General features: G+C 42.3%; 3 protein-coding genes across 8 annotated transcripts in view; 1 reads left to right on the forward strand and 2 right to left on the reverse strand.

The window, feature by feature from the left end:
* Positions 1-55,013: 55,013 nt before the first annotated feature.
* NPHP1 (nephrocystin 1) lies at positions 55,014-181,834 on the reverse strand. Of its 2 annotated transcripts, none has more exons than XM_073628063.1 (21): positions 181,709-181,834; positions 169,337-169,440; positions 151,297-151,370; positions 147,482-147,542; positions 138,657-138,784; positions 125,207-125,393; positions 122,317-122,418; positions 121,142-121,239; positions 113,883-113,934; positions 113,690-113,774; positions 111,411-111,505; positions 85,209-85,337; positions 84,675-84,749; positions 83,463-83,573; positions 82,013-82,095; positions 77,704-77,780; positions 76,435-76,534; positions 75,039-75,151; positions 70,202-70,275; positions 57,973-58,017; positions 55,014-55,429 (listed from the first exon to the last, which is right to left on the reverse strand). In XM_073628063.1, exons 2-21 carry the CDS (start codon positions 169,403-169,405, stop codon positions 55,151-55,153), a joined length of 2,037 nt encoding a protein of 678 aa, XP_073484164.1. In that variant the 5' UTR covers positions 169,406-169,440; positions 181,709-181,834; the 3' UTR covers positions 55,014-55,150. The 2 variants fall into 2 exon arrangements, with proteins under 2 accessions (XP_073484164.1, XP_073484166.1); XM_073628065.1 differs by having other exon boundaries at positions 55,415-55,444.
* An 8,179-nt stretch (positions 181,835-190,013) lies between these two features.
* On the reverse strand, positions 190,014-222,964 carry LOC141140665 (heme-binding protein 1-like). The gene is made up of 4 exons (XM_073628066.1): positions 222,768-222,964; positions 204,461-204,590; positions 197,236-197,404; positions 190,014-192,495 (listed from the first exon to the last, which is right to left on the reverse strand). The coding sequence occupies exons 1-4, from the start codon at positions 222,909-222,911 to the stop codon at positions 192,318-192,320; spliced, it is 621 nt and encodes a 206-aa protein (XP_073484167.1). The 5' UTR covers positions 222,912-222,964; the 3' UTR covers positions 190,014-192,317.
* Positions 222,965-282,740: 59,776 nt separating this feature from the next.
* Positions 282,741-288,358, forward strand: part of LOC141140667 (S1 RNA-binding domain-containing protein 1-like) — a 209,076-nt gene continuing 203,458 nt past the window's right edge. The window contains exon 1 of one of the 5 annotated variants that reach the window (XM_073628071.1): positions 282,741-282,842. In XM_073628071.1, coding sequence (XP_073484172.1) covers positions 282,837-282,842 — 6 coding nt within the window. In that variant the 5' untranslated portion in view covers positions 282,741-282,836. Of the gene's footprint in view, positions 282,843-283,195; positions 283,433-283,471; positions 283,732-288,358 lie in introns of those variants that run through there. The other 4 variants (XM_073628069.1, XM_073628070.1, XM_073628068.1 and 1 more) reach the window with 4 other exon arrangements.

Consider the following 288,358-nt stretch of genomic DNA (forward strand, 5'->3'; position numbering starts at 1 on the left):
AATTGCAGGTATGGATATTTTATGCATAGTTACATTGGTCCAGATTGGATCAATGTTACTATGTACAGTATCTCACAAAAGTGAGTACACCCCTCACATTTTTGTAAATATTTTATATCTTTTCATGTGACAACACTGAAGAAATGACACTTTGCTACAATGAAGATTAGTGAGTGTACAGCTTGTATAACAGTGTAAATTTGCTGTGCCCTTAAAATAGCTCAACATACAGCCATTAATGTCTAAACCGCTGGCAACAAAAGTGAGTACACCCCTAAGTGAAAATGTGCAAATTGGGCCCAAAGTGTCAATATTTTGTGTGGCCACCATTATTTTCCAGCACTGCCTTAACCCTCTTGGGCAAGGAGTTCACCAGAGCTTCACAGGTTGCCACTGGAGTCCTCTTCCACTCCTCCATGACAACATCATGGAGCTGGTGGATGTTAGAGACCTTGTGATCCTCCACCTTCCGTTTGAGGATGCCCCACAGATGCTCAATAGGGTTTACATCTGGTGACATGCTTGGCCAGTCCATCACCTTTATCCTCGGCTTCTTTAGCAAGGCAGTGGTCGTCTTGGGGTGGTGTTTGGGGTCGTTATCATGTTGGAATACTGCCCTGCAGCCCAGTCTCTGAAGGGAGGGGATCATGCTCTGCTTCAGTATGTCACAGCACATGTTGGCATTCATGGTTCCCTCAATAAACTGTAGCTCACCAGTGCTGGCAGCACTCATGCAGCCCCAGACCATGACACTCCCATCACCATGCTTGACTGTAGGTAAGACACACTTGTCTTTGTACTCCTTACCTGGTTGCCGCCACACACGCTTGACACTATCTGAACCAAATAAGTTTATCTTGGTCTCATCAGACCACAGGACATGGTTCCAGTAATCCATGTCCTTAGTCTGCTGGTCTTCAGCAAACAGTTTGTGGGCTTTCTTGTGCATCATCTTTGGAAGAGGCTTCCTTCTGGGATGACAGCCATGCAGACCAATTTGATGCAGTGTACGGCGTATTGTCTGAGCACTGACAGGCTGACCCCCACCCCTTCAACCTCTGCAGCAATGCTGGCAGCACTCATACATATATTTCCCAAAGACAACCTCTGGATATGACGCTGAGCACGAGCACTCAACTTCTTTAGTCGACCATGGAGAGGCCTGTTCTTAGTTGAACCTGTCCTGTTAAACCGCTGTATGGTCTTGGCCACCGTGCTGCAGCTCAGTTTCAGGGTCTTGGCAATCTTCTTATAGCCTAGGCCATCTTTATGTAGAGCAACAATTCTTTTTTTCAGATCCTCAGAGAGTTCTTTGCCATGAGGTGCCAGGTTGAACTTCCAGTGACCAGTATGAGAGAGTGAGAGCGATAACACCAAATTTAACACACCTGCTCCCCATTCACACCTGAGACCTTATAACACTAACAAGTCACGACACAGAGGAGGGAAAATGGCTAATTGGGCCCAATTTGGACATTTACACTTAGGGGCGTACTCGCTTTTGTTGCCAGCAGTTTAGACATCAATGGCTGTGAGTTGAGATATTTTGAGGGGACAGCAAATTTACACTGTTATACAAGCTGTACACTAACTACTTTACATTGTAGCAAAGTGTCATTTCTTCAGTGTTGTCACATGAAAAGATATAATAAAATATTTACAAAAATGTGAGGGGTGTACTCACTTTTGTGAGATACTGTACTGTACTAAGGGTCCAGGATCACAGAAGAGGGACCCGAGAAGAGGAGGATCTGGGCTGCTCTGTGCAAATCCACTGCAACAGAGCAGGTACATAAAACATGTTTATTATTTTTATAGGGGGGGAAAAAAAGAGACTTTACAATCACTTTATTACTGAACTGCGGCAAAGAAATATCAGGTCTTGCATCCTGCAAGACAGGACTGTACTTCTGAAAATCTCAGAACTAGATGGACAGGAATACAAATCCTTTGGAAACTAAAAACATCTCCCATATATATATCTCAGCTCTGTGCATTTAACCCTTTGTCTAGATTTCAACTTTAGTGTCTATGAGCTCTGTAACTAAGCTATAAAACGTAATTGTATGTGTTGTATTTAATATACTCAGCTTGTTAAACTTGAGATGTAGTTCCCTCTGCCTCTTTTTGGAATAGTCTGTTTGATGTAGCCCTGTGTTCTACAGAAGTTAAATTATAATCCTAATTGATATAATGTTTTACACCCAGTCAAGTATACATTGGTCAGATCTTTAAAGTTAATTATTCAGGTTGTAGTATAGCAGACCATGTATCTTATGGTTTCTCTTTGGCCTTGGCTCTGCCAAAAGATTTCTTAATTAACCTATTTTAAAGGTACCATTAGAGGGTGGAAATATTTTTGAAGATATATTCATTTTCTCTTTACAGTGTCATCCCTGGTTTGACCAGGGTTTAGTATATTCAAAATATATTCCTTTTTCAAAGTGTAGTTGAAACACGCAGCACTCCTTAACAGCCCGTGTACTAAATCAAGATTAATCTCTATCTCGATTTAGTACACAGGTTGTTAAGGAGTGTGGCGTCTGTTGACTAAATTTTGTACACAAGGCTTGGATGGGCTTTACAATTGCCGGGACCCAAGTGCAGTGAGTCACCGGAGCAGACGGAATGGCCTCTTGGAGTGGCGCTCTAAGTACATCGATGGGGGTCACATATTTCTTTTTCAGATTCATCCAACACATGAAATCTTTTCAATCTATCTACTCTCAGAACCATAACTTAACCTTGGATGAGGTAAATGCCCAAAGACAACTTTGAAAAAACTTTAGAGTTAAAGCCCTAAGGATCTTGTTGTAGAGTACAAATGAAAGTGATTTTAATCCTAAACTATTGTGATTATACTTGGCAAAAAGGAGAGAAATCTTTGTCTAGACAAGCAAAGAGAATATTTTTTCAATATATACCCAGTTTAAAGGCATGTATACATTTCCCATAACTGTAGTTTTTTTTCTTTGCTGACTCTGTAGCTTAATTTGCCTACTGAGAGACCACATTACTACCCATATTAATATTACTATTACCCATACCAACCATATTAAAGCTCCCCATACACTATTAGATTTTCGAACAAACATTTGCACAAATATTCATGCAAACATTACTGCAAAAATTCTCAATACATTCAATGATTTGATGACTGCCATCTGAAAGTACTTTAAAATTTTGTTTGCTTTTAATGTTCAGTTTTGTAAAGAATGCTTTTTCCCCAAACGAAAACCACATGCATTGCTAGATACATTTTCCATCCTGCTCCTTCGAATTTCCTTGTCAATATGGTTGAAAATGGACATCTCTTTTACCCTACTAGCGATTAGAAATTTGAATGAAATTTTATTAAAACACAAAATTTCGAACAAAATTCTACTAATTTATGGCCAGCTGAAGTCTGGCTATCATCACCGTCAAGATCAATTATGAAATGTATGTTGAACAGGAGGCCAGGCTTATCCCAATGGCGCTCCTCTAAAACATCTAAAATCCTCTTTTTTCTCCTCCGCTTTCTTCTTTGCTGTACTACATTCATGCCCGGATAACAACTATTTGTCCCGGCAATTATTGTCAGACAACAATTTTACAGCCATAGCAATTTCTTGTGTTGAGAACTGGTCTGTATAATTATTCTGCAAATGGTCACTTCCAATTTTGAGAAAATCTTGGGCCACCTTGCATGCTCATGTTTATTTACTCACAGGTTTTTATTGATATTTAGGTCAGGGGGCTGTGAAAGCCAGTCCAAAACTTCCTGATTGGCCCCACCATGCTTCCTGCCATAGAAGATGCCTTACTTGAAAATGATTGACAACAGGGAAGGAAACATAGGGATGGTCACCAATATGACTTTTGCAACCATTCTCTATATTCATATCCTGGCCCAAACTCAAATTGTCTGATTCATCATACCGCTGTAAGTGCAAAAAAAAGTCATTCATTTGTCATGCTTTTTGGCAGAGATGATGGGGCTTTCTTGTGTCTTGTTACAAAGTACTTTCTTGCTGCTCCTGATACTCTTTTATATTAAATTATATTTACTTATTTTAGTAATTGGGATGCGTGGTAGATTGAGAACAACTGACACTGAGCGTTGAGAGATATGATATGTAAAAGGCTGTATTTGGCCCTGAAATAAAAATACTCTTTATGGCCTATTTGTGGGCAATTGGCAATAAAAACATAGGACCCGATGTTAAAAAAAATACGTTTTTCTTGTATTTTTTCTGTGTTTTTCTTGTATACTCAATGAAAACTTATTGAAAGTAAAACATAGGACCTGCAGGGCTTTTTTTTTTTTTTGACTGGCCCTGTACTCGCCACTCACCAGCTTGTCACATGTGAACACAGAAGCTAGTAGTGGATGTTTGCTACACTATCTACTTCTTCTGATGGTTTCTGTGATTACAGAGCAGCTCAGGAAGCAGAACCTTCCCTGTACTATCCATATGACACACAAAGGAAGGTCAGCCATAGCAGCCTTGCAGCAGCAGATTCTACTGCCGGCCTCACCCCAGGTGGCACGAGGACTTTTCTGTTGCACTGTCAGGAGAGTACTGGGGGGGAGGGGTGACTTGGGGGCTGGGAGGAGAGCTTTGTCCTGGGGAGGGGGTTGAGTGGAACACTCTGTACTGGGGGGTTTGGGGAAGAAGCTTTATACTGGAGAGGGGAAGGTAATTGTTGGTTGTACACTGGCCTTTGTGTTACACTTTTGAGCCCTGCTCTCTGTGAAATATGCATCCCTGAGCCATGTGATATGTGGACGCCTTAGTCCTGTGCAATACGCACTCCTGAGCTTGCACAATTTGCAATCCTTGCGCCCTGCATAACATACCCTCCTGCACCTCACTCCTTGTGTGATATGCAGTTCTTTGTCACAGCCAACATTTGGCACTACATACTGCGTGCAGCACTTTGCTTCTCCCCCCCCCCCCCCCCCCCCAGGTACAGGACAGCATGTGTATAAGATCTGGCTCATTGGATGCTGCAGCTCATTGGATCAATAAAGAAATAAGTACAGCACTGCGCCAGAAAGTGCTAAAAAGATAATATAGTATACAGTTAGCAGCTAACACGCCTCTAGACACAGGTAAGGGTTAAAAATAATAAATAATAGTGTAGCGCTATGTGTATATATAAATTATAAATCTTACATATATAAACAGTGAATAGGAACCTGATCATCCCTTGCGGGGCAAAATAATATTGCAGTGACACTAAGTGATTCAAAACAACACTTGGAATGCAGTGAATATTGATAATCAATAATAAGAAAACAATATAATAGGTCTAGGAAACCATACGTATGTGACAAATCAACCAATGTAGTCCATAAAAATTAACAAATCTATTAATAGTGACTAGTGGAATAGAAAACCACCACCAAAAGTCTATGAGGGTTGTGTGTTGAAAAATTGATGGAAATAAAACTCCCGAGTTTCCTCATAGACGAAATTGGTCACTTCTGGCAGATGAATAGATAGATAAGGAACCACAGATGGATAGAGGGTCTAAATAGGTGGCGGGACCATCACCAGAGCATCAAAAGAGGCTTACCAGAATCAGGTGACTTGAAAAGACCTACGTCTTACAAGTCTAAGAAAGCTTATTGACCACCAGGTCTGGCAAGATGAATCGTCAGATATCCTTAGCTTCCAATAGGGGGAGGGGTCTCACCACAGCTTCCAGCGTCCCCAAACGGTCCACTAGGCCAAACGAATATTTCAAATACCATGCGAGAAATAAAGCTCACATGGCATGATAACGTTTAAAAACATCAATTTATTAAAATAATAAAAGAAAACACTCACATGGTAGGAGTTCAAAAACAGCTCAAAAAAGATCAATCGCGGTAATCGTGAGGGGTCCACCCGACATGTTTCGGCTACAGAGCCTTCATCTGGGGTGTGGAGCCCCCCCACCTCACCGCTTTTTAAACAAGTAATGACCCCCACTGGGAGTGTCACAATACCGGAAGTTACACGATTGATGTCACTTCCGGTTACTAGAAATATTAATTTGCTATTAAACTAGCATAAATGTGTATAAAATATGAAGGGAGCAATAGGCGGTATTGTACAGCTATCACCAACAAATAGAAAATCCGGATTATATGGTAAATATTAAACTAGCAGCTTGGTCAGCTAATTCGGAAGTGATCCGGACTCACACCAAGCCTCTCTCTCAATGCAGCCAGATCCCATAGGCTGTAGCGCCGTCACGCTCCGCCCATCAGATTTGGCCTCGTAATCCGTGTATGCGCGATGACGTCATCCTCTGCTCTTCAAGTGCGGCGCCAGTGCGCTCCACTACTGGGACCAAGCCTCTCTCTCATACTAGCAGCCACATCTCATCTCGTGTAGGAAACGAGGCGCTGATAGGTTGGAGAGGACTGGAACACAGTTATGATGATCTGACAACAGGTTTAAAGTGTCAGCAGAGATGGATCTAAACGGGAATGATATTTAAATATGTCATGATGTCAAAACAACATGAAATCTGTGACAAGACTAATTAGGATAATAAAGGGGCATCAGCCATGACCATATATTAATTAAAAATTTTTGAATGAAAATTAAAATGACACTGCCAATGAGGGGCATCGCATAACATCCTATACAATAAAACAAAAATAAAAAAAGGGGAGAAAAAGGAACATGACAAGACCTCAACATGAGAAGGCATCCTCCATATAGTAATCATTGCACAAATTATGCATATCCTGAGGTAATATTAATACATTACTTAATAATAATATGCAAAGTATATTTATCTAAAATTCATATCAATAACCAATAAGTCCAGAATTCATATTGACGCCGATAACAGTAATTAGAATTAAAAATATAGAAAGGAGACCATAAGCTAAATAACTACGCTTGGTTAATAAAAGAATTGATGTCCCACTCTACGTTGATACCTTGCGGGAAGTGGGACCCCAATTCGTAAATCCAGTAAGTCTCCAAACGGGAGACACCCCTAAGGGTTGAACCACCCCGCCAGGGGGCAACATATTTATCGATGATGAGAAACTGTGTGCCCTCAGGGTTTCGGTCATGGAATTCCCTGTAGTGTCGAGGCACAGTATGTTTAGTGCTACCTGCTTTAATAAGGTTAATATGTTCAGAAACTCGTGTTGTAAATGATCTGATGGTCCGCCCCACGTACTGCTTACCACATGGGCAAGTCAGAAGATAGACTACCCCTGTAGTAGCGCAAGTGCAAAATTGTTTGATCTTATAGGAATGGCCAGTCACAGTAGAAGAAAAACTATGGCTAGCCCTCCTACCGCTGATGTTAAACTGACATACTAAAAATTTTTTGCAGGGGTAGAAACCAATCCAATCATGAAAAAAGGAAGGTTTATTCGGGGGATTGATGACATTGGGTGCCAACTTGTTTCGAAGAGACGGAACACCTTTGAAAACCACCTTGGGGGTTCTGGGCAACAAAGGGCCCAAAATCTTATCCATTTTAAGGACATCCCAATGGTGTTCAAAAATTCTTTTGACATGCTTATGTTGAATGAAGAAGGATGTCAAAAAGGACCATTTAAAGTCCTTGTTTCCTTGTCGAGGTCTATCCTCTAGTAATAATTGACAAACAAACAGGCATTATCAATCTCCTTATCCAAATCAGAGGAGTTATATCCCTTCTCCAGAAACCTATCTTTAAGAGACGCTGCTTGGATCTTAAAGGTGTTAAGGTCAGTGCAGTTCCTACGTAATCGCAGGAACTGGCTTTTGGGAACTGACCTGATCCAAGGCACGTGATGGCAACTATCGGTCGGTATGTACCCGTTCCGATCGGTAGATTTAAAGTAGGTGCTGAATACAAATTGGCTTTCCTTTCTTTCAATGACCAAGTCCAAAAAATGGACTGAGGTTGTACTTGCTTCAAATGACAGAACAATATTCCTATTGTTATTATTGAGGGTCGCAATAAAATCGACTAGACCATCTGAGCTACCGGTCCATAGGAGGAGGATGTCGTCTATGTACCGGGCCCACAACAAAAGGTGTGGGTTATCCATGGCATAGACAACATCCTCCTCCCACTTGGCCATAAATAAATTGGCCAAACTGGGAGCGAACTTTGCTCCCATTGCAACCCCCTTGTGTTGACCATAGGATCTACCATCGAACCAGAAGTAAATGTGCTGCATTGCAAACTCAATTAATTAGATAATATAGTCTATCTGGGGTGGGGCAAGGGAGGCATCCCTATTAAGAAAACACTTAACCGCGTCTATACCCTTATGGTGCGGGATGCAGGTGTAGAGGGATGCAACGTCCGCGGTTGCCATAATAAGATCACCAGGGTAGGACACATTTGAAAGTAATCTAATCACATCCTTAGTGTCTTTTAAGTAGGATGGCATCTTGAGTACTGATGGCTGATGGAAAAAGTCTATATATTTCCCAATTTTTTAAGTGACCGAGTCGATGCCACTAATTATTGGCCGACCTGGAGGGTTTAAAGGGTCCTTATGGACTTTAGGCAGGTAGTACATAACAGGTATACGTGGGGCGAGGGGAACTAAAAATGATCTCTCCTTCTTATTTAAAATACAAGAATTAAAACCTTTAGATACCAGTCTTTGTAAATCCTTCTTATATTTTTGTGTAGGATTACTAGATAATTTGATGTATGTCTCTTGATCTCCAAAAATACGATGCATTTCGTTAATGTAATCTGATTTATTTAATAAGACTATGCCACTTTGTCGGTGGGGCGAATGACCAAATTTTTATTATCACATAAAGTTTTTAGGCCTGTTGAGGGTAAGGGGTTGTGAAATCTACGTTTTAATGGAATGTTGGCTAAATCTCTCAACACTAACTCTTTGAACAGATTGATAGTTGGTGGGAGTTGTGTTGGGGGGCTGAAAAGAGAGGGGTTGGATAAACCCGAATGAACAGTGCCAGACGTTGCCGCCCTGGCTACATTCCTAGTGGGATTTGAAATAATATACCTCTGAACACTAATTTTCCTAATGAACTTCTGAATATCGATGAATGAACATTAACGAAATGCATCGTATTTTGGGAGATCAAGAGACATACATCGATTTATCTAGTAATCCTACACAAAAATATAAGAAGGATTTACTTTTAATTCTTGTATTTTAAATAAGAAGGAGAGATCATTTTTAGTTCCCCTCGCCCCGCGTATACCTGTTATGTACTACCTGCCTAAAGTCCATAAGGACCCTTTACACCCTCCAGGTCGGCCAATAATTAGTGGCATCGACTCGGTCACTTCAAAAATTGGGAAATATATAGACTTTTTCCTTCAGCCATCCGTACTCAAGATGCCGTCCTACTTAAAAGACACTAAGGATGTGATTAGATTACTTTCAAATGTTTCCTACCCTGATGATCTTATTATGGCAACCGCGGACGTTGCATCCCTCTACACCTGCATCCCGCACCATAAGGGTATAGACGCGGTTAAGTGTTTTCTTAATAGGGATGCCTCCCTTGCCCCACCCCAGATAGACTATATTATCGAATTAATTGAGTTTGCAACGCAGCACAATTACTTCTGGTTCGATGGTAGATTCTATTGTCAACACAAGGGGGTTGCAATGGGAGCAAAGTTCGCTCCCAGTTTGGCCAATTTATTTATGGCCAAGTGGGAGGAGGATGTCGTCTATGCCATGGATAACCCACACCTTTTGTTGTGGGCCCGGTACATAGACGACATCCTGCTCCTATGGACCGGTAGCTCAGATGGTCTAGTTGATTTTATCGCGACCCTCAATAATAACAATAGGAATATTGTTCTGTCATTTGAAGCAAGTACAACCTCAGTCCATTTTTTGGACTTGGTCATTGAAAGAAAGGAAAGCCAATTTGTATTCAGCACCTACTTTAAATCTACTGATCGGAACGGGTACATACCAACCGATAGTTGCCATCACGTGCCTTGGATCAGGTCAGTTCCCAAAAGCCAGTTCCTGCGATTACGTAGGAACTGCACTGACCTTAACACCTTTAAGATCCAAGCAGCGTCTCTTAAAGATAGGTTTCTGGAGAAGGGATATAACTCCTCTGATTTGGATAAGGAGATTGATAATGCCTGTTTGATTGATCGTCAATTATTACTAGAGGATAGACCTCAACAAGGAAACAACGTCCTTTTTTTGACGTCCTAATCCATTCAACATAAGCATGTCAAAAGAATTTTTGAACACCATTGGGATGTCCTTAAAACGGATAAGGTTTTGGGCTCTTTGTTGCCCAGAACCCCCAAGGTGGTTTTCAAAGGTGTTCCGTCTCTTCGAAACAAGTTGGCACCCAATGTCATCAATCCGCCGAATAAACCTTCTTTTTTTCATGATTGGATTGGTTTCTACCCCTGCAAAAAATGTTTAGTATGTCAGTTTAACATCAGCGGTAGGAGGGCTAGCCATAGTTTTTCTTCTACTGTGACTGGCCGTTCCTATAAGATCAAACAATTTTGCACTTGCGCTACTACAGTGGGAACAGGGGTTGGGACTTTAAATGAGGCACGTATAGGTTATGCCTCCATCCCTAATTTGAGGTTAATGAAACAAGTTTGGGACTTTAGCACAAAGTCCCAAACTTGTTTCATTAACCTGCGCTACTACAGGGGTAGTCTATCTTCTGACTTGCCCATGTGGTAAGCAGTACGTGGGGCGGACCATCAGATCATTTACAACACGAGTTTCTGAACATATTAACCTTATTAAAGCAGGTAGCACTAAACATACTATGCCTCGACACTACAGGGAATTCCATGACCGAAACCCTGAGGGCACACAGTTTCTCATCATCGATAAATATGTTGCCCCCTGGCGGAGTGGTTTGACCCTTAGGGGTGTCTCCCGTTTGGAGACTTACTGGATTTACGAATTGGGGTCCCACTTCCCACAAGATATCAATGTAGAGTGGGACATCAATTCTTTTATTAACCAAGCATAGTTATTTAGCTTATGGTCTCCTTTCTATATTTTTAATTCTAATTACTGTTATCGGCGTCAATATGAATTCTGGACTTATTTATTGGTTATTGATATGAATTTTAGATTAATATACTTTGCATATTATTATTAAGTAATGTATTAATATTACCTCAGGATATGCATAATTTGTGCAATGATTACTATATGGAGGATGCCTTCTCATGTTGAGGTCTTGTCATGTTCCTTTTTTTCCCCTTTTTTTATTTTTGTTTTATTGTATACGATGTTATGCGATGCCCCTCATTGGCAGTGTCATTTTAATTTTCATTCAAAAATTTTTAATTAATATATGGTCATGGCTGATGCCCCTTTATTATCCTAATTAGTCTTGTCACAGATTGCATGATGTTTTGACATCATGACATATTTAAATATCATTCCCGTTTAGATCCATCTCTGCTGACACTTTGAACCTGTTGTCAGATCATCATGACTGTGTTCCGGTCCTCTCCAACCTATCAGCGCCTCGTTTCCTACACGAGATGAGATGTGGCTGCTAGTATGAGAGAGAGGCTTGGTCCCAGTAGTGGAGCGCACTGGCGCCGCACTTGAAGAGCGGAGGATGACGTCATCGCGCATACACGGATTACGAGGCCAAATCTGATGGGCGGAGCGTGACGGCGCTACAGCCTATGGGATCTGGCTGCATTGAGAGAGAGGCTTGGTGTGCGTCCGGATCACTTCCGAATTAGCTGACCAAGCTGCTAGTTTAATATTTACCATATAATCCGGATTTTCTATTTGTTGGTGATAGCTGTACAATACCGCCTATTGCTTCCTTCATATTTTATACACATTTATGCTAGTTTAATAGCAAATTAATATTTCTAGTAACCGGAAGTGACATCAATCGTGTAACTTACGGTATTGTGACACTCCCAGTGGGGGTCATTACATGTTTAAAAAGCGGTGAGGTGGGGGGGCTCCACACCCCAGATGAAGGCTCTGTAGCCGAAACATGTCGGGTGGACCCCTCACGATTACCGCGATTGATCTTTTTTGAGCTGCTTTTGATCTCCTACCATGTGAGTGTTTTCTTTTATTATTTTAATAAATTGATGTTTTTAAACGTTATCATGCCATGTGAGCTTTATTTCTCGCATGGTATTTGAAATATTCGTTTGGGGACGCTGGAAGCTGTGGTGAGACCCCTCCCCCTATTGGAAGCTGAGGATATCTGACGATTCATCTTGCCAGACCTGGTGGTCATTAAGCTTTCTTAGACTTGTAAGACGTAGGTCTTTTCAAGTCACCTGATTCTGGTAAGCCTCTTTTGATGCTCTGGTGATGGTCCCGCCACCTATTTAGACCCTCTATCCATCTGTGGTTCCTTATCTATCTATTCATCTGCCAGAAGTGACCAATTTTGTCTACGAGGAAACTCGGGAGTTTTATTTCCATCAATTTTTCAAAACACAACCCTCATAGACTTTTGGTGGTGGTTTTCTATTCCACTAGTCACTATTAATATATTTGATAATTTTTATGGACTACATTGGTTGATTTGTCACATACGTATGGTTTCCTAGACCTATTATATTGTTTTCTTATTATTGATTATCAATATTCACCGCATTCCAAGTGTTGTTTTGAATCACTTAGTGTCACTGCAATATTATTTTGCCCCGCAAGGGATGATCAGGTTCCTATTCACTGTTTATATATGTAAGATTTATAATTTATATATACACATAGCGCTACACTATTATTTATTGCAGCTCATTGGATGAAGTTAAAAAGAAATACATCTGAGTGGTCGTAAGCCACTTATGTCAGTGTAAAACCTTTGGACACACACACTACACAAAATGAAATCACACATTGTGCTCTTGCTGGGCGTCCAATGTGCTCCTGTTCCTTTAAGGGGGATTGGGCTGCCTCCAGGCCCACCTGCCCCTTATCTATCCATTTAATGCATGTGCTTCCATTGTGGAGATGCTTATAAATTCAGTAGCGTTAGGACTGCAAGCATACACAGGGTGCCGTGAAGAGGCCTTGCAGCTTATGCATGCGTTTGCAAATGCATGCTAACTAAACCCCTGTTTTTAACGCAGACTGTTGGACAGGTTAACTTGGTCAGTTGGCAGACTGGTTGGTGAATTGAGCTATGGAATGTTCTGTTTTTGTCTTTCATGTGATAGCCCTTCCATGTGCTCCTTGCTGTGAAGGCCAGTTATAGGTGGGGGCAGGGGCCATTTGTTTGTTACGGATATCTACTTCAGACAAATCAGTAGTTAAACTAATTACATATGTAGCACTTACGCCGAAGAAGCCTCTGTTTCTTCGGTCCCCTATTTCCTAAGCCTATGACTCTATAATTAGCACCACGCACACTGACACACCAGGGCTGAAAGGGAATATTTATTGAAAATAGGTTTATAGTACCCCAACAGTTTAAAGGAAAGAAAGAAGAATAATTATTCAGCAAAAAATGTGAAACAATAGCAACTAAGGTATACAGTCCCAGAACCCTATACTGGGGGTAGCTGTGCCTAAAGGGGGGTGGTACCACAGTAGTAGTTCGACAATCTATATTTTCTGCTGGCCAGTATATTGGGGCCCAAACTGATGTTGGAGCCCTCAGAAACTTTTCTCTATACATTGATAAAGGGTGCCCTAACTGTCGCTGACAAGGGAAATGCTGTTTCTTTAAAAGGGTGTAGTGGGGCTGGCCAGTGGCCTCTCTCCAGCAGCTGTGATGATCACAGAAGACCTCTCTCCATTCCCTATGCAACTCAGTCTAGTCTGTGACCCCAAGACTTTTCCCTGACAGATGGGCAGCAGACTTGGTCAGCATCAGTGGTGCTCTACAGTATTAGAAGGTGTCCTCTTCAATGTCTCTCTCTCCATCCCAGTGAGGGTTGCCAACCTCCTGTAATTTTTTTACTGACAGAACATGCAAAATTTACTAACAGAAGACAGCCTGAAAAAATGACAAAACTCCTATTAGAAACTAAAACACCCAATATTTAAACAGTATAAGCACAATCTGTAAACACTAATAATCCCCATAACAGGTAATAGGCCTGGTTTACATTTGAGTCAACACAGCATGACAAATTATCAGCCACCCCCCTGGGATACAGTTGAAAAACAGTTGTGTTATGCGTGCCAAAGAGAGCAATGGACATGACCAGATTTCATCTAATAGTGGGAATAGCCTAAAAGAGAATTATTAAACTGAACTGCTTCTGACCACCTACCCCCAAATTAACATAGCAACTGCTTGCATGAGCACACATTGCCATGGCTTCGATGATTAGCTTCATAGTGTGGCAATTTTAGCTTGACGCGTCAAGTTTCACAGGCAGCATCAGCTGTCAAACTTGTCTGTTGAGCTCAATAGGGCTGCGGAGCAGCCACAATCCAAATTTATGACTTGCAGTTGTGACACAGTATTTCAATGCAAAATTCCCATTTGGCTGGAAAAAACACATTCAGGAGGCAGCAGTATTACCTCCTACACTAACAGTCGGAGGATCTTAAAGGGGCATTAAATACCAGGAACCTGCTTTAAGAACAGAGTGCAGGGTTCAGGTGTGCACTATATACAGAGTGGAGGGTTCAAGTGTGCACTACATACAAAGTGCAGGTTTCAGGGTACGCTGAATACAGAGTGCAGGGGTCAGGGGTGTGCTGCGTGCAGAGTGCAGGCCACCAGACAAGCACTGGGTTAAAACCTCCTATCTATGCAAAGAGGCAGCAGGCAGAGCACAGTTGAGATCGCAACCCAGCCGGAACTAAAAGAGAAGGATCGACAAATGCTTCTGTTTCAAAATAATACCAACTGGCTCCAAACTCTGGATAAGTGGCTGCTGGTGTTGCATCAAGCTAAGCTGTCAAGGGGTTCTTTCTAAAACTTGCCAACACTAACCTGCCTGAAAAAAAGGACTGATTTTTACTGACATAAAATGCCTCTGACGGACATTTACTGACAGCTGTAAAAATCACAGATTTTTTCAAACTGTCAGTAATTATTATTGACGGTTGGCAACCCTCATCCCAGATGTGGCTATAAGTATTACATCAGAGACACATACATTCTCTCTATGTCCTCCTTAAATCCCTTTTTGCCCAGGAACAACCTTCCTCTTCTTTCTCTCTACTCAGAACTCTAATACCTCTGATCAGACCATAAAGTAAATTAGACTTTATGAAACTAGCTTTCCCACAATCCTCCATTTCTCCCAGTATTAAGTTCTGTAATCAGTCTCCAATGACCTGTGCCTGTCCCCCTGTAAATACAAGCAAGGATGGCTGAAGACACAATGTAACTGTAGCTACTCTTCTCTGCTAGTGCTGCAGACCATGGCTACACATATGCACCTTTAAAGTACCGTATATCTAAACTCAAGAAGAAGTCCAAAAAAATTTCCTTTAACCTTGCCAGATAACCAGTGCCCTTGTAAGTTCTAATGTGCTGAACTGAAATATCAAAGATTGTTATCAGCCTTCCCAGCTATGTTCCTTGAACTACAAAACATATGTATCAATACATGTACAGGATGAGGAGCGGAAAGGCGGTGTCTCCAAATCAGGAGATTGGCCTGGATTGAAAATACTAAACCTCCACATAAGAGTACAGTGAGTGAGCACTGTCACCCTAGGATGGGAAGTGTTTTACTGGCAAGATGACCAAGTAAGGACAGGTAAGAAAAGAAAACAAATGCAGCCACCACATCTAAGTACCGACAAGCTGTAATATATGAAATTTTTGTTTTGGGTTTAGATTTAGATTTTATGGTTGAATATATTTTTATTAACATATTTTGATGGATTACAAAAACAATCCAAGTGTTTAAAGTAATAAAGTACATGAAAACCAATCTCAGAATAGTAAATCCAATGCATCGAAACAATGCTCGAAGAGGATCATTCCAACCTAGAAGATTAAAATGATCAATAAAGGCACAATTATTAGGGATAGGGGAACACAATCAAACTATGCGAGATAAATACAGCAACATTTCCTCAGGGGGATCCTTAATGTACATACATTCAGTGCAGCAGCCAATGACTCAAAATAAAAGAGGAGTGGCCAGGACAGAGCGAGAGGTAGCGATCTGCCAGTGATGAGACGTATACCATACTCCTTAGAGCGGTTTATTGATTGTACGCTTTCTATAAAGCGGCGCACTGACGCACCTTAAGATTGTGAGTACCCCATTTGGGGAGTGTGTTTTATATTGATTTAATAAAATTTAAAATGATTTCACACCATCAAGCTTTTTTTCTCATATATCTTTTTGGATACCACATTGGAGCCTGAGATCCGGTGATCTGTACTGAGCCCTGGTGTGGTTCAAAAGCGTGTTTTGACTCATTGTAGCAGCTGGGTCACATGCACTACGGTGAGCATATTACCTGGGGGGTCACCGGATTGCACCTAAGCATGGTTTTGCGGCACAGAGAAAGTTATGAGCATTCTGGAAAATAACTACATTGGACACTTAGCATAAGCACTTTTTTGCTATCAACCAACATTTTCTTCACATGGACTGTGTGGCACATAGCACTTTTGGAATTATTTATATTATATTTTTATGATGCACTTTAGCATGTTTGTTTGATTTGATCTTGCATATTGCACTTTAGTGTGTTCATATATATTTGTGTATGTTTGTATTTAGGAGTATTTTTACAATAATTTATTAACCTTAATCATTTACTCACCACTGTTTGTGCTTTACCCAGTGAGGTTACATATTTATTATTTACGCGCATTTAAGTTTTTCATATGTTTGTAGATATATACACATTTTGATATATAATTTAGTGCAATATAGTACACTCTAGCGCAGCGTAATTTCCTTTTGCATTTATCGTTTGCACGCTGTATGAGACGTGTTCTACACATGCAGCTGAGTAGTGATATTCTCCAGGCATAAGGCTCACTGTGGCTCCCAGGATTTTTTCTATTTTGTCAAAATAAAAGAGTCAGGTAATACTCATGGAGAGAATGGATATAAGTAAGAAATAAGACAATTAGACAGAGAAAAACATAAGAACAAAGGGGAAACGATAGAAAAAAAGGAGAAATGAGGCCTAGTAGTAGACACGAGTTCTCTTGATATCCAAAGGAGAGAAATGAAACACACGAACAGTGGATTATATTTTATAGTGTGAGCCGAGTACTCAGCTTCTCTGAAGCTGAGCAGTGCATCCAAATATGCCACAAGGTGGTATATTTTTTCCCATTTACCAAATTCTTTATCCTGCAGCTCCTCCATTAACATAATATCATTGATTTCATTTACCCATGATGATAAATAGATTTAGGTTTTACTCTCAATATGGCCTTTTCTCCCAATGGCATAATCTAACAAAGGGGACAATTTTAAAATGGACCTTCACCTAATTATAAAGGAACCCCTTATCCCTCCCACCACTCCAACATTTTTTTTTTAGGGCGTGGGTGTATGTTTGTGACAGGTACCCTCTCTCACTTCCATAATTCTTGCCTAGTGTCATGCCTTATGTTAGCTTGGCCTAGTCCCCCCACCTTCTGGGAAACTTGACACTTTCCAGGAGGCAGTAGGACCATTCTCGCAGTGCAGCCATGCATTGTTATGCGCAGTGGGGAGTTGAGTGTGAGACTTGAGTAAGTCACTGACCGCTCCCATATCCAAGATGGTGGCACTGGAGGATCAAAGTCCGGTAAAGAATCTGCTCAGACAAAAAGATTGGTGGACTCCACAGGCTGGTAAGTGTCTATTTCTGATGACTTTTAATTTTTATTAAAACAAGCAAAGTTCCTCCTTTAATAGCATAATATGCAATACATGCATTCTCAGAAAATCCCTTTACCTGCTTAGAAAGGCGCTTGTTTCCAAGCTGTGAAAGGATCTTTCTTCTTGACAAATAGGTGTGTTAAGACTATATGACTAGTGGAGACTGACAAGCAAAGCTAATTATAGTTTAGGAAAAAATCAATAGGCATGGATAATTATTATTATGAATAAATGCATGCCACGTAACAAAGTCGTGGGTTTTGCTTTTCCCAAATCACTCAGATACATTTTAGAAACAAGGTGTGACAGTTTCTAAGCCTGATTTATTGATCTCTGTACATATTTTTTTATTTTAAAATGTATAGAGTAGGGAAGGGTTAAGGCCTCTGTCAATCTTCTTTTCTGCTTGTCCATGTACCATCAGGGAGCTTTCCCTTCTATTTCAGGAATGTATTATTAAAGTGAAGAGAAATAAAAAAACTGTGTTCCTTAGAGGGTTTTGCTGCTTTCGGTATTGGCAGCTTCCCAAAATGGTTCCCAGATTTCATAGCACCTTGTTAAGAAGAACCCATCAGCAACTCAAAAAATTTGGGGTAAAATCACTGAAAAATCAAGCATTTTATATGGTTACTTGTAGTGTTTTTCCTTTTATTAAATTATATGTTATTACCTTGCAACATGCCTCTGAACTTGATAGAAAATTTGACTACTCAGATCCCTAGAAGAGCCCCCTCCATCCCTGCATGTCATATCGTCCTTCTAATGCCCCGTACACACGGTCAGACTTTGTTTGGACATTCCGACAACAAAATCCTAGGATTTTTTCCGATGGATGTTGGCTCAAACTTGTCTTGCATACACACGGTCACACAAAGTTGTCAGAAAATCCGATCGTTCTGAACGCGGTGACGTAAAACACGTATGTCGGGACTATAAACGGGGCAGTGGCCAATAGCTTTCATCTCTTTATTTATTCTGAGCATGCGTGGCACTTTGTCTGTCGGATTTGTGTACACACGATCGGAATTTCCGACAACGGATTTTGTTGTCGGAAAATTTTATATCCTGCTCTCAAACTTTGTGTGTCGGAAAATCCGATGGAAAATGTGTGATGGAGCCTACACACGGTCGGAATTTCCGACAACAAGGTTCTATCACACATTTTCCGTCGGAAAATCCGACCGTGTGTACGGGGCATTAGAGTGTCTACATACCGCTCAGTGGCAGCTCTGCGTCTGCGAGTGCTGCTGACATTACATCCAAGATGGTAGTGCCCAGCAGCAGTCTCAGTGATTTTGGATGTCTACACAAGGGAGGATTTTACATTTAAATATCATGCTTAAAATGTATTAAACACACCTATAAACCTACAGGAAGATTTTTGTTAAAACAAAGGATCTGGTGACAGGGTCTTTATATGAAATGAGTCATCATGAACAACATATGTAGACACTGGGCTTGGTTTACCAAAGGCAAATAAGCTGTTCACTTTGCAAGGGAAAATCCTTGATAAAAAAACTATCAAAATAAAAGCATTGTTTGACCCCTTCAAAATCTTTACATGTATATCATAAGCAAACAAAAGTTTTTGCTGAATTAATTGAACCATAACTATGAAAATGGCTATGGATCTGAAATTATTAGTTGTTAAGGGCTGCTAAATGGTTTGCTTCCATTTATTTGTGAACATAATAGCAGTTAGGATTGAGAGGATTGAGATTTATGTAATTTGTTATGAATGGGGTAAGGCAAGTACATTTAAATATAATATATGTTTCCTCATTCCGATTTCTGGGCGCAGCCCAACAAATTGTACATTTAATCCAGGGCAAACAAGAAAGTTTCTTGGCGGCCATTGATCAGCTAATATTTTATTAAAAAACAAATAATGATGATACATCTGTTTACTGTCACCAGGACCAAATGATCCTTTCTTCCAGATCTGGCCGATGTACGTGGGCACATCCATTAAAAGCGTCTTTCCCTTTTCTATACAAAAAAAGATTTGTTAGCAATTATTTGTGACAATACTTACTTCAGATATTCATATACAATCATTACAGTACTTCAACATGGCCTGATTAGGCCAAACCTTCCTTAAATCTGTTACATTGCCTGCTTTTATCAGAACATACTGTAGATATTTTATTTTTATTAAATTTTTAGTAGTTTTTGCAAATAGAACAGTGTGGTACTGTACATACAGAAAATTCCAGTACAATATAGGACAAGAAAAGAAAGCTCATAAAAAAGAAAACAAAGAGAGCCCTATTGGGCAAAATGAAGAGTCAACACAGCAGATCGTGGGAGGTAACAAAACAGGCCACCAAGCACAGAAATATATAGAAATGTTGTTATGATAGCCATAACCAGTGCAGCCAAATACAATATGTACAGACATATCGGGTGCAATAAAAGAGCCTTTATACATGAATACGAAAGTGGTCTCCTACAAGGGAGTGATAGAGCTATGATCTAGTCAGGGTAAGCCCATAACCATTCAGAAGGGTCAGGGAGACAATCCCATCTGTACAGTAGACATTGCCATTTCAATAAGAAACCTATTGTGGATATGAGTAGATGAGAAAAGATAGAAATTGACAATATGATGGAGGGATAGAAGGAGAAAAGAAAAAAAAAATAAAGAGGGGGGAGGGGATAAAGGGAAGGGCAGAAGGAACCCGGCGCTGCCCCAAGAGCTCCTGAATTATAGTACAATACCGGGTCTTGTCTTTGGATATTTATGCCCAGAAAGCCTGTCAGTTAAAATAGAAGGCAAAGTCAGAGGAGTACTTGAAATAAGTCCAAACAGTCCATATTAAGTTATAGGCCTCTGACTTGCCATTTTCCCAGGAGACCATCTGCAGTGACATAAGCAGTTAATCTCACAAGCCCAGTCAAGTAGAGGGAGAGGTTAATTTTCCTCAATTACTGGAGATAACCATATGTGCAGCAGTTAAGAGTAAGCCCCTCTTATTTTGTTTGTAGGAACCCAGCAACATAGATAACAGGGTAATAGTAGGAGTGTTGTGAATTCGGTTGCCTACCAATTTGTAGTACAATTGGAGAGTTTTATCCCAAAAGGTATTATTAAGGGGCATCGCCAGCAGATATCGGGAATTGAAGCATCCATGTTGTGGAGTAAAGTGAGGCAACAATACCATCTGGAAAAATATTTATAGTTGCGCTCCTGTGCCCTGATGGATGTAGAGGCTTTGTGGGTTTATGTCAATATCTTTTCCAAGTCTAACTCATCCTCCAAGGTGTTAAGTTCCTCTTGCCATTTAGAGAAAAAGTGTGGGTCGGTCTGATGGGCTTCCTTCAAAAGAAGCTGGTACACCTGAGATAAAACATGCGTAGGTCTATCAGATTGTAAGAGTAGGGTTTAAAAGTCAGAAATGGGTTGAAGAAGTGCCTCTCGTGAACGTACAGATTGAAGATAATGATGTAGTTGGGAATATTCAAGCCATGAGGTGAGGGGTAGTGACATAGATGATTTATCACAGTTAACCTTGAAGTTGCTAACCTGACTAAATTCATCAAAAAAAATTCTCTAATTAGAAAGGAAGAGAGATACGCGGGGTCGTAATGTAGAGGAGAAGGTCATCCGCATAAAGGAATAAATAAAAGGAATAATTTATACTGTAGATATTTTATTTAAATCAATCTATCAGAGGTAATATATGGGCCTATAATATACTGCCATGTATCCCCTTCCTGTCAAATCCAACCGTTTAGTGTTATAGTGTATGTAGCCAGGAGCGGACTACGGCTATCTGATACTGCATCCTCCATCTATGGCTATCTGATTCCTCCATCTTCCCAGACTGTCTCTATATCCCCCTAGTGCTGGGCTCGGATTGCATGCATCAAACATTTGAGCCTAGAGGAGAGCATTGTGGGAACTGTAGTCTCCAGAGCAGCCATTGCTGAACTGTTGAACCTTCTATAAACTACACCTCCCAGCAAGCCATCCATCCAGGGAAGAATTATGGGGGAGGCTTTAAATGGATCTGCCAACCAGACCACATTCTTTTGCTTCCAATGATCCATCAGGTGTGCACCAGCCTGCTGCTGTGTTGAAGGATTGCGGCCTACCACATGACCCACGGCATCTGCGGTTCCAGCCCAGGCAGGACAGCCGTCACTCTCTACACCAGGGGTAACCTAGCAGCATCACTGATAGCATCAGTGTCAGATGACCCACTGAATCAGCAGATTTAACAGCCATCTCAACCCGCTCGCAATACGAAGAATCGACTTTGATCGTTTATCAAGTAATCAGTAAAGGTCATCAGGTTTGGTGAGAGGGCATATGCCCAAAATACAGTTGCCATCCACTAATGCATCACTCTAAACACTGTATACATATACCTTAGACTTGGATTGCCTAGAGGATTTGTCATTAGTCAGAACAAGTTTCCTGCATTGATTGCTGATTACTGTGCCATATTTAGGGATTCCTTGCCTTTCTGAGCTCCAACTGTCGGTGAAGATAACTGCAAGGCCTTTGCAATCTGAACACTGTCTCTTATTGTTCTTTAAGGGGACACGCCTCTATTACCTATACTGCTTTATCTCTCATTAGGATTAAAGGTATTGTAGGAAGGCCTGGGTTCTCCCTTTATCAGTAATATTAGTTATGGTAACTAATGACCCTTTATGGAATCCATTTGCATATTGTCTGTTACCTTGTATATTTGCATAATTTATCTGTTATCACTAATTGTCATTTAACTGCTCTAAGAGTTTATCGTAACTAAGCCTCGGCTGTTTATCCAAGGCTTGGCTGATTAAAGCCTCATACACACGATCGGATTGTTGGCCAACAGAGCGTCAGACTTTTGTCAAAAGGGCGTGTGCCTGTAGCTTGTCTCGCATACTAATGGCACACAATTGTCGGCCAACAAACATGAACGTAGTGACGTACTACATGGAGTTTCAGCTCTTGAGCGCCTCCTTTTGGGCACCTTCTGCTAATGTCGTGTTTGTTGAGCACTATTGCCGAGCATGCGTGTTTGTAGTTTGGACTTTTGTGTGACGGATTTGTGTACAGACGATACGAAAATCTGACAACAGATCGTTGTCCGCTGAAAATTTACTAGCCTGCCACCCAAAATTTGTTGGCTGAAAGTTGGACAACAATTGTCTAAAGCAGCGTACTAAAGGTTGGATTTTAGGCCAACAGTCTGTCATCACACAATCCCCTACCAACAATCGGATCGTGTGTATGAGGCTTAATACTCCTATAAGTCTCTTCTCTTGATTAAGTAAACCTGAGAGAGCTGAAAACAGTTTGAATTGTGTCAGTTAAAAGTATACACGACATGTCTGAACTTAGAGTGTCAGGAGGGCTGGAAAGCTCACAGGGTCAAGGCTGCACAGAAGAACATACAATATCAAGCAACCCCCTAGGGGGCAGTGCTACATGCATGAGAGAGGAGTAATATGTGGAATTCAATTTAAGGTGCCCTGGGTAAATAAGTAGCTGCTTCAATTTAGAAGGGGAAGCAGTCACTGTGTTTAACCCCATCTGAATCCCAGATATATATCTGATTTGTAAATATTGAAAGAAGGCTGTGTTAGGCATCCCAAATTCAGTTTGAAAGTTTTCAAAGGCTTGAAAACACCCTTACATATAATCGGTGCAGGTATTTAACTCCGTATCTTGCCCAAAAACATTCTTCACTGCATTTAAAAAAAATCATTAATTTGTGGGTTACACCACAAGAGGGTATTAGATAAATTAGGTGTTTCATCTACAGATAGTTTCCTGGCTATACTGATAACACATAATGACACATGGAGAACTTCTGTGGCTTGTGTTATAACAACATTTCTTTTTCGTACATCATGGGACACAGAGCCACAGTATATTACTGAATGGGTTATATAGGCACCTCTAGGTGATGGACACTGGCACACCCTAGACAGGAATTTTAGTTCCCTATATAACCCCTCCCTTTACTGGGAGTACCTCAGTTTTTTCGCCAGTGTCTTAGGTGGCCAGATTAAGGGTCCAGGATATAACGATTATAGCGTACCTAGACGACCTGCTCTTAACAGACCGGTCGGTAGCCCGCTTAGACCAAAGTTTGGTCACCACAGTCAACTACCTGGAACACCTAGGTTGGGTCCTCAACCTAGAGAAGTCTTCTTTAAAACCATTAAGAAGACTAGAGTACTTGGGTCTGGTTATAGATACAACCCAGAAGAGGGTGTTTTTACCCCAGGCAAAAATCAGCGCCATAAAGGAGCTGGTTCAGGTAGTCAGGGCGAAGAAGGGTCCTTCTATTCGCCTTTGTATGAGGTTGTTGGGAAACATGGTGGCTTAATTCGAAGCGGTTCCCTATGCTCAGTTTCATTCGAGACTGCTGCAAAACAGTATCCTGTCTGCCTGGAACAAGAAGGTTTTCCGATGCATTTGCTGCCAATAGTGTGTCAGAGCCTCAGTTGGTACCCGAGAATCTGTGGAAAGGGAAATCCTTTTTACCAGTCACCTGGAAGGTGGTAACAACAGATGCCAGCCTTTCGGGTTGGGAAGCAGTTCTGGAAGAGACGACAGGCCAAGGGAAATGGTCTAAAATCGAGAGGACCTTACCCATCAATATTCTAGAGATTAGGGCATCGTACCTAGCCCTAAAGGCCTGGACATTCAAGTTGCAGGGTTGTCCTGTCAGGATCCAATCCGACAATGCCACAGCAGTGGCTTATATCAATCACCAAAGAGGCACCAGGAGTCGTGCAGCCCAGGGAGAAGTAAACCAGATCCTAACCTGGGCAGAAAAGCATGTGCAGTGCATATCGGCAATCTTCATTCCAGGGGTAGAGAACTGGCAGGTGGACTATTTAAGTCGCCAGCAGTTGTTCCCGGGGGAATGGTCTCTTCACCCCATCTTCCTGGCTATAGGCCAAAAATGGGGGATCCCAGACGTAGATCTGTTTTCGTCCAGGTTCACCAACAAGATTGACAACTTTGTGTCAAGAACAAGGGATCCACTCGCATGTGGAACAGATGCGTTGGTGACCCCGTGGGATCAGTTCTCACTGATTTATGCATTCCCTCCTATTCTGCTGCTACCACGGCTTCTTCACAGGATCAAGCAGGAAAAGAAGTCGGTACTTCTGGTGGCCCCAGCGTGACCCAGAAGATCTTGGTATGCAGAAATAGTAAAGATGGCGGTAGGGCCCCCATGGACCCTACCACCACGTCCAGACCTGCTATCACAGGGACCAGTGTTCCATCCTACCTTACAAACGCTAAATTTAACGGTTTGGCTTTTGAAACGCACATTCTGAAGAATTGCGGGCTTTCAGGCTCGGTGATATGTACCTTGATTAATGCAAGGAAGCCAGCTTCCAGAGTCATTTATTATAGAGTCTGGAAGGCATATGTTTCCTGGTGTGAATCCAGGGGTTGGCATCCCAGAAAGTATGTCATAGGTAGAATCCTTGCTTTTCTGCAAATGGGGGTAGAGATGAAGCTGGCCCTGAGTACTATCAAAGGCCAGGTCTCGGCCTTATTGGTATTGCTTCAACGTCCGTTTGCTCTTTGGTCCGAAGCTTTATAAAGGGGGTAACGCGGCTTAATCCACTGGTTAGAGCATCCTTGAACCCTTGGGACTTGAATTTAGTTCTGTCGGTGTTACAGAAACAGCCTTTTGAGGCTATACAACATATTCCCTTGGTCCTTTTGACAAGGAAGCTCATTTTTCTGGTAGCCATTTCCTCTGCAAGAAGGGTATCAGAATTGGCGGCTCTTTCTTGTAAAGAGCCATATTTAATTATTCACAAGGATAGAGTAGTATTGTGTCCTTATCCTAGCTTTCTACCAAAGGAGGTTTCAGGTTTTTATCTAAACCAGGATATTGTTTTGCCTTCATTTTTTCCAGAACCCTGTTCTATGGAAGAAAAGTCACTACATTCTCTGGATGTAGTGAGAGCGGTCAAAACCTATTTGGAGGTGACTGTTCAGATTCGGAAAACGGATGTTTTGTTCGTGTTGCCTGAAGGCCCTAAAAAAGGACAGGCAGCGTTGAAATCTACTATTGCTAAGTGGATTTAGCAAGTAATTATTCAAGCTTATGGTTTGAAGAGGAAAGTTCCACTTTTTCAAATCAAAGTGCACTCCACCAGGGCTGTTAGTGCTTCATGGGCAGTACATCACCAGGCCTCCATAGCTCAAATCTGCAAGGCCGCAACTTGGTCTTCAGTCCATACATTCACCAGATTCTATCAGGTGGATGTGATAAGGCATGAGGATATCGCCTTTGGGCGCAGTGTGCTGCAGGCAGCAGTATAAGGTCCTCAGGTCTGATTGCACCCTACCTTTTGTTTATGCCTTCCTCCCCTCAGATAGCATTGCTCTGGGACATCCCATTCAGTAAATACTGTGACTCTGTGTCCCGTGATGTACGAAAAAGAAAAATAGGATTTTTATAACAGCTTACCTGTAAAATCCTTTTCTTCGAGTACATCACAGGACACAGAGGTCCCTCCCCTCTTCTAATACATGTATATTGCTTTGCTAGAAAACTGAGGTACTCCCAGTAAAGAGAGGGGTTATATAGGGAGCTAAAATTAATGTCTAGGGTGTGCCAGTGTCCATCACCTAGAGGTGCCTATATAACCCATTAAATAAGTAAATGCTGTGGCTCTGTGTCCCGTGATGTACTCGAAGAAAAGGATTTTACAGGTAAGCTGTTATAAAAATCCTATTTTTTCCTATTGATGAGGTTATGCAGGGTCTCAAATGAGGTAAAGAGGGCAGCTTCAGCCACAGTTGCAGCATTCTTGGCTACATGGAAAAACCACCAATGAGCATGGGCTAGATGGAAGGCCATGTAGTAAACTCTTAAATTAGGAAGCGCTAAGCTTCCTTTTCATAGTGATAATTGTAACGTGTCTTTGGAGATTCTAGCCTACTTATCACTCTATAGGGAGGTATTAATTATAGCGTCAATGATTTTTAATGGGCTTTTTAGAATATACAGTGGTGTATTACCCAGGATGTAAAAAGAAATCAAAGCAGTAAATAATTTTAAAAATATTAATACATCCTAGAAAGTTCAAAGGCAATTTTTGACCACGTTTTCAGATACTTTTTACGTTTAATAATCAATGGGTCAATTTTATTCTGTGTTATGGAAGACCCCTAGTGCCATCATCTTAGAATTCTGACTTTCAGTCTGAGAATTCTGTAAAAGAAAATAATTTTTTGTTAAACTCTGACTTTGAAACTCAGAATTCGGTAAAAAAAAAAAAAAATTTTCAAACTCAGAATTCATACTTTCAAACTCAGAGTCCTGTCAAATAAAACCTTTTATGATGTCTGCAAAAAAACAATTTTTTCAAACTCAGAATTCTGTAAAAAAAGAAATAATGATGGCCCCAGGGCTCTTCCATACTGTGTGTAATTTCGTAGAGATCTTTATTATTTATTATAGTAGTATCTAAATGTATCCACTATTCTTATGGAAGCAAACATGCTAGTTGATGGAAACTGGGAATATGAGTCAGGAGACCATAGATGACAGGAGATGATAGAAGACATTACAAGAGACTGGCACGAGATAATTGCTATTATAGCCTGTTTACACATCTAGGCTTTTAGATTTATGCTTTCTACATTCCAAATAAAATTACATGTAGCACATTTATTATTTCTCTCAGCAAGATCTGTTAAAAAATACAGAAAAGACAGTTCTGGAACACAAGATAGCTTGAAAGGAATAAACCAAGCCATTTAACTATTAAAATGCAATCTAAAAAATATTTTCACTGGCTTGAGTATGCACTCAGGTAAGGAAAACACAAACTATTGTCTACAGGGGAAGCTAGAGCTTCACAATAAGTGCAAAAAGGTCACTTGCAGCCTTTCCGAACCACGGGTTGGTCACCAGGGCTCTAGCACTGTCAGAATTAGTCAATCAGTGGACAAAACTGTAGTATTGGCTATTAGATGTATGTCTATTCCAAGCATTAGACATGTACATTCGGTAGTGTCAAAAACCTAGGTGTGGGGGGAGATCTGACTGAGGCAGCAATTAGTGTAGAAATAATGTTGACTGGTGACGTTCCTTCAGATTGCTTTCCCTGCGATGCTACCTGGAGATGTCCTGAAAATTCACCCACCACCACACCACCCTATCAGCAGGCCTGGATACTGTCATACTGTATGTTTAAGTAGATGACTCATATAACTATGTTATAAGTAGGGATGAGCAAACTGAGCAAAATTTTATTTGCTGGACGTTTGCCGAATCCAGCAGCAAATTCACGAACAACAAACATAGCACCCGCATTCCAATAAATCTTTAGGAGCCAAATATTGTCATTTGTTTCTGACCTTTTTGAAGGTAAATATGCAAGCTTTTGTTAAAAAGGACATGGGCACATTTTTAAATATACTGTGGGGAGCAGGTCTTTAATTGCATTTTAAAGGAGAAAACTTAAAAATACACAGTTCCTTTAAATAAAATGTTTGGGAGATGTCTTAAAAGAGAAGTAAGTTCTCTATGTAGCAAATATCAAGAGACCACCTATAAAATAATGACGCGTTGGTGTAGAACCCCTTCTGTTCTGGCTAAGCTATTTCCTCAACAAAACTGATCGTTGTTGGCGCTGCGGCCTACACTCAGGCACCCTCTTACATATTTTCTGGTATTGCTCTGTGCTCCAAACTTTTTGGCAACTGGTGTTTAAGCTCATACATAAATTCACAGATATCTCCTTACAAGATAATCCAGCAGCAGTCCTACTTAACCTAACCCCTTTATCAAGGAAACGTTATCATAAATCCCTTCTCAAACATCTTCTTAATGCTGCACGGGCCTGCATCCCACCTCTATGGAAGCAACAGTCCGCGCCAACGGTGGCCTACTGGCTCGCAAGTGTGAAGGACATTGAGCAAATGGAAGATCTGACCTCTGCTTTGCAAGATAAGTCAGAGGAACATAAGTCCAGATGGTTTTATTGGGATTTCTTCCGCGTTCTCTGATGAATTCCTCCAATATGCATTATTATTATACAGGATTTATATAGCGCCAACAGTTTGCGCAGCACTTAACACATGTTAGGATCCACCGCCTGGGATCTCTATTGTTTGTTCAGGGCTATTGATCCTGGCTCCCTGCGGGTGATACCCCCATCCCCCCCCCCCCCTTTTTTTCTCTCTCTCCGCTCTCTCTCTTATTTTTTCCTTCTTCTCCATTTCTCCTTCTAAACCAAAAAACAAAAAGTGATGGGCACAGAAGCATATATTTACCCTGTATTAGACTTCAGTTGGTTGTGTGAACCTGACTGAAGGGTTCCCTTCACTCACATGCAATTGTTTTGTATGGTTATGCTTATTGCGCTCGTTATCATTTCTATGCAATTTGATGTTGTCTCTATATTTGTATCTGTGTCACATGTTTAAATAAAATAAAAAAATATAAAAGAGAAATATGACCAAAGTTATTTTTGCTTTACTTCTCTTGTTGGTCACAGGAGTGCAATTCGTTCTGACTGTTCAGTGAAGATTGGGAACTAAGTGATCGGTGGTCTTTGATCGCTGAGTTCTCAGTCTTAAAAGGGGTGAGGGACAAATGAAGCACCGGATTGATGCTGCATCTACCTAGGCGAGTATAATTTTATTTTTCTAAAACCCAAGCTTCTCTTTTAAACATGCATGTGGAAATGCACATCTGTATGATGTACTCCTACAAAAGTGAGTTAGAAAAATAAACTATTGCAACTAAATTACAGCTTTGGATTGGCTTAATTTGGTTTTTAACAAAAACAGGATGGGTCTCTCTAAGAATCCACTTGGTATGGATTTTGGGGTAGATGCCATTTTTTTTCTTAAAGGGGTAATACACATTGTTTACAAAGAAATGGCATTTGGTCCCCCCAAAATCCATGCCAGACCTTTATCCTTGATAAGGATCTGGTATGGATTTTGAGGGGGAATCTAGACAAAGAAAAAGAAAGAAAGATCATATGGGGTCCCTCCCAAAATCAATACCAACATACTCTGTATTGCAGAAGCTCCACAGACATCACCAGAATACAATTTGATAACAACCAATTTAAACTCTCTTTGCTGATGACATTCTAACACCAACAAACCCTCTATTATCCCTTCCTATTCTATATAAAGAACTTTCAATGTTTTCTCATTTTTAAGGATACAAATTGAACTTAACCAAAATTGAAGTTTTTCCTATAAACATACCAGCTGGAATGCTCTCAACGCTACAAATGAATAATCATTGAAAATCTAAAGCTGGTCATACGTGGATCAAAATTCAGCAGGGACCGTTTGAATTTCGATCCATGCATGGGCAAGCTGATTGCACACAAGCCAATTTATCGATCGACTTAAGTACAACCAGCCTTGTTGGGTTTTTCCCAAATGATCAGTGCTGCCAGCTATAGCTGGCAACACTGATCATGGTATTCTGATGGTGGGGAGGGTTTCCTACTGTCAGAATACAATACCACAGCAGCAAGGATTCCCTCATTCAAATCGAAAGCCAGCCAGGTAAACAAACAAATGATCAATGGTCTGCTTTACAAAATCAAATATCTAGGCATTTATCTAACCCCTTAAAGAGGAACTGCAGTCTGCTCACATAATTTGTAATAAAAAAACATCTTTGCCCTTCTGAAGCTTCCCTCCAATCACTTTGCATATTATTTTATATATATATATATATATATATATAAATTTACCTAATTTAGGCTTTCATTATGGAATGTTACCAGTTAAGATTCCTCTTATGGATCTTAAAACATTGCAAGCCTTGCTCAATTTCACCGGGAGAGATAGATATAGAGTGGCCAGAATCACAAGGAGGTTTGAACTTCTCCACATATCAAAAATTACTTGGCAGTCCATCTGCGCTACTTGAATTCTTGGTCCACCCTTTTCCTGAATAGGTGGTCAAAGAGGGACTTTGGATTACTCCAACCCACCATATTTGGCTAAACAACTCTTTGTTTAATTTCCAGGATATTATTCACAAAACAAACAGGATTTGCTATCCACTTTTAACCTGTCAAAGTCTTTATTTAGCCATCTAAATATTAAATATTGTGCCATTACAAAAAAATTACCGTTTGCTAGGCTAACTTTAAAGAACATTGATGGAAGGCCACACAAACATTTTATATCAGACATTTAAAAATATCTGAACATAATTTTTACTGATCCTGTCCCTAAATCCCTAAACCTAAATATATGCTTAAATTTATGCAGCACTTCACACACACACATACAATATATACACTGTTCAAAAAAAATTAAAGAAACACTTTGAAAACACATCAGATCTCAATGAGGGGAAATACCATGCTGGATATCTATACTGATATGGACTGGGTAATGTGTTAGGAATGAAAGGATGCCACATCGTTTGATGGAAATGAAAATTATTAACCTACAGAGGGCTGAATTTAAAGACACCCAGAAAAGCAAAGAGAAAAAATGATGCAGCAGGTTAGTACATTTTGCTGAAATTTCATTGCAGCAACTCAAAATGGTACTCAGTAGTTTGTATGGCCACCATGTGCTTGTATGCATGCCTGACAATGTCGGAGCATGCTACTATTGAGAGATGACAGATGGTGTCCTAGGGTTTCCTCCCAGATCTGGACCAGGGCATCACTGAGCTCCTGAACAAACTGGGGTGCAACATGGCGGCGTTGGATGGACCGAAACATAATGTCCCAGAGGTGTTCTATTGGATGTAGGTCAGGCAAACGTGGGGGCCATTCAATGGTATCAATTCCTTCATCCTCTAGGAACTGGCTGCATACTCTCTCCCCATGAGGCAATGGATCCAAGGAGTTCATCCGGATACCCGATGGCAGTCAAGGTGCCATTGTCTAGTCTGTAGAGGACTGTATTTCCCTTCATGGACATGCCCTCTGGACAATTACTGACCCACCACCAACCTCCATGCGCATGGGCATTCCTACACCAGGTCCGCGACCCGGTGGTGACCTCAGACACCACCGGATCGGAAGGAGACTATGAATTGCGGAATCTTGCCGCTACAATCTGTCAGAAACATATAGAGAGTGGGAGAGGGAACATCTCTCCCATCTCTGCTTTACTGCCTTGTCCTCCCTATGCCGGTAAGTCTATTTTTACTAATGTAGGTATTGGTCTTCCTGCTCATAATGAACAGGTATTACCTCCACTTTGAACTTGATGGGTTCTCCCCTATGGTGCTTTATTAGTATACATCTTTTTCAGGTTTGCCTTAGGAGCAACAGCTTTTGAATCTGTCTATTATACTTTGAGTTCATCTCGTGGTATTTATACAGACTGCATTCCTGCTGGATATTCAACATCTTTGGATTAGTATTTTTGCTGGACAATCACTTTAACCAGCAAGACCAACAAGTTTTAAATTGATTCAATCCTTTTTAACCTAATAAGGTAAACCATTACTAACAACCTATCCCTTAATTAATGTTAGATGGTCCCCGCATCATAATTTCACAAAGGGACACCAGTATATTTATCCCCCTTTTCCTGCTTTTTTTCAGAAAACTGTTAGTCCTGACTCCTTCTGCAAACACTGGTTGGGTATTTTACCAATGGGATATCGTCCACACACATGGAACTTGTATTTCTCTATCTGAATTTCACGCTACATATTGACTTTGAGCAGTTTGGGTAAGGTCCATGTCTCTCCCTTATATATTTAACATGATTTGTGCTCCATAAAGACATTAAGTTTACTATTTTTCAATATCTGCTTATCTAATATATGCCAATCTCTTTTATCAACATGTTTCTGTATTAACAAAAATCAACATGAGTATTCATTCCAATCTTTTTGTTGTCTATAGCATATAAAACGCCACACTGGAATCTCCTGAGGAAGCTCTGCTGAGCAAAACATGTTGAGTGGTAGTGTCTGTTAATTATGCCTTTGTATAGAACAATTTATTTTTGATATGGATGAAATATTGTTCTCATGTTTTTTTATCTTTGTAATAAAATCCATTTTTTTAAATATTGTATTAGGTGAGCTTTTCAGTCTCCTTACCCAACACCTTAAAAGTCCTGAGGTTTGTTACCTCTTCTTCCCCCTTCCTTTGAATTTCTAGCACATTGGGATGTGGTGTTTATTTTGATTTTTTCTGTCTTATCTTGCAAAAATTACTTAATCGGGTGTTACCCACCCATCACTTTGAAGACAGAATCTAATCAAATCTACAATTATCAAAACATATGTAATTATGCATCTTTGCAGTATGTTTGTATTTCTTTATTAATTATTATTGTGTACAAATATCGTACTGGTGACCCCACAATAGAGATAACTTTTCCCTGAAAGGGAATTTAATAAGACACGTGACCATTCACTAAAATTAGAAGAAAGCAGTTTAACCTTAAACTGCGTAGAGGGTTCTTTACTGTAAAAGCTGTAAGGATGTGTAATTCTCTTCCACAAGCAGTGGTTTCAGTGGGGAGCATCGATAAAAAAAAACTATTAGATAAGCACCTGAACGACCACAACATACAGGGATATACAATGATATACTGATATAAAATCACACACATAGGTTGGACTTGATGGATTTGTGTCTTTTTTCAACCTTGCCTACTATGTAACTATGTATCTCACAAAAGTGAGTACACCCCTCACATTTTGTAAATATTTTATTATATTATTTCATGTGACAACACTGAACAAATGAGACTTTGCTACAATGTAAAGTGGTGAGTGTACAGCTTATATAACAGCGTAAATTTGCTGTCCCCTCAAAATAACTCAACACACAGCCATTAATGTCTACCGCTGGCAACAAAAGCGAGTACACCCATAAGTGAAAATGTCCAAATTGGGCCCTATTAGCCATTTTCCCTCCCCGATGTCATGTGACTCGTTAGTGTTACAAGGTCTCAGATGTGAATGGGGAGCAGGTGTGTTAAATTTGGTGTTATCGCTCTCACTCTCTCATACTGGTCACTGGAAGTTCAACATGGCACCTCATGGCAAAGAACTGTCTTGCCTACAGTCAAGCATGGTGGTGGGAGTGTCATGGTCTAGGGCTGCATGAGTGCTGCTGGCACTGGGGAGCTACAGTTCATTGAGGGAACCATGAATGCCAACATGTACTGTGACATACTGAAGTAAAGCATGATCCCCTGCCTTCGGAGACTGGGCCACAGGCAGTATTCCAACATGATAACGACCCCAAACACACCTCCAAGACGACCACTGCCTTGCCGAGGTTAAAAGTGATGGACTGGCCAAGCATGTCTCCAGACTTAAACCATATTGAGCATCTGTGGGGCATCCTCAAACCAGAGGTGGAGGAGTGCTAGGTCCACCAGCTCCGTAATGTCGTCATGGAGGAGTGGAAGAGGACTCCAGTGGCAACCTATGAAGCTCTGGTGAACTTCATGCCTAAGAGGGTTAGGGCAGTGCCGGAAAATAATGGTGGCCACACAAAATATTGACACTTTGGGCCCAATTTGGAACTTTTCACTTAGGGATGTACTCACTTTTGTTGCCAGCGGTTTAGACATTAATGACTGTGTGTTCAGTTTTTTTGAGGGGACAGCAAATGTATACTGTTATACAAGCTGTACACTCACTACTTTACATTGTAGCAAAGTGTAATTTCTTCAGTGTTGTCACATAAAAAAGATATAATAAAATATTTACAAAAATGTGAGGGGTGTACTTACTTTTGTGAGATATGTAATAAATATATATGTATATATAGTTAGTATCAGAATTTTGGTGCTAGCATCTTTAAATTATTGGTGGATTGCAGACCTAAGCACAGATCTATATTTATAATATTGTCTCATTCTTACCCTCCATCACTGAATAGCAAGGGACAATTCCATGTGCATACCCCTTTCCATCCTTTACTACCCCCTCACCCCACCTTTCCTTTCCCCCCAATCTTCAGTCGTTTACTATACTACCTTTGAACTCTCCATCAGAGCATCACTTGTCTTCTAAAGACCTTCCAGCTCACCTGTTTGGCCCCTTCAATACACTAAGCTTAACCATCTACCCTGGTGACAGCCTCCCTCAATGTGCGGTTCACTGTGTCCCCCATAACGGCATTGCTGATCTCAGAGCTACTGCAAAAGGAGAGAAAGAGATTGCTCCTATGATGATGGGGGTTGAGCAGTACTCGCTGGGAGTGTGTTAGCAACATCTTAGCAACAAGGCAGTACAGGGGGATGCCATCTCTGAGAGTTTTTCACCAAAGGGCTTCATGAGGTATGTAAATGGCATACACCTAGAGCAAAGGCATTATTCAACATTGGTCAAAGCTGCGCAGTTTGTTTTTTCTACATCTGTATAGGCAGTTTTTTTGTAAAAGTGAACTAAACTTTTAATGGGACTTTTTAACAATGTGCACATTGAGAGTCTTCAGTATTGTAAAAAATGTTACAAGTGTCAAATCCTGCCGATACAGGCAGCATTCAGAATGTTTGTAGTCTGTGATGGCGTTACCCTCTTGATAATGAAGTATACTAGATTAGTAGGTGTATAACTCGGGTACATTCTCCTTCCCGGCCATCAATTAGCGTTTGCCCATCGCTGGCCATAACAAAGGTAAACAAACACAATGACTAATACATAAAGTTATGTTTAGCCATCTGATTGGAATGCAATTCCTGACTGGGGCTCAAAGTACATGAAACCAAAACTGTAAAACTGCCGCAAAGCTGGGAAATGAAAACATGAGCATAAATGGAAAAATTCAGAGATAACCTTCAGTGAAAGTGGACCACAAACAATCATGTGCATGAGGAATTTTAAAAAGAAGAAAATTCTGATCATTATTCGAAGTTTGGCACAAACATGAGAACACTTCACCAAGAGTGAAAATGACTCAGTAAATCACCTTGTACGTACGTCATGATGACATTAGTGCTACATCTAGTCACCCCTTTCAGTCTAAGAGCTCATTCTGAAGCTGCATCTAAGACATTGCGATGCACCTGCCAAACCTCTTAGGAATTAAGGAAACACCCAGAAACTTGTGTGCAATCCAGAGTACAGCAAACCAGAAGATCATGCACACACCCCCACTTACAATCTATTCCTCCTTTAGCTCAAACATTCCATTCACCTGATTGCTTCATTTGGTGTAACACCCATTCTATTTTTTCCTCTTCTGCGACATTACACAGGTCACACTCAGTTGTAACTAGGAGACCAGACATTAATGCATCACAGTGCATATCACAACTAGTCAAGTCTTCATTGAAATAAAGAGAAAAATGGCTGAGGATTGGAATGAATCAATGGCCTATATCTATGACTGCAAACATACTCAGAGACAAAACAAAGAATACCACCATAATAATTGTGAAAAGTATAGAAATAAATATTGCAATAAGGTTAAAGTCAAATAGGATCTAGCTCCATGCATTTTTCAAGACTTTTCATGTAATTGTTTTCCATTATTATACAGTATACCTTAACTTTTCACCTTGGAGAAAAGCTAGTTTACTAAGAAAAAGGGTTACAGCAGAAATAAAATATACATTGAAATTGAAACATTAAAATGAAATATTTTGCACTATTGTAGAGTTCAGATATGTTTGCCCTAATAAGCCACTGTCAGCATATTTGGAGATCTTTGTACCTGCACATTTTCATATCCAGTATCTCACAAAAGTGAGTACACCCCTCACATTTTTGTAAATATTTTATTTTATCTTTTCATGTGACAACACTGAAGAAAGTACACTTTGCTACAATGTAAAGTAGTGAGTGTACAGCTTGTATAACAGTGTAAATTTGCTGTCCCATCAAAATAACTCAACACACAGCCATTAATGTCTAAACCGCAGGAAACAAAAGTGAGTACACCCTTAAGTGAAAATGTCCAAATTGGGTCCAATTAGCCATTTTCCCTCCCCGGTGTCATGTGACTCCTTAGTATTACAAGGTCTCAGGTGTCAATGGGGAGATGGTGTGTTAAATTTGGTGTTATCGCTCTCACTCTCTCATACTGGTCACTGGAAGTTCAACATGGTACCTCATGGCAAAGAACTCTCTTGACGATCTGAAAAAAAGATTTGTTGCTCTACACAAAGATGGCCTAGCCTATAAGAAGATTGCCAAGAACCTGAAACTGAGCTGCTGGCCAAGACCATACAGCAGTTTAACAGGACAGGTTCCACTCAGAACAGGCCTTGCCATGGTCGACCAAAGATGTTGAGTGCATGTGCTCAGCATCATATCCAGGGGTTGTCTTTGAGAAATAGATGTATGAGTGCTGCCAGCATTGCTGCAGAGGTTGAAAGGGGGAGGTCAGCCTGTACTGTGAAATACTGAAGCAGAGCATGATCCCCTCCCTTCGGAGACTGGGCCGCAGGGCAGTATTCCAACATGATAACGACCCCAGCTAAAGAAGCTGAGGGTAAATGTGATGGACTGGCCAAGCATGTCTCCAGACCTAAATCTTATTGAGCATCTGTGGGGCATCCTCAAATGGAAGGTGGAGGAGCGGAAGGTCTCTAACATCCACCAGTTCCGTGATGTTATCATGGAGGAGTGGAATGCAACCTGTGAAGCTCTGGTGAACTCCATGCCCAAGAGGGTTAAGGCAGTGCTGCAAAATAATGGTGGCTACACAAAATATTGACACTTTGGGCCCAATTTAAACATTTTCACTTGGGGTGTACTCACTTTTGTTACCAGCGGTTTAGATATTAATGGCTGTGTGTTGAGTTATTTTGAGGGGACAAAAAAATTTACACTGTTATACAAGTAGTACACTCACTACTTTACATTGTAGCAAAGTGTCATTTCTTCAGTGTAGTCACATGAAAAGATATAATAAAATATTTACATAAAAGTGAGGGGTGTACTCACTTTTGTGAGATACTGTACCTTACCTTAAGACAATAAATGCATCCTAACCATTCTAACTAAGTGACGATTTAATGTTTCATTTTTGCCTCTGCCTGTGGGAGTCATGCTTGTAACTGTAAGCCTTGCAATGCCTCTTGGGACTTGTAGTTTTGCAACAGCTGGAGGGCCGCCAGTTTTTGGACTCCTGCTCTAACACAAACATTCAAACACAGAACAGCATGCTGTCCCATTGAAATAATGTTTCAGAGTCTGACACTACAAAAATCTTTATAAGGACATTTGTCACACATTAACCACTTGCCAACCGGCTCACGCCAATATGCAGTGGCAGAGTGGCACCGCTACGCAAATTGCCAAACCTGTACGGCGGCTCCTTCTAGAGCCATAGCAGGTGCATGCAATCGTGGGCACGAGAGCCAGAACGGAGATTTGTGTGAGTAAACACACAAATCCCTGTTCTGACAGGAGAGGAGAGACAGATTGTCTGTTCCTACTGAGTAGGAACAGCGATCTGGCTCCTCCTCTAGTCAGTCCCATCCCCACACAATTAGAAACACACCTAGGGAACACACTTAACCCCTTGATCACCCCCTAGTGTTAACCCCTTCTTCACCAGTGACATTTATACAGTAATCAGTGCATTTTTATAGTACCGATCGCTGTATAAATGTCAGTGGTCCCAAAAAATGTCGCAGTCCTGCTTAAAATTGCAGATCGCTGCCATTACTAGTATAAAAAAAAAAAAAAAAGTAATAAAAATGGCATAAATCTATCCCCTATTTTGTAGACGCTATAACTTTTGCGCAAACCAATCAATATATGTTTATTACGATTTTTCTTTACCAAAAATATGTAGAAGAATACATATTGGCCTAAACTGATGAAGAATTTTTTTTTTAATTTGTTTTTTTTTAGATTTATTATAGCAATATTGTGTTTTTTTTTTTTTTTTTTCAAAATTGTCTCTCTTTTTTTGTTTATAGCGCAAAAAATAAAAAACGTAGAGATGAGCAAAGACCACTAAAAGAAAGCTCTATTTGTGGGGGAAATAAAGACATAAATTTTGTTTGGGTACATTGTAGCACGTCGGCGCAATTGTCAGTTAAAGCCATACAGTGCCGTATCGCAAAAAATGGCCTGGTCATTAAGGGGGCAAATCCTTCCAGGGCTGAAGTGGTTAACCAAGTAAGATTGGCCCTTTTTACAAGCAAATTCACCATTTAAAAAAATCTCCTGAAATCTGTTTTTTAATTGAGAAAGGGGTTGTACTGTAATATTTGCCTATTTATATATCAAGCAAATGTTAAATTCTCTGCACGTTTGCTGACCACATTTCTAATGTAACATCTGAGGTATTCTTAATGCATAAAAGTATAAAGGGGGTTAAAATAAAAGCATATTTTAATGAAAGAACTTTAAAGGGTAAGTTCATCTTTAGCAAAATACCCTAAGCAGTCAGTAAAAATATCATTACATAACCCTAATCAGCTTTAAAAAAAACATGCTTTAATGCTATTTCCATACCTGTAGGCCATTTTCACAATGAGCGAAGCCTGCCCCAAAACCTCCTAACAGTTTTCTGCCAGCCATCTTGGGTCGAGCAGAGTCTATTTAAAACCCTGGCTTCCAGGATTGGCGCACATTTTGCATGTGGGTAGGGTAGGAACAGGTCACCCGTCTCCTAGAACAGTGATTAGCAGTAGGGTGAGGTTCCAGACACGTAGGGAAAGGATAGGGACACACCATCTTTCCTGGAGCCCTCCCCCTTTGGGTAAACATCGACCAGACTGTATTCCACCCCTCAAGACAGACACTGTCGGCACATCCGAGACCTGCTCTACTACACATCGCTGTTACATCCTCTGAGTATTTCAGGTCGGGTGCCTTCCCACTGGGCCTATTGTGAATTACCAAACTTTAACTTTAATACAAGTTCTGTTTTCTGCAACTGGACTCACCACACTGCATCTCCCCACACATACGGTACATTTACTGCATATCTTATGATATGCAGTATTTCCTAAGAGGCAAAAAACGACTTCCCTTTTGTCTTTATGTGGTTCCATAATTGAAGGATTGTAAATGCTAATTGTCAGGTCTAACATTATGTAACCTACTGGGTAAGGGTCATATAGAGAAGGTTTCTATTCAAATGCTTATGTTATTACATTTATGTTGCTAAATGTTGGTCTTTCCTTGTTCAGAAGTATTCTTAATCATGAAATAACATTTATATATTTTTTTACTAATATGAGAAGTTATCCCACATTTAAAGTCCCTTGTATGTAAAATACACAATCAAAATATTCTTAACAATCACAAAAGAGCTTTAAAACAAGCCATCCCTGACATCTCCAGCTGAATGTACTGGTACTTAAATTCATTCTCAAGATTGCAGCAAAAACGCTCAGGCTCTGTTCACACCTAGGCGTTTTGTTTTCAGGCAGAAAGTCCCGCGATTTTGTACAGGTCACAAGGTCACCAATGTACAAAGCAGAAAACGCCTGTAATCTGAAAAAAAAAAAAAGCTTCTGTACTTTTTTGAGCTTTAGGCGTTTCACTTCGGATGACAACGCTTAGATATGAAGAGGGGCAATTGAAATGAATGGGATTTGTCTTGTTAGGCATTTTTAGAGCTGAGGCTTACAGCAGAAAAACGCCCAAAAACAGCTAGGTGTGAACAGAGCCTAAGGCCCCATTCACACCTGAGCGTTTTCAGCTCGTAAAACACTCATCTCAAAAGTTCAAAAATGCCCAACAAGTAAACTCCCATTCATTTTAATAGCACCTGTTCATATATGAGTGTTTTGTCACCTGAATCAAAATGCCTGAAGCTCAAAAGAGTACATGAGCTTCTTTTTTGGCGGATTACAAGCGTTTTTGGCCCCATAGACTTCAATAGAAACGCCTAAACTGAGCAGAAAGACACTTGTAAAACGCCAGTAAAAACACTCAAATAGCATCTCTCCACCCCTAATTTCCTCTCCCTCTCCTCCCCCTAGTGCTTTAAATTGGCTAAGCAAAAACGCCTGATGCTGTAAAACACTTGTAATACATCACGAAAACACTTTAAAAAAGCTTGTAAAAAAGCTGCAAAAAAAAAGAAAGCTTAAAAAAAGCCAGAAAAACACTGGAAAACTATACGCTCAGGTGTGAATGCAGCCTTAATTTAGGTTTCAGTTGGTTTCTAACAGCTTAGAAACAGATGCCATTTGTTGTCAGAGGGCTGCCAGGCTGGAAAGATTCTGTTGTAATAGAAAATAATAGAAAAAAAAATAGGATTTCTGTGCCTCTTTTATGAACTTTGACTAATTTCTCCACAATAGCTATTCCTAGTAAGTTGAACAGAGACCTTTTTGAAGTGCTTTTACTAATTGTTTAAAATATATAAATATTTTAGGGCAGATAGTCTGGGCACAGGTTTACTTTAAAGTTATCCTACAAAGTCTTAAAGAAAGCCTCCTCTTCTTGTGTCCTTTTGCTTGTATCCCTAGTGGGGAAGGTGAAGATCCCTATTCCACTTTTAACCATTCATGTCAGAATCAAATGAGATCCCCAGCAAGTGCTAGCTTTAAGAATACTGGGAACTCTAGAAGGTGTCTCCCCAGTGTTACCTGTCACATCGCTGCTCTAATACGCAAAATGCACAATAAACCAGATATGGTGAATGATGTAACTGCTACTAGCTCCCATCTTCCCAGTAGTCACTTTTATCCCTTTGATGACAAAAAAGATTTAGGATAATATCAGTAGTTGAGAATACTAATATTTTCCCCTTTGCCAGAAAACTTTCTGAGAACAGGGATAATAAAGTGACATGAGACAATATCCTTATGCCGTGTACACACGACCGGACTTTTCAACAGCAAAGGTCCGACGGAACGAATCCATCGGACAATTCGATAGTGTGTGGGCTTCATCCGACCATTTATGTTGAAAAATCTGACAGACTTTAGAAATAGAACATGTTTTAAATCTTTCCGATGGACTCAAGTCCTATCGAAAAATTCATTCGTCGGTATGCTAGTCCGACGGACCAAAACCGACGCAAGGGCAGCTATTGGCTACTGGCTATGAACTTCCTTATTCTAGTCTGGTCGTACGTCATCACGTTCGAATCAATCGGACTTTGGTGTGATCGTGTGTAGGCAAGTCCGTTTCGTTGGAACTCCGTCAGAAAGCCCTTCGGAGTTCAGTCCGTCGAAAAGTCCGCTCGTGTGTACATGGCATTTTCTCTAAAATATCTCCATACACATCCACTATTTAATGGCCCTGTAATCTATTTTTCATGAAATCGTTTCTTAATATGTTTTTCTGCCTCCTTGCAACTTCCTTTGCAAACTTTTAACCTCTCTTTTACCCCTTTTGTCTGGAACGGGCAGTGCATGTTAATTGCAGTCATTTGCACTGGTCTGCACACACCACACATCCCATAGTCCGACTCCCTAGTCAATCTCAGGAGTGAGAACGAGAGGGTGGCTACATCCCTACATAGTGGAACCATAGAGAACAAACATAGCCACCCTCTAACAGGAAGTCAGTTCACAGCAGAAAAAAACGTACTTATTTGATTTAAGAATACATACTTCAATAGATTACCAGAGTTTAGTGTCAGTTTAAATAATTTGATCAGCGTACTGCTGTGGCTCCACTAACACAGGCTGGGGCAGATCCTCAACTAGGTTGTATCTTTAAACTGCACATATTCCAAGAAATATGCAGTGAAATCAATTGTCATCAAATTTAACATAACATTCAAAAAAGATTGTTGGAGTGGGTTTAGTATCACTTTAAGTAGTTTTTCAAACAATGACAAACACTGATTTGTGCTCTGTGGTAATATTTAAAAATAAAACACATACTGATAAAGTCCAAGCTAAAATTATCTTATCTGTCAGCCTCTGTGCAGGTGATATTGTTCCAAAGGAAAGTGAGGTCACCATATAGTCTGGCTTACTTTTCATCATGATCTAAGCATTTGCATCCCTACAGGGAGATTTATTATTTCCTATGTCCCTGCAGATTGTCAGAGTTCTGGGAAAAAAAGGAACACATACAATTATGCGACTTTGTATTGTTGCAATTCATGCCCTTAGTTGGAGGAGATGTTCTAAAAACCGAAGGAATGATAGGATGTTGTGGGACCTTCAGAATCAGCTTGTATGGCTCATTACTAATACCCTCAGGAAGAATAAAAGTGGCCATAACTGGCTGGATATTAGAGGTATATACAATATTTACCAGTCCTGAAGATGTACCCGCAGTTGTGGTTCCTCAATAGTGATTCATTTGGCTCACATGGTACGGTGACTGCTCCTACCTTGTCCACACCACCTCAGAGTATATGAACCAAAAATGGCTACAGAGAATAATGATCCAGCATCTGATTCAATTTGTACAAGCATGCTCATTTGCATTTGCTTCGTAACAGAGGTATCCCCTAATTGGCTGCAAAAAATCCATCCAGCCAATCCCAACAGCCAGATTGGTTATATATTGTGTGATGTAGGCACAAATCAGTATTGAGCTTATGCAATTGCACACTGTGGATCAATTTCTCCCCAAAGTTCACTAGAAAAACAACAAGATCTTCCAAATCTGGTCTCAGCACCAGTGGCAGCTGGTGCTCCATTTTTTTTTTGGGGGGGGGGGAGTGGAAAACAAACCCCCCCCCCAGCTAGCAAGCACCCCACTTACCCCATTCGGGTCGCAGGCAGGTTCCCCGGCTTCTCCTCCTGGCCAATCCAGGTCGCTTCTCCTCCCGGCCAATCCAGTTTCAGGACCCGCTTCCTGTCCTGATTGGCCTTGAGGAGATACAGAAAGACAATAGCAAATGTTGATTCGCTATTGTCACAAGTAGGTGGGCTCAGGACGCAGTGCTCTGTGCCCCGAGCACAACCTTTTTGAAGCCAATTAGAGCCTCCGGCTCTAATCATGCGATTCACAAAAGAAAACCCTAGAACGCTATGCGTCCGGCGCCTCACAAGGAGATTAGGGGCTGGCGCCTAGATATTAGGGGGTGAGAGGCCGCCGCTGATGGTAAGTATAGCTTTTTCAACAATCCCAGAGTTCAGCTTTAAAGGGGTTGTAAAGGTAAAATTTTTTTCACCTTAATGCACCCCCTTTATGGACAGGCCGCCACTGCTCAGCACTCTGCTCACATCCTCCTCCTCCACACCTTGTTAACAAAGACTGGAAAGCTTCCAAAGCTGCCAAGGAACCAAAATGAAATGAGCTGTTATGTGAAAGTGTTTTGGCTATAAATTTTGAGGTCCAATTACTACAGTGGGAGGCAGGGAGGATTGGTGTTAGGGCCCCTTTATTGATTTGAAATATGTAAATATTTTTGTCATTAGCTGCTTTAAAGCAGAACTCCTGCCTGCCAGGTTTGTTCCATTTGCTTCTGCCTCGCCCTCTGGTGCTTGGTGGAAAACGGTGCTGCTCTTTTATTTTTTCCCTTCACTTCGCTCTGTGTGTTTTCTTTGATTGAGCATTGCAGTAAGCACACTTTCTATCCTGTGTGATACCCACTAGACCCCCTGACAGCAATAGACTTGTATTCTGGACTTCAGGGGGTATCAGTCACAGCAGTACAGTCCTCTCTGGTGCATATAACTTTCATATGACCAGTTTCATCTGGAGTTAGCTGCATAGACCTACCCCTCCCTGTGCACACTCAATCCTGTTACTCAGGAAATCTGCAGCAGTTAGTATACACCAGGGATATGCAATTAGCGGACCTCCAGCTGTTGCAGAACTACAAGTCCCATGAGGCATAGCAAGACTCTGACAGCCACAAGCATGACACCCAGAGGCAAAGGCATGATGGGACTTGTAGTTTTGCAACAGCTGGAGGTCCGCTAATTGAATATCCCTGGTATACACAATAGAGCCACCAGCTTTGATACTCACCTGGCAGAAGCGATAGCAACAAGGAAACCCACTTTGATCCTGTAGTGTGCATCTACAGCAAAGGCTGGACCTGGCAACAAATCTGTCTATAATCTGTCTATACTGGGAAGGAAAAAAGGAACATTTTTCCGAAACCCGGAAGACTAGGACTTACCTGCTAGGACCTTCATCTTTTTGCAGAGTAAAATGTGCGTTTACCACAGGTCACCCCCATTATAAAAGAGGCCAGATGATGACTGACGAGACATTGTCTCCAAAAAGACATCTGCTCCAGGCATATGCTCTGCATTGCGTTGTAGACATCTGTTGGAGAGAGTCCTCAAGACTATCCAAGCAATACCGCAAAGCAGCAAGGGGGAATTCCAAATGCTTAAGAACAGAAGGATCTGTAAGAATAGAATCAGGGTCCCAGGACATTTGTCTGGTCCAAACCACATGGGGGCTCAAAAATCTCCATGGAAACAATAATAGGCTCCATTGCCCAAAAGGCGCTTAGGAGGTTTTAAAGAAAGATCCAAATCTTGTGCCCATAGCATTTGGGACTGTGAAAGACTTCTTAGTGCAGGCAATAGCAGGATCCACAGAAGGCACTAACCATTTGTTGCTAAATACCTCTCCAATAGGGTATTGCTGAATAAACTGCTTAGGGGGTACGTAAACTTTTTTCAGGGTTGTGGCGAGTCACCAAATATTTTCTCAACCACTGAGTGCATTGGAAAATTATAGGGTGGTTTGGGAGCTTTTCTAGAACCTACAGTATATTGGTGACTTTACAGGGGACAGACGTCAAAATTTCCAAATTTAAGCAAGAACATATCTCCACCAGTAGGACAGAGGTGGTATCTTTGAGCTTGGGAAAAAAACAGCTGAGACAGCCTGTTACTACTATGAATTTGTTGATTCTGAAAGAACACCCCCTTTTATTTCTCTTGATTGTTTTGCTGCACTCTGATTGGGTGACCTTGCGGAAGGGGGGTCCAGTGCTGCAGAGCTATCCGAGCTGCAGGATGTTGATGGGGAGCTTCACCTCCACATGTAACCTTGCTCCCTGGACTGGAACACTCTACCCAGCCTAAAAGAAAGGCATCTCTTAACACTTTCCAGTGAGAGGGAAAGAATGATTTCCTTATTGTTAAAGCTAAGCTGGAGAAACACAAAGTTAGAGAGTTCCTTGCTTGGCTGGACAGGAGCATGAGTAAGCGAGGTGCTTAGTCCAGGTCGACAAAATATTGTGTTGAAGAGATCTTAAATGAAATTGGGCAAATGGTACACTCTGGAAGGAGGCTACCATGAGGCATAAAACTCCCATGGAGAATCTAATTGTGGCATGTCTCTTTCACTTCAATTCTCAAGCGTGGTCTCTGAAAGAAAGAATTTTCTTTTCTGGAAGGAAAACCTTTGCTTGAGACGTGTCCAGGACCAAACTTAAGTATTACAGATAAAGAGAAGGCTAGAGAGCAGAATATTTTTAATTGATTATCCAACCAAATGCCAGGGGCAACTGAACTGCCCTGTGGACATTTTTCGGCTGTTGGAAGGGAGATGCATCCTTCAGAAGAAGGTCATCTAGAGAACCTGTGATTTGGATGTCCAGAGCTCTGAGAAGGTAAAAAAAAAAGTACTGGGACCTTTGTAAAAATCCTGAGAACAAAGTATATGCCAAACGGCAGTGCAAGACAGGCATCTTGTCCACGAATGCCCTGTATCCCCCTTGCTTCAGAGAGGAAATTACTGACCTTGAGGATTCCATGCAAAATATTGGCATTTGAAGATATTTGTTGAGGGATTTTAAGTTCAGACTAGGACAAATAACCCCTACGGGCTTTAGTACTGTGAACAGGTTTGCATAAAATCCTGTTAAAACTGCTCCCTGGGAAAAAAGGTAATTCATCAGGGCATTTTGCAAATCTGACTGTCCTTGAACAATCTTTAGTTGATTTGAAAGAAGAAAGCAGTGAGGGGGTAGAATTTGGAACTCTATTTGGCACCCTCTTGAGACCACAGATTGAGCCCCCAGGTCTGGGATTATCTGCGACAGAGAGAGACAAACTATAACAAATATCCCTCTACTCTTGGGAGTGAAGGTGCCCCTTCAATGGGAATAGGACTTTGTGGAAGAGTTGCTATGTTCTGTGGCTCAAGTCTTGCGCTGCAAGGAAGGACTGAATTTAGGATTGGAAGTTGAAGCCTGGGTAGAGCGATTAGGTGCACTACGTTTTGCATAGATAAGAGGCTGCTGAGGAGGGGGATTTTGGGATCTTTCCCTATGGAAGTAAATCCTTCCCTATCGTGACATCTTCTATGAGTTGGTCAAGTGCCTCCCCAAACAGATGTTTTACTTGAAAAGGCATATGTGTGAGACATCTAATATAGGCAGCTTCTGCTGTCCAGGCCTTTAGCCACAAGATTCTGCTCATGTGAATGGAGATTAGGCCATTCTAAAAAAAAATCTTATGTCTTGTTCTGGGGCAGCCACACAAAAGGTAACTGCTCTGTTTAAACGCAATCGTGGAAAACAGGGACATATTGGTTTTTCATTGCCCTAGTCCAGTCTGACATACTGAAATTTGGAGCGAGAGCTGGCTGCAGAGCTGGGCCTACAAGAGTAAATAGAGCCTTTAGGGCTGGGTTCACATATATGCGGCTGGGGTTTCAGTGCGGGAGTCTGGTGTGGTTCTGTTCAACAGTTCAGGTGCAAATTTTTACCTGAAAACGCACCTGAACCGGACTGAAAAACACACAGGACTCTATAAAACCACACCGTGGCCACCCTGCACACATGTGAACTTGCTGCATTGAGAAGGCTGCAAAGATTTTGGGAGGAGTCAAAATGATTCCTGGAGTAATCCAACCATCAACTATTGCGCCTTCTATCTATATGTGAATAGGGAAGGTTTTTGTGGGTTTTATAGGTCTCTTTGTATCCAAAAAAGCATGGCCAAATGGGGGAGAACCAAGGTGTCAAGGCTTTTGAGAATGGCTGCAGTGAGCTTTTCCATGTTACATAGGCAAGGTTTGAAAAAGACACAAGTCCATCAAGTCCAACCTATGTGTGTGATTTTATGTCAGTATTACATTGTATATCCCTGTATGTTGTGGTCGTTCAGGTGCTTATCTAATAGTTTCTTGAAATTATCGATGCTCCCCGCTGAAACCACTGCCTGTAGAAGACAATTCCACATCCTAACCTCTCTTACAGTAAAGAACCCTCTACGCAGTTTAAGATTAAACCGCTTTTCTTCTATTTTTAGTGAATGGCTGCGTGTCTTATTAAATTCCCTTACGCAGAAAAGTTTTATCCCTATCGTGGGGTCACCAGTACGATATTTGTACATTGAAATCATATCTCCTCTCAAGCCTCTCTTCTCCAGAGAGAATATGTTCAGTGCTCGTAACCTTTCCTCATAACTAAGGTCCTCCAGACCCTTTTTTCGTTTTGTTGCCCTTCTCTGGAATGTATGTTATCAAACGTTGCATGAAGCTCCTATTTCAATAATATGAATATATATGAGGAGGTTAGGCAGTCAGTGCAGAAACATTTGGTCAGTCCAATCCATTAAATATAGAAAGAAAACCTGGCACGGTATAACCCCTCGGGACTTTAACAGACCAAATGTAGTAGAAAAAGTCAATGTTTATTAGACATAAATGGAAAAGATAAATACAATGACATGGAGATATCAAGTGTACAAATATAAACAAGATTAAAATGCATGAACCGCATAAGACTTAGCTGCCCTGGATATATGTAGTGGGCTAGCATAGACAAATGCCATATATGACGCCTGACATGTATCGGACGAAATTGTCCTTCTTCAAAGGCTTTGTGTCACATATAAAGGTATGTAGTTTTTCTATAATATAGACAAATCACATATTAGTACAAAAATTACAATAATATATATATATAATTAAATCATGCTGTTAAAGTCGCATATGCGACCCCAAAACTATTTACTTTAAACCAACATGTATAGGTGCAAAAAATGCCACAAATGTACTTACAAAAGCAATTGGCCAAGGATGAGCGCAATATAGAGATCCAAGGCATCTATAGCCAAGGAGCCAGATCAGGGAAGGGCCAATAAGATGGAATGTGGGCCAATGTATTGTGATGCTGTCGCACAGAGCAAGAGGGAGTTAAATGCTGCAAGAGCACCCAGTCAGTGCAGGACAAACATCCGCACTGATTGTTGGGCCATATAGTGTGTAGACCACAGCTGCACAAGATGTAAATCTGTAGATATAAACATAATATAGTGGTAACTAATTGTAATTGAGGCAATGGTTCTAATCACCAAAACTGGAGTCGATCAGTATGCTTGCCTGAAGAACGACCCATGAAAATTTAATAGTGCATAAATTACTAGTATTATATCATCATATTATAAGTCATACCTATAAACGCTGAACATGGGGGGGTCACACTCTCTGCTGCATAGGATTTTAATCCATCAGTATTAATGTGCAACTATAAAGAAAGCACAGGGAATACTAGATGGATCAGATGTGCCAGAGAAAAACAGAGGCATAAAATAATATTATATGTAAAAGGGCCCTGGTTATCCAAGAATAGAGCCAGGTTGCCAATTCATCTTAGTAAGATTAATAAGTAAAGGAGCTTGAGAGAGGATATTACCTGAAATATGTTAGTACAGAGATGTTGCTGCAACAGCTTGGCACATCACAGTGGCAAGATAGTGCAGACATACTGCTTATATATAGGAAGTATAAACAGCTGACTGGGATCACTAATTAGCAACCCGAATCAGCTATGGCCTGGTCACAGAAGCCACGCTGTGCTGTGTGCGTGGCTGGTGTGATTGGGTGCTCTCAGATAAAACGGTGCGCAGCGCCTACCTATCCCAGGGGGCGGAGTTGTGTCCCGCGACGTGACGTCACTGGCACACGTAAGTCCCGAGTGTCCGCGCCTCACAATGGAGCGCAAACAAGAAGGGAATTAGCCAAACCAGAAGAAGTTGAGGCTGAGGTACCACAGACATGGGCAAACAAGTTAGCCCAGGCTGGGATGCCTCCCCTGCTCCGGGCAGCAAGTGGAACCCCCGCCGTCACCGCAAACAGCGCCATAGTCCAAACTGCGGGATACACAGTGGACATACAAAATTGTACATGAGATGTAAATAGCAACCTCTTGTGGTCAAAATTGAAACAACCGCAATGGTTACATAAGGGCACAATCCTGCAATATAACAAATATAGTTGTTAATAATTACATAAAAAACACACATAGATATAAATATTGATATAGACTGTGTATTATAATATACACTAAGCAATATTTCAGAGGAAATCCAGTATCAGAAAACCAATAGTTAGAACATAGGTAATAAAGACTGTACTATTAGATGTCAAGTTCACATTTGCCTGACTGAAAGCCCTCAAGATATGATTTGAGGCTAAACATTTCATTGAGGCCTGGAAATACAGTAGCGTCCAGGTGAAATATCCACCTTGTTTCGCTCTGTAATAATAATTTGTTAGTATCTTCCCCCCCAGGACTATTTGGGATGTGGTCGAGAGCCAGAAACCAAACTTTGGGAGTACGGTCTGGATGGGCAGTGAGACTGTGTCTCCCTAACGGGAGGCCGGGGTCCTTCTTCTTAATGCTGAAAACATGTCTATAGATTCTTAGCCAGAATTGCAATTTAGTTTTAACGATATAGTAGCAATTGCACTCGCATCGCAGCAAATATACTATCCCTGCAGTGCGGCAATTGATAAAATGTTTGGGTTTAAACCATTGTCCATTTGGTAAATATATGTTTTTGGCATTATCCATATAATGGCAGTAATTGCAGGAGCCACATCTAAATGTTCCCACTGATTTCGTACTTCTTTGTTTTACATTCTTGTGTTCACTATGAACCAGTTTGTCATATATAGACTACATTTTTTCAATTTCATCTTTTCAAATGACAATTTTTTTTTTTTTATTGCATTTAAGTCCAAATATGAGATCTGAGGACTTTTTGACCCCAGATCTCATATTTAAGAGGTCCTGTCATGCTTTTTTTCTATTACATGGGATGTTTGCATTTTTTAAAAAAAAAAACAGTGTAAAAATAAATAAAATCAAGTAAAATAAATAAGAATTTTTTTTTTTTTAAACGCCCCGTCCTGATGGTGGTCAAACCACACATGTGAGGTATCGCCGCGATTGTTAGAGCGAGAGCAATAATTCTAGCCCTAGACCTCCTCTGTAACACAAAACATGCAACCTGTAGAATTTTTTAAACGTCGCCTATGGAGATTTTTGAGGGTAAAATTTGACGCTATTCCACGAGCGGGCGCAATTTTGAAGCATGACATGTTGGGTATCAGTTTGCTCGGTGTAACATTATCTTTCACAATATAAAACAAAATTGGGCTAACTTTACTGTTGTCTTATTATTTTATTCAAAAAAGTGAATTTTTTCCAAAAAAGTGTGCTTGTAAGACCGCTGCGCAAATACGGTGTGAAAAAAAGTATTGCAATGACCGCCATTTTATTCTCTAGGGTATTAGGAAAAAAAACAATATATAATGTTTGGGGGTTCTAAGTAATTTTCCAGCAAAAAAAACAGTTTTAAACATGTAAACACCAAAATCTCAAAACGTAGCAAAATAGTAGCATCGCAGCAAATACACTATCCCTGCAGTGCGGCAATTGATAAAATGTTTGGGTTTAAACCATTGTCCATTTGGTAAATATAAGTTTTTGGCATTATCCATATAATGGCAGTAATTGCAGGAGCCACATCTAAATGTTCCCACTGATTTCGTACTTCTTTGTTTTACATTCTTGTGTTCACTATGAACCAATTTGTCATATATAGATGGAGCTTTACGGTAAGTAATTAATGGTTGAGTGGGAACAAAATATGTCAATGTGGCATCCATGCTAAGTAAGTGCCAATATTTTTGCAAATAACTTTGATCTGTCTGTGTTGCTGGCAATATAATGTGATAACCAGTGCGAGAACCTGGTCCTTAGTTGTTTTTTTATGAAACAAAAGTTCATTACGGATTTTATTTTTAGCTTTTTCATAGGCTTTCTTAAGGATACCATTGGTATACCCACGTGCTCTCAATCTAGTTCTCAATAATTGAGCTTCCTTTTCAAAAAGTTTGTCACTGGAATAGTTACGTCTGGCCCTAATATACTGTCCAAATGGTATTGGTGCTAACAGCAGTTTTGGGTGAAAGCTGGAAGCGGCCAGAATGGTGTTACCGGCTGTGGGATTTCTATATAGCTCACTTTGTAGTGAGCCATCTGGATGTTTGGATATTGTGAGATCCAAAAAGGAAATACTTTGAATGTCATGAATCATAGTACATTTTAAATTGAATGTATTGGTTACATTGATGTATTCCAAAAATTCAAAAAGAACAGTGATAGGGCCTTTCCACAACATGGTAACGTCATCAATGTAACAATACCATGTTTTGATACATCCTGAAAAGGAAGGGTTTGCCACACAGTCTGACAGCAACATTTGCTCCCACTCCCTCAGGTACAGATTGGCATATGCCGGGGCACAACAAGTGCCCATGGCAACGCCCTGTACCTGGAGGTAGTGGGAGCCATTAAGAGAGAAAAAGTTGTGTTCGAGTATTAACTCTAGGGAGGCCAGTGTAAACTGGACCAAGGAATCAGGATATCTGTTAGACCGAAGTAAGACATGTCGCAGTACCGAGAGGCCCTGGTCATGTGGAATAGAACTGTAAAGGGCCTCCACGTTGATGGCGACTAGGAGGGTGTCACCCTCCTATTTCTAGGTCTGCCATTGACAGTTTTCAACAAGAGTTCTATGCACTCGTTGATGAGGCCTTTCATCAAGGGGGAGTTCCACTTGCTGCCATTTCCACCTTGTATCCCGCAGTTTGGACTATGGCGCTGTTTGCGGGGACGACGGGGGGTTCCACTTGCTGCCCGGCGCACGGGAGGCATCCCAGCTGGGCTAACTTGTTTGTCCGTGTCTGTGGTACCTCAGCCTTCCCTTCCTGTTTGCGCTTCATTGTGAGGCGCGGACACTTGGGACTTACGCGCACCAGTGACGTCACAACGCGGGACGCAGCTTCGCCCCCTGGGACAGGCCGGCGCCGCACACCGTTTCATCTGAGAGCACCCAATCACACCAGCCGCACACACAGCACAGCGCGGCTTCTGTGACCAGGCCACAGCTGATTAGGGTTGCTAATTAGTGGTCCCAGTCAGCTGTTTATATTTTCTATATATAAGCAGTATGTCTGCACTATCTGGCCACTGTGATGTGCCAGGCTGTTGCAGCAACATCTCTGTACTAACATATTTCAGGTAATATCCTTTCTCAAGCTCCTTTACTTATTAATCTCACTAAGATGAATTGGCAACCTGGCTCCATTCTTGGATAACCAGGTTCCTTTTAATATTATTTTATGCCTCTGTTTTTCTCTGGCACATCCGATCCATCTAGTATTCCCTGTGCTTTCTTTATAGTTGCACATTAATACTGATGGAATAAAATCTTATGCAGCAGAGAGTGGGATCTCCCCCTATGTTCAGCGTTTATAGGTATGACTTTCATAGGTATAATACTAGTACTTTATGCATTATTAAATTTTCATGGGTCGTTCTTCAGACAAGCATACTGATCGACTCCAGTTTTGGTGATTATAACCATTGCCACAATTACAATTAGTTACCACTATATTATGTTTATATCTACAGATTTACATCTTGTGCATCTGTGGTCTACACACTATACGGCCCAATAATCAGTGCGGATGTTTGTCCTGCACTGACTGGGTGCTCTTGCAGCATTTGACTCCCTCTTGCTCTGTGCGACAGCATCGCAATACATTGGCCCACATTCCATCTTATCAGCCCTTCCCTGATCTGGCTCCTTGGCTATACATGCCTTTGATCTCTATATTGCACTCATCGATGGCCAACCGCTTTTGTAAGTACATTTGTGGCATTTTTGTGCACCTATACATGTTGGTTTAATGTATATAGTTTTGGGGTCGCATATGCGACTTTAACAGCAAGGTTTAATTATACATATATTATTGTAATTTTTGTGCTAATATGTGATTTGTCTATATTATAGAAAAACTACATATCTTTATATGTGACACAAAGCCTTTGAAGAAGGACAATTCCGTCCGAAACATGTCAGGCGTCATATATGGCATTTGTCTATGCTAGCCCACTACATATATCCAGGGCAGCTAAGTCTTATGCAGTTCATGCATTTTAATCTTGTTTATATTTGTACACTTGATATCTCCATGTCATAGTATTTGTCTTTTCCATTTTTGTCTAATAAACATTGACTTTTTCTACTACATTTGGTCTGTCAATTAAAGTCCTGAGGGGTTATAACGTGCCTTGTGCACCAGGTTTTCTTTCTATTTCAATAATACAGCAATCTGGGGAAGAAAAATCTTCCACATCTTCCTCCAATACTGCCTCAATGTCCTCTTTATTTTATTCTGTGTCTGCCTTGTCTAAGGGTAAGACATATCAGGATCCGACTCAAAAAGTAAAACAAGGGTAGGAGAAGAGGTGGTGCATTTTTTAGCCCAGTGCAAAAATGGCTGTATTCAACCCATTATTTGTCTAATAAATTATGACAAAGATGAAGGGAATTTAGCCTTTGTCGGGTAGGTCACATGTGGGCCTGAAATAAAGCTAGAAGCAGATGCAGAGACTGGTGTTAGAGCCAGCTCCTGCCCTGGTGGAAGGGGCGCGTCATCGCTCTGAGATTGTGTGTTGTGCGGGCCTTCAGCAGAGTGAATGTTTGCCTGTGGGTTTGCAATGGCTCCCTTTTCCCCTGGTCGCCGCCATAGCTACAAATGAGGGTATTCCCCCATGGGGTACTCACAGAGTAAGATGTAGAATATAGGGTAAGCATATCGGAAAGGAGAATGTAGCTACCCTGGTGTGGCCTGCCCTGTAGGGAATCCTTGTTCTGAAAGGGCAGGAGGAAGCGCATGAGTACCATATAAGGGCTTTAGGCAGTAGCAGTGGTATAATGTGCAACCTGTGTTGAGATGTAACACCTGGTCATCCACCTGTGACTAAGCTCTGAGTAGTTTTAGCGCCAAATTGAAATGTTCACACTGTAGTGAGTGAAAATATTTGAAATATAACACCAGTCTTTTACAGTCAGAATTATACTAGGTGACCCCATCTTACCTGTCTATGAAGCTGGACTGTATATAAAGTTTAGGCTTCGCCTGTCTCAGTTGGCATACCCTCGAAGGGGTCTTCATGGGCTAGGTTCCATAGGGTGGACTACAGCCCTGGACCTGTATAGCACCTTGCGGCGGACTACGCGCGCTGTACGTGCGATAGGGATATGGGGGAGGCACCCAGTGTCCAATCACCTGAAGGCAGGAACCTACAACCAGGGTGTATGAATAATTTGCTTGTGTCCTGTATGATTAGGATAATCATAATACAAAAGCACCAGCTGAGGCAACATGGATTTTTTTTTTTAATAATAATAAGTGCAAAAATTGTACAAACCTTTGCTGAATAAATATTTCCAGTATATAAAAAAGAAACAACACAACATCAATGCACAACATATACATATATGTTTATACTATAGTCATTTTGAAAAAGTACATTTCAAAAACCCAGCTCAGCACACTTCTCATGCAGTGATCACAGAGGTTCTCGATGCATCAAGAAAGTCATATGTTATCTCTGACATGTCAAAGGGCTTGTGAAGACAATCAGGTGACAGCAGGTAATGGAGGGCTCCATCCTTCTCCCTGTTTTGCTTTAGGAAATCAGCAATAGCTTTCCAGCGTGCAGCATCTGTTTCATCATCTGCCCATCTAGGTTCCTGGAGAAATGTTGATTGTAGAAGAGGGTAAGCTGTGTCGTGGTACACTTGAATGAATGTGCTCTTCAAAAATTCTGGATCTCCCTACAGATAAATATACTACATTAACTATAAAACTGAACTAATTTTGTTCCTGAGTTTTTGGTTTTATTGCATACATTTCTGCCCAATGAAGCACCTATGTCCATTGACAAAAAGGCAAGTACTGACTTGGTCTCTTAATCCCACATTGCATTTACTTCAACATATTGCATAAGATAAAAGGACCTCATTCACAACTTTCACAAAAGACAGCAAACCATTTATTGATATAAAAGAGGGCAATACAAAATATTAAACCCTTTTCTACCAGGGCAATTTGTGAAATGTTTGCACACATGTTAAAATCTGCTTTCTAGTAAATACTTTAAACCCCATAAATTATATATTTTCTGAAAGCAGAGGCCCTGTAGAATGAATGGTAGCAGTTTTTTATGTTGCATGATATTTGTGCAAATGCTGATGCGCATATGTTTCATGTTCATATTTTTGTATATATTCAGGAAAAAAGTATTTTTATTTTTTTTTAACAGGTCCATTTTATTATTTGCTTTATTTTATGCTTTCTTTATTGATTATACGATTCTGTGATGCAATAGGTTAAGGTGAATTCTATTAAAAATAAAAGAAAAAGGAAAAAGGTGTTTGGGTCCACATCTTACCAATTTTTCCATAAATGCTGGTTCAGTGTTATTTATCTATCATACTAATAGGCTTATTTATTACGGTTACTCAAAATTACCATATTTATCGGCGTATAACACATACTTTTCCCCCTGAAAATAGAGGGTAAACAGTGCCTGCGTGTTATATGCTGATTTTTTTTTTTTTTTTTTTTACCAATGGGGGGTGGGGATCGGGTGGTCCGCCCTGGGTGCCACTCATTGGGTGGGTGTCAGGCCGGCTGCCCCGCCTTTCCTGGCCCTGGGACAGCACTGCCAACATACTTTAAAGTTAAGAAAACATTAACGCAAGCCCTTTCTCATACACCGCTCCTCCTGTGTCACTCTCAATGTAAATGGAAGCCTCAAAAGTGTTTTTCCTGAAACTTCCCTCTTAAAGTTAGGGTGCGTGTTATATGCCGATAAATACAGTAATTAAATTCCAATTTTTATCAGTTGACATACCAACATCACAAACATCTTTCAATAGTTTAGAGCATGAACAATGACAGGTGTGTCATGACTGGTAGCTAAGGGTTAATATACCTTGCATAATGCTATGTTGCTTAAAGTATATCTGAGGCCAAAGCTTGTTTTCCATTTTGGATAGAGTAAGGGGGGGGGGGGATGGTGAAACAGCTGCATTTTCTTTATTTTTGCCATCTGTGTGGAAGTTTCCCTTATCAAGGAGATTTCCCTTCACTTCTTGTCCTGGAGACTCACCAGGAAGTGAGAGAACATCTTTTAAACGTTAGAGAAATTTCCTCTAGGTTTTTTTTTTTTTAAAGCCCGTGGTGTGTAAACACACTCCAAAAAAACTCCACATGGTGCAAAAAAAAGTGCACACACATAAAGAGTGATACACAAAACGGGCACAGGGTGTACACTAGTCCTCCAAAGGAGAAGGACCTTGAACCTGATCCCCCGGGCGTTAGGCTCCAGGTGGGGACTGAGGTACTTTCACTTGGTCCATCTGGCCGAAACCAGACAGACCCCATTCTTTGGAAGGTCTGCCAAAACAGACCCACCCAAGTACTAGGTGGGACTCCCCCAAAGGGAGACCCCATGAGAGAGGGCGAACCAAGCCAGAAGACCATGTCCACCCCCTCCCAAGACATTCAGGGCAGGCCCAAGGACCTACACCCTATCAGTCAAATGTGAAACAAATGTGCACACAACAAAAAAAAATACAAAAAAGTGACAAGCAGGGCAATTAATTATCAAAGTGGGGGGAAGGAAGTGGAGAGGGGAAGTGAAAGTAACTGTTGTGCAATACGAGCACCAGCCCCTGCCGATACAAACCGTCTAGGTACCATTACACCAGAGGATTTGCATAGCCACCTCCCCATATAGAAGCAGCACAGTGCCTCCTCTGGCAACTGATAAGAACAGATTTTTTTTTTTAAATGTTTTGAAAGCCCACGTTGTGTGAACACACTCAAAAACTTCACCCGGTGCCAAACTGATAAGAGCAGATACTACAAAAGGCAGAGAAAACTAGTATTCCTGTTCTGGTGACAATTCAAAAGGTGGCAGATGCTCGGAACAGTGAGAGAGAGTGAGTTTTCCGAACGGGAACACAGACAGCAATACAAACCTGACAGTGGTTCTTATCCCAATCTACCAATCTATCCAGATTTTTTAAAAATGCCTTTAGCTTTACCTCAAATGTACAGAAATCATTATTTTATTCCTAATTCTCTCAAATGTTTTTCATCCTTTAAAACACAATTTTACATATTATGTAGCATATAAAGAAATAAGGGATGGCATATGACCCTAATGGGGCATTCTCTAAAGTAAAAAGCAAAGTACAAAATGCAGCAACTTAATGCTTTGCACATCATAATTATGCTTTGAAGCATTTTGCTGCAAAAAAATTACACTGGTATCATTAAATAGTAATAATAATGAGAAAAGTGCTACCTTTTCTGACCTCTTCAAAGAGTTCAGCTTTTCAGCCCATCCACTCTGAAAAGGAAACAATATAAATAATGTGATAATAAATTTATTGAAATGTTGTACATGTGTATTTGTTAACGTGTATATTCTGTATCTGTGTTGAGAAATCAATCAATGAAAAAGAACATGGTCTAACAGCATAGTATAGATTTGTCCAGAGAAGAGGAGCAGCTCATGTGGACAATCAATTCATATATTAGGCTTAAGGACCGAGCCTCTATCTGAGATCTGTTGTTTACAAGTTAAAAACATTTTTTTTTTTGCTAGAAAATTACTTAGAACCTCCAAACATTATACATTTTTTTTCGAACACCCTAGAGAATAAAATGGCGGTTGTTGCAATACTTTGTCACACCGTATTTGTGCAGCAGTCTTACAAGCGCAATTTTTTTGGAAAAAAAATACACTTTTTTTAATTAAGAAAATAAGACAACAGTAAAGTCAGCCCAATTTTTTTTATATTGTGAAAGATAATGTTATGCTGAGTAAATAGATACCCAACATGTCACGCTTCAAAATTGCACCCGCTCGTGGAATGGCGACAAGCTTTTACCCTTAAAAATCTCCATAGGCAACGTTTAAAAAATTCTACAGGTTGCATGTTTTGAGTTACAGAGATGGTCTAGGGCTAGAATTATTGCTCTCACTCTACCGATCACGTGTGTGGTTTAAACACTGTTTACATATGCGGGCGCTACTCACGTCTGCGTTCGATTCTGCACGCGAGCTTGGCGGGACGGGGCGCGTTTAAAGAAAAAAATTGTATATTTGGCCGGATGTTTCCCATAAAAGAGTGATAGAAGCTGATCATAGGTTCCCACGCTATGGCGTGGAAGCCTAAAATAAGCATTGTAAAGGCAATACAAACAATAGTTATTTTGACTATCCAATATACTGTAAGCTTACATGAAAAATCTCTTTTTATGTGTGAGTGCTGCCTGTCCGCTGGCCATCTCTTTCCACAACCTACTGATTCCCTACATGCTTTGCAGCTTCTCTGTTGTTTATGTTCCATTTCTAAGGACTACATTTCCTATGGTACCTTGTTGCCTTCAAGCGGTGATTCCTGTACTGACTCCGCCTCTTGAAACTCCCCCTCTCATCACCTCTGTAGTTCATAAGGCAGGCTCTGTGACACAGCACACAGGGCATAGTGAGCATGTGTCCCAAAATTCAAGTAAATAAACGCGTGGGGATCTTTGCCAAGTAAGTTTACAAACTTCAAGATCATTCAGATGAAAAGGACTGGGCTAGAAATAATTGAAATACCATGTGGAAATGAATATATACATTTTACATTTTGGCCATAGATACACTTGGAAATAAAACCTTTCAGGTGGTATATGCACTGTTTTTAAAATGTGTCCTGTTTCTTATATGGATAAAGCGTTAAAAAACCTCTATCGAAAAAAACATTTAGGTGCTTAGTTGATTTTTAGCTCTGTAGTTCTGAAAGCAATGACGATTTAATGAGCATATTTAACACTGAACAATGAGTCAGTAGTCCATGTTAAATGAAAGCGATTACTGCAAATAGCAGAAATATTACATGTGATCGATTTTATATGCTGTTTGACATGCTTGTTACAATAATTGGTCACTTAGTGTTTTACAGTATAGTGTTGTGCATGAAAGAAAGTCTTTACAGAGAACAGGACACTCACAATTTGCTATATTACAAGAACAGTTTTGGAATATTAAAATGGTTTGTGGACTGAAATGTTAACCACTTCAATACAGGGCATTTGCACCCCCTTCCTGCCCAAGCCAATTTTCAGTTTTCAGCGCTGTCGCAATTTGAATGACAATTGTGCGTCATGCAACACTGTACACAAATGAAATTTTTATTTTTTATTTATTTATTTTATTTTTCCCCCACAAATAGAGCTTTCTTTTGGTGGCATTTGATCGCCTCTGCGGTTTTTATTTTTTTGCGCTATAAACAAAAGTTTGAAAAAAAATCACAATATATTTTACTTTTTGCTATAGATAAATAGCCCAATTTTTTTTAAAAAAAAACAATTTTTTTCCTCAGTTTAGGCCGATATGTATTCTTCTACATATTTTTGGTAAAAAAAAAAAAATTGCAATAAGCGTATATTGATTTATCTGCGCAAAAGTTATAGTGTCTACAAAATAGGGGATAGTTTTATGGCATTTTTATTATTTTTCTTTTTTTTTTACTAGTAATGGCAGCGATCTGCGATTTTTATCATGACTGCGACATTGCGGCAGACATATCGAACACTTTTGACACTATTTTGGGACTATACACATTTATACAGCGATCAGTGCTATATAAATGCATTGATTACTGTATAAATGTCACTGGCAGGGAAGGCCCCTAGTTAACACTAGGGGGCGATGATGGGGTTAATTGTGTTACCTAGGGAGTGATTCTAACTGTAGTGGGAGGGGACTCACAAGGGGAGGAGACCGATCGGTGTTCCTCTGTACTGGGAACACATGATCGGTCTCCTCTCACCTGATAGGACGTGGATCTGTGTGTTTACACACACAGATCCACTGTCCTGTTCTGTTAACAGGCAATCCCCGGTGCCCGTCAGACATTGCGGCCGCTGGGCACGCGCATCGGCTCCCGAGTGACACGGCGGGTGCCCCCCAGACGGCCAAGAAGGTCATATAATGCCTGCCCAGGATGGGAGATCCCTCCTGCGGACGTCATATGACTATGGCTGGGATGGGAAGTGGTTAAAGTAATTTTTTTAATAGCATTGCAATTTTAAAAAAACTTATGTAGAAATACATTAAATCACTTCTAAAGAAAGGAAAATTTGAATATTTCAAGCATGGCTGGTTTAGACGGAAGAAGAGAATTAAAGTATGCTAACAGTAAGGGTGGATAACTGTACACCGTGGAAAGCTAAAACTTCAACTTCTTTCTCTACATCTAAAATCCTTAGACAACCTAACAGCTACACAGAGGAACCAAGTTGATGCGTTTTACATTTACGTCAAGAGACGCCTAGTCATAACCTGACAAGGTTATGGCTAACCATCCGTGGACGTAAAACGCATAAACCTGGTTCATATGTGTCACTATGCTGTTGTCTAAGGATTTGAATCAATTCAATAAGCAAGTTGGAGTTTCATCTTTCTGTGATGTGTGGTTATCCAGCCCTACTATTTGCATTAATTATGGATATGAGCCAAACCTGCACCTAGGCTGTCTCAGGGGCATTGGATGGCGGCGCAACCTGGAGCTGTGCTTTACTCTGTTGTGTATTAAGAGAATGAAAGGAAATGTGTGCTTTTCCCATGCAAGGCAAAGCAACAAGTTTGCTTTAAAGCCCAGTCCCCCATTAGCACCTTTCTTTTGTTCTTGCAATGTTTTGTTTAGCTGCTCGGAGCTAAAAACATACCTGGTACTTAAAGGTATAGGGGAGCATTTGACATATTGCCCTTACCCTCACCTAACATCGCTGGTGTTTGCGGATTAGCCTAGCCACATGGGGGCAGGAAAAGAGTCTTCTACCTTGTGTAAGCGCCAGTTAGAGCAAGCTTACACAGAGGCTAGTATACACTAGTAGAAGAGTTCAGTTTGTGATCAAATTTCCTTCATACAATTCATATTGACTTGTATGAAAGGATTAGAGCAGGGCACAAACGAATATCAAACTGACGAAAGGCCCATATAGTCAAGATCTAGGTGTAGGTGGACAACTCAGCAACCATATGCAGCTACCGTATGTTGAAAACTAGATATGTAATTATGTGTGCCGCTCAGGCTGTGAGTGCTTCTAGTCCTGTGCCCACCGCTATGAGAGTCAGCCAGGAAAGGAGCTTAGCTCTGCTCCAAACGTCATTGGAAAATAAAAGCTGTATCCCATGGGCTGCACATTGAAGCAAACCCACTGCGATGAAGTGTGTGGAAGTCTCAGCATAGGCTTCCACCAAGCCATGCCAGTGAGTTTTGTTCTAGCCCTCCGAGGGGATGGTCTCTAATTCAGACCCCATTACATGCACTTTCTCCCAACTGATGCAGTAGCTCTGAGCTCAGCGTTTGAGAGCTCACTCCTGTGATGGCAAAGGTGAGGAGTAATAGCTGGGCCTTTCTTAGCAACATCCTGTGAGTTTTCCAGTCAAGCTTCATGAGGCATGTAAAAAACCTACACCTATAATAAGTGCAATATTAAACTTTAGTCAAAGCTACACTGTTTGTTTTGATCTACAGACACACCTTATCTGCATAGGCAGTTTTTGGTAAAAGGTTTGAGAATGTGTTCCTTGATCATCCGCTCAAGGGCGAATATTGCTGTGCAAAATGTAAGCACTTTGTTTCCCTGGAAGCCCAGATTCTGAATCTGGGGAAGCAACTGTCAGCACTGAGAAGTCCCTCCATACTAAAGCAGAGCAAGGAGCGTACACGGCAGATGCTGGCAGGGGCCAGCACAGAGGCGGGTGGAGACAAAGAGGTGCAGGCACTAGCAAAGAGTAGATGGGTGACAGTCGGGAAGGGTAAAGAGGGAAGTGCCAGGGAGGCCGACCCAGGACTGGAGCATCCCAATAAGTACGCTCCATTGAGTGAAATTGGTGAAACCAGTCAGGGACCAGCACTGCTGGAGCTGAGGGACTCTCCTAGCTGCCAGGGAAAGAACTCCTCCAGTGAGAGTGGGGGGGCAGGGAAGGGAAAGGAAAGACAGATTCTGGTGGTAGGGGACTCAATTCTTAGGACAGAAAGGGCAATCTGTAACCAAGACCTGAAGCGTCGAACAGTATGTTGTCTACCGGGCGCTCGGGTTCGGCACATCATGGATCTTGTGGATAGATTACTGGGAGGGGCTGGGGAAGACCCAGCTGTCATGGTGCACGTTGGCATCAATGACAAAGTCAGAGGCAGATGGAGTGTCCTAAAGAACGATTTTAGGGACTTTAGGGGCTAAATTGAGGAAAAGGACCTCCAAGGTAGTATTCTCAGGAATACTACCGGTACATCGAGCCACACCAGAAAGGCAGAGGGAGATTAGGGAAGTAAACAAGTGGCTGAAGAGCTGGTGTAGTAAGGAGGGGTTTGGGTTCCTGGAGGACTGGGCCGACTTCTCAGTCGATAACCGGTACTATAGAAGGGACGGACTGCACCTAAATGAGGAGGGTGCAGATCTGCTGGGAATGAAGATGGACAAAAAGTTAGAGGGGTTTTTAAACTAGGCGATGGGGGGGGAGGGTCCAGAGGTAGAGATAGTCAGCGCGAAAGATATTCCAGAGGGTAGTATTGGGGGCATTAGTGGTAGGTTGACCAAAGCACAAAAACACAAGGTAAGTATAGTAGCAAGTCCTAGTTGCAATCTCGAAACACCCAATACGAGGACAATATGCGACCGGTCTAAACTATGTGGCATGTTCACCAATGCCAGGAGCATGGCGGACAAGATGGGTGAACTAGAGATACTGTTGTACGAGGGGGATTTGGATTTTATGGGAATTTCAGAGACCTGGTTCAACAGCTCTCATGATTGGCTGGCAAACATTCAAGGGTATACCCTTTACCGCAAGGATAGAGAGGGTAAAAAAGGGGGAGGGGTATGCCTATATATCAAGAATAATGTACAAGTGAATGTGAGAGATAACATCACTGAGGGAGCTAGGGAGGAGGAGGTGGAATCCTTATGGGTAGAGCTCCAAAGGGATGAAGCTAAGGGGAAAATAATACTGGGAGTATGCTATAGGCCCCCTAACCTGAGGGAGGAAGTGGAGACAGATCTCCTATCACAATTTGGATTAGCAGCAAGGATGAGAAGTGTTATCATAATGGGGGATTTTAATTATCCAGACATAGACTGGGCGGAGGGAACCGCGCATTCATTTAAGGCTCGCCAGTTCCTTAATGTCTTGCAGGACAATTTTATGGGTCAGATCGTAGACGCACCAACTAGAAATAAAACATTACTGGATCTACTGATTACCAACAATACAGACCTGATCACGGATGTGGAAATACGGGGCAATTTAGGTAACAGCGATCACAGGTCAATTAGTTTCAGTATAAATCACACAAATAGGAAACATAAAGGGAATACAAAGACACTGAATTTCAAAAGAGCCAACTTCCCTAAACTACAAACCTTGCTAAAAGGCATAAATTGGGATAAAATATTAGGAACAAAGAATACGGAGGAGAGATGGATTTGCTTTAAGAGCATATTAAATAAGGGCATTAGCCAATGTATCCTATTGGGTAATAAATTTAAAAGAGAGAACAAAAGTCCTGGATGGCTTAACTCCAATGTAAAAATGAATATAAAAGCAAAGGAGAAGGCCTTCAAAAATACAAGGTTGAGGGATCATCCTCTGCATTCAGACTTTATAAAGAACGCAACAAGAAATGTAAGGGTGCAATTAGGATGGCTAAGATAGAACATGAAAGACACATAGCGGAGGAGAGCAAAAAAAATCCCAAGAAATTCTTTAAGTATGTAAACAGTAAAAAAGGGAGGACAGAACATATTGGCCCCATAAAGAATGAGGAAGGACATCTGGTTAACAAAGGATGGGGAGATGGCGAAGGTATTGAATTTATTCTTCTCCTCAGTCTTCACGAGTGAATCGGGGGCTTCAGTAACCAAAACTGCAGTGTTTATCCTCATGACACAACACAGGAAGCACCTCCATGGTTAACAGAGGACAGAATTAAAATTAGACTTGAGAAACTTAACATTAATAAATCACCGGGAGCAGATGGCTTGTATCCGAGGGTACTTGGGAACTCAGTCAAGTGATTGCCAGACCGTTGTTCCTAATTTTTACAGACAGTCCACTGACTGGAATGGTACCAGCTGATTGGAAAAAAGCCAATGTAGCACCAATATTTAAAAAGGGCCCAAAATACATCCCTGGGAATTACAGACCAGTTAGCCTAACATCAATAGTATGTAAACTCTTGGAGGGGATGATAAGGGACTATATACAAGATTTTAGTAATGAGAACGGTATCATTAGCAGTAATCAGCATGGATTCATGAAGAATCGTTCTTGCCAAACCAATCTACTAACCTTCTATGAGGAGGTGAGTTGCCATCTAGATAAAGGAAGGCCCGTAGACGTGGTGTATCTGGATTTTGCAAAAGCATTTGACACAGTTCCCCATAAACGTTTACTGTACAAAATAAGGTCTGTTGGCATGGACCATAGGGTGAGTACATGGATTGAAAACTGGCTACAAGGACGAGTTCAGAGGGTGGTGATAAATGGGGAGTACTCGGAATGGTCAGGGGTGGGTAGTGGGGTTCCCCAGGGTTCTGTGCTTGGACCAATCCTATTTAATTTGTTCATAAACGACCTGGAGGACGGGATAAACAGTTCAATCTCTGTATTTGCAGACGATACTAAGCTAAGCAGGGCAGTAACTTCTCCGCAGGATGTGGAAAACTTGCAAAAAGATCTGAACAAATTAATGGGGTGGGCAACTACATGGCAAATGAGGTTCAATGTAGAAAAATGTAAAATAATGCATTTGGGTGGCAAAAATATGAATGCAATCTATACACTGGGGGGAGAACCTCTGGAGGAATCTAGGATGGAAAAGGACATGGGGGTCCTAGTAGATGATAGGCTCAGCAATGGCATGCAATGCCAAGCTGCTGCTAACAAAGCAAACAGAATATTGGCATGCATTAAAAAGTGGATCAACTCCAGAGATAAAACGATAATTCTCCCACTCTACAAGACTCTGGTCCAGCGGCACCTAGAGTATGCTGTCCAGTTCTGGGCTCCAGTCCTCAGGACGGATGTACTGGAAATGGAGCGAGTACAAAGAAGGGCAACAAAGCTAATAAAGGGTCTGGAGGATCTTAGTTATGAGGAAAGATTGCGAGCACTAAACTTATTCTCTCTGGAGAAGAGACGCTTGAGAGGGGATATGATCTCAATATACAAATACTGTACTGGTGACCCTACAATAGAAATAAAACTTTTTCGCAGACGAGAGTTTAACAAGACTCGTGGCCACTCATTAAAATTAGAAGAAAAGAGGTTTAACCTTAAACTACGTAGAGGGTTCTTTACTGTAAGAGCGGTAAGGATGTGGAATTCCTTTCCACAGGCGGTGGTCTCAGCGAGGAGCATCGGTAGCTTCAAGAAACTATTAGATAAGCACCTGAATGACCACAACATACAGGGATATTCAATGTAATACTGACACATAATCACACATAGGTTGGACTTGATGGGCTTGTGTCTTTTTCAACCTCACCTACTATGTAACTATGTAACACTAGGAAAAATCCAAAATAATATTTCTTCTCCTTATTTAATTGATATAAGTTTTTTAAAATAGCCAAATTATTGTCTTTCTCCAGCTTTTAAAAGTCACAGGAAGATGCAATTATTACACCTCAAATAAATATGCACTGAAACCTGCCTAGTACTAGAGAACAGTGAGATGTTAAAGGGTTTATAGAAACCAATTGCTGAACACAGAATTTGTCACTCATCTATGTAAAGGTTCAATTTAATTATACAGTGTGTCACCTTGTAAATTTATCATAGGACTCCACAAATAAGTAGTACAAGAGCTTCTATATTTCTCGATGTTCTAATAATCTAGACTTCATACTTTCACTGAGGATTGGTCTTGCAGGGCGGGCTGAATATATTAACTGTATTATAATTAAAACACCCACTCCTTCCGGACCTGCAAATCTGCCCTAGTTAGGAGTTCATAAGTCTGCTTTACTGCCTGATAGTACACTGCAAATAATAATTTAGCCTAAAGACCAAAGTGCGTAAAATGTGGAGACAGGACAAAAAAAAAAAAAAAGAGTTCAAGTATGAAAGGAAACTTTTCTAGACATCTTATTTATACAATGTTATTTCCTTACTATGGAAGTTGCTATTGCTGACATAATTCCAGAAATGTTAGTCACCCAGCTGTTGTGCTCTACTCAGTTTCTGACTCCAGAACAACATACTCAAAGAGGTATTTTAACCATGTGTTGCGTTCGATTTTAAATTGCTAGATCACCCTGTGTATCAAAATCATGAAATGTGCTATAAATGGTGAAATTATCAATGTATACTTGCATATAATATTTCCAAAACATCAAAAGAAAACAAACTTGTTTGTATGCTGGTGGGATCTCTCATGTTGCTATTTCGGATTGAGACTTTCTCTTCTCCCGGACAGCACTATATGAGTGAGTGGCAAGCAAGGAGAAGTGCTTGTATTTGTTCCCTACATATGTGAGTGCTTTTTATTTTGAATAAAGAGTTTTATTATGGCGGTGAGCACTATGATTTGTAATTTGTTTGGGAGGAAAACAAAGATTCCTTGGCTGGTTGAGCCATTGTGATCCAAAGTTTAGGCTAAGCTTTGTGATTTCACTAAGCAACATCTTGGGCAATATACATAGGCTGTCCTGGGTTCTGGAGCCTGACACTTATATGCCATTTTGACTTTTGTAGTGAAGGTCAGAAATGGTGGTGAGCCTTTACCCTTGGTTGAGACTTTTTTGTGGTGGAGCATGTATACTCAAGCATAAAGTGGACTCTTTGGAAATGTTATATTTTTCTATACACTGATATTTCATACATTATTTATAGCACATTTAATATTATTGATACACAGGGTGAGCTAGCAATATAAAATTGAGCACAGTACACGGTTAAAACATTTTGATTTATATGAACGATTGCTTGCAGTCTGGTATTGTTTGACTGTTGCGTAACATTTATTGTTCTCTTCAAGATACTCAAAGAGGTACTGGGAACTTTTAGACATGCAAGTGTAGTCAGATGAAGGAAAACTTTAAACAAGTGCAATTGCTCTGGTGAGGCAGCTCCCACGCAGCAAGGCTTCCCTCCATGGACAGCCTACAGTAGCTAAAACCATAGAAATACAGAAAGAAGCGCCAGACCAAAATTAGATAAAAGTTCTAGATTCTATTTTTTTAAATTTTTTTACCAACAATTAAAACTATCACATTAAAAACATCCAATGCGTTTCAGGAGCAACACCACTCCCCCTTCATCAGACCCTCCATTGCTGCTCAGCAACTGCTATTAAGTTGTTCCTCCATGAGAAGAGCTCAATACTGGCTCTAATATACAGTGGGGACGGAAAGTATTCAGACCCCCTTAAATTACTCACTCTTTGTTATATTGCAGCCATTTGCTAAAATCATTTAAGTTCATTTTTTTTCCTCATTAATGTACACACAGTACCCCATATTGACATAAAAACACAGAATTGTTGACATTTTTGTAGATTTATTAAAAAAGAAAAACTGAAATATCACATGGTCCTAAGTATTCAGACCCTTTGCTGTAACACTCATATATTTAACTCAGGTGCTGTCCACTTCTTCTGATCATCCTTGAGATGGTTCTACACCTTCATTTGAGTCCAGCTGTGTTTGATTATACTGATTGGACTTGATTAGGAAAGCCACACACCTGTCTATATAAGACCTTACAGCTCACAGTGCATGTCAGAGCAAATGAGAATCATGAGGTCAAAAGGAACTGCCTGAAGAGCTCAGAGACAGGATTGTGGCAAGGCACAGATCTGGCCAAGGTTACAAAAAAAGTGGTTTTTCAGCTGCAGGGACAGGACGACTGGTTGCAATCGAGGGAAAGATGAATGCGGCCAAGTACAGAGATATCCTGGACGAAAACCTTCTCCAGAGTGCTCAGGACCTCAGACTGGGCCAAAGGTTTACCTTCCAACAAGACAATAACCCTAAGCACACAGCTAAAATAATGAAGGAGTGGCTTCACAACAACTCCGTGACTGTTCTTGACTGGCCCAGCCAGAGCCCTGACTTAAACCCAAGTGAGCATCTCTGGAGAGACCTAAAAATGGCTGTCCACCAACGTTTACCATCCAACCTGACAGAATTGGAGAGGATCTGCAAGGAGGAATGGCAGAGGATCCCCAAATCCAGGTGTGAGAAACTTGTTGCATCTTTCCCAAAAAGACTTATGGCTGTATTAGATCAAAAGGGTGCTTCTACTAAATACTGAGCAAAGGGTCTGAATACTTAGGACCATGTGATATTTCAGTTTTTCTTTTTTAATAAATCTGCAAAAATGTCAACAATTCTGTGTTTTTCTGTCAATATGGGGTGCTGTGTGTACATTAATGAGGAAAACAAAATGAACTTAAATGATTCTAGCAAATGGCTGCAATATAACAAAGAGTGAAAAAATTAAGGGGGTCTGAATACTTTCCGCCCCCACTGTAGATCTGTGAAGTCACTGTTTTCTCCATACAAGTTCTATCCTATGTTGAGACTTGATGAAAGGGATTGGTGTTGCACTGGATGTTTTTATATGACTTTTTTTCCAAAATCTAATTTCCTTTCTGTATTTCTATGGTCTCAGTAGTTTTTGAGGTACTGATCCAAAACAAACATGCATATCAGCAATGTCAGAGAGAAGTCAGAAGTCTTTATGTGCATACTCATTCTGGGGCAGTGACTCAAAGGGGGGGGGGGGGTACCATCTATTGTTCCTGTAATACCCGTGATGTTATTTTGATATTACAATATAATGCTGAGGAATGCAGCAGATTCTGGACTTTTTGTTCTACCGGGGGGGTTCTTCCGGGGGGTTATTAAAACTCGTGCACCCAGACTCTGGTGCAATTGTGCTTAGTATCCAATCAGCTTCAAGGTTTGCATCGCATACTAGCTCAATATGAAATACTTACCTTAGAACAAAGCCCTCCAGCGGCGCCTGCACACCACTGAGACAGCTGACATCTTCCCCGGTGTTTCTTCCAGGTTCTTGGAGTCGAGGCACAGAACAGAGAACCCTAAATTTCTCCCAGGCATTCATCCATGACCACACATGCCAGTAGACAAGGTAAGAATTTAGCCTGGCGGAGGTACACAAAGTACTTACATTGGCTCATTCCAAAGCAGCAACAGTGCTTCCTGTTGGTATACACACTGGGAGTGGCATAGGAACTAGATTGCTACAGCTGTGATTTGACCCCTACTCCAGGAACTTACATCAGTAGCAACACCACAGGACACTGAGGAAACTGTATAGGGATGCAAAATTTGTTTTCACCAATGGTAGAGGCGAGGTCAGCATTCCACTGCTTCAGTCCTGCATCAAACAATGTATTTTATGCTCGATTACGGACTTACTAACATTGACATATGTCTCCCCAAGTGCTTTTATATATTTTCGTTGCATAAGATTTTGGCAATCAGCCCTATGCACTTACCCTCAAAGCATCCATGATATCAGGCTGCTCCATTAGTCTGGGGAATGTGGCCAGCAGTGGATTGCAAATTAAATCTGAAATGAGGAGCAACAACAATCAATGTACTTTGAACCACAGTCAGTATTTTGTGACTATAGCTCAGTGGTCTTGAAATGCTAATGTATCCACAGTGTCAGTTTTGGGAAACAATTTACTTTGATATGTATAAATGGTGATGACATGCTTTACCACTACTACGTGCTGACTGCCCACTGGACTAAGATCTTACTTTTATTATTAATGAGGAAGAGGAATTGGTAGGTGTATAATAGAACGTGGTCTGTATAATCTAATATGAAACAGCAGAAAAAAAAAAAGAGGACCTGGTGCCAATGGTACAGTCCGACCCCTCAGGACTTCAATACCAGGCACTTATAACACCTTCCTGCCCAAGCCAATTTTCAGCTTTCAGTTCTATCGCAATTTGAATAACAATTGCGTGGTCATGCAACACTGTACCCAAACAAATTTTTTATCATTTTGTTCCCAAAAATAGAGCTTTCTTTTGGTGGTATTTGATCGCCTCTGCGATTTTTATTTTTTGCGCAAGAAATAAAATAAGACCAAAAATTTTCTTTGTTTCTGTAAAAATTTTTTGTAAATAAGTTTTCTTCTTCAATGACGGGCACTGATATGGCTGCACTGACGGGCACTCATAAGGCGGCACTGATGAGGTGGCACCAATGAGGTGGCTCCGATGAGGCGGCACTGATGGGCACTGGTATGCGGCACTGATGGGTACTCATAGGCGGCACTTATGGGTACTTATGGGTGGCACAGATGGGCACTAATGGGCATTGAGAGGTGGCACTGATGGACACTGATGGGTGGCACTGATGACACTGATGGGTGGCATTGCCGGGCATCACTTGTCTGTACTGATCCATAATGTTGCCAGTCAGTGCCCATTTGTGGGCACTGATTGGCATGTATTGGGCATATTTTTTTATATGTGGATGGCCATGGGGTACATACCTGGCCATCCACATGCTGGGGGCTTCCCTGGTGGTCCTGGCGGCTTCCCTGGTGGTCCACTGTGGGAATCCATGGGGGGGCTGCGCTGATAAACAATCAGCGCAGACCCCCCCGTCAGGAGAGTTGTCGATCGGCTCTCCTCTACTCGCGTTTGTCAGATACTAGTGAGGAAAAGCCGGTCAACGGCTCTTTCTGTTTACACTGTGATCAGCCGTGATTGGACACGGCTGATCACGTGGTAAAGAGCCTCCGTCGGTGTAGCGGTGTGCCAGACTGCCCACTGCACCATCGATCGCCGCAATGCGTGCCCTCACGGGTGCGCAGCAGCTGTTATCTTGCTGGACGTCATATGACGCCCAGTCAGGATAACTGAACCACCGCCCGGCTGTCATTTTACTATAGGCCGGGTGGGAAGTGGTTAATAGATAGATCAAGTGAGTAAATAAAATAGGTACATTTTATTACAAAAATATCATAAAAATGTTATACATCATAAAATGCATCAAATACATCAAATAGTAATACCCAAATACATGCGTCTGTATGTAAAAACAAGCTGCCCCTAGAGAGTGGGTGGGCTAGCTGGACGTCCCCAGATGAAGTCATGAAAGGTGACTTAACGCGTAGGGATTGGCCGGACTATACGCATACCGGAAGTGACGTAAGGAGGCGTGGAACAGCGCCGATTCTGTTCCCTGTGTGTTTTTATTTTTCCAATGTAAGAGTCCACTTTTATTATCTTTAATAGATTGATATTTTACTCATACCTACTACACTATTGGAGGCTTCTTCGCTTTATCCCCCCTCTTTCACTGAGGTACTAATTTGACACTCACCAACCTAGCTGAGCGGACCGTCCTTGAATAATGCTCAGAGAGTCCACCTGCAGTGCATACATCATGTGAGGAGCACCCACTTACTACTATGGAGATCCTCGATTATACATGGATGCCCTTTTTCTTTAATATTAAGGTGAGAGTTTTGGGAGACTTAACCAGTGAAAGGCTGTTTGGGATATTTTATGGACATATACAAGTGTTGACATTCTTCCCAACACCACTGACTATGGACCTATTATATCACTAAGAACTCAGAAATATTCACCCTCCTTTCAATCATCTATTAAGAAGACTTCTGATTAAGTCATTTATTTATTTTTTGTGGGATACATCTATATTAATTTTATTATTCATCTTTTTTTCACATCCGTGGAAACTTTTTGTTACTATATTGCTCATTTGCACATATTTATCATTATTAATATTTAGATACTTCTTGTCACGTTTGCACATTGCTCTATTTCACGTGTTCACCTTATATGAATACTTTATAGTTTTTTAAGAGTGTTTTTTATGTTTTTATCACTGTATTTTCTAGTGAGTTTATCTTTTGTGCTAGATCACTTTTATTGACACAATATAGATATACAGTATACATTAGCCAATGCCCCAGTTGAAGACCCCTTGAGTTGAAACACGTCAGGCTCGCACATTTTTGCCTCTCGCATTGCTTTTATATACTTTTTACCCTATCTGTGATCACTTTTATACTGTTTACCTTGCAAATCATTTTAAGATTTTTTTATGCCCAAATAAACCATACCTGGTTGACCTGCACCATATGGAGCACCTTTTTTCTTTCCTTTCTCATTTTATATTTTGACACTGCTGATCATCCATCCATCATCATTACATGGATGGGTCTTGGACACCTTTGGCTGCCGGCGGTAGGTCCTTTCCGGTTTTGGGATTTGGAGTCGCTTATTCATCATTGCATCCAGTGATATTCCCAGTTGACCCACTGCCGTAAGGTATGTGTGGCCACCATGGCTGGTAAGAGTACCCCTACTTCTTATATCTTATCCTTTGGAAGTGTTCATAGGCATACCAACTGGTTCACCAGGACCATACATTAGTCAGCTGATCTGGAAACGGGGCTTTAAGAACTTTCTGCAGTTCTGATGTACTCATCATATGGACTATGTTCTACATCCCATTGTGTCTCACCAGCACACTTAGTGTTTATATCTTCTCCATTTCACATGACTTCATTTTTGTGTATTGATTGTTTTATACTTATCACAATTGTATGAGTATCACTATTATTTGTTTTATGTGTACTGATTAACTTTTGGTCACTTGATCTCATGTTTCCACCTACATGGTTACATGCTTCCTGACAAATAATGGAGACAATAGCAAAACAATAGCAAAAGGAAATCATCCAGGGGCACGGTGCAGACAACCCCAACACCCCCCCCCCCCCCCCCCCCCGGGTTACAAGGAAGAAAACAGACAAATTACTGAATTCCAGACAAAGTCCTTCAGAACTTAGTAAACATTTCTCCCAGGCGGAGGTACACAAAGTACTCATATTGGCTCATTCCAAAGCAGCAACAGTACTTCCTGTTGGAAGACGCACTGGGAGTGGCATAAGAACTAGATTACTACAGCTGTGATTTGACCCCTACTCCAGGAACTTACATCAGTAGCAACACCACAGCACAGGACACTGAGGAAACTGTATAGGGATGCAAAATTTGTTTTCACCAATGGTAGGAGGCGAGGTCAGCATTCCATATGGAGAAAAAAGGTGCTCCATATGGTGCAGATCAACCAGGTATGAGAATGCATTCTAATCTCCTGTATAGCATTTGGTAAAGTTAGTAAAGGGTGAATAAGTGATCTTTTATGGGCGTTGTAAGTCAATATTTCAGCCAACAACCAAGCCAATTTTTAGAAGCCCAAAATAATGTATCATTTGATCAAGCACCCATTTTGAAAAGCTATGCAACAAAATAAATGTAACATTACCTGCAGTGAATGGTCACATTTGAGAATGCAGGAACTCGCAGCCTCTACAAGAAGAGTTTTAAAGACTTCTATACACGATGTGTGTACAAAAAGCCTTAGTGTAATAACTTTTTTTTTATTAAAATTGGGAATTACATTTAATTAGAGTCTGTAAATTTAATCCGGACTAACTCTAAATTCCTTGGTAGAACAGGTGACATGTTAATAACTTATTAACATTTGTAATGTTCTTTGTAAAAGTTGCAGCTTTTTTTTTTAAATAACAAACTACCGTCTCTGTGCAATGGCTCAAGCTGCTGTGTCAGACTTAATGAGGAGGCAGAGACCCAGTAGAGCTTCTGCTCTCATGCACATCGCTGGACTGGGCTCAGGCGAGTATTATACAGAAATCTTCTACTGTGAGAGAAGAAACAAATATAGCAGAATCCCACCCCCATCAAAATAAACCTGTCCTTGTGACAACCAGCAACTAAACTACAGGTTAAAAAATATCAGGGAAATTGCGCTCTTTTTCAATATAAATTTATTGAATAAACAGACCACTTAAATTCCCAGTGCCATCTCTGGATCTATATATGCAAATAACCATTCTATTTAGACCCAGAACTGAAAAACACAAATACTGTACATCATTATTGAACACATATTTTTTAGCACATAGCTAGATGTCAGTCTCTCTTTTCCAGGGAAAAGTTATTAAGCTATCACCTCATCTACACATCACCCAAATAGGAGAAATTACCATAGTGGGTCCCGATACTCAAGCAGAATGAACAAGGACAGGCAGATAGGTCTCTTCATCTATAGATTGTGGTGAGACTTCTTTTGATCTATTTATAGTCTTTGTGTTTTAAGATTGTAAGTCTCAAGAGTATACTGATTACTTATTACATATTCACTACTATGTAGTGGTGGTGTGGATACGGTAAGGACTAGGAAATAACATAAAACCAATTCTGATAAATTGTATGTTTACTAGAACTATTACTCAAACTAGAAACATTGCATACCTATATTCTGCATGTTCACTCTCTCCTTCAAAAGAACGTCACCAAGGATTTGCCGATAAAAGACCAACAATGGCACTTGGCACATGCTGCCTACCAAGGTTTCTGGAAGAAGACTACAAAAACAAGATAAAAGAATACAGTATATTCTGTATATACAATTAACAGTGACAATGCTCGGTCATAACATTTAGTCACTAGGCCTGAGCACTGTCAAATAGAGAGTGATGGCATGGAGTCGGATGGATGGGTCACCCTCAACGCTGACTATACCATCAGCTGAGAGAGAAAGGAAGGAGAAGCGAGGGATAGCAGGTAAGGCGAGTATAAAGTGGTTAGGGGTCCTTTGCAGACACATTGTCACTTTGAGCAATTGGCTGGGCATACACTTTAAATGCACCTCTAGTCTACTGACTGAACAATGAAAAGCAGTGCACTGATGAGCTCATCCATTTGCTCTATCTCCTTCTGTCAGTATGTTCACTGTCAGCACATGTGCAATGCAGCTAATCTGACTGGCTCTTAATGTTGGCCCTCCTTCTTCCGGGCTGAGTCCTCTTTTACAGGGGATTTGAGGAGGCCAATATAAGACAAATCACGCAAGCTGCATTTAAAAAACACTTAAAGTAGAACTATAGGCAAAAACATTTTTTTCCATTTTGGATAGAGTAAGGGAAGGCTATAACCCGTCAGATTCTTTTTTTTGCCATCTGTGTCTCATTGCGAAGATTTCCCTTCACTTCCTGTCTCATGGCCAAACAAAGCGAGAGGAAATTCCTGTAAATCAAGGGAATTCCATGGGGACCCCCAGGTCACCAGAACTAGTATCCCTATTGGAAGATGTCCCCGCTATTACGTTTCTGAGGATAACCCAAAATTTGGGATTTTCTTTTAGTTTCACTTTCAATGATAAGCGTAAACAGGACAAATAGAGAGGGTTAATCTCCTTAATGGTAGCACAAACAGGTGTTCTAATCCCTCTCCACTTTATCCAAAACTAAAAAAAACTTTTCCCTTTATTTTAAAGTTGAAGTTTTAACTAATTTTTTTGGGGGGTATACAGCACCAGGGACACAACTTACCTCTAATAAAGTGTATCCTACATACTGATGTTTACTGTAAACCAATGCAGTTGTGGAAGTTCACCACTGTAATGGGGATCCGGGATCATTTTTTTTTTTTTTTTTAACAGATAAAGGGATCCTATAAGGGGAGATTGTAACAGTAACCAGCAGTCAGCAGGCTGTCGGATGCATTTCTTTAGAGGCAGGTTACGTTCTTGGTGCTGTATACCCAAAAATATTTTAAGTAAACTTTTTAATTTTAAATGCATTAGTTAGTGTTTTTAATCTGGCTGGAGCTGAGCTTTAACAATGACATCAGTGTCAGGTGGACATACCTTAACATTTCTCTTCTTCTTCTGTTGACGGACCTAAGTTTTACAAGAAGCCGTGGTTGTCTTCGGTGGGTCATCATTTGATTAAAGACTCCACTGTTTGCTGGAGAATAACATTATAAACTCATATAAAGCAATAAAACAATGAAGAATTACAATCTAAATGCCTCATAATTCCTTTTATAAACTGGTTTATTGTACCTGCAATAACTGAGAAGAGGGATAGACCAGGTAGTCTGCATGATACTTCCTCATGCCCTCTTCCCCCGAGTTTGCATCAATAGCACAGCTATCATTCCCTCCCCTCATGCCAGGGTGCTAGGTGTAATCCCGGACTCTAAACCAGTGGTGGCCCATCCATTAGGGGCGCAAGGGCGCCGCCCCCCCCTAATCCATGAGCCCAGCCCCTAATTGACATGCAGGGCACTGGACGTATGGATTCCAATGAGGTTTTTTTTTTTGAAGCACGTGGTTAGAGCCTGAGGCTCTAATTGGCTTAAAAAAAGGGTGGGCTCGGGACACAAAGCACTGCGCCCTGAGCCCACCCAGTTGTGTGACAATAGCAAATTACTATTTCCTATTATCTTCCTGATTCTCCTCCCGGCCAATTAGAGAGCAGTTCCTATAACCCGATTGGTCAGGCAGTCTTCGAACGGGTATCTGGACCCGCCTCCTGTTCAGCCGAGAGGAGAAGCAATGCCTGTAACGGGAGGGAAGAGATGTCGCAGATGAGCAGGAGTCGGTGCGGAGAGGTGGTGCAGACAAGCGGGAGCCGGTGCAGGGAGCCCGATCGGAAGAGCGGTAGCTGTTTCACAGAGCACGATCGGACAAGCGTGAGCCGGTGCAGAGAGCACGATCGGACAAGCTATAATAAAGTTTACCTGTAGGTACAGTGATTATCTCCTAAACGTGGACCATTTAGGAGATATTTACACGTGTAGCAGCTGGTGACATTACTGCGCATGTGCACTCCATTGAGAGAGCTTTGCCGCGACCGTGACGTCATCGCAGCTTGACCACTCTAACGTCAGGACACCACAAACCCGGCAGGAATAACAGGTGAAAATGGAATACCTGTCAGCGGTGACATCACGCTGCTTGAGGGATCCGTTTATACGCAAGTCTGTCATGATGAGCTAGTATGGGGTGCATACTAGCACCTTATTGCTTGAGGCTGCAGTGGGGGGGCAGTTTTTTTTGTTTGTTTTTTTAAACACGGTTTATTACCACTTTATCCTATAAGGGTACAGTTATATCACTACTGACACTGACCTCGCCTTGATATAGAGGGATCCACCTCAACTCCTTGTTCATAGGGATTACCACCATTTAATGTCAATTCATAAGTCCTGTTAAAAAAATCCGCTATTAAATACTAAAGCACTGTATAGAATAAATGGTTGTAATTTTAAACTAAAAATAGAAAATGCAATTGCATTAAGATGGTTATTAATTAGCACTAGCTAAAACACAGCATACAAAAGGTGACGTTTACCCATGAATGTTATGCATTTCAATCTGTCATCACCCAAGCATTTCTTTGTTGGTCACCAATTTTCACCCCTGTACTTTGTGCTCAGATTCAAATAAGGTTTCTTGTACTACATGACAATTAAAGAGCTTTTATCTACTCATAGCAATAGATGCAGCAACACTATAAAGTTATAGAGTATTTATGTAACAATCTAGTTTACTGTACATTTTATACAAGGTTATAAAGCACAAGTTCGTAAATAACTTTAATTGAATAACTGTATGGGCATTTAGATATTTGTTGTCTCTACAGATCTCTATAGATCTTTTTAGTAATATAAAATATTTAGAAAACTGCAGGATTACAATAAAGTAAAATATAATCTAAATTGGGACATAAAATTTTGATTGCAATATATCAATAAACCAAACAAGAGCCCAATTGTTTGGTGCAGAGATAAGTACAGAATTGGTATCACATGGCCAAAGTGCAGACAGAAAGCCATCAATCAAGGCCAACAATAGGCTTTCAATAGAAATGATCAGGAAAATCTAATGCATGGGCATTAGATTTTCCTGATCATTTCTATGGCCCAGCCATAGGCCCAGCACGGGAGAGTTTCTGTGAAGAGGCTTGTGGCACCTTGGCACCTTTGTGGATAAGGGACAGGTAAATTAAGGTCTTGGAGAACCTGCTGGGGGATGAGGGACCTGTATTTTAAGGGTAGCTGAATTAAACATTTTGCACAAAATCTGCACAATTTCCCAAAAAGAAAATACACTGAAAACCAATATTAATTATATTTCATATATAATGATAAAGAAAATATGGTTTGCTATGAGCATTACTTTTTTTATACTAAACAAATATGCACATACATAAGTCACTTTCCACTCACAGCCCAATATCACTTTTGTCAACAGAAAAACTATTTCTATTGTATACACAGGGGATGCAGACTTAAAAATTGGCATATATCACGTCCTATTACAGCTTTTGAGGCCACTGGAATGATCTGGCACCAAAATTGTTGCAGTGATTATTATGAAGGGAAAAGGGCTGTAATCAGTCTGCTAAAGCCATTGCAAAGGGGTCCCATTTTTTCTGCTGGATTTATTGTACCAAGCCTACAGACTCCTCCTACTTCACAATGAGGACTGTGATTCCATGCTGTAGAGGAGTAGAGTTAGGATATCTGAGGGGTCTAATTATGGTACCTGTTGTATAGCAGAAAAGACATATTAAATTCTATTGTTTTCTGCAGTGCTTTTGTAAGAAAATGTAGCATTTTGCATTCATGGTATGTTGCCCTGCATTGTCCCCATCCAAGTCTACTAAATGGAATCCATCAAACACCAGCGCCCGATGAATAAAGGAGATCTAGAGTGAGATTTAAGAAGTCCGTAAGTTATTCAGCCCAGCAATGTCCACTTAATAACGAAATATTGGTTTTAGATAGACCAGTGTTTCTCAACCTTTTTCCAGTCAAGCACCCTTTAAAACTCAGCATCATTTTGGGGCACACTATTCTAAAATAGGTAAAAAAAATAAAATAATAGTTTTATATATTGCAACATCTACACAGAAAATACTTCTTTGCACACTGGTACTGACTAGTATTCCAGTTTCTCTTTTCTCTCAGTTTTTCACTCAGCTATTGTGACCCCAGTGTTGATGGAGAAGGCAGGTTAGGGGCAAACAAGGATGCTGTGCAGGCGCCCAACATCCTCTTTATCAACTGGTTGTTAGCACACCAGCGGCTGGAAGGTTGAAATAGTGCACAATGAAAACCTCTGGTTTTGTGTAACTAAAAGGCAGGCTTGATCCATTTGTTGGCCTTTATACAATATGTGGGCAATTTTTAAGCATTTTACCAAGGCACCCCTGAAGAAACCTGAAGGCACCCCAGGGTGACTAAGCACCCTTGTTGAAAAAGGCTAGGATAGACTATGCTATATGCATGAGAGTTCGTCAGAAGCCAGGACAAAGACAACACGTAAAGGCTTGTGTGGATAGCCATTAACTTAATTGCAGTGAGTATATTCATTTCATTCCATGCAATTATACTGCTCTTTAACTGGACTCAACAGGAGAAATATTGTCCTGCTTAACCACTTGCCGACCGGGCAGGGCGCACTATGACATCCTCCTAGACTCGCACTTCCCGCGCACACCAGGAAGCCTTCATGACCGCCAGGTCCTCTGGACCAAGCGCATCACAGATTGGGGTAAAGGGGTGATGACAGTGGCCCATTATCACGTGAACGCTTCGTCTAATGAGGGAGCGATCACTTGTCAGCAAACTGGCGCATGCCTGGTTCAGCTCACTTCTCTTCTCACATGCGATCGATACAGCGCGTGAGGAGAGGAAGGAGCCGGTGCAGCAGCACTGTGGGCTGGATCTGAAGTGCCCACAGCGCTGATCTGTGCACGTTCATGCCCCATCCGTGCCTGATACATGCCCATCTGTGCCCGATCCAAGCCCATCCGTGCCTGATCCATGCCCATCTGTGCCTGATCCATGCCCATCCGTGCCTGATCCATGCTTATACATGCCCATTCATGCCTCACACATGCCCATCTGTGCCTCATACATGCCCACCTGTGCCTCATACATGCCACATCAATGCTCATCTGTGGCTCATCCATGCCACATTAGTGCTCATCCATGCCTCATCAGTGCACATCAGTGCTCATTTGTGCCACATCAGTACTCATCCGTGCCACATCAGTGCTCATCCTGATGGTGATTCCTGCATGTTGGGCTTCTGTATGTGGCCAGGCTGTGTAAAAGTCTTACATGTGGTATCGCCATTCTCAGGAGTAGCAGAATGTATTTTGGGGTGTATTTTTGCGATGTACATAGTATTTGTTAGAAAAATCTTATAAATTGACAACTTTGTGTAAAAAAAAATGCATTTTCATTTTCTTTCCACATTTTTCAAAAACTTGTGGAAAAAAATGACATGGTCAAAAGACTCATTGTGCCTGCTAGATTATGTGTTTGGGTGTTTGCTTTCCAAAATAGGGTCATTTTGTGGGCGTTTCCATTGTCCTTGTGCTCCAGGACCTTCAAAAGTGTAATAGGTAGTCAAGAAATTAAATGTGTAATTTAAGTGCCTAGAACACCTGACAGTGCTGCCTGCATGTTGGGTCTCTGAATGTGGCCTGACTGTGAAAAAGTCTAACATATGTGGTATCGCCATACTCAGGAGGAGTAGCAGAATGTGTTTTGGAATGTAGTTGCAAGTATGCATATGCCATGGGAAAGAAATAATTATATATTAACATGACAATTTTGTGAGAAAAAAAAAAACTTAATTTTGCAAAGAATTGTGGGAAAAATACAAATTAAAAAAACTCACCATGCCTCTTACTAAGTACCTTGGAATGTCTACTTTCCAAAAAGGAGTCATGTGGGGGGTATTTGTACTTTGTTGGCTTGTTAGTGTCTCAAGAAATGAGATAGGCCATCAGTACATCAGGCGTGATCAATTTTCAGTGATTAGCACCATAGCTTGTATACTCTATAAAAACTTTCACAAAGACCGAATAATATACACTGATTTGGGTTATTTTTACCGAAGATATGTAGCAGTATAAATTTTGGCCAAAATTTATGAAGAAAATTACTAATTCACTACATTTTATAATAGAAATGGAAAAAATGCTTTTTTTTTTTACAAAATGTTTGGTCTTTTTTTATTTATAGTGCACAAAATAAAAAAGCCCAATGGTGATTAAATACCACTAAAAGAAAGCTCTATTTGTGTGAAAAAAAGAACACAAATTTCATATGGGTGCAGTGTTGCATAACTGAGAAATTGTCATTTAAAATGTGAGAGCACTGAAAGCTGAAAATTGGCCTGGTTAGGAAGGGGGTATAAGTGCCAAGTGGTTAAATGGCAACAAAAAAAGTTTTTTTATTTTTAAATAATGCAAGGCAAATGAAAATAATCAAACCACAGCAAACATAAAATGAAAGAAAGAACAGGTTTTGTGATTTAGAACTCAGGGGGAGATCTCACATGCTGTCAATAAAAAAAACAAATACAATTAAAAATGTGGAATTACTATCAGAAATACCGCATGAAGCATTTATCTTACTTTGAAGGTATTGGAATGCCACTGACATCAAAAAGTTTTAAGAAAGTCCAGCCACAGCTCAGCTCTCCCCTCTCACCCGTAGACTATAAAAGAAAATTCCAGGTAATAAAGCAAACTGACACACAGAGCAAAAAAAAAAAAAAAAAAAAGCAAAAAAAGCGAAGAAGCTATAGAGGTCACATATTTGCACTTTTCCTGCAGAGGGATTTGCCAACGGTTTGCGCAGCGCTTTACAACATCGGGGAAGACAGTACAATTACAATACAATTCAATACAGGAGGGATCAGAGGGCTCTGCTTGTTAGAGCTTACAATCTAGAAGCGAGAATAAATACATTCATATTGATTAACTACTAATTTGAATACTTCCTATTTATTAAACTCTGCATTTATAAAACACTATACCCAAAACATGTTTTGGTTCTAGATGGAGTGCAGAAGGGCTTGAACTCTTATCAGGTCTTTACTGTTGTCTGTGAATGTAAAGGTAAGTTCCCCTCCACCCCTAGGATGCACATGACAAATAGGATTTAGCTGTAACTTGAACTCCCTGGCTCACCATACAGATTGCATTCCACATATAATATTATGAGTAATGTATTGGGTGTCAAGGACATAAAATGCCTGGAACAGGTACTGTGTGCATCTGAGCTCTGTCTGTTACAGTATGACAAGAATCTCCACACCAGTATCACGGACAATGGTATAAACCTAACAAAAAAACAGTATCATATCACAAACAATCAACATACTAAAAGTCTTGTATGAAGTTCCATTTCAGATGAAATTTTATACTGACAAAAAGTGGCATAGGTGTGTGTTTCCCATAGAGGCCATATTTCAGCTGTTATTTTGCTACTGCAGCTTTGAAAAAAACATGGCAATCAATGACCTCCTAAATTGTCTGCCCTCATGTTGTAAAGCGCTGCGCAAACTGTTGGTGCTATATAAATCCTGTATTATAATAATAATACTGTAATAATAATGATAATGAATGTCAACAGTAATGCAGATACTCATATGTTGTCCAGCACTGATGCATAAGGTCCTACATCTCATCTCAGTACAATGGTACTGAAAAGCCAGAATGGATAGAGGACCTCTCATTGCTGACCACTAATAAAAAAAAAAAGTAACGCATACCCGCATTGTCTGTGACTGTGAAAAACCCTTTTAAAAAGTTCACTTAAATAACATATTCACTGTATGATTCAAACTATGCAACCAATGCAATGCAAACAGAATATTTTCAATCTAATAAAACAAATGGATGTTCTTGCATGCAATCATCTGTTACAGCAACTAATTTGGACGGAAAGCAACAATCAAGATCAAACTCTATACCCTGAATATGGTTTAGATTTTTTTAAACAATGTAAAAATTGTCAGGAAAAAAATCCCAATCACACAGAGCACAACACAATAATAATACACGTTAACACGAAACTTACGTTTCGGATATAAGTAACTCCTATTTCAAACAAAATCCCTATTTCTAGAAACTGACTGGCAGACCTCACGAAACAGTCACCATCCAATATGCTAGGAAGAATGCCTGTAACCTGTATGCACAAAGAACACAGAATTATTTATATCCACATATAAAACAGCACATTTTCTTAACATAATTATCCAATATACTGTATATGTATTATTCCATTGCAGAAAAAAATATTTACCCCTGGTACCCATGAAACTGGGCAGTGCCCAATCACTAGATATTATTGATCCTCCTTGATAAAGTCAAAGTGGAAGAAACATGTAAGGTGTGAAGCCTAATGCTAGGAGTGAGTAGGTCATTTTCTTGCTTCTATGAGCCTAGAAGAATCAGGGCGGCTGGTGGCTTTTCTGCATGCCCTTTGCTAATACAATTGAATGCTTGATTTTAAGCTTATACTTTGCTATTTTTGGGAGTACCTTGATTACCTTTGTTTAATAAATCTTGATTCTTAAGATACTACACCATGGGAGCTTGTTTTCTGTTATCTTAATATGTTGCCATTGGAATCTAACCACTGAATTCGGAGAGGACAACAGTGGAGGGAAAGCCTTAAAGTAGACTCCACCTGTGTGGAAGATCTTGGGAATCATTAAAACCTGTGTTTACCCTAATTTTGCAGAGAGATAGGCACACACTTCTGGTAAGCTCGTTTTCCCATATGATTGGTGGTGGTCACCCTGGAGTAAAGATTTTCTACATTTGGAAGAATATTATTGGTGATGGGAATTATTTAGGTTTTACACCATTGGACTCTATAGGTTTGAACTGATTTTGCTTAAAACTTTTTTTTTTTTATAAACTCTTTAGAGGACTATAATTAATCATCATTTTTATTTAAAAAAAATTTTTTTTGCTTATGAACTTTCTTATTTAATATTATTTTTGCAGTATTGAATCAGTGCCGTAATTGTGTTTTTATCACATCATTATAGATTATTACTTACCATAGGAAACAAAGTGACAGTAAGGAGAAAAATTACATGTACTTTGTATCCATAAAAATGTATGAAAATTGTCATTTTATTTGGCAGTGGACACAGAACATATTGTAATGTGAAGCCAAAAACAACAAGAGGCACAAATTGGAAAAACAACAAAAGAAACTTAGACACCAAAAATAGAAAGATATTACATAAAAATAGCACTTATATGTTATACTCACCCTAGGAGAAAATGTCCAAGTTCTAGAATTTTTGGGTAGCCATGTTGCTCTTACTGTATGAATGTTACTCAAGACCTAATGATATGAAAGTATGTATCATTTTATTTGGCAATTTTTATTTAAACTCTATAGCCCTGACATTTTTCACAGCACCTTTACATTCATATGTACTTACAGACACAAACTCCAACATAGACAGAAGCAAATTACTGTAACTATTTTTGGGGGTTTAATGAATTCCCAGGAACAAGAAAAGATTGTGACGTCTTCACCCAAACAGCTTGTTGGGGAACAACCCCACAGTGCTCATCAACTCATCAGAACCATTGCTGACACATGAAAATATGTAAAAATGTACTTTTGTAAAACTAGTATTGATTTTTTTTAATCTAAGTGAAATGGTAGAGTTAGGTGTGTGTCAGTGGCGTGTCTTTAACCAAAAATGTTGATGCTGAATGTGTCCCTCTGCCCAATCTCAGTAAGGAAGGAGGTTCCAATAGTACACTGGAGCTTGCACATCACAGAAGGGTTTACCTTAGTGCCATCAAACAAGCAGTACCGCACATGTCTGCTTAGAATCTGAATACTGGCTCCAGGAAGAGGTATCATCTTACAACTCCATAATGTCAAAACCAATGAGACCCTGGTAGGGATAGGCTGGATCTGCAGAAATAAAGTCACACACTTACGTTAATATTTTGAATCAATTAGAAGATGATACAGCCCTGAGAATAAGAATGAGCAATGCTTGTCTAACGTATTCAGGGTCAGATAGAAGAAAGCTGCACAAATATTATCATAGCACGTATTTGAATTGTTGAAGTCCATTGTTACACATCAAGCAATGTGACAGTGTGGGACAGGCTGCATAGAACACATAAATAATGTTTTGTTATCAAATGCAGCTGGCTCATATTAGTAGTACAGCCAAGAAAGAAGAGGACAAAGTACATAAATCTATATCTAAAGCTAAAGAAATTATAAAAAGGCTAATGCTGCATTCACACCTGAGCAGTGCGACTTTCAGGCGTTTTTATTTGAGAGTGTTGGAGCGTATTTAGAAGTCTATTACAAGCCTTTTAGAAGCATACAAGTGTTTTACAGCTTCAGGTATTTTTGTTTAGCCAATAGAAAGCACCAGGGGAGGAGATGTGGAGGGCATTAGAGGTGGAGAGCTGCTGTTTAAGCAGAAAACTTGCGACAAAATACTTGTAAAACGCTCATGTTGCACACTTTCAGGGTTCCCATTGAAGTCTATGGGGCACAATCTGTTTCCAATCTGCCAAAAAGAAGCTCACATACTTTTTTGAGCGACAGGCGTTTTGCTTCAGGTGACAGAATGGTCAGATGTGAACAGATTCCATTGAAATAAATGGGATTTGTCTTGTTGAGAGTTTTAGAGTTACAAGCTTCTAGCAGAAAATTAATCAGTTGTGAACGGGGCATAATGGCTATTTAATTTAAAAACAGTAATAAAAGCAGTTGGCTTGCAATGCTATAAGACTCAACACAGAGGAGGTATAAAACAAGCATCTGCCCAATTATTGCCTTATCTATAGGTAAGGTTTAGGCACACAAAAAATGCAGAAACATAGACATCAGTTGATGGCTGTCTGATGCAGATGATCCTATCGCAATTACAAAAAATCATCTAAAAAGAGCATACCAAATTCAGATGATAAGTCAGCCACCTGGGATTACATAGTGTGAAATGGACAATCATTTCAAGTACTGTAACAGGGATTGTTACAGCTTTCTGTAAAAGCCAAATATCAACCAAACCAAACCAATTTATATACCTCTCCACCTCCTCTTACACGGATCAGGGTGTGGCATGGAATATGGGGGGGCCCTGCCATTTTATTTACAAACAAAATTAAGCCGGCCATTAAATATCGATTAGGGTAATTTTCTAAATGTCACTTTTGCAGAAGTACATCCTACATGTGCAATACTTCATGTAAAGGATTAAGACACCCCCCCAAGAATGTTATTAAAGTACTGTATTTATCGGCGTATAACACGCACCTTCAATTTAAGAGAGAAGTTTCAGGAAAAAACTTTTTTTCAAAATAAACCACTTTGAAGCAGAATAATGGTCAGTGCCCATCAATGCAGCCTGATTAGTGCCCATCTGCAGCCTTAATGCAGCCTGATCTGTGCCCATCTGCAGCCTCAATGAAGCCTGATCTGTGCCCATCTGCAGCCTCAATGAAGCCTGATCTGTGCCCATCTGCAGCCTTAATGCAGCCTGATATGCGCCCATCTGCAGTCTGATATGTGCCCATCTGCAGCTTCATATGTGCCCACCTGCAGCCTTAATGCAGCCTGATATGCGCCCATCTGCAGCCTGATCTGTGCCCATCTCCCATCAATCCAGCCTGATGCCCATCTGAAGCCTCACTATCTCTCATGCAGGAAATCACCGAGCCGTCATCTCCTGTTTACTCGGCTCTCAGTTGGCAGTCACGTACACAGTCCTGCCTCCACCATCGGCATTGGACCAGCTCCTGTGATTGACAGAACTCAGGTCCAGCCGGGATTACATAGTGTGAAAATGGGCAATCATTTCAAGTACTGTAACAGAGATTGTTACAGCTTTCTGTAAAAGCCAAATATAAACCAAACCAAGCCAATTTATATACCTCTTCACCTCCTCTTACATGGATCAGGGTGTAGCATGGAATATGGAGGGCCCTGCCATTTTATTTACAAACAAAATTAAGCCGGCCATTAAATATCGATTAGGGTAATTTTCTAAATGTCACTTTTGCAGAAGTACATCCTACATGTGCAATACTTCATGTAAAGGATTAAGACATCCCCCAAGATCGTTATTAAAGTACTATATTTATCAGCGTATAACACGCACCTTTAATTTAAGAGGGAGGTTTCAGGAAAAAAACTTTTTCTTCTAAATAAACTACTTTGAAGCAGAATAATGGTCAGTGCCCATCAATGCAGCCTGATTAGTGCCCATCTGCAGCCTCAATGCAGCCTGATCTGTGCCCATCTGCAGCCTGATCTGTGCCCATCTGCAGCCTCAATGCAGCCTGATCTGTGCCCATCTGCAGCCTGATATGTGCCCACCTGCAGCCCTAATGCAGCCTGATATGCGCCCATCTTCAGCCTGATCTGTGCCCATCTGCAGCCTCAATGCAGCCTGATCTGTGCCCATCTGCAGCCTCAATGAAGCCTGATCTGTGCCCATCTGCAGCCTGATATGTGCCCACCTGCAGCCTTAATGCAGCCTGATATGCGCCCATCTGCAGCCTGATCTGTGCCCATCTCCCATCAATGCAGCCTGATGCCCATCTGCAGCCTCACCATCTCTCATGCAAGAAATCACCGAGCCATCATCTCTTGTTTACTCGGCTCTCAGATGGCAGTCGCATACACAGTCCCGCCTCCGCCATCGGCATTGGACCAGCTCCTGTGATTGACATAACACTGGTCCAATGCCGGTGGCAGAGGCGGGACTGTGTCTGACATCAGAGCCGAGTGAGAGACGATTATACAGGAGATGGCGGCTCGGTGAATACTGGCGGCGCTCGTCCCCCTCCTTCCCCTCCGAGGTACACTATCGGCATATAACACGCACCCGTGATATGCCCCCTATTATCAGGGGGGAAAAGTGCGTGTTATCCGCCGATAAATACGTAATTGTTACATAGTTGGTAAGGTTGAATAAAGACACTGGTCAATCCAGTTTATCCTGTATTTGTGCATTTTCAATTTTGCCTTTAAAGCCTTTATTTAAAAAAAAAAAAAACACTCTCCAATTCCGCTGGGATGGTGGTCCACCTGAGGAGGGTTTTTTGCTCTCCATGGGTCTCCAAAAGGGTTCCGATTCCATCTCTTGATCTTACTTGTTTATGCTCCTGGACACCTGGGGCTTTGGGCCAAATTTCCTTAATGTGCTTAGGATGTGAAATTCTCAACCTATAGCTAAAGTTAAAGCATTTGTTACCACAACACTTCATTGTCCTGATATGTGCCTGCTGCACCATGTACTTGAAAGAAAAAGTATCCTGTTCTCTTTGTATTGCTTCTTTTTTGTGAAATCCCTGGTTTTCCTGCCAGTCCCCTTGCTTCTCTTTTAAAAACTGACCACACTAAGCAGGAGAACACACTGTAGTCAATTCTCTAGCTGTGCTGGGAACTCAGTGTACTTTCCTCCAATGATCAGACTTGTCCTGACACTCCTTTGCAGCACAGCCTTTCACTGGGAAGCTCAGAGTGCTGCTGATCCCCCCCACAGCTCTTATGCGACTGAGAACAGAGGGAGTGTAATGACTTATGACATATTTTATGCTTTTTTTATACAGTATCTCACAAAAGTGAGTGCACCCCTCACATTTTTGTAAATATTTAATTATATCTTTTCATGTGACAACACTGAAGAAATGACACCTTGCTACAATGTAAAGTAGTGAGTGTACAGCTTGTATAACAGTGTAAATTTACTATCCCCTCAAAATAACTCAACACACAGCCATTAATGCCTAAACCACTGGCAACAAAAGTTGGGCCCAAAGTGTCAATATTTTGTGTGGCCACCATTATTTTCCAGCACTGCCTTAACCCTCTTGGGCAAGGAGTACACCAGAGCTTCACAGGTTGCCACTGGAGTCCTCTTCCACTCCTCCATGATGACATCACGGAGCTGGTGGATGTTAGAGACCTTGCACTCCTCCACCTTCAATTTGAGGTTGCCCTACAGATGCTCAAAAGGGTTTAGGTCTGGAGACATGCTTGGTCAGTCCATCACCTTTACCCTTAGCTTCTTTAGCAAGGCAGTGGTCATTTTGGAGGTGTGTTTGGGGTCATTATCATGTTGGAATACTGCCCTGCAGCCCAGTCTCTGAAGGGAGGGGATCATGCTCTGCTTCAGTATGCCACACACGCTTGACACCATCTGAACCAAATAAGTTTTAAAACCACAGGACATGGTATCTCATCAAACCAGAGGACATGGTATCAGTAATCCATTTCCCTAGTCTGCTTGTCTTCAGAAAACTGTTTGTGGGCTTTCTTGTGCATCATCTTTAGAAGAGGCATCCACCGAATGTCATGCATCTTTCACAAGATTTTGGCTATAAATATAAAATGACACCCCCCCCCCCCCCCCCCATCGTGTCTATCCCACGTGAAAGCATATTTCTCCTTTGCTTGGAGGGCAGACTATATCGCATACTTGGGTATCCATCTTTGATCGCCCAACTCTATCAATGGAGTTATCTGTCCATATTCATAAAATTGGAAAAAGTTCTTCAACAATGGGTTGTACATGATGTCTCCTGGGTTGGTCAGGAAAATTTTGTCAAGATGACTTTATTGCCTAGAATTCTGTATTATACTTGTATTTGCTCCTTAAAGGGGTTGTAATCCCTCATTGTTTTTCACTTTAATGCATTCTATGCAAAAACCTATTCTATGCCATTGGTTCTCGCTGCTGGCAATCAAATCCAGTGACACGGGAGCCAGGGTCGAGTCCTGCTGTCATTATCAATGGACGCAGCAGCAGGAGTGCCCCCATGAAAAGTGGCTCTCCGTGGTGGCCCTTGAGAAGAGGTGGAGCGAGGGGCGCCATAGGGGACCCCAGAAAAGGAGGATTGGGGCCGCTCTGTGCAAAACCCTTGCACAGAGCAGGTAAGAGTAAGCTATGAGTAAGCACTCAGTTTCGAGTGTGAAACGCGTCAGCTGATCCTGTACATCTTGCATGATTGTCCTGTACTTTTGATGGTCCTATTTCTACAATAAAGACAAGTTTTCTACTTCATCCAGTGTGCGGCATCTAGATCTTTCTATTCAATACCTTGCTCTACTCAGCATTTAGCTAGCACCTGGGACTCTTCAACTCTGAAGGCTTCACATTAACTCTACACCTGGGTCTGGATCCACCTAAGTGGTGAAACACTTTCCTTGCTACAACTGCATCCACGGACAGAGCAGGTAAGTATGACATTTTTTTTTTAAATAACAAACAAGCTTTACAATCACTTTAACCAGTTGCCGACCACCGCACGACGATGTACGTCGGCCCAATGGCACGGGCAGGCAAAAGGACTTATATATAAGTCCTTGCCTTCCCGCAAGCGGGGGGTCCGATCGGACACCCCCCCGGTGCCAGCGGCGGTCAGATTATCGTCAGGGGCAATCAGAGGTGAGGGGGAGGCGAATTAGATGCTTCCTCGGCTTCTGTAATGTAAACAGAAGCGGAGGAAGTGATGTCACATCTCCTCGAGCCGGTCTTTTCGTTCCAGCGCCGAGGAGAGAAGACATCCAAGTAAGTTTGCACAACACTACACTAACAGTAGAACATGCAGGCACACTTGTCACCCTCCATCACCCCCCTGTCACACTGACACCAAGAGCAGTTTTTTTTTTTTTGATTATTGCATTGGTGTCAGTTTGTGACAGTTATAAGTGGTAGGGCAGTTAGGGATAGCCCCCTTTAGGTCTAGGGTACCCCCCTAACCCCCCCTAATAAAGTTTTAACCCCGTGATCACCCCCGTCGCCAGTGTCACTAAGCGATCGTTTTTCTGATCGCTGTATTAGTGACACAGGTGACGCTAGTTAGGGAGGTAAGTATATAGGTTCGCTGTCAGTGTTTTATAGTGACAGGGACCCCCATATACTACCTAATAAAGGTATAAACCCCCTGATTGCCCCCTAGTTAACCCTTTCACCAGTGATCACCATATAAGTGTTACGGGTGACGCTGGTTAGTTTGTTTATTATAGTTTTAGGGCACCCGCCGTTTATTACCTTATAAAGGTTTAATCCCCTAATTGCCCGGCGGTGATAAATTAAGTTTTTAGGGTCAGATAAGGTCTGCGTCGCCCCAGGCAGCATCAGGTTAGCGCCAAAACCGCTAACACCCATGCACGCAGCATACACCTCCCTTAGTGCTATAGTATCTGAAAGCATCAATATCTGATCCGATCAGATCTATGCTAGCGTCCCCAGCAGTTTAGGGTTCCCAAAAACGCAGTGTTAGCGGGATCAGCCCAGATACTTGCTAGCACCTGCGTTTTGCCCCTCGGCCCAGCCCAGCCCACCCAAGTGCAGTATCCATCGATCACTGACACTTACAAAACACTAAACACACATAACTTCAGCGTTCACAGAGTCAGGCCTGATCCCTGCGATCGCTAACAGTTTTTGTTGATAGCGTTTTGATACAGTCGCTGACAGTCAGGAGCTTTTTTGCCTGTGAGTCTCACTAGTGTACCCCTAAATTTAGAGCCCAAAATGGCAAATCGAAGGTACACTAGTGAAGAGGCCTACACGTTTGTGAGCATGACAGATAGTGAAGAGGAAGTCACTCATCTGTCAAATTCAGGCTAAGAATACAATCCTGTAGAGGACAGCGGCTCCATGACAGATAGCTCATACAATGGAGTTGTGGTCCCTACCAAGGTCAGGCGTACCAGACCCCAAACTTCTTCTGCTGTTGTTGAGGTGCAGGAACCGCAGGGCTCTCATATGGAGAAGAGCAGTACTAGCGCCGCTATTCCTTCTGGTGAACTGGCAAGCACCAGCGGCCTAGTACACCCTGGTTGTACATCCAGCACTGCAGTAACACTTGGTGACGTGGCGAGTCCCATAAGTGCAGTTCAAGCTGGCGAGGTGGCAAGCACAAGTAGTGTCCCGCTGCCACCAAGAAGAAGACGAACACAGGCCCGTCGTGCCCATAGTGCCCTTCCTGCTGCATTCGCCAATCCGAATTGGGAACCCACCACTTCTGCAGCACCCGTACTTCCCCCATTCACTGGCCAACCCGGCATTAAGGTGGAAACAGTTGATTTTACGTCACTGGATTTTTATTCGCTGTTTTTCACCGAAGATCTCTATAGATCTATTGTGGACCAAAGCAATTTGTACGCTGGTCAACACATCGCCACTAATTCCCAGTCCTCCCTTGCCAGAGATTGGAGACCAATTACGATCTCCAAATTTAAGCTCTTTCTGAGCCTTTCCCTCAACATGGGCATAAATAAAAAGAGTGAGTTGCGGTCATATTGGTCCACTGACCCAATTTACCATATGCCCGGGTTCTCTGCCTCCATGGCCAGGGCACGATACGAGCAGATTTTGCGGTTCATGCAAATCAACAACAATGAACTCTGTCGTCCTCATGGAGACCCTGAATATGATCGGCGCTACAAAATTCGGCCCCTCGTAAACCACTTCAACCAACGTTTTGCAGACTTGTTTACTCCCCATCAAGTTGTCTGCGTTGACGAGTCCCTGATTAAATTTTCTGGCCGCTTGTCATTCAAACAGTACCTTCCCAGCAAGCGTGCCAGATACGGGGTCAAGATGTATAAGCTCTGTGACAGGGCTACAGGCAATACATGTAGTTTTATGGTTTACGAGGGCAAAGATAGTCACGTAGAGCCGACAAACTGCCCTGACTACATAGGAAGCGCTGGCAAGATTGTGTGGGACTTGGTGTCACCCTTATTCGGAAAGGGGTACCATTTATATGTGGACAATTATTACACGAGCGTGCCACTTTTTAGTCACCTTTTTGATCATCAAATTGGAGCATGTGGCACCGTGCGATCTAATCGCCGGGGCTTTCCCCAGCGGCTTGTAGATTCCCGTCTTAGGCTGGGGGAGAGAGCCTGCTTGCGGTGTAATAATTTGCTCGCTATGAAGTGGAGGGACAATAAGAATGTTTTCGTTCTTACCTCCCTTAATGCAGACACGACGGTCCAAATTACTACGGCGACTGGTGTTGTGGAGAAACCCCTCGGTGTCCACGAATATAACCAAAATATGGGAGGGGTGGACCTCAATGACCAGTTGTTGGCGCCATACCTAGTTGCCCGTAAGGCCAGATGCTGGTACAAAAAAGTGTCTGTATACTTATTTCAATTGACTTTGCGAACGCTTATGTGCTATACAGAGTTTCAGGACGGACTGGATCCTTCCTTAAATTCCAGGAAGAGATCGTCAGAGCCCTTCTGTTTCCAGACAGTGCTCCACCTCACCATCCCCAACCAAATGCAGTAAGCCGGCTGCATGAGAGGCATTTTATTTATGTCCTCCCGAGTACCCCTACCCAACGAGCCCCCCAAAGAAAATGTCGTGTCTGCAGAAAGCGCAAGCGCAGATATAGGCGTGACACCCGCTATTATTGTCCCTCCTGTCCTGGCAATCCTGGTCTTTGCATTGGTGAATGTTTTGAGCGCTACCATACACTAGTTGAGTTTTAGCGTAGGGTACAGCATTGCACAGACTAGGACACACTTTCACAGGGTCTCCCAAGATGCCATCGCATTTTGAGAGACGCAAACCTGGAACCGGTTACAGTTATAAAAATTACAGTTATAAAAAAAAATGTAAAAAAAAAAAAAAAAAAAAGTAAAAAAAAATAAAAACACAAAAAAAAATATAAAATAAAAAAACCAAAAATAATTGTCATTTTATTGTTAACTCTCTCTCTATTCTCTCTTTATTTTTCTGCTCTTTTTTACTGTATTCTATTCTGCAATGTTTTATTGTTATGTTTTATCATGTTTGCTTTTCAGGTATGCAATTTTTTTTATACTTTACTGTGTTTTTTTGTTAACCATTTTTTTGTTTTCAGGTACGCCATTCAGCTGCAGCGCGGATTTATTTATCTTGACAGCAACAGCGTTTGCTCCCACGATACATAAAGCCGTGACTCCAGCGCTGTCGGAGGTGATTTCACCACCACAGTTACATACTTCAGCATATATGCCGAAGCGTGGGGGTAGCAGTGGGTGGAGGAGCGATTTGCTCCTGCCTTTTTCGGGAGGATGCCCCCATGCTTCGGCATATATAAACGGTGCATGTATGCCCATCATTAGAAGTGGGTGGATGAAGGGAGGTATTCTAATGGTGGGCATACCCACCGATCAATATCTTTTTTTCGTTCAGCCCACAGATTACAATATATGCACAACAAGGACCAGCAACGTACTGGTATGTTGCTGGACTTTAAGTGGTTATACCAGAATGATGCCTGCAGGTTTAGGTATCATCTTGGTATCATTCTTTTCAGCCAGCGGTTGGCTTCCATGTAAAAGCAATCCTAGCGGCTAATTAGCTTCTAGACTGCTTTTACAAGCAGTGCCCCCCCCCACCGTCTTCCATGTTTTTCTCTGGCTCTCCTGTCCTAACAGGGAACCTAAGAATGCAGCCGGTGATTCAGCCAGCTGACCATAGAGCTGATCAGAGACCAGAATGGCTCCAAACATCTCTATGGCCTAAGAAATCGGAAGCTACGAGCATTTCATGACTTAGATTTCGCCGTATGTAAACAGCGCCATTGGGAAATTGGGAAAGCATTTTATCACACCGATCTTGGTGTGGTCATATGCTTTGAGGGCAGAGGAGAGATCTAGGGTCTAATAGACCCCAATTTTTCAAAAAAGAGTACCTGTCACTACCTATTGCTATCATAGGGGATATTTACATTCCCTGAGATAACAATAAAAATTATAAAAAAAAATAAAAATGAAAGGAACAGTTTAAAAATAAGATAAAAAAGCAAAAAAAATAATAAAGCACCCCTGTCCCCCCCTGCTCTCGCGCAAAGGCGAACTCAAGCGCCGGTCTGGCGTCAAATGTAAACAGCAATTGCACCATGCATGTGAGGTATCACCGCGAAGGTCAAATCGAGGGCAGTAATTTTAGCAGTAGACCTCCTCTGTAAATCTAAAGTGGTAACCTGTAAAGGCTTTTAAAAATGTATTTAGTTTGTCGCCACTGCACGTTTGTGCGCAATTTTAAAGCATGTCATGTTTGGTATCCATGTACTCGGCCTAAGATTATCTTTTTTATTTCATCAAACATTTGGGCAATATAGTGTGTTTTAGTGCATTAAAATTTAAAAAAGTGTGTTTTTTCCCCAAAAAATGTGTTTGAAAAATCGCTGCGCAAATACTGTGTGAAAAAAAAAATGAAACACCCACCATTTTATTCTGTAGGGCATTTGTTTTAAAAAAAATATATAATGTTTGGGGGTTCAAAGTAATTTTCTTGCAAAAAAAAATAATTTTTTCATGTAAACAAAAAGTGTCAGAAAGGGCTTTGTCTTCAAGTGGTTAGAAGAGTGGGTGATGTGTGACATAAGCTTCTAAATGTTGTGCATAAAATGCCAGGACAGTTCAAAACCCCCCCAAATGACCCCATTTTAGAAAGTAGACACCCCAAGCTATTTGCTGAGAGGCATGTCGAGTCCATGGAATATTTTATATTGTGACACAAGTTGCAGGAAAAAGACAATTTTTTTTTTTTTTTTTGCACAAAGTTGTCACTAAATGATATATTGCTCAAACATGCCATGAGAATATGTGAAGTTACACCCCAAAATAAATTCTGTTGCTTCTCCTGAGTACGGGGATACCACATGTGTGAGACTTTTTGGGAGCCTAGCCGCGTACGGAAACCAAGCACCGCCTTCAGGCTTTCTTAGGGCGTAAATTTTTGATTTCACTCTTCACTGCCTATCACAGTTTCGGAGGCCATGGAATGCCCAGATGGCACAACCCCCCCCCCCCCCCCAAATGACCTCATTTTGGAAAATAGACACCCCAAGCTATTTGCTGAGAGGTATAGTGAGTATTTTGCAGACCTCACTTTTTGTCACAAACTTTTGCAAATTGAAAAAAGAAAAAAAAAACATTTTCTTGTCTTTCTTCATTTTCAAAAACAAATGAGAGCTGCAAAATACTCACCATGCCTCTCAGAAAATAGCTTGGGGTGTCTACTTTCCAAAATGGGGTCATTTGGGGGGTTTTGTGCCATCTGGGCATTTTATGGCCTTCAAAACTGTGATAGGTAGTGAGGAGAGAAATCAAAAATTTACGCACTTAGAAATCCTGAAGGCAGTGATTGGTTTTTGGGGCCCCGTACGCGGCTAGGCTCCCAAAAAGTCCCACACATGTGGTATCCCCATACTCAGGAGAAGCAGCTGAATGTATTTTGGGGCGCAATTCCACATAGGCCCATGGCCTGTGTGAGCAATATATCATTTAGTGACAACTTTTTGTAATTTTTTTTTTTTTCATTATTCAATCACTTGGGACAAAAAAAATAAATATTCAATGGGTTCAACATGCCTCTCAGCAATTTCCTTGGGGTGTCTACTTTCCAAAATGGGGTCATTTGGGGGGGGGGGGGGGGTTGTACTGCCCTGCCATTTTAGCACCTCAAGAAATGACATAGGCAGTCATAAACTAAAAGCTGTGTAAATTCCAGAAAATGTACCCTAGTTTGTAGACGCTATAACTTTTGCGCAAACTAATAAATATACGCTTATTGACATTTTTTTTACCAAAGACATGTGGCCGAATACATTTTGGCCTAAATGTATGACTAAAATTGAGTTTATTGGATTTTTTTTATAACAAAGAGTAGAAAATATAATTTTTTTTAAAAAATTTCGGTCTTTTTCCATTTACAGCGCAAAAAATAAAAATGGCAGAGGTGATCAAATACCATCAAAAGAAAGCTCTATTTGTAGGAAGAAAAGGACGCAAATTTCGTTTGGGTACAGCATTGCATGACCGCGCAATTAGCCGTTAAAGCGACGCAGTGCCAAATTGTAAAAAGTGCTCTGGTCAGGAAGGGGGTAAATCCTTCCGGGGCTGAAGTGGTTAACTATTGCTTTGGACCATTCAATATACTGAAATTCCAATCAAAGACAATTCCCTATGTCTGGGGTGGTAAAAGGCATAAGTTTCGAGAAGGGTGTTGTCCTTCTTGAGATCTAGGGAAGGCCTCGGACTTCCAAATCTAATGCTATATTACCAAGCTGCTCAGTTGGCCCAATGTCCATGGTATATTCTTGTAGGGAAAGACCTGACTGTGTCACTATGGCAAGTCTGCTGGTGGGCTTTATACAAAGTTACATATAGTTATATAGTAGGTGAGGTTGAAAAAAGACACAAGTCCAACCTATGTGTGTGATTTATACCTTAGATCTCTTCAAACGGATATCTCCTCGAAATGCCCTTCTGAATAAACCCATAGACAATGTTTTGCATGCTCTCCAAAAATTGTTTGTTTATTTTTTTTGTGGGCAACAAAGTGGACAGATTGTAGCAAAAGACTTCAGTCTCCTTGTCTCAGACCAGGCAAAAAAGGTCTTGGATTACGATTCACAAGAAAAAAGCCAGCATCTTGAAAAAAAATGTAGGGCTTATGGGCTCGCTATATGCATATTGACCTATGATCACATCAGACAACATAACTATATGTTTTTAGAGTCCTCTTGGAATTTTTTCTTTTTGTTTGCTTCAAATTTCCTTCTTTAATTTTATTTTTCTCTCTATTTGATTAGGCACTAATTAGAGAATGTGACATGATACCACGCTGTTGATAAAGTGATAGGTTGTGAAGATTGCAACACTTTATGCTACCCTGATATATTCGACCAAATATGACCTGTTTTGCAACTGCTGATTAATTAGTGTTTTTTTTTAGTGTCACCACTCCTCTGTTTTGAATTTTCTTTCGTAAACTTAATAAAAATATTCAAAGTAAAGAAACCTGCTCCCTGCTGAATGCTTTTTTTTTGTTTTTGCATTGGTATATACAGTAGCTACTATCTACTTTTGTTAAAAAAAGCTTGCAAATAGTTCAATTGCTTGGCGAATGTCCACAGAACTGAATTGCTCATCACTATTGGTTGCTATGGGGCACCAAAGCAGTTTATTAGTGTACATTGAATATATAAACCCTGCAGTTACCCACCACCATAAAGGGATGAATAGTCCTTTGACATTCATTGCTAAATGCGGAATGTGTAAACATTGGATGGATTAAAAACCAGGTAGGTTCCTTTGTTTGATCCAATGTAACTGAAATTTTACTGCACAGTAAAAGGCCCTACAAACCATCAACCAACTTTCAGATATGCACAAGGTCATGTTAGGATAAAAGCACAATTGCTTACCAATCCATTTCAGGACAGAATCTGTCACTTGTACTCTTCTCACTCATTAACCAAAAGAAAAAAAGATGCAAAGATGGGGAGTGGAATTATTTTCCTTTCTATACAAATCCAAGAGAAAAGAAACTGAAAAGTTTTGGGTGGAGTTTAAATTGGAATTGGAAGTGCATTTTTAAACACTTGCCATGCCTCCTTTTACCATTTTACTGCTAATATAGTACATTTTAATTACAATACTGCTAAGACTCAGAAGTAACAAAGCCATTAGATCTGCACAACAGCCAGGCAACTAGTAAGGGGGCAGCAATGGCAGTCTACCAAGTCAGGGAAATATATGTCACTTAAACTCTTCTAAAAGCATTATTTACCACCCTGAATCTCTGCAATCATAAGGTATAGGGTGTACTGACCAAGTCATTTAGTTGGTATTTTTCTTTTTAAGGGATAGTTATCCATTAAGTGTCTTGAACCATTTTAAAGCTCAATTAAAGTCACAGAAACAGATATACATTCATTAACATTGTACTAACAGTCTACAATTTCAGTCTTACCTCAACTTTCCTGTTTCAGCAGTTGTGCTGGGTATTTAATTGTGACTGTACAGTCAAACAGACACCAGAAAAGACCTAGTGTTTTCATATAGTCCTTATTAACGCAGGCGGCAGGGCTTCAAGGCATTTCTGAGCAACAGGCTCTCACTGACAACTGGATCAGGAGCCTTTTAGAAGAAGGTTGGTCGCTGTTTTGATTTGGAGCTTGTGTTGCTGGGAAATGCAGATCAGAGGCCAGTTTGGGATGTATCTGAGATCATTTATGGGCGGCACAGAGGAGTAGTGGGTAGCACACTCGCCTAGCAGTAAGAAGGGTCGCTGGTTCGAATCCCGTCCACGACACTACCTGCCTGGAGTTTGCATGTTCTCCCTGTGTCTGCGTGGGTTTCCTCCGGGTACTCCGGTTTCCTCCCACACTCCAAAGACATGCTGGTAGGTTAATTGGATCCTGTCTAAATTGTCCCTAGTATAGGTATGAATGTGAGTTAGAGACCTTAGATTGTAAGCTCCTTGAGGGTATAGGGACTGATGTGAATGTATAATATATATATATGTAAAGCGCTGCGTAAATTGACGGCGCTATATAAGTACCTGAAATAAATAAATAAATAAATTTACTGTCCATTAACAGGTACATTTGGTCTGTAGCTGACCTCCTAAACTGTATCAACCTGCTTTAGGCTGCTTTTACATTATAACTTCTACTTGTACAGAGAGAGAAGCAGCTCTGACACGAACAAAGGCCCATCAACACAGACCCCTATTTAATTGTGTGTGCAAAAATCAAATGGCGCTACCGATCTATGTTAAAAAAGAAAGAGAAAATGTGAAAAAGAGCTAAAAGCTCTACTGGCTGTCCGAAAGTACAAAAAAATGTTATACAGTATTTCATATGTACCTGTTTTAAATGTGCCTAAGATAAAAATGATCTCAATAATGCCAATAGATTGATCATTTCCTATTATGGTGGCTTGGCAATCAAAATTGTCTGAATCTGCTTATAAACTACAGGTAACCTCTAATTCTAAAGTATTTAGGTTTCCATGTGTATGCAGACACAAATGCTTTTGTCTCGGTCTACATTCTTCTTCCTTGGTCACTTTGCATCACAGAGATTGCTTGAGGAGTTGTCGGAAAACTAGTCTAGCATAACAGTAATCTGACACATTTTAAAGGAATTTTGTTGACTCGAGAGCATAATGAAACAAGCAGCTTCTCTATTCCCATTAAAACTTTGGGAAATGTGATACAATATAAAACACAGCATAATATATGGGCGTGTCCGGATGCGAGCGGCGACGGACGTCTTGGTGGAGAGCTCCAGAGCCCTGCTGGCTAATCCACCGGCATCCGCGTATTTAAACCCCAAAAAACGCGACAAAAAGCCGCCAGGCTAGTCACCGGGACCCCCTGCTACATTATCCGGGGAAATTTTAGAGAAATCTGGCCTACAAGAGGCCTCCGGACTCCCGCGGCCGCCGCCATCTTGCCGGCCTAGGGCCTTCCAGAGGGATCGCAATCCGGACGGATCCGGAGGTAAGGGGACCCTCATCCACACGCACAGACTATCCCCCTGTACATTAGGCACAGTCCGGTGGCTCTGCTGGGCTTCTGGGACGCTCGTGGCGGCCGCGGCCTGGTCCGGCCTAGTGCGGCCTAGTGAGGCCTGTGGATCCCCGCTCTTTCCTGAGGCCGCATCCCCACCGGAGGTCATCGGGACCGGTCAGGCCCACAGCTATTTGCAGGCCCCCTTTCCCCACCTGCCTGGGCAAACACCCTGGTCCCTGCCAGGGCCTGAGACACTACCAGAGTCTGCCTAACTGACCCAAGGTATTGGATGGCTTAGTGTGCCCCACTGGCTGCTGCATTTGCCACACTGCTCAGGGCCTTCTGCACACTGGCACCCCTGATATACCACCCATCATACCTGGCCTCTGCCTGCCTGTTACTGTGAGGGGGGAGACTACAAGTGTTTATTGACTGTCCTATGATACCCGGCTGGCCACCCCCTCACGGAGCATCAGGATCCACTTGCCCTAACAATCACCCCCCCACAAATACTATACAAGTCCACAGGGCTACTGATCAATGACCCCATCATGTTTATAAAAGACCCTTCGGGGGCGTGGTCTGGACATGGCCGTGTGAAGACATGCTGAGCGGCTCCCGGTCCGCCCCGGCCTTTCCTGCCCTTAAACCAGCCATACCAGCATTTAATCAGCGGCATGTACTCTGCTGGAAGACGCAGAGGAAAGAGCAACCGACAACATAAAAGACCACCGCCAAAAACACAGCAAAACGGAGCCATCAGACAATATCTTTCGGACCCCAGTGACCCATCTCCCGCTTCAAAGATGGCGGCCGCCATGCAGAAGAACGAACATGGGAGTACCCCACAGCACTGCTCACTGACACAGCCCATGGCCCCCGGTGCATCTGATAGAGACATTACTACACCCCTGTTGCTCCGGACAACAGAGCTTATGAGTACCTCACAGCACTGCTCACTAACACCGTCCATGGCACCCTGTACATCAGATGGAGACATCTCTACCCCTCTGCTGCTCAGAGATGTCATCCAAGACACACAGGTCTCACATAATTCACCCCTGACCCTGCACGCGGATGAGGAGCTGAGAGCACTGTTGAGAGCAATACCTACCAGAGCAGACTTTGAATCCCTAGCCAGCAGGCTGGAAGCCTCACACCGCAGAGACATAGCAGCAGTGCGCATCGACATCACAGCACTGTCAGATCGCATGGGTGCAGGTGAAGCCACAGTAACGGAACTTACACAGCGCCTAAAGCAAGTGGAAGATATTCAAGCAAATCAAACACAATCACTATTGAACCAGCAACTTCACCTAGAAGAAATTGAAGATCGCAGCAGGAGGAACAACCTGCGTATAAGGGGCCTACCCGAAGCCACGGGTACAGAGGATCTCACAGCTACTGCTATAGCCATCTTCAGAGACATAGTAAGAGCGGACTTTCCTGCGACAATGTCCTTTGACCGGATTCACAGGGCGCTGGGGCCGAAATCAACGGATCCGAACCGCCCAAGAGATGTGATCTGCAGAGTACACCAGTACACCCATAAAGAGATCATCTTGCGGAAAGCATGGGAGATGAGAGATGTGGAATTTGACGGTGCATCTATCCGGATCATGCCTGATCTTTCCAGAGCCACCCTGCAGCGCAGAGCGATGTTGAAGCCAGTGCTTGAGTTGGCCCAACGCGCGGGCATCACGTATCGCTGGGGATACCCCATATCGGTGACTTTCAAGAAGAGATCCCAATTTTTCACCTTACGATCCTATGCGGAACTTCCTTCACTGTTTGACTTTCTAGAAACCGATCCAGTAATGGTTCCAGACTGGCTTCAACTGATCCCAAGATTTGCTAACCGCCCAGGAGGTCCAAATCTGAGAAGGCCAGGCTCACCAAGACCACAACGCACTCAACGCAGATCAAGGATCACGTCTCCAGCAGAAGACAGAGAAACCTAGAGTCGTCTGTTGTGGTGAGAATATGTATGTTCCCCCAGATGCTTTGACTTTTGCCTTTTTTATCCACGTTTGTTTGGATTTCTTATTTTTCATATTTTACTGTTTACCGCTTAAGGCCCCATTCTTAAGGCTGTGTAGTCTGAACTCCCCTAACAACATACCAAAAGAACCGACTGTCCTCCCCTCAGAGTTGCAGATATGAGCCATCCCCCCCCCCACTAATCTGACTACTTGGGACAGGATATGGTTACTGTTGTGACCAGGGGTGTTGGAGAAGGAGTTCTGGAATTGAGTCAGGTTAACATTGCACCCCCTAATGGTAGTCCCTGGAATAAGAAACTTTCTATTGATGAAGGGGTTTTGACGGTGACTCTGCCTGTGCCATACGGACGGCAGGAGTTAATTCCTCCCAACCCTGTCTCCACGATACGCAATGGACAATCAGTATTGGGAATATTGTGCATCAATATGTCACTGCTCCCTATGTCGGAAATGTTCTATCCTGGTTCCACACAAGTGTGTTTTCGCTCTTGGAACTATTTTGCACTAAGTTACGCACACTTTAAATATGTCTGTGTATTACCGCAGGGAACTTTTTCTCAGGAATTTGAAAACTTAGGGTTCACTGTAAGCCACGATTGCATATCAGTATTGCGGGAGGAGGGTCAACTGGGGAGGGGGGAGAGGGAAAACAGAACATTTATGTTTTGAGTAAGAGGGGTCGGTATGGAGGGAGGAGGGAAACACTAATTAGATTGTGGTAAGAAAGGCCAGTTGGAATTTGCTCAGTTATATGGCAATAGCAATGAAGGATAAGATTGGGGGCAGACAATACAAGGGATGCAGATAGATAAGAAGTTACCAATAATAAGACTATGGTTGATGTTTTACTTTATTTGTTCATTTAATAATGTTTATGATGGTTACAATGCTTACATGCCTATCTTATATGTAAGGGTAGGGGAGAGGGCGGGCCGGGATTAGCTCCCCCGGTCGTAGTCTAACCTCATCCCCATTAGGCCGAAACACCTTCCCGGTGATAACTGGAGTGTGTTTCATTGCAAGGAATTGCACCTAGTTGCCTAACGACAACTAGTACGTGTAGGACGATCTCTTGGTTTGATCGTCCACCCCTTTTCATTGTTTTTGTTTTGTTTCTAGAGCTCACTGGGCTCTTATTCTTTTTACCTTTTCCTTTTCCTCCTCCTGCTCCTTCAAGTCTTCTATTCCCTATTTCATTACTAGCTCCCCCCCTCCCTTTTTTTTTTTTTTTTTTTTTTTTTGTTGGCGTGAGCGCGATGGATCAAATTACTATCTATACCCTAAACACCAAAGGGCTGAATGTGCCGGAAAAGCGTCGCATGCTCCTGAATGATCTTAAAAGATCTAAAGCAGATGTGGCGTTTATCCAGGAGACTCACTTTAAGACGGGTGCGCTGATGTGTTTGAGAAACCGATATTTCCCAACTACATACCACGCTACCAATCCCTCAGCCAAATCAAAGGGAGTGTCTATACTGATCTCGGGGAATGTGCCCCGGACCTGTAGAGACACCAGAATTGACACAGAGGGGAGATATGTGTTTCTCAAAGGACTGATTGGTGATGTAATGGTGACTCTAGCGACTGTATACGCCCCAAATGACAGACAGGATATTTTCATATCCAAAACATTGAACGAACTGCTACCTTTTGCAGAGGGACAACTAATACTAGGCGGCGATTTTAATGTTCCTCTGTGCCCATCGGTAGACACATCAAATGGAACGTCCTCTCTCCGGAGGGGTGTACACAAACGAATCACCAAGACACTACATGAGACCAGACTGATTGACGTATGGAGACTTTTACACGCCGGAGAGAGAGATTATACATTCTTCTCATCACCACACAAATCATATTCCCGCATCGATCTTTTTCTTTTGCCTCATAACCAACTGGAGGCAATGGACAGAGTCGACATAGGTACAATCACCTGGTCTGACCATGCTCCTATTACCCTGAAATATTCCCTCTCACGAACAGCGACGACAAAATCAAGATTTTGGCGACTAAACGAAAGTTTACTTCAGGACCCCACAGTGTTAGCTGATGTCACAAAAGAACTTAAATTTTATTTTCAGACGAATGATATTGACAATTGTGACCCTCGGATACTCTGGGAAGCCCATAAGTCTGTGATCAGAGGAATCCTGATCAAACATGGTGCACATATCAAAAGGGAACGGGAGAAACAGTTATTAATTCTATTACAGAAAACCCACGATTTAGAAAAAACACATAAACAAAATCCGACCACATCCATAGAAACAGAACTCCTTACATTACGCAGACAGACGGTAGATATATTACATTACCAAGCGAAAGCAGCTTTACAAGCGTGTAGAAAACTCACCTATGAATCGGGGAATAAATGTGGGAAAATTCTTGCAAGGGCAGTTAGACAACAGAGGTTACGCGCATATATACCACAAATCATATCCCCATCAGGGCAAAAAAGGGCGACACCCACGCAAATAGCAGATGAATTTAAAAATTTTTACTCCTCCTTATATAACCTCCCGAAGTCAGAAGTCACTGACACCGCAATGAGGGAATATCTCTCTCTAGCTAATACCCCCAAACTATCAGCAGAAGATGCAGCTGCCCTAGAAGAACCCATCACAATGGTAGAACTACAAGGCGCAATTAAAAATATGAAACCGGGTAAAGCTCCGGGTCCGGACGGCTTGACTCTGCAGTACTACCAGACTCTGCTGCCGATTCTAGGCCCACATATGTTGAAACTATTTAACAAGCTTACGGAAGGGGGCCACTTGCAGAGAGACACATTAAGCGCGCACATATCCCTTATACCTAAGGAAGGGAAAGATCCAGCGGCCTGTGGTAGCTACAGGCCCATATCTCTTCTAAATATAGATCTTAAACTCCTCACCAAAATCTTGGCAAATAGATTATCCCAACATATGCCTAAGCTGATACATTTAGACCAGGTGGGTTTTGTCCCTACGCGTGAAGCTAGGGACAACACCACAAAAGTCCTTAATTTGATCCATAGAGCTAATGTATCTAAAGCGCCTTGTACCTTTCTCAGCACAGATGCTGAGAAAGCATTTGATCGGGTGAGCTGGGAATTTATGACAGCAGTCCTGAAGCACATCGGATTAGGTAACCACATGTTGCAATGGATCTCTAATGTCTACTCGTTACCTACGGCTAGGGTCAAGGCTAATGGAATCCTGTCTGCTCCTTTTAATATCTCTAATGGTACCAGACAAGGATGCCCGCTGTCACCCCTTCTTTTTGCCCTGGTACTCGAACCCTTTCTAAACACGATACGCAGGAACCCAGATATCTCTGGGATTTCCATAGGGCACAGACAATACAAGATTTCTGCATACGCGGATGATCTTCTATTTTCCTTAACCAATCCGATTATCTCCCTCCCAAATTTAATTAAAGAATTTCAGAGATACGGGAACATGTCCAACCTAAAGATTAATTTTGACAAATCAGCAGCAATGGGAATCAATATGCCGATGGAACAACTTTCCTCTCTGAAGTCCAAATTCAATTTCAAGTGGTCAGACAGTCACTTCAAGTACCTGGGCACTAACATACCCAGGGATCTGAAACGCACATTTGAACTGAACTTCCCTCCAATCCTGAGCACAGTTAAAGAGTTACTCGCAGAGTGGGGCAAAGGTCTTCACTCATGGTTTGGGAGATGCAATCTAATCAAGATGTGCATTCTCCCAAAATTTCTATACCTATTTCAAGCCTTACCTATAAGAATCCCCGGTAACTATTTTAAACAAATACATTCCCTATTTATAAAATTTGTGTGGTCACACTCTAAGCCTAGACTAAAAAGATGCTATTTGACTCTACCGAAACACCATGGAGGTCTCGCCCTCCCGGACGCAAAACACTATTATCAAGCTGTGCACCTAGGGAGGATCATCGACTGGAACAGACACGACAAAACCAAACTATGGATCCAAGTAGAGAACCATCAGGTTAATATACCCTTGAAGGGGGCTATCTGGTGCTATGATAAACTACCTAGGGATATGACTTCACACCCGACCATTGGTGCCACGCTGTCAGTAGGGTTAAATATACTTAAAAACACTTCATTGACCTCCAAACAATCCCCCTTATTCCCTATTCTGCGGAATCCAGCGTTCGAACCAGGGCTAGACTATTCAAACTATGAGACGCTCTGGGAGGCAGGTAAAGACTGTGCATCACATTATGTGGAAGACGACCACTGGACCTCAATTCAGTCTCTGACGAATGATAACGGGGGTTTTCAATTGTCATTTTGGAAAGCGATTCGGCTACACCATTTCCTTTACTCAATACCAGAACCGATGCGATATAAGCGCGATATGACAACGCTAGAAGAATACTGTAGAGGGGAGGGCACTCTGCCTCAGGTGCTCTCCAAGACATACTCACTACTCAACACACCGACTGTACAACCAGACTTGGTATTTTTACGAAAATGGGAACAGGATCTAAAATGTAATTTTACAGCAGCACAAACACAAAACATACTTCAACTTACACTGAAATCATCCATCTGTACAAAAATTCAGGAGACAAATTACAAAATTCTGACTAGATGGTATTACACACCCCAATTATTACACAAATTCTTCCCTGGCACTTCTGATAGATGCTGGAGGTGCGGTTCTGAGGAGGGGACGCTCCTACACATTTTTTGGACCTGTTCACTAGTACAGCAGTTTTGGGTAGCAGTAGAGACAATTGTTAAAAAATTCACGAATCACATAACGCAGAGAGATCCAGCCGTTTTTCTGTTGCATGCCACCTCAGCCCCAATTAAATCATATAAAAAGTCAGTGGTCAGACATCTGCTCAATGCAGCGAAGTCCTGTATTCCAGCATTGTGGAAACAGAGTACACCCCCTACGGTAGGAATGTGGCTACGTAGAGTTGAAGAAATCAAAAAGATGGAAGACCTAATACTGACTGCCCAACACAAACAAGACAAACATTCAAGAAACTGGTTATCCTGGAACATATATATTTTCTCAGATGAAGGACAAACCTTACTAAATTCTTGAGAACCCCTTGATTAGATAGCGGCTACGGGATAGAACCTTGGCCGGATCCATCGCGCTCGCGTCTATATATAACCCCCCCCCCTCCCTTTCTCACCCCTTCCACTCTGCCTTTACTTCTTATATATATGTGTATATGTATATATATATATATGTATATATATATGTATATATTTTTTTTTTTTTTTTCTCTTTTCTTTTTTCTGTGCAATAAGTGGTCTATTATTTCAGTAACAGACAACTTTCCATTCACACCAACTATGATGGAATTATGCAAGAATAAGCAAATATTGGGAAGATGTCATTCCGGTTATATTGTAATACTGTATGGTGGTTAATATACCTATGGACTACAAAGACGGATTCACGAATCTAAAGAGAATAAATGATGTCATAGGCCAGTTTCCATGCAGATAGAATGGAACACTTTAATGGAAAGGATATATGATGACGGTATTTGTCAGAATGCTAATAGAAAGACCACGGATGTATTATATCGATTATGATATGCTTTTTCTTTTTTCGTATTTGTTTTTGTTTTCTCTTTTCCTTGTCAAAAATTCAATAAAAATTATATTTGAAAAAAAAAAAAAACACAGCATAAACATCACCTGAGCTGTAATAAACCACCGTGATTGTCAATCATCTTATATTATCAATAAAGATGATGGCGATTTACTTTATTATGATTATTTTCTAACTGCGTCCATTGACACAGACAGCAGGACTCGGCCCCGCTCCCTGGCTCCCGTGTCAATGGATTTGATTGACAGCAGCGAGAACCAATGGCTCCCGCTACTATCAATCTATCCAATGAGGACCCGAGACAGCGGCTGGAGCTGCTGTGCTTGTCTCTGTCGCTGAAACTTTCAGGCTCAGGTAAGATATATGTGGGGGGGGGGGGCTGCAACATAAATGCATAAGAGGTTTTTCACAGAATGCATTAAGGCAGGGGTGTCCAAACTACGGCCCTCCAGCTGTTGCGGAACTACACTTCCCATGAGGCATTGTAAAACTCTGACATTCACAGACATAACTAGGCATGATGGGAGTTGTAGTTCCTTAACAACTGGAGGGCCATAGTTTGGACATCACTGCATTAAGGTGAAAAACCGTGAGTGTTGGCAATCATAGCCTGTAAGGAGGGTGCAGAGGGTGGGGCCGAGCCTTGTTCTATGTGTCTTATGGACACACAGCTCTGGAGGGAACACGCACAAGTGCCCCCCTAGGAAGCGGCTTGCTATTATGGACACTTGACAGGAAGGAGGAGCTAGGAGCGCCAGTGGGGGACCCAAGAAGAGGAGGATCAGGCTGCTCTGTGCAAAACCATTGCACAGAACAGTGACGTATGACATGTTTGTTGTTTTAAAGAAAAAAAAAAGTTTAGTACCACTTTAAGAATACAGTACTTTTAAAAACCCACCTTGCTGCTATGTTACTAGTGCGTCTTTTCAGAGGTGCAGAGACATACCAGTGGCATTAATTAGAGAATGTGACATGATACCACGCTGCAGCTAGGGAGTGGGGAAGACACAATGGGCAGAAACAGGCATGTAATACAATCAGAAGTGTCAGATGTTGAAGACTACATGGACACTTCTAATTCAGCAAGAGAGCAAAGATCAGATTAAATGGAAATACTACGGTAATTTTTTACATTAATTTTATAAAACAGTAACAACATTAACATTCAACTAATGACAGTGTCTCTTTAAGCAGACCTTTTATTTTTGAACATTTAAAATGAAATATGGGTTCATTTTAAAGCTGAACTCCAAACAAATAAACCATAAAAAAAACACCAGATGTAATCCAGTTACATAAGTCTTATATTGCTCGTCATTCTCTATGAACCAACATGAGACATGCCCAGCTACTTGTCCTCAGATGCAGGCACAGCCCTGTGCCATCACTGGGTAAGCAGTCATGAAGGATGTTAACACTGCAAAAAAAGCTATGTATTCTGTCTGGTCATTAATCTGTTTTATTTGCACAAACTCCTGCCACCCTTTAACGTACTGTCATCAGTTGGCATGTGGGATATCACTGTATTGTAGACACTAATCATACATTACAGTAAGAGAGCTTTCATATTCATATTCTTATTGGCGATTCAGCTAACCCTGCCTACTTTCTGGATTAAAAGCAATTCCTCTGTTGTCAAAACCCTCCCCCTGTGAGCTGCAGTGTCTGGGAGGGGGAGAGGATGAGACACAAATAAGGGAGGTTTTGGCTCAGTTAAAAAAGGAAAGGATTTAGTTAGTCTTTCTCAACCAAGGTGCCGCCTGAGGTCACCTGGGGTGCTCTGGCATCCTGGTACAGAAATGCATGTGGATCACACTGAACTCCCATTCATCAGCCAAACTATACTTTGGCACAACAGGAGCTTGGTCAGGAAAACGAAAGCAGTGGAAGCAGGAGGTGTCTTCCCAAGTGTGTGTGCTATGCTCTCTACCTCCCACAGTGCTGTACCCAGCATGCCAATGCAGGTACAGTACTGCAATTTTGTATGTATTTATATGTGCATGATGTGATGTGCATGCGTGCGTGTGTGTGGGTATGTGTATGTTTATATGTATGTATATACATTAATTTAATCTTGACACCTATAGAATCAGAACTGCCATTTTAGGGCTCATTCAAAATAGTGGCAAGGATTGATGATCCTCTAAGCAATCCATACTCAGTATAGGAGAAGAGCTGGCACCATAGCAAATCACAGTACTGCCTGACGTTTTATGGTAAAGAGGTGTAACCAGCACAGAAATTTAACACGTTTCAGCTTATATCAGCCTAAATCATCATGAGTTAGGCTGTTTTAAACTGAAACACATTGACTTTCTGTGCTGTTTACACTGCTATACAATAAAACTTTAAGCAATACTGTGATTTACCATGCTAGTTCTCCTGTACTAGATGTGTTGGCGGCTCTTAGCAATCTGCACCTGAGCACCAGTAATTTCAGTCATGGAGGATACAAGGGGAGGTAGTAGCGCTGCACCTTTGCTGTTTATGCTCAGATTGTTTTTCAGAGGCATTTGTCAGGCAGTGAGGAGGCAGTATGTCGCCTCCTCAATGCCTTTTTTAACCCCCTAAATGCAGCAATACCATGCTGCAACTGCATGCAATGCACCCGGTTGTAGCATGGCCCCATTTACATGGGGGTAGATTTCCAGCCGCCACCCTGACTGCTGCTGCCTCTGCAGCTAAAAGAACATGCGAACAAGCCCTTGGCATGCATCTGTTCATTTCAATGACCTGCCCAACCCGCAGAAACTCAAGAAAAGTCCCTGACCCTTTTTATAAAATGATGTCACACTGAAAACGCACCATGTTTGCCCATGCATGGGGGAACCATTAAGAAATAATGACTCCTCTGTGTGTCTGCTAAAGAGCAATGCGTTTGTGTGTCAGGAAGGCACATGATTTTGTGCATGTTCCCTGACACCCAGTAATGTGAACCAAGACTTTGAGTGGGGTGCCTTGAGACTGAAAATACTTTTCAAGGGTGCCATGACTGGAAAAAGGTTGAGAAAAACAGAGTTACTTCACTGGATTTGTGTATGACATCCTGATAAATTTGGTACTTGTGCAGTTTCTCAAACAAGAGCCTTTAGTTCTACTTTTAAAGAACAAAACTTACACCTCCTCTTTCCAAGTCCCATGACAGATCCTTAAAAGCAAGCTGGGAAGCAGTAAGCTCAGGCTGGAGATATCGGCTTGACCTGTATTGATCTCCTGCATATAGAAACATACAATTACTGTTTATTTACAACGTATATTACAATTATATTTACAATGTATATATAAAATAGTGGCAACATAAACATTACTACCGGGTACTGCTTAACCACTTAAGGACCGAGCCTCTTTTTTAGATGTGCTGTTTACAAGTTACTAACAGCTTTTTTTTGCTAGAAAATTACTTAGAACCCCCAAATGTTATACATTTTTTTCTAACACCCTAGAGAATAAAATGCCGGTCGTTGCAATACTTTTTGTCACACCGTATTTGCGCAGCGGTCTTGAAAGCGCACTTTTTTTTTGGAAAAAATACACTTTTTTTGAATTAAAAAATAAGACAACAGTAAAGTTAGCCCATTTTTTTTAATACTGTGAAAGATAATGTTACGCTGAGTAAATTAATACCCAACATGTCATGTTTCAAAATTGCGACTGCTTCTGGAATGGCGACAAACTTCTACCCTTAAATCTCCATAGGTGATGTTTAAAAAATTCTACAGGTTGCATGTTTTGAAATACAGAGGAGGCCTAGGGCTAGAATTCTTCCTCTCGCTCTACCAATCACAGCGATACCTCACATGTGTGGTTTGAACACTGTTTTCATATGCGAGCGCTACTCACGTATGCGTTCACTTCTGCACGCGAGCTCGGCGGGACGGGGCGTGTTTAAAAAATTTTTTTTTTCTTATTTATTTTACCTTTTATTTTTACACTGTTAAAAAAAAAAAAGGGTCACTTTTATTCCTATTACAAGGAAAGTAAACATCCCTTGTAATATAAAAAAAAGCATGGCAGGACCTCTTAAATATGAGATCTGGGATCTCATATTTACACTACAATGCAAAAAAAAAAAAAAATTTGTAATTTAAAAAAAGAATTTAAAAAAATGTCCCTTTAAGAGAGCTATGGGCCGGCCGAACAAGAGGATACTGGGGTTATGCCATATATGATATGCCATAGCAACAATATCCTCCTTCAAAGTAAGGGCGTATATCGGCGTGCCGCGGTCCAGAGGTGGTTAAAGAGGAACTGCAGTCTGCTCACATAATTTGTAATAAAAACATCTTTGCCATTCTGAAGCTTCCCTCCAACCACTTTACATATTATTTTATATATACTGTGATTCTGTATTTGCCAAATATGCTGCAGAAATCTCCCTCCACTGAGTCTGGCGGCAATCATTTTAACCGTGGGCAGCTGAAGCTGCTGCCTGTTCACTTCCTGGATTTACACACACAGAGAGGCACACCTCTAGCGCTGCAGCTCTCATTGGCCCTCCTATGACTTCTACCCCCTCCCGTCCTGGCAAACTCTCACAAGAGTGAGAGAGTGAGCTGTGCATGATGTCATAAGCCTAGGCTTTTTGCCAGACAAGAAACAGGAAGTGGGCTGTATAAGGCATTTACTGGCAGAAAAAAATGTTTTACTATCCAAAGTTAAAACAACAAGGGTAGAGAATTTAATAGATGGAAAGATGAAAAAAATGACCGAAGTTCCTCTTTAAGCTCGAGAAATATGCAGTTCATTGGTCAAATCAAAAATATTTTAGCAACCTTTAGGCTCCATGCACACTGGCTTAAAAATTGCTGCTTCTAAAGTTTTGTGTTCTGCCTATAGAAGCAACTCAATGTAATCCTATGTGACCATGCACATTAAAGTGGAGTTCCAGGCTTTTTTCACTTTATTAAAAGTCAGTAGCTACAAAAAGTATAGATGCTGACTCTTAATAAACACACACTCACCTGTCTCACAGTCCAGGCCGCCCAAAGCCTCGCACCTCTCCCCCTCCTCTCGGTGGCGCCCCCTATAGAAACTATGGGCACCTGGTCGTGACAGCTTGCGGCTTCACAGCCAGGCGCCCACTGCGCATTTGCAAGTCCCGCTGCGCTCTCCGAGTGGATAGGCAATCTTCTGGGACACGTGACGTGAGAGGAGCCGGTGGGCAGCGGGGAGGAGCCCCCTCTGCTGCCTGAAAAAGAAATTCATGAGCTAATCAGCCACTAAGGATGGCTTTCACATGACAGGGAATCGCTAGCTGAAAAAAAGATACCAGCTACAGGCATCATCCCGTTCATCTAGTGAAAGGACAATACAGGCAGCAAGTCCTATTCTGGCTTATTTGAGGAAAATATATATAAGTTACAACCAAGGCAACTAAAACCATCTATTACACAGTACCTTGTTCTAAGAGCTGGGCTAAGGTTGATGAACGGAAGCCAGCAGGTATTGTACCCATAGTGGTCAGGGCATCAGTGGCACTCATCTGAAAAAGAAAAACAAACAAATAGGCATATGCACATCATAACAAGTCAATATCAAAGTAATTATTTTTGTGAATGATACCATTAGCAGGATCCTGTTGGTCACCTACCTCCTGTGTCCTCTTGGAGGCACTCAGCTGTGAAGTTGTATCAGTTTCAGGTCTAATATGGAAATTGGATTAGAAATATTTTATCAATTATAGCACATCATATAGGGCACTTTAAATTACAGCAACAACAGGACAGAGAGATGCTTTCTATCGACCTAGATAAGATTGTCAAGCAAATAATGTAAATAATTATGCTGCACTAAAAAATAGTATAAAATTCCACCGGATATATGAACACCCTCACTAATCAATTGATCCTACCACTGTGCCAAAATAGAATACATCTACTAAAGCTGCTACTTAATATAGCGAGTATGGAATAAAAATCAGCAAATCTACCACAGTCATAGCAAAAAGAGGTAAATCATAGCGCTAGCACTTTTTAATGCATTAAAAACACCCAGTGATGGAAAAGTGCAAATACAAATATCATTTTTTAATCAATTTTGACTTGATATACAAGCGTTGTCTTGATATAAGCGTAGATACAGCTGAGTATAAAAGAGAGGAGAGGCATCTCTAAGTGTAGCAACATGGTTACATTTAATGAAGGTACAACATTTAGCAACTCACAAGGTTGATGATTAAAAGAGGCACATATAAGTATGCAGGCATCCGGGATAAAGCTGTCCACATATACCAGTGGTCTCCAAACTGCGGCCCTGGGGCCAAGTGCGGCCTTTTGCTTGCCTTTACCCTGCCCTTGGGGCATTATTCTTCCTGCTGATACAAGACATTATTCTGCCAACTGGCACTAATATTGGGGCTCTAGTCTTCCCAATGATACCAGAGATGGGGCACTGCTCCTCCCCCTAATACCAAAAGTGGCGATGTTTACTCCCACTGATACCAAGAAAAATGATCAGTCCCACTGACCACAGTCCGGCCTCCCCGTAATAACTGAAGGACAATAAACTGGCCCTTTGTTCAGAAAGTTTGGAGACCCCTGACATAGACCATCCTTCTCTTTTATACTCTCTAGCTCCTGCTGGATTTTGCTTCTAATCCCCTTGTGGAGGCTTCCATTTGTGGATGGACATTTTATGGTTACACAATCTATCACATTGCTATAATCTTTTTATATAGTCTATAAACAGAAGGACTTATGAATAAATGGTTGTGGAACGAATCATTTGAGTTTCCATTATTTCTTATGGGGAAATTTGCTTTGATATACAAGTGCTTTGGATTACAAGCATGCTTCCGGAACGAATTATGCTCGCAAGCCAAGGTTTTACTGTATAAGTATATCCACGATTAGCAGCATATAAATAAGTCCATGCAGGATCCCAATTGTAAGATATCCACACCACACCACGTGTCACTGTTCCCTCATAGGATGTACACTCACTAGTAGGAATTGCCTCACATTCTCATGCTTGGCAATAAGGCATTGTACTCCTCGGGGTTGTGGACCAATCCAACGTCCCCTCCAATCTCATGGGACAATGTATACCTCCCGTGTATATAAATAACAAAAAGGACACTCTAATAGTGCAAATAACGTCTGATAAAATATATTTAAAACACCATAAAACAGACCCACGGGTAATTGCACTCACATTTAGTCAATATAAATCGCATTTGGTATACTGTCAGGTCCATAAATATTGGGACATCTACACAATTCTAATCTTTTTGGCTCTATACACCACCACAATGGATTTGAAATGAAACTAACAAGATGTGCTTTAACTGCAGATTTTCAGCTTTAATTTGAGGGTATTTACATCCAAATCAGGTGAACGGTGTAGGAATTACAACAGTTTGTATATGTGGCTCCCACTTTTTAAGGGACCAAAAGTAATGGGACAATTGGCTGCTCAGCTGTTCCATGGCCAGGTGTGTGTTAGTCCCTCATTATCCCATTTACAAGAAGCAGATAAAAGGTCCAGAGTTAATTTCAAGTGTGCTATTTGCATTTGGAATCTGTTGCTGTCAACTCTCAATATGAGATCCAAAAAGCTGTCACTATCAGTGAAGCAAGCCATCATTAGGCTGAAAAAAAAAAAAAAACAAACCCATCAGAGAGATAACAAAAACATTAGGTGTGGCCAAATCAACTGTTTGGAACATCCTTAAAAAGAAAGAACGCAGCAGTGAGCTCAGCAACACCAAAAGACCCGGAAGACCACGGAAAACAACTGTGGTGGATGACCGAAGAATTCTTTCCCTGGTGAAGAAAACACCCTTCACAACAGTTGGCCAGATCAAGAACACTCTCCAGGAGGTAGGTGTATGTGTGTCAACAATCAAGAGAAGACTTCACCAGAGTGAATACAGAGGGTTCACCACAAGATGTAAACCATTGCTGAGCCTCAAAAACAGGAAGGCCAGATTAGAATTTGCCAAACAACATCTAAAAAAGCCTTCACAGTTCTGGAACAACATCCTATGGACAGACGAGACCAAGATCAACTTGTACCAGAGTGATGGGAAGAGAAGAGTATGGAGAAGAAAAGGAACTGCTCATGATCCAAAGCATACCACCTCATCAGTAAAGTATGGTGGTGGTAGTGTCATGGCGTGGGCATGTATGGCTGCCAATGGAACTAGTTCTCTTGTATTTATTGATGATGTGACTGCTGACAAAAGCAGCAGGATTAATTTCTATAGTGTTTCGGGCAATATTATCTGCTCATATTCAGCAAAATGCTTCAGAACTCATTGGACGGCGCTTCACAGTGCAGATGGACAATGACCCAAAGCATACTGCAAAAGCAACCAAAGAGTTTTTTAAAGGAAAGAAGTGGAATCTTATGCAATGGCCAAGTCAATCACCTGACCTGAATCCGATTGAGCAGGCATTTCACTTGCGGAAGACAAAACTGAAGGGAAAATGCCCCAAGGACAAGCAGGAACTGAGTAGAGGCCTGGCAGAGCATCACCAGGGATGAAACCCAGCGTCTGGTGATGTTTATGCGTTCCAGACTTCAGGCTGTTATTGACTGCAAAGGATTTGCAACCAAGTATAAAAAGGAAAGTTTGATGGATGATTGTTAATCTGTCCCGTTACTTTTGGTCCCTTAAAAAGTGGGAGGCACATATACAAACTGTTGTAATTCCTACACCGTTCACCTGATTTGGATGTAAATACCCTCAAATTAAAGCTCATCTTGTTTCTTTCATTTCAAATCCATTGTGGTGGTATAAAGAGCCAAAAAGATTACAATTATGTTGATGTCCCAATATTTATGGACCTGACTGTATCATGGCCGCGGCGGGCCCAGGGCAACAGCTCCTTCTACTTTTTTTACAAATATTATCTAAATACAACAGTAATGTGTATTCTTAACCATGGTGTGTTTGTGTGTTTTGTGTATTTCTTCCAGATCTATTCAGTAATCCAGTGTGAAACTTTTACTCGGTGTAGAAGTTTCCTCTAATAAAGACTGGTCACTGTTGCTCTGTCTTCTTGTGCAGGGTGACTGCTCTAGTCGACACCCACTTCTGTAGTTTTCTAAAGGCAGTCTGTAGTGGGTGGAGCTTCTGAGTCCCTCTCTCAGCTCTGCTCTCTCTACAGGCTAAGTGCAGCACAGTGATGATGTCACATCTACATATACAAAGTAATATCTGGATGTGCAAATGCATATGGTGCACACAAAGTGGGTTCATATCCCTTAGGCCTCATGCACAATGGACATTATAAAAAGCCGGTGGAGGCGGAGTCACACACTGACGTCACTTCCGGGTGTGACAGCGGTTCAGTGAGTCTGTGGAACGCACGCTGCAAGCGAGATATACCAGAGGCCTGAAGCTGTCATTTTTACCCGTAGTTGTAGAGCTTTTTGAGGAGTTTCCATACTATGGAAAATTAGTTATTTTTTCTTTCTTTATTTTTTTCTTTTTCTACTGTTTTAACTTTAAAAATAAAAACATTTCCCAATTTGATTACTACACTAAGGGAGCCCATATCTAATTTTTTGCATGAAAATTTTACCTGTACTGGATATCGGAGAAAGGAAAAGGAGAGGAGTCCAGCTGGCTGATCTGGCCCTGGAGAGATTATCTGCACACTCAGTTCGATCTGGTTGCGGGATAGCCTTGGCAGGTCCATAGGAGCTGGATACTGGATGGAAAGGTTGGAGAGGAGCCTGGCTGCATGATCTATCATTGGACATATCATCGGTACATCAAGCCTGTCCTCAATGCGCGATACCCCTGTAAGGGGTTATTGGAGCTGGTAAGTGGGGACCCAAGAGGGGGAGCACCAAAAAGTCACCTGGATTTTTCCTGTGTTTACAGTCACCAAGCACTTAAGAATCACTAAAGGCTTTGTTCTGATTGACTTCTTGATGTATTTTCTGGATTTAGCACTTGTGATTTAATTTTTCTTTTTGGGCTCGTTTTTTATCATTTATTTTTTTATACACATTTGGGACTGGCCTTTTCTTATTTTTTACTTTTATTTTTATTCGTATAGTAATACCTTCATCTATGTTATTGGAGTATCACGTTCTCTGAATCACTTTTTTATTATTATATTTGTATTATTATATCTTTTTATAATATCACAGTCTATATTAACTAGTTATTATAGTGAGGTTTTCCACTATTGGTATATGCACATTTAATAGTTACATTGGAGGCACACATCACCTAACAAGTGTTCTGGGTCTGTCGCCTTTCAATATATAGGTAGCACCAATTTACCCTTATTTTGTACCTATTATAAAAACCCAGTTAGCTGTAGAAAGCTGTAGTTGTAGAGTGAATTTTTCAGCGTTTTTTTAGCAAAACTATACTCCCATAAAATAAAAGCTTCTAGTTCAAAAAAGTTTTTGGCGTTTTTAAGCCGTTTTCAGCTTTTTTCCAGAGTTATGCTGCGTACACACGAGCAGACTTTTCGACCGGACTGGTCCGACAGACCGAGTCCGGCGGACAATTGGACCGTGTGTGGGCTTCATCGGACCTGCAGCAGACTTTTTTGGTCAAAAATCTGACGGACTTTAGATTTGGAACATGTTTCAAATCTTTACGTCGGAACTCCGCCGGACCCAGTTCCTATCGAAAAGTCCGCTCGTCTGTATGCTAGTCCGACAGACAAAAAAACGACGCTAGGGCAGCTATTGGCTACTGGCTATCAACTTCCTTATTTTAGTCCAGTCGTACGTCATCACGTACAAATCCGTCAGACTTTGGTGTGATTGTGTGTAGGCAAGTCCGTTCATTCGGAAAGTCCGTTGGATAGACCGTCGGACCAGTCCGGTCAAAAAGTCAGCTTGTGTGTACAGGGCATCAGAGCATTTTTACAGCTGAAAAACTCCTCTCAAAGCCCACTAGTTCTGGGGGGGGGTTCCAGCTAGAAAACACCCCTGCTAAAAACTGCTAACAGCCTATGTGTGCATGGACACATAGGATAACATGCTGGGGAGTTTATTGACTGCAGAAAAAAAATGTCTGAAGCCAAAAACAGCAGCTATAAAAATGTCCAGTTTGCATGAGGCTTTATAGCTATTGGGAAATGTATTTAAATGAGTGTTTTTGTGCCTGGAGTTCAGCTTTAAATATTAAGGCCTCTGAGTATATTAATGTACCCCAATGTCCACAATTGGTTAGGAAAGACCTCTTCCATAGACACTGATGAATCACTGTAGATAATTACAGCAGGGAATTCGAGTTAAATAAAATTTACTAGACTACAGACAAATCCTCGAGCCATTCAGACAACAAATTACTTTACTAAAGTACAGTATTTTTAAAACCAAGAAGAGAAGGACAGAATTTAACAAAGCGCAGAATCCTTTTCTTGAAACTCATTTAGAGGGTGGGCAACACAGCAACAAATATGCCAACAGGAGCAAGAGAACAGTAAAACTGGCCTAGCCACATGTTCAATTGACTGCCTGAAGAACCTTATGTCTGAAGCTTGCATCAGCTGAGGCCAAAACATCTGACTGGTAGAACGTTGAAAATGAGTGACCTGAAGAGCAGGTATATCGTACATGTTGGAGATCACGCTGAATTGACTAAGTCGGTCGCTGGTCCTGGGTCGTTGGTTATGTGTGCAGATTGAAAGGATTTCCTCCGGTAGGAATGTGGCCGATGGTGGAGAATGGTTGTGGACCCTCTTGGGTCCTGGGCTGCTGCCTTTTTGGTACGACCATAAGGTTGTTTTCTCATGAAAGGCTGAGAAGAAATGTGAAAAGGAGGAGCCCCGAGTATCCAAAACAATTGCGTGTTTGAAGTTGAATCAAGAATTTTATTGAGCGTACCGAGTACATCAAGCCAACACATTTCGGGAGAAAGATTCCCCCTTCTTCAGGGCTGTTGCTGCAAGCTAGTTGACTAGCAGTAAATCCCAGGACAGATGTATGTTTACAAGGTTGTCTGAAGTGGACTGACAGCTGTGGTTGCAGGGGCGACAAACTGTCAAACAGCAAATGGGGCAGCTCCTCCTTTCCTCATTTCTTTTCAACCTTACTGAAGACCCAGTGGCTGCCTTGCAATATTGGATGCTTGACTGCGAAATACACTAATGGATGTAGAATGTGTCTAGACAGGAAAAGGTGATATCTTATCCTAAATCCTATAGGTTTATAGGCTGCCAAATGCACTTACAAATGGTGGAATGAGAGGCAGGCTGCCCCCTATGGGGACCCTCAGGTATGACAAAAAGACACTCAGTGAGCCCAACCACCTGAGAACAGTGGAGATAAACTTCCCTGTGATGCACTGAGGCAGGACATAGAGATGTAGGAACAATGATCAGAGTGGGATGAAAAGAAGAGACCACCTTAGGGAGAAAATAAGCCATAGGCCTTTCCCCTTGCTTTCTTAGATATCTTTTGTGAACTACAAAGCAACAATCTTCTATGTAAAGAAGATGAGCAGAGGGGAAGGGTTAGTATTCCAAACTAAAAGAGCAGCCTAGGGTGGCAATGTTGCTCCTCCATACATACAGAGTAGTGAACAAACATTATCAATCTAGGACAGGAAGTGTCTTATTGGCAGAATCATAAGGTGCAAATAAAAAAAAACAAAGCCTGATACAAATGCAGTCACCACATGAAAAAGCTGGTAATCTGTAATATGTAATTTTTTGCTGTTGTTGTTGGGTTTAGATATGATTTAAGAAGCTTTACTTCTAAGGAAGAAATATGAATTTCAATGTTTCTGCCACTTTACTCTTTAGACAAAAAAGCGCTTCATTCATGTTATTAGATAGTGTATAAGTATACTTGTAACATTCTGCAAGAGGGAGCAAAGTGAACTGTAGTACAGCAAATAGTGAATATTAATTACAATAATCAGTTCACCTATTTTTACTGTCAGTAGCTTCTTCAGCTGCTTCTTCCTCCCCTTCTTCGCTTTCCCCCTCATTAGGATCAGGGCTGTGATTGTCTCCACTGTATACCTGTCAGTTAAGAAATAATGAAACAAAATTAATAATAATGTGGTATTAAGGTGATCCATGAGCTTTGTTAACTATTTCTTACAATATCAGTCAGTTCACCCACCCACCCAATTCCTGGCCCATCCCTTTTATCGAGTGCCCCTACAACAAGCAGTTTGCTATGGGAGCACCCGAGCCGAGCCACAGCTCTGTGTCTTTTCGGACACTGAGCCGATGTTTGGCCCCACCCTCTCTCTCTCCTCACTGGCTCACAGACTTTGATTGACAGCAGCGGGAGCCAATGGCGCCAATGCTGTGTCTCAGCCAATCAGGAGGGAGAGTCCCAGACAGCCAAATCTCTCATGCAACATCGCTGGATCGAGATTGGCTCAGGTAAGTATTAGGGGGGCTGCTGCACACACAAGGTTTTTCATCTTAATGCATAGAATGCCCTTAGAACCACAAAGAATACAATAATATATTTACAAAGGCAGTGCTGCAGCCAGCACTAAGAATACTCAGCATTCACTTTTGAATAGGGCGCCTTACCATGTCCTGTGTCAGTGCGTGCAGCCACTCTTTCCCAGTGCGTTTCCTTATCTGATGACATTCATGATGAAGGTACACATTGAAAGAGGGATGCTCTGTGTTACATACACACTAACACAGGATTTAGGAAGTGGAGTGGTGCACTACATAAAAGTGAATGCTGATTGTTCGTAGTGCTTGCTGGATTTTTTTTTTATAGTAAATGCCCCCCCTTTTTTTCTGCACTTTATTACATTTCTTTGCTTATAGCAGTGGTTCTCAACTCCTGCCCTCAGGACCCACCAACAGGCCAGGTTTGCAAGATATATAAAATACATCACAGGTGATATCATTGATTGCAGTACTCTAGTCTGCATCTCCCCAAGGTAATACTTAAAATCTGGCCTGTTAGTGGGTCCTGAGGACCAGAGTTGAGAGCCACTGGCTTATAGGTAGTGGATACATTTTTTTGTACCAATTTATTTGTTGAATCATTTATCACTCTTATTATATACTGTAGATATTACAACATCAAGGCAACAACTCCAAAGAATACAGCTAACGACTTACCTGCAAGTAGGTCTTTGGTACAAGACCCCTGATTCCCTTTGAGTTCTGAGCTACCCACCAACCATCAGGCTTCTTATTTAGAATCTGCAATACTTCTCCTTTCTGAAAACCCAGAAAAAAACAAAAGATGTACGAGTCACTGCAGAGAACTGGGGACTGTGTGTGCTGGGGGAAGGACACAGGGAAAGAATGATGTGTGTGCGCTGGAAGTGAGATACAGGGCAAGGACCAATGTGTGTGTTGGGGATGGGAGCTCAGTGCGCAAGCAAGCTGGGGGTATCTTGGACAAGCAGCACAGCTACTGCTTTGGATTACAAGCCCAAAATAAGCTGCCTGGTTGGGGAGTGTGCATCACAAGCCTGGCTAAACATAATTACAGATCTTACAGGCAGTCCCCACATATAGTATGTATTTTAACTTTTTTGCTGGTTGACTGGAGTTCAGTTTAGAGAGTGGCAGTAATACAGGCATTAACTTTATTTACCATCAATAATAATGATAATAATATTGATTAGTTTATGCACAAGCTTCTAAAGCACAACCATAGTAACTAGGAACATAGCAATAAAATCTGTCATATCTGTTGTGTCTTAGCTCATACGGATTTCATTGTATTTTTGAAACATTTTGGCTCAATGTGCAATAACCGGCACCATAAATTAAAGTGACAACTTAGCTTCCTTTTTTAAATTAAAATAATAAACCTGTCATACTTACCTGCTTTGTACAATGGTTTTGGACAGAGCAGCCCCGGTCCTACTTTTCTCAGGTCCTCTGTCTGCACTTCTGGCTCCTCCACCTTGCCATTTCTCTGCATAGAAAGCCACTTTCTATGGGTGCATTCGTGCGGGCTTGCTCCCAAGTGTCCTGGTCTGCTTCTTTTGTCATTTTGTGTGCATGTTAAAATCAGCATTTTTTTGAGTATAGTATTAATTAAAACCACCCAGAATTGTATATATTTTCTAAAAGCAGAGGGCCAGGAAAAAAAAAAGATGGTAGTTGTAATTTTCTATGTTGCACAATATTTTCTTACCTGTTTATCAAATACATTTTTCCAGGAAAAATAAATATAATAAAATTAATTTTAATGCACACAAAATAAACTTAATCCCAATTTTTTTTTTTGTACAAAATAAAAAAGATGAGGTAGTGTGGAGCAAATAGATACCATATGTGTCATGATCTGTGTCAAAACTGTGTGCGCCTATTAAATTGTGAATAATTACGGCACCCAAATTATCAATAGGTGAGATGCCCCTAGAATTATAGCTCTCATTCCAACGTTCCTAGTGATGAAAAACAGGTATGGTACACTCGCCATCTAAATACATATGTGTTTGCATTTTCAGGTATGTGCAAAGCAGAGTTACTTTTAATTTATTTTTCATTATTTTATTTTATTTTATTATACTTTATTTTTTTAACTTTCCACCAGCCCACAGTAGATTTACTGTGGACAGTTGGCACAGGCAGGCTGGACAACATACAGTGCCTTGCAAAAGTATTCACCCCCCTTGGCTTTTTACCTATTTTGTTACATTACAGCCTTTAGTTCAATGTTTTTTTAATCTGAATTATATGTGATGGATAAGAACACAATAGTCTAAGTAGGTGAAGTAAAATTAGAAAAATATACACATAAAACTATTTTTCAGAAATAAAAAAATTAAAATTGGCATGTGCGTATATATTCACCCCCTTTGTTATGAAGCCCATAAAAAGCTCTGGTGCAAACAATTACCTTCAGAAGTCACATAATTAGTGAAATGATGTCCACCTGTGTGCAATCTAAGTGTCACATGATCTGTTATTACATGTACACACCTTTTTTGAAAGGCCCCAGAGGCTGCAACACCTAAGCAAGAGGCACCACTAACAAAATACTGCCATGAAGACCAAGGAACTCTCCAAACAAGTAAGTTACAATGTTGTTGAGAAGTACAAGCCAGGGTAAGGTTATAAAAAAAATATCCAAATCTTTGATGATCCCTAGGAGCACCACCAAATTTATGATAAACAAATGGAAAGAACATGGCACAACAGCAAACCTGCCAAGAGACGGCCGCACACCAAAACTCACGGACCGGGCAAGGAGGGCATTAATCAGAGAGGCAGCACAGAGACTTAAGGTAACCCTGGATGAGCTGCAGAGTTCCACAGCAGAGGCTGGAGTATCTGTACATAGGACGACAATAAGCTGTACGCTCCATAGAGTTTGGCTTTATGGCAGAGTGGCCAGAAGAAAGCCATTACTTTCAGCAAAAAACAAAATGGCACGTTTTGAGTTTGTGAAAAGGCATGTGGGAGACTCCCAAAATGTATGGAGGAAGGTGCTCTGGTTTGATGAGACTAAAATTGAACTTTTTGGCCATCAAAGAAAATGCTATGTCTGGCGCAAACCCAACATATCACATCACCCAAAAAACACCATCCCCACATTGGAAATAAGGGCGGGGACCATACATTTCACATTTTACGGCCTTTTTTCATTTATATGATAAAAATTAAAAATCCAGCGGTGATCAAATACCAGCAAAAGAAAGCTCTATTTGTGTGAAAAAATTATATAAATTTTATTTGCGTACAGCATTGTGTGATTGTGTACTTGCTACCTAAAATAGAGCAGTGCTGAATAGCAAAAAAAGCCCTGGTCATGAAGGGGGTAAAACCCTCTGGAGATCAAGGGGTTCCTATAACAAGGGGGCTTAAAAGCGAGCAACAGTCACGCAACCTATTCAACTCCTTAGATGTACCAGACATGTCCAAAGAGGCAAACTAGTTAAAAAATGTTTTTCATGTATTTTTTCCTGCTGAACATGCATCAACTTAGGAGAACCAAAAAAGGTAATGAATCTTAGAAGGATAATAAATAATAAAAATAAGCATTTACCTTAAAAGTCAGATCGTCTTTCTGCTGGGCTTGAAAATCTCCCAGGGTGATGAACTCTTTAGCAGTGAGGTCCAACCCTTCTTCCTCCTCATCTTCCTCCTCCTCTACGTCTTCTTCATCCTCTTCGTGGTCATTGTCCTCATCTTCTTCCTCACCTTCACTTTCTTCTTCATCCTCACTAGCTTCTCTTAAAAAGTCATAAAATAATTTAAAATCATTAAATTCACATTAAAAATACAGTATCAACAAATCTTCTTTGAAGACAAGTATTACTTTTGTTTCTGGCTTCCACGTCATGTGTTTATTAGTCTATTCAATGTTTATATTGTCCAGTAACCAATTAGCGCTGAGAGCCCAGTTTCTAGTATTGGTTGCCTTACACCAGGGGTCTCAAACTGGCAGCCCTCCAGCTGTTGCAAAACTACAAGTCACATGAGGCATTGCAAGGCTGACATTTACAAGCATGACTCCCACAGGCATAAGCAAGATGGGACTTGTAGTTTCCCAACAGCTGGAGGGCCGCCAGTTTGAGACCCCTGCCTTACATCCTTACCAGCTCTGTCGTGACAGTTAAAACTATTCTGTTTTTTATGGAAATAGCACTTAAAAAAACAAACACAATTGAGTAAGTCCACACGCTCGAATCAAGCCACCTATCATATACAGATATACAGTGGGGGAGATAATTATTAGATCCCCTGCAGATTTTGTAAGTTTGCCCACTTACAAAGAAATGAAGGGTCTATTTTTATCATAGGTGCATTTTAAATGATAGAGACAGAATATCAACCAAAAATCCAGAAAAAAAACACGATACAAATGTTATAAACTGAGTTGCAATTCTGTAAGTAAAATAAGTATTTGATACCCAAGCAAAACATGACTTAGTACTTGGTGAAGAAACCCTTGTTGGCAAGCGCAGAGGTAAGACGTTTCTTGTTACATATTACATAGTTAGTCAGGTTGAAAAAACACACAAGTCCATCTAGTTCAACCATAAAATAAATAAATAAAATAAAAAATATCATACAATCCCATATACCCAATCCTATACCCACAGTTGATCCAGAGGAAGGCGAAAAAAAACCCCCAGAAAAGCAGGATCCAATTTGCTACAGCAGGGGAAAAAATTCCATCCTGATCCCAGAGAGGCAATCGGATTTTCCCTTGATCAACTTTACCTATAAATGTTAGTACCCGGTTAAATTATGAACATTTAGGAAAGAATCCAGGCCTTTCTTAAAGCAATCTACTGAGCTAGCCAGAACCACCTCTTGAGGGAGTCTATTCCACATTTTCACAGCTCATACTGTGAAGGAACCTTTCCGTATTTGGAGATTAAATCTCTTTTCCTCTAGACGTAAAGAGTGCCCCTTTGTCCTCTGTGTTGACCGTAAAGTGAATAACTCAACATCAAGTTCACTATATGGACCCCTTATATATTTATACATGGCGATCATATCCCCCCTTAATCTCCTCTTCTCAAGAGTGAATACATTCAGTTCCTCTAATCTTTCCTCATAGCTGAGCTCCTCCATGCCTCTTATCAGTTTGGTTGCCCTTCTCTGCACTTTCTCCAGTTCCCCGACATCCTTTTTGAGAACTGGTGCCCAAAACTGAAACGCATTTTCCAGATGAGGTCTTACTAATGATTTGTACAGGGGCAAAATTATATCTCTCTCTCTGGAGTCCATACCTCTCTTAAAACAAGAAAGGACTTTGCTCGCTTTGGAAACTGCAGCTTGGTATTGCATGCTATTATTGAGCTTATGATCTACCAAAAACCCCAGATCCTTCTCCACCATTGATTCCCCCAGTTGTACCCCCCCTAGTATTTATATTGTACAACCCCTGGCAAAAATTATGGAATCACCAGTCCCTGAGGATGTTCCTTCAGCTGTTTATTGTTGTAGAAAAAAAGCAGATCACAGACATTGCCAAAAACTAAAGGCATTTCAAATGGCAACTTTCTGGCTTTAAGAAACACTAAAAGAAATCAAGAAAAATAATTGTGGTGGCCAGTAACCGTTAGATTTATAGAACAAGCACAGGGAATAAATGATGGAATCACTCAATTCTGAGGAAAAAATTATGGAATCACCCTGTAAATTTTCATTACAAACACTAACACCTGCATCAGATTAAATCTGCTTGTTAGTATGTAGGTAAAGAGGGTAAATCATCACGCAGTGTTGCACAAGATGTTGGTTGTTCACAGTCGGCTGTGTCTAAAACATGGACCAAATATAAACAACATGGGAAGTTGGTTAAAGGCAAGCATACTGGTAGACCAAGGAAGACATCAAAGCGTCAAGACAGAAAACTTAAAGCAATATGCCTTGAAAACTGAAAATGTACAACAAAACAAATGAGGAACAAATGGGAGGAAACTGGAGTCAACATCTTTGACCGAACTGTAAGAAACCGCCTAAAGGAAATGGGATTTACATACAGAAAAGCTAAAAGAAAGCCATCTCTAACACCTAAACACAAAAAACAAGGTTACAATGGGCTAAGAAAAGGCAATCGTGGACTGTGGATGATTGGATGAAAGTCATATTTAGTGATGAATCTCGAATCTGCATTGGGCAAGGTGATGATGCTGGAACTTTTGTTTGGTGCCGTTCCAATGAGATTTATGCAGACGGGGCTGCATGTCAGGTAAAGGCACTGGGGAGATGGCTGTCATTAAATCTTCAATAAATGCACAGGTTTACACTGAAATTTTGGACAGTTTTCTTATCCCATCTATTGAAAGGATGTTTGGGGATGATGAAATCATTTATCAAGATGATAATGCATCTTGCCATAGAGCAAAAACTGATAAAAAATTCCTTGAAGAAAGACACAAGGTCAATGTCATGGCCTGCAAACAGTCCGGATCGCAATCCAATTGAAAATCTGTGGTGGAAGTTAAAGAAAATGGTCCATGACAAGGCTCCAACCTGCAAAGATGATTTGGCAACAGCAATCAGAGAAGGCTGGAGCCAGATTGATGAAGAGTACTGTTTATCACTCATTAAGTCAATGCCTCAGAGACTGCAAGCAGTTATAAAAGCCAGAGGTGGTGCAACAAAGTACTAGTGATGTGTTGGAGTGTTATTTTGTTTGTTTTTCATGATTCCATAATTTTTTCCTCAGAATTGAGTGATTCCATAATTTATTCCCTGGGCTTGTTCTATAAATCTAACTGTTACTGGCACCACAATTATTTTTCTTGATTTCTTTTAGTGTTTCTTAAAGCCAGAAAGTTGCCATTTAAAAATGCCTTTAGTTTTTGGCCATGTCTGTGATCTACTTTTTTTCTACAACAATAAACAACTGAAGGAACATCCTCAGGGACTGGTGATTCCATAATTTTTGCCAGGGGTTGTATATAAAGTGATCTCGTGCAGAAATAAATAATTAAATGAAGTGCAATGTGCAAACAATAGAAATAATGGGAGCCTCAAAGAATGTGTAGGTGGCTGCAGCAAGGAGCATCAAAAAGTCATGAAAAAGGTAGCAACAAATGTCTAATTCATATACACAAAAGTGATAGCAAGTGTCCAAAGCATAAATAAATGATGCAAAATTACAGCTTATAATTATCACAGAAAGCCACACAAAAAAAAAAAAAAAAAAAGAAGAAGAAAAAAAAGTGAAAAAGTCAATGGTGAAAGTGTCCAAACAAATTGATAACTATAGGGGAAATGGATGTTCATAAGGTGGCAAACCAGGGAGGTTTAATAATGGGGGACCCACTCAGTGCTCCTCAGTATCCATATAAAGCTTCATATAATATTTCTCACATCACGTGACTTCATCTGGGACGTGACATAACACGTAGGGAGTGGCTGGAATCAGACGTGCACCGGAAGTGACGTAAGGAGCCGCTGAGAGCGCCGATTTTAACTGTTCTTGCCTGATTTTATGTATTTACATGTAAGAGTCCACCCTTATGTTTACAATAAAATGTACCCATCTTTTAAAAACCTTACTACGCTATTGGAGGCACTTTGTTCTTCTCCCCCCCACTATTTTGGTACTGATGCACCAGAGTGCTTTTGGATGCTTTAGTGGATAATACAGCTGGAGAAGCTATTCCTGGCCCCAATACCAGTGTATGTTGGAGTTGGAGAATGACCTAAAGGGTAGCAGTGGAGAGCTATATCCATCCATAAAAGCGTTTTATTACACTATATGAGGTGAGAGTTCTGTGAGACTGGCAGTGTGAGAAATATTATATGAAGCTTTATATGGATACTGAGAAGCACTAAGTGGGTCCCTCATTATTAAACCTCCCCGGTTTGCCACCTTATGAACATCCATTTCCCCTATATTTATCAATTTGTTTGGACACTTTCACCATTGACTTTTTTTTCTTCTTTTTTTTTTGTGAGGCTTACTGTTATAATTATAAGCTGTAATTTTGCAGCATTTATTTATGCTTTGGACACTTGCTATCACTTTTGTGTATATGAATTAGACATTTGTTGCTACCTTTTTCATGATTTTTTGATGCTCCTTGCTGGAGCCACCTACACATTCTTTGAGGCTCCCATTATTTATATTGTTTGCACATTGCACTTTATTTAATTATTTATTTCTGCTCGAGATCACTTTATATACAATATTCCTATTTTTGTGTACTGTGAACACTTATAGGTTTTGCTGCAGATTTATTCACTTTATTGGTTTTGTCAATATACATTCATCTATTACTCAGAGCAGCGCGAAGGACACTTCCACACTCCCCCTAGTATGTGTGATGCATGCATATTCTTAGCCCCCAAGTGCATAACTTTACATTTACCAACATTAAACCTCATCTGCCACATAGTCGCCCAATTAGAGAGTGCATTGAGGTCAGCTGGTAAATTGGAACACTGAAGATGGATCATGGATGGGTCTTCCAGCATGGCAATGACCCAAAAACATACCACCATGACATCAAAGGAGTGGCTCAAGAAGAAGCACATTATACAGCTTATAATTATAACAGTAAGCCACACAAAAAAAAAGAAGGAAAAAAAAGTCAATGGTGAAAGTGTCCAAACAAACTGATAAATATAGGGGAAATGGATGTTCATAAGGTGGCAAACCGGGGAGGTTTAATAATGAGGGACCCACTCAGTGCTCCTCAGTATCCATATAAAGCTTCATATACAGTGGGGCAAAAAAGTATTTAGTCAGCCACCAATTGTGCAAGTTCTCCCACTTAAAAAGATGAGAGAGGCCTGTAATTGTCATCATAGGTATACCTCAACTAAGAGAGATAAAATGTGGAAACAAATCCAGACAATCACATTGTCTGATTTTTGAAAGAATTTATTTGCAAATTATGGTGGAAAATAAGTATTTGGTCAATATCAAAAGTTCATCTCAATACTTTGTTATATATCCTTTGTTGGCAATGACAGAGGTCAAACATTTTCTGTAAGTCTTCACAAGATTATCACACACTGTTGCTGGTATGTTGGCCCATTCCTCCATGCAGATCTGCTCTAGAGCAGTGATGTTTTGGGGCTGTCGCTGGGCAACACGGACTTTCAACTCCCTCCAAAGGTTTTCTATGGGGTTGAGATCTGGAGATTGGCTAGGCCACTCCAGGACCTTGAAATGCTTCTTACAAAGCCACTCCTTCGTTGCCCGGGCGGTGTGTTTGGGATCATTGTCATGCTGAAAGACCCAGCTATGATGGAAGGTGGTTTGCACTCAAAATCTCACAATACATGGCCCCGTTCATTCTTTCATGTACATAAATCAGTTGTCCTGTTCCCTTTGCAGAGAAACAGCCCCAAAGCATGATGTTGCCACCCCCATGCTTCACAGTAGGTATGGTGTTCTTTGGTTGCAACTGACCATATAACATTCTTCCAATCCTCTTCTGGATCATCCAAATGCTCTCTAGCAAACCTCAGACGGGCCGGACATATACTGGCTTAAGCAGGGGGACACGTCTGGCACTGCAAGATCTGAGCCCTGGCGGCGTAGTGTGTTACTGATGGTAGCCTTTGTTACGTTGGTCTCAGCTCTCTGCAGGTCATTCACTAGGTCCCCCCGTGTAGTTCTGGGATTTTTGCTCACCGTTCTTGTGATCATTTTGACCCCACAGGGTGAGATCTTGTGTGGAGCCCCAGATCGGGGGGGATTATCAGTGGTCTTGCATGGCTTCCATTTTCTAATTATTGCTCCCACAGTTGATTTCTTCACACCAAGCTGCTTACCTATTGCAGATTCAGTCTTCCCAGCCCGGTGCAGGTCTACAATTTTGTTTCTGGTGTCCTTCGAAAGCTCTTTGGTCTTCACCATAGTGGAGTTTGGAGTGTGATAGTTTGAGGTTGTGGACAGGTGTCTTTTATACTGATAACAAGTTCAAACAGGTGCCATTAATACAGGTAATGAGTGGAGGTCAGAGGAGCCTCTTAACCTCCCTGGCGGTATTCCCGAGTGTGGCTCGGGGTTAAAATTCAGTACCATTAGCGGTAACCCCGAGCCACACTCGGGATCGCATTGCAGGATCCTGGGGCGGCTTTACTTACCTTGTCCCCGGGATCCTGCGATGTCCCCCGCAGTGCCCGAGGGCTCTGTCCTCCTCCGAAGCCTCTCCGTGCCAGGCTCCGTTCCCTGCGAGCGGCGCGACGCACGGGGGCGGAGCCTGGCGGCAAATTCAAAAAAATGTAAAAAGCATAACACATACAGTACTGTAATCTTACAGATTACAGTACTGTATGACATCATTTCACATCCCATTTGTCCCCAGTGCTCTGGCCCATGCCCTGCATGCAGTTTTATATTGCATATACTGTTCTTTCTGCCTGGAAACTGGAGATTGTCCATAGCAACCAAAAGTGTCCCTTTACGTCTAGTGCTGTTTTACATTATATGTACATATATGAATTTACTTGGAATATGTGTCCACTTATCCAATCAGATTGCCATGGGGCACATGGCTACTATACATTATGTACCCTAGATGCTTGTATTGCACATGCACATACTTATGTGAGTGTAAATATTGATGAATTGTCATTCACTATAATGCTTTTCATTTACGTGGTTTCTGTGATTATATTTGTACGCTGTTTCATGAATAAAGTATATGTACTTCCATTTCTATCTACCTCCACACTGTCTATGGCCTCATTCAAAGTCCCAAACCTCCATTGTATTTCCTGCATTAGGGATGGAGGCACACTATACATATATATATATATATATAGGTGCCTCATTTAAAGTCCCAAATTCCCCCCTTTCTCGTATATATATATAGGGATGGAGGCCATTAGACAGGGGTGACAGTGTTCCCCTGCCTCCCATGCTGTGAGGGTTTTCATATCCAGATGGCGATGTACCGTGTTGGGCATTGCTCTCCGGACATACCATTCCAGCACACTGGCCATGTGTTCCAACCTCCAATATGGAGTATCGTATGTCCAGGGCTGTTCTTACTGTGTCTGCTGCCCGGGAGCTGCGATGCGCTCTGCGTGGCCACGCCCCCCTATCGCCCCTCCTTTCGCCCCCCTTAGGGACTGGGAGGTGCGTATGGGGGAGGTGGCCGGTCACAGCGCATCGGCGCCACGCACCCTTCTCCACATGGGACGTCATGTATAGGCGTCATGATGCGGTAGTATGTGGTTTATCCATCTCGGCCGGCGCAGCTGGGGAATATGAGCGTCTCACGTGGGCGGTGGTTACCGTCGACGTCGGACCTCCTCCCCGCGCATGACGTGCCGGCGTGACGCTGGTTTGATTCAGCGTGCACATGCACAGGGCGGCTATATCTAGCCCCCCACGATGCAACTTTTCTTGTTATCACCCATTTGAGATGTCTAGCTCACCATCCCGCAGCTCACCTTTAGTCCAGCTATACAAGTAAGCCTTTACTAAATTTGACAACCTTATTGGTCATGTACCACTGGTTACCTGTTACTTTTGGGTGAACAATTAATGTGATATACGATTTCATATTTCGTTTTAGGCTCTCTTTGGTAGTCACCATTGGCATACCACCCAGTCTCCTCAGATTTACCAACAACTTGTTTGCCAAATCCTGGGGAGGCCTTTCCACTCTGCACCTTGTTAGCACGCTGCTTTTTCTTACCTCAGCTCCCGGTAGAGACCATGTGGCCCTGGCTCCATACCCATTACATCTCAGCACAAATGACCTTCTGTAAGTATCCAGGGCAGGCTTATTTTGTCCTTCCCTGTCATGTTTTATTACATTCCCATTAATTACATTTCGTTATCCCCTATAGATGTCCCCAAGCATCCGCCCCTGATGAGTGTGCTATCACACGAAACGCGTCGGGCACTGTGGGGATGCAGACACATGCCCCCATCTTACCACCTATCCTGGGTTCTTGGGAATTGTTATACATCTGTTCTAACTATCTACTTTGAATACTATCCTTCAACCAATTATGGTCTTATTGTTTTTGTGACTTTTATTCCGGCTAGTGCTGTTTTACATTATATGTACATATATGAATTTACTTGGAATATGTGTCCACTTATCCAATCAGATTGCCATGGGGCACATGGCTACTATACATTATGTACCCTAGATGCTTGTATTGCACATGCACATACTTATGTGAGTGTAAATATTGATGAATTGTCATTCACTATAATGCTTTTCATTTACGTGGTTTCTGTGATTATATTTGTACGCTGTTTCATGAATAAAGTATATGTACTTCCATTTCTATCTACCTCCACACTGTCTATGGCCTCATTCAAAGTCCCAAACCTCCATTGTATTTCCTGCATTAGGGATGGAGGCACACTATACATATATATATATATAGGTGCCTCATTTAAAGTCCCAAATTCCCCCCTTTCTCGCTTTACGTCAAAAATGGCTTTAGACCAGCTAGAAAACAGCGATAGTAAATTAGAACACTTGCAGAATTGAGCGATAGTGAATTGTGTGGAAATTTATTTTATTACTATTTATTTTTATTTTTTTTAATTATTAATTTTTTTTTAAATTATATTATAATTTATGTTTTTGTGTTTCAAACTTTATCATACCCGGGATATCTACTAGACTCTTGTTTGGACAGATTTAAGTGTGTTATTGTTAAGAATTACAGGCCTACAATATAAAACGCCAAATTTCCATGCAAAATAATTGTACCGCTTTCAGCACCTAAAATCAGAAATAATCATACCGCCAGGGAGGTTAAAGAAGAAGATACAGGTCTGTGAGAGCCAGAAATCTTGCTTGTTTGTAGGTGACCAAATACTTATTTCCACCACAATTTGCAAATAAATTATTTCAAAAATCAGACAATGTGATTGTCTGGATTTGTTTCCACATTTTGTCTCTCATAGTTGAGGTATACCTATGATGACAATTACAGGCCTCTCTCATCTTTTTAAGTGGCTGACTAAATACTTTTTTGCCCCACTGTATCTAGGCCACTTCATGATCTTAATGTGCTTCTTCTTCAGCCACTCCTTTGATGCCATGGTGGTATGTTTTTGGGTCATTGTCATGCTGGAAGACTCATCCATGACCCATCTTCAGTGTTCTGGCTGAGGGAAGAAGGTTTTCATCCAAGATTTTACAATACACGGCCTTGTCCATTGGCCGCTCAATGCGGCAAAGTCGGCCTGTACCTTTAGCAGAGAAACAGCCCCAAAAAATAATGTTTCCACCTCTGTGCTTGACTGTAGGGATAGTGTTTTTAGGGTCATAGTCAGCATTTTTCTTTCTTCAAACACGGCGAGTCGAGTTAATGCCAAAGAGCTCAATTTTGGTCTCATCTGACCACAGCACTTTCTCCCAATCATTCTCGGAATCAATTAGATATTTGTTGGCAGACTTCAGACGGGCCTGTACAAGCCTTTTTGAGGAGGGGGACCTTGCGGGTGCTGCAGGATTTCAATCTATGGCAACGTATTGTGTTACCAATGGTTAGTTTGGTGACTGTGGTCCCAACTGCCTTGAGATCATTCACAAGCTCCTCCCGTGTAGTTTTGGGCTGATCTCTCACTTTTATCATGATCAACGTTATCCCATGAGGAGAAATCTTGCAGGAGCTCCAGACCAAGGGTGATTGATGGTTATTTTGTATTTTTTCCCATTTACGAATAATCGCCCCAACAGTTGTCTCCTTCTCACCAAGCTTCTTGCTGATGGTCTTGTAGCCCATTCCAGCCTTGTGCAGGTCTACAATCTTGTCCCCGACATCCATGGATAGCTCTTTGGTCTTGCCCATGATGGTGAGGTTTGAATGAAATAAAGAGATTCTGTGGACAGGTGTCTTTTATACACATAACAAGTTGTCATTAGGAGCACCTTCCTAAATTGACAGGACTAATTTGTATACCACATGAGCACATACTGTAGCCAGTCTGCGAGAGCCAGAATTATTGTTGGTTGGTAGGGGATCAAACACTTATTTTACTCACAGAACTGTAGCTCAATTTATAACATTTGTATCATTTGTTTTTTCTGGATTTTTGGTTGATATTTTGTCTCTATCATTTAATATACACCTATGATAAAAATTATAGACCCTTAATTTCTTTGCAAGTGGTCAAACTTACAAAATCTGCAGGGGATCAAATCATTATTTTCCACACTGTACTATGGTATTGTTGCAAACTATGCAGCGGTTTTGAGCATTTTTACTGAGTATAGCAGGTCTAAGCTGAAATTCCAGATATTACATTAGAACAAAATTTTATGGTCATCCTAAGTCATATCTGGTCATTACCAAGGGATACTAATTAGCTTTAGAGGTAGAATTATATCTGTGTTCGGTATAGGAGGCATAAATATCAGAATGCTGGACAATCTACCCTTTATGTCGAAGATTATAGTGGCCGGTCTCGGCCCTACAGTGGAGACTGCAGCCCAGTCTCTAGTTGTAGAAAAAGTAGAAAAAAAGAGGACGCACCAGCCTACTGCATTATCCCAAGTAAATTTATTGATAAAAGCAAAGTAAAAACTACTCACAAACATGTGGAGAAATATTGTTTCTATGAGCCACCTAGTTGAGGCAATCGATCCTGAAACTGACAGTCTCCAGATGGCAAAGGGGAGGACATCAGGACCACTACTGGCTGACGCGTTTTGAAGGAGTACCTTCTTCCTCTGATCCTCTCTTTTTTTGTATTTTTTCTATCACTATTAGGATATCCCCTATCGTGGAGGGCAGCAAGGCCAGAAAATCTATCTCTAGAGTAAAAGACTATCCGGACATCACACTAATGCACAAGAGTGTTTGTTTGCTGTTATCAAAAACCAGTCTCTAGTTGTACCTGCTTAATTATTCATAATTGTCCTTTGGACTGTTTTGAGTCCTTTTTGTCAGCATTTCCTGTGTTAGGCATTGATACTTGCAACCTTTATGCTGAATGTTCTGTAATGTACGTCTTCACACTACTTTGTATAGTTTTTTCTAAATGTAAACCTAATGAAAACGATTGAAAAACAAAATGTTGGCCGATCTGTCCGAAAAAGGAAAAATGGATGACTATCATTCCATGTTTATGTGTAAACTTTTCTTCAAATCAGCTAAATTTTTCATCCCATGAGCCTAATGACATAATAATCTCACTAGTTCCGTTAAGTTCATCCACTAGTGTTGGTAATTAGTAGGAGCTTGATTATCAGTTAAGCCTATGAAATGGCTACCTTGCCTGTTGCATGGGTGGCAGGAATACCTTACACCAACTATCACATTAACTACACCAGTGGTCTCCAAACTGCAGCCCTTTGCTAGCCTTTATCCGCCCCTTGGGGAAATATTCCTTCCACTGACACCAACAGTGGGGAATAATACCTGCCACTGACACTAATGATGGGGCACTATTCCTCCCACTAATATCAATGATAGGGCACTATTACTCCCACTAATATCAATGATGGGGCTCTATTCCTTCCACTAGTATCAGTGATAGGGCACTATTCCTCCCATCGGCACTAACAATGGATCACCATTTCTTCCACTGATAGCAAATGTACGGCACTATTCTTCCCACTGATATCAATGATGGGGCACTAATCCTCCCACTAATACCAATAATGGGGCACTATTCCTTCCACTAGTATAAGTGATGGGGCACTATTCCTTCCACCCACATCAACAATGGATCACCATTTCTTCCATTGATACCAATGGTGGGGCACTATACCTCCCACTGATACCAATGATGGGGCATTACTCCTCCTCCTACTGACCACCAATTCTGAGGCCATACTTATTCTCACTGATGCTGGGCCTGGGACAGTTTCTACTCGCTGGCCACAATCTGGCCTCCCTAAATTCTGAAGGACAGTAAACTGGTCCTTTGAAAAGTTTGGAGACCCCTAAACTATACCATCCAGCTACACATACAGTATCTTCACTAATTTGTCCTATGACCCTTCCTACTGCCTATCTCTAACCGCCACCATCTTGCAGGAAAATTGCATTCATACGTTTTAATTTGTAAAACTAACTTTATTTTCAAAATGACTTTCATCTTCTGAAATAGTGGGATATATTATATAAAAATTTGATTTTTATAATTATGTAAATCTGTTTAACATAAAGGGCCAGCCTACTCAAAACTGAAGTATTAATATTAGGGCTGCGAAAATTAACAATTAATTCCTCGATTAATCGTTAATTTTTTTGATCGATCAAAATTTTTTTGATCGGTAGGCTGCCTGCCCTGCGGCCACTTTGGGCCAAGCTGTGGCTGCAGTGCAGCGCTCCGCTCCCTCCTCCACTATATGTCATACACAGTCTGCGGGCATCTCCCGCTGTGTGTCTCGGAGCTGAGTGTGAAAACTTTGGCCGCGCTGTGAGAAAAGTCCCGCCCTCCTCCTAGATCAGCTCGTGTGATAGATGCAGTGTTCTGTCTCTGACTACAATGAGGCTGCGATTATGGGCACGGTGAGACTGCATTATGGGCACGGTAAGGCTGAGACTATGGGCACGGTAAGGCTGAGTTTATGATGTGTGACGTCTTAGCCATGCCCCGCTATGTCCGGCTTCGGCCGTTGCCAAAACAACGGTGATAAATCAGCTAAAAGTAGTTGGATCTGTATGTGCATTATAATTCATCGAAATTAGTTGATTAATCGATTAAAAAAAAATCGATTAATGGAACATGAAAATTTTAATCAGTAACAGCCCTAATTAATATGAATACTCTGTTAATGTGATATCTGTGCTTTGAGCTCCTGGGTCTGCATATCTGCTGTGCCCATTATGATGGGTCCCTGCTAGAGAGTTTATTAATTTTATATTTTGAAAGATGTAAGAGTAGTTGCTGATACACACAAAGTTGGGTGGGAGCATGAAAACTTTTCAGTAACAAACCAGGTAGTAAAGCCAGCAGTACTGGTGGAACTGTTCCCCTAAACTGTTGTAAACATTGTATACAGTATCTGCCTAGTCTGTATGCTGTAAATCACAAGTCTATTACCTATAAAGTACTTTAGTCAATCTATACAACGTACTTTAGATCTCCATCACCCCGAGATAAAGCCTTGGCAAGATTTTGCAACTTTTGAGACAGCTGTATCAATCTACGATCTTCATCTTCTTTCCTTTGGTCATAATTGCCAACAGGAGCAGGTTCATCGGCCTGACAAAAGGGCAAGGAAATTAATAGATAGACATTGTTATTTTTGCATTTTAGAGGGCTTTAACTTAACCATCTGAACATTTTATGAACTATATATATTTTTTACTTTTTATTATTATACAGTACAACAGTTTGGATTCACTTGTAGTAAAAATAAAACCAAACTTTCAGCAAACAGATAAGTATAAAGTACATATATGGGGCAGTTAGCATTGTTAGATATAGAGGTCAGCAATGGCCTCCAGCTGTCTGGTGGTGAAGTTCACTTTTCCCACATACAGATGACATCTTCCGGAGCATTTTACACAAGGGATTTTTCATGATATGTTTTCCTGTTATAGACTATGTTACATAATTTTTGCACTTTCTAAAAATTATTTGCACTCTTCATAATTTAGGTGCTATATCAATTTTCAGTGATATGTAAAATTACTGGCATCTTACATTGGTGATAACTTTTGATGTTTGTATTGTTTATGTAGCGCTGCTCTCGTTTTAATACATGGGAGCTGTTTTAAAGAAACTGTACTTTTGGCCATCCAGTTCAGATATATTAATACAACTCTGCCACACAGGACAGTCCTGACCGACAGGGAAAATTATCTGATTAAGTTCTGCCAAGGTTAATAAACTCTTGCAGATCTTGTACCTCCTTGAGCAAATAAACAGTGCAAATAAACAGTGAAAAAAGAAGCAGATGACTGATTAGCTCATTTTTCTCGCTCTTTGCTTTCGCCGTCTATCAGCATGCTCCTTTTTAGTACATAGTACATAAGTAACTGACCTGCTTTTCCCTTTCCCCTGCTGAGCTCTGTGGTGCAGTGTATTTCATGAAGCTGAAAACCAAGCTGAATTCAGGTACGTACACAGATTGCATAAGAAAATAACATTAATGACGCTTTAATAAATACAGAAATGCATTTATTTGTGTCTTTTATTCTAACAGGAGCTCAGCTTTAACTTTCTTGGTTCAGCCATTACTGTTTGGAAATGCATTCCTAAAGAGCAAAAACAGTTAGAAATGGACAAAATTGATTATTTTATTAAATTAAATTAAAAATAGGTTAAGGCTTAGAGCTCTTCCACGTGGAGCGGAGTCTTCTCCGATCAGCATCAGCATCCCTGATCAATATTCCAACATACTAGGACTTCCGGCCGGATGTGATCACGGCAGCACACCTTCCTCCACAGCTCCGTCTCTCCTGTCTGAAATCCGTGACAGTGGAGTGATCACAACAGCTTGCCGAGCTTACCACTAGATAGAGGAGAGAACGCTGATTCTAGTGATGCCCTCTTCAACTTCAAAGAAGTCCGCTAAGGCACTGTCGGATCAGAGACAGTCTCACTCTATTAAGGAAACGGCGCCTGGCCCCGCCCCCGCCATCTTGTCTTCTTCGCCGAAGGAGCAGCGCGCCAAATCGGCTGCTGGTAAGATGGCACAGGCTAAAGAAACAGGGGGAGAAGCATCAGAGAATGCTCTGGCAAAATCAGTGGACATAGAAGCGATCACCAGACCGATATTGGAGGCGATCGGTGCTAGCAAAGCAGAACTCATGGGACGCATTGATCACCTCTCCTCTGAGTGCAACTTAATAAGGCACGACCTGGATAAGTTTAGAGGTAGGATGACCACAGTGGAGACACGGGTCTCTGAAATAGAAGATGCCTCTCATGATCATGGTGCTCAAATAGCTGAGCTTAGAGACCAAGTTAGGTCACTGCAAAACAAAGCTATTGACGCAGAAGATCGCCAGAGGAGGAACAACATCCGCGTGGTGGGACTCCCTGAGGGAGCAGAAGGAGACAAACCTGCGCAATTTGCGGAACGTCTCTTCAAGCAGCTTTTGTCCCTGCAGGATATGCCTCCTACCTACGTAGTGGAGCGAGCTCACAGGGTCCCTGCAGGCAACAGACCCCCAGGAGCCTACCCTAGACCTTTTTTGGTTCGCTTCTTGAACTACCGAGATCGTGACATGATCCTGTCCCAAGCCAGGAAACTACAAGAACTCCGACATGAAAATGAAAGAGTGATGCTTTTCCCAGATTTCTCAGTAGCGACACAACAGAAGCGACGATCATTTACTGAAGTTCGAAGACGCCTGAGAGAAAAGGAGGTCAAATACAGTATGATGTATCCCAGCAAGCTCAGAATACAACATAAAGGATCGGTGAAATTTTTTGGGCACCCGGAAGAAGCCTGTGAATGGATGGACAAAGAATTTTAAAGTCCTGTGAACGACATGCTGGCAGGCAAGTGAAGCGGAAATGCCCTACTGAAGATTTTGTTTTTGTCTTTCTTTTTGCCTTCTTGTTTTTTGAGGCAATTTTCCTCCTTCCTTGAAGGGGCAAGAGGATCCCAGTTTTCCTTGTATAAGGGCCTTGCAACACAGGTGCAATACATGAGAAAAATCTCAATATCCAGGATATAAATCTGGTGGTGAGGCCGACACCCTTCCCCATACAATGTAGATCATGGTGCTGACTGGTGGGGGTTTTTTTTTGTGCTTTTGCGGGGGTTCTAATCCTGGGTTTTTCTTTTGTTTTTTATTCCCTCCTTGTTTTATTTATGCTTTTTTCTTCTCTGTCTACACATTACCTGAGAATATCACATACCCAGATTTTTTGCAATATCATAAGCATCTCCACTTCTTATGGCAGGAGTTAGTGGAGGGGACATGGACTACAAAAAGGAAATGCCGAACTTTCCATTACTGCGGCGGGAATTCGCTGCAATTTTTTGGTTGTTGTTGTTTTGTTCAGGGATCAAGCTCTATACCGGTATGGTTTTGTTGGTTGCTGGTATAAAAGCAAGGGTGGGATGTTCTAGGGCCACAGCTCGACCTAGGGGTTATTATTATAAATATATTTTCCCCACAGATATGCTAGATAATATAATTGGGGCTAGTCCCCCTTGGCGGATGTTTCTCTGGCTAATATTTGATAGTAAAAGTTGTAATGGCGGATGATATTAGGATTGTGTCTTGGAATGTTCGGGGCCTTAACCACAAACTTAAGAGTATAAAATCATACAATACAGCGCTCGAAAATAAATATAATATGTGATCTCAAAACCTAGAGAAGAAGAGAGCTTTGTTGCAGCTGCAGAATGAAAGTACTGTACTTTAGTGATATATAACCAGGTGAACTGCGCTAGCAACTATGTATAAATAAGATATACCACATAAAAATGGACTGAAAAACACAAATAGTGAATAAAGGTGTCGCAAATAGTGAATATAAAAGGTGTCAAAGAACTGGACATGCACCCTGTGCAACACACCCAATTTTGTGTGAGAGTGCACAGGAGTGCACTACCAGAACCACAAGACCTTCAATATAATAAATGTGATAGATCAATTCTTGTGCATAATGCTGCACAATGACAGAAAATGACAACGGGAGCGTACAAAAGTGCACTCCCTGGGTGAAAACCTTCACTGCGATAAAAATCAATTGGTGTGCATATTAGACAAGGAGTGAACTATAAAAAGACAAAAATAGCGGTTAACGTAACACTAGTGTAAGGAAGAGAAATAAAACAAATATACTCTCAAAAAATTCACAATCAAAAATGACTTATGGAGCGATCCCCTCAGGAAATGTCAGGTGGGATAGTGAAATCATGAAATGTCAGCAATAACCAAATTGCAAACAGAGAAACGTAACTAATGGTTAAAACCCCTTCATGGGAGAAGCAATAGGCGGACTTCCAGCTTTTTCATCCTTATGGTCAAACAGGGCTGATGGTATAACAATGTTGAAATTGCTTGGAAGAAACCCCAAAGCTCGCGTTCCACCAAAAGAGAAAGGAGAAGCATATAGCATAAAACCTTAGGATACCAAGGGGTCACCTGCGCATATATGCGCTACTCACGGGACCGGTATGCAGAGCAGGCATTCAGATATTTGGTCGGTTCGCCGCTCTCAGGCGTGCGTTCCACCAACACCAGGAAGTGATGTCACTGGTAGCAAATCAGGTAGACGTGGACAGGATGTTGCGTCGACGCGTTTCGCCCCTCCCCCAGGGCGTTATCAAAGTCTTTGATAACGCCCTGGGGGAGGGGCGAAACGCGTCGACGCAACATCCTGTCCACGTCTACCTGATTTGCTACCAGTGACATCACTTCCTGGTGTTGGTGGAACGCACGCCTGAGAGCGGCGAACCGACCAAATATCTGAATGCCTGCTCTGCATACCGGTCCCGTGAGTAGCGCATATATGCGCAGGTGACCCCTTGGTATCCTAAGGTTTTATGCTATATGCTTCTCCTTTCTCTTTTGGTGGAACGCGAGCTTTGGGGTTTCTTCCAAGCAATTTCAACATTGTTATACCATCAGCCCTGTTTGACCATAAGGATGAAAAAGCTGGAAGTCCGCCTATTGCTTCTCCCATGAAGGGGTTTTAACCATTAGTTACGTTTCTCTGTTTGCAATTTGGTTATTGCTGACATTTTATGATTTCACTATCCCACCTGACATTTCCTGAGGGGATCGCTCCATAAGTCATTTTTGATTGTGAATTTTTTGAGAGTATATTTGTTTTATTTCTCTTCCTTACACTAGTGTTACGTTAACCGCTATTTTTGTCTTTTTATAGTTCACTCCTTGTCTAACATGCACACCAATTGATTTTTATCGCAGTGAAGGTTTTCACCCAGGGAGTGCACTTTTGTACGCTCCCGTTGTCATTTTCTGTCATTGTGCAGCATTATGCACAAGAATTGATCTATCACATTTATTATATTGAAGGTCTTGTGGTTCTGGTAGTGCACTCCTGTGCACTCTCACACAAAATTGGGTGTGTTGCACAGGGTGCATGTCTAGTTCTTTGACACCTTTATATTCACTATTTGCGACACCTTTATTCACTATTTGTATATTTCAGTCCATTTTGATGTGGTATATCTTTTTTATACATAGTTGCTAGCGCAGTTCACCTGGTTATATAACACAAACTTAAGAGGGCCTCAGTATTCCAATACCTCAAACAATCCCGACCACATATCATGCTTCTACAGGAAACACACTTGGATGGCAGTAGAATACTTTCTCTACGCAAACCATGGGTTCAAAAAGCCCTACATTCAACGTACTCCACCTTTGCTAGAGGAGTCTCTATCCTAATTTCCAAGTCTCTACCGTGCACGATCCATCATGTGTTTACTGACCCAGAAGGCAGATATGTGGCGATAGTTATAGAAATCTGTCATAAAACTATCATGCTAGTGAATGTATATATGCCTCCACCCTTTCGGGTCAAGCTATTATATGATCTCTTGACGAAAATGGCGCCATACGCTCACCTCCCTGTGGTTGTGTTGGGGGATTTCAATGCCGTTCTGGATGCGGTGTTGGACACCTCCAACCCGGCTAGGGGGGGTTCAGCTGACTTAAATGGAGACTATTCACTCACTTACAAATACAGTCAGGGGCTTCCGACACTAGAGTAGTGGTCTCTATTGATTTTGAAAAGGCCTTTGACTCTGTAGATTGGTCATTCATGTTCAAGGTCTTGGAGTTTATGGGTTTCCGCCCACGCTTTAGGAAATGGGTGGCCATGCTTTATAGACATCCGAAAGTGGCGATCCGATTGGGATCGTCCACCTCGGATTTCTTTGAAGTGGATAGGGGAACCAAGCAAGGTTGCCCGCTATCCCCTTTCTTGTTCGCCCTTGCCCTGGAGCCACTGGTGGTAGCACTTAGGTCCTCTCCAACAATAAAATCCATACGAGTGGGTACAATAGAAGAGTCTCTGGCACTATACGCAGATGATATGTTATTGTTCCTTGAAGATCCGGGGGATTCCTTGAGAGCGGCACTAGGAATCATAAATCATTTTGCAGCCTTCTCAGGTCTAAAAGTAAATTGGGGAAAATCGTCCATTCTACCAATAGATTCAGGGGCCAAGACGGGAGCGGATCCCCACCTACCACTACAATGGGTCACGTCCCTTAAATACCTTGGGGTACAGATCACTTCAAATGTTCAAGACTATATGCTACTTAATTTACTGCCACTGATAGCGGTATTGAAACAAAAAGTACAAACTTGGACAAAACTCCCGCTATCCTTAATAGGTCGCATTAGTTTGCTAAAAATGAAATTTCTCCCTGTTATATTGTACTTTCTGAGGCATGCACCTGTCTGGATACCGAGGTCATTTTTCCGGAAGCTAGACAGCATTATCTCATCTTTCATTTGGGCTCCTAAAGCTCCCAGAATAGGACTCAAAGTACTGCAAGAACCGGGGGAGCAAGGGGGATTGGCACTGCCTGATTGGCATAAGTACTACATAGCGGGGCAGATGGTTTTCGCGCACAGGTGGTTGGTAGCAGAAGATGGAGATGCGGCTACAGTCTTAGAGGCAGCTCACTTGGGGTCATATGACAGTCTGCGTTTTGCCTTGTTTAGAGGTACCAGGTCAGAACTGCCCCTAACACTAACAATGAAAGCCACTATTAAGGCCTGGGAAACAGCAGTGAAGCTGGCGTGCCCTAGTTATGGGGGGGTGTCACCTTCAACCCCCATTTGGATGAACCCGACTTTACCCCAATTCTACAACTTGCCAGACCCTATGATCTGGGCTAGTAGAGGAATCAAGACATTAAAAGATATAACAACCTTTGGTGAGATATTGACCTTTTCTCAACTACAGTCGAGGCATGATCTTCCCAATTCATATCTGTTTCGATTTTTACAAGTTAGACACGCTTTTCAGGCGCAGTTTGGGGAGATGAGGATGGAATCTCTGCCCTCGTCTCTTGAAACGTTGTTAACAGATGAGAATCTGAGTAAGCCCCTTTCAAACACATATAAAGAATTGTTCAAGGTAACCCCACTGGCAATCACCAGATGCAGGAAAAAGTGGGAGGTGGAGGTCCCGGATATACAGGGGGAGGACTGGGATGATCTATGGACTCAACCATTCAAACATCTGGTGTCTGCAAGGGACAGGTTGATCCAGTTTAAGTTTTTGCACAGAAGCTATTATACACCAGCTAAACTAAATAAGATTTTTCCCACTGCCTCGGCAGAGTGTTGGAGATGCTCTCACTCACCTGCAGATGCTTACCACATTTTCTGGCAATGCCCCCACATTCAAAGATTTTGGACTGATATCACAACCTGCATCGCTGAATTAATACCAGTGCCGATCCCACTGACAGTCAGGGTTTGTCTGCTTGGATTAGTAGATGAGATAGTACCCACACGGGCCATGCGCACAATGCTAAATGTTCTGTTTTTCTATGGTAGAAAGGCTATCTTGCTGGCATGGAAAAGACCAGAGGCACCGAGCATATCCTCCTGGAAAAGCCAAGTGAACTCCATGGTACCTTACTATAAAGCAACATATGAGTCCAGGGGGTGTAAGAAAAAATTTGATAGGGTGTGGCAATCGTGGTTTAATTCCAACAACACGGTGGGGTAGTGGATGAGAGTACGAAATGAAAATGATGTTTCTAGACAGGATACATCCCCTGGTGGAAATATGCAATACGAGGTTTTTGACTAGGGGAGCGTCTGCTGAGATTATTACTGGTATACTTATAAAAATGCAAGCATAACTCCTTGATTTAGATGAGGTGGAAAACTGAAGATCCAGTTTTTCTGTTGAGCTGTGGTTGGGGGGGGGGGGGGAGGGGGAGTCGGGGGAGGGGATTGAGATATATTTTAGTTAGTAGGTCTCTGTTAGACAGGGATATGGTCATGTTGACCTAATAGGGATAGTGTCCTATCGACACGTCCAAATGTTGTATGTATATGTCTTTTAAAAAGAAATAAACAGAATTTTTCACAATAAAAAAAATATTTCAATGTACTACTGCAGTGAACTGGAATATGCACATTCAAAGCCATATCATAATTTTGGGCTTGAGGAAGTGTAGTAATACTGTGATTTACAATTGCACTGTATGCAAATTTACTCCAAATTACAAGCTACAAACTAATCATCAAAAGCCCTTAGTTTGAAGGAAGAGTAGGTAGAAAGGAGCACCCAGTGTCCAGTAAATACAAGTTGGAAGGGGAGTTTTTCAAGGCATTTATTAGAAATAGCAACAAGTTTAACAAGCCAACATGTTTCCTAGGAACAAAGGCTCCCCTTCTTCAGGGCTGTTGCTACATGCTACTATATGTGGAAGAATCCCAAACAAGTGTGACTGTTGCATAAAGTTCAGACGGATGAATGTCTGAGTTTCCGCTGTGCTCGCTTTTTGCGATTTCTAATAAACATCTTCAAACTCACCTTCCAACTTAAATTTTCTGGGCAATGGCGCTCCTTTCTACCTCCTGTTCCTAGTCCACATGTGGAAACGACTATAAGGCCATACCCAAAGCTAGCAGGCCCCAAAGGGGGCGATCTGTCACCTTCTTTCAAGTTGGGCACAAATCGTTGGAAGAGAAGTCTTCCTACTCGCCTTTGTCATCACCCACCCAAGACCAGTGACTGATTGAGTCAGTCCAGCGTGGTTTCCAATTCTAATAAGCTTAGGCTGAAGGAAAATATTCATTTCAAATTGCCCCATAAGACTAAAGTTCAGTTCAATGGTATTCCACCAGAGATCTGCCTATTAAAGCTAATATACCCCTAATAAACTTGAAAACATTTTTCACCCTAAAAGACCAACATACCCCCTTTCCAGAATGGAATACCTGCAGCATTATCTGAATACCAAGTTTGCCAACTTGTTTTTCTTACCTTTTTTAAATTCTGAAGTGTCTCCCTGTTTGTGTCCACCAAACTCTTCAGGTGTACACTTCTACATAAAAAGAATGATAATAATGAGTGCAAGGACAATGAAAGGAAGCCAGCATACATACACTGTCACTTGGCAATCAATAGGAAAAAGCCTAAAGCATACACAAGAGAGCTGTACAGCATACGTTTGGGTGTAATTCTATGCCTGGGAGTCACAGGTGCAGCTTACAGCTTTCTGCCAAACAACCTGTCAAAATCAATGACAGGCTGAAATATACAGAGTGCCCTACACAGATATACACACATCCGAGGGGTACTTGTATTCAGGAACATATACAATGCCCCGAAGGCAGACTGTCTGCATTCCAGGTAGAGTATACGTTGCTTCACATAAGTAAAGCTCAGATGTGTGTGTATATTGGCGTACAGCGGCTGCGTATTTCAGCTTGTCATGGATTTTGACAGGCTCCAGGCAGCGGGCCGTGTGATGCACCTGTAACTCTCAGGCAGGGAAATACACCTGAATATATGAGGGGTCTTCAGAAAGTTTCCACACTTTTATTTTCGTTGGAAATGGTGAGGGCAGGAGGAGTAGTAATTGGTCGTGTCTGAGAGTGTCATGTGACTAGTCTGCCTGGCAAGTCCTCTGACCTTGCAGTTTAGTATAGGAGTTGTCATGCTGTGGAGAAAATGGCTGTGAAACTTATCAAAAAAAGTGCGGAAACTTTTTGAAGAACCCTCGTATATGCTGAACGGCCCTCTGGTGGCCCTGTGCATGCACGATAAAAGGCATTATTGAACCAACTGCCAGAAAGTACAAACAACTCAACCTAATATAAAGGACAGGGATGATTTCAGCGACCCAAATCTCATTTCATAATAAATTCAGCTCAGCTACAAATGTAACTCAGTATTTTATACTGTATATATAGTAAATAATAAAGGCAAAGAAGGTATTTGAAAAAAAGAATATTTATCCTCTCATAAGTCTAGGCTTGCTTGGCCTTTTAACAATGACTTGGTTGAGGTCCTAGGCCAGTGATGGTGAACCTTGGCACCCCAGATGTTTTGGAACTACATTTCCCATGATGCTCATGCACTCTGCAATGTAGTTGAGCATCATGGGAAATGTAGTTCCAAAACATCTGGGGTGCCAAGGTCCACCATCACTGTCCTAGGCTATGAACAGAGGAACAGATATTTAAAGAAAATTTCAAACAGACAGGTCTACTACACACACTGCATGCATTTTAGCAAATATAATTTTGTTTTCCTCCAGTATGCCTACTGCAAACACAACCTTGAGAAAGACCTTTTTTTTCTTAATTGGAGGTTGTGCAGGAAAGAGGAGAACAAAAATTAATAGTATTACAGCTTGCCAGCCCTTAGAAGTGGTGGGTGCATTAGTTTTCTTTTTTTAACATTTGTTTGTTTTCTTTTAAACTGGTAATCCTGCAATAAACTCACTTCCTGTCCTTGGATGACAACTGTACTGAGCAGCGTTGTCACTCTAGCACATGCAGTGTGTTAGGACTACATTAACACCTGCCTCTCTTATCCATAAACAGAGGGAGGTGTTTTTTAGTCCACGGAGATAGTAGAGAACAATGCTAACTGATATCAATCACAAGATTTCTGGCTGAATGGACAATAATTTTATTTTGCACCTGTCAAACAGATAAAATGCTTACAATGGAATAGCAGACAAAAAGGGCTGTCCCCCGAACAGGAATAGAGGGGAAATCTTCCAATGGACACACTAGTTCTGGGGACCCTGTTGAGAACAGGAGATTCCCTCACTTTAGGGGGATTTTCTCTCACTTCCCTTTTTGGCTACTGGATAGGAAGTGAAGGGAAATCTCCCCAATGGGATACAGACAGCAAGAAAAAAAAAACAAAGCTGACAAAGAGCATAACCCTTTCTTTCTAAATGATAAAAACATTTCAGGGTTATAACCACTTTAAGTGCAAATCTTTCTTTGTTGTCTCCCCAAGATTCCAGGTGCAGGGGGTTGGAAATACACAGAAAAAGCTGTTGCATATGCATTATATTGTCAAAAGTATTGGGACACACATGATCTTTAATGTCATCTCAGTCTTAGTCTGTAGGGTTCAATATTGAGTTGGCTCACCCTTTGCAGCTATAACAGCTTCAACTCTTCTGGGAAAGCCATCCACAAGGTTTAGGAGTGTATTTCTGGGATTGTTTGACCATTCTTTCAGAAGCACATTTGTGAGGTCAGGCACTTATGTTGAATGAGAAGGCCTGGCTTGCAGTCTCTGCTCTAATTCATCCCAAAGGTATTGTATCGGGTTGAGGTCAGGACTCTGTGCAGGCCAGTCAAGTTCCTCCACCCCAAACTCACTCATCCATGTCTTTATGGACCTTGCTTTGTGCACTGGTCCAAATCATTTGGTGGAGGGGGGATTATGGTGTGGGGTTGTTTTTCAGGGGTTGGGCTTGGCCCCTTAGTTCCAGTGAAGGGAACTCTTAAGGCGTCAGCATACCAAGACATTTTAGACAATTTCATGCTCCCAACTTTGTGGGAACAGTTTGGGGATGGCCCCTTCCTGTTCCAACATGACTGCGCACCAGTGCACAAAGCAAGGTCCATAAAGACACAGATGAGCGAGTTTGGGGTGGAGGATCTTGACTGGCCTGCACAGAGCCCTGACCACAACCCGATAGAACACCTTTGGGATGAATTAGAGCAGAGACTGCGAGCTAGGCCTTCTCGTCCAACATCAGTGCCTGAACGCAGAATGAGCTTCTGGAGGAATGGTCATACATTCCCATAGACACACTCCTAAACCTTGTGGACAGCCTTCCCAGAAGAGTTGAAGCTGTTACAGCTGCAAAGGGTGGGCCAACTCAATATTGAACCCTACGAACTAAGACTGGGATGCCATTAAAGTTCATGTGAGTGTAAAGACAGGTGTCCCAATACTTTTGACGATATAGTGTACTTTGCCAAATGAAAAGCATGCTAATTTGCTTGATGAATGTCCCCATATTGTCAAACAACTATGTTTTTACTTAATTATGAATTATTCATTTATTAGCAAAGCCCAGGTGTGAGAGGTGTCAATTCAGTCCTATTCTCTATACTGCTCTGTTTAGCGTTCCCATCAATGGGAAAAAAGCCATGAGATAACCAAATGATCCTGATAGACAGCAAGCTGTAAATAGGCACTACCTGGCTAGAACACAATTATTCAAAAATACTGCTAAGAAGCTCTAAGGGTCAAAATGTGTTTACTAAAGCTGACCTTACCCTGCTAGATTTTCGCATGAATGTTCTCACCAAGATTGTTTGTCCATGACTATACTAATTTCGTATGAAAGTCCTGAAAAAATGTTGTTCCACTGCCATGTTGCAAATTTTAATACTTGGTTTCAAAATGGAAGGAAGTTAATGTGATTCCGAATGGGAATCACATTTACAGTTAGAATCTTGTTCGACCAGATAAGAAACAAGAAGCATTTTTCATCCTTCTTCAATTTTTCTTGTCAGTGTAGTCAAAAATGATTTGACCACAACTGTTAAAAAATTGAACATCTCGAAAAAAAAGCCATTTTCAAACAAAACTCTACTGCCAGCTTTACTTTCCCTGAAAAAAGAAAACACTCCCAAATCCTGATCGCTTTACAATCTACACACTACGTATATTGATACCTTTTTGGAACAAACCTAAAAAATCCTATACTGTGTCACAGAATGAAGAGCCAACATGTTTAGTATTAAGCTAATCTTCACTGTTTTAAGTTGGGCTTCCTATTTCAGTATTTCAGTTAACATCCCACAGGACAATACCTTTGGTAGAAATCCTTTCTAACGGAAGGTTCTGAAGAATCCTTTTTTAAGGTGTCATTAAGTAGATCTTCAAACTAAAAAAAAAAAAAAAAAATAGGGTTTACAGCAAATTGTTATGGCTAACCAAAATACAATGACAAACAGGTGAGTCTGTATTTATATAAACAATTTAATTAAATATATATTTATATTTATAGATATAGAGAACCCAAAGTAATATTACCTGTTTAAATTTTCCAGATAAATGCAATAATATTACAAACAGGTGATAAATATTGTTAGTAGAATTTACATTCATAATTCCTATGCTCCAGACATTCTTACCATTTGGGTCTATCTAGAACTATCAACAACTGGCAATAAAATGTTCAATGGGTAGTTAGACATTGCAAAACAAAAGGATCAAGATGTGGATACAGTTTAGGAGTAGGCAGCGGGCAACTGGTTAGATTTTGCATGTGGTGTTTGGGTTCATTTAAAGAGGAAGTAAACTTCCATCCTTTGCTTTTACCTATAGGTAAGCCTATAATAAAACTTACCTATAGGTAGTGTAAATATCTCCTAAACGTGCACTGTTTAGGAGATGTGTAGTGTACATGCAGCCAGTGGCATCACTGGTGCTTGCACTCTGAAGGAACGGCCACCCGTTCCCTTTCTTCAGAGCCCCTTGCCGTGAATGACGGGTCGTCATCACGGCTCCAGCCAGTCACAGAGCCGGAGTCCGGAAGCAAGACGGGAGAAGATGAGAGCGCCTGCAGGGCTGACATCTTGGCACTGGAAGAGCTTCATTTTAAGGTAGGTTTAACCACTTACGGACCGCCGCACGCTGATATACGTCCTAAGTTTGAAGAGGAATATCGTTGTTATGGCAGCACCTAGCTGCCATAACCCCGGTATCCTCTTCTTTGGTTGGCGGTCGGCTTTCCGATAAGAGTGGTCTCTGCGGCGGATTTGCCGCAAGATCACTTACCAGCGGCGAGAGAGGCCCCCCTCCTCCTGCTGCGCTCCGGTGCCCTCTGCCGCTTACCGGAGCCGTCGGCAGCGGCAGAGGCGAACAGATGTTTCCCCTTGCTTGGTATGGAGTGAGGGGAAGATGGCCCCCACCCAAAACATTGCAGGGCAGAAGCGAGGTGAAAACATCACGTCCGCCCATAGCTCTTAAAGGACCTTTTTTTTTTTTTTTTTTTTAAATGACAACATTTTTTTTTTATTGCATTTTAGTGTAAATATAAGATCTGAGGTCTTTTTGACCCCAGATCACATATTTAAGAGGTCCTGTCATGCTTTTTTTTCTATTACAAGGGATGATTACATTTATTTTTTTTTTAAAAGAACAGTGTAAAAAATAAATATTTTTTAACCGCGCCCAGTCCTGCCGAGCTCGCGTGCAGAAGCGAACGCATACGTGAGTAGCGGCCGCCCCATGTACATTTACTGCAGCAGGGCGGCCCTTATGCGCAAAATCACGTACCTGTACGTGATAGTCATGCACAGCTCTGGGGTGTACACTCGCCACCGAAGCCACACTCCCACTGTGATTGGACACAGACGGAGTCAATCAGTGGGTCCGGCGGCCGCCGGCCACCCACAATTGCTCTCTGGAGGGATAGAACCGCAGCTTGCCTATGTAAACAAGGCAGATCGTCGTTTTGCCAGACAGGAAGAGAAAAATCTGTGATTCCTGCTAATCAGGAACACAGGTGTCCCTCGTCCTCGAGTCAGTCCATCCCACACAGTAAGAAAACACTCCCAGGGAACACAGTCAACCCTTTGATTGCCCCTGACTTTAACCCCTTCCCTGCCAGTGTTATTTATACAGTGTCACTGTATTTTTTTTTAGCACTGATAATAATAAATAACAACAATACATTTTATTTATAATGCCCTTTTCATCAAAAGATCTCAAAGTGCTACAGGTTTAAAGAGAAATGAGAAATGAAATGAATTGTCCTTAGTCTAGTTCTGGGTATATGAAGAAGGTTTGAATGAGTGGAGCGAAGAGAACATGTTATGTTTTGTGATTTGAGAAGTTCTTTGAAGTTGGGGGGGGCAAGTCCATGGATGCATTGGTGTGTGAGGAGGGAAACCTTGTGCTCAATCCTGGTGGAGACAGGAAGCCAGTGGAGTAAGTGAAGAATGGGGGTAATGTGCTCATGTTTCCGCGCTCTCATCAGGATCCTTGCTGCAGAGTTTTGGATGTACTAAAGCCTCTGCAGACTCTTTCTAGGAATCCCAATGAGAAATGCGTTACAGTAGTCCAGTCTGGAGGAGACAAAGGCATGAACCAGTTTTTACGGCATCTGAGAAGGAAAGAATAGGACGGAGTTTAGAGATTTTATGGAGATGGTAGAAAGAGGTCTTACATAAATGATTTATATGGACTTCAAAAGTAAGTTGAGAGTCCATTTTTACACCAAGATTTGTGACTCTTGTTGAGAGAGGGATGTTAGAACCAGAAAAGCTGATGCAGATTATCGATGATGATTTGGTCTGGTAAGAAGTGCCAATTAAGATGACTTCAGTTTTGGAACTGCTTAATTGAAGAAAGTTTTGCTCCATCCATACCTTTATCTCCTCCAGACAGGTGGTAAGTACTGATAGGGATGACTGTGAAGGTTGAGTTTCAGCTGTTGCATTTACATATAGCTTTGTGTCATCGGCATAACAGTGGAATGAAATTTTATAGAGACTAATAATTTGGCCAAGGGGGGTGAGGTAGAGAATGAAGAGGATGGGGCCAAGAACTGACCCCTGGGGGACACCACAAGTAACTGTATGTGGATTTGATTTGAAGTGACCCAGGGAGATATACTCTGTCCGGTTTGTGAGGTACGATTTAAACCAACTGAGGACTGTATCGTTAAGTCCAATATTGAGGTGGAGCCGGTTTAAAAGAATGCCATGGTCAACAGTATCAAAAGCAGCAGAAAGGTCCAGGAGGATAAGGAGGGAGGGAAAGCCAGCATCGGATGATATGAGGAGGTCGTTTGTAACTCTGACAAGGGCAGTCTCTGTGCTGTGAGCAAAGCGGAAACCTGACTGAAATTTTTCAAAGAGATTATTATGTTTGAGGTGGTCCTGAAGGTGAGTGGCAACTGCTTTCTCAAGTACTTTTGATATGAAGGGGAGATTGGAGATGGGCCTATAGTTGGATAGGACTTCTGGATCAAGAGTGGGTTTTTTGAGAAATGGTCTGATAATGGCAGTTTTTAAAACAGGAGGCACGTGACCAGTTTGGAGGGAATGATTTATAGCAGGGGTGATCAGGGGACTTAGGACAGTAATATGAATTTTTACCAGGGAGGTTGAAAGAGGGTCCAGGGAACAAGTGGAGGGTTTCATCTTCCTGATGATGTTCTGCACCTCTTCCAATGATATCTCAGGAAAGCAGTTTAGGGGTTGGGAGAGGATATATGTTGGGGGAACAATTTGGGTGGGAGAACCAGAAAGAGCAGAGCGAATTTTTAATGTGAAAAAATCCATGAATTTATTGCACTGCTCTTCTGTAAGGGCAATAAGTGGAGGGGATTTTGGTTTAAGAAGGTGGTTTAAAGTGGAGAAAAGCTGCTTAGAATTTCCTGGGCCATTTCTGATAGAGTAAAACTGTGACCTTGCCTCATTGAGGGACTGTGCATATTTATGTTGTTGCTCCTGGTAAATTTGTTTGTGGACAGTGAGGCCAGAGGCTTTGAAGCGCCGCTCAAGCACCCGCCCTGCTGGCTTCATTTTACGAAGGTGACTGTTCTTGTTTTAACAGGGGCATGGAGGTCCAAGAGGCTGCTAAGTTGGCTGTTGTAATAATCTACTGCTTTATCGACTGATGAAAAATGTGTGGAAAGACACTGAAAGTCTGCTGCCAAGAGTTCTGGGTTTATGTTTTTTAGGTTTCTGAAACAAATATTCCACTTAGGCCTGTAAAGGCCAGATGGGGGTAGCAAATCCATGGAGACAGCCTTGTGATCAGACACACCTAAGTCATACACCTGCAGGTTGAGGAGCAGAGTTTGTAATGACCAGATCCAAGGTATCCCCACTGGTGTGTGGGGACATCAACAAGTTGTTTTAAATTAAAACAATCCAGTAGTGGAAGAAATGCAGCTGCAAAACGGCAAGAAGGGGTGTCAACGTGGATGTTCATATCACCCAAAATTATAACATCAGCAGAGGATGTGCAGAAAGTTGTGAGATTTGACATCTCAGTGATAAATGATGGGTTTGGTTTTGGTGGTCGATAGATAAGGAGAAACAGCACAGGGGAAGGGGACTTACATTTAAAATGCATTAAAAGGCATTCAAATGAAGTTACTGCATTGGTGTCACTGGACCCCAAAAAGAGTCACTTAGTGTCAGATTTGTCCGCCGCAATGTCGCAGTCCCACTAAAAATTGCTGAGGGCCGCCATTACTAGTAGAAAAAAAAAAAAGGTCCATAAATCTATCCCATAGTTTGTAGATGCTATAACTTGTGTGCAAACCAATCAATATATGCTTTTTGGGATTTTTTAAACCAAAAATATGTAGCAGAATACAAATTGACCTAAATCAATGAAGAAATTAGATTAAAAAAAAAAAAATATTCAGACTATTTTATAGCAAAAAGTTAAAAATATAGTTGTTTTTTTTTTTTTTTTTCAAAATTGTCACTCTTTTTTGTTTATAGCACAAAAAATAAAAACCGCAGAGGTGATCAAATAGAACCAAAAGAAAGCTCTATTTGTGGGAAATAAAGGACATCAATTCTATTTGGGTACAGCGTCGCACATCCGTGCAATTGTCAATTAGACCTCTTTCACACTGGGGCTCTTTTCAGGCGTTTTAGCGCTAAAAATAGCACCTGTAAAGCATCTGAAAAGTGCCTCTCAAGCCACCCCAGTGTAAAAGTCAGAGTGCTTTCAAACTGGGGCAGTGCGCTTGCAGGATGGGAAAAAAAAGTCCTGCAAGCAGCATCTTTGGGGCGGTGGAGGAGCGGTGTATACACCGCTTCCCCACCGCCCCTGCCCATTGAAATGAATGGGCAGCGCAGCCGAAGCACCTGCAAAGCTTTTCGGCAGCGCCTCAACACGGAAGCTTTTAACCTACGCTAGTGGCTGAAAAAGTGCTGCTATAACAGCGGGTAAAGCGCCGCTAAAACTAGAGGTGCTTTACCGCTACTGCCCACACTGCCCCAGTGTGAAAGGGCTCATAAAGCAACGCAGTACAGTAATCGCAAAAAATGGCCTGGTCAGGAAGGGGGTAAAACCTTTCGGAGCTGAGGTGGTTAAGGGGAGCATAGGGCTGTACACTACATATGTATTTTTCAATAAAGGAAATAGATGGGAAAATGAAGAAAAGAAATGGGGAATAATAATATTCACCTTAAGCTTAAACCAGGAATGTCACCGTCCTGTTTTGCTTCTTTTGAAACCTTTTTATCTAGTTTCCTGGGTTATCCTTAAAGTGTTACTAAACCCACAACAGTAGAATCAGTCTGTATATGCAGTAAAATATGCTTGTTATACTCACTGTGGAACCTAAGGGGTTAATCCTCCACATTGTGTAAAAAGGCTGCTTGATCCTGTCTTCTCTGATTCTCTCCTTCTTTTACTGTCCCCAATCCATGTCCTGATGGTAAAGAGCCTTGCGGGGTACTCTGCACATGCCCACTTTGGTGTGTATTGCTAGAGAGTTTTTTTTTTTCCTGGAAGGGTGGATGTGCTTAGCACATGGCCAATCAGCACTGTCCAGACAGAGGGTCAGGGGTCCCACAGCCTCATAAGACAGTCAGAGTAGAATGAAAACTCCTCCTACAAGCTTTAACCAGACACTGATAGAAGTCATAAGACTGCTATATACTGCTGATGAGAAAAGGTATTTAGCCGTTTTTATTTACTAAAATAATTGCATTTCCATGTTAAGTGTACTGTGGGAGACCAGATTTAGTGAATGCAGGGTCCTGGGTTTAGTAACACTTCAATAAATATACTCACACACCCATCAAATTTAGCATTGTCCAGCTGTAGTCTACTGCAGCAAATCAGGCCCTACACTGCTATTTTCTCTTCTTAGGTCATGGAGCATGCCCAACAGATTGCCCCAAAGCTTCCTTGGATGCATGAAGTAGGTATCTCAGGATGCTGCAGACAGCTGGGTGTACATCATTCTTCCCTAGGCGAGAATGGCTGAAGCACAGGCTGCTTTCCAAAAGAGATCCATAAAGATATTTAAAAAAAAAAAAAAAAAAAAAAAAAAAAAAAAGGAGATATTGTCGAATGTGTAAAAGAAGGTGGGAAGAGGTCAATATTAATGAAATTACAAAATGGGGTGCAGGGTCCCTTTAAGATGGTGTACATTCGAGATGCAGGTACACAGTGCTTTGGTGGAGACCATGAACAGAAAAATGTGCCATGCCATTATTTGCCATCCAAAACTGCATGCACAATCTACTGCAAGTCTGCATGGTAGCAAGCTTCTAACTTCAGCTTGTTCAATTAAGCTTTGACCAAAAAAAAAAAAAACCTGGAAGCTGATTGGTCCCTATGCAGAACTGCATCAGATTTTATACTATGCAGAACTGCATCAGATTTTATACTCTCCAGTTTTAGTAAATCAACCCTAACGTGTGCTTTACTACTTGCCTGAACTATGGATCTGTGATGCCGCAGAGTGGTATCAAGAAGGATCTTTACTCTCTGTAGAGGTCTGACAATCCCCCTGCTGAGTCTGAGATAACATTCTCTTATGAATAAAGCTCCTAGTAGGTGGAAGAGCTCTAGTTCTGACTCCATAAGGCCTCATGTACACTGCTGCTGGTAAACAGACGATCAGAGACAGTTGGCTGCTTTTTTCAGCTGCCCCTGAACTCCAATGTTATCTTATCAGTACATGTACACAGGTTCGTATAATGTTGTTTTTAGGCAGTTGAGCTTAGAGGCCTTTTTTGGAAAGCAAAAAAATGAGTTTAGACGCTGAGTTCAGAGGCATTTCAAGAGCTCAACGCGGTAACTTGCATTTAGCCGCGTTTCGTTTACAGGCGTTTTTCATTTTTGGCTATTTTGAGAAAATAAAAAAAAAATACAATTTTTTTTTCAAACACTTCTAAATGCAAATGCGGCTAAACGTGCCTAAACGCCTTCAGGAGAGGTTGTAAAAACGTCCCGTGTACATTAAGCCTAAGGGGCTGAGAAACAACTGCACCCACACTGAGAGCAATCGTCCTTCTCTGCACCATGCTGGCCGGGGACAGGCTTTTCTACTCAGTCAGTGGCTGCATGACCAAAAAAAAAAAGAAAACACTTTGAGACTTTGAAAGGTACCTGAAATGTATTTAAGATTAAAGTTCAGTTTGGCTTTAACTTCCAGCTAGACCTACACAGAAGTCTGTAGGTGGAGACAGATGATTTAAATTAGGTTTTTATGGAAAAAAAAAAAAAAAAACCTTCTTTATCATGAGCATTATGTTCAATGGGGAAGCACTGATGGGATGTAAAAATGTTTAAAATATTTTTACAATCCCTGATCTTCTGTCAGTGTAAAGCCACGATTACATATGGTCCTCATTTGTCTTTTTCTGGTAATTCCACCATCCAATCTCTCTGTTTTCACAGCTCTATAATGAATGCAGTATGATTAACATGTTGATACCAATACCGGATCTGCTTATGTAAAAGGAGGACTACTAAAACAGATTTAGAAGTTACTGTGCAGGTAAAACAAAGGTGTGGTCTTCTTTTTCATATTGCCAGCACTCCCAGTATCTGTCATATAAATGATGCTGACTCATACAGGTTTCCTTTCACATATCACACCCAATTAATAACAATTCTAAAGTTACATAATATTTGAATAAGTTAAATGGTTCGGGTCGCCAGAGGTTTCTATTCCTATTTTCGGTCCATCTTCTTTATGTTGGCCAAGTTCACACTGATGTGTCTAACTTCCATTAGAACGCAGAAGAAAAGCTCCATTCTGTGGTTTAGCAGCTTAAAAAGAGGATGAGGATGAAAACATTCTGAGCAACTCCCTTACAAGTGCACAGATAGTTCCACGTTCCAGGCAGTCTTACAGGTCACAGGATCTTGTGTCGGAGAGTGCATGCTGAAGAATCAACTGGGTGTCATCAGTTAAAATGGTTGTAAACCTCAGACATGAAACATGAACAAAGAAAATCCCTCATACCTGCCTCAAATAAGAGCACTTAGGCCCCTTTCACACTGGGGCGGTTTGCAGGCGTTATTGCGCTAAAAATACCGCCTGCAAACCGCCCCTAAACAGCCTCCGCTGTTTGTTCAGTGTGAAAGCCCGAGGGCTTTCACACTGAAGCGGTGCGCTGGCAGGACGGTAAAAAAAAGTCCTGCGAGCCGCATTTTTGGAGCGGTGAATCAGCGGTGTGTTCACCGCTCCTAAACCGCTCCTTCCCATTGAAATCAATGGGACAGCGCGGTAATACCGCAGCTATAGCCGCGCTGTACGAGCGGGTTTAACCCTTTTTCGGCCGCCAGCGGGGGTTAAAACCGCACCGCTAGCGGCCGAATACAGCCGCAAAAACGACGGTAAAACAGCGCTAAAAATAGCGCTGTTTTACCGCCGACGCCCCCACCGCCCCAGTGTGAAAGGGGCCTAAGACTCCTTTCACACTGAGGCGTTTTCGCGGCATTTTAGCGCTAGAAAACGTGCTTTTAAAAAAGCTCCCCATGCATCTCAATGGACCCTTTCACACTGAGGCGTTGCGCTGGCGGGGCGTTGGGAAAAGTCCTGCAAGCAGCATCTTTGGAGCAGCTTTTGGGTGTTGAAAAAAGCGCTTCAAAAACGCCCCTCTCCATTGAAATGAATTGAAAGCGCTGTAAAAATGCCTGAATAGTGCCTATAATCCGCCCTGAGCTGTAGAAAAGTCACATGATCTCACAAAAAGGTAAACATGCAAGCAGAAAAGAGAGCATCTACATGTAGGGAGGTGGGGTTGTTCTTTGACACCCATGCTTCAATAACGCTTGAAAAACGCAGTTAAAAGGCCCGCAGCGTTGCGGTAATTTTACCGCTAGCGCCCCAAAACCGCGGTAATAGCGCTAAGGCATTTTAGGGCGTTTTTGAAGTGCCTCAGTGTGAAAGGGGTCTAAGTGTCATTTCTGTCTGCTGCTTTGTTCCTCAGCTATCAGCATGAAACACATTTGACATGTTTTCCTGACACCAAGAGAAGAATGGTGACATGGGTGAGACCTCCAGCTGATCAACATCCTCAGCTCTGTTCCTGTGTGAGGGTGGGTGTTTCCCTTCCCCTCCAATCAACTCTCAGAGCTCTCCTCACTGAGCTCTGCAAAGTTATATTGTAAGTGTAATTTCAGCTTTCCATCCCCTTTTTTCTGACAGCTCAGAAAAGCTGTATAAATCCCGAACTTTGAATGGATGTAGAGAAGAGAAGACTGCAGATACACAGGTATAACTTATGGAGGAGGCTTTGTTTCATCTCTGTGTGTCACCTGAGGCCAGTCACTTTACTGACTATATGCAGGGCTTTTTTTTCAGCTGGAACTTGCTGGAACTCAGTTCCACCACCTCTGGCTCAGGCCCTCTGCTCCCTGCTGACCACTATTACTTGAAAACACAAAAGTCTGGCTTTTGTACTTACAAGTGACAGCTTGTTCCCCAACAGCTCCCACAGATCAGATCTCCTGAGTGGCTCCCACTGAGTGAAGGATGGAGACAAGGGAGATGCCCGTACCCAGGATGCAGTGCAAATACCAACATACCCACTGGATGATCGCCTCGCAAGTGAGAGAGGTGGAGCCAACTACAGTATGCAGGGAGGTAGTAGAGCGGGCTGGGTGCTTCAGCTTAACACAGCAACACAAATAAGACATGTGGAAGATGGTGGAGCTTTTACGGAGATGGGGAGAAGATGGGGGCAGTAGAGGGGGGTTGCATGCAGAGGTCAGATCTGAAGAGGAGTAAATGTGAAATGAGGATGGGGGATGCAGAGATAAGCAGCTGTGGAAGACGGCTGAATTCTGCACTCTGTGTGTAGTGCACCCCTGAACTCTGCACTATTTACATAGCACACCCTGAACTCTGCACTGTGTGTGTAGTGCACCCCTGAACTCTGCACTATTTACATAGCACACCCTGAACTCTGCACTCTCTGTGTAGTGCACCCCTAAACTCTGCACTATTTACATAGCACACCCTGAACTCTGCAGTCTGTGTGTAACTCCCTCCCTGAACTCTGAACTCTGTACATAATGTACTCCTGGTATTTGATGACCCTGTTAAGACCCTCCCATTGTTAGTGAAATTTGACCACACCCACTATTTGATGCAGTTTGGAGGGTGTGTGTAAGGGGCAGGGGGGTCGTGATTGAGTTCCTGTACCTATTTTCAGAGAAAAAAAGCCCTGAGTATATGGAGAGGTTTACAACCACTTTAAAGTCCAACTCCTGGCATGATAAATTTACTAAGTGATGGTTGTTAGTAGGACTTTATTTTAGCTGTAACTTTATTTTTTGGCTTTGCTCTAACTGCTTCAAAAGTATTCCTGTTTTTTTTTTTCAGAATAGTACATTTTCCGTACATTCAGCCCAATCCACATGGGCGCTGTCATGTCATCACCCCCTTTGATTGCCATTCATGAGCACAGTTTGCCTCAGATTTAGAACCACTGCAAAGTTTTTATTGCTATTTATGTGGGATTTATCCTAGCTTCCTGCTCCCCTTTCACTGGGACAGGAAGTGAGAGGAAATCTCTCTAGCAACAATTAAAACTCAATCATTCTGATTGATGATTTGTTAAGCCTACTGAAGTACATTGTTTTTTCAAGTGCTGTTGTGTTGTATACCTATTTAAAACTAATTAGAAAGCATTTATCAAAAAAAAAAAAAAAAAAAAAACTCCATTTGTAGAGAAGAGATTGGTTAGAACCTCTGTCAGCTTTTATTGTTGCCATTACCCTGGGGATTTTTTCCTTTGTCTCTGTGACAACCTGTGTGTCAGGTGTCACTGGGACAAAAAAACTAAACAAAAAAAAACTGGAGTTAAACTAGATCGGACAATTGTATAAAGAAATCCTAGTTATTCAAAGAATGATTGCTCAATACAAAAAAAAAGAAAACTTCAAGGATACTTATTACTCACTGTACAGCAGTGTTGAAACCACTCCAAACATATAATTACTAATCCCTAAATTAGGGAAACAGGAAAGGCATTTCTCAGAATGCTACAATGGTTATATTATGTGCCATGCTATGTGCAGAATTTACTCATAGCAAGAATTCTAACATTCCATCCCCATAGCATTAAATGTGAAGTAATGTATTCCACAAAATATACATGTGTTGGTTTCATGTACCGTATCAAATATCAAAGCCCCCTAACCAACATAATGGAGGATAAATGCAAAAGTGGTCACCACTGTCTATCAATGTAAAGCAGGGGTAGGCAACCTGGGGGCCTCCAGCTGCTGTGGAACTACATTTCCCATGAGGCATTGCAAGGCTGGCAGTTACAATTACTCCCAGAGGCATGATGGGACTTGTGGTTCTGCAACAGCCTGGTGGGACCCAGGTTGCCTACCCCTGATGTAAAGGGACATTTTCCACTGACCAGCAATGTAGGGGGCACCTCCACTGATGACTAGAGTAGGGGATACACAATTTTCACAGTCTTTGTTCTTTTCTAGTCATTATTATATTTAATTTCATAATTATTCTTGACATATAGAGCAGGGGGTCTCAACATTTTCTAAACAAAGGGCAAGTTTACTGTCTTTCAGACTTTAGGGGGCTGCACTGTGGCCACTAGGAGTAAAAAATGTGCCATTATTAGTTGGAGTAAGCAATACCCCATCTTTTGTGTAATTGGAAGGAATTGTACTCCATCATTGGTGTAATTGGGCCCCATTGTTGGTGTCATTGGTGGGAATTGTGTTCCTTCATTGGTAGGAATTATGCCCCATCATTGATGTCCTTGGGAGGAGTTGTGCCCTGTTGCTGGTGTCATTGGAAGGAGTTGTGCCCCACTGTTGGTCATTGGGAGGAATTGTGCCCCATCAATGGTGTCATTGGGAGGAATTTTGCCCCATGATTGGTGGCATTGGGAGGAATTTTGACCCATCATTGGTGTCATTGGGAGGAACCGTGCTCCATCATTGGTGTCATTGGGAGGAACCGTGCTCCATCATTGGTGTCATTGGGAGGAACTGTGCCCCATCACTGGTGTCATTGGGAGGAACTGTGCACCATCATGCTGTAATTGGGAGGAACTGTGCCCCATCACTGGTATCATTGGGAGGAACTGTGCCCCATCATTGGTGTCATTGGGAGGAACTGTGCCCCATCACTGGTGTCATTGGGAGGAACTGTGCCCCATCATTGGTGTCATTGGCAGGAACTGTGTTTCATGATTGGTGTCTTTGGGATGAATTGTGCCCCTTCGTTGGTGTCAGTGAATGAAATAGTGCCCCAAGGGCCAGATTAAAACAAGCAAAGGGCCGCAACCAGCCCCTGGGCTGCAGTTTGGAAACCACTGATATAGAGCAAGGAAACATAAAATATTTGGATTGGGTGTCAAACATTCTTGGTATGCCATTTTCCTTATTCTTTTAATTAAAACTTTCAGCGGCTTACTGATCTGATTACTTACTGATTACATTTTTAGCAGGGGCTCCCTGAGATCTGAGATTATTTCAAAGGTTTCTCCAGGGTAAGAAGGTTGAAAAAGGTTGTTTTAAAGCATTACTTTTCTGTACATTCTTCAGAATGACTACAAACTGTTAAGAATATTTATTGAGTCTCTATGTTTTTCACAGAAAGGCTTATTGCTCTGTACTGTGGTGAGCTAATAGTGGTGAGTTTAGAAGCAAATAACATTCAGCAGCATTGTTCTTAATTCCTGTAAGAACAGTTTGTCCCAGGTATTTGGAACTTTATTACTCATAGAGGACATACAATGCCTCCAATGCAGCTTCTGGATGCCCGCAGTTTGAATCAACCCTTCAGCATGCTGCTGATAAGAAAAGAGGATATTGTATTAGCCTCAGGTGCATCATTTGCATTCCATGTATAGGTGAAAGGGAACCTGTCATTAATGAATATCTGGAATAATCAGAGTCTGTATTCTTGATTCATTATAAAAAATGCGGCCATACTACTCAGGACTCATGTGACTTTTGATTATTCACTTGTTTTCTCTCCCTGCCAGCACAGAAGTGTCATGTTGGGTATCAGGCTATAAGGTTATCCTATCTCCTGCCTCAACTCAGTGATAACAAACACTTTGAGCCCAATCACACTAGAATGCCATGGGGGAAACCCTTGTTCCATGCCAGTTTCATGTTCCTGCACCACATTTTAATCACACTGCCCTTGCAAACTGCAGAGGGTGTCAGTGCAAAGTCAACAACATCCCAAATGCAGGTCACAAATGCAGTGCGTTTGTCTGCACTGGTTCGCATGGGACAAATGTCCCATGTGATCTGGTTGCAGTGTGTTTTCAAAAGTATTGAATGCACTACTTTTGGTGCAGTGCAATGATTGTGATTTCAGCTTATTCAAAATGAATGGACTGAAATGGCACAGCACAAAACTGCTTGTGAATCACACAGGAACACACAGAGTGTCCCTATGTGATTTACAGGCAATTCCTAGTGTAAGTGGGTCCTTAGGGTGCGTTTAGATCTATGCATGCGTATAGAGGTGTCTTATTTTGAACAGATAGGCAAGTGCATTGCTGTGCACACATTACATGTGTTAACAGGTGTTACATGTGTTTGTGATGAGTTGATGCTTGTTTCCAGTTCATTTTTCACTTTAGGATTTGGAGTGGATAGTGCAACAGTGATTAACTAAGGCTTGTTAATACCGGTTGCCAATTGCATCAAAATGCATGTAACATGTGTACTGATACATTGCTACTGACTATTATAGGCCTCCCAATGTACTGAAATACAGAAAAACTGGGCATGCCTTATCTTTTAAAAATGCACTATACTGCAATGTTAAGATGAAAACAGACACAATTTCTTCATCCACTTGACCTCCGGAAGATTTACCCCCCTTCATGACCAGGCTATTTTTTGCAATGCAGCACTGCGTTACTTTAACTGACAATTGCACGGTCATGCAACACTATACACAAATAAAATTTATATCATTTTCTTATCACAAATAGAGCTTTCTTTTGGTAGTATTTGATCACCACTTTGTTTGCACTATAAAAATGAAAAAGAAAAAAGAAAATTTCTAAAAAAAAAAATAAAAAAAAATAATAATAATAATAATTAAATATATATATATATATATTTCACTTTCTGCTATAAAACATATCTAATGAAAAAATTTTAAAAAATCAAATGTCTTCATAAATTTAGGCCAATATGTATTCTGCTACATATTTTGGTAAAACAATTCCAATAAGCGTATATTGATTGGTTTGCATGAAAGTTATAACATCTGCAAACTATGGTATATATACTAGAATTTAATATTTATATATATATATATATATATATATATATATATATATATATATATATATATATATATATACATACATATACATATATACACATACATATACACACACACACACACACTAGTAATGGCGGCGATCAGAGACATATAGCAGGAATTTGGTAGTATGGCGGGGATAAATCTGACACTAACTGACAATTTTCACCCCTTGTGGAAACCAGTGACCCTAATACAGTGATTAGTGCTTAAAATATACACTGTACTAATGACAATGGCTGGGAAGGGGTTAAATATCTAGGGCGATCAAAGCGTTAAATATGTGCCTAACCAGTGCTTATGTGTGTACTGTGAGGTGCGGTCACTAAAGGACGTGGCGGCTTTTATTCCCTGCTTTGCAGGGAAACAAAAATCATATATATATGTAATTATGCACAGGCGGCCCACAATGCAGCAGTAAAACTGCAGTGCACGGCCAGCAAGTTTAAAAAGAGATGTGTTTTAGCATGTTACAATGCATGTGCTAAATGCAACAGTGTAAATGGGCCCCAAAACTGTCATACAAGAAAGAGGCTGTCTGGAAGACACAAAGAAATACAAAGGCATTGTTAAATGACAGTTTTCCCCTTTCTTTGAGAAACAAAATATTGAAGCAGCTAGTGGTAATTTTTTCCTTTTCAAAAGTGCAGGTGACTATTCACTGACCTGGATCAACATATAGGATGGGAATTCAGACTTTTCAAACTTGATTGACTGAATACTTGTACCAGTTCACAGGTCCCCCGGGTAGGCAAGGCAGTCGGCACTGGACTCCGCACCTTTAAAGTGGTTGTAAACCCTTTCAGGGGTCTCAAGCTGGCGGCCCTCCAGCTGTTGCAAAACTACAAGTTCCATCATGCCTCTGCCTGTTGGAGTCATGCTTGTAACTGTCATCCTTGCAATGCCTCATGGAACTTGTAGTTTCTCAACAGCTGGAGGGCCGCCAGTTTGAGACCCCTGCCTTACATATACCCAGTGCAGTGAAGTGACTGGCCTCGGGTGATACACAAAGATTAAATAAATTCTCCTACCTAGGTTGTACATGTTTATCTGCAGTCTTCTCTTCTCTACAGCCATTCAAATTCCAGAATTTATAAAGCTTGTCTGAGATATCAGAAAAAAAAAGGGGGTGGGGAGCTGAAGTTACACTCTGCAGAGCTCAGTGAGAAGAGCTCTGAGAGCTGATTGGAGGGAAGGGACCCCCCCCCCACATACACAATCAATCGGCTGGAGTTCCCTCCCCTGTCACCCTTTTTCTCTTTCTTAACTTGTCAGAAGTGACTCATGCTGATAGCAGTGGAACAAAGGAGCAGACAGAAATTACACTTAGTGCTCTGGATTGAGACAATTACACACTATAGAGGGATAAGCTTTGCTCATATTTCATGTCTGAGGTTTACAACCACTTTAACAACCAAGTCAATAATTAGAGTACCCATATTTCCACCCTGATGGGCTCCTTTTTGGTAAAGAACTACAACAAGCAGCATTTCCTCTAAAATTATTTTATAACTTCACATTAGAAAAAGCCACAGCCCCTTCTGTGATAAAACAACTGATATATGCAGCGTTTTCAAGTGTCCAATCTTACATGGGAAAGAAAGTGAATAATATATTCAGGCCTATGTATACTGTCCACAAACATTTTCCAAATATACAATAATTTATCATTAAGATAAAGCCAAGTGAAAGCCAAGTAAAACGTTCAGCAGATGAATTTGTTCAGATGTTGAATTAGTTTTTTTCCCCCACAAAATTCACTATCACATCCTATAGAACCCATTCCCATAGGATCCATTTTATTGACATAATGTTTAAAGGAAAACCACTTTTGCTCTGAAGTGCAGTAATGCTGTCTGTTTCCCTATTGGGGAGGTTGTCACCGGGAAAGAAGGTGATAGAAATTTAAAATTTTAGAGTTGTCCCTAGAACAAGAGTTAATGGGAAATCTTCCGAGGGGGACAACTATCTAAAAGGGGAATGTCCTCACTTTGGGAGATTTTCTCTAACGTCCTGTTGTATCACAGGACACATACATATATTTTCTAATTAGTTAATTATTATTAATACTATTATTATTGGTATTTAATAAACACAGACAATTTACATAGCACTTTTACCCACTATATATTCACATCAGTCTCTTCCTTCAAGGAGTTTACAATCTAAGCTCCCTATCTCACATTCTTACATACAGAGACATACTAGGACCAATTTAGACATTTACACAGAAGCCAATCAACTTGCCAGCCTGTCTTTGGAGTGTGGGAGGAAATCCACGCAAACACAGCGAGATCATGCAAACTCCATGCAGACAGTGTTCTGTTGTGAACTGAGGAACCCAGCACTGCAAGGCCAAGGTGCTAACCACTAAGCCACACTTCAAGAACATATTTTTTGTGCAACGGTGAGTTAGTGGTTACCACTGCAGCCTTGCAGTACTGGGAGGCTGGGGTCAATTCCCACTTTGTCATTGCATAAAAGTGTTAAAATAAGCAATCAGAAATGTGTGTGGGACGTGAGATAGCGCCAATTTACAACACTACCAGGAAGTGTCGGAGATTTACCTGAGCAGAAAAGCCTTGAAAATCACGGGGAACTGTAAACTATTTGTATGACCATAATAAGGATAAGAATTAATGTGAATGGTTGATTGTAAAGAACTGTAAAAATTGTCCCCCTATAAAAATGAAAAAAATAAATTGTTTCACTGCATCTATTGTGTAGACAAGTTTCAGATTCTTGCACATATCCGTATACACAGCCAGACTTGATTCCATAAGATATGCAGCAAAGATACCTAGATTTTTAGCCCATTCAAGTGTTGTAATTTTGTCAGTACCAACTGATTATGCCTAGAATGATCTGACTGCCTTGTAAAGTAGAACTATAGGCAAAACATTTTCTTTTCATTTTGGATAGAGCAAGGGAGGGTTATAACCCATGTCTGATTTCTTTTCACCATCTGTGTCCCATTACTAAGATTTTCCTTCACTTCCTGTCCCATAGCCAAACAGGAAGTGAGAGGAAATCCCTGTAAATTAAGGGAATTCCTTGGGGACCCCCAGGTCATCAGAACTAGTGTCCCCAATGGAGGTTTTCTCCTCTATTACTTTTAGGGGGACAACCCAACATTTGGGATTTTCTTTTACTTTCGCTTTCAATGATAATGGTAAACAGCACAAATAGAGTGGGGGACACATCAGTTCAGTTCTGGAGTTATGTAAGGATACCAGCTACCAGGAAGTGGAGATGGTCTGTGCAACGCAAGGCCTACAGAAAGTGATGTCACACGCCACGGGACATACAGGGGGTGTGGCTTTGCATTTTGGCGCCGCTCAGCTCTTTTCTCAAGCCTGCACTTAGCCTAGCGCCCTCCGGTGTTTCTTCACAGAGAATGTGAATCTCCCTTACAAAAGGCACAGACAGCAATAAAACCTGACAGGTGTTCTAATCCATCTCCACGCTATCCAAAATTAAAATAAAGTTTTGCCTTTAGTTATACTTCAAATTTATTAATCATGAGCAACAGTGTATGAAACCTAGATGTATTTGTTATTAACAGATACCTGTCTTTTCAGATCATCTGTCACCCTCACTATATTTTGCAATGGACTTCTAGTCTTTTTGGCTGACATCGTCTTATGATCCAGGACATAAAAAGATGAGTCACCTGAGGACAAAAAGAAACAATAAGAAAAGTATCAAAGCCAGTGCAGAGGAATAATGACAATAATAACACAGGAATGGTTCATTATAAACAATTGATGCCCATCGCAATCACAGGCTGTGACATGATCATGTGATCAATGGCAAATTTACAATGGCAGAAACAATAGTAAACTGTAATAGATGTAGAGCTGAAACAACTAATTGATTAATCGACAACTAATCGATTTTGAAATTACTACTTTCATAATCGATTAATCGGCCAGTAACATAATGGGGTTAAAAAACACAAAAATGAGCCCTTTATAGTACAAAAAGAGCAAATAATCGCTACTGTAAATATTACTTTCACAGTTCTACAGTAAACAAAATGAACCCCTTACAGTAGTTCTGCTTTTTTTATACTATAAAGGGCTAATTTTAGTTTTTTTAACCCCATTATGTTACTAAACATCTTAGACCTGGTTCACATCTATGTGTTTTTTTGGTGCTTTTTGCAGAAACGCACTACAGTTCATTTAACATGGTTTCCATTGGGACACATTCACATCTATGCTTTTTTCAGCCGCTGCGTGTTTGGAAAGGGTCAGGGACTTTAACGCAAAACTGTGCTTTTTTGGTTCAATACACTTCAATGGAGAAGCTTCAGAAAAGCATGTAATGCGTTTTTGCAGCAATTTGTGTTTTTTAATCTGCCCAACAACAAATTGGCCAAAAAAATGCAAAAAACGCAAATTGCAGCAAAATCACGCGCGCAAAAATCAAAACGCACAGCAAAAAGTACTGCAGAAACAGATCAAAAGCAAACTGCATAGATGTGTACCAAGCCTTATGCTGGCCACACGGATCAATTTTTTTCCAGACGAAAAATCTTTGTACATTCGCTGAATGAAAGAATGTTGTTTGAAATTTTCACTTGTTTTTAACATTCTGTTTTTAAAACAAATGTAATTTCAGAACGAAAACCACATACACTGTCTGAAAATTCCTTTGACCAAGAAGTTTTCTATTTCCAAATTTTCCCGTCACTGTGGTTGAAAATGAACGTCGATTTGACCCCACTAATAATTAGAAAATCGAACGAACGTTCTTAAAATTGTATTTTATTTTTTTTTATTTTTTTTTAAGGAAGACATTGTTTGTTTGTTTTTTTAATAAAAAAATTTGATCTCTGAGTCTGATGATATTTACCAGATTCACCCTTTAATAGTATATACAGTATATCTCCTCTAATAGTATATACAGTATATCTCTTCTAATAGTATATACAGTATATCTCTTCTGTCTGTTAATCTGAGTGGATTTGATATTTTGCTCCCTAACCATATAGTTGGTTATTTAAATTTACCACTGTATACAGATATTTAAAGCGGAGGTCCACCCAAAAGTGGAACTTCCGCTCATCTGATTCCTCCCCCCCTCCGGTGCCACAATTGGCACCTTTCAGGGGGGAGGGGGGTGCAGATACCTGTCTACTACAAGTATTTGCACACACTTCCTGGAATAGACTCCCGCGGGAGTCACGCCCCCTCCCGCACCCCATACCCCCCCCCCCCCCCCCCCGCCCGCTGTCTCCTGTGAAACACATAGGTCCCAGGAGATAGCGGGAACCCTTAGGACACGCAGCGCGACTCGCGCATGCGCAGTAGTAAACCAGGAAGTGAAGCCGCAACGCTTCACTTCCTGATGCCCTCACAGAGAATGGCGGCGGCAGCAGCCAGGAGCCGAGCGATTTATCGGCTTCCGACATCGCTGGACTCCAGGACAGGTAAGTGTCCATTTATTAAAAGTCAGCAGCTGCAGCATTTGTAGCTGCTGGCTTTTAATATATATATATTTTTTATGTGGACTCCCTCTTTAAGAATAAATTGCCTTTTTTTTAAACTTTACATATTAATAAATTATACACCACACTTTTTTAGGGTTATTAACCAATTAATCAAAACAATAATTGGCCAACTTATGAAGATAATCGTTAGTTGCATCCCTAAATAGCTGTCCAATGAAAATAATGGGAGCTGACAGGAAAATATTCGATGGCTGATGCCCAAAACCAAAAGGTGTTCTAATATGCTTGGCATACCACATCCAGCCTCCTGTGCTTTATGACTGGCTAGTCATAACGATGGTGAGCCTTACTGACCAATCATGAAGTGAGGGAGAGGACAATGCTAAGTCTAGCAAGTAGAAACCACCAATGGGCACCTTTAAAATGAAATGAAACAAACGATTCTCAGCACAATAATGTATTAGGCTTATCTGCCAATGTTTTAAATCAATTTTGGGGACACATGTTTAATAATCTGGTGTATTAAATCCTATCACATACAGCATCGTCTCACATGACTACAAATCAGAATACAACCAATTAGCACTATTTTTATTTTTATTTAAAATAAATACTGAAAGTCGAACCAAACCAAAACATTTTATTCTAGTTTTGAAAACCGCAGAGAAAGGCCAGACTGTCCCTTTGGAAGAATCCCTCTCCCTTCCCTGCTATCCTGTGATAGAGGCAGACAGTGATGAACAGTCTAATGCCCTTCTGTAACAGAAGTAAAGGGAAAATATCCCAGTGGGGACACCGTTGTGATGTCAGCTGTCAAATGTGGGATTTCCCCTATGTTGGGTGAAAGGAAGGGAAGAAGCACAGGAAGTGAGGAGACTATTCCTACTGGGGACACAGACTGCAAAAAAATAAAATGTCAGAGTTCCACTTTAAAGTAGAGCTTAAGGCAAAACTTTTTTTTTCATTTTGGATGGAGTAAGAGAGAGAGTTATAACCCCTGTCAGTTTTTGTTGGCATTGGGAAGAGTTTCTTTCAATTCCGGTCTCATAGATAAAACAGGAAGTAAGAGGAAAGAATCCCTTGGTTGTCACCAGAACGAGTGTCCCTGTTGAAACATACTATATTCTTCTTCTGGTGACAACCCAAAATTTGTGATTTTCTTTCACTTTTGGTGATAACAGTAAACACGACAATAGAGGGCGCACAATTAGATTTAATCTATACTTAACCCCTTAAGTTGGTTGTATACCCTTTTTATGTATTTTTACCTACAGGTAAGCCTATAAGGCTTACCTGTAGGTAAAATGAATATCTCCTAAACCTGTATGGTTTAGGAGATATTCACTTTGCACACAGCCGCTGATGTCAGCGGCGCATGCGATGTGAAGGTCCGGCTGCAAGACCTTGCCGGAAAGAAGTCTCCCACGCACATGCGTGTGATGACATCGCGGCTCCGGCCACTCACAGCGCTGGAGCCACGAACTCGGAAGACATGCCGAGGGGAAATGTCAGCTTCCTCAGCAGTGACCGGGATCAGCTGCCGACGCCTCGTTTTAAGGTAAGTATTTCATAATGAGCTATTATGCGGTGTATACTAGCTCATTATGCCTTACAGATTAAAAAAAAAATTGTGTTGGTATTCAATCGCTTTAACTAACAAGCGAGACCGGGGGGAACAGATAACCAAATCACATGATCATTATGATAGTCTCTGATTGGCTATCACAGTGATCACTCACTTTGTAGCCACTCCTTGTGTTGTTTCTCCTCTGTGAAGAGGAGAAATAACAGAACTGTCTGCTAGCAGGGAGGAAACACTACATTGCAACTATTCCTCCTCACTAAGGCCCGTTTCACAATTGTGCGACTTGTCCTTGCGACTTGGGACTGCAAAGTCGCATGACAAGACATACATCATGATTTCCAATGAGTACAGTTCATATATGTGCGACTTCAAAGTAGTCCCTGCACTACTTTGGTCCGACTTTTATGCGACTTGAGGTCTATAGACCTCAAGATTACACAGGCATTGCTTCAAGTCGCAGACAAATCACAGTCAGGTCGCACAAGTGTAAAAGGGGCCTAAGGAGAAGCCTGCACAAAAAAAAAAAAAAAAGATTAGTTCAGATTTTTTACCTAGCTTAGTGAGTGTAGGTGTCAGGGGGAGATTTACTAAAACTGGTGCACACAAAATCTGGTGAAGCTGTGCATAGTAACCAATCAGCTTTCATGTTTTATTGTCAAGGCTTAATTGAACAAGCTGAATTCAGAAGCTGATTGGTTACTGTGCACAGCTGCACCATAATCTGTGTGCCCCAGCTTTAGTAAATTTCCCCATTAGTGTCAGTATAAATGTCAATGTTAATGTCAGTGTACTTAATAGGGCTGCAACTAATGATTATTTTCATAATCGATTCGTTGGTCGATTATTGTTTTGATTAATCAGTTAATAACCATAGAAAAAAGTGTGGTGTATAATTTAGTTAATATGTAAAGTTTTAAAAAAGGGCAATTTATTCTTAAATATCTCTATGCAGTGGTAAATATAAATAACCAACTATATGGTTAGGGAGCAAAATATCTAATCCACTCTGAGAATAACAGACATAGAAGAGATATACTGTATATACTATTAGAGGAGATATACTGACTATATTGATCCGTGTGGCCACCATAAGGCTCGTTACACACCTATGCAGTTTGCTTTTGATCTGTTTCTGCAGTGCTTTTTGCTGTGCGTTTTGATTTTTACACACGTGATTTTGCTGCAATTTGCGTTTTTGCAATTTTTTTTGGACAATTTGTTGTTGGGCAGATTAAAAAACACAAATTGCTGCAAAAACGCATTACATGCTTTTCTGCAGCTTCTCCATTGAAGTGTATTGAACCAAAAAAAAGCACAGTTTTGCCTAAAAAGTCCTTGACCCTTTCCAAATACGCAGCGGCTGAAAAAGCATAGATGTGAATTTGTCCCGTAGGAAACCATGTAAATGAACTGTAGTGCGTTTCTGCAAAAAGCACCAAAAAACACATAGATGTGAACCAGGTCTAAGACGTTTAGTAACATAATGGGGTTAAAAAAACTAAAATGAGCCCTTTATAGTACAAAAAAGCAGATAATCACTACTGTAAGGGGTTCATTTTTTTTTACTGCAGAACTGTGAAAGTAATATTTACAGTAGCAATTATTTGCTCTTTTTGTACTATAATGCCCCGTACACACGGTCGGATTTTCCAATGGAAAATGTCCGATCGGAGCGTGTTGTCGGATATTCCGACCGTGTGTGGGCTCCATCGGACATTTTCCATCGGATTTTCTGACACACAAAGTTGGAGAGCAGGAGATAAAATTTTCCGACAACAAAATCCATTGTCGGAAATTCCGATCGTGTGTACACAAATCCGACGGACAAAGTTCCACGCATGCTCAGAATAAATAAAGGGATGAAAGCGATTGGCCACTGCCCCGTTTATAGTCCCGACGTACGTGTTTTACGTCACCGCGTTTAAAACGATCGGATTTTCCGACAACTTTGTGTGACCGTGTGTATGCAAGACAAGTTTGAGCCGTCGGAAAAAAAATCCATGGATTTTGTTGTCGGAATGTCCGAACAAAGTCCGACCGTGTGTACAGGGCATAAAGGACTCATTTTAGTTTTTAACCCCATTATGTTACTGGCCGATTAATCGATTATGAAAATAGTAATCGATTAATTTCATAATCGATTAGTTGACGATTAATCGATTAGTTGTTTCAGCCCTAGTGCTTAACCACCTTCCTACCGGGCACTTTTACCCCCTTCCTGACCAGGACAATTTTCAGCTTTCAGTGCTGTCACACTTTGAATGATAATTGCGTTGTCATGCAACATTGTACCCAAATTTAATTTTTATAATTTTTTAACACAAGATAGAGCTTTCTTTTGGTGGTATTTAATAATTACTAGTTTTTTTTTTTTTTTTTGCTAAATACACAAGAAAAAAAAAAAAAAAAAAAAAAAAAAAAAAAAGCTTTTTTAAAGTTTGTTATAAAATTTTGCAAACAGGTAATTTTTCTCCTTCACTGATGTGCGCTGATGAGGCTGCACTGATTATCAGGACACTGTTATAGGGCACTTCTAATAATAATAATAGTGCCCTGATTATTAGTGTAGATGTCCCTTTTAGAGAAGGCGTTTACCGGCTCTCTTCTCCGGTCCTCATGCTGTCAGCATGAGGAAAAGAGTGCCGATAATCGGCTTCTATTTACATCCGTGATTGTACACAGCTGATCGACTGGTAAAGAGACGCTGACTGGCTTTTTTCCCCAGATCTGTGATCAGCAGTGTCCTCCGGGCGTGCGACAGGTGCGATTACAGGAGTCCGTGCTGTAGCCTTCATTCGGCAAGTGGTCCTACAGCCTTAAGGTTTTTCACCTCAATGCATTCCCCCCCCACCTTTTTTCTTACCTGAGCCCAATCAGATCCAGCGATGTGCATGAGCATAGCGGCTCACGCCGCTGTCTCTCTCCTCATTGGACTAACTGATAGCAGCAGGAGCCATTGGCTGCCGCTGCTGTCAATCAAATCCTGCGACACGGGAGTGGAGGGCGGGGCCCGAGTGCCGCTGTCTGTGTCAATGGTCACAGCAGTGGGACTCGGGGGCAAGCACGCACAGGTGCCCCCATGGAAAGAGGCTTCCTGTGTGGGCACCCGATGAAGAGGAGGGACCTGGAGCGCCAGCGGAGGACCCCACTAGAAGAGGATCAGGACTGCTCTGTGCAAAGGCATTGCACAGAACAAGTATAGATATGGTTGTTATTTTAATACAAAAAGAAAAAAAGGCTTTAGAACAACTTTAAGGCCTCATGCACAGAGGGTTTTTTGCAGCCTAAAAACGCCTGTCTATGTTAGTCTATGGCTTCATGCCCACCTAGGCGTTTTTGAGCTGCAAATGGCATAGGCGTTTTTAAGCTGTAAAAAAAAAACCTCAAAACTAGTGGGTTCCGAGAGACGTTTTTCAGCTGTAAAAACGCTCTGACGCTGATAAACGTCGATAAACGCTCAAAAACGTTGCTCACCAACGTTTTTTAATGTTTTTGATCCATTGAAAAAAAAAAAACGCTAAAAACCGCTAACGCGGAAAAACGCTAATAAACGCTAAAAACCGCTATTGCAAAAATGTTGAAAAAAGCTGAAAAAAAGTTTAAAAAAAACTCACTGCAAAGCTACTGGCATTTTCATAATGTTATTTTATAGTAAAACGAATTTTAACCATTAATGGACTTGTGTTTTTTTAACCCCTTCATGACCGATTGGGCTTTCATTTGTTAATGGATATCTCCTGATTTTTTTTTTTTTTTTTTTTATTACCAAAGGAACACAAGAGTAAAAACATTTTTTTATTAAATGTTAGCCTTATATTTTTATGCCATTATCATGTATCACCACCAAAAAAAAAAAAAACAACTGCAAAATGAATTCTACTCTTATCGCAGGGATACCACATATGTGTGTGTGATGTGTAATTTGTTCCCATAGTAGGGACAAGAAACAACAGTACATATTTTATTTGTTTTTTTTTTTTTGGCCTACCTAAACACACTGACACTAGCACTCTCACTGACACTAAATATGAAACCTTTTTTCTCTGAAGCTAAGCTGCAGCTCCCTTGAAGACTGAAAATATCTCTATAAAATAATATAAAGGAACACCAGAGGACACCAGACTAAGAGCCCTTTCACACCGGGACGCCCGCAGCATCAGCGGTAAAACCGCTATTTTTAGCGGTATTTTACTGTCGGATTAGCGGCGCATTTTGGCCGCTAGCGGGACGCTTTTACCCCCCGCTAGCGGCCGAGAAAGGGTTAAAAACGCCCGCAATGCACTGCAATAGCGGCGTTTTGCCAGCGGTATCCCAGCGCTGCCCCATCGATTTCAATGGGGAGCAGCGGTGGAGGAGCGGTAAACACACCGCTCCTTCACCGCTCCAAAGAAACTACTGGCAGGACTTTTTTTCCTGTCCTGCCAGAGCAGCGCTCCGGTGTGAAAGCCCTCGGGCTTTCACACTGGAGACAATGCTGCAGCTGTTTGAGGGCGGATTGCAGGCGCTATTTTTAATGCTATAGCGCCTGCAAAACGCCCTTGGTGTGAAAGGGGTCTAAGTGCAATATACAAGAAATCTAAAGTGGTTTTAAAGGATATCGAAAGGTTTGTTTTTAAAAAGAAAAAACAAACACGTCATACTTAGCTCCTCCGTGCAGTTGGTTTTGCACAGAGTGGCCCCGATCCTCCTCTTCTGGGATCCCTAAGCGGCGCTCCTGGCTCCTCCTCTTCTCCAGTGACCCGTTGGAGAGCCAGCAGGACTCAGCCCCACCCCGCCCCCGCCACATCATTGAATTTGATTGACAGCAGCGGGAGCCTAAGGCATAGCCCAGGCCGTTGGGCTTATCAGAATCTAGAAGTCCCCTTTAACAAGGTGGCCCCCAGATCCCAGCCACCCCCCCTCTCATGTGAATACGTATGGGGTACATAGTACCCCTACTCATTCACCAAAAAAGTAAATAGAAAACACAACATAATACGTTTTTGATAATCCCTTTATTAAAAAATTTTTAAAAAGTCTCCCGGGGAGATCCATCAACAATCACGCAGCCACAGCTGACCCGAAAATAAAAACAACCTCCAGTCACAAAGAAGGCTCCTGCCGTATCAGGGCTCCTAAATAACTAAGGGGCAGGAATTGAATTTGATTGACAGCAGCGGGAGCCAAATGCATAGCCCAGGCCGATGGTTGTCGGGATCTGCGGGCGGGGGGGGGGCTTATCAGAATCTAGAAGTCCCCTTTAACAAGGTGGCCCCCTGGGGAGATCCATCAACAATCACGCAGCCACAGCTGACCCGAAAAAAAAAACAAAAAAAAAAACCTCTAGTCCCAAAGAAGGCTCCTGCCGTATCAGAGCTCTTAAATAACTAAGGGGCAGGACCATCCGGTGACGTCACCAGGGGGCCCCACCCTCTTGTGATGTCACTGCCCCAGTATGCCCCTGACCTATGACGTCCCAAGTGGGTGGGGTCACTGGGTGACATCACCGAGTGGCCTCGCCCCCTGGTTATTTAAAAGCTGTCAGATGGCAGGCTTTTTGCGCTATTTACCGTTTTATTTTTTACTTTGCCCTAAATACCGCATAATGTTTTGTTTTGTGAATTGGACATTTTTTTACCAAATGCTATAAATTTATGCAAATGAGTCATGTGACCGTGTTATCGCATGCGGTAACCTTTAGTGAGTTGACCCCAAAGTGCTTTATCCTGCACATAACTATAGGCAACATGATCTCCTGTGGGAAACCAGCTACACAAACAGCCTGTGAGAAGGGGTGCCTATTCTGGCCTTACTTCTAGATGTATCTACGTGCAGGGCGAGGTCACTTCCTGGTCCGCCCCACCTGGCCGCATCATTCATTAATAGAGTTCCATGAATTCGAGAACTACAACTGCCATCAGCCATCGTTGCTGTCAGCTTGTAGTTCTCAATGAATTACTAGGGCACTGATGAGCACTATGAGCACCTCATTGATTCTTCCGGTCATTCAGTAACTGCCTGCTCGTATGAGGTATGGACAGACAGCTACACTGACAGCCTGCAGGAGACTAAGACTGCAATACTCTGCAGGTTCCTAATAAGAAACATAATGAATGTACTTTTAACCTGCAAAAAAGATGTGCATTTATTTATTTACAAAAGGTGAATTTATCATTTAAGGAATTACCTATGGGGATTTTCAAGTACCGTAGTTTGTCACCATTTCATAGGCTTTCGCAATTTTACCTCTTAACATGTTTGGTATCTAATTATTTGGCAAAACATCATGTATTATTTTTTACCAAAACATTGGGCATTATGTTTTTTTTTTATGCACTTAAATTCATTAAAGTGTATTTTTTCCTAAAAAAGTGCTTTGATAAACGGCTGTGCAAATATTGTGCAACATAAAAAACTGCAACAGCCACCATTTTATGGTCCAAGGCCTCTGCTTTTTGAAAGTATGTGATATGTTTGGGGGTTCTAAGTTATTTTCTAGCAAAAAAAAAAAAAAAAAAATGGTGATTTTAACATGCATGAGAGAAATGTCAGAATTGCCCCGGACAGCCAAAGGGGGATATCAGAAGACACAGGCAATGGATGGAGAAGTCACAGTTGTACATACAGTATTTCACAAAAGTGAGTACACCCCTCACATCTCACATTTTTGTAAATATTTTATTATATCTTTTCATGTGACAACACTGAAGAAATGACACTTTGCTACAATGTAAAGTAGTGAGTGTACAGCTTGTATAACAGTGTAAATTTGCTGTCCCATCAAAATAACTCAACACACAGCCATTAATGTCTAAACCCCCTCACCAAACGTGAAAACGTGAGTACACCCCTAAGTGAAAATGTCCAAATTGGGCCCAAAGTGTCAATTTTTTGAGTGGCTACCATTATTTTCCAGCACTACCTTAACCCTCGTGGGCATGGAGTTGACCAGAGATTCGCAGGCTGCCACTAGAGTCCTCTTCTATTCCTCCATGATGACATCACGTAGCTGGTGGATGTTAGAGACCTTGCGCTCCTCCACGTTCCGTTTGAGGATGCCCCTAGAGTTGCCACCTCATCCCTTTAAACCTGAACACATATTAATTACACAGGTTCTGTGGCTGATTAAGGTGGTAATTAAACTCACTTGTTGCCTTATCTGTATTTAATTAACCTCAGAACCTGTGTAATTTATATGTGTTCGGGTTTAAAGGGATGAGGTGGCAACCCTAGATGCCCCACAGATGCTCAATAGGGTTAAGGTCTGGAGAAATATTTGGCCAGTCCATCACCTTTATCAAGGCAGTGGTCATCTTGGAGTTGTGTTTGGGTTCATTATCATGTTGGAATACTGTCCTGTGGCCCACTTTCTGAAGGGAGGGGATCATGCTCTGCTTCAGTATGTCACAGTACATGTTGGCATTCATGGTTCCCTCAATGAACTGTAGCTCCCCAGTGCCGGCAGCCCTCATGCAGCCCCAGACCATGACACTCCCACCACCATGCTTGACTGTAGACAAGACACACTTGTCTTTGTACACCTCACTTGGTTGCCGTCACACACGCTTGACACCATCTAAACCAAATAAGTTTACCTTGGTCTCATCAGACCCCAGGACATGGTTCCAGCAATCCATGTCCTTAGTCTGGTTGTCTTCAGCAAACTGTTTGCAGGCTTTTTTGTGCATCATCTTAAGAAGAGGCTTCCTTCTGGGACAACAGCCATGCAGACAAATTTAATGCAGTGTGCGGTGTATGGTCTGAGCACTGACAGGCTGACCCCCCACCCCTTCAACCTCTACAGCAATGCTGGCAGCATTCATACGCCTATTTCCCAAAGACAACCTCTGGATATGACGCTGTGCACGTGCACTCAACGTCTTTGGTCGACCATGGCGAGGCCTGTTCTGAGTGGAACCTGTCCTGGTAAACCGCTGAATGGTCTTGGCCACCGTGCTGCAGCTCAGTTTCAGGGTCTTGGCAATCTTCTTACAGCCTAGGCCAGGGATCCTCAAACTACGGCCCTCCAGCTGTTGCAGAACTACACATCCCATGAGGCATTGTAAAACTCTGACATTCACAGACATGACTAGGCATGATGGGAATAGTAGTTCCTGAACACCTGGAGGGCCGCAGTTTGAAGACCCCTGGCCTAGGCCATCTTTATATAGAGCAACAATTCTTTTTTTCAGATGCTCAGAGAGTTCTTTGCCATGAGGTGCCATGTTGAACTTCCAGTGACCAGTAAGGATGAGCTCCGGTGTGTTCGCATGCTGCACGTGCCAAGCCCGCCAGGAAGTCGGCACGGCACAGCACAGCGCTAATCACGGGCAGTAAGACATTTCCCAATCTCTGCAGCCGCACATCGGGAAATGTCTCACCGCTTGTGATTAGCGCTGCCCCGTGCCGACTTCCTGGCGGGCTCTGCACGTGGAGTGTGCGAACACGCCGGAGCTCATCCTTAGTGACCAGTATGAGAGAGTGAGAGTGATAACACCAAATTTAACACACCTGCTCCTCATTTACACCTGAGACCTTGTAACACTAACGAGTCACATGACACCGGGAGGGAAAATGGTTAATTAGGCCCAATTTGGACATTTTCACTTAGGGGTGTACTCACTTTTGTTGCCAGTGGTTTAGACATTAATGGCTGTGTGTTGAGTTATTTTGAGGGGACAGCAAATTTACACTGTTATACAAGCTGTACACTCACTACTTTACATTGCAGCAAAGTGTAATTTCTTCAGTGTTGTCACATGAAAAGATAAAATAAAATATTTACAAAAATGTGAGGGGTGTACTCACTTATGTGAGATCCTGTATATGAACCTGCAGCCTTTACCACACTGAGACCTCCTACTTCTCTATAGTCCTAAGAGAGGGATGGGGGCGACAATGACAAACCCTCATAACTACCTCCGTCCTGCAGAGTCCTCTGATGTGTATACGGTCGCTAGGCTGCCAAGCTGGACTAGTCATCACTCTGCGCCTCAACCCACACATCACATGACTCAGCCAGGGGCGCCTTTCATCTGACTCTAGACCATGTGACCTTAGCTCATGTGCCGATTGGACAGATCTCTCCCGCTAGCTGGACCATAATGAGAATGGAGTGTGCAGAGAGGTTGCAATACCATGTAGGACCACTGAGGGGGGCTGTACGTGTAGACGCTCTGTTTAAGGGAGGCACCGCTGTTGCCTTAGGCTACAGATTTCTAATGGGTCATTGTCCAGAAATCAGGTGCTCGCTCAGTGTGTTGTTAAATGGCTTTGTTGTTTGAGCTTTAGCTGCCGCGCTGGAAACATCGGAGGTAGTTGCTGCAGAATAGAGCAATTCCATCTTTGACCACACGGTGGTGCTGCAGGATAATATGATGAAGTTGAACTGTTTCAAGAAGGAGTGTATCCAAACCCCAGAACAGGAATGCTATATATATATATATATATATATATATATATATATATATATATATATATATATATATATATTATAGGCATTTATATAGCGACAGCAGTTTACACAGAGCTTTGCAATAAAGGGAATCTTCATCCTAAAAAAAAAAAAAAAGTCAGCAGCTACAAATCCTGTAGCTGCTGACTTTTAATAAAGGGACACTAATGCCCCGTACACACGGTCGGACTTTGTTCGGACATTCCGACAACAAAATCCTAGGATTTTTTCCGACGGATGTTGGCTCCAACCTGTCTTGCATACACACGGTCACACAAAGTTGTCAGAAAATACGATCGTTCTGAACGCGGTGACGTAAAGCACGTACATCGGGACTATAAACGCGGCAGTGGCCAATAGCTTTCATCTCTTTATTTATTCTGAGCATGCGTGGCACTTTGTCCGTCGGATTTGTGTACACACGATCGGAATTTCCGACAACGGATTTTGTTGTCGGAAAATTTTATATCCTGCTCTCAAACTTTGTGTGTCGGAAAATCTGATGGAAAATGTGTGATGGAGCCTACACACGGTCGGAATTTCCTACAACGAGGTCCTATCACACATTTTCCGTCGGAAAATCTGACCGTGTGTATGGGGCATAAGGCTGGGTTCACACCTGTGCAATGTCAGACATCACATGCGATTCTCACCGCACTGCTGTGCCGATCACATGCGATGTCTGTGCGATGCAAATTCAGCAATTTGGCGCAGGACCCTTTTTTTTGGTCCGCACTGGAATCGCATAGGGGAGGTGTTCAGATCCATGCAATCCATTTCCTGCACCATTTAACAGTTCACACTGCGATATGCGAACCGATCTGGGGGTTTCATTAACTTGGTATTGACACCCGCAGCAGTTTGCATAGGGCAGTGTGAATCGCCTGCGAGTTCTATGCGATGCGGGAACCGGCGCTGGAATCGCGCTTGTGTCAACCGAGCCTAAAGCCTGGTACACACTGTTCATTTTTTTTCCTGGTTGAACGAAAACCTGTTGGCTCTGGTTGGAGCCACTATATTAACTATCCAATGTTAGTACATCGATCTCCCCCGCTGAGCTGTTGCGTTCTAACAGGGGGACGCCCCCTCACCAGAACACTCCGATCAGCGCTAATGGCTGAGAACGCTGATCAGGAGTCAGTCAGCTGCTGGTTTTCCAGCATGCTTGCCCAACAGAAGCCGGTCAAATGGCCAGCTTCTATTTGACCAGCTGGCATTCACACAGGCCGAATGTCAGCCGGCATTCCACCCGTGTGTATAGGATTTACCTGTCCAAGGATCCAGGCCAGCACTGTCCTCACCTGGGCTGGTTCTTCACCGATCTTCGGGTCCCCAGCATTGGCATGTTTAGTGTGGGAGGCGAGCTGTAACTCCTTGATGGATCACAGCCGGCTTCCTACTGCGCGCGTGCGAGCAGGGCCGATCCTAGGGTCACCGGCGCCTGGGTGCAGAAATAATTCTGGCACCCACACATGGGCGTGGTCATCTTACCATCTTACCAACTCCTCCCCTTTACAAATGTTTCTATGGTAAGAGACTGCAGACATTGTACAGGAGATTGTCAGAGACTGCAGACATACTACAGGAGACGGTCAGAGACTGCAGACATAGTACAGGAGATGATCAGAGACTGCAGACATAGTACAGGAGATGGTCAGAGACTGCAGACATACTACAGGAGACGGTCAGAGACTGCAGACATACTACAGGAGATGGTCAGAGACTGCAGACATAGTACAGGAGATGATCAGAGACTGCAGACATAGTACAGGAGACGGTCAGAGACTGCAGACATACTACAGGAGACGGTCAGAGACTGCAGACATACTACAGGAGATGGTCAGAGACTGCAGACATAGTACAGGAGATGATCAGAGACTGCAGACATAGTACAGGAGATGGTCAGAGACTGCAGACATACTACAAGAGATGGTCAGAGACTGCAGACATACTACAGGAGACGGTCAGAGACTGCAGACATACTACAGAAGATGATCAGAGACTGCAGACATAGTACAGGAGATGATCAGAGACTGCAGACATACTACAGGAGATGGTCAGAGACTGCAGACATAGTACAGGAGATGGCCAGAGACTGCAGTTTTTATGGACGTTAGTAGATAATGGCCGATCGTCCCTCTCACCTGACCCAGCGATACAGCAACGGTTCCTCTGATGAGGAGTCAGCTCACGCTGAATTGCCCATGGCGACTCCGCTGGGTAGCACCCAGATCTGTATTCTGGCAATGACTCCATTCCTTTCTCCATCAGGGATGGAGCTAGGCTATGTGGCTTTCCCTCCGGTGGCGCAGGGCAGTGGGGTTCTCTCTCTGATGGTGTTCCCTCAGCACTGTCCTCTCCCTCTGGAGTCCTGGGTGCACTTCCCTGAAAGCTTTCCCAGGCTCCTGTCTCTCTCTCTCCCATTCAGCTGAGCATGCTGTGTGGGCTGCAGCTTCCGTGTTACCGTGGGGCTGCCAGTCATTGGGACTATATGTCCCACAATCCTCTTCTCTGCTCCTTTTTCTATTCTATTTCTTCCCTGGCTGATTATAAGGCGGGGGAAGATACATAGTGGGCAGCTGTGCTGGTAAGCGCTGCTCACTAGTACAGCAGCATGCGCGAGAGGGAGAGGGAGGGGGGAAAGAAGAGCCCGCAGCTGCATTGGCATCACTAGGGTTGGGGTCACCCCCCTTCCACCAACTATAGTCGCCCCTCAGTACAGACCCCCCTCCACTACATATAGACCCCCCTTCCGTCAGTGCAGAACCCGCACTAAGTATAAACCCCTCCCTCAGTACAGACCTTCCTCAGTACAGACCCCCCTCCATTTGTACAGACCCCCCAGGAACCCCCCCTCCATTAGTACAGACCCCCAGGGAAACCCCCCCTCCATTAGTACAGACCCCCCCCCAGGACAGACCTTCCCCTCCATTAGTACAAACCCCCACAGGACAAACCACCCCTCCATTAGTACAGACCCCCCCCCAATAGTACAGACCCCCCAGGTCAGATCCCCCCTCCATTAGGACAGACCCACCCATTAGTACAGACCCCCTCCATTACTACAGACCCCTCCATTACTACAGACCCCCCCATTAGTACAGACCCCCCTCTATTAGTACAGACCCCCCAGGCCGCCCCCCCTTGATTAGTACAGACCCCCTCTCCATTAGTACAGACCCCCCAGGAAAACCCCCCCTCCATTAGTACAGACCCCCCAGGACAAACCACCCCCCATTAGTACAGACCCCCCTTTAGTACAGACCCCCCAGGACAGACCCCCCCATTAGTACAGACCCCCCTCTATTAGTACAGACCCCCCATTAGTACAGACCCCCCCTCTATTAGTACAGACCCCCAGGCCAGCCACCCCCCTCCATTAGTACAGACCCCCCCAGGACAGACCCCCCCTCCATTAGTACAGACCCCCAAGGACAGGCCCCCCCTCCATTAGTACAGACCCCCCCTCCAATAGTACAGACCCCTCAGGACAGACCGTCACCCCCCCTCCATCAGGGTACATAAAAATACCCAGGCAGCAGCTGGAGAGGAGAGGACAGTGTGCAGCCACACCGTCCGGGTAGAGAGCAGAGCAGTTCACAGCAGGCAGGAGTGAGAGACACAGAGAGGAGGAGAACGTGTCAGGCACGGACCTCCCCGCGCGATGTCACTGCGCGGCTGGTCTCTCTCCACACAGAGGCCAGCCGCTCTGCCTCCAATCTCATCTCCGGCTGGCTGCTCTCCTTCTCTGACAGGAGGAGGGAGGGGCTTGAGCAGGAAACACAACGGCGCCTTTCTCCCTAGAACACCAGCGGAAAACCGCCACCAGACACGAACAGGAGGAGGAGGGAAGGGACAAGGGAGCACTCTGGCGCTTCAGTGCCCCCACCTCTCCAGAAGGGCTTTTTTTTTTAACCACTACTATTCCTTTATATTGGCTTTTAAAATGTACAAATGCAGCAATTTAGAAATTGGATGAAAGGTTTAGCACTGGAAAACACTTTTTGGAAGATAAAAAGGGCATTTTTTATACAACTATTTAGATCAGACCAAAATGAAGGACAAATGAGGAGGAGAGAGGGACAGAGGGACATTGCTCCAAATCAGGGACAGTCCCTCGAAATCAAGGACAGTTGGGAGCTATGCATTTATGCAACCAACAGGTGAGTCTTAGCACCCAGCTGCCACACATATGCATTCATGGCGTTTCGAGGTTCCAGCTCACGGTCATTGTTTGCAATCAGGAGCCAGCGGGCCGGGCTCTCATTCAGGTAACAGCCAATCACAGTGATCAGGAAGCCGCCTCTCAGCGTTAACACTCACTTATTGGGCTGCAGGGAGGGGCTAACAGACCAAAAGAGCGTAAATAAGAGAAGTTCATTTTTAGCGGTTTACATACAGTTTGAACTGAAACCAAATCTTCTCAGTTTTGATACTGACCGCTGCTTAACCGCTTACTGGGCACTTAAACCTGCCTCCTATTCAGACCAATTTTCAGCTTTCAGCACTGATGCACTTTGAATGACAATTACGCGGTCATACAACACTGTACCCAAATGAAATTTTTATAATTTTTTCCCACAAATAGAGTTTTCTTTTGGTGGTATTTGATCACCTTTGCGGTTTTTAATTCTTGTTAAAAAAATGTAAAAAGACAGAATTTTTGAAAAAAAATATTTTTTTTTTATGTTTTGTTATAAAATTTTAAAAAAGGTAATTTTTCTCCTTCATTGATGTACGCTGATGAGGAGGCACTGATGGGCACCGATATGTGGCAGTAATGGGCACTGATGGGTGGCAGTGATGGGCACTGATGGGTGGCAATAATGGACACTGATCGGTTACACTGATAGGCAACACTGCTAGGTGGCACTGATTGGCACCACTGGTGGGCACTTATAGGTGGCACTTGTGGGCATTGATAGGTGGCACTTGTAGGCATGGATAGGTGGCACTCATGGGCATTGATAGGTGGCACTGGTGGGCACTGTGGGCACTGTCAGGTGGCAATGGCAGGTGGCACTGGCAGGGGGTACTGGTGGCACATATGAGGCAGAATTGCCTCTTCCTCTTCGAGACCGATGTCCCTTGCTGATAAGCCAGTGATCGGCTCTTTTTTCTCCTCGCACTGTCAGCGGGAGGAGAAAAAAAAAGGATCACAGAGCCTTTGTTTTGATCATGTGATCAGCTGTCATTGGCTGACAGCTGATCACATGGTAAGGGGCCGGGACCGGCCCCTTACTCGGATCGCTGATCACCCGAGTCTCAGTGACTCGGTGATCACAGCGTGCCCTGTAGGGCGCGCGCAGGGCGCGTGCACAGGGGAGGCCGTCAATTCAGGTCCGCGCTGTAGCCGTCATTCAGCTACAGCGCGGGTGTCAAGTGGTTAACACAAGCCTGTCAGGTTATGAAAAAATCCTGCAGAAGAAATCCTATACTCACCTGGCCAGTGGTCTGTGTCTCCTACCTTTGCTCTATTCCAGCTCTGCATCGGTGTCTTCATCATTGAACATCTCCAGTAGTGCAGGATGCCTGTGTCCGCTAGCAATATATGAGCCCTGTGGAGTCCTGTAGTGATGTAGAGGTTGGCGGATGGAACCACGATAGGGACACAAGTATTTGACTCTCCCAGAAGTGCCAAATGCTGAAGGGCTTTATGGAGGCCACAATGCAGGAACGGAGAGTAGGTAGGAGCCACGGCCACCGCAGTGATGAGTATAAGAGCTTTTCTCTTGCGGAAAACTTTCAGCAGCTTTTTTTGTAACCTGACAGGGTCACTTTCAAGTGCATATGTAGGGATGTAGTATTCCAAATTCCCTTCTTGCCATACTGTAGGAAGCAGAGGGCTTCAGTCAGCCTGTCAGTGCAGACCTGTTAGTGTTTTAGAGTGTATGTGTATACTCACCTTACCTGTGCTGCATCGCCGCTCCTTTCTCCTCTGCAGCCAGTAAAAATACCCATTGCTCCTTGGTATGGGGGGAGCAAATGACCTATGCAGCATTAACACATGGCCAAGAGAAGTGGGAGGTCGGGGGAAGGTGTGATGTCACTGCTTTCCAGGGTTGCCGACACAGCAGATATCAGCACCAGCTATGGAGGAGTAAGGATCAGGGAGGGAGTGCAGGTAACACAAATAGAAAGGGGTCAGGGGGTGCTATTTGCAGAAACACTGTCACTTTGCCCTGCTACGTGGTAACAGCATCTCTATAAACAATGCAATAGTGATAGCAATGCTCCAGGTCCATTGTATACACCTCCTATCAGCTTCAATGACTGCCCCAGGTGCCAATTAGGGTTGCCACCTCATCCCTTTAAACCCAAACACAGGTTCTGAGGCAGATAAGGCACTAAGTGACTGTAGCCATCAGGGTGTCTCCTGTGTATGTGAATCAGTGGCTGGCCCAGAATTGCATGCCTGTCCACCCATGTTGTCTGTGTGGTCTCTCTCAGCCAACGTGGAATCCTCACAATTGTTTTTACTATTTCCCCATGTCCCTCAATGAACCCTGTATGTAAGTACCCTTAAGCCCAAAAAAAACATTTAGCTCACTATGTAAAACTACTTTCGTTTTACGTATTGTCATACAAATACTATGGGGGTTATTTACTAAAGGAAAATCCACTTTGCACTGAAAGTGCACTTGGAAGTAAAGTTGCTGTAGATCCGAGGGGGACATGCGAGGAAAATAAAAAACAGCATTTTAGCTTGCACATGATTGGATGATAAAATCAGCAGAGCTGCCACTCATTTCAGATCTACCCCTTAAATTTAGAGCCACTGCACTTTCAAGTGCACTTTCAGTGCAATTTCAAGTGCACTTTGCACTTGTAGTTTGCACTTGCAGTGCAAAGTGGATTTACCTTTCGTAGATAACCCCCCTATGTGACTGTATCTATGTTGCAGATAAAGATAAAGTCACCCAAATGTAAACCTCCCCTGATGAAGGAAAAATATATACCAAAAAATGTAGGAAACATGTCGGGATGTATGCTACAAATCTTCATGGACTGACCTCAGCTTGACTCTGGCAGTGCCTGGATTATTAGCTTTGGGTTTGATATATGTATCTATGTATTAACTGGATCATTGGTATACTTTGTATATTTTAATGTCACTGTTCATGTCTATAAAATTTATTATATATTGTGTACTCAATAAAAGTGGCACTCTCCTGCATTTTACCTACTCCATTACTCCTATTTCTGCTTATTTCTAAGTCCAAGGGGGCGGCCCCTGCTGCACTTGTTGCATTTTTCTTCTTTTAATATAAAGGAATAATGGTGGTAAAAAAAAAAAAAAAACAATTGTGGGTTTAACCAATCATTTTTGTATAATTCTCTTTTAAAGGGGGGGGGGGGGGGGGAGTGGCGTGGCAGGGGGTGTGTCCTATGCCTACAAACTTTTGCTAATAGATGTCCCTCATTCCCATCTCAGAAAGTTGGGAGGTATGCATGTGTCAGGTACAAGGACCTGGGCAGAGCATCACGGCTACAAACTTATGGTGCTATTTGCATGCCTGTGCCTATTCCAAGACTCTGACAATAAAAGGTTTGGTGGGCAGTACTGAGATAGAAGCTGAGATTTGATGGTGGTGCTCTGTACACTGACACATCACAATGCAGTACACTACCACATGCTAATAATGGAAAGGCAGCATTGTTACCCTCTTCTATAAGAAGGGCTGGGGGTAATTTTTAATAAGCAGTTTACAAATCAAACAAAAGTCTAAATAGAAAGAGCATGCACAGAGAGCAATAATAAAAAGCCAATAAAGAATAAATCATTTTTTTTTAATATTTAGGTTTAGATATATTGGAAAGTTTCTGTAATGACCAGTTTTCCATCAAATGTGGTTGGTTATTTAAAATGACAGGTTAATGGTGGCTATACACGTTTTTATTTTATTATGCGATTGATGCGTGATTCCATTAAAACAATCAAGTCTGCTTCCCGTTATATGGCTTCCTACCTACCTCAGAAGAATTGTTTGCCCTTCTGAATCCTTGTGGTATGTTATAATGTTACAATATCTATGTTTTCTCATTGTTATTGTAATCGTCTTAATTATTTTTTTTTTTTATTGTTTCAACTTCAATAAAAACTGATTATAAAAAAAAAAAAAAATCAAGTTTGTGATTAATAGAATAGCCATACCTTACCTTCCTCTCGATGTAAGCTGGACTTACACTATACAATCTGATTGTACACTTTCCATACAATCATCTTTAGATTTACCCAAACTATATAAAATGAGGACACACCTAAACCCAATTTGTATCTGTACCATACTAGAACAAATTTGTGTGGGATTTTACATGTACCTTGTACGGTCTAATAAATACAAAAACTATTGAAATTTAAAAATATACAAATCTTTATTTTACACATATACATAGTTTGGTAAAAAAAAGGTGAAGACGAAACTGGTTAAAATCACAGTTATGCCCCGTACACATGGTCAGACATTGATCGGACATTCCGACAACAAAATCCTAGGATTTTTTCCGACGGATGTTGGCTCAAACTTGTCTTGCATACACACGGTCACACAAAGTTGTCGGAAAATCCAATCATTCTGAACGCGGTGGCATAAAATACGTACGTCGGGACTATAAACGGGGCAGTAGCCAATAGCTTTCATCTCTTTATTTATTCTGAGCATGCGTGGCACTTTGTCCGTTGGATTTGTGTACACACGATCGGAAATTCCGAAAACGGATTTTGTTGTCGGAAAATTTTATAGCCTGCTCTCAAACTTTGTGTGTCGGAAAATCCGATGGAAAATGTGTGATGGAGCCTACACACGGTCGGAATTTTCGACAACAAGGTCCTATCACACATTTTCCGTCGGAAAATCTGACCATGTGTATGGGGCATTACAGTTTAGTTGTTCAGGGTGTTGTTATCCTGGCTGAAGAATCCGGAAAAGTGGCCCACGCTTTTCGCGGGCTGACCCGCTTCATCAGGACCTCGGATTTTAACACAAATTTCTCTCCCCTCACATTCTGTTATGGTGCATACAACAGGCTTTATCATAATCTAGTTGGTAGACTCAATAAATAATTATTAAAAGAGGTAAAAATTAGGTGTAATATTGTTAGACAACATTGTTGGAATATCTAATGAATTTTTTTCAATATTAATATGAATTTTTGTGTTAACAATTTTTTGTATTTCATTGCAGTATATATATAATTTGTGTTAAAATCTGAGGCCCTGATGAAGCGGGTCAGCCCGCAAAATGCGTAGGCTACTTTTCCGGTATCTTCAGCCAGGATAACAACAGCCTGGACAACTAAACTGTAACTGTGATTTTAACCAATTTTGTCTTCACCTTTTTACCAAACTATCTGTATGTGTTAAATAAAGGTTTGTATATTTTAAGTGTCAATAGTTTTTGTATTTATTAGACCCTACAAGGTACATGTAAAGTCCCACACAAATTCCAGTATGGTATATGTTCTTTATGGGATGGTACCTTTGTAGGGTCATAATTGTCTCACATTCATCACCTGCATTTCTTTACCCTAATAATTTGTATCTGGTCAGGAAGGCCTTTGTACTTAGATCAGATTCAGACAAACTGAGTTGATCACAAAGGGTGAAAAGTATTGATCGTCTTGCACTGATCAGCAGAACTGAGATGCTTTGTTCATGAATACAATCATATTTCCATTAATCAGCTTATGAGATTACATAGTGGAAACAGAGATGTGATCAATCACTTAGGATCAATCAGGCTGTCAACTGTGGTTGATTTTTTACTTTCAGAAGAGATCCAACTGAAATAAATCAATCGATCATTTATCGAAGCGTGTATGACCACCATTATGCATATTGTAAAGTTGTAGACTTTATTTTAGTGAAAGCAGCATCAGTCTTCCCAACAAAACAGAGCAAACTAATACAATAGAAATACATGAGTGTTTCTTCCTCATGTCATCAACTGACATTCTTAGATAATCACTTGTTACAGGATACACAATTTTTGTATTCTGAATTCAATTTCATATATAGTCTCTCCATAATAATCATTGCTAGATAATAAATGAAAAATCTCTTTTCCAGATTTATTAATTTAGGGACTTGAACCAGACTTCATTGTGTCGTTTAAAAAATGTAAAGGGGTCATTATAGGCTGCTGCCATTCCAAACTGGGTATCATAGGCTAGACCAAGGTCAGTCAGCTCTTCGGTGAGAGCCTTGGAGTGTTTTTCATAGTCAGACTTTATGGCGTAGCCCCCAAAAGACCTGTTAAACAGAACACCAAACATTTCAAATTAGACATATGCCAAGCTAAACAACAAATAAAACAAGAAAGTAAAATGAATGCATTTCATGCAAAAGGATTCAATAGTCAAAACTAGTTCTAAAGAGCTGTTGCCCATAGCAGACAGTCAGTACAAAAGATATCTGCTTGCTATAGCTGGCCAAAAAGTGATAGAATTTCATTGGTCAGCTTGAAGGTTAACAAAAAAAAAATACTGAATTTCTTCATTCAGGTTGTACAGCACAAATGGAAAAATCTGGAGTGACAGCTGCTGTGGCTGTCACAATACTCAAATACCAAATTCAATCAATGTATGGCGAGTTTATGATCAACAGTTTCACCTTACTCCAGAGTTTCCATGAATATTATGAAAAAAAGCACAGAAAAGCGCAATGTTTAATGTGTATTACAATGAAATTATCCAACACTTACATGTAAGTAAGTACAGATGTGCTCACAGGAGGTAAACGTCTGACAGTGGTGTAATCATGTCTAAAGCGGTTCAGAGGAGTACCACGTCCAGGCTATAAAAGCCAACAGGAGGCATAGAAGAAGCCGGCTGTATCCTTCAATGGAGCTGGTGATGGTCTGCTCGTGGAACAGCGTGTGACATCAGCAAAATCCGGGGGGAAAAACAACGCGTTTTTAGAGCAGGCGCAAAGTCCGTATGGAGCATGCGTGCTCCTTTCTCAAGTGTCCACTATTTTGAGTTAAGCCAACTCAGTATCCTGAGTTGGCTTCACTCCTGAGAAGAGCAGCCCTTAGTGTGTGTTTTCCTATAGACTTTACCATCCTCATCAAGCTTCCAAGATCCACTTTTTATTATTTCCTATAATTGATTGGATATTTTTTATATATCCTTTTTAATGGACTTTGCATAATTCATTTTAGATTTATTCCCAGTCCTGCTTTTATTCACTTACTTTTATTGAATTGATTGTGAGCCACTATGCCGGTATCCTGAGCGCTAGCATTTGCTGTTTTTGTCCATGAATATTATGGGGTCTTGTTGGGGATATTTCCCTTGACCTACTGTCCTAGAGACACAATGGGAAATTAGAGGAAATCTCATCCCAGTTAAACTGGCCATAGATGGATCGAAATTCGGATGGTTCAGCAGCAGTCAGCCTTGAGCCCCCATTCACACAGGTGTGACTTGTCACGCGTTTTTGACAGGTCCAAAAGGTCACGAAAAGTCACACCCTATTGTCATCAATGGAACTATTCAATTCAGTTGGACACCGACTTAGGGTTGCTACCTCATCCCTTTAAACCCGAACACATATTAATTGCACAAGTTCTGTGGTTGATTAAGGTGGTAATTAAATTCACTGCATTAAATTAGCCTCAGAACCTGTGTAATTCATATGTGTTCGGGTTTAAAGGGATGAGGTCGCAACCCTACACCCCGCACCAATTTGATAAAAAAATTCCTGCACTATTTTTTGCGATTTCAGGTGTTACTTGCATTGACATCTGTACATCTGTAAGCCGCACAGATGTCAGCCAAGTCATACCTGAATTGGCACTGACCTGCGGCTTTGAAATCATGCACTTTCAAGTGAAGTTGTATGATTTCAAAGTCATATTCAGTGTGAACGGGGGGGGGGCTGAATGGATTTGTTGGAAACTTTTCACTTTCAGTGGAGGTCTAGTGGAGTCCTTGCCTCGACGGGTTATGCTGGGTGGTCATAATGTTATGGCTGATCCGGGTACGTGGGACATTGCAGGACGCAGGAAAAAAAATAATTAATGCAACCACCACATCTATGAGTTGGTAATCTGCAATATTAAAAATATATATATTTTTGGGTTTAATACCGCTTTAAGTCTTCACTACCAGTCGACCTTTATCATAGAAAGGGTGATGAAACAGTTTGTATGAGCTTGTGTAGACTTGAGGTCATAGAAAACAACATTCAAAGTATATGTTAGCTGTGTAGGTGGGGGGCACATGATACTTTGTAACAGCAGTCAAAGGTTGTGATCATGGTTTACAATTGAGCAAGGTTTGGAAAACACTGATAACAAGGCATATTTATTCAGGGAATCTGGCATTCAGCAAACATTTTCTGCAGGTGAATCTTCCATGTACATGTGTTTTAAATGATAGTGATTTACTCTCTGCCAGAGAATATTCAGTGAATAGGATGGCACAGTACAACAGTTAGGAGGGTACAGTACAGGGGGCACAGTAGAAGGGGGACAGGAAGGTACAGAACGGGGGGGGGGGCAGGAGGGCGCAGTATGGGGGGGCAGGAAGGTACAGTATGGGGGGTTAGGAGAGCACAGTACAGTGGTTAGGGGTGTACAGTACAGGGGGGAGCAGGGGGGCACAGTACAGGGGGAGGGTAGGTTGACATAGTACAGGGACAGGAGGTTACAGTACAACAGGTAGGAGGGTACAGTACAGGGGGGCACAGTAGGAGGGTGACAGGAATGTACAGTACTGGGGGGGCACAGTATGGGGGGGCAGGAAGGTACAGTATGGGGGGGTTAGGAGAGCACAGTACAGTGATTAGGAGGTACAGGGAGGGGGAGAAGGGGGGCACAGTACAGGGGAAAGGTAGGTGGACATAGTACAGAGGGCAGGAGGGTACAGTACAGCAGTTAGGAGGGTACAGTACAGGGGGGCATAGTAGGAGAGGGACAGGGGGCAGGAGGGCACAGTATGGGGGGGGCAGGAAGGTATAGTACGGGGGGGTTAGAAGGGCACAGTACAGTGGTTAGGAGTATACAGTACAGGGGAGAGCAGAGGGACACAGTACATGGGGAGGGTAGCTGGACATAGTACAGGGGGGCAGGAAGGTACAGTATGGGGGGGGGGGTTAGGAGGACACAGTACAGTAATTAGGAGGGTACAGTACAGGGGTGAGCAGGGGGGCACAGTACAGGGGGAAGGTAGGTGGACATAGTACAGGGTACAGTACAGCAGTTAGGAGGGTACAGTACAGGGGACATAGTAGAAGGGCGACAAGAAGGTATAGTACGGGGGCAGGAGGGCACAGTATGGGGGAGCAGGAAGGTACAGTACGGGGGGTTAGGACGGCACAGTACAGTGATTAGGAGGGTACAGTACGGGTGGGACAGGAGGGCATAGTACAGGGGGAGGGTAAGTGGACGCAGTACAGAGGGTACAGTATAGGGGCAGTAAGGTATAATACAGATATAGTCTCCTCAAGCAGAGCTGCACAGGGAAGCTTATGTCACAGATCCTACCTATTCTGGCAAGCTATCACTGGGCTAAATCTACAACTGGAATAACATCTCCCCTCTACCTTCCCCTCCAGAGTTTCTGGCTCTCTTCCGGCACTTTGCAGGGGTTATGGAAGAACCGTGAGGTGGAGCATCTTACTACTGCTGCTGTTTGTGTGGGTGGGATGTTTACTGCACCAATCACATGGGATGAATGGGAGAAGAGGGTCAGCAGGGATTGGCGCAGTACACATCCCACCCACACAAGCAGCAGCAATAGTAAGATTCTCCACCTTGGGGTTCTTCCTTAATCCCTTAAAAAATTTGGGGGGTGGGGATGAGAACCATGGGGTAGGAGAGAAGGAAGAAGGGGGGAGGGGGGTATGAGATGAGGGATGGGTAAAACTGGGGAAGAACTGGAGTGAAACTGGGCGATCCTGGTCTATATAGAGATACATAAGGAGGGGACTGGAGAGGGATGGTCACGGATGGGCATGGGTAATACTGTCAGCTGGTAAGGAATAGACATAGTATAATAAAGCAAATGAGCTAGCTGGCAGGGAGGGGGAGTGATCTCCATTGACTAGTAAAGGGACAATTTGGGGGATTCCAGCCATTTGTAGTGTTTGTGTATGGGGGGACACACCTGTGTGAAGGTAAAGTGCTTCCAGAGAAGAAGAGGGGGGAGAGAGTGAGGGAAAGTAAACTGGAGGCATTGGTGTGCGCAGCCTATTGCATTAGGGTGTGCACCGCAAAGCTCAAACACACATGAACGCCACCTGCTATCACAGGGAGGAGGTTCTGGTGGTGGGAGCATATTGTGTTACACCCTAAATACGTGTTAATGAAATTGAACCTAGCTTGCCCTGTGTGTCTCTCCATCCAACAGCTGAAAGTCAACAAGAGGGAGAGGGAGAAAAACTGGCTTTCAGCTGCTGGATGGAGGGACACACAGGGCATTGTTTCTGTAATTGCCACACCGCACCTGTCTGGGCCCCTATGTGTCCTCGGGCCCCCTACAGAAGGACCGGTGGTCCCACCTATCAGCAGCCCTGCAAAAGGTACCTTTATTAAAATTAGGCTCCATGCACACTGTCCTAAAAATCGCTGCTTCTACAGGTGTTTTGTGTTCTGCCTGTAGTAGCAGCTCAATGTTATCCTATGTGTCCATGTACATTAGGACGATTACAGGCATATTTTGAGCTCAGCGTTTAGAGGTAGGAAAAAAAACCCTTCTAGTTTGCATTTCTGATTGGAGCTTTCTGGCAGAAAAAGCACTAAACTCTCCTAAACTGTGTACAAAAACGCTCTATATGAGCATTTTTTTCTGCCAAGGGAACTGGCGTTTTTTTAAGCATGGAGCCTCAGTATCAAGGGAAAAACGTTAGCTGAAATCTGATTACAGTTTAGCCTACCATCATTTGCACACAAACTGCATTTTTGTTTAATCTAAATTTTGTACAATATCCGTTCATATTTTTAAACCAAAAAGTAAAAAAGATAAGCATCCTTTCAATTTCACATACCTGACATAATAATTCGTAGGAGGAAAGCTTTCCAAAACAACAGAAGGGTCATTAGGTGCGGGGATATTTATTAATGCCGATGGCATGAAGAGAGACATGGTGGAATTAAGCGTGGAATCAAGCAATGGTACAGTGACACGAACAGGGACATTCATTTTTATAGAGATACCTTTTAAGAAAAAAAAGAAAAAAGAATGAATTACCTTTTTCAACATTTTAAAATAACCTATAATAAACAATGAAATAATTTGCAGGTGTATTATGTACTGTATACCAGAAGGGAAAGATACATCCCAGAAGCCAAGTAGGCTTAAAGTAGCTGTAAAATTCAGACATAAAATTTGAACAAAGCATATCCCTCTATAGTGTGTACTCAATTAGGAGCACTAAGTGTCATTTCTGTCTGCTGCTTCGTTCTGCTATCTGCATGAATCAGATGTTTCCCTTCCCTCCAATCAGCTTGCAGACCTCTCCTCGCTGAGCTCTGCAGAGCGTAACTTCAGCTCTTCATCAAATTTTTTCATAACTCTCAGACAAGCTTTATAAATTTAGCACTTTGAACAGATGTAGAGAAAAAAAAGACTGCAGATAGACAGATATAACTTATGTAGGAGGATTTGTTTCATCTCTGTGTATCACCTGAGGATAGTCACTTCACCAGGTATATGTAATGCCGCGTACACACAGTCGGACTTTTCGTCTACAAAAGTCCGACAGCCCGTCCGACAGACTTTCGACGGACTTTTGGCGGACTTTTGGCGGACTTGCGGCAGACTTTCTGACGGACGAACTTGCCTACATACGATCACACAAAAGTCCGACGGATTCGTACGTGATGACGTACACCGGACTAAAATAAGGAAGTTGATAGCCAGTAGCCAATAGCTGCCCTAGCGTGGGTTTTTGTCCGTCGGACTAGCATACAGACGAGCGGATTTCTGGGTCCGGCGTAGTTACGACGTAAAGATTTGAAGCATGTTTCAAATCTAAAGTCCGTCAGATTTGCGGCTGGAAAAGTCAGCTGAAAGTCCGGGGAAGCCCACACACGATCGGATTGTCAGCCGTATTTTGTCCGTCGGCGTCCGTCGGACTTTTGTAGACGAAAAGTCCGACCGTGTGTACGCGGCATAAGGGTTTACAACCACCTTTTTTATGTTATATTCTATTGCTGTCAATAAAAACTACGTATCAGTTCCTTCAAGAGCCTGCTAGCTCATAGAGGTACCTGAATGGTTCACTCCAAATGCCTCCCTCCAACTAGTCATCCTTAAGCCATGATTATTTTAAATGTCCCAAATGTGAAATCGTGTTTTACACAACCAAATAATTATATTGCAAAACTTTAGAAAGCAAGGTCTGCTCAATAATTCAGCACCCAGGGCTGGACTGTCTGTCTATCTCTACTGCAATATCGAGAAATTTCCCGGTAGACCACCTGCCCTGGGGCCACTTTGCGGGGCTGATCTCGGGAGCCCAGGGCCAGCCCTGCCATGGTCCATTGGGATTCCTTGGAGGAGAAGGGGATTACAAGCAATGCCGAACTACATAGAGCGTGGATCTTGAGCTTATCCGGAGGCCGCTGTCAGATCCCACCTCCTGGCCCAGCTCCTATGATAGACGTCACACTGGTCCAATGCGGGGACGCGTGACATCTATCATAGAAGCCCAGGCCAGGAGATGGGACTTCGCCTGACAGCGGCCACCGGGTTAGCGGGAGGTCCCTGCTCTGTGTAATCCGGCTGCTCTCTTCTCTCTCAAACCCCCTGCACTGGTAAGACTGCATTGGATGGGCACTTGTGAGGCTGCATTGGATGGGCACTGGTGAGATTGCTTGGATGGGCACTGGTGAGGCTGCACTGATGCACACTGGTGAGGCTGCTCTGATGGGCACTGCTGATGCTGCATTGATGGGCACTGATCAGGCTGCACTGATAGGTACTGGTGATGCTGCACTGATGGGCACTGGTAAGGCTGCACTGATGGGCACTGGTGAGGCTGCACTGATGGGCACTGGTGAGGCTGCATTGATGGGCACTGGTGAGGCTGCATTGATGGGCACTGATGAGGCTGCATTGATGGGCACTGGTGGGGCTGCATTGGATGGGAACTGGTGAGGCTGCACTGGATGGGCACTGGTGAGGCTGCATTGATGGTCGTGATCAGGCTGCATTGATGGGCACTGGTGAGGCTGCATTGATGGGCACTAATCAGGCTGTATTGATTGGCACTGGTGAGGCTGCATTGGATGGGCACTAGTATGGCTGCATTAATGGGCACTGATCAGGCTGCATTGATGGGCACTGATCAGGCTGCACTGATGGGCACTAGTAAGGCTGCACTGATGGGCACTGGTGAGGCTGCACTGATGGGCACTGGTGAGGCTGCACTGATGGGCACTGGTGAGGCTGCATTGATGGGCACTGGTGAGGCTGCATTGGTGGGCACTGATCAGGGTGCATTGATGGGCACTGGTGGGGCTGCATTGGATGGGAACTGGTGAGGCTGCATTGGATGGGCACTGGTGAGGCTGCATTGATGGGCACTGATCAAGCTGCATTGATGGGCACTGGTGAGGCTGCATTGATGGGCACTGATCAGACTGCAACAATGGGCACTGGTGAGGCTGCATTGGATGGGTACTGGTATGGCTGCATTAATGGGCACTGATCAGGCTGCATTTATGGGCACTGGAAAGGTTGTGCTGATGGGCACTAGTGAGGCTGGATTGATGGGCACTGATCAGGCTGCATTGATGGACACTGATGAGGCTGCGCTGATGGGCACTGGTGGGGCTGCATTGGATGGGAACTGGTGAGGCTGCATTGGATGGGCACTGGTGAGGCTGCATTGATGGACACTGATGAGGCTGCGCTGATGGGCACTGGTGAGTATAATACACTCTTCAAATATGCTTTAAAATGCATGGTTTTCAATTTTATGAACAAGAAAATAATGACATTATGCTGTTGTGCTGGTATAATAATGCTATGGGGCTGGTATGAAATTATTTCCAGGGCTGGTTTTTATTCCTAGTCCGGCCCTGCCAGCACCCCTAAAAAAGTTATTTATTTACTATACCCCCTAACCTTAAGTTCATGGGATGACTCTCTAAAATGGTGCAGGAGCATCTTCCTGCCACATTTCAGATCCTCATTGCCAAAAGCATCGCAATGGGTTTGATTTACTAAAGGCAAATCCACTTTGCACTATAAGTGCACTTGGAAGTGTACTTGGAAGTGCAATCGCTTTAGATCTGAGGGGAAGATCTAAAATGAGGGGAAGCTCTGCTGATTTTATCATCCAATCATGTACAAGCAAAATTACTTTTTTTAAATTTTCCTTGCATGTCCCCCTCAGATCTACAGCGACGGCACTTTCAAATGCACTTGCAATGCACTTGTAGTGCAAAGTGGATTTGCCTTTAGTAAATCAACCCCAATGTCACTAACTGCCTTGTTTTTTGGTTGGAACTACATTGGGCAACTCTGCCCAACTCTGCCAAACTCTGCTTGTGTGAATAAACCCTTAGGCACGATTGTAAAATGTAAAAAAGGTTTACAAGCCATAATCTAACATGATTTTTAACAATCTAAGGACTACTAATAGAAATCTCTTGAGTCTTCTAGAAATCAGACTAGATCTAGTATAGGTTTGGTCTTCACCATGTAAAAACACCCAATTAAAATCTGCAGATGTTGGATATGACTACTATATAAGGGGGTAAATACATGCCCAATATCAGCATGGACATAGGAAAGATTTACCGTGTAAAATATGTTGCACATAGAAGATCCAATTAGTTGGCAGTCACAATAAGACTCACAGCAGCATTAGGAAAGCTGCTAAGCTGCATTAACGGAGATTTGAAAGGGTAAAGTCAGCTAGTATTATTAAGTCGGAATCTATCTATGCTGGAATTATAGCTGCATACATACAATGCGAGGGAGACCATTTAGTCTACCACTTACTGTATATCAATATAATTAACATACTTTTAACTAAAATGTTAGGCATTGTCTGTAATAGAAATGATATTTTCAGTGAAAAAATCCCTAAGTACACATTAACAAAATCCCTCCAGAAAAAGCCATTTAGGACTTTTAAGATACCACAAGTTTTTCACGTTATATATAAAACATCAAAAGTTTATTTTTGTAACAAATATAACCTAACATTAACCAATCAATTGATTGATTAATCAAACATGTTGCCAGTGTTAGAGATCACATAACGCATGTATGCATGTGATAACATGGTTTGCATAAGCCACTCAAAGATTTTATCATAAATGAAGAAGTAAAGGTTAAATATCCACATTCAACACGTTTCACGGGTTAAATCCCACTTCCTAAGGAAAAGATGGAAAAGGTTTTCCCCTTGTCCAAAACAACAGCAACATGTTCATATAAACTACCACCATTTAAAAGAACAGACATCGCCAGAGATGGATGAATCCTGATGTTCAACTTAAAGAGGAGCTCCAGTCTCCCCCCTACAAATACTGTAGCTGCTGACTTTTAATAAATGCTCAGATTGCTCAGATTGCCCCGATGATCTGACCAGAAGTGGGAACGGGTACCTGTCAAAACCAGGTACCAGCTCCCCTACCCCCCAAAAAAGTGCCAAATGTGGCAGAGAAGGGAGTGAGGATGCAAACAAGCAGAACTTCCCCTTTTGGGTGAAGTTCTGCATTAAAGTCAGAAAAAAAGAGAGGTGAACAACTTGACACCAAACTTGGAACCAGGCGTGTTGCACTAGATGGAGGACATCCCCACTCCAGCAGGAGGAAAACAGGATGGATGGTTAGTATTGAGGACTCACATGATAGAAATAATGAGTGGGGATGTCCTCCATATAGAGCTACTTACCTGGTTCCCAGTTTGGTGCCAAGTAGCCCCCCTCTCCTTCTTCTGACCTTTAGCCCTGGTTCACACTGGTGCGGCTTTAAAATCCCTCTACTTCAGAGTGATTTCAAAGCCGCAGATCAGTGCGATTTGCACCTCCTATTTCATTGCAACTTGCTACGTTTAACAGAAGGCTATGCAAGTCACATTGAAATTGGCAAAAAGTAGTGCAGGAACCTTTTTGAAAGTCGCTGGGACATGAGTTGCGGCAATTTGAATGGTTCCATTGTCGACAATGGGGTGCTATTTGGAACTGTCTAATCGCATGACAAATCGCACTTGTGTGAACGGGGGCTAAGTTGAACATAAGAATTCACCCATCTCTGGCAATGTCTTCTTTGTTCTTTTAAATTAGTTAGTTTATGTGAACGTGTTGTCTTAGACAAGAGGAAACTTTTTACCTTCTTGAAGAAGTGGGCTTTGATCTGTGAAACATATCGAATGTGGGTATTTCACCTTTTCTTCTTCATTTATGATAAAATCCATGAGTGGCTTATGCACGCCATGTTATCATATGCATACATGCATTATGTGACCTGCAACATGTTTGATGGATTTTAATGTTGAGTTAGGCCTCTTTCACACGGGATGGATCCATGATGATCCGCCCCGTGAACATCCGCTTGCTCAGCGGGGATCGCTCCGCCGATCCCCGCTGAGCAGTCAGATGACAGGTCCGTCGCTGCTCACTGTGCAGCGATGGACCTGTCAGAGCGCCGCTCTCCCCTATGGGGGATCGGATGACGACGGACCATAGAGTCCGTCGCCACCCGATCCGATCCGCAGACAGATGGAAAAGTAGGTTTTTCCTCCATCACACTTTTTCGGATCGGAGCGGGTCGGATGTCAGTGGACATGTCACCGCTGACATCCGACGCTCCATAGAGGTCTATGGAGGGTCCGTTCAGGTCCGCCTAAAAAACTGACAGGCGGACCTGAACGGATCGTTCGTGTGAGGGGGCCTAAAAGAGGAGCTCCAGTCACCACAAATATTGTAGCTGCTGACTTTTAATATAGAGACACTCACCTGTCCGGGGGGTTCCAGCAATGTCCTCACCTGAGCCGATTTATCAATTGCCTATGGGTACGGGAAGCCAGCAGTGAAGTCTTGCAGCTTCACAGTTAATTTCCTACTGTGCATGTGCGAGTCATGCTGCCCTTTGTGAAAGGTCCCACAGTCTTTAGGACCAGTGACACCCTAAAACACAGGGTGTCACCTGAAAAGAAAGTAATGCCCTGTACACACGGTCGGATTCTCCGACGGAATATGTTCGATGGGAGCCTTTTGTCGGAAATTCCGACTGTGTGTAGGCTGCATTGGACAGTTTCCATCGGAATTTCCGTCGCACAAAATTTGAGATCTGGTTCTCAAATTTTCCGACAACAAAATCCGTTGCCGGGAATTCTGATCGTGTGTATACAATTCCGACGCACGAAGTTCCACGCATGCTCGGAATCATGCAGAAGAGCCGCACTGGCTATTGAACTTCATTTTTCTCGGCTCGTCGTACGTGTTGTACGTCACCACGTTCTTGACCTTTGGAATTTCCGACAAACTTTGTGTGACCGTGTGTATGCAAGACAAGTTTGAGCCAACATCCGTCGGAAAAAATGCATGGATTTTGTTGTCGGAATGTCCGATCGTGTGTAAAAGACATTAGGATACAGTGGGTCACAGACAGTATAATAAACTTCCTCACACTACTAATGCCGCGTACACATGGGTGGACTTTTCGTCAGACTAGGTCCGACGGACTTTTCAACTGACTTTCCGACGGACTTTCGAATGAACGGACTTGCCTACACACGATCAACCAAAGTCCGACAGATTCGTACGTGATGACGTACGACCGGACTAAAATAAGGAAGTTCATAGCCAGTAGCTGCCCTAGCGTCGGTTTTTGTCCGTCGGACTAGCATAAAGACGAGTGGACTTTTCGACCGGACTCGAGTCCGTCGGAAAGATTTGAAACATGTTTTATTTCTAGGTCCGTCGGACTTTTGGGAAAAAAAAGTCCGCTGGAGCCCACACACGGTCGAATTGTCCAACGGAGTCCGGTTTGCCGGACCTAGTCCGCTGAAAAGTCCGCTCGTGTGTACGCAGCATAATAGTTATTTTTGCTACTTCTTCTCTGTCTGAGAAATTTCCCTTCAAAAACCTGATAGAGGTTCTAACCCTACTCCAAAAACTGTTTTGTCCATCTCAGCATTTTAGATGGCTGGTGACCAACGGTAAATATGCTCCGTATTGTAAAAATGTTCTTTGGTAGAGAGAAAAATGGATCATTACAAATGTAAATTGCAACAATAAACTGAAATACCTTCTGAATTCTCCCCACTGATGTATTTAAAAAGGCGTCTAAAGGTTTTCATCATTCCTATGCCCATGCCATCCGTGTTTAGGTATGTTGTCGCCCAACGTGTTGACTCATAGCTTCTAAGCTCAAATGTCTGTAAAACACAATAGAAATAACACATGACAGTCAAAGAAATTTGGTGCCTTGCTTGGATACATGGTGGTACAACTTGTTTTCAGACCACTGTGCCAACTTTGACCAATTTGCAAACCAATTGTTTTGGTAAACCTTGTCTCATTATGTCTGGAATCCTATTTGTGATAATTTTATGTGTTGGTGTTAAATTTAACTTTGTCTTTGCAACTTTTTTCACTTCAAAGACCCATCTCTTACTAGAGAGTCACATATAATTAGCAATAAATGTCTGTACACCAGTACTACCAACACTAATTTCAACTAGAAATTTTTAGGCTTCAAGTACACAGGTTTAATAAAATACTCCCATGCACACTGGATCTTTCTGCTATGCGCGGGCAGAAAAATCAATTTTAACCACTTAAAGTAGAAGTTCACCCAAAACCTAACTCTAAACCTACTCGCAGTGAAATTCTAAAACAAATCTATCTAGCCTTGTATAGTAAAGTGAACCTCCGGAGGTCAACTATATTGCCTTCAACATGTTGCCAACATCCCAAGTAGGTGCATAGGAAAAGACCCTAAAAATAGGGAACTTATGTACCCCCCAGTACAGTGGGACTTTATAGGCGAACGGGACGATTACATTTAAGTAAAAAAAAATTGTATTTATTTAGAAAAAACATAAAAACAAGATATACTAGACATAAATCTCTACAAAAGTGCTTATACAATGGATTTTCTTTCATATGATTATTGTATACTTCCATCTATAGACACGTTTCTCCAGAAGCCTGACATGTTTCAGGACGGTATTGGGGGGTACATAAGTTCCCTATTTTTAGGGTCTTTTCCTATGTATCTAGCCTTGTAAGGAAGAAATCGCTATACATACCTTTTCTGCAGCCGCTCTGGTCTGGTCCCACGCTGAGCTGTCAGCCGTGACTTCTGTGTGTGGGAGCGTGCAGGAGAGAGCCAGCCGACAATGAAAGCTGCCTAGTAACTCTATGGATGACATCACTTTTCAGGCATTTCCCAGCCATTGTCGGCTCTCTCCTGCACAGAGCATCTGCCGCTGGAGACCGGACTGGATCAGCTTCAGAAAAGGTATGTATAGCGATTTCTTTTCTACAGGGCTAAATAGATTTGTTTTAGAATGTGGATGCCAGTAGATTTAGAGTTAGTTTTGGATAAACTTCTACTTTAAGCTCCGGCAGGTTTTAATCCCTTCATGACCAGGGCATTTTTTGCTATTCAGCACTGCGCTACTTTAGCTGGCAATTGCACATCATGCAACACTGTACCCAAATGAAGTTTGTATCAATTTTCACACAAATAGAGCTTTCTTTTGGTGGTATTAGACCACCACTGGATTTTTGTTTTTTATTATACAGTATCTCACAAAAGAGAGTACACCCCTCACATTTTTTGCAAATATTTTGTTATATCTTTTCATGTGACAACACTGAAGAAATGACACTTTGCTACAATGTAAAGTAGTGAGTGTACAGCTTGTATAACAGTGTCAATTTGCTGTCCCCTCAAAATAATTCAACACACAGCCATTAATGTCTAAACCACTGGCAACAAAAGTGAGTACACCCCTAAGTGAAAATGTCCAAATTGGGCCCAAAGTGTCAATATTTTGTGTGGCCCCATTATTTTCCAGCACTGCCTTAACCCTCTTGGGCATGGAGTTCACCAGAGCTTCACAGGTTGCAACCAGTGTCCTCTTTCACTCCTCCATGATGACATCACGGAGCTGGTGGATGTTAGAGACCTTGCGCTCCTCCACCTTCCATTTGAGGATGCCCCACAGATGCTCAATAGGGTTTAGGGTTTAGACATGCTTGGCCAGTCCATCACCTTTACCCTCAGCTTCTTTAGCAAGGCAGTGGTCATCTTGGAGGTGTGTTTGGGGTCGTTATCATGTTGGAATACTGCCCTGCGGCCCAGTCTCCAAAGGGAGGGGATCATGCTCTGCTTCAGTATGTCACAGTACATGTTGGCATTCATGGTTCCCTCAATGAACTGTAGCTCCCCATTGCTGGCAGCACTTATGCAGCCCCAGATCATGACACTCCCACCACCATGCTTGACTGTAGGCAAGACACACTTGTCTTTGTACTCCTCACCTGGTTGCCACCACACATGTTTGACACCATCTGAACCAGTGGCGGCTGGTGCTCCATTTTTTTAGGGGGGCGCAAACAAAATCTCAACCAACCCCCGCCCCCCCACCCCCCCACGTCACTTGCCCATGATGGGGCCGATAGATAGATAGATAGATAGATAGATAGATAGATAGATAGATAGATAGATAGATAGATAGATAGATAGATAGATAGATAGATAGATAGATATGCAGTTATACAGATAGATAGATATACAGTTATATAGATAGATATACAGTTAGATAGATATATACACAGATAGATAGATATATACAGTTATATAGATACACAGATAGATAGATATACGGTTATACACAAAGATAGATAGATAGATAGATAGATAGATAGATAGATAGATAGATAGATAGATAGATAGATAGATAGATAGATAGATAGATAGATAGATATACAGATAGACAGATATACAGTTATATAGATATACAGATAGATAGATAGATATACAGTTATATAGATAGATAGATAGATATACAGTTATACACAAAGATTGATAGATATACAGATAGATAGATAGCTAGATAGATAGATAGATAGATAGATAGATAGATAGATAGATAGATAGATAGATAGATAGATAGATAGATAGATAGATAGATATACAGTTATACACAAAGATAGATAGATAGATAGAGAGATAGACAGACAGACAGACAGACAGACAGACAGACAGACAGACAGACAGACAGACAGACAGATAGATAGATAGATAGATAGATAGATAGATAGATAGATAGATAGATAGACAGTTATATAGATAGATAGATAGACAGTTATATAGATAGATATACAGATAGATAGACACTTAGATAGAGAGAGATATGCAGTTATACAGATAGAATAGAGAGAGAGAGAGAGGGAGAGAGAGAGAGATATGAGATGATAGAATGCACAGCATGACTGTAGGACGCAGTGCTGGGAGCCCTGTGATATACACATACAGGAGATGTGTAATTAAGGCTCCAGCAGATTGTCGGGTGAAGGGCTGGAGCCGAGGTTGATTCCAGGCAGGGCAGAGGTAAAGCACAGCTCCCTCCACCCTCCGATCACATACACATACGGTGGACAGACAAAGGCTGATAGTAACACATAAACTTACCTTGCTTCTCCATTCACACCAGCCGAAACAGGAAGTGACACGCCGCCCGGTGACAGCACCGCCCATGAAGGAGAATGCCCCAATCAGCATCTAGAGGCGCACTGCACAGCGCCACAGGGCAACAAAAAAAACAGCAAATGAAGCATCTTGCCTGCAATCGCGGGATTGCATTGGCATGACGCTTCTATAGTGCACCGTGTCCGGCGCCCGCCCGGAACACAGTGCACTTCTTAAAGAAACTTTTTTTTTTTTTTAAAGGGACATTTTTTTTTTTTTTTTGACTGGCTTTGGGGGGGCGGCGCCCATGCGCCCCCTATGGACAGGCCGCCACTGATCTGAACCAAATAAGTTTATCTTGGTCTCATTAGACAACAGGACATGTCTCCAGTAATCCATGTCCTTAGTCCGCTTGTCTTCAGCAAACTGCAAGCTTTTTTGTGCACTATCTTTATAAGAGGCTTCCTTCTGGGATGACAGTCATGCAGACAAATTTGATGCAGTGTGCGGCGTATGGTCTGAGCACTGACAGGCTGATCCCCCCACCCCTTCAACCTCTGCAGCAATGCTGGCAGTACTCATACGTCTATTTCTGAAAGACAACCTCTGGATATGATGCTGAGCACATGCACTCAACTTCTTTGGTCGACCATGGTGAGGCCTGTTCTGAGTGGAACCTGTCCTGTTAAACCACTGTATGGTCTTGGCCACCGTGCTGCAGCTCAGTTTCAGGGTCTTGGCAATCTTCCTATAGCCTAGGCCATCTTTATGTAGAGCAACAATTCTTTTTTTAGATCCTTAGAGAGTTCTTTGCCATGAGGTGCCATGTTGAACTTCCAGTGACCAGTATGAGAGAGTGAGAGCGATAACACCAAATTTAACACACCTGCTCCCTATTCACACCTGAGACCTTGTAACACTAACGAGTCACATGACATCAGGGAGGGAAAATGGCTAATTGGGCCCAATTTGGACATTTTCACTTAGGGGTGTACTCAACTTTGTTGCCAGCAGTTAAGAAAATGAATGGCTGTGTGTTGAGTTATTTTTAGGGGACAGCAAATTTACACTGTTATACAAGCTGTACACTCACTACATTACATTGTAGCAAACTGCCATTTCTTCAGTGTTGTAACATGAAAAGATATAATAAAATATTTACAAAAAAATGTGAGGGGTGTACTCACTTTTGTGAGATACTGTATAAATGAAAAACAAAAACCCAGTGGTGGTCTAATACCGCAAAAAGAAAGCTCTATATTTTTTACTTTCTGCTATAAAACATATTCAATTAAAAAAAAAAAAAAAAAGAATCTTCATAAATTTAGGTCAAAATGTATTCTGCTACATGTATTTGGTAAAAAATCCCAATAAGTGAATATTGATTGGTTTGCATGAAAGTTATAACATAATGGTATACAGCAGGGATCTCAAACTGGCGGCCCTCCAGCTGTTGTGAAACTACAAGTCCCACGAGGCATTGCAAGGCTGACAGTTCCGAGCATGACTCCCACAGGCAGAGGTATGATGGGACTTGTAGTTTCACAACAGCTGGAGGGCCACCAGTTTGAGACCCCTGGTATACAGTATATACTCAAATTTTTATTTATATGTTTTATACTAGTAAGGGCAGTAAACAGCGACTTATAGTAGGAATCTGACACTAACTGACTAATTGACACTGACATCACCAGTGACACTAATACAGCGTTAAGTGATAATACTATACACTGTCACTGTACTAATGACACTGGCTAAGAAGGGGTCAACATCTAGGGGTAATCAAGGGGTTAACTGTTTGCCTAACAGTGTGTAATGTGTGTATTGTGTGTAGCTTTTACTAATTGATGTGGTTGTTTTTTCTGCTTTGCCACATCACTACTCCCTGTACAGAGCCCTGTGTTATTAGTAAACACAGGGGTCTGTACTGTGATTCGCTAAGCCGATCATCAAGTCCCAGCCATAAATCATTGGCCGGGTCCCGCTGACCAACTTGTGCTGTACCAAATCACAGCACAGATGGTGGGCGGGCGCGTGCCTTCTACCCGGAAATGTCGGATTGCGTATATGTGCATTTGCATGTAAAAAGCGCACATATGCCTTTCCAGGAACGCGTGTTTGGGGCTTTTTTCTTCAGCCCTTAAACACAGTGTATATTTAAATCCCTACATGTGCATGGGCACATTGGTTAACATGGAGCTGCATTCACAGGCATAAAAAAAAACCAAGACGCCTCTGAAAACAGCATTTTTCATACCCATGTGCGATAGAGCTTTGGGGTTCTCGTTTTCTTTTCTTTAAAAATAATAAACATGTTATAATTACCTGCTCTGTGAAATGGTTTAGCACAGAGCAGCCCAGATCCTCCTCTTCTTGGGTCCCCCGCTGGCACTCCTGGCCCCTCCCTCCTGCTGAGTGCACCCACAGAAATCAGCTTGCTATGGGGGCACCCAAGCCGAGCCACGGCTGTGTGTCTCCATTCAGACATGGAGCCGCAGTTCGGCCCCGCCCCCTCTCTCCCAATTGGCTAACCGACTTTGATTGACAGCAGCGGGAGCCAATGGTGCTGCTGCTGTGTCTTAGTCCATCAGGAGGGAGAGTCCCAGATGCCCAAGGCACTCGTGGACATCGCTGGATAGAGATGAGGCTCAGGTAAGTAATAAGGGGGGGCTGCTGCACACTGAAGGTTTCTTATCTTAATGCATAGAATGCATTAAGATAAAAAAAACCTTCTACCTTTACAACCACTTTAAAGGCTAAGTTTACATTATTTAAAGCGGAGTTCCACCCAAATTTTGAACAAATTGTGAACAATATCTGTATGTATTCTCTTCCTTGCCTAGATGCTGACATGCCGTTTAAAAAAATTTTAATCGTAATTACCTTTTATTTTTCTATTCTTCTTTGCACTTCCTGGTTCTCCTCCCGTGGGAGTAGGCGTGTTTCTAGCCTCTCCCAGACTCCTGGGAGCTAGTCTCAGGCTTCCCAGGATGCCACTGAGCATGTGCGGGAACGAGCAGTGAATGCTGGGAGCACAGCATTCACCACATCCAGGAAATAAATGCTTGTGGGCTTCAAATGCCCACAATGAAGATGTAAAGCGCCTGCAGTGAATAATATAAGTTATTCTTTCCGACAAAATCTGACACAGGCGGACATATTACACACAATATGTGAGTATGTAATGCTGGGAAGAAAAGTTTGTGAATGAACTCAAAAAAAAAAAAAAACCATAGATAGGTGGACCCCCGCTTTAAGAATACCCCTTTAATACCCCCCCCCCCCACCCCCCACACTGTTGTGCAATTTGGCCAACATTTATTATCAAAAATGTCTGGAATAGAGCCACCTATTCATACAAGTGTTAATGAGTATTACAACTATTTTAATTAAAAAGCTCTTATCCAAACAGATTTCTTAAATCCAGGCCTGCTCATTTGAACTGGTAATACGTATTAATTAAATTCTTCTTGGGTAACTGAGCAACTGGTGTTAATGTAAAAGGACATTAGGTAACATGGTGCTAGAAACAGCGGCGGATAACTTCTTTTGGCGTGATAAGAACAATTAATTTCTAAGAGACATTCTGAAGTCCATCACTGGTGGAAGTGTCTAGAAGAAGAATGTTGCATGCAGCAGATTCCCTCTCGCCAATCAGGACTTTGCAGACAGGAAAAAAGGAGATTCAGTTAATCAATGGACACAATATTATGTAAAATCATGTATTTCAGGGCCTTGCTCTCCCGCTCTGTTATGTACTGTAAAGGAAATTTGTAAGTTCTGTATATAATTGTATTCTATTTTGTATGTATTGCACACTGCCCTCACTGTGCACACGGCATTAATAATGTTTTCATTACATGTTTGCATTCTTTCAAGTCCTGATTAGAATTAGTCTGCCTATGTTACGCCCCTTGTTACCATAAACGTACAATTGTAATATTAATGTGATACCTACATAATCATGTGTATAAAAACCTTCAATTGCATCATAATAAAGCAGAACAGTTATTTGGAAAGATGTGGAGTGTATCTTTTGTGTCTGTTCCCTACTGCAGTAGTTATTACTAATTTGGAACCACTAATCAATATGAGGATAGGAGTTGCCTATCTATACATTTATATGTCAGTACTATACCTGTAAAATCCTCCCTTGTGTAGACATCCAAAAGAACTTGAGGCTCCTTTACACTTGTGGTTGGGAGAGGCAATAAAAACACAAGGCTGAGCTACATATTTACCGAACCTCCAACTGCTCCCCTTTAGCTACAAAGCCAGCTGCCGGGGGGGACGACATGCCATGGCCTTGATACTTTGTTTCGCAGCCATGACAGGAATTAAATGCTCTGTCGCATTCACCAGAAGGTACAGCCGCCTGCGACTCATTCAAATGAATGGGGGCCATGCTGCAGCTACCCCACAACCATGTCTAATAGATGCAGTTGCAACACCATTTCTCAGAAGAGTGTCAGTCCTTGCCGCTTGTGTAAACGAGCCCTAAGGCTGCTGGATGTCACCATCTTCATTGTGATGTCAGCATCCCCAACAGACTCAGAGCTGTCGCTCAAGTGACACTCTATAGCAGCATTTCTTAACTTTTTTTTACCCCTTTTCAGGTCACAGAGAACCCCTGCTAAAATAAATTCATGAGGGCCGGGGTCATTAGGAAAACACCTACATTGATGGTCAGTGGGAAGAGTGCCCTTTTTACAGTGGAGGTCAGAATGCCATCCTTACAGACAGCTAAAAAAAATCACTCATTTCATGCCACTTGTTCTGGGAAGTGGCTTTGGCCCTGAAACTAAGCAGGAACCATCAGATGGGAGGTCGATCAGCCACAGCTAGAGGAACCCCTAGCAAACTCTGAAGGAACCCTGGGTTAGAATGGCTGCTCGATAAAATCCCCCTTCCCTCCACTCCAGGCAGCTATGTAGGGAGGTAAGGGGAGGGGCACAGGAGCTGCACCAGCACATACGCTGTACATCTCTATAGTACATTCACATTTCCCCATGATTTGTCTCTGTAATGTTGCAAGTACAAATGCCAGTGGCTCTGCCAGATATCCAATAAGCTCCTAACTTTTTGTAGGGACCTGACAACACAGTGCTTCTCCATATAATAAGTGGGAGGTGTTCTGTAGTCCAATGAGTTGGGCAGGATCAAAGTTGTCAGGCTAAACAGGAAGTTAGGAGTTCACTTGTTTTTTGCCAAGATCAACAGGTATTTTTCTGTATTTGCAATGTTTATAAAGACACAAATACTTGGAATGTGCATGTATTGCACAGATGTTTTTTTTTTAATGTATAACCGCTTGCTGACCGCCCCACACACATATACTGCTGCAGGGTGTCTGCTCTGCGCTGGATCGCGTATCAAATAGGTGATCAGCGCTTCCGGGTAGGGGGCATGCACCCACCACCCCGGCTGTACTGTGATTTGTTACAGCACAAGCCGATCAGTCGTCCCAGGCAATGATTGATCAACTCTGTCATTCAGTGAAGGAAGCTCTGTATTGTAAACAACACAGAGCTCCGAACACTGACATACGATCTTGCTGTTTTTTTATTCCCTGTAAAACAGGTAAAAAATACCAAGATCCACTAGTAAAAGCACATAACACACAATGATCGCCCTTCCCATTCAGTGTCATTAGTTCAGTGACAGTGTATAGTTTTAGCACTGATTACTGTATTAGTGTTACTATTGATGTCCAGGTCAGTTAGTGTACCCCCCTAGCCAGCATCAGCTAGTGTCAGATTTCCCACCACACTACCACAGTCCCACTATAAGTCGCTGATCACGGTCATTACTAGTATAAAAAAAAAAAGTTGCAATATCTATACCAGACGTTATAACTTTCATGCAAACCAAATGATATGCACTTATTGGGGTTTTTTTTACCAAAGATATGTAGCAGAATACATTTTGGCCTAAATTTATGAAGAAATTAGATTTTTTAAATTATTTAATATATTTTATAGTAGGAATTACAATATTTTTCTTTTTTTTTTTTCAAAATCTTACATCTTTTTTAATTTATATCGCAAAAAAAAAATAAAAAACTCAGTGGTAATCAAATACCACCAAAAGAAAGCTCTATTTTTGTAAAAAAAAAGATAAAAATTGCATGACCGCGCAATTGCCAGTTAAAGTAGCACAGTGCTGAATAGCAAATAAATTGCTCTGGTTATGAAGGGGGTAAAATCTTCCAGAGGTCAAGTGGTTATTTTATTTTGGGCAGAAAAGGCAAATACTTTCAAATGCTTAACAATTATGTATAATACTCACACATACATGAAATCACGCCTTTCTTTATTCACACGACTAACAGTTGCCAATGCGTGCCCAGCCTAATGCTGATCATCTAGTGGAGCAAGATAACCCCAGCTGATTGGCTGCAGTCACTTTTCAGATGACAATTTTCTGTTTGGCTCCTTTGATCATTAAATCAAAGTTTTTTGACCCGGGGAAAGCCAGTGGGCCACCCAAGGATGGAATTTCAGCTTATTTATCAGTAATTTGTGGAAATGTGATCTGTGTATGGTGAGCTTTAGACAGAAGAAAGTTCAGGTGACATATATAGGAAATCACATGCAGAATTAGGTAATCTGTCCTGTGGGTAGCAGACAAAGATTCTATAACTTTGACCCAAGAAGATTTATCTCTTTGCTATCAGGAATCTGATATCTGAAGTGCACTTTGACATGTAATAGGCATTTATTATTATTTAACTGAACTCCAGGCAGCTATAAAAGGCACACATTAATGGAGCTCTGTTATCATCAATACATAAGAAAATGTGTTTTTTTTTTTTCAAATGTAAGCAGTGTAAATACCCAAATCTACTTAGCATCAGCTTCTTACAGGCTAATGAACCATTTGTACAGCAGAGCCCAGGGAAGGAGTAAGAGAAGCAGCACAAAGAGCCAATTAAGTGCAAAGAGCATACTGATAGGAGGATAGAGAGATAAGTTCATCAGTATGCTGCTTCTCCTTTTGCTGTCCAATCGCAGGGTGGGGGGGTGGGGAAGAGTCCTGTACAAAAAAGGGAAACTGCGCCAGAGAAAGAGCAGGGCCCCCTCTCCTCCTAACTGTGCTGTGCTGTGGCACAGCTGTGTAAATCTTAGGACTGACTGTGAATTAATACAAATCCTTTGGCAGGTAATACAGCTCCAGGGAAGGAGTGGAAGAAGCAGTATAAGGAGCCAATCGAGTGCAAAGAGCATACATAGAAGGATAGATAGATGAGTTCATCAGTATGCTACTTCTCCTTTTACTGTCCAATCACTGGCTTACCTGTAGGTACAAATTAAAGAGCAGCTCCACCCAAAAGGGGAAGGTCTGCTTGTTTGCTTCCTCCCCCCTCCGCTGCCACATTTGGCACCTTTTGGGGAGCAGATACCTGTCAAATCTAGGTACCCACTTCCGTGTAAGTTCTCCGCATTGTTGTGCAGCGATCTACAAAACTTTTGGCCCCTCCTCCTTCCCCTGTTCTGCCTTCTAGAAGACACACGGGTCCCAGAAGACAGCAGGACCATTTAGAAAGGGCAGCGAGACTTGCGCATGTGCAGTAGGAAACAGGCTGTGAAGCCGCAAGGCTTCACTTCCTGTTTCCCTTAGTAAGGATGCCGGCGCCTCCACCCGGAGCCGATGGACAGATCGGCTTGGGGTGCCGGAATTGCGGGCTCCCTGGACAGGTAAGTGTCCTTATGTTAAAAGTCAGCAGCTACAGTATTTGTAGCTGCTGACTTTAATTTTTTTTCCCCCCAGGCTAGAACTCCGCTTTAAAAAGTGGACTTTGTTTCCACTTTTATGTAGACGTTTGCCTGGTGTTATTAAACTGGAGGTAAATATGCAATTGTTGAAAACACATAATGTGGGATAAAATATTAAAATATTATAATAAGGTGGGTTTTTGTGCTTTAAATGGCCCCTGTGGGTTACAGAAGCTCTTTTCAACTGCCTTTGACCTAATATTGGGCCAAAAATTGGCCCTTATTTTCTTCATTATTTTTCACAGAAATAAAAAAATGTAAAATGAAAATAAAATAAAAAGTTAACCACTTCCCGACCGGCGCACGCCGATGTACGTCGGCAGAATGGCACAGCTGGGCAAATGGGCGTACAAGTAAGTCCCATTGAATTTGCCATCGCGTGCACGCCGCCGGGAGCTCCGTGAGTCAGGTCGCACGTCCCGCGGACTCGATCGCCCACGATCACCTCACGGAGAGGACGAACGGGGAGATGCTGATGTAAACAGCATCTCCCCGTTCTGCCTAGTGACAGTGTCACTGATCTCTGCTCCCTGTCATTGGGAGCAGAGATCAGTGACGTGTCACAGCTAGCCCATCCACCCTACATTTAGAAAACACTCCCTAGTACTGACTTAACCCCTCCCCGCCCCCTAGTGGTTAACCAGTTTAAGTTAAGTGCATTTTTATAGCACTGATTGCTGTATAAATGACAATGGTCCCAAATATGTGTCAAAAATGTCCGATGTGTCCGCCATAATGTCGCAGTCACAATAAAAATCGCTGATCACCGCCATTACTAGTAAAAAAAAAAAATTATTAATAAAAATGCCATAAAACTATCCCCTATTTTGTAAACGCTATAACTTTTGCGCAAACCAATCAATAAACGCTTATTGCGATTTTTTTTTTACCAAAAATATGTAGAAGAATACATATCGGCCTAAACTGAGGGAAAAAAATGTTTTTTTAATTATTTTTTGGGGATATTTAATATAGCAAAAAGTAAAAAATAATGCGTTTTTTTCAAAATTGTCGCTATTTTCTTGTTTATAGCGTAAAAAATCAAAAAACCGCAGAGGTGATCAAATTCTACCAAAAGAAAGCTCTATTTGTGGGAAAAAAAGGAAGTCAATTTTGTTTGGGAGCCACGACGCATGACCGCGCAATTGTCAGTTAAAGCGACGCAGTGCCAAATCGTAAAAAACGCACTGGTCAGGAAGGGGGTAAATTCTTCCTGAAGTGGTTAAAGGTACCTTCTCAATGCGATTTATAAAAGAACCTAAACAAGAGATACACAAGAAAAGGAACAGTTCAGTGGAGACTTGTCTAAAGAAGTAAGTTTCCAGTTTTAATTAGTTGAAGGCAGAACTTCACTCTGTCAGTCAACATTGACTATTTTTAATCCTTATGCTGCTAGCATTAGGAAAGTATATCATATTTACTTGTTTTAAACTTTTTTTAAACATTTTTTTAGTTACTTCCTGGTTTCCAGGCCAAGGCCAAAATGATGTCATACGTCTTCAGAAGGGGAGTAGTGGTTTTCTCAGCTAGGCACACCCTCCTGCCTGTGTTTCATCAGATTTGGCGACCCGTCATATTTTGTAATGGAAGTGACGTTCTGTCGCTGCCATCTTGCTACACCCCGAACTCGTCCACCATAAGGATACAGTGAGAAGGCGGAAGGCAGACATCTTGTTACACCCACCAGAGTCATGCATTTCACACTTATTTGTAACAGTAAACTCAGCTTATATATTGAAATTCAGTATTTTCAAATCCCTCAGATTTTTTATGTTGATTTTTCAAAGCAGTGGTGTTCTGTCAGATTAGCAAACCTGTGAGATCAACAGGCTTGCCGCTGCTTTTAAAATTCAACATCTAAACAGTCAGACAGATTTTTAAATACTGTATTTAGCTGAGGCCTGACAAACATACAGGGCTCTGTACAGAGGGAATGATCTGTCTGTTTCTTCTCGCCGTTTTGCAGGAACACACAGATTTGTAGTTAAAAGCAGCACATATTACACACATTAACACTTGTTAGGCACACAATTAACCTCATTAACAACCAGATCCTTTGCGTAAAAGCATCACACATACACTTGTTAGGCACACAGTTAACCCCTTGATTGCCCTTCTGATCAGAGACAGTGTATAGTATCACTAATCACTGTATTAGTGTCATTGGTGGTATCAGTCAGTTTGTCAACCTCCCACACAGTGTCAGTTAGTGTCAGATTGTCAGCCACACGATCACAGTCCCACTATAAGTCACTGATTATTGCCATTCCTAGTATAAAAAAATACATAAAATAAAAATTCCAGCATACAGTGCATCTGGAAAGTATTCACAGCGCTTCCCTTTTTCCAAATTTTGTTAGCCTTATTCCAAAATTTAATAAATTCATTCATTCACAAGGCCTAAATGGCACAGTGGCACAAGGCTCAAAATACTACAGTTCCCATACTGCATTGCGGTCTGCGGATCGCAATGCAGTATGGGAACTATAGTATTTTGAGCCTTGTGCCATCCCTATGATGTTTTGCGCATGCGCCGTGCGGTTCATTACCGGCGGTCCATGCGTGACGTCAGACGCCAAATGTATGGCATTTGTATGCCTATATATAGTGCCTTCATACTACATTATATTGTTAGACACACCAAAGATAGCCGTGCCACGAAACTGCTTTATACAAGGTAAAATTCTACATGAAAATCTCTTCCTCATTTCCGACCATATAGTGTATTATTGCAATCCTTTACTATGCTCTAAAAATTCAGTTCATTTTTTCAATTATACTACCTGCTGCCGCCTGTGTTAGTAACTTTACCTATCCATTATTTGAGGGGGGAAGGTGATCTGCAGTAGGTATATTGTCACCTCTATATACATTGCCTTGCAAAAGTATTCAACCCCCTTGGCATTTTTTGGGTTTCGTTGCCTCACAACCTGGAATTAACATGGATCGTTTGAGGATTTGCATCATTTAATTTACACAACATGCCCACAACTTTGAAGATGTTTTTTTTTTTTTGTTTTTTTTTGCAAAGCAAACAACAAATAGGACAAAATAACAGAAAAAGTCAATGTGCATAACTATTCACCCCCCTAAAGTCAATACTTTGTAGAGCCACCTTTTGCAGCTATCACAGCTCCAAGTCGCTTTGGGTAAGTCTCTATGAGCTTGCCACATCTTACCAGTGGGATTTTTGCTGATTCCTCCTTGCAAAACTGCTCCAGCTCCTTCAAGTTGGATGGTTTGCTCTTGTGAACAGCAATCTTTAAGTCTGACCACAGATTTTCTATTGGATTGAGGTCTGGGCTTTGACTAGGCCATTCCAACACATTTACATGTTTCCCCTTAAACCACTCAAATGTTGCTTTAGCAGTGTGTTTGGGGTCATTGTCCTGCTGGAAGGTGAACCTCCATCCTAGCCTCAAATCACACACAGAGTGGTACAGGTTTTACTCAAGAATATCCCTGTATTTAGCACCATCCATCTTTCCCTCAACTCTGACCAGTTCCCCAGTCCCGACTGCTGAAAAACATCCCCACAGCATGATGCTGCCACCACCATGTTTCACTGTGGGGATGGTGTTCTTTGGGTGATGATTCTTTTGGTGTTCTTTGGGTGATGTGATGTGTTGGGTTTGCGCCAGACAGAGCGTTTTCTTTGATGGCCAAAAAGTTAAATTTTAGTCTCATCACCTTCCTCCATACATTTTGGGAGTCTACCACATGCCTTTTCGCAAATTCAAAACGTGCCATTTTGTTTTTTGCTGAAAGTAATGTCTTGCTTCTTGCCACTCTGCCATAATGCCCAACTCTATGGAGCGTACATCTTCTTGTCGTCCTATGTACAGATATTCCGGTCTCTGCTGTGAAACTCTGCAGCTCCTCCAGGGTTACCTTAGGTCTCTGTGCTGCCTCTCTGATTAATGCCCTCCTTCCCCGGTCCGTGAGTTTTGGTGTGCGGCCGTCTCTTGGCAGGTTTGCTGTTGTGCCATGTTTTTTTCATTTGGTTATGATAGATTTGATGGTGCTCCTAGGGATCATCAAAGATTTGGATATTTTTTTATAACCTAACCCTGACTTGTACTTCTCAACAACATTGTCCCTTACTTGTTTGGAGAGTTCCTTGGTCTTCATGGCAGTGTTTGGTTAGTGTTGCCTCTTGCTTAGGTGTTGCAGCCTCTGGGGCTTTTCCAAAAGGTGTGTATATGTAATGAAAGATCATGTAACACTTAGATTGCACACAGGTGGACATCATTTCACTAATTATGTGACTTCTGAAGGTAATTGGTTGCACCAGAGCTTTTTATGGGCTTCATAACAAGGAGGGTGAATACATACGCACATGCCAATTATCATTTTTTTTATTTCTGAAAAATAGTTTTATATATATATTTTTCTAATTTTACTTCACCAACTTAGACTTTTGTGTTCGGATCCATCACATATAATTCATATTAAAAAAAACATTGAACTAAAGGTTGTAATGTAACAAAATAGGTAAAAAGCCAAGGGGGTGAATACTTTTGCAAGGCACTGTATAAGATTACCTATTTTCTATTATTTTAACCATTAACATGAACTATTTATTCTCCCTGTCTCTGTTTTCAAATCTAGATTCATGTAGCCTATACCTAATTTTAAAAATCTGTATTTCACTGTCCGCAGTTACTCATTATAGATTCCCTTCTACAGACCTCAGTCTATAGTCCAGGTACCCTTGGCCCTTCTCCAATTATTGTTTTTACCAAAGTAAGTAAGCTATGTTCTCCACAAGCATATATCACCATTTCATACTAGCACATTATCTATAATCACCCTTGCCCTTGGTTTACATCCGTTTTTCAGATGTCTACCATCATCTCACCACCTAGCACATTTACCCCCTCCCTTCTTCCCAATTCTACCCCTCCTTCCCCCCCTTTTTTTCCCACCTTCCTTTCCCTCCATTCCTTCTTTCTCCCCCCCCCCCCCCCCCGCTCTCCCTCTCCCCTTCCTTCCTCTTTCATCTTTCCCTATCCTTTCACTATTCCCTTTCCCAGTCCTCTCTCTGTCCCTTTTCCTCACTCCCCTTCACCTAATTATTTTTCTATAGTAGAGTTACCTTTTACTTAGGATTTTTCAATTTTCAACATTTTGTTCACTATTCCCTGCAATATTCTCTTGGTTAGATTCCAGCCGAACAATTTTTTCGGACCCTATCTGGCGTCTTCTTATGTGCACTACCCAGTGACGCTTTTTCCTGAGCTGACATTGAGTCGCAGACAAAAGATCTTCATATGGGTGAGCAATTGGGGATGGACATGTTAGTCGACAGCCTACTCTACCGTACCATTATTATTTTTATCATAATTTTTCTGTGTTATTTTCAAAGTCAGTACAATGTTTTTAATTTTGTTTTGTTCTATGCAGTGTTACATCTAATTATCTTTAAAACTTCCCCTGATGAGCCCAGAGTGGCAAAACATGTCGGGACAAACACTCCAATGTTACTGTTGAGTGACTACATTTTGTCAACTGTTTTGAACTTTAGATGTTTCTTTGTACATGTGCACATAACTTATACCAAAACTTTTTTAACTATGTCTTGTATGTAATAAAAACCTTGTCATTTTTACACTTTTTGTGGGGCATTGAAATTACTTCTTCTCTTTTTTTCCCGGCACTCCCAAAAATCCCGCCAAATAAATTTCCCTTGTCCATACAATAAATCTCTTGTTCGCATTCAAAAAATGACTGGCGCCCATCATTTTATCTTGCATTACACCCACAGTGCCTGGTAACCCACTCTACAAGGAAGGATGTCAGCTCTCCCTAACCCTTGAGGTCACCATTAGGCCTCTGGGGACCTTGCTACATGTACTGTATACCTTTTATAGCAGAAAGTAACAAATATTGAGTTTATTTTTCAAAATGTTCGATCTTTTTTCCTTTATATAATAATAATTAAAAAAAAAACTTAGTGGTGATCAAATAGCAAATAAGGAAAGCTCTATTTGTGTGAAAAATGGATTGTAGATTGTTTTAAAAGACACTCAGAAGACCAAAATTAAAGGAGCAACGGTTAAGAGGACGGGGAAGGGGGGTATGTTAATAACCGTTCAGACAGATAACGGTGTAGCCGAGCGATGTAGGTGAGCATGAGGATTGGTATATCAATGCAAAACTTGATAGGTAGCCAGTGCAAGTGAAGAACTCAAGGATAGGAGTAATATCATAGGCGTGCGCAGGGGGTGTGCCAGGTGTGCCTGGGCACACTCTAATCACTATGTGCATTCCCAATTCCCCCTACTTCCTGGGCTCCCCTCCCCCTTGTTGCCCCCCACCCCCACCCTGCAGTGCTGCTGGCTTCCCTCCTAACCTCTCTCCCCGGTTGCTGAGGGGGATATTTCAGGATGGAGAGCAGGGAAGGGGCTAGTAAATAGTTTCTTTTCTTAATGAACACAGTGAACACACTCGCTCACTGTGTCCATTCATAACTGAAACATAGTAAACTGTGTTTACTATGCTTCTGTTTGTGAATGAGCAAGAAGCCACTCAGCACAGAGCACTTCTCATTCATTCACTCCCCCGTGTAGTTAAAGCTGCAGAGAAAGACATGTGTGTTTGAGCTTTGGGGTGCACACCCTAATGCAACAGGCCGTGCACACCTATGAGTAATATGATCACTTACATTAGACCTATCAGGATTCTGGCAGCTGAACATACTGTAGTTTGTTTAGTGTGGAACTAGAAACCCCAGCAAGTAGAACATTATAGTAGACAAGTCGGGACAACATAAACGTATTGATCAGCATTTCAGCTACAGTGTATGATAACATAGGGTGTAGTTGAGCAATGTTGAGCAAAGTGGAAAAACATGACACAAATAACAATCAAATACACACAAAGAAAAAAAAAAAAAGCACACCATCTAAAAAGATATATATTTTTTTTTCACGCAAATTTCACCTAAGCACCTCCGTGAAGAATAATTGCTTTGGCGAAATAGTGAAATCGGTAATTTTTTTTTGGCTGTGTGAATCCCTTAGAAAATATAACTGAAATCAAATGTAATGGTGACATTTTTAATTCTAGGTAGTTGATTGTTCACATCACCCATTTTTTAAATAATAAATAAAAAGATAAAAAGACAGACTTACATTGTATCTCTTCAGCACTCGATATCTGGGACATTCATATGAGCCACAAAATGGTGGCAAGCCTTCAATTCTATTGTCTTCAGTTATCACTTCAGTGGCACACAGGGAGAACAAGCTGAGAAGAAGCAGACACAAACAAGCCATGTCTACTCTCAGAAAGTCCAGAGATTACTAAGGGGGAGGGTTTGCAGACTTGCTGATATATGCTGGATGCTGGGGAGGGACTCAAACTCCTCGCTACAACGTACTCCACACTCCACGTCTATATTCTAATTCCAGTTTTCACTTTTAGCCTCCATATACACTAGTGCGTTTTCAGATGTGAATTGAGCCGCACAGGATCGCATAGCACTAGAAATCACATTCTTTTCAATGGTGCCCGTTTACATCAATGCAACTCAGCACAGAGCGATTATGGAGAAGGTTCCTGTACTACTTTGATGCGATTCCAGCATGATTTTTGTCCCATAGAATATGCAAACCACATCCACATTGCACTACATAATCACACTGAAAATGTAATCTAAATCGGATCTCAGCAGTATGAACTGAGCCATAGGGCTAGTTCACAGCACAAAAACGTCCTCCAGATCCATTCCGCATGCATTTCTGTATGCGCGTTTTTGACACGTTTCCGGATGCTTTCCAGATACTTTTTTCTTTTTTTTTCTGTTTTTTTTTCACTGTACTGGAGTCCGGTGCATTTTTGCTATGTTTTTGATGCCTGTAGGTGCATTTTGGGGGAATTTTTTATGCGTTTTACCACCTTCTGGTACAATTCTGTACAGGAAAAATGCAGCATGTTTTACTTTTTTTTCCGGAACTGGAACACACTGGTGTAACTTTGCCATTGAAAACCATGTAACCTACTTTCTATAGGTTTTGGATGCAGAACGAAAGCACTAGAACGCATGTGGCGTGAACTAGCCTTTAGGCTTTATTCAATACTTGTACTTTTGCGGTTAACTTTTCTAATTACTGGATACATTCTTTGGGAAGTATACACAACTTTTATGCCTCCAAGGTAAATTTTTCCTGCGTTTAGAAGTTCCTGCTTTAAAGCTGGTTTAATTGCATTTACCTGCATTGACACACGTTTATATCAGTATAGCCACCTTTAGAGTTTCTAATCCGATTTTTAAATTCTACAGTATTTTCTCTAAACACAGCTATATTGAATGACCCTAAGGGTCAGTTCACACAACATTCAGTCCAGTGCGTTTTTTTTCTGAACGCATGGATAGTAGGTTATATGGTTTTCAATGGCATAGTTCAAACCTCCACTGCGGTCAGTTCCAGTGCGTCCCAGTTCCAGAAAAAAAATGGAACATGCTGCATTTTTTCTGCGCTGAACTGTCCTGGAACGTGGTAAAACGCATCAAAAACACACCGGAATGCATCAAAAACGCGCATGCAGAAAAGTATCTGGAACGCACCCAGACTGTGTTTCTATGGTGTGAACTGGCCCTTTATGCAGCTAAATGTCTAGTCTGAATAACACTATGGAGAAATTACCTGCATTTATGTGTGTTTAGAAATGTTCTCTAAGGGCTGGTTCACACTAGAACACAGTGCTGGTAAGGCGCCTTCCGTACATGATTCCCGCAGCACGTTCAAAATACGCTGCCTTTACTATCTGCTGCGGGTGCCAATACATTGTTAACATCACCCCAAAAGCAGATTGCAATTCTAGGGCATTAGCAGACACCAGATCGCATTGTACTGCTATACCATATGCGATGCGATTTGTTGCAGGGCGTTTTTCTACTTTTTGTGCATTCTGGTGTGATTTGCAGCCTATTCAAATAAATGAGTTGTGAAGTTGCACTGCAGAGGAATGCACAGCAATCATATAGGAATGCGGACTGCATTCCTGTGTGATTCTAGTGTGAACTGGCCCTATACGTATATAAGCACAGGTTTGACACTGCGAGTGTGAATGAGGCATTAGAGCGTGTTTTGTCTACATGTAGCAAGGTGACTAGATTTTTAAAATGAAATCCGGGGACTTATTTATTTTTTTTTTTTTATTGGCTAATGGTAAACAATTTTATAAGCATATTTTCTTCAAATTATATATGCAGTGTACGTGGCATGTGTTTATGGAATGATTGTATGATATATACGTTATTTCTCACATTTTGTCCATGAGATTAAAAAAATATATACTTCTTATGCCGTGTACACACGGGCAGACTTTGCGATCGGACTGGCCCGAGGGACTTTCCGAGGGACTTTTGACGGACTTTTGACGGACTTTTGAACAAACGGACTTGCCTACACACGATCACACCAAAGTCCGACAGATTCTTACGTGATGACGTACGACAGGACTAAAATTAGGAAGTTGATAACCAGTAGCCAATAGCTACCCTAGCGTGGGTTTTCGTCCGTCGGACTAGCATACAGACGAGCAAATTTGAAACATGTTCCAAATCTAAAGTCCATCAGATTTTTCCCCGAAAAAGTCAGCTGCAGGTCCGATGGAGCCCACACACAGTCGGATTGTCCCCTGGATTCGGTCCGTCGTACCAGTCCGGTCGAAAAGTCCGCCCGTGTGTACACGGCATTAGAATTTTTTGGGATATGACTATCAAATGTTAAGAAGATAAGATAGAGATAAAACTTTTCGATGCGTATTTTTTATTTTATTCTTACAAAAGAATTTTCGTACAACAATAACAATATAAATTAACAATTCAGAACAGTAAAAGATTGCATAGTAACAGCACGTAGGATACCTTTGAACATAAATGGTCAAATATTATTAGCTAACTGTTATAAGAATACAAATGTTAAAGGAACAGTTAGGCACCGTAACGACTTCATCTAAATTTATTTTTTATGGTGTCAGGAGGTCCCTGAGCGCTGTCTTACCTTGTGGGATTAAATCGTTTTCTAACTGTTTAACCCCAAAGTCTATAGTCACTAACCCCCTTCCTCAACAGGATTATGTTTACCGCAAATGCTTCTTTTGTCCGGTACCTGCACGATCCAAGGTCCTTTGGCCCACCCAGTCACTTTGTCGAAGCATCAGTTTAGGATGAAAACATAAGACTGTTTATTCAAACACATGTACCAACAGATATACACTCGAAGGACAATTCCCCCTCCTTTGCATAATGACACAGGGCCAACAAGAGACACACAGGTGTATGCAAACTTCTCATCAGTAGACTGTCTTATCAGCAGGGAGGGCTGTTGGAGGAATTTTCCCCCTCCCTCCGCCCTGCCCCCGGTCTACATGCTAGGAACACAAATACATCCCATAATAGGTTGCTCCCAGGGCAGATGAAAACGATAGAACAATGAGATACAGCCACTTAGCAAACACATAACAACCTCCACCCCACCTCAAACGATGTAGCAGTCTGAAAGGTGAAATCATCCATCTTCATACATTTCTTGAAGGATATTGCTCACAAACATTAATGTCCCAAGTGAAAGAACCCCTTCCTTCTTTCAACCCAAACCACAGATATAGAACCCTGGATAACATGGGTAAAGCGAAATGCTGATTCCGGTGTGGATGTACGATGCATAAAGAGAAGTTCTCTTAATACATATCTCCAATTGGCCGCATTTATCAAATTAAAACTGGAGCAATGTGGGGGCAAAGTGCTAAATTTGGAGCTATCGTTTTAGAAACCAGTGTAATGTTTCTGCTAATTGCTCCAAACTCAGCACTTTGCTTTAGAACTGCTTCAGTTTTTCTATGTAAAAAATCCTACTTGAAAAAACAGGAAAAGTTCCAAACAAACAAGACAGAGATACTGTATACAAAATAAAAAAACACGAAAACTGGAAAACAAAAGAATATATATTTATGGTAGAAGCCCTTCATGGATGTGAACCACATAAATGCGCCACAAGACTTACATCATGAAATGGACCTGAAGTGTGCCCTGGTCTGCTGGTCGGTATACCAAAAAAAGGGGGCCTACCCAAGATAAGTAATAGATGTTTGTGGAGAGAAATGAACTTGAGAAATGCCCTGAAAAGGGGAATGGGAGGGAGGGTATCGCGCACCGGAAACGACAAAGACCACAGATTAGAAATACCCCCCGAACTCCTCCCATAAATACAGGCCACCATACTGGCCTTCTTATTTATGGTCAAAGCCCTTCAACCGCGATGGATGTGAACCACATAAACACGCCACAAGACTTACATCATGAAATGGACCTGAAGCGTGCCCTGGTCTGCTGGTCGGTATACCAAAAAAGGGGGCAAAAACATTCAGGTAGGGTTGAAAGCTTTTTATTGGTTTAGTGTTATTTGCTGTTGTTTGTCTTGAAAAGATGGATGTCGATCCTGGGGCCAGATTGCTGGGTTTTGGCTACTGCGAGGTGGAGAATGAAATGATCTTGGAAGCGAGCCAGGTGACGTCTACACAGTACCTGGCCAGCAGGGCTATTACTGGTAAACTTGCTTAGGCCGCAGAAACCGTAGTAGGCCAGGTAGATGGCCGCTTGAATCACCAAGCTGGGAAGAAAGCCAAATGGGGAACAAGAGAGGATGGACAACATGTCTCTGAAGATGGTACTCGTGATGGGCAAGCGTTTGGAGTTTGCTATGGGCTGCTGCTTCTGAATGCCGTGTAATAATGGCTCGGATCGCATGGGTTGCAAAGGAGGATGGCTTTGCGAGATCCTGTAAGGCCAGGAAGTGTTGGAGGCCAGCTAAGTACAGTCTGATGGTGCTGTGTGATAGAGCTATTTGAGTGTGGCAATACGAAATGAAAGCTAGTATGTGCTTAGTGTCTGTTAACGTTGCCCTTGGCAGGATGCCAGAAACTTGCAGAAGGCATTCCAAGCTGTGTGGTAGGCCTTGAGTGTGTTGCGGGATAAGGATTGATTGATGAGCTGGGTTGTGCTGTGAAGGTACTGCTTTAATCCAATGTCAGCTGAACATGGATATGCCATTCCAACTAGTAAGGAACTCATCCCGCATAGACAAATCCGCTGCTGCTGCTGCTGTGTCTAGTCTAAGAATTTGATCGGGGTCCTGTGTCTGGGAGAGGAAGACCATGAAGCGCCAAATAAAAGATTGTACCTGGGGAATAATTCTCATTGCGAAGTTGAGCATCCCTAAGAAGAATTGAAGCTATTTCTTAGTACACCCTTGTGCACGGGTAAAGTCATGAAGAACTGACCTGATACGGGTCAGTTTGTCGGGGGGCAGGCTGGCCTGCATGGAGCGAGTGTCAAGTTTGACCCTGAGGAAGGTGATAGAGTGTGCTGGGCCTTCCGCTTTGTGTTCAGCTATGGGCACATTGAGATACCCAAACACCACTCATAACCTATCGAGGACTACCGGGGGCACTCCGGGTTATTCGATTAGCAGGAAGTCATCCAGATAATAAATTACCATCTGGCACTGGGCTTGGTGCAACAGGATTCAAGTGAGAGACTGTGCGAAGGTGTCAAAGAGCCACAGGCTGTTTTTAGAGCCGAAGGTCAATTTAGTGGCAAAGTAATATGACTCTTTCCATTTAATGCCGTGCTAGCACCAGAGGGACGGTTGGATGGGTAGAAGCTTAAATGCGTCAAACTATCACATTGCAATTGCATACTCTGTGGAAAGTATAGACCTAATCTAGGTGCATTCCCAAAAAGTATTTCATATGGGGACAATCCTGTTTTCCCTGTTGGATTGTATCTTATGGAGAACAAAGCCAAAGGCAGGCATTCTGGCCATGGCTTGTTTAACTCTTGCATGGCTTTTTGTATTCTCAACTTTATTGTTCCATTTACTCTTTCCACTGATCCTGAACTCTGTGGGTGGTAAGGGGTGTGGAAACTTTGTTGAACCCCTAACATGGTCATCACATTCTGCATGATTTCTCCTGTAAAGTGTGTCCCCCTATCTGATTCTATGGTTTCAGGAAGACCAAACCTAGGTAAATAACTCAGTGATCAGTTTCTTGGCTGTGGCTTTTGCTGTAGCTGATTTTACTGGATAGCTTTCGGGCCAACCTGAAAATAAATCGATACACACGAGGACAAATTCAAAGGGGCCGCTCTTAGGCATTTGTATGTAGTCAATTTGCAGTCTCTGGAAGGGGTATTGGGCCCGGACCTGGTGTTTTCGTGGGGTTTTTACTCTCTGCCCTGGGTTATTCAGGAGACAGATTTGGCAGGCTGCACAGTAGTTTCTCGCAGTACTACTGAATCCAGGAGCGAGCCATCCTTGGTTCACAATCCTATACATGGAATTGGAACTGACATGTGTGGGTAGGTGAACTGCCGCTGCCATTGCTGGGTACAGAGAGGCAGGTAGGCATACTTTGCCTCCTTCCCTCCATACATTGTCAAGGTCTGGTGCTGCTCCCATCCTGACCCACTTATCTTTCTCGCTCTCCCCTGCTTGCTCCTGTAATTTACTCAGCTGCTGCCATGTTGGTTCTGGGATACTCACCTCTACCGCTGCTAAGGTCTCAGGGCTTCCTTCCCCTAGAGCTGCCTGTTTTGCAGTCAAATCTGCAAATGCATTTCCTTTTGCCTCAATTGTCTTTGCGCTCGTGTGTGCCGCTATCTTCATAATGGCCACTCGTTTAACCTTTTGAAGATTGTTCATGACTCTCTTAATCCCTTCTCCATGTTTTACAGGTGTACCTGCTGCTGTCAGATAACCTCTAGCCCTCCATATGTGGCCATAATCGTGTGCTACACCATAAGCGTTGGCAGAGTCAGTATAAATATTCCCTTCTCGTCCTTTTAAATATTATAGGGCTTGTTCTAAAGCTTTTAATTCTGCTTCTTGTGCTGACATGCGGGCTGGTAAGGGCTGTGCTTCAATCACCTGTGTATCAGTCACTACAGCATACCCTGTGCAATATTTACCCTTGTCATCAAACCTACTGCCATCTATGTACAAAGTGTGCTCAGCGGGAATCCCATTGTCTCCTGTTCCATGAGCTGAAAACAATCGTGCTCATCTATCTCTTTAAACAGAAGGGTGTCAGTTTCCTCATCTCCTTCCTTATTAGCACTATTATTCCCCCTTGCCAAATCTGGTGACTGAAGAGGCAAAAAGGTGGCCAAATTTAAGGTTGTACAGCGCTGAAAAGTGACATTTGGAGGTAAAAGTAAAGTACACTGTAACCTTAATTGTCTAGCCATTGAAATGTGTTTGGGCTGAACTTGAGACAAGATTGCATGTATGTCATGTGTGGTTTACGTTCTATGTCAGTATATGGGGGTGGGATGGCTGAGCTGGGGTCAATCAGAGCCTCAACATTTTTTGTTCTTCTATCTTTCATATCCCAACCATCACAATCTGGATTATATTTCCACCCCTCTTCTTTCGCTCTATTTGAGACCTTAATTAAGCATTGAACCTGACGCATCCATTGCTTCTCTAACACCTCTCCTTGTCTGTCACTTTTTATTTCACTCCATACATCCGGGTCTAAACCCGCTGCTCCTTTCACCTTAAATTTATGAAGGACATCCTTTAAGTCCCGCGCTTCATCTTTCCCATAGATGTTTTTAATTATCTGTGGCACCGTATAATGCGCCACAATTCCCTGACGGGGTTTCGTGTTCTGCTGGCCCATTCTGACAGTCCGTGCCTAGGTAGCGTGTGGGACACTTAGTGTACAATACAAAGCACTGAAAAAGCTACACTAGTTCCTCGTTGCCTTCCTCCTAGGGTGCCAGAATACTAAAAACCTCTCCTGGATGAGATTTCTGAAATCGAATTACTTTATATGCTAGCCAACTGACAAATATTATGACCAGACTGACAGCTACAACATATACAAGCATTCCTTTAAGTGACCAGGTATCCGATTAGATCTCCGAGCTTATGGAGACCTTATTCCCCCCCGTATCTGGGATCCCTCTGTGCACTCTTATCCCTGCTTTATGGAGCAGACAGGGCTTATACTCTCAACCCGCCTATGGTTTATGAATTAGATGTGAGGTTAGGCATAAGCGTCAGACCCCCCGGAAGGGCGCATTCCGTTGCTTAGTTCGGCAATCCCCTTCTAACTCATACCATCCTTGACAAGGCTCATTCACTTTCTCAACAAGACAGACAGACAACAAAAAATTCCAGCAATATAAACCAAAATGTGCAGTAATTCTAGACTCACCACTACAGAGGCTGGTATTTTAAAACCAGGAGAACCGCAACTGACAGAACGGATAGGCACAAATCAGGGGAGCACAGAATATAAGAAAAATAAAGCTTTTTCTTACCTGGCCAGGTTTTCAATCTGTGGTTCCCGGAATGCCTGTCCTTTTGTTCCATCAGTCCCATTCATCCACCTCTTGTAGTATCATCAGTAAGTCCCTGTTTTCGGGCGCCAGAAATGTTAAGTGCAATTCTCAACTGAATTGCCTCTAGTTTATATTGCTTTGCCAAATTTAGCTCTCAAAGAAGTAAGACACAGAATCAGGAGTATCTGTATGTCAGTTCCGAGCATTAAAGGTCCCGTACTGAACTGAACTGCTTTATTTAAGCATTTATAGGGCTGGTTACAGAAACATATGTTTCAGCAAATTTCCATATAAGGTAACAAGCAGTATATTTCAACATACATCACGCTGGACTTTCATCTGGAAAACCTCAAGCTAGTCTTGCAACATATGCTGACACGTACACATAATGCAGAGAAATGAAAAACAACTTAAGTAGAACTCTAGTCCATTATTTCCAACCTTATCAATGATATATATATATATATACACACACACACACAGTAAATAAACAAGTAAGGAAATGAAAAGAAAAAATTATTTCTAAATATATATATATATATATATATATATATATATATATATATATATATATGGGAAAAGGTATGTAGTCATAATGCAAATAAGTTTTGATTTTAAAGCCTCAAACATATGGATCATATTGGATATCATGGCTCCTATATACAGTTGTGCTCATAAGTTTACATACCCTGGCATAATTTATGATTTCTTGGCCATTTTTCAGAGAATATGAATGATAACACAAAAACATTTCTTTCACTCATGGTTAGTGTTTGGCTGAAGCCATTTATTATCAATCAACTGTGTTTACTCTTTTCAAATCATAATCACAACAGAAACTACCCAAATGACCCTGATCAAAAGTTTACATACCCTGGTGACTTTGGCTTGATAACATGCACACAAGTTGACACAAAGGGGTTTGAATGGTTAAAGGTAACCATCCTCACCTGTGATCTGTTTTCTTGTAATTAGTGTGTGTGTATAAAAGTTTGATGAGTTTCTGGACCCTGGGATCTTTCATCCAGTGCTGCACTGATGTTTCTGGATTCTGTGTCATGGGGAAAGCAAAAGAATTGTCAAAGAATCTGCGGAAAAAGGTAGTTGAACCCACAAATAACTTCAGGTGAAATACAAGACTCTCTGAAAACAGGTTTCATGGCTGTTTCAAGATGCACAATAAGGAGGCACTTGAAGAAAGATGGGCTTCATGGTCAAGTCGCCAGAAGAAAGACATTACTACGTAAATGCCACAAAGTATCCCGCTTACAATATGCCAAACAGCACAGAGACAAGCCTCAAACCTTCTGGCACAGTCATTTGGAGTGATGAGACCAAATTTGAGCTTTTTGGCCACAACCTTAAAGCGGTAGTAAACCCGCTGAAACTTTTTTTTTTTATACACCTGTAAGGTAAAAGGCATAATGAGCTAGTATGCACCGCAAAATAGCTCATTATGAAATACTTACCCTAGAACGAGGCATCAGTATCTCACCTGGTCCACGCCGAGGTAGCTGACATGTTGCCTCGGAGTGTCTTCCGAGTATCGCGGCTCCAGCGCTGTGAGTGGCTGGAGCCGCGATGTCGTCACTCCCGCCCATGCGCGCGGGAGACTTCTTTCCAGCAAGGTCCGGCTTTTGCCGGGCTTTCAGCCGAGAATCCCCTGTGCGCATGCCCTCACAATGTGCAGAAGATGGTTGGTATCCTTAAGGTATCTGGGCAGCTGGATGACCAAGGGCTGTAATTGCTTGTCCAGCCACTGACCAAGCCTCTCATTTAGAGCCAATACCTAATATAATGGGTCTGCCATGTAGGGGATTTAACCCCTTATAGGTCTTGGGTAGGTGATAGACTGTGAGAACAGTAGGATAATCTGGAATGATTATGTCAACATGTCTGCTTCTTTCTGGTTAAATACCCCCAACCTAACCCCTCTATCTATCAACCCAATCGGGATGGTCTTTGGAATTTACTCATCTCCGGTGTATGGGAGTTCACAGGATAAAAGTCTGATCTAATTTATATGCAGCTGACTGAACACTCTCTCCCCGCCAAGAGGTACCCAGGGAATAGTTGTCTTGTGCCAGATCCTTAAGGTCTCTAATAGAACAGTGTTCCATAAACTTTAGTTCAACAGAATTAAGCATATTTTCGGAGGACATATGTAGATGTAGTGAGACTCTCTGTGTCTCCTGCTGAAAAATAATGTTTTTAGTGGTCAAATTTCTTATAAACCAATTGACATCCAAATAGATTGAAATGTCTCTGTGGGTAAAACTTTTGTCCTTTGGACAACAAAGAAATTTCACTGTCAGTCAAACTTCTACTGGACAGGCACCCACCTTAAAGTGATTGTAAAGGTAGAAGTCAGTCAGCCAATGAGGAGAAAAAGGGGGCAGGGGCGGGCCGCGGATCTGTGACTGAACAGACACAGGGAGCTGTGGCTCAGCTCAGGTGCCCCCATAGCAAGCTGCTTGATGTGGGGGCACTCAACAGGAGGGAGGAGCCAGGAGCGCAAAAGATGGACCCGAGAAGAGGATTGGAGCTGCTCTGTGCAAAACCATTACACAGGGCAGGTAAGTATAACAAGTTTGTTATTTTTAACTAAAAAAAACCAAGACTTTACAATCACTTTAAGTCAATATCTATCCCCTAGTTTTTTTTTAACAGGGAACAGACTAAGTCTGTCACCTGGTTACATTTCAAAGGGAACTATAAGTGTGGGACAGCTGAATGTCCCTGTTGCAGACACTAATATAGAGAGCCGGCAAAACTGTAATCCTTGAAGTGACATTTATTGGTACATCAGAGTGACAATAAAACAATAAATCTGACGCGTTTCGGCAATAGCCTTAGTCTCTAGCTACGACTAAGGCTACTGCCGAAACGCGTCAGATTTATTGTTTTATTGTCACTCTGATGTACCAATAAATGTCACTTCAAGGATTACAGTTTTGCCGGCTCTCCTTATTACTGTTGCATTGGAGTGTGTTGGGACACATCGAGCCTTGGCACCTGTGAGTGGACCTGGTGCATGGATTGGATTGTCCCTGCAGAGAGCGCTGTTACCTTTCTTCTTTTCCACCCTGTTGCAGACACATCTTAGAAATTTTGTTCTACTGTTTGACATTAGTGCTTTTTACAGTTGTAACACCAGTTATGTTATATACCTTATTACCTGTAGTTCCTGCAGCGTACAATACGTGGGGAGAGCTACAAGGCATCTGAGAGATAGGTTCTATGAACACATATACAGTGTGGATAAGAACAAATCTAATAATGCGGTGAAACACTTCAATTTGTGTCATGGGGGAGATAAGTCACTCATGTATGTCCAGGTCATACAGTTACTGTGCCAGAGAGAGGTGTACTGGATTTTCCATCTCCAGACTCGCATTCACCATGCCCTCAATTTTGAGTAGGATATTAGCCACTTTTATGAGTAGCTTGCGATACACCTCTCTCGAGTACAGGTGGGATCCCCCCCTTTTGGGACAAGGTAGGTGTCTATTATCCCCCCTTTTGACACCTTCTCCTTATGATTTTTAGTTTTAGTTGTTTCTACAGTTTTTGTTACAGATGCGGTTGGGAAGTTATGCAGATGTTAGTTGTCTTCTATGGTGACAATTTATTGATTTCATTATTACTGTGTGCATAGGTGACCATTCAGATTCTATTATAATCTGCATATATAGGAGCCATGATATCCAATATGGTCCATATGTCTGAGGCTTTAAAATCAAAAAGGTTTTTGCATTATGACTTCATTTATCTGTGTACCTTTTCCTTCTATATATACATTTTTATATATACTTTTTCCTTTTCATTTCCTTACTTGTTTATATATATTTTACATATATATGATTTATATAGTATATATGTAAAAAAAAGCAAAAATCCTATTTTTGTTTTGTCTTTTTTACTCTTTATTTACCTTCTGGATATTTTTATCCGCATAGATAATGGCAAATATTCACTACTTGTATGGGTTAATTGTTCACTTTCTGACAAATGTTTTTATACAGAGTGGGCAGGGGGGAGCTATTACTGGTACCGCCCAACACCTGGGTCAGGTGTGGGAGGAACTATTTAAGCAGTACCAGTGTAGCATCCCTGGGTTATGAATAAGCACAGTATTCTTGTGTGAAACAGCGTTGACCATCTGTACCTGTACCTGTTCATTTACATTCAAACTGCCATTCATTCTAACCCATATCAATAGATTAAGTGCACTTACCACTAAATGGGTTTGTGTATATTTTTGAGTAGTAACCCACAGCCAGGTTGGAGGTATTTATACTGCTGTCTTTGTACATGCTTGCAGTGACTTTTATTTATCCTGGTGTGTAAGAGGAGCGGAGATGGTTTTTGGAGTCGAGGCGCAGAACAGAGAACCCAAAATTACCAAGCGGCTCCTTGGGGGGTAGCGCTACAATGACAAAAACAATAACACAAAACAACAAAAATCCTAACTATGCAAGTATTCACCCTTTTCATTCGAAACCCCTAAATAGTCAAATTGTCAAACCAATTAGCTTCAGAAGCGCCATAATTAGATGATTACGTAAGGTCTACCTGTGTGCAAAGTGTCACTTGATCTGTCATATGATGTCAGTATAAATACATTACATCTGTTCTGAAAGGTCCTGGAGTCTACAACCCTCTATGCAAGCAACATGGAGACCAAGGAGCTTTCCAAACAGGTCAGAGACAAAGTTGTGGAGAAGTATAGATTACAGTTGGGTTTAAAAAAATATCCCAAACTTTGAACATCCCAAGTAGCACTATTAAATCCCTTATAACAAAATGGAATCAATATGGCACTTCCTGTAGTTGGACCTCCCTTGTTCCTCGTGGATGTTTGCAGTGTCTCCAAGTGCCTTCCAGCGTGATCTCTGTACCCCCAATGTTCCCAGGTGTCTTCCAACCTGTTCCAAGTGCCTATCCATGTGATCTTGCCTGCATCCTGCAGGCATTCGCCTGTTGTGTCTTTTGTACATTCCAGTGTCCTTGTGCTTCTGTTTTTACTTGTGCACCTCTGCCAGCTTTCAGCCTTCCTGCACCTCTGTGATCCCTGTAGGTTTTAGCCTACCTTTCATTAGCATCACCTTTGCAGTCTTCTTCAGTGTCTCCCTGCGTATTCCTAGTTTGTTTCCTGCTCGGTATCTCAATGTAGTTCTGACTGCTCCTGAATGTTCCTGTTTGTCTCTGTGCTTTACCACTCACTCCCAGTGATCCTGTATGTCTCTGTACACTGTTCTGTTCCCTGTGCCTCTCTGTGTTTTCATGCACTCCTGCCAGTTTGAGCTGTACTACTGACCTGTATTCTCTGCCTCTGAGTGCATCAAGGGACTTATATGCTTTCACCCCTTAGTTCCCAGTAGTTACCTGCTCAGGTGAGTCAGAGAGCCTCAACCTGAAAATCGTCTGCAGCACCAACCATCTTCACCTTCCGGAACTCTGGAGGAGACAATGCAGTTCTATAGACTCTGCACATCAGCCCTTCCAAGGACCCTTACCTTCACTGTAGGTGCGAGCAGGCTTGGTTCTCCCCCATCGGTAATAGCCAAACTTCTTGTTCACCTCAACTGAATCCTGTTTATCTGCATTCCCCTGTAGACCCCTGTGCACTTCCATGTTCCTCATACATACACTGTAAGCTAAGCATCCCACTGTTGTATGATACCTCTGTACTCTTGTCACACTGTTAGCCCTGCACCCCAGTGCTATTAGTGTCTATTGCTAGCATTGCAGACTCTGCACATCAGCCCTTCCAAGGACCCTTACCTTCACTGTAGGTGCGAGCAGGCTTGGTTCTCCCCCATCGGTAATAGCCAAACTTCTTGTTCACCTCAACTGAATCCTGTTTATCTGCATTCCCCTGTAGACCCCTGTGCACTTCCATGTTCCTCATACATACACTGTAAGCTAAGCATCCCACTGTTGTATGATACCTCTGTACTCTTGTCACACTGTTAGCCCTGCACCCCAGTGCTATTAGTGTCTATTGCTAGCATTGCAGCATGCTAGTCCATTGCATAGCATTGCTAGCATTCTGTGCTCTGCCTGTAGGAAAAAATAAGAATACACGTATGGAGTTCATCAACCTGCATGTGGCAGACTCCTCAAACACATGGAAGAAGGTTTGCTGGCCAAATAGGACTAAAATTTAGCTTTTTGGCCATCATGGGAAACGCTGTGTGTGGCACAAATCCAACACTTCCCATCACCCTGAGAAAACCATCCCTACGGTGCAGTATGGTGGTGGCAGCATCATGCTGTGGGATGCTTTTATTGGCAGGGGCTAGAAAACTGATCTGGATTAAAGTAAAGATGGAAAGCACCAAATACCAGACAATTCTTGAAGAAAACCTGTTTCAGTCTGCCAGAGATTTAAGACTGGGATGGAGTTTCAAGCAGGACAATGACCCTAAACATACTGCTAAAGCTACACTGGAGTGTCATTTAATTATCTTGGAATGGCTTAGTCAAAGCCTAGACCTCACTCCAGTTAAGAATCCGTGACATGATTAAAGAGTGCTGTACAACATATCAACCTATCCGTCTTCAAGGAGCTGGAGCAGTTTTACCTTGAAGAATGGGCAAATCCCAGCAGATAGATGTGCTAAGCTAAAAAGAGGCAAGCCTCATGAAAATTCCAGCAAATGGTAGCTCTACAAAGTATTGACTTTTGAGTGGTAAATACTTATGCACATTTAGGCCCCGTTCACACCTATGCGAATTAGATGCACGTTTCCCCGCATCTAATTCGCATAGCAGGAGAATGTGATTGGCTCCCTATGGAGCCGGTTCACATATCTCCGGGGCGGCTGCGGAGCGCACTGCACAAAAACGCTGTGCGTCTTTGGCTCTGTTTCAGGGCCGAATTCAGGCATAGAATCGGCCCTTATTTGTCCCTGAAACGGGGAACAGGGACGCACAGTGCTCCTGTGCGATCCGCAGCATGTTATAGTGTGAACCCAGCCTCAATCTTTTTTTTTTTTTGTCCTAATTGTTTGTGTCACAAATTTTTTTTAACACCTTTAAAATCTTAGGCATGTTGTATGCATCACATGATACAAAGTACATTTTTATTCCTGGTTGTAATTGTCCCCCCAAAGCAACCACTTGGTAATTTGGGTTCTCTGTCACCCACATGTGTGACTCAGTAGTCACATGGGCTGCTCAGTAGTGATGGGAAGTCTGGGTCTTTTAAGTGAATCGGTTCATTTCGAACTACTCACTTGCTAAGTCAACTGACAGGCAATTGACAATTGAACCAAAGCTCTGAATCAACCTTCTTAACCACTTAAGGACCGCCTCACGCCGATGTACGTCGGCAAGGTGGCACGGGCAGGCAGAATCACGTACATATACGTGATCTGCCCCCCCCCCGGTGCCCGAGGCGGTCCGCTTCTGACCAGCGGCGATCAGAGATGAGGGAGAGACCATCCGTTCGTGGCCCCCCCCCCTCGCGATCGCCGCCAGCCAATCAAATCATTCCTTTGCTGCTGTATGCTAAACAGCAGCAAAGGAAATGATGTCATCTCTCCTCGGCTCTGTATTTTCCGTTCCGGCGCCGAGGAGAGAAGACTTCAATGTGAGTGTAACACTACACACACACAGTAGAACATGCCAGGCACAAAAAACACCCCCCTTTACCCCCCGATCCCCCCCTAATCCCATGCCCCGTCACACTGACACCAAGCAGTTTTTTTATTTTTTTATTTTTCTGATCACTGCATGGTGTCAGTTTGTGACAGTTTCTGTGTTAGGGCAGTTACTGTTAGCCCCCTTTAGGTCTAGGATACCCCCTAACCACCCCTAATAAAGTTTTAACCCCTTGATCACCCCCTGTCGCCAGTGTCACTAAGCGATAATTTTTCTGATCGCTGTATTAGTGTCACTGGTGACGCTAGTTAGGGAGGTAAATATTTAGGTTCGCCGTCAGCGTTTTATAGCGACAGGGACCCCCATATACTACCTAATAAATGTTTTAACCCCTTGATTGCCCCCTAGTTAACCCTTTCACCACTGATCACCGTATAACTGTTATGGGTGACGCTGGTTAGTTTGTTTATTTTTTATAGTGTCAGGGCACCTGCCGTTTATTACCGAATAAAGGTTTAGCCCCCTGATCGCCCGGCGGTGATATGCGTCGCCCCAGGCAGCGTCAGATTAGCGCCAGTACCGCTAACACCCACGCACGCAGCATACGCCTCCCTTAGTGGTATAGTATCTGAACGGATCAATATCTGATCCGATCAGATCTATACTAGCATCCCCAGCAGTTTAGGGTTCCCAAAAACGCAGTGCTAGCGGGATCAGCCCAGATACCTGCTAGCACCTGCGTTTTGCCCCTCCGCCCGGCCCAGCCCAGCCCACCCAAGTGCAGTATCGATCGATCACTGTCACTTACAAAACACTAAACGCATAACTGCAGCGTTCGCAGAGTCAGGCCTGATCCCTGCGATCGCTAACAGTTTTTTTGGTAGCATTTTGGTGAACTGGCAAGCACCAGCCCCAGGCAGCGTCAGGTTAACGCCAGCACCGCTAACACCCACGCACGCACCGTACACCTCCCTTAGTGGTATAGTATCTGATCGGATCAATATCTGATCCGATCAGATCTATACTAGCGTCCCCAGCAGTTTAGGGTTCCCAAAAACGCAGTGTTAGTGGGATCAGCCCAGATACCTGCTAGCACCTGCATTTTGCCCCTCCGCCCAGCCCACCCAAGTGCAGTATCGATCGATCACTGTCACTTACAAAACACTAAACGCATAACTGCAGCGTTCGCAGAGTCAGGCCTGATCCCTGCGATCGCTAACAGTTTTTTTGCTAGCGTTTTGGTGAACTGGCAAGCACCAGTCCCAGGCAGCGTCAGGTTATCGCCAGTACCGCTAACAGCCACGCACGCAGCATACGCCTCCCTTAGTGGTATAGTATCTGAACGGATTAATATCTGATCCGATCAGATCTATACTAGCGTCCCCAGCAGTTTAGGGTTCCCAAAAACGCAGTGTTAGCGGGATCAGCCCAGATACCTGCTAGCACCTGCGTTTTGCCCCTCCGCCCGGCCCAGCCCAGCCCACCCAAGTGCAGTATCGATCGATCACTGTCACTTACAAAACACTAAACGCATAACTGCAGCATTCGCAGTGTCAGGCCTGATCCCTGCGATCGCTAACAGTTTTTTTGGTAGCGTTTTGGTGAACTGGCAAGCACCAGTGGCCTAGTACACCCCGGTCGTAGTCAAACCAGCACTGCAGTAACACTTGGTGACGTGGTGAGTCCCATAAGTGCAGTTCAAGCTGGTGAGGTGGCAAGCACAAGTAGTGTCCCGCTGCCACCAAGAAGAAGACAAACACAGGCCCGTCGTGCCCATAGTGCCCTTCCTGCTGCATTCGCCAATCCTAATTGGGAACCCACCACTTCTGCAGCGCCCGTACTTCCCCCATTCACATCCCCAACCAAATGCAGTCGGCTGCATGAGAGGCATTTTTATGTCCTCCCGAGTACCCCTACCCAGCGAACCCCCCCAAAAAAGATGTTGTGTCTGCAACAAGCGCGGATATAGGCGTGACACCCGCTATTATTGTCCCTCCTGTCCTGATAATCCTGGTCTTTGCATTGGTGAATGTTTTGAACGCTACCATACACTAGTTGAGTATTAGCGTAGGTACAGCATTGCACAGACTAGGCACACTTTCACAGGGTCTCCCAAGATGCCATCGCATTTTGAGAGACCCGAACCTGGAACCGGTTACAGTTATAAAAGTTAGTTACAAAAAAAAGTGTAAAAAAAAATATATATATATATAAAATTTTAAAAAATAGTTGTCGTTTTATTGTTCTCTCTCTCTCTATTCTCTCTCTATTGTTCTGCTCTTTTTTACTGTATTCTATTCTGCAATGTTTTATTGTTATTATGTTTTATCATGTTTGCTTCTCAGGTATGCAATTTTTTATACTTTACCGTTTACTGTGCTTAATTGTTAACCTTTTTTTGTCTTCAGGTACGCCATTCACGACTTTGAGTGGTTATACCAGAAAGATGCCTGCAGGTTTAGGTATCATCTTGGTATCATTCTTTTCAGGCAGCGGTCGGCTTTCATGTAAAAGCAATCCTAGCAGCTAATTAGCCTCTAGACTGCTTTTACAAGCAGTGGGAGGGAATGCCCCCCCCCCCACCGTCTTCCGTGTTTTTCTCTGGCTCTCCTGTCTCAACAGGGAACCTGAGAATGCAGCCGGTGATTCAGCCAGCTGACCATAGAGGTGATCAGAGACCAGAGTGGCTCCAAACATCTCTATGGCCTAAGAAACCGGAAGCTACTAGCATTTCATGACTTAGATTTCGCCGGATGTAAACAGCGCCATTGGGAAATTGGGAAAGCATTTTATCACACCGATCTTGGTGTGGTCAGATGCTTTGAGGGCAGAGGAGAGATCTAGGGTCTAATAGACCCCAATTTTTTCAAAGAAGAGTACCTGTCACTACCTATTGCTATCATAGGGGATATTCACATTCCCTGAGATAACAATAAAAATGATTAAAAAAACAAAAAAATGAAAGGAACAGTTTAAAAATAAGATAAAAAAGCAAACAAATTATAAAGAAAAAAAAAAAAAAGTACCCCTGTCCCCCCCTGCTCTCGCGCAAAGGCGAACGCAAGCGTCGGTCTGGCGTCAAATGTAAACAGCAATTGCACCATGCATGTGAGGTGTCACCGCGAACGTCAGATCGAGGGCAGTAATTTTAGCAGTAGACCTCCTCTGTAAATCTAAAGTGGTAATCTGTAAAGGCTTTTAAAGGCTTTTAAAAATGTATTTAGTTTGTCGCCACTGCACGTTTGTGCGCAATTTTAAAGCATGTCATGTTTGCTATCCATGTACTCGGCCTAAGATCATCTTTTTTATGTCATCAAACATTTGGGCAATATAGTGTGTTTTAGTGCATTAAAATTTAAAAAAGTGTGTTTTTTCCCCAAAAAATGCGTTTGAAAAATCGCTGCGCAAATACTGTGTGAAAAAAAAAATGAAACACCCACCATTTTAATCTGTAGGGCATTTGCTTTAAAAAAATATATAATGTTTGGGGGTTCAAAGTAATTTTCTTGCAAAAGAAAATCATTTTTTCATGTAAACAAAAAGTGTCAGAAAGGACTTTGTCTTCAAGTGGTTAGAAGAGTGGGTGATGTGTGATATAATACTGATTGGTGTGTGTGAATGCGCTACTCCCCTAATAACCACCACCTGCAACGTTCCTTTTACTATTAATCCAAAAAAATCCCTTATGTAAAGCAGTAAAATAAAATTATGTGCAAGCTTCCTGATGACGCATTCTATGATGCGAAACGCGTAGAGGCTGCTGGGAATTTTTCACACCAGGTGACCGGACGTGAACGGGAACGAGGCTTGGAGCGCAAGCCGAGCGTGGAGGCCGCAATACAACACCAGGCGGACCATGCGAACAGCCCAGTACCCGTCCATAACTGCTGGATAAGCTTTGTGCCGGCTTGAGGGCACTTTTAAATGTGAGTTGACATCTTTTTGGTGAATTTTAAATAAATAGTTCAAGCATATTGCGCTATGATTGTTTTTGTCCCTTATGCTTTCCAATGAGGAGTATTAGAGTCAAAGTTTAGCCGGTGAGGAGTGTACATAAGTGGAGTGGTTATCCCTTGAATGAACCAAAGGCGCATCTTTAATTAAGCATCTGGTGAGTGGCCAATCTGAATGGTGGAGGTGTTTCACTCAGTCACTTATGATCACTGAAGGAACATAGGAGCACGCCAGTCACAATTAATATCAAAGGACTTTTTGCAGCACATTTGAAGGACTTTGTTGTACTGTTTAATATATGGTTATATTTCTATATGTTTTAGAGGTATAAGGATATGCACATAATTTTTTTTTACTGCTTTACATAAGGGATTTTTTTGGATTAATAGTAAAAGGAACGTTGCAGGTGGTGGTTATTAGGGGAGTAGCGCATTCACACACACCAATCAGTATTTTTTACCCATCTCAGTGAGGGATTTTTTGAATGCAGCAACTCTGATACATAAGATTATAAAGTAGTGGTTTTTGCGCTGGTGACACACAGACAATAATGATGTGTGATATAAGCTTCTAAATGTTGTGCAGAAAATGCCAGGACAGTTCATAATCCCCCCAAATGACCCCATTTTGGAAAGTAGACACCCCAAGCTATTTGCTGAGAGTCATGTTGAGTCCATGGAATATTTTATATTGTGACACAAGTTGCGGGAAAGAGACAATTTTTTTTTTTTTTTTTGCACAAAGTTGTCACTAAATGATATATTGCTCAAACATGCCATGGGAATATGTGAAATTACACCCCAAAATACATTCTGTTGCTTCTCCTGAGTACGGGGATACCACATGTGTGAGACTTTTTGGGAGCCTAGCCGCGTACGGGACCCCGAAAACCAAGCACCGCCTTCAGGCTTTCTAAGGGCGTAAATTTTTGATTTCACTCTTCACTGCCTATCACAGTTTTGGAGGCCATGGAATGCCCAGGTGGCACAAACCCCCCCCCCCCCAATGACCCCATTTTGGAAAGTAGACACCCCAAGCTATTTGCTGAGAGGTATAGTGAGTATTTTGCAGACCTCACTTTTTGTCACAAAGTTTTGAAAATTGAAAAAAAAAAAAAAAAATGTTTTTTCTTGTCTTTCTTCATTTTCAAAAACAAATGAGAGCTGCAAAATACTCACCATGCCTCTCAGCAAATAGCTTGGGGTGTCTACTTTCCAAAATGGGGTCATTTGGGGGGTTTTGTGCCACCTGGGCATTCCATGGCCTCCGAAACTGTGATAGGCAGTGAAGAGTGAAATAAAAAATTTACACCCTTAGAAATCCTGAAGGCGGTGATTGGTTTTCGGGGTCCCGTACGCGGCTAGGCTCCCAAAAAGTCCCACACATGTGGTATCCCCATACTCAGGAGAAGCAGCTAAATGTATTTTGGGGTGCAATTCCACATATGCCCATGGCCTGTGTGAGCAATATATCATTTAGTAACAACTTTGTGCAAAAAAAAAAAAAATTTGTCACTTTCCCGCAACTTGTGTCAAAATATAAAATATTCCATGGACTCAACATGCCTCTCAGCAAATAGCTTGGGGTGTCTACTTTCCAAAATGGGGTCATTTGGGGGGGTTTTGTGCCATCTGGGCATTTTATGGCCTTCAAAACTGTGATAGGTAGTGAGGAGTGAAATCAAAAATTTACGCCCTTAGAAATCCTGAAGGCAGTGATTGGTTTTCGGGGCCCCGTACGCGGCTAGGCTCCCAAAAAGTCCCACACATGTGGTATCCCCGTACTCAGGAGAAGCAGCTGAATGTATTTTGGGGTGCAATTCCACATGGGTTCAACATGCCTCTCAGCAATTTCCTTGGGGTGTCTACTTTCCAAAATGGGGTATTTGGGGGGGGGTTTGTACTGCCCTGCCATTTTAGCACCTCAAGAAATTACATAGGCAGTCATAAACTAAAAGCTGTGTAAATTCCAAAAAATGTACCCTAGTTTGTAGACGCTATAACTTTCGCGCAAACCAATAACTATACGCTTATTGACTTTTTTTTTACCAAAGACATGTGGCCGAATACATTTTGGCCTAAGTGTATGACTAAAATTGAGTTTATTGGATTTTTTTTATAACAAACAGTAGAAAATATCTTTTTTTTTTTAAATTTATTGTCTTTTTCCGTTTATTGCGCAAAAAATAAAAACGGCAGAGGTGATCAAATACCATCAAAAGAAAGCTCTATTTGTGGGAAGAAAAGGACGCAAATTTTTTGTTTGGGTACAGCATTGCATGACCGCGCAATTAGCAGTTAAAGCGACGCAGTGCCAAATTGGAAAAAGTCCTCTGGTCCTTAGGCAGCATAATGGTCCGGGGCTGAAGTGGTTAAATTATAAGAATCAAAAGAATGATTCTTCACAGAAGGTTGGCAGGTCCTGGGGACATAATTTAGTTCCTTGCTCAGAGCACAAGCACAATCCTATTGTTGTGTCAGACTGTCAGACCACAATTTGTCAGATTAGCCAGCGTCATCAATTTTGGTGATGCACAAAAAGCTGTGTAAATGAAAAGCGGGGTTTTTGTGCATGTGAACCTTATTCTGACGGGCCAACTTCACAGTTAACATTGCTAGCCATCAGATATTTCCGTAGTCTTTACAGCGCATGCACAGGAAAAAAAAGAAATGGGAAGCGGCCAGGGAGTATATCAAAGAGACAGAAATGCCAAAACTGCCAAAGAACTCGATGTACCAATTACAATAGAGGAATTTATGAGGGCATTAAAATGACTGAAAATGGGTAAAGCTTCAGGCCCAGATGGGTAAACCCTGTCGTATTATAAAACGTTTGCTGAGAAATTGGCTCCGAGATTCATAGCAGCTTATAATTCGGTACGCGAAGGGAAGCAAATCCCAACAGAAACACTATTGGCACACATAACAGTTATTCCGAAAGAGGGGAAGGATCCCACCCATTGTCCTAGTTACCGTCCTATCTCATTGCTGAATGTGGACCTTAAAGTGTTCACAAAGATTTTAGCCATGAGACTGGTAGATTACATCCCGGGCTTAATACATCCATACCAGGTTGGGTTCACCCCTGGGAAAGAAGGAAGAGAAAATACACAGTGGGTGATGAACACGATCTACCTTGCACAAAGGCAGAAGATACCAATGGTGATAGTCTCAGCTGATGCGGTAAAAGCCTTTGATAGGGTAGATTGGATTTTTTAGGCGGTACTACAACACATAGGTCTAGGAGATGGAATGATGAGATGGATTTCCAACTTATACTCAACACCAAGCGCCAGGGTAAGGATAGACAACAGAATCTCGGAGCCTTTTTCCATTCAAAACGGAACTCAACAGAGGTGCCCTCTTTCACCTCTATTCTTCATTTTGACAATAGAACCCTTTTTAAGAAAAATACGGGCAAATTTGAATATTAAGGGGATAAAAATAAAGGAAGAAGAACAGAAACTTGCGGCCTATGTCGATGATTTAATTTTCTTTGTAACCTCCCCAGCCATATCCCTTCCACCCCTGTTGATGGAGCTACGTGAGTATGGGAAAATATCTAGCTTCAAAGTAAACTATGGGAAATCGGAAGCATTGGGGATAGAAATAAATACGCCCCTTTTACAGTTGATAACCACACAATTTGATTTTAGATGGACTAATTCATATATAAGTTACCTAGGGACGAAAATATCGAAGAATTTAAATGAGCTATTTGAGCTTAATTACACACCAATGGCAAGACAGATTAAACTTGATCTCCTGAGATGGGACAAAGAAATCTTTACATGGTTCAGGAGAACAAATATCATTAAGATGAATGTGATGCCAAGACTTCTGTTTTTAATACAGACCTTGCCAATTAAGATTTCTCCAAATTTCCTAAGAGATCTCAGATCAAGATTTTTGAGGTTTATTTGGGCTTGGAAGCCAGCAAGAGTACGCAGAACTATATTATCACTTCCCAAAGGAAAAGGAGGCATAGGGTTTCCAGATCCAATAAGATACCAGGAAGCCTCAGACTCAGCCATAGTAATTAAGTGGTGTGGGCTTAAAAGTAAGAAACCCTGGATACAGATAGAACAGGCATCGATAGATATTCCACTGGAAGGTCTAGTATGGATACCAGAAGCTGAGGTGCCAGCAGAAGTGAGGAAACATCCAACAATAGGCGCTACTCTGCGGACGATTAAAACGATTCTTTAAAAAACGCCTATCTCGATAAACCCTAGTCCGTTGTTTCTGATCCTTTCAGCCGGGAATGACGGACCCTAGGTTTGGAGCAATACGACGTAGAGGCTTCAGCAGGATCATTCACTTTTCAGTGGATAATCGTCGAATGACAAAAAAAGAGACTGAAAGAGAAATAGCACCTGAATTAGACTTTTTTAGAATGATGCAACTAGAAGGTTTTATCAGATCTAAATCAAATACATATGCAGAAGTGAGAGCATTGACTGCGTTTGAGGAGACATGCTTGAAGGGAGAGTCAATAAGACACTCGCTGTCTCATTTTTACACTATATTAAATCGGAGGTCCGCTAAAAAAAAATATTAAAAGTCAGCAGCTACAAATACTACAGCTGCTGACTTTTAATATATGAACACTTACCTGTCCAGGGAGCCCGCGATGTCGGCAGCCGAAGCCGATCCGTCCTTCGGCTCTCAGCTGCTGCCGCTGCCATCCTCGGTGAGGGAATAAGGAAGTGCGGCTTCACTTCCTGGTTCCCTACTGCTCATGCGCGAGTCACGCTGCGTGTCCTCTCTGGTCCCTGCTGTGTTCTGTGTCTCACAGAATACAGCGGGGGAGGACAGTGTAGGCGCCGGAAGTGGTGTAGGTCACTGCAAAAGCCATGTACACACGGGTGGACTTTTCAGCATCAAAAGTCCGATGGTCTTTCCGACGGACTTTCGACGGAGTTACGACGGACTTTCGGACGATTGGACTTGCCCACACACGAACGGACTAAAGTCCGTTCGAAAGTCCGTTGGTATGAAAGTGATGACGTACGAAGGGACTAGAATGAGGAAGTTCATAGCCAGTAGCCAGTAGCTGCCCTAGTGTCCTTTTTTGTCCGTCGGACTAGCATACAGACGAGCTGACTTTTCAACCGGACTCGAGTCTGTCGGAAAGATTTGAAACATGTTCCAAATCTAAAGTCCTTCTAAATTTCGACATAAAAAGTCAGCTGAAGGTCCGATAAAGCCCACACACGGTCAGATTGTCCGACGGATTTGTTCCATCGGACCAGTCTGGTCGAAAATTCCGCCCGTGTGTACATGGCATTACTGTGTTTTTCTCCCAACTTGTAAGGTCCTCCATGAGCTCCAAATCCTCTCCTTTTCCCCCTCTTCACTCCTGTTTCTTTGGAATTAGCAGTGCACCTTAGTCCCGGTCATGTGGACTGCTCTATGCACACTTCAAATCTCATAGTCCTCAGTCCAACTAGAGCAGAGGTGTCAAACTCCATTTAATCGCAGGCCACATCAGCAGTATGCTTGCCCTCAAAGGGCCAGTTGTATTTGGGGTGCGCTGCGTACAGAGTGCAGGATTCAGGAGTGCATTACAAACAGAGTGCAGAGTTCAGGATTGCACTAAGTACAGAGTGCAGAGTACAGGAGTGCCTTACGAACAGAGTGCAGGGTTTGGGGGTGCACTACTTACAGAGTGCAGGGTTCAGGAGTACATTCCATACAGAGTGCAGGGTTCAGGAGTACATTACGTACAGAATGCAGAGTTCAGGATTACACTAAGTACAGAGTGCAGAGTTCAGGAGTGTGTTACGAACAGAGTGCAGGGTTTGGGGGTGCCCTACTTACAGAGTGCAGGGTTCAGGAGTACATTACATACAGAGTGCAGGGTTCAGGAGTACATTACGTACAGAGTGCAAAGTTCAGGATTAGGCTAAGTACAGAGTGCAGAGTTCAGGAGTGCGTTACGCATGGAATGCAGGGTTTAGGGGTGCGCTACTTACAGTGTGCAGGGTTCAGGAGTACATTACGTACAGAGTGCAGGGTTCAGTAGTACATTACGTACAGAGTGCAGAGTTTAGAAATGCATTACGAACGGAGTGCAGGGTGGGGGTGTGAGCTACTTATAGAATGTAAGGTTTAGGAGTACATTATGTGCAGAGTTCAGAGGTGTGATATGTACAGAGTGCAGGGTTTGAGGGTGCGCTACTTACAAAGTGCAGGGTTCAGGAGTACATTACATACAGAATGCAAAGTTCAGGATTATGCTAAGTACAGAGTGCAGAGTTCAGGAGTTTGTTATGAACAGAGTGCAGGATTTGGGGTGCCCTACTTACAGAGTGCAGGGTTTGAGGTGCCCTACTTACAGAGTGCAGGGTTCAGGAGTACATTTCGCACAGAGTGCAGGGTTCAGGAGTACATTACGTACAGAGTGCAGGGTTCAAGAGTACATTATGTACAGAATGCAGATTTCAGGAGGACATTACGTACAGAGTGCAGAGTTCAGGAGTGCATTATGAACGGAGTGCAAGGTAGGGGTGCGCTACGTATAGAATGCAGGGTTTAGGAGTACATTACGTACAGAGTGCAGAGTTCAGAGGTGTGCTATTTACAGAGTGCAGGGTTTGGGGGGTGTGTTACTTACAGAGTGCAGGGTTCAGAAGCACATTACGTGCAGAGTGCAGGGTTTAAGGGTGTGCTATGCACAATGTGCTACGACCTTCCCCTTCCCCAAGCTTCCACACATTTCTGCTCTCTCCTACCTGGCCCAGTTCTAGTAAAGTACTTCCCTGTGTAGGCAACTCTGCTTGCAATGTATTCGGCTCTAGACCCTCAACCTGACAACAAACCATTCCAGTAAGTAGAGACCGCTTTCCACAATGACTCCATCCCTGTGCTCCCACCTATTCTATTTGACACTGCATTGCTTGTTTCAGGCTTTACATAACCTTTTGCCATGGTGGACGATTTTTCTGTTTATCTGTACCTGGGGACACGGGCCTTATGGGACTGGAGCATTGGCCTAATGGACCCAATAGCACAATGGTACCTAAAGGCCATTTCCTTTAGGTACCATTGTGCTATTGGGTCTAGCCCATAACTGTGTATGGTTTACCTTGAGTATACTTTATATACATCTGAAAACTAAGAGCTGCATAAACTGTTGGAGCTATATGAATCCTGTATAATAATAATAAAAGTTTGGTATTGGTTTATATGGTTTTTGGTTCACACTATTACTATTAACATTAGTCCACCCTTTTGACCCTACGCACTCTGCATTTACTTTGTGTAAATCTTTAGGACTCACTCCTATCTCACTCCTATTACTGGTGTATATCCACTCCCACGCCCACCTCAGGGGTGAGGTCTGTCTGGGTTCTGGGATGGCCCCTTTGTGCTGCCTCACACTGTCCTGCTGTGGGTAAGCCCTTGCTGTCACCCTGTGCTCAATCTATTATGCTATGCGATATTGTTATATGGAATATGACAGTTGTACTCTAACAGTTTTTTGCTTTTATCTATTAAGGAAAGTTGGATGCTCCCCTATGCCTCCTGAAGAAGCGGCTATGGCCACGAAACATGTAGAGGACTGAATTTAGTATTGGTACCTGTAATCTGGGACTTTGACACAACAGGGCATCATTTATGCGGTTTTTATTGTTACACTATGTTTTTACGTTTGTCTTTTAAACAAAACTTTGTAATATAACATATAATTTTGTTTCTTGATGTATCATTGCATGGAGCCCCGATAAAGTCAAAAGATTTCATTTTTTCTGAAACTCATACAGATAGGATGTAGTAACCCCACCCCTTTTTTTTTTGCTTGACACTTAGGCATTGATCCCATCTTTTCCTCTAATGCCTACCTCTTGTCCAATAACAATCCCTGCCCCTTGCCCAATAACAATGCATGCCCGTTGCCCAATACCAATACCCGTTCTTTGTCCAATAACAATGCCTGACCCTTGTCCAATAACAAGGCCTACCCATTGCCCAATAACAATATCTGCCCCTGGCCCAATAACAATATCTACCCCTTGCCCAATAACAATATCTGCCCCATGCCCAAAAACAATGCCTGCCCCTTGCCCAATAACAAAATGCCTGCCCTTTACCCAATACCAATGCCTGCCCTTTACCCAATACCAATGCCTGCCCATTACCCAATACCAATGCCCGCCCCTTGTCCGGTAACAATGCCTACCCCTTGCCCAACAACAATGCCTGCCACTTGTCCAATAACAATGCGTACCATTTGCCCAACACCAATGCCCGCCCTTTGCTCATTAACAATGCCTACCCCTTTTCCAAAAACAATGCCCTGCCATTGCCCGATAACAATGCCTGCCCCTTGTCCGATAACAATGCCTGCCCCTTGCCCAATAACAATTTCTGCCCCTTGTCCAATAACAATTTCTGCCCCTTGTCCAATAACAATTTCTGCCTCTTGCCCAATAACAATGCCTACCCCTTGCCCAATAACAATATCTGCCCCTTGTCCAATAAAAATACATGCCCCTTGCCCAATAACAACGCCTGCCACTCGTCCAATAACAATGCCTACCCCTTGATCAATAACAATTTCTGCCTCTTGCCCAATAACAATGCCTACCCCTTGCCCAATAACAACGTCTGCCACTCGTCCAATAACAATGCCTGCCCCTTGCCCAATAACAATGTCTGCCCTTGAAGCAGAAATCAGGCCCCTAGTAACAAAGTGAAATTTTACCCTTACTTTTACTCCTGGTGACAATGGTCACCTGGGCAAGTAGAGACAGTGAATCTTCCCAGCGGGGACAGAGAGAGCATTAAAAGTTGACATAGATTATGACCCTTCCCTAATCCATTCAAAACTAAAAAAAAGTTTTGCCATTGGACACTTTAAACATCGCTGACCGATTTTTACTTATTGCCCGTAGGCATTCTTTAGGGTCCCCTAATGTGAGTTAATAAGTTGCATTTCAAAAATCTAAATAGGCAATTAAAACAATATAAGAAGAAAGAGAAAATGAATGGTCTTTAAAGCACAGGTGACTCAGATAAAACCTCTGTTACTTTATTTCAACCCACTTTGTTCAGCCAAGCAGCATAAGCCATTGCTGGGGGCTGAAGACCAGAACTGCGACATAGCGTCTGCTGGTCTCCTCGCCTCGGGCAGTCTGTGAATGGAAGGATGTCTCATCTCTCTAAGCCTGAAGTACCAAATTCTTGCTGACAGGAACATTGAAGAAGGAGATTCATTACAATGTTATTGTTCTGTCATGTGAACTGAAGCCTGTACTAACACGAAGCTTCTTATTGCATAGAATATGCTGGAGATCCATAGCTGGCTATTTGCAGATAATTGTCTGGCTTTCTGACTATGTGATCCGATTAGGCATTTTAGGATGATACAGGAGCTTGCATATGACTGGATCCTGGCATCTTATTCCAACATGCTCTGATACTGATGTAAGTGCTGCAACTTATGTGATATCCCACGGCTACCAATTGGTTTCAAACTACAAGTGACCCTGTCACTATACAACACATTTTTACCCAAGCCATATCTGTAAAAGAGGTGCCCATGCCCAGACGTGTATTTAGGTTTTTGTTCTGCCCTAGGCCGGACTAAACTCGTGCATCCCCAAATTTAAATAAGACACACCCCTTCTTGTCAAGGCCACACCCCTTGTTGTTTAAGACCCACCCTGAAATTTTCGAGTGGGGACACTAGTTCTGAGGGCCTGGGGGGGGCAATGGATTCCCTTAATTTGCATAGATTTCCTCTCACTTCCTGTTTGGCTATGGGGCAGGAAGTGAAGGGAGATCTCTGCAATGGGACAGGGATGGTAAAAAAATAAACTGACAGGGGCTACAACCCTCCCTTACTCTTTCCAAAATTTAAAAAAAAAGTGATGCCTATCGTTCTACTTTAAGCACAAATTTCTGATAATTTTATAGAGAGGACTAAGAAGATATAACCATGCCAATGGTGAAGCAGAAAACATATAGCACAGTGAGGAAGCTTTGTGGTCCAGGATGATAGGACAGTCAAAATTAGAAGTGGCGCCCCCCTCCCACAGTTGCGGAATGCTGGCTACCCGCATACCGGAAGTAGTGGGCCTCTTTATGGGGGAGCTAGACTAATTTGCCTCTCAGCCCAGTCCGCCCTATAAGACTGGCGCTACACTAACAGCACAAGCAGGCGGGGACTGTTTCCGTGCTGCCCTCCTACAAAGTGCTGCCCTAGGCCTGGGCTTTGTCGGCCTAGGCCAGGATACAGCGTTGCCCTCTGTGAGGCTGAGAAATTTGCTCCGTAGCTCTCACTGGTTCCTCCTGCTGATCTACACCCATTACAGGATACAGTAGAGACAGCTCCAAAATAAAAAAAAATGCTCTGAGACTCAAGGGGGTATAGTGAGAAAAAAAGGTTCTGGGACAAAAGTTGTTTTTTTTTTTTTTTTTTTAATTATGATTATCAATAATAAAATCTTTATTTAAATTTTGGAAAAACATAGATGAGGAGAGATCAATACAAATAGGAGGATGATCCACTGCCAGGAACAATAGTAACTACACATTCAAAATCAGTCAAAAATAACAACAGTAGACCTTACTCAATGGGGGTACATGCAGGCCGGGAGCACCCTGTCACTGGTATTAGCCTCTTGCAGGGTATGAAGGAAGGGAATGTAGGAAAGAAGAGGTAACCAACTGTAGCGCCCTTTAGTGGGCTACTAGTGGTAGTGTAGGTAAAACATAGTTTGGCTCAGGGCTAAAAAAAAAAATAGCCACTCAACCCAATCCAGTCTATGTGGTTAACAGGCTAAGCCTGAGCCATGGAATATGAGTCAGGGGAGGGGTTTTACCTTGGGCCATGGCTCAGGTGGCTGGCCTGGAAGGATCCTACCACAGAGGAAGTTGGAGAAGGCTTTCCAGAGAGGCATCGGGAGCAAGAAAGGACAGAGTGAGTAGATCAGCACAGTGCGGGGACAGACAAGGGGAGAGACTGCCACTTGTCCTGGGAAATCTCCAGTGTGTCAGTCAGGTGGACTGGTGAAGAGGCAGCCAGGTGGGCTAGCATTTCCTGCAAGAAGTAGAGCAGGGACCAGTGTCTACAGGGGAGCTGAAGGTGTTTCAAGATGCAGTTCACACCACATGTGCTACTTATCTGAAAGGGCTGAGAGTTCCTAGCCTGTAAGGGGCTTTTGCTGAACTAACAAGAGACTGTTATGCCACGTACATACGAGCGGACTTTTCAGCATCAAAGGTCCAACAGTCTTTCCGACGGACTTTCGACGGAGTTACGCCGGACTTTCGAACGACCGGACTTGCCCACACACGAACGGACTAAAGTCTGTTCGAAAGTCCGTTGGTTTGAACGTGATGACGTACGAAGGGACTAGAATGAGGACGTTCATAGCCAGTAGCCAATAGCTGCACTTGCGTCCTTTTTTGTCCGTCGGACTAGCATACAGACGATCGGATTTTTCGACCGGACTCGAGTCCGTCGGAAAGATTTGAAACATGTTCCAAATCTAAAGTCCGTCTGATTTTCGACAGAAAAAGTCCGCTGAAGGTCCGATGAAGCCCACAGACGGTCGGATTGTCCGACGGATTCGTTCCGTCGGACCAGTCTGGTCGAAAAGTTCGGTTGTGTGTACACGGCTTATGTTCCCAAAGAATAAATCAATTGGAGTTCTCCAGAGTGAGTCAAGTGTAACTGTACAGAGGATCAAGTCAAGCTGTGAAGGAGGATCAAGTGGATCTGTAAACAGGGAGGAAGTTGTCCCTGGTTTGTTTTGTTACTGTCAAGTTGGGCATCCCATAATCCCTAAACCTCAACCAAGTTATTATCTCCTCAATAAAAGAACAAAAAACAAAGCTCAAGGACTGTTTTCTGTGTCTGGATGCAAGTTGAAAATGCTATGTGACTGGCTGTGCAGCAGTGGGGAACCCTGACATTTGCAACTCCTATGGGGGTAGTGCTACACAACCTTGATGGCGAGCCTTGATGTATTAGGAACTTGATGGAAATCTAGGTACAAGAAGCAACAGCCCAACACACAGGAGAGGTAAGGTAGAGAGTTTGCATGGAAAAAAAAGGGTAGGGAAGAAAAACAAATTGGGGGAGAGGGGGTGAAGGGGGGAAATGGGGGAAAGTAACCAGGGAAAGATGGGATCCATAAATGCAGCAGCATGGAAGTGAGCCCCCATGTCGATACGCATGTGGTCTTGATTGTCTATTAGCCAGATTCCAATAGATCTTGGTATTCTTGACAGAATGTGAACTACACCAAATAAAAGTTTTGCAGAAGTTTTCTTAGTTGTGTGTGATGAGGTTCTACATGGTTTTGATAAATTCCTTATTTAAAGAGAGCAACAAAGAAAAACAAGATATTATAAGACACGATGGAATATATTTTTACATCAGTGAGTACTGTAATTGCCATATCTTAAAAAATTCAAACCAAACATTCAAAGATACATTTCAATAAACAGTTTGGTAAAGTATTTGGTGTGCACATTGTCTGATTTATGACTGCATTGTTTTTTTTCTCAATTTACCCACTTTTTTCAATACAATACAATAACTTGGTTGGGGTTTAGGGATTATGGGATGCCCAACTTGTTTTCAGAGGCATGTGAGGCATGCCCTCACATTACATTTCAGATATGGCAACATGGTACATTGGGGTGTCAACCTGTTAAGGGAAATAATGAGATAATGAATGATATAGATCAGGTAGAAAGAGGGGAAGGAGGGGAATAGCGGGTAGGGCTAGGCTAGAAAGAAAACAAGGCTAATTTCCTGCTCCAACATTTTCTGTTTGTTGGTTTATCTCAGGGCAAGTAGGGATAGATAATCATAGGGGTACCTTTTTTCCACCCAATAGAGCCATCTCTGTCTGAAAGCTTCTTCGGTTTCTTTAATCGTAGAGGTAAGACCTTCTAAGGTCTTACCTCTATGATTTTGATGTTGTCAACTTTTGCAGACCATTGTAGAATATTAAAGGGTTCCATCCTACGTGGACTTCGTTGGCACAAAAACAGGTGTTGGGTAGTTGAAAGAAACTACTGTAATGCTCAGCAGACCTTTACCCTTCAAATTGCACACTTAAAACCCCATCCTTCTTCACCAACTCCACTGAATTTTTGAAGAAAATTAAAACTCTTAATTTCAATCATCTTTATTGTGTATTTTACCATGAGCAATTGCATCATATTTTGCGTTGTTTGCAATGTTTCTTTATTAAGTTTTCCATGAACACATAAGGCACCTTTAAAATAGATAGAAAAGTACAATAGATCATCAACTTGTCACAGTTTTAAACAAGTGAGTCAGAACAAAACTAAATACAAAAATATTATAAGTCCCTGAGTACTCTATAGACACAGAAATTGTTAAGGTCCCTCCCGACTGAACTACCTGACCAGAAGGTTCATTATCTCTAAAATTATCTAAAACTCAGTAAGACACACGACTGGACTTTCCGGCAGGAAAAGTCAGACGGAATCTTTTCATCGGACATTCCGATGGTGTGTGGGCCTCATCGGACTTTCTTTTTCGAAAATTCTGACGGACCTAGAAATAGAACATGTTTTAAATATTTCCGACTGAATCAATTCCCTATTGGGAAAACCGCTCGTCTATATGCTGTTCCGACGGACCAAAAACGACGCATGCTCTGAAGCAAGTACGAGACGGCAGCTATTGGCTACTCGCTATTGAATTTCCTTTTTCTAGTCCTGTTGTACCTGTTGTACATCACCACATTCTAGTCGGACTTTGACGTGATCGTGTGTAGGCAAGACAGTTTCAGCGGAACTCCGCCGGGAAAACCTTCAGAGTTTATTTCGACTGAAAAAACGGTCGTGTGTACGTGGCATTAGAGGAGTTTTCCATAGATAACGAAGAGTCTCAAACAACCATATGTAGGTCAGGGAGCTTCCCCAAGTAAACGGAGATCTAAGAAGCCATAGTAGAGAAAGAAAGAGAAGAAGGAAAGTAGGTAGGGGTAAGCATCCACTCCAGGCCCGGGAGAGATGTTTCTAGTTCAACTGGTATTGCCCGTCAGGTATCAGATCCAAGTATCCCTCGTGTTTTCCAACAACAGCAGTCTATCATTGGTCACGACCCAAGACATCTTTGTCTTTAATAATTCAAAGTGAACTATTGGAGACTTTTTGGAGCTCACAATAATGATGTGCGCCGCTATGAATATAAATGTTATCAATCTTCTTATGGGTTTTGGGGCTCCCATTGCATCAAATTTTTTAAAGTAGCTACATAATGATCTCTGTGTATACATTGTAGTATTCCCCCACATAATGGTCGGTTTCTGGCACTAGAGATTATAATTCTAGGAGAACGAAAGTCAGGAATCTTGGAAATGCCATTTGGCTAAAATGCAAAGACATCAATCCAAGACAGCTGGGGAATGAAATCTGTCAGCATAGTCATAGCATCCTGTAAACTAGGCTCAGGCTGCTAATGCAATGTTAACTCCTAATGTAGTGACAGAGTGTCAGCACAGTATGTCCTCTGTGACTGAGGTGTAGTGGTAGATTTTTCTACATACCGTCTATCGTCTATGCAAATCTATCTATCAGTGGCGGCTGGTGGTATATTTTTGGGCGGGCAAACAATCCACCCACCGCCAACCCCACCCCTGTTGGTCAGGTCACAGGCACACCCTCCCCCCGGTCGGTCGATCACCAGCCCCCCACTCATCCCATCTAGGTTGTGGGCTGCGTTTCCTCCAAGTGGCGTCTCTGCCTCCTGGTGCTTCACGGCGGGTTCCCCTGCGTCTCCTCCCTCCTCTTCCTCGGCGGCCAATAGGATCGCTTCTCCTCTCGGGCAATCGGGTAACGGGTCTCAGGACCTTGATTCCTGATTGGCCAGGAGGAAAATCGGGAAGACAATAGCAAATATTAAATCGCTATGGTCACACAACTAGGTGGGATTGGGGCACAGTGCTCTGCGCCCTGAGCCCACCCTTTTTTGAAGCCTATTAGAGCCTCTGCATGTAGATTAGGGGTCCTTTTAGTGCCCTGCATGTAGATTAGGGGTCCGGACGCATAGATAAGGGGGCAGCCTGCATTACGGGCCGCCACTGCTATATATCTATCCATCTTTTCACGAAAAATGAAAGGTGAACTAACTCCAAATATTTTGGTCATGGTGCTCCGTGCTGCTGGTGTAGCGGTTCGCGGCTGTACTGTCCAATGAGCTCTTACCATTATGATAGATAACTCATTCTGGGGCTGTGTAGTGCAGTGTACAGACCTCTACTCCGGCAGTACAGGGCACCACAGGCGTTATGTGCAGAGGGGCCCGGAGGGGTGCCCAGGATATTTGGAGTTAGTTTTTATTTTTTAATTTTTCATAAAAAGGTGAACTTACCCTTGAAGTGTTTGTATAGTCAAAATGTTTTAGTTTTAACCACTTCCGGACCACCGCACGCCAATGTACATCCCTACTTTGGGGGGCGGATATCGTTGTTATGGCAGCAGCTAGCTGTCATAACTCAGTATCTCTGCGTTATAAGATAAAATTGGTCTCTGCGGTGGATTCGCCGCGAGATCACTTTTATCTATGACGGGAGTTTTTTGTATACAGTGTAAAAATAAAAAGTAAAAGGTAAAATAAATAATAATAAAAATTTTTTTAAAGGCGCCCCGTCCCGCCGAGCTCGCGTGCAGAAGCGAACGCATACGTGAGTAGCGCCCGCATATGTAAACGGTGTTCAAACCACACATGTGAGGTATCGCCGCAGCGAGAGCAATAATTCTAGCCCTAGACCTCCTCTGTAACGAAAAACATGCAACCAAGAGAATTTTTAAAATGTCGCCTATGGAGATTTTTAAGGGTAAAGTTTGTCGCTATTCCATGAGCGTGTGCAATTTTGAAGCGTGAGATGTTGGGTATCAATTTACTCGGCGTAACATTATCTTTCACAATATAAAAAAAAAAAATTGGGCTAACTTTACTGTTGTCTTATTTTTTAAACACCACATCTAAAAAAGAGGCCCGGTCTTAAAGTAGTTAAACAGAGTAAAGGAAGGTTTTCACCCCATCAGTTTTGTTTTTGTTTTTTTGTATTCAATGCTTGTGTCCTGTTAGGGAGATTTTCTTTTACATCATATCCTGAAGACGCAACAGGAAGTGGGAAGAAATCTATCTGGAATGAGAAGGAAGTCCCTTCCCTAGTCATTTGTTACCAGCACAAATCTTCTCACCCCCCTCAGCCCTAAAATGTAGGATTTCCCATCACTTTCTGTTACAGTGACAGCTGTCACTAAGATCCACCCATCATGGACACATCAGTAAAAACCTGACAAAGGTTATGAGAGAGAGAGCTGGGAACACACCGCTCAAAGCCATCTGTGAGGATCTGATGAGCTGCAGAAGAGATCCGGGTGCCTGCCTGGTCCGTAGCCAGGGAAATCCAATGGAAACAAAGAAGAATGGCGGCACATCCAGAAGTAAAATCAAAATATTGAAAGTCCATAAAATCAAGCGAGCATTACAAACATCAATCCAAAAAAGGTGCTCAGTGGACGCGTTTTACACAGACGTGCTTACTCATCACCTGAGGAGTAAGCACGTCTGTGCGAAACGCGTCCACTGTGCACCTTTTTTGGATTGATGTTTGTCGCGTTCGCTTGATTTTATGGACTTTCAATTTAAAAAAATTTGATTTTACTTCTGCCGGTGCCGCCATTCTTCTTTGTTTCCAACTGACAAAAGTTATAACTAGGGTTGCACTGATACCAGTATTGGTGCCGATACTGAGTATTTTTATGAGTACCCATGAAAATGCTCCGATACCCAAAACCGATACCTATGTTGTGCGATTTGAACCCATCCCTGGGTGTGTCTAGGAACCCAGGGAAATTATGGTACCTACTTGCTTTGTGCATATTAGACATGTGCACACCCAAAAAAAATTCGTTTAGTTTTGTTTTCGTTTCATTAGTTTATTATTTTTTTCGTTTTTCGGGTCATTCGTTATGATCGCGATTCGTAAATTTGTTCATTCGTAAATTCGTAAATCCGTTCATTCGTACATTCATAATTCGAACATTCGTTCAGTCGTACATTCGTTCATTCGCACATTCGTACATTTTTACATTTGTAAATTCGTATATTCGTAAAATCGTACATTTGTAAATTAGAAAATTCGGAGATTTGTAAATTCGAAGCTTGAAAGTCCAAAAACCCGAAAATTCAAAAATCTGAAATAGTAACTAACTATTATATATGTATTGTAATTTCCTTTCAAACTTGACTGTAAGTGAACGTAACAAATACAAATTTAACCGAAGTTACGAATTATCCAAAATGAATGCTGCATCTAAACAAATGGAACGGAACAAATTAATAATCAATAATAATAATAAAACGTTGTTATTATTATTATTGTTATTTATTATTATTAATTCATTACGTTCCATTCCGTTTTTTCGGATCATTCATAACTTCAGATAAATTTGTATGTGTTACGTTCACTAACAGCCAAATTTAAAAAGAAATTACAATACCTATAAATTAAAAGTTACTAGTAATTACTAATAGTTAAGTTATTATTAGTTAACTATTATTTCAGATTTCCGAATTTTTGAATTTACAAATTTACGAATTCACTAATTTACTAATGTATGAATGCACGAATGTACGAATATAAATTGCGAATGTACGAATGCCCGAATTTACGAATGTCCAATTTTATTGAATTTACGAATACTCGGAAAAAATGAGTTAAACAGGTTTTCATTAATTCGGATACTCCCGAATTAACGAATTTGTCGAAATTCGTTAAAAAACAAATTCGGAACGAAACGAATTGCACATGCCTAGTGCATATCGTTGTGCACATCGTTCCTACATGACTATTGGGTCTCCATACAGTAATTTGTACTCCTCTTCCTGCTGTTCATAGATGTGGATTGCTGGTGAATTGGCGATTGGATTTATGGACACAAATTTTCTGTCTTTTTTTACTGTAAGGATTTTTTTTTTTTTTTCCATTGTATTGAAAATTCTTACTTCAATAAATAGAGATGATACAAAAAAAAATTGAGTTAAAGGGGCCTGCAACTCAGCATGGTGAGTAAACAAGACACTCCGCTACAAAGCTAAAAAATTAATTTTGGCTTAATATTTACACTTTAAGGTTACTATAGCTATAAGATGAATGTCACCAGATGCAGAGGATTTCATGCACCTGCCTCTTTAGGCTCCTTGCACATCTGTGCACCCGGGAGGAACCAATGCAGTATTCAGCTCTGCTGCCTGCAGTCTGTCAAAGTCTATGGCAGGTTGTAGCTGGACAGGGCTGAATGCATGTACCGAGTGGTTTAGGGCCCTATGCGCTCAGGGATAAATGCCCGAAATGCAGCATTGGGGCTTTGACAGGCTACAGGCAGTGTGGCTGTACGTTGCTCTTCTCCCTCCAGAGTACATTAAAATGCCGGGAGGGATGCACAGAAGCTAGATGCCCCCATGTACAAAGGATGATGCATGGATGACCAATAAGATATTTGCAATAAAACAAAAAGAGCTTAAATACTCTGAACAAAAAAAAACAACAACTTGTAGGCAGGTGCAGTCTACTTTCTCCACTGTGGGTGGTGCTCATTCACAGCGACAATACAGCTGGAGAGGAAGTGAAGGGGAACATGGTTCCTCTATGGCTTCCTGGGTCACTGGGGAAGCTATCCGGGTTGATTTTGCTGCCCCATGGGACTCTTGTAGCCACCTTGGGTCAGGCAGAGCCTATTTAAAGTGATATTAATCTCTTATGGACCGCCCCACGCAGTTATACTGCAGCGGGGCGGCCTTCCTGCATGCGGAATCACATACCTGTGTGTAATTTCGTGCACTGGGGCTGGGGCACGTGCGCGCTGCCGGCGACCCGCCCCCACTGTGATAGGACACAGCGGGAGTCAATCAGCGGGTCCAGCGGACTCAATGTCCGCCGGGACCCGCCGATCATTCTCAGGAGAGGCAGAAAGGCGGTCTGCCTATGTAAACAAGGCAGGCTGCCGTTCTGTGAGAGGGGAAGATGGAGATCTTGTATTTCTGCTAAGCAGAAACACAGATCTCTGTCTTCCCCCAGTCAAAGCACCCCACACACAGTTAGAAAGCACTCCCTAGGAGCACATTTATCCCTTTGATCGCCCCTGATGCTAACCCCTTCCCAGCCAGTGTCATTAGTACAGTGACAGTGCATTTTTTTTAGCACTGATCACTGTATTGGTGTCACTGGTCCCCAAAAGTGTCACTTAGTGTCCGATTGGCCGCCGCAACGCTGCAGTCCCTCTAAAAATCGCTGATCTTCAACATTACTAGTAAAGAAAATACAAAATAAAAATGCCATAAAATTATCCCATAGTTTGTATATAACGCTATAACTTTTGCCCAAACCAATCAATATAAGCTTATTGGGATTTTTTTTACCAAAAATATGTAGCAGAATACATATTGGCCTAAATTTATGAAGAAGTTTGTTTTTTTTTACATTTTTTTTAATTGGATAAGTTTTATAGCCGAAAGTAAAAATATTGTTGTTTTATTTTCAAAATTGTCGCTCTTTTTTTTGTTTATAGCGCCAAACATAAAAACCACAGAGGTGATCAAATACCACCAAAAGATAGCTCTATTTGTGAGAAAAACAGAACATCAATTTTATTTGGGTACAGCATCGCACGACCGCGCAATTGTCAGTTAAAATAACGCAGTGCTGTATCGCAAAAAAAGCCTGGTCATGAAGGGGGGTAAAACCTCCAGGGATGCAATGGTTAAAGTCTTTTTTTTTTCATCAGTGCCATGATTACAATTAAATGCCCACCACTGCCAGCAATCAGTGCCAACCAGTGCCCACAATTGCCACCAATCTGTGGCCACAAGTGCCAGCAATCAGTGACCATTAGTGATGCCAGTCAGTGCTGGCTATCATAGCTGCCCATCAATGCTCATCACTGCTGCCCATCAATGCCACCCATCAATGCCCATCAGTGTCCATCAGTGCCGTCTATCCGTGCCCACCAGTGCCACCCATCAGTGCTGCCTATCAGTGCTCATCAGTGCCACCCATCAGTGCTGCCTATCAGTGCTCATCAGTGCCACCCATCAGTGCCATCTATCCGTGCCCACCAGTGCCACCCATCAGTGCTGCCTATCAGTGTTCATCAGTGCCACCCATCAGTGCTGCCTATCAGTGCTCATCAGTGCCACCCATCAGTGCCATCTATCCGTGCCCACCAGTGCTGCCTATCAGTGCTCATCAGTGCCACCTATCAGTGCCTATAAGTGCGGCATATTTGTGCCTCCTCACCAGTGCCGCCTCATCAGTGCCCATCAGTGAAAAGGAAAAATTACTTATTTTCAAAATTTACTGACAGAAACTAAGAAAAACTTTTATTTTTTTCAAAATTCTTGGTGTTTTTTTTAGGAAAAAATAAAAAACCCAGGAGTGATTAAATACCACCAAAATAAAGCTCTATTTGTGTGAAGAAAATGATAACAATTTCTCATGGTTACAGTGTAGCTCAACCGCGCAATTGTCATTCAAAGTGTGACAGCGCTGAAAGCTGAAAATTGGTCTGGGCAGGAAGGGGGTGAAAGTGCCCTGTATTGAGGTGGTTAAAGCTCTCTGAACGCCAGTCAAAGCTCCTGTCACTAAATAAAATGGTTATCTTACAGTCCTGTTTACACCTTGCTTTTGCTTGGCTTCGGTGGGGCTTTGGTAGAGCTTCGATGAGGCTTTGATGAGTCCTCGTGGGGCTTTGATGAGTCTTCGATGGGACTTTAGTGAGGCTACAGTGGGGCTTTAAGCAAGCTTTGCCATAGACTTCTATGGAGGCTTTGAAGACGCTTTTGAAGCACCATTAAAGCTACATGGGGTATAATTTTTAAAGCAAAGCAAAGCAAAAGCAAGGTGTAAACAGGACTGTAAGATAACCATTTTATTTAGTGATAGGAGCTTTGACTGGCGTTCAGAGAGCTTTAACAAAGCCTGTCCGTGGCCTTGTTTTGAAGCAAGTGTAAACTAGCCAATAATCTGTGTTGAAGTGAAGCAAGTGAAAATGAGCTGCAAAAGGTGGGCCAACTCAATATTGAATCCTACGTACTAAGACTAGGATGCCACTAAAGTTCATGTGCGTGTAAAGGCAGGTGTCCCAATACTTTTGACACTATAGTGTAGATCAGACCAAAATGAGGGACAAATGAGGAGGAAAGAGGTACAAAGGGACTTTGTTCCAAATCAGCGACAGTCCCTTCAAAGCCGCCATAGAAGTCTACGACAAAGCTCGCTTGAAGCACCTGCAGCTTTTGAGAGGCTTTAATTCAGCTTTAGCGTCACTTTGTTTTGGAAGTATTGCAGGTATGAGATATCCACACACACACACAGGGCCTCTGCTAAGCTTCAACAAAGCTTCATCACTGAAGCCTGAAAAACACATCATAAAAGCATGTTTAAGTGGTAGGCGCTCTGCTATCACCATTGTCACTTCTGAAAAAATTTTCCTGACACCAAGAGAAAAATGGTGACAGGGGAGGGACCTCCAGCAAACAGCCTGTGATTAACAGTCTCAGCTCTGTTCAGAGGTGTAACTAGAACCTTCGGGGCCCTGGTGCAAGAAAACCTCCAATTGGGGCCTTTCCCTCTGAGCCCTGGGGCCCTTTCCTCCGATCCTGAGGCTCTTCCCCCTGAGCCCTGGGGCCCTTTCCTCCGATCCTGAGGCTCTTCCCCCTGATCCCCGGGCCCTTTACTGAAATGTTCTGCAGTGGGTCCCCTTTCCAGCTGCCCCCCCCACATGGTGGTGGAATGTCAGCGCACAGCCGTGACCTTTGCTGCCCTGGTAGTTCCACCATTGCCGCAGGTTCTAATTTGACAGGCATGTGGGTGCGTGTGTACGGCTCCAAGCACAGCCAGTGTGCATTCAGGGCCGCTCACCCACACCTGTCAAACTAGTACATGGGGCTGTGTTTGTACAGCCGTTGTGTTCCCATAGACTAACAGGTAACTCCAGCTGCACAAACTGGTCATTCATGGGCCAGAGAACCTGTGTGAATGAGCCCTTAATTAATTAATTTTTTTGTACACAATGTTTTTTTGGGGGTGGGGAGCTTTAAATAGACCCACGAAGTCTCACTTTTGAGACAGAGAAAAGGCGCGGAGGAAACACATTCCCCAGTTTTTCTGCAGTTTCAGCTGCACAGAATGAATTATCAAGAAGAGCCCTGCACAGCTTTCCTGTTCATTCCTAGATTGAAGCATAGAAAACTGTGTTTACTATGCTTCATTTATGAACACAGTGAGTGATCAATACCGATCACTCACTGTCATAGGCTGTGCACACCCTAATCACTATGTGCAGTGCAGATTTCCCTTAGAACCCCGGCTCCCCCCCCCCCCCGTGTTGGCCCCCACCCCGGCACGCAGTGCTGCTGGCATCCTTCCTCTCCTCCTGGCTGCTGCGTGGGATATTTCAATTTGGAGAGCGGGGAAGGGGCTAGTAAATACAGTGCCTTGAAAAAGTATTCACACCCTTTGAAATTCTCCACATTTTATCATGTTACAACCAAAAACATAAATGTATTTTAATTGGGAATTTATGTGATAGACCAACACAAAGTGGAACATAATTGTGAAGTGGAGGGAAAACGATAAATGGTTTTCAATTTTTTTTACATATATATATATATATGAAAAGTGTGGGGTACATTTGTATTCAGCCCCCTTTACTCTGATACCCCTAACTATAATCTAGAGGAACCAATTGCCTTCAGAAGTCACCTAATTAGTAAATAGAGTCCACCTGTGTATAATTTAATACAGCTGTTCCGTGAAGCCCTCAGAGGTTTATATGGACAAGGAAGGAACCAACATCCCTGTAAGTAAATATGGACAAGGAAGGGTTTTTTGGCGGGATTTTTGGGGGTGCCAGAAAAAGAGGGAAGTAATTTCAATACTCCACAACAAAGAAAGATGGAAAAAATATAACAAGGTATTTTATTACATACAGGACATAGTTAAGAAAAACTTTTAAGATATAATCTAAAGTTCTAAACAGTTGATAAAATTTGATCACCCAGCAGTAGCATTGTAGTGATTGTCCCGACATGTTTCGCCGCTTTGGGCTCATCAGGGGATGTTTTAGATACAGTTAGATGTAGCACTGCATAGAACAGAACAAGACAGAATTAAAAACATTACATTAATATGAGATACAGAACAAAACGGTTATAAGAAACAAGAGTAGTAGTAGTACGGGGGAATAGGCTGTGGAATACCATGCCCATCGTCAATCGCTCACCCATATAATGATCTCTGTCCTGCAGGTCAGTGTCAAATCAAAAGGAACCGTCACTGGGTAGTGCATATAGGGAAGTGCCGAATAGGACCTAAAAAAGTTGTTCGGCTAGAATCTAGCCGACAAGATAAGGCAAAAATTAGTGAACATGAATGATCCTATGTGAAAAGTGGCAGAATTATAAAGACAAAAATTAGAGTGGGGGGGGGGGGGAGTAAAAATGTGGAAGGAGGTGAGGGGGAAAGGAAAGGGGGGGGGAGGGAGGAAAATGGAGGGGGGTGAAAAGGTGAAGGTGCTGGGTGGGTAATGGGAAATGAGATGGTTGACATCTGAAGGGAAGGGAACCATGGACAGGTGTGGTTGATGCAAGTGAAGATGATAATATGCCAAAGAGAAGCGTAACTTACACCGATAAAGGGAATAATTAGGAAGGAGCCAAGGATGCTTAGACTACGCACTGAGGTCTGTGGAAAGGAATATATGGAGGATGACTTGGGAGATGAAAATGTAAATAAAAAGTGAAATGGGGGTTTTTTGTAAAACTAAATTTAAAGGCAAACATAAGGAGAATAATTCATTCATATTGATGGTTAGACTATTGGGAAACAGGTCATCTTACATATAAAAGGTGACCATAAATCTGCTACAGATCACCTGCCCCCCTCAAATAATGGGGAGATAAAGCTATCAACACAGACGGCAGCAGAGAATACAATTTGAAAAGAATGAACTGAGTTTTAGGACATAGTGAAGGACAGGTGGGAAACTGCCATAAAGCACCATACAGTCAGAAAGGGGAAAGGGATTTTCATATTTTATTTATTTCAGTTACTTATATAGCGCCATCAATTTACGCAGCACTTTAAATATACTTTGTACATTCACATCAGTCCCTACCCTCAAGGAGCTTACAATCTAAGGTCCCCAACTCACATTCCTATACTAGGGACAATTTAGACAGAAGCCAATTAACCTACCAGCATGTCTTTGGAGTGTAGGAGGAAACCGGAGTACCCGGAGGAAACCCAAGCAGGCACAGGGAGAACATGCAAACTCCAGGCAGGTAGTGTCGTGGTTGGGATTCAAACCAGCGACCCTTCTTACTGCTAGGCGAAAGTGCTACCCACTACACCACTGTGCCGCCCGTATATATTTTCATATAGGGTTTTACCTTGAAACAGCAGTTTTGGCAGCAACGGTTAACCTTGGTGGGTCTATCAATGCGATGTAGGATGAAAACGATATATATAGGGGGTAATACCGTATGATTGGCGTTTGGCGTCGTGCATGGGCCGCCGGTATTGTACCGCACGTTGCATGCTCAGAACATTTAGGAAATGACACAGGGTTCTACAGACTACAATTCCCATACTGCACCGTGGCCCGAGGCCGGGGAGGGAGAGGACGCAATGAAAGCTGACATGCCCCAATCAGTGGGCGGGCGTCTCTCTTCCCCCCGCACGCAGGGCAGGGGGCAGCAGAGGAAAAAATTGAGGAAGATGGTCGTTTTTTGAATCAACAAATGTGCAAACTTGGCGTATGTGAAAAAGGCAGCATTAGATCATAGACAGATGGATAATGAGAGACCAAAAGGCGGTCACTTGATTGGACGAAATCCACAGTACATACATCAGAAAAATATAATAAAGTAGTAATAATAACTAAGAAAATTATAAAAATAAATAAAAAATAAAATAAGGAATGGAAAATGAGTAAACAAGTTGTACAATAGGTTCATAAGAAGCATTGTTCATTGACATTTGAACGATAAGTTTACACATCAGTAGTGTATGATTAGTACATTAAAGTACACGCTATTAGATATGTATAACATTGATTGCCACATGGCATATACAATGTTTTCATAAATATTTTAATTATTTTAGAACTTTGTTGCTTCTATACATATAACTATTGGCTATTCAAAGGTATGTATAAGGAGACTCGTAAAGGGAGAGAAAACTGGTAGAAATGGAGAAAGAATGTCACCCATCCAATGACGGTTTGGCCGGCGTGGTACAACACCCGTAATGGATATTTGAAAGTGGCAATATAGGTGGGTGACAATAATAAAGAAATGGCACCAACATCCCTGTAAGTAAATATGGACAAGGAAGGGTTTTTTGGCGGGATTTTTGGGGGTGCCAGAAAAAGATGGAAGTCATTTAAATACTCCACAACAAAGATAGAAAAAATATAACAAGGTATTTTATTACATACAGGACATAGTTAAGAAAAACTTTTAAGATATAAGTTATGTGCACATGTACAAGGATACATCTAAAGTTCTAAACAGTTGATAAAATTTGATCACTCAGCAGTAGCATTGTAGTGATTGTCCCGACATGTTTCGCCGCTTTGGGCTCATCAGGGGATGTTTTAGATACAGTTAGATGTAGCACTGCATAGAACAGAACAAGACAGAATTAAAAACATTACATTAATTTGAGATACAGAACAAAACTGCTATAAGAAACAAGAGTAGTAGTAGTACGGGGGAATAGGCTGTGGAATACCATGCCCATCATCCATCGCTCACCCATATAATGATCTCTGTCCTGCAGGTCAGTGTCAAATCAAAAGAAACCATCACTGGGTAGTTCATATAGGGAAGTGCCGAATAGGACCTAAAAAAGTTGTTTGGCTAGAATCTAGCCGACAAGATAAGGCAAAAATTAGTGAACATGAATGATCCTATGTGAAAAGTGGCACAATACACCAAGTTTGCACATTTGTTGATTCAAAAAACGACCATCTTCCGTCTAATCTCGAATTGGGTGCTTTACAAACTTACAATTCTTACTATAACTTTCTCTCTAATCTTTCGCAATTTTTCCCTCTGCTGCCCCCTGCCCTGCGTGCGGGGGGGAAGAGAGAAGCCCGCCCACTCCCTCCGCGGCCGCGGGCCACGGTGCAGTATTGAAATTGTAGTCTGTAGAGCCCTGTGTCATTTCTGTGACGTTCCGCGCATGCGCCGTGCGGTACAACACCGGCGGCCCATGCATGACACCAATCATATGGCATTACCCCCTATATATAGCGTTTTCATCCTACATCACATTAATAGACCCACCAAGGTTAACCGTTGCCGCCAAAACTGCTGTTTCAAGGTAAAACCCTATATGAAAATCCCTTTCCCCTTTCTGACTGTATGGTGCGTTACGGCAGTTTCCCACCTGTCCTTCACTATGTCCTAAAACTCAGTTCATTCTTTTCAAATTGTATTCTCTGCTGCCACCTGTGTTGATAGCTTTACCTCCCCATTATTTGAGGGGGGCAGGTGATCTGTAGCAGATTTATGGTCACCTTTTATATGTAAGATGACCTGTTTCCCAATAGTCTAACCATCAATATGAATGAATTATTCTCCTTATGTTTGTCTTTAAATTTAGTTTTACATAGTCTATATTCAAAAAACCCCCATTTCACTTTTTATTTTCATTTTCATCTCCCAAGTCATCCTCCATATATTCTTTTCCATAGAGCTCAGTGCGTAGTCTAAGCATCCTTGGCTCCTTCCTAATTATTCCCTTTATCGGTGTAAGTTACGCTTCTCTTTGGCATATTATCATCTTCACTTGCATCAACCATACCTGTCCATGGTTCCCTTCCCTTCAGATGTCAACCATCTCATTCCCCATTACCCACCCAGCACCTTCACCTTTTCACCCCCCTCCATTTTCCTCCCCCCCCCCTTTCCTTTCCCCCTCACCTCCTTCCCCTTTTTTACTTTTCCACCCCCCCCCCCTTCCCCACTCTCCTCACTCTAATTTTTGTCTTTACAATTGTGCCACTTTTCACATAGGATCATTCATGTTCACTAATTTTTGCCTTATCTTGTCGGCTAGATTCTAGAAACAACTTTTTTAGGTCCTATTCGGCACTTCCCTATATGCACTACCCAGTGATGGTTCCTTTTGATTTGACACTGACCTGCAGGACAGAGATCATTATATGGGTGAGCGATTGACGATGGGCATGGTATTCCACAGCCTATTCCCCCGTACTACTACTACTCTTGTTTCTTATAACAGTTTTGTTCTGTATCTCAAATTAATGTAATGTTTTTAATTCTGTTATGTTCTGTTCTATGCAGTGCTACATCTAACTGTATCTAAAACATCCGCTGATGAGCCCAAAGCGGCGAAACATGTCGGGACAATCACTACAATGCTACTGCTGAGTGATCAAATTTTATCAACTGTTTAGAACTTTAGATGTATCCTTGTACATGTGCACATAACTTATATCCTAAAAGTTTTTCTTAACTATGTCCTGTATGTAATAAAATACCTTGTTATATTTTTTCTATCTTTGTTGTGGAGTATTGAAATTACTTCCCTCTTTTTCTGGCACCCCCAAAAATCCCGCCAAAAAACCCTTCTTTGTCCTTATTTACTTACTGGGATGTTGGTGCCATTTCATTTATTATTGCCACCCAACCATTTTGCCACTTTCCAATGTCCCTCAGAGGTTTGTTAGAGAACCTTAATGAACTAACAGCATCATGAAGGCCAAGGAACACACCAGCCAGGTCATGGAGAAGTATAAAGCAGGGTTAGGTTATAAAAAAATATCCCAAGCTTTGAACATCTCACGGAGCACTGTTCAATCTATCATCTGAAAATGGAAAGAGTATGGCACAACTACAAACCTACCAAGACACGGCCGTCCACCTAAACTGACAGGCCGGGCAAAGAGAGCATTAATCAGAGAAGCAGCCAAGAGGTCCATGGTAACTCTGGAGGAGCTGCAGAGATCCACAGCTCAGGTGGGAGAATCTGTCCACAGGACAACTATTAGTTGTGCTCTCCACAAATCTGGCCTTTATGGAGGAATGGCAAGAAGAAAGTCATAAGAAGTCCCATTTGCAGTTTGTGAGAAGCCATGTGGGGGACAAAGAAAACATGTGGTAGAAGGTGCTCTGGTCAGATGAGACCAAAATGTAATTTTTTGGCCTAAAAGGAAAACGCTATGTGTCGTGGAAAACTAACACTGCACATCACCCTGAACACACCATGCTTTTTTTTCAGCAGGGACAGGGAAGCTGGTCAGAGTAGATGAGAAGATGGATGGAGTCAAATACAGTGCAATCTTAGAAGAAAACCTGTTAGAGTCTGTAAAAGACTTGAGACTGGGGCGGAGGTTCACCTTCCAGCAGGACAACAACCCTAAACATACAGCCAGAGCTACAATGGAATGGTTTAGCTCAAAGCATATTCATATGTTAGAATGGCCCAGTCAAAGTCCAGACCTAAATCCAATTGAGAATCTGTAGCAAGACTTGAAAATTGCTGTTCACAGACGCTCTCCATCCAATCTGACAGAGCTTGAGCTATTTTGCAAAGAAGAATGGGCAAAAAATGACACTCTAGATGTGCAAAGCTGGTAGAGACATCCCCAAAAAGACTTGCAGCTGTAATTGCAGTGAAAGTTGGTTCTACAAAGTATTGACTCAGGGGGGCTGAATACAAATGTACACCACACTTTTCACATACAGTATTTATTTGTAAAAAATGTTGAAAACCATCTATCATTTTCCTTCCATGTCACAATTATGTGCCACTTTGTGTTGGTCTATCACATAAAATTTAAATAAAATACATTTACGTTTTTGGTTGTAACATGACAAAATGTGGAAAATCTAGAGGGGTGTGAATACTTTTTCAAGGCACTGTATGTCATTTACCAGTCCCTTCCTTTCTAAATGAACACATTCACTCACTGTGTTCATTTATAACTTAACTGACGAGGGGCCCAGGCAGCAGGCACAGACACATAATCAGTAGACAGAGCACAGGGAGGGTGATCCGTGAGATGGGGCGCAATTACAGTGTCAGAAACCATGAATCAGACGGAGACAGAAGTTCAGTTAAATCTCACTTGTTTAATAATAATAAAAAAAAGGTAAACAGAGTAAACGTAGTCAATACATAGCCAGAGTTCAGGAACCGAAACGGATAGTCAGACAAGCCAAAATGTCAGGGAGCCAGAGATGAGTGTAGTAGAACAGCAAGCAGGATCTGGAGTCAGAAGGAATGTCAGCCAAGCAAGTCTTTAACAGGAACACAGGAAAGCGTCTTTAGAGATGTGACCAAGGCAAAGGCAGAGATCATCTGGGCTAGACGGCTTAAGTAGGCAGGACTGACGAGCAGGATATCATCAACAGGTGAGTCACTGTGGAGAGATAGGAGCTGGCAATTAGCCGACAGCTGAGCGGCCAGTTTTGAGAAGGAAGGGCTGAGCCCAGCCCTGACATACAGGAACCAATCCTCTGTATGAAGCAGCTAAAAGTAGAGAGAGGGAGAGGAGGAGAAGCTGGCTTTCAGTTGCTGCAGGCTGAGTTGTACAGGGAATTGGATCCTATTATTGCCCCCCCCCCCTGCAATATCTAATGTGACAGGGAGGCCGCACAGTCCCCTTTGAGCAGGGGCCGGGTCGCAAATGGCCACTGGCTCTGTTCCTGTGTGCTGTGTGAAGGGGGGTGTGTCCATTCCCTCCAATCAGCTCTCAGAGATGTCCTCGCTGACCTCTGCAGGGTGTAATTTCAGCTTCCCGGCCCTTTTTTTCTGATGGCTCACACAAACTTTATAAGTTTGGCACTTTAAACAGATGTAGAGAAGAGAAGATTGCAGATAAACAGGTACCACTTATGTAGGAGGATTTCTTTCATCTCTGTGTATTACACAAGGCCAGTCACTTCACTGGGTATATGTAAGTTTTACAACCACTTAAGTAATTTAAATTCAAATTTTTTGTAACTAGAGGGAGATTTAAAGTGGTTGTTAAGCCACTGTCATATCTTTACATAATCCTGTTTGTTCTCTAATGCTGTGTGCCCCTGTCTCTGCGTTTTATAAAAATAATGCTGTGTATACCTGATTTCAGAGCACTGATCTGACAGCTAGAGCAGGATGGGCCGAAAATCCCCTGCTGAGGTCAGTCGGGAGGAGATGCGGAGAGAGGAGAAAGCCGGCCGGTTACATGAACGCCGAGAGGCGCTCTGAAATCAGGTATACACGGCATTTATTTCATAAAACACAGACTGGAGCATATATATATATATATATATATATATATATATATATATATATATATATATATATATAAAGTTAAACACTTTAAGTAGACTAAAAAGGTCTGTACTGTAATGGAGGTCAGCTTCATAATTCACTATGTAGCTGATAATATATTATTCAATATTCATTTTGGAATCAGCCGGGGTGATGACATCATAATCTACTAATTGTCCAATCAGAGAACACTTTGTATTCATTGAGAAAATGTAACGTGTTCTCTGAATGGCATCTGTGGCCAGGGCTGCTGATAAGACAATACTCCTGTATTGGGCCCGGGCCCCATCAGTTGAAATGGGGGGCCCAGGCACTTACTGAGAAGGAGGGCTGGCTGTACTGACTGTCTTATTGCAGACACTGATTCTCTTCTGCCTCCCTCTGCAGCATGGCCAGCTTTTCCTTCTCTTTCTCCCTCTGGCTGTACTGCAGGGGGATGGCTTCTAGCACATGTGCCCCTTCCATCTGCTGTCTGGGCCCCCTGTTTGCCCCTTCCCCCTACAGGGCTGCCAGCTTCCCTCCTCTTCTCTCCCACTGGCATGTGCTGCGGGCACACAGGGGGATGTTTCAGGATGGAGAGCAGGGGAAGGGACTGGTAAATATGTCATTTACTGCCCCCTTCCTTTCCTGAATGAACACAGTGAGCGATCGATACTAATCACTACTGTGTCCATTTATCACTGAAGCATGTGTTTGCTATGCTTCAGTTTGTCAATGAGCAGGAAGCCTCAGAATACTTCCTATTTATTCATCTGTAACAGGGCAGCCTCTCCTGGACCAAGGAAGGAAGCAACAATCACCGTAGAAGCGGTGCCTACTACAATGATTTCCATCTTCCACAAGGACCCCACAGATATGAAACATACGTACTTACCTTCAACTTTAACCACTTGCCGACCGGGCCATAGCCGAAAGACGGCTGCAGCGCGGTCGGCTAGTTCTGGGTGGACGTCCATGGACGTCCTCCCAGAATACTGCTCTCGCGCGCCCCCTGGGGCGCGCACCCGAGAACTTCCGTGACCGCCAGGTCCAGAGGACCCGGCGCATCACGGATCACGGTAAATGGCCGCTCATCGCGGCCGTTTACCATGTGATCGCTCCGTCAAATGACGGAGCGATCACATGTCAACAGACCGGCGTCCCCTCTCTGTACCGATCGGTACAGTGCGAGGGGAGAGGGGGAGGGATCGGATGGCAGCACCGCTGTGGGCTGCATGTGTAGTGCCCACAGCGGTGCTCAGTGACAATTGCTGTCACATCCATCCATCCCTCCATGCTCAGCCATCCCTGCAATACTCTGCATAATACCCTGCAATACTCTGCATAATACTCTGCATAATACCCTGCAATACTCTGCATAATACTCTGCATAATACCCTGCAATACTCTGCATAATCCCTGCAATACTCTGCATAATACTCTGCATAATACCCTGCAATACTCTGCATAATACCCTGCAATACTCTGCATAATACTCTGCATAATGCCCTGTAATACTCTGCATAATGCCCTGTAATACTCTGCATAATACCCTGCATAATACCCTGCAATACTCTGCATAATACTCTGCAATACTCTGCATTATACCCTGCAATACTCTGCATTATACCCGGCACTGCTCTGCAATATACCCCGCAATACTCTGCAATATGCCCAGCAATACCCTGCAATATACCCTGCATTACTCCGCAATACTCTGCAATACCCCGCAATTTTTAACCAGTTCCCGCCCACAGTCATATGACGTCCTTGACTGCAGCTACAGGCATCATTCAGATATCAGCTTTTTCAGCCGGCAATTTCCTACACCACAAGAATGATCATAGCGGCTGTTCCACTGCTTGATCGTTCTTATGGGAGGCGAGAGGGGACGCCCCCCCCCTTCCCGCCACCCTCCGGTGCTTCTACCGACTCACCGCTACGATCGAAGCCAAGATTGTTTTTGTTTTTTTTTTTATTTCAGGCTTCCCAGCCTAGAGGTGAGATGTGGGGTCTTATTGACCCCCATATCTCACTATAAAGAGGACCTGTCATGCCATATTCCTATTACAAGGATGTTTACATTCCTTGTAATAGAAATAAAAGTGATCAAAAAAATTTTTTCGGGGAAAAAAGTGTCAAACTAAAATAAATAAAGTAAAATAAACAATAAAAAAAAAAAAAAAAATTTTTAAAGCGCCCATGTCCATGTGCTCGCATGCAGAAGCGAACACTTACGTAAGTCCCGCCCACATATGAAAACAGTGTTCAAACCACACATATGAGATATCACTGTGAACGTTAGATTGAGAGCAATAATTTTGGCCCTAGACCTCCTCTGTAACTCAAAACATGTAACCAGTAAAAAATTTTAAAGTGTCACCTATGGAGATTTTTAAGTAGCGATGTTTGGCACCATTCTACGAGAGTGTGCAATTTTGAAGGGTGACATGTTAGGTATCTATTTACTCGGTGTAACTTCATCTTTCACATTATGCAAAAACATTGGGCTAACTTTACTGTTTTGTTTTTTTTTAAAGAACAAAACTGTTTTTTTTCCCCAAAAAACGCGTTCGAAAAATTGCTGCGCAAATACCGTGTGAGATAAAAAGTTGCAACAACCGCCATTGTATTCTCTAGGGTCTTTGCTAAAAAATATATATATATATAATGTTTTGGGGTTCTATGTAATTTTCTAGCAAATAAATGATGATTTTTACATGTAGGAGAGAAATACAAGAATTGGCCTGGGTGCTGCAGAACGCCTGGAGGTGCTCCGTGCATGTTGGGCCTCTGTATGTGGCCACGCTGTGTAAAAGTCTCACACATGTGGTATCGCCGTACTCGGGAGTAATAGCAGAATGTGTTTTGGGGTGTAATTTGTGGTATGCATATGCTGTGTGTGAGAAATAACCTTCTAATATGACAATTTTGTGAAAAAAAAAAAAGAAAAAAAAAAATCTTGATTTTGCAAAGAATTGTGGGAAAAGATGACAACTTCAAAAAAACTCACCATGCATCTTTCTAAATACCTTGGAATGTTTTCTTTCCAAATAGGGGTCATTTGGGGGGTATTTGTACTTTTCTGGCATGTTAGGGTCTCAAGAAATGAGATAGGCCGTCAGTACTTCAGGTGTGATCAATTTTCAGATATTCGCACCATAGCTTGTGGACGCTATAACATTCACAAAGACCAAATAATATACACCAAGTTGTACTTATTTTTACCAAAGATATGTAGCAGTATAAATTTTGGCCAAAATTTCCGAAGAAAAATTACTAATTTGCTAAATTTTATAACAGAAACAAAGAAAAATTCATTTTTTTTACCAAATTTTCAGTCTTTTTTCTTTTATAGCGCAAAAAATAAAGAACCCAGCGGTGATTAAATACCACCAAAAAAAAGCTCTATTTGTGTGAAAAAAAGGACAAAAATTTCATATGGGTAAAGTGTTGTATGACTGAGTAATTGTCATTCAAAGTGTGAGAGCACCGAAAGCTGAAAATTGGTCTGGTTAGGAAGGGGGTTTAAGTGCCCAGTGGTCAAGTGGTTAAAGGGATGCTATTTAACCACTTACCGACCGCCAGCTGTCATTATACGACGGCTGTTTGAATAGGAATACCGCTGTTTTGGCAGCAGATAGTTGCCATAACCCCGGTATCCTCTTCTTCAGCTGGGCGGTCGGCTTTCAGACAAAAGTGGTCTCAGCGGTGGATTTTCCGCAAGATTACTTTAAACGGGTGTGGGAGAGGACCCCCCCTCCCGCCGTGCTCCGGTCGTCTCCGCTGCTTACTGGAGTCGTCGGTAACGGCGGAGTCAATCGGGTCCTCTTCCCTCACAGGCTGGATGCCAAGTGAGGGAAAGATGGCCCCCGCTCAACTCAACACCATTGGATGGCGGAAGCGTCACTTCTGTCCAATGGTTTTAAAGGGGAATTTATTTTTTTGTAAAAAAAAATGACATTTAATTTTTTATTTAATTTTTGACCCCAGATCTCACATTTAAGAGGTCCTGTCGTGCTTTTTTTTTTTTTTTTATTACACGGCATGTTTACATTCCTTGTAATATTAATAAAAGTGACCCAATTTAAAAAAAAAAAAAAAAAGACAGTATAAAAATAAAAAGTTAAATAAATAATAATAAAAAAAAATTTAAAGCGATCCATCCCGCCGAGCTCGCGTGCAGAAGTGAACATAAACGTTAGTTGGACCGCATATGAAAACGTTGTTCAAGCCACACATGTGAGGTATTGCCACGATCGGTAGAGCGAGAGAAATAATTCTAGCATTAGACCCCCTCTGTAGCTCAAAACTGGTAACCTGTAGAAATGTTTAAACGTCACCTATGGAGATTTTTATAGGGTCAAAGTTTGTCGCCATTCCACGAGCGGGAGTAATTTTGAAGCATGACATGTTGGGTATCAATTTACTCGATGTAACGTTATCTTTCACAATATAAAAAAAAGTGGACTAACTTTACTGCTGTCTTCTTTTTTTCTTCATTAATAAAAGTATATTTTTTCCAAAAAAATTGTGCTTGTGAGACAGCTGCGCAAATAAGGTGTGACATAAAGTATTGCAACGACCGCCATTTTATTCTCTAGGGTGTCTGAAAAAAAGTATATATATATATATATATATATATATATATATATATATATATATAATGTTTGGGGGTTCTAAGTAATTTTCTAGCAAAAAAAAAAAAAAACTGACTTTAACTTGTAAACAGCAAATCTCAAAAAGAGGCTCGGTCCTTTTTTTTGGTTAGTTTTCATATTATAAGTTAGTACTGATACTTTACTATGTGTACATGTAATATAAAAAAGTGTAACTATAACCAATTTTTCTCTTTTTCGTTTTGCAAACAGTGGGGAAGATTTAGAACCTCTGCTGATTTTCTGCTGTTTATTCTGCCATTGGGAGGATTTCCAATCTTTTCCAGTCCCAGTGACTAAAAGAATCATCAAGTATCATCTCAAGGTCTCTCCGTTCTCTTAAAACAGCATCGGAGCCAGTTCAGAAATACAGTCTACATCTAAAGCCAATTATAGCCAAGATAATTGTTCCCATTACTCTCACTATGAAGATTTCTCTGAATCGGAAAGGAGCGTCTCTGTAAACCAAAATTAACTTCATACTATTTAAACTACATTAAACAGAGAAACAATCTTTGTAGGGAACGATTATGGGAAAACCCTTGGGATTTTAAGCCGCCAAACTGTCCAAAAATGGAGACAATATACCATACGTACCCTTTAAAGAGGATCCCATCTGTGGAAGCCATCCACCAAAAAAAAAACGCAAGGAGGCGGAAAGACCAACAAGCAGTCTATTTCCTATAGCTTCCCTGCAGTTGGTCTTCTCCTAATTAACCACTTGCCGACCGTTGCATGCCGATATACGTTGGCACAATGGCAGAAGTGGGCATACCTGTATACGTCCCTTTTAATTGGCAGGGCTAGTGGGCACGCACGCAACGCCGGCGGGGCGTACGTGCGCAACGCCGGCTTATGAGGTAGGATAGGGGGACACGGCTCTCTGTTAAGTACTGTGGATCAGAGGGACATATCTCTTTATGAGGTAAGACAGGTGAGCATGATTCCTTATGAGGTAGGACAGAGGGACATGGTTTTTTTATGATGCAGGACAGAGGGACATGGTTCCTTATGAGGTAGGACAGAGGGACATGGTTCTTTATGATGTAGGACAGATGGACATGGTTCCTTATGAGGTACTAGGACAGAGGAGGAATTTTTTTCTATACTGTGAAAGATGACGTTACTCTGAGTAAATTGATACCCAACATGTCACGCTTCAAAATTGCGCCCACTCGTGGAATGGTGACAAACTTCGGCACTTAAAAATCTCCATTGGCGATGTTTAAAAATGTCTACAGGTTACCAGTTTTGAGTTACAGAGGAGGTCTAGGGCTAGAATTATTGCTCTTGCTCGATCGCGGCAATACCTTAAATGTGTGGTTTGAACACCGTTTCTGTGCGCAAGCACGGCGAGACGGACGCTTTCAATTTTTTTTCTTATTATTATTTATCTTACTTTTTATTTTTTGTAATGTAAACATCCCTTGCAATAGAAAAAAGCATGACAGGACCCTTCTCATATAAAAATACTGGACACCACGGAGATCCTCGCTGTGTATATACAAGTATTTACTGATAATAATCCCGCTCCGCACTGCTGGTCCCTGACAAGCGGCACTGGTTTGCATTTATATTAAATGCATTAAATGTATTAATTTAATTTAAATGTATTTATTAAATGCATTAAATTAATATTATATTAATATGCATTTATATTAAAATGCTTTGCATTTCTAAGGCTGTAACCTATCATATCGTGTGTTATGTATGGCTTGCTGGCTTGCAGAATAAAGGTGAAGGCATAGTTGCCAACATTGTAAAAAAAAAATGTGGGACACTTTTGTGGCTGTAGGCGGAGCTGTCCAATAATTAGGGGGCGGGGCATTCACCAGCAGGCGTGGCCTATCAAAAACAGACAAGTGCGGCGCGCGAAAAATGGGCGTGGTTTACGCGAAATTGTGGGCGTGGCTTAAATGGGCGTGGCTCTAGAGGGTGTGGTTAGAGTCTGAAATGAATGAGGGATGGAGAGGGGGGGAGAGGGGGAGAGAGAGGGAAATGACGGGACAGCAGCCCCAGATCCTACACAATAAAAATATGTGTATTCTAGAAAGTTTAACAATCAGCAGATAAAGATACTCCAAACACCTGGTGTTAATGCTTCAATCATCCCGGCACCATGGTTGTTATGGTGTCAGGATGATTGAAGCGCATTATTTCTATTATTACATTGTAATATAAAATGAAATCATTCAACTCACCATAATGCAGAATCAGTGGGTTTCCTGAGCGTGTCACCTGCCACGTCGCCTGCCACCAGCCGTCCGTCCTTGCTTCAGATGTCCGAGCAGAGTCCGTCCTTGCATCAGGTGCCCCCAGCGGAGCCCCCCTCACACCAGGAGTCCCCGGCGGAGCCCCTCTCACACCAGGAGTCCCCGGCGGAGCCCCCCTCACATCAGAAGTCCCCAGCGGAGCCCCCCTCACACCAGGAGTCCCCGGCGGAGCCCCCCCTCACACCAGGAGTCCCCGGCGGAGCCCCCCCTCACATCAGGAGTCCCCGGCGGAGCCCCCCCTCACATCAGGAGTCCCCGGCGGAGCCCCCCCTCACATCAGGAGTCCCCGGCGGAGCTCCCCCTCACATCAGGTGTCCCCAGTGCCCCCGCCTCACATCAGGTGTCCCCAGTGCCCCCCCCTCACATTAGGTGTCCCCAGTGCCCCCCCACTCACATCAGGTGTCCCCAGTGCCCCCCCACTCACATCAGGTGTCCCCAGTGCCTCCCCCCTCACATCAGGTGTCCCCCCCTCACATCAGGTGTCCCCAGTGCCCCCCCCACTCACATCAGGTGTCCCCCCCTCACATCAGGTGTCCCCCACTCACATCAGGTGTCCCCAGTGCCCCCCCCCACTCACATCAGGTGTCCCCCCTCACATCAGGTGTCCCCAGTGCCCTCCCCCCCTCACATCAGGTGTCCCCCCCTCACATCAGGTGTCCCCCCCTCACATCAGGTGTCCCCAGTGCCCTCCCCACTCACATCAGGTGTCCCCAGTGCCCCCCCCTCACATCAGGTGTCCCCAGTGCCCCCCCCTCACATCAGGTGTCCCCCCCGCCCCCCCCTCACATCAGGTGTCCCCCCCTCACATCAGGTGTCCCCCAGTGCCCCCCCCCTCACATCAGGTGTCCCCCCCTCACATCAGGTGTCCCCAGTGCCCCCCCTCACATCAGGTGTCCCCAGTGCCCCCCCCCCACTCACATCAGGTGTCCCCAGTGCCCCCCCCCACTCACATCAGGTGTCCCCTGTGCCCCCCCCCACTCACATCGTGTCCCACAGCGGTGCGCGCGCTCACCCCCCACCTAGAACCCCCGCCCCTTTCCATATCAGACTGGCAGCGGGGCGGGGGGTAGGCGGGGCGAGGCGGAGCGGGGCGGGCCGAGGCGGGGCGAGGCGGAGCGGAGCGGGCCGAGGCGGGGCGGGCCGAGGCAGGCCGAGGCGGAGCGGGGCGGGCCGAGGCGGAGCGGGGCAGGGGGTGGGCGGCGACGCAGAAGCTTCGTCTAGCCCCCCCCCCCCAGCCGTCTTCCTGAACTCCAACAAAATGGCGGCAGGCGGAGACAATGTCTCCGCGGGCCGCCGACCTCTAGCGGCGGCGGCAGCGGCGGCGGTTTCAAAAACCGGAACCGAATTTTTCGGGACATTTCCCGGGACGCCACAAATCCGGGAATGAAGTCCAAGTCCCGGGAATGTCCCGGGAAATTCGGGACAGTTGGCAGCTATGTGAAGGGCGGGGCATGAAATGTCTCCGCCCCCACCACCTGTGGGATCATGTCAGACGTATAAAAATGTAAATTAAGTTAAAGTTATTTAACCACTTCCCGACCGCCTCGCGCCAATATACTGCGGCAGAAGGGCACGTGCAGGCAGAATCATGTACCTGTACATTGCCTTTTAAGAGGTGGCCTGTGGGAGCTTCGTGAGCGCGATTGCGGGTCCCACGGACTCGATGTCCGCGGGGATACCCGCGATCGTTTCACGGTGAGGAAGAACGGGGAGTTGCTAATGTAAACAAGCATTTCCCCATTCTGCCTAATGACACTGTCACTGATCGCCGCTCCCTGTCATCGGGAGCAATGATCAGTGTCGTGTCACACACAGCCCCTCCCCCCCCACAGTTGGAATCACTCCCTAGGACACACTTAACCCCTACAGCGCCACCTAGTGGTTAACCCCTTCCCTGCCAGTCACATTTACACAGTAATCAAAGCATTTTTAACTGCACTGATTTCTGTATAAATGTGAATGGTCCCAAAATGGCACCAAAAGTGTCCGATGTGTCCGCCATAATGTCGCAGTCATGATAAAAATCTCTGATCGCCGCCATTACTAATAAAAAAAAGAAATTATTAATAAAAATGCCATAAATCTATCCCCTATTTTGTAGACGCTATAACTTTTGCGCAAACCAATCAATAAACGCTTATTGCAATTTTTTTTACTAAAAATATGTAGAAGAATACATATCGGCCTAAACTGAGGGAAAAAAAATCTTTTTATACATTTTTTGGGGATATTTATTATGGCAAAAAGTAAAAAAAAAATAATGCGTTTTTTTTTCAAAATTGACACTCTTTTTTTTGTTTATAGCGCAAAAAAAAAAAAACGCAGAGGCGATCAAATACCACCAAAAGAAAGCTCTATTTGTGGGGAAAAAAAGGACGTCAATTTTGTTTGGGAGCCACGTGGTACGCAGTCGCGACGCAGTGCCGAATTGCAAAAAGCGCTCTGGTCTTTGGCCAGCCAAATGGTCCGGGGCTTAAGTGGTTAAGGCAAATAAAAAAATAATAATAACAGATACCAGAGAAAAACTGACCGTTGCCCCAAAAACGGTCCTCTTGCACCAGTCGCAGCCTATAAAAGAAAAGAGGAGGAGTCATTAGTGGGGCAGAAGGCGACGAAGGTCAGAAGAGGAGCACAGGGGGGTGTGGTTTATGTTGAAGTGGGCGAGTTCACATTTACGGATACAAGCCTCGCGTACCTCCCTGAGCCCCGCCCACAGAGAGAGACACTGCCAGTGCCCCATAGACAAACCATACTCAGACTCCTCCTTCTTTTTTCTACACTCCCACACTAATTCAGGATTCAGGACACCGCCCCCCCCCGAGGTCGGCCCCGCCCTCCTATGCCTCGATTGGCGCAGACTTTAGAATTCCCCGCCCCGCTCCTCCGCCTTCGGCTCCCGCCCCCTTTGTCTCTGTCGCCCGGTGTTTTGGTCCTCGGAGCGGTCCGTAGAGAAGGAGGCAAGGCCGGAGAACGCAGGAAGATTGAAGCGGCGCCGGTTGGAAGATATGGAGGTGTGCGGGGATCGGGGTGCCGGGTGGCGGTGTATGTCACCGGGGAGATCCGGAGGGGAGGGGGGGGAGGAGCCGTACCCCACACTGGGGGGGGATTTCTTCATCGTTAGCAGATGACACCCCCTCCTCTCTCCATACATCATCCGTTTATTATCGTTGCATTACAATGTCGGTTAGAAAGAGAAGTGGTGATTTGTCTCTGTCGCCCGGTGTTTTGGTCCTCGGTGCGGTGCGTAGAGAAGGAGGCAAGGCCGGAGAACGCAGGAAGATTGAAGCGGCGCCGGTTGGAAGATATAGAGGTGTGCGGGGAACGGGGTGCCGGGTTATGTCACCGGGGAGATCCGGAGGGGAGGGGGGGAGGAGCCGTACCCCACACTGGGGGGGGATTTCTTCATCGTTAGCAGATGACACCCCCTCCTCTCTCCATACATCATCCGTTTATTATCGTTGCATTACAATGTCGGTTAGAAAGAGAAGTGGTGATTTGTCTCTGTCGCCCGGTGTTTTGGTCCTCGGTGCGGTGCGTAGAGAAGGAGGCAAGGCCGGAGAACGCAGGAAGATTGAAGCGGCGCCGGTTGGAAGATATGGAGGTGTGCGGGGATCGGGGTGCCGGGTGGCGGTGTATGTCACCGGGGAGATCCGGAGGGGAGGGGGGGGAGGAGCCGTACCCCACACTGGGGGGGGATTTCTTCATCGTTAGCAGATGACATCCCCTCCTCTCTCCATACATCATCCGTTTATTATCGTTGCATTACAATGTCGGTTAGAAAGAGAAGTGGTGATTTGTCTCTGTCGCCCGGTGTTTTGGTCCTCGGAGCGGTGCGTAGAGAAGGAGGCAAGGCCGGAGAACGCAGGAAGATTGAAGCGGCGCCGGTTGGAAGATATAGAGGTGTGCGGGGATCGGGGTGCCGGGTTATGTCACCGGGGAGATCCGGAGGGGAGGGGGGGAGGAGCCGTACCCCACACTGGGGGGGGGGGGGATTTCTTCATCGTTAGCAGATGACACCCCCTCCTCTCTCCATACATCATCCGTTTATTATCGTTGCATTACAATGTCGGTTAGAAAGAGAAGTGGTGATTGGTCGCTCCATCGGGTTTGATTTACTAAAACTGGAGAGAGCACAATCTGATGCAGCTGTGGATGGCAGCCAATCAGCTTCCAGGTTTTATTGTGAAAGCTTCATAGAACAAGCTGAAGCTAGGAGCTGATTGGCTGCCCTGTACAACTGCACCAGATTCTGCTCTCTCCAGTTTTAGTAAATCCCCCCCCCCCTGATGTGTTTGGAGTTGTGATTGGCTGGGTGGTCTTGGTTTTGGATCCCCCCCATAGTGATGTGAGCGGCATTGATCAGCAATTGATGGCGGCCGGCGGTGCTCAGGATAATGATCCGTGGAGCGATCGGATTGGCCGGTATTACAGATCGCTGCCATGACTTGGAGAGCGCCTGCACTGCAGGGTTGTGGTTGGTTCTCTGAGCTGCCCAATCCCCTCCCATCGTTTTCCGTACATTGGCCGATTTATTTGTAGTCTTATTGGTATGACGGTCGATGAATTACTGCAATTATAATGCAGACAGTCACCTGAACGTTGTCTTTGTTCACCAAGACAGGAAAATCAGGGACAGTTCACACAACATGTAGTCCAGTGCGATTTTTTTTTTTTTTTTTTTTTTTTTTTTTTTCTTTTTTCTTTTTTTCCTGCATCGAAAACACACAGAAAGTAGATTATATGGCTTCCAATAGCATCGTTCACACCAGTGCGGTCAGTTCCAGGAAAAAAAAAGGTGGATTTTTCCTGAACTGGAATGCAGTAAAACGCATCAAGAACACACCGGAATGCACTAGAACTAGCGTTGTCCCGATACCGAGCATTTGTCCAAATACTTGTACTCAGGCAAATGCTCCCGATGCTTCCCCCGATACCTGGACTGTCAGCGGTGAGCGGTGTGTGAGGAAGTTACAAGCTTCTGCCCCCGCGGCTTTCAGCTGTTTAGTGACATACATCGGTGATCGGTGCTTGACTCTGTCCATTCACATAACTGAAACATTGTAATCTCCTGTGATTACGATGTGTCAGTTTATGAATGGAGAGGAGCCGCTGTCTTCTCTCCATTCATTCTCAGTGCAGTGCGATGGGTTCGCGCTGGAAACATTCTCGCGGCCGTGTACTGTAGTTTGTACAAAAGTCCGATGCTTTTGTGTACACACGATCGGATTTTGCTCCATCGAACTTTTGTTGCTGGAAGGTTTGTCCGTTCGCACAGCCAACAAAAGTCCGATGGAAACAGAAAAAGTTTGTCCGATGGAGCGTACACACGGTCGGATGTTGCTCCAAAACAGCTAATTTGCATGTTTGTTGTCAAAAAGTCCGATCGTGTGTACGGGCCTTAATACTCACCTAGGTGGATGCAGCATGGATCCGATGCTTCATCTGTTTCCCACCAGCTCTGCAATGAGTCTCCAAAGATGAGCACTTGTCCCAGGGATTGGAAGTGGATGACCTCACTTTGTAGGACCTCATAGGTGTCTGATCTGAAATAAGGGAACTCTGCTGAATGTTCCAGCTACTAATTACTAATGATGTAATTTTTTGTTTGTATTTATATACCTTGTAATGGGTAAATTTCCTGGGACAAACTGGATTATGGGTGGTTGTCATTGTCTTTTTTGCCTATTTATCTTAGTCACATTAGTTTATTGCATAATGTGCTGAGGAAGGTGAGGGTTCTTATCACCTCAATTTCTTTGCTTTGTGGTGGTCTTGATGTTCATCTTGGGGCAGGTGGTTTCCTCCATTCTTGTCATCTTCGTGGCCCTGTTTTTTTGTTTGAGTGTATTGTTTCATTGGATTAGTGGTGGGGTTTGGGGTCTTTTACTTTTGTAATTGTGTCTGAGAATGGTTTGTGCCAGGTCCAGGGTTATGAGTTCTCTCAAGAACAATGTAATTCTCTTGCCAGTGACTGACCCCTTGTTTGTTCAGATGCTTGTTGTCATAGAGGTGTTGGGGCATTATAGAATGATGTTGTGCCAGGTGAATGGAAAGCTTTGACCTGGTTTTGTCTGCCAGCTCTGTGTTTTGCTGGATTATGTTGTTTGATATGTCCCTCCTTGGACAGAATTACTTTGGACTGTGGGAATTTTTGTTGTGAACCAGGGGTCTCAAACTGGCGGCCCTCCAGCTGTTGCGAAACTACAAGTCCCATGAGGCATTGCAAGGCTGACTGTTACAAGCATGACTCCCACAGGCAGAGGCATGATGGGACTTGTAGTTTCACAACAGCTGGAGGGCCACCAGTTTGAGACCCGTAGTTCCTGGATGTTGTTTGTGCCTTTGTGTATGATGATATGTTTGGGGTTAGTGAAATATGGATCGTTGATGACTCCTGTTACCTGTTCAATTGTGGAACAGTAAATTTTGGATACTCTTGTTCCTGGGAAGAGCTGTTCCCATTTGAGTCTATCAAAACTATTTCAGGAATTTGTTGCTTGTTCACGTGGTTTAATAATGATTTGTTTGGGGTTTCCGGATTATTGGAGTTGTCTTGGCTATTGCTGGGCTTTGTGATGTTAATTTTTGGAAGTTGATGATTCCCACCAATCTGTTGGTTTATGGGCACTTTGTACAAACCATCCCTTTTAATTCTGTTTCCTGATTGTGGAGCACCATTTGTGATTTTAGTGTCCTTATCTCTTCCCTGAATTGAGCATTTTCTTGTAGCTGTTGCATTGCAGATCACATTTCTAATAGGACAGACTTGCTTTCAACTTTGAGTGTGTTCATCTCTTCCCTCAGCTGGTCATTTAAATTTTTGTCACCTAACTGTCTTTGATGCTGTTCTTTGAACTGTACAAAATCTCTCTTGAGTTGAGATAAGAAATCTCTGAGGGTGTTGGGTGAGGGGTGAGCAGGCATGTCTATGGACTTGTCGCTGTTGGTATCTGTTCCTCATCATTTTTATCTGACGTTTAGATCCTTCTAAGCCTTGGTCTGATCTTTAAGTTGGGGGAAGACCTAACTCTGCTGTTTCCTCTGTGCCTTGTACCATTATGTTACCTTTGTGACATACTTGATTTGATTGTAGCCGTATTAGTGCAATTGTGACAGAGAAAATTGAGTACTGTCCGTGATACTTTTTTTATTTGCACTAACATACAATTTTTCAGGACAAGCTTTCGGGGTATGTCCCCTTCTTCAAGGTCCAAGCAGTACTGATTCACAAATTTTTAAGAAGCATGTTAAAGAAAAAAAAAAAAAAAAAGAAAAGGGAAAGCCAAACACATACAAATCAATGGTAATAAAGATAGCAGCAGAGTTAGTGAGATAAGACACAGATTATGACCCCTCTGTGACTAGAATCCCCCCTGCATTCTATAGCTCCCTCTCCCTCTGTCTTATCTCACTAACTCTGCTGCTATCTTTATTACCATTGATTTGTATGTGTTTGGCTTTCCCTTTTCTTTTTTTTTTTTTTTCTTTAACATGCTTCTTAAAAATTTGTGAATCAGTACTGCTTGGACCTTGAAGAAGGGGACATACCCCGAAAGCTTGTCCTGAAAAATTGTATGTTAGTGCAAATAAAAAAAGTATCACGGACAGTACTCAATTTTCTCTGTTACCTTTGTGATAAACAACTATCCTCCTCATCCCTGACCTTGATCTGCCGATCCTTGCAGATATCTCTCTCCCCCCCCCCCTCAATTTTATTCAATTCAAATAAGCTTTATTGGCAGGACCAAATAAATGTTAGCATTGCCAAAGCAGTTGAGTTTGTATAAGGGGGGGGGGTTAATGGGGAATGGGAGTCAGTCCACAGTTTTTCATGTCCTTCTCAGTCTTTGACATGATGTCACGTATTGTGCAGCTATTTTCACAGTTGGCTCCTCTTCTCCCAGTAGAATTTGGAGTTTCCTCTTCTCTTCTATAGAATTGAAGTCCGGGATGAAAGCGGAGAGTCTCTGGAAGTGAGTGTCCCTCACTGATGAGTACTTGGGGGGAATGTAGCAGGAAGTGGTCCCCATCCTCCCGGGACCCCCTGGTCACATTGCTGGCACAGTCTACTTTCTCTTAGCTTGTAGGTCTATCCGTGCTGTCCTAATTCAATTTCCAGGCTGTGGGCGCTCAGTCTGTACAGGCTCAGGGTCTGTCTGTCTTTGGGGTCTTGTAGCACCTCCAGTTAAGGGGCAAGTTTGTAGTCTCACTGCAGTGACTGGTAGACAGTTTCTTGGAGTTTGTGTGTCTCCATTCTCCAACGTATATATTTTTTTGGAACCATTCATTATGTTTTTTATGTGAGATACTGAATTTATAAGCGTCTCCACAATGGAAGAACATGCATTAAATTGTGGAGACACTTATAAATTCAGTAGCGTTAGGGCTGCAAGTATACACAGGGTGCCGAGAAGAGGCCTTGTAGCTTATGCATGCATTTGCAAATGTGTGCTAACTAAACCCCTGTTTTTAACACAGACTGTTGGACAGGTTAATTTGGTCAGTTGGCAGACTGGTTGGTAAGTTG

The sequence above is a fragment of the Aquarana catesbeiana genome, linkage group LG04 (genome assembly GCF_042186555.1).
Source record: "Aquarana catesbeiana isolate 2022-GZ linkage group LG04, ASM4218655v1, whole genome shotgun sequence".
Classification (NCBI taxonomy): domain Eukaryota; kingdom Metazoa; phylum Chordata; class Amphibia; order Anura; family Ranidae; genus Aquarana; species Aquarana catesbeiana.

What these genes read in the sequence shown, in the direction of transcription:
- NPHP1 (XM_073628063.1), bottom strand. Translation starts at nt 169,405, where the DNA reads ATGTCAGCCAAAAAGACTAGAAGTCCATTGCAAAATATAGTGAGGGTG. An exon ending in GAGTTACTTATATCCGAAAC is followed by an intron (nt 82,096 to 83,462) that starts GTAAGTTTCGTG and finishes TTTCTTTTATAG; the next exon opens with TCTACGGGTGAGAGGGGAGA. An exon ending in AGTGAACATGCAGAATATAG is followed by an intron (nt 70,276 to 75,038) that starts GTATGCAATGTT and finishes TCCTCATTTCAG; the next exon opens with ATTTAATTTGCAATCCACTG.
- LOC141140665 (XM_073628066.1), bottom strand. Translation starts at nt 222,911, where the DNA reads ATGGCTTGTTTGTGTCTGCTTCTTCTCAGCTTGTTCTCCCTGTGTGCC. An exon ending in GAGTGCTGAAGAGATACAAT is followed by an intron (nt 204,591 to 222,767) that starts GTAAGTCTGTCT and finishes TGTGTTTTACAG; the next exon opens with ACATTTGAGCTTAGAAGCTA. An exon ending in CAGTGGGGAGAATTCAGAAG is followed by an intron (nt 197,405 to 204,460) that starts GTATTTCAGTTT and finishes TTTTCTTAAAAG; the next exon opens with GTATCTCTATAAAAATGAAT.